Here is a 288358-nt window from a genome sequence, read left to right on the forward strand (position 1 = left end):
GAATTTTGTGTGTGTGTGTGTGGGGGGGGGGCCTGAAAAATAGCCGGAATCTGCAGCAGTGACTAGTTCATATAGAGCTAGAAAAAGCCTTGAATTTTGGGAGAACCTGAAACATAGCAGCAATACACAGCAATTACAAGTTGATATGGCTGGAAAAAGCCTTGAATTTTGGAGGGCCCTGAAACATAGCAGCAATGCACAGCAATTGCAAGTTCATATAGCTGGAAAAAGCCTTAAATTTTTTGGGGGCCTGAAAAATAGCATCAATCCACAGCAATTACAAATTTATTAATCTGGGAAAAGCCTTGAATATGGAGGGGAGGGGAGGCCTGAAACATAGCAGCAAACCACAGCAATTACAAGTTCATATAGCTGGAAAAAGCCTTAAATTTTGGGGGGCCCTGAAACATAGCAGAAATCCACAGCAATTACAGGTTCATATAGGTTGAAAAAGACTTGAATTTATTTTTTTTAATTTTTTGTTTTTTTGGGGGGGCTGAAACATAGCCAGAATCCACAGCAGTGACTACTTCATATAGAGCTTGAAAAAGCCTTGAATTTTGGGGGGCCTGAAACATATCCGCATTCCACAGCAATTACAAGTTCATATAGGTGGAAAAAGCCTTAAATTTTGGGGGGCCCTGAAACATAGCAGCAATCCACAGCAATTACAAGTTCGTATAGCTGGAAAAAGCCTTGAATTTTTTTTTTTTTTTTTGTTTGGGGGGGGGCCTGAAAAATAACATCAATCCACAGCATTTTCAAATTCGTATGGCTGGAAAGAGCCTTGAATTTTTTTTATGGAGGGGGGGGCATTAAAAATAGCCGGAATCCACAGCAGTGACTAGTTCATATAGAGCTGGAAAAAGCCTTGAACTTTGTGAGGGCCTGAAACAGCAGCAATCCACAGTAATTACAAGTTCATATAGCTGGAAAATGCCTTGAATTTTTTGGGGGGCCTGAAAAATAACCGGAATCCACAGCAGTGACTAGTTCATATAGAACTGGAAAAAGCCTAAAATTTTGGGGGGCTTAAAACATAGCTGCAATCCACAGCAATTACAAGTTCATATACAGGTAGTCCTCGACTTACGACGTTGATCCGTTCTTGCTCGGCGTCGTAAACCGAATTTCGACGTAAGTCGGAAACCTACCATACCGACGCCGCGTAGGAACGGATCAACGTGATTTAGTGTGCAGCGGCTCGGAACTACCCCCCCCCTTTAAAATAAAACCCTGAAACAGAATGTGAAACTTACCATACGGTGCAGGGTGGGCGGGCATTCAGGCCTCCTCTTCCTCCGATGTTCCGTCCTCCTCCTCCGGCGCTCGCAAACTGATAATGGCCTGGGCGCATGTGCAGTAGTCGTAATAGAAGCATTATGATACTGCGCATGCGCCCAGGCCATTATCAGTTCGCGAGCGCTGGAGGAAGTGGTCAGGACATCGGAGGAAGCGAAGGCCTGAATGCCCGCCCACCCACCCTGCACCGTTCGGTAAGTTTCACATTCTGTTTCAGGGTTTTATTTTACAAGCTCACTTGCAACAGCAAGCTGCCAGCTCCCTTCCGATGAGCAAGGACGAGCCTGCTGCAGAACCAGCATTGATTTGCCGCAGGCTAGTCCTTGCTAGCTGGGAGTGCTGGCAGTTTTCTGTTACAAGGGAGCTGTCGTAATGACGAAACGTCGTAACCCGAGACCGTCGGAACCCAAGGACTACCTGTAGCTGGAAAATGCCTTGAATTTTGGGAGGCCCTAAAAATTAGCCTGAATCCACAGCAGTGACTAGTTCATATAGAGCTAGAAAAAGCCTTGAATTTTGGGGGGGCCTGAAACATAGCAGCAATCCACAGCAATTACAAGTTCATATAGCTGGAAAAAGCCTTGAATTTTTGTGGGGGGCTGGGGCCTGAAATATAGCAGCAATCCACAGCAATTACAAGTTCATTTAGCTGGAAAAAGCCATGAATTTTTGGGGGGCCTGAAACATATAGCCGGAACCCACAACAGTGACTAGTTCATATAGAACTGGAAAAAGCCTTGAATTTTGGGAGGGCCTGAAATATAGCAGCAATCCACAGCAATTACAAGTTCATATAGCTAGAAAATACCTTGTATTTTTTTATTGGGGGGGGGGTCTGAAAAATAGCATCAATCCACAGCAATTACAAGTTCATATAGCTGGAAAATGCCTTGAATTTTTTTTTTTTTTTTTTTTTTTTGGGGGGGCCTGAAAAATAGACAGAACCCACAGCAGTGACTACTTCATATAGAGCTATAAAAAGACTTGACTTTTGGGGGGGCCTGAAACAGCAGCAATCCACAGCAATTATAATTTCATATAGCTGGAAAAAGCCATGAATTTATTTGGGGGGGCCTGAAAATAACAGCAATCCACAGCAATTACAAGTTCATATAGAGTTGGAAAAAGCATAGAATTTTAGGAGGGGCTGAAACATAGCAGCAATCCACACAAATTACAAGTTCATATTGCTTGAAAAAGCCTTGAATTTTTTTTTATTTTTTTTTTTTTGGGGGGGGGCTGAAAAATAGCCGGAGTCCACAGCATTGACTAGTTCATATAGAGCTAGAAAATGTCTTGAAATTTGTGAGGGCCTGAAACATATCAGCAATCCACAGCAATTGTGAGTTCATATAGCTGGAAAGAGCCTTAAATTTTGGGGGGCCTGAAAAATAGCAGCAATCCACAGCAATTACAAGTTCATATAGATTGAAAAAGCCTTGAATTTATTTACTTATTTATTTTTTAGTTTTTTTTTTGGGGGGGGGGCTGAAACATAGCCGGAATCCACAGCAGTGACTAGTTCATATAGAGCTTGAAAAAGCCTTAAATTTTGTGGGGGCTTAAAACATAGCAGCAATCCACAGCAATTACAAGTTCATATAGCGGGAAAATGCCTTGAATTTTGGGAGGCCCTGAAACATATCAGCAAACCACAGCAATTTCAAGTTCATATACCTGGAAAAAGCCTTGAATTATTTTTTTTTTTTTTTTTTTTTTGGGGGGGCCTGAAAAATAGCATCAATCCACGGCAATTTCAAGTTCGTATAGCTGGAAAGAGCCTTGAATTTTTTTATGGGGGGAGCATTATAAATAGCCGGAATCCACAGTAGTGGCTAGTTCATATAGAGCTGGAAAAAGCCTTGAACTTTGTGACGGCCTGAAACTTAGCAGCAATCCACAGCAATTACAAGTTCATATAGCTGATAAAAGCCTTGAATTTTTGTGGGGGGCTGGGACCTGAAATATAGCAGCAATCCACAGCAATTACAAGTTAATTTAGCTGGAAAAAGCCTTGAATTTTTTTGGGGCCTGAAACATAGCCGGAACACACAACAGTGGCTAGTTCATATAGAACTGGAAAAAGCCTTGAATTTTGGGAGGGCCTGAAACAGCAGCAATCCACAGCAATTACAAGTTCATATAGCTACAGGATATAAGAAAAAGCCTTGAACTTTGGTGGGGCCCTTAAAATTAGCCAGAATCCACAGCAGTGACTAGTTCATATAGAGCTGAAAAAAGCATTGAATTTTAGGAGGGGCTTAAACATAGAAGCAATCCACACAAATTACAAGTTCATATTGCTTGAAAAAGCCTTGAATTTTTTTTTTTTGGGGTGGGGTGGGCTGAAAAATAGCCAGAGTCCACAGCATTGACTAGTTCATATAGAGCTAGAAAATGTCTTGAAATTTGGGAGGGCCTGAAACATATTAGCAATCCACAGCAATTATAAGTTCATATAGCTGGAAAGAGCCTTAAATTTTGGGGGGCCTAAAAAATAGCAGCAATTCACAGCAATTACAAGTTCATATAGGTTAAAAAAGCCTTGAATTTTTTTTATTTTTTATTTTTTTTTTGGGAGGCCCTAAAAATTAGCCTGAATCCACAGCAGTGACTAGTTCATATAGAGCTAGAAAAAGCCTTGAATTTTGGGGGGGCCTGAAACATAGCAGCAATCCACAGCAATTACAAGTTCATATAGCTGGAAAAAGCCTTGAATTTTTGTGGGGGGCTGGGGCCTGAAATATAGCAGCAATCCACAGCAATTACAAGTTCATTTAGCTGGAAAAAGCCATGAATTTTTGGGGTGCCTGAAACATATAGCCGGAACCCACAACAGTGACTAGTTCATATAGAACTGGAAAAAGCCTTGAATTTTGGGAGGGCCTGAAATATAGCAGCAATCCACAGCAATTACAAGTTCATATAGCTAGAAAATACCTTGTATTTTTTTTATTGGAGGGGTCTGAAAAATAGCATCAATCCACAGCAATTACAAGTTCATATAGCTGGAAAATGCCTTGATTTTTTTTTTTTTTTTAGGGGGGCCTGAAAAATAGACAGAACCCACAGCAGTGACTACTTCATATAGAGCTATAAAAAGACTTGACTTTTGGGGGGGCCTGAAACAGCAGCAATCCACAGCAATTATAAGTTCATATAGCTGGAAAAAGCCATGAATTTATTTGGGGGGGTCTGAAAATAGCAGCAATCCACAGCAATTACAAGTTCATATAGAGCTGGAAAAAGCATAGAATTTTAGGAGGGGCTGAAACATAGCAGCAATCCACACAAATTACAAGTTCATATTGCTTGAAAAAGCCTTGAATTTTTTTTTTTTTTTTTGGGGGGGGGGGCTGAAAAATAGCCGGAGTCCACAGCAATTACAAGTTCATTTAGCTGGAAAAAGCCATGAATTTTTGGGGGGCCTGAAACATATAGCCGGAACCCACAACAGTGACTAGTTCATATAGAACTGGAAAAAGCCTTGAATTTTGGGAGGGCCTGAAATATAGCAGCAATCCACAGCAATTACAAGTTCATATAGCTAGAAAATACCTTGTATTTTTTTATTGGGGGGGGTCTGAAAAATAGCATCAATCCACAGCAATTACAAGTTCATATAGCTGGAAAATGCCTTGAATTTTTTTTTTTTTTTTTTTTTTGGGGGGGGCCTGAAAAATAGACAGAACCCACAGCAGTGACTACTTCATATAGAGCTATAAAAAGACTTGACTTTTGGGGGGGCCTGAAACAGCAGCAATCCACAGCAATTATAATTTCATATAGCTGGAAAAAGCCATGAATTTATTTGGGGGGGCCTGAAAATAACAGCAATCCACAGCAATTACAAGTTCATATAGAGTTGGAAAAAGCATAGAATTTTAGGAGGGGCTGAAACGTAGCAGCAATCCACACAAATTACAAGTTCATATTGCTTGAAAAAGCCTTGAATTTTTTTTTTTTTTTTTTTTTTTTGGGGGGGGGCTGAAAAATAGCCGGAGTCCACAGCATTGACTAGTTCATATAGAGCTAGAAAATGTCTTGAAATTTGTGAGGGCCTGAAACATATCAGCAATCCACAGCAATTGTGAGTTCATATAGCTGGAAAGAGCCTTAAATTTTGGGGGGCCTGAAAAATAGCAGCAATCCACAGCAATTACAAGTTCATATAGATTGAAAAAGCCTTGACTTTATTTACTTATTTATTTTTTAGTTTTTTTTGGGGGGGGGGCTGAAACATAGCCGGAATCCACAGCAGTGACTAGTTCATATAGAGCTTGAAAAAGCCTTAAATTTTGTGGGGGCTTAAAACATAGCAGCAATCCACAGCAATTACAAGTTCATATAGCGGGAAAATGCCTTGAATTTTGGGAGGCCCTGAAACATATCAGCAAACCACAGCAATTTCAAGTTCATATACCTGGAAAAAGCCTTGAATTATTTTTTATTTATTTTTTTTTTTTTGGGGGGGCCTGAAAAATAGCATCAATCCACGGCAATTTCAAGTTCGTATAGCTGGAAAGAGCCTTGAATTTTTTATGGGGGGAGCATTATAAATAGCCGGAATCCACAGTAGTGGCTAGTTCATATAGAGCTGGAAAAAGCCTTGAACTTTGTGACGGCCTGAAACTTAGCAGCAATCCACAGCAATTACAAGTTCATATAGCTGATAAAAGCCTTGAATTTTTGTGGGGGGCTGGGACCTGAAATATAGCAGCAATCCACAGCAATTACAAGTTAATTTAGCTGGAAAAAGCCTTGAATTTTTTTGGGGCCTGAAACATAGCCGGAACACACAACAGTGGCTAGTTCATATAGAACTGGAAAAAGCCTTGAATTTTGGGAGGGCCTGAAACAGCAGCAATCCACAGCAATTACAAGTTCATATAGCTACAGGATATAAGAAAAAGCCTTGAACTTTGGTGGGGCCCTTAAAATTAGCCAGAATCCACAGCAGTGACTAGTTCATATAGAGCTGAAAAAAGCATTGAATTTTAGGAGGGGCTTAAACATAGAAGCAATCCACACAAATTACAAGTTCATATTGCTTGAAAAAGCCTTGAATTTTTTTTTTTTGGGGTGGGGTGGGCTGAAAAATAGCCAGAGTCCACAGCATTGACTAGTTCATATAGAGCTAGAAAATGTCTTGAAATTTGGGAGGGCCTGAAACATATTAGCAATCCACAGCAATTATAAGTTCATATAGCTGGAAAGAGCCTTAAATTTTGGGGGGCCTAAAAAATAGCAGCAATTCACAGCAATTACAAGTTCATATAGGTTAAAAAAGCCTTGAATTTTTTTTATTTTTTATTTTTTTTTTGGGAGGCCCTAAAAATTAGCCTGAATCCACAGCAGTGACTAGTTCATATAGAGCTAGAAAAAGCCTTGAATTTTGGGGGGGCCTGAAACATAGCAGCAATCCACAGCAATTACAAGTTCATATAGCTGGAAAAAGCCTTGAATTTTTGTGGGGGGCTGGGGCCTGAAATATAGCAGCAATCCACAGCAATTACAAGTTCATTTAGCTGGAAAAAGCCATGAATTTTTGGGGTGCCTGAAACATATAGCCGGAACCCACAACAGTGACTAGTTCATATAGAACTGGAAAAAGCCTTGAATTTTGGGAGGGCCTGAAATATAGCAGCAATCCACAGCAATTACAAGTTCATATAGCTAGAAAATACCTTGTATTTTTTTTATTGGAGGGGTCTGAAAAATAGCATCAATCCACAGCAATTACAAGTTCATATAGCTGGAAAATGCCTTGAATTTTTTTTTTTTTTTTAGGGGGGCCTGAAAAATAGACAGAACCCACAGCAGTGACTACTTCATATAGAGCTATAAAAAGACTTGACTTTTGGGGGGGCCTGAAACAGCAGCAATCCACAGCAATTATAAGTTCATATAGCTGGAAAAAGCCATGAATTTATTTGGGGGGTCTGAAAATAGCAGCAATCCACAGCAATTACAAGTTCATATAGAGCTGGAAAAAGCATAGAATTTTAGGAGGGGCTGAAACATAGCAGCAATCCACACAAATTACAAGTTCATATTGCTTGAAAAAGCCTTGAATTTTTTTTTTTTTTGGGGGGGGGGGGCTGAAAAATAGCCGGAGTCCACAGCATTGACTAGTTCATATAGAGCTAGAAAATGTCTTGAAATTTGTGAGGGCCTGAAACATATCAGCAATCCACAGCAATTGTGAGTTCATATAGCTGGAAAGAGCCTTAAATTTTGGGGGGCCTGAAAAATAGCAGCAATCCAGAGCAATTACAAGTTCATATAGGTTGAAAAAGCCTTAAATTTATTTATTTATTTTTTTTTTTTTTGGGGGGGGGGCTGAAACATAGCCGGAATCCACAGCAGTGACTAGTTCATATAGAGGTTGAAAAAGCCTTAAATTTTGTGGGGGCTTAAAACATAGCAGCAATCCACAGCAATTACAAGTTCATATAGCGGGAAAATGCCTTGAATTTTGGGAGGCCCTGAAACATATCAGTAAACCACAGCAATTTCAAGTTCATATAGCTGGAAAAAGCCTTGAATTTTGTGGGGGGGGGGGGGCCTGAAAAATAGCCGGAATCTGCAGCAGTGACTAGTTCATATAGAGCTAGAAAAAGCCTTGAATTTTGGGAGAACCTGAAACATAGCAGCAATACACAGCAATTACAAGTTGATATAGCTGGAAAAAGCCTTGAATTTTGGAGGGCCCTGAAACATAGCAGCAATGCACAGCAATTGCAAGTTCATATAGCTGGAAAAAGCCTTAAATTTTTTTTGGGGCCTGAAAAATAGCATCAATCCACAGCAATTACAGATTTATTAATCTGGGAAAAGCCTTGAATATGGAGGGGAGGGGAGGCCTGAAACATAGCAGCAAACCACAGCAATTACAAGTTCATATAGCTGGAAAAAGCCTTAAATTTTTTGGGGCCCTGAAACATAGCAGAAATCCACAGCAATTACAGGTTCATATAGGTTGAAAAAGACTTGAATTTATTTATTTATTTATTTATTTTTTATTTTTTTTTTTTTTGGGGGGGGGGGGCTGAAACATAGCCAGAATCCACAGCAGTGACTACTTCATATAGAGCTTGAAAAAGCCTTGAATTTTGGGGGGCCTGAAACAGCCGCAATCCACAGCAATTACAAGTTCATATAGGTGGAAAAAGCCTTAAATTTTGGGGGGCCCTGAAACATAGCAGCAATCCACAGCAATTACAAGTTCATATAGCTGGAAAAAGCCTTGAATTTATTTATTTATTTATTTTTTTTGGGGGGGCCTGAAAAATAACATCAATCCACAGCATTTTCAAATTCGTATGGCTGGAAAGAGCCTTGAATTTTTTTTATGGGGGGGGGGCATTAAAAATAGCCGGAATCCACAGCAGTGACTAGTTCATATAGAGCTGGAAAAAGCCTTGAACTTTGTGAGGGCCTGAAACAGCAGCAATCCACAGTAATTACAAGTTCATATAGCTGGAAAATGCCTTGAATTTTTTGGGGGGCCTGAAAAATAACCGGAATCCACAGCAGTGACTAGTTCATATAGAACTGGAAAAAGCCTAAAATTTTGGGGGGCTTAAAACATAGCTGCAATCCACAGCAATTACAAGTTCATATACAGGTAGTCCTCGACTTACGATGTTGATCCGTTCTTGCTCGGCGTCGTAAACCGAATTTCGACGTAAGTCGGAAACCTACCATACCGACGCCGCGTAGGAACGGATCAACGTGATTTAGTGTGCAGCGGCTCGGAACTACCCCCCCCTTTAAAATAAAACCCTGAAACAGAATGTGAAACTTACCATACGGTGCAGGGTGGGCGGGCATTCAGGCCTCCTCTTCCTCCGATGTTCCGTCCTCCTCCTCTGGCGCTCGCAAACTGATAATGGCCTGGGCGCATGCGCAGTAGTCGTAATAGAAGCATTATGATACTGCGCATGCGCCCAGGCCATTATCAGTTCGCGAGCGCCGGAGGAAGTGGTCAGGACATCGGAGGAAGCGAAGGCCTGAATGCCTGCCCGCCCACCCTGCACCGTTCGGTAAGTTTCACATTCTGTTTCAGGGTTTTATTTTACAAGCTCACTTGTAACAGCAAGCTGCCAGCTCCCTTCCGATGAGCAAGGACGAGCCTGCTGCAGAACCAGCATTGATTTGCCGCAGGCTAGTCCTTGCTAGCTGGGAGTGCTGGCAGTTTTCTGATACAAGGGAGCTGTCGTAATGACGAAACGTCGTAACCCGAGACCGTCGGAACCCAAGGACTACCTGTAGCTGGAAAATGCCTTGAATTTTGGGAGGCCCTAAAAATTAGCCTGAATCCACAGCAGTGACTAGTTCATATAGAGCTAGAAAAAGCCTTGAATTTTGGGGGGGCCTGAAACATAGCAGCAATCCACAGCAATTACAAGTTCATATAGCTGGAAAAAGCCTTGAATTTTTGTGGGGGGCTGGGGCCTGAAATATAGCAGCAATCCACAGCAATTACAAGTTCATTTAGCTGGAAAAAGCCATGAATTTTTGGGGGGCCTGAAACATATAGCCGGAACCCACAACAGTGACTAGTTCATATAGAACTGGAAAAAGCCTTGAATTTTGGGAGGGCCTGAAATATAGTAGCAATCCACAGCAATTACAAGTTCATATAGCTAGAAAATACCTTGTATTTTTTTATTGGGGGGGTCTGAAAAATAGCATCAATCCACAGCAATTACAAGTTCATATAGCTGGAAAATGCCTTGAATTTTTGTGGGGGGCTGGGGCCTGAAATATAGCAGCAATCCACAGCAATTACAAGTTCATTTAGCTGGAAAAAGCCATGAATTTTTGGGGGGCCTGAAACATATAGCCGGATCCCACAACAGTGACTAGTTCATATAGAACTGGAAAAAGCCTTGAATTTTGGGAGGGCCTGAAATATAGTAGCAATCCACAGCAATTACAAGTTCATATAGCTAGAAAATACCTTGTATTTTTTTTATTGGGGGGGTCTGAAAAATAGCATCAATCCACAGCAATTACAAGTTCATATAGCTGGAAAATGCCTTGAATTTTTTTTTTTTTTTTTTAGGGGGGCCTGAAAAATAGACAGAACCCACAGCAGTGACTACTTCATATAGAGCTATAAAAAGACTTGACTTTTGGGGGGGCCTGAAACAGCAGCAATCCACAGCAATTATAAGTTCATATAGCTGGAAAAAGCCATGAATTTATTTGGGGGGGCCTGAAAATAGCAGCAATCCACAGCAATTACAAGTTCATATAGAGCTGGAAAAAGCATAGAATTTTAGGAGGGGCTGAAACATAGCAGCAATCCACACAAATTACAAGTTCATATTGCTTGAAAAAGCCTTGAATTTTTTTTTTTATTTTTTTTTTGGGGGGGGGCTGAAAAATAGCCGGAGTCCACAGCATTGACTAGTTCATATAGAGCTAGAAAATGTCTTGAAATTTGTGAGGGCCTGAAACATATCAGCAATCCACAGCAATTGTGAGTTCATATAGCTGGAAAGAGCCTTAAATTTTGGGGGGCCTGAAAAATAGCAGCAATCCACAGCAATTACAAGTTCATATAGGTTGAAAAAGCCTATTAATTAATGTTTTTTTTTTTTTTTTTTTTTTGGGGGGGGGGGGGCTGAAACATAGCCGGAATCCACAGCAGTGACTAGTTCATATAGAGCTTGAAAAAGCCTTACATTTTGTGGGGGCTTAAAACATAGCAGCAATCCACAGCAATTACAAGTTCATATAGCGGGAAAATGCCTTGAATTTTGGGAGGCCCTGAAACATATCAGCAAACCACAGCAATTTCAAGTTCATATAGCTGGAAAAAGCCTTGAATTTTTTTTTTTTTTTTTTTTTTTTTTGGGGGGGGGGCCTGAAAAATAGCATCAATCCACGGCAATTTCAAGTTCGTATAGCTGGAAAGAGCCTTGAATTTTTTTTATGGGGGGAGCATTATAAATAGCCGGAATCCACAGTAGTGGCTAGTTCATATAGAGCTGGAAAAAGCCTTTGAACTTTGTGACGGCCTGAAACTTAGCAGCAATCCACAGCAATTACAAGTTCATATAGCTGGAAAAAGCCTTGAATTTTTGTGGGGGGCTGGGACCTGAAATATAGCAGCAATCCACAGCAATTACAAGTTAATTTAGCTGGAAAAAGCCTTGAATTTTTTTGGGGCCTGAAACATAGCCGGAACACACAACAGTGGCTAGTTCATATAGAACTGGAAAAAGCCTTGAATTTTGGGAGGGCCTGAAACAGCAGCAATCCACAGCAATTACAAGTTCATATAGGTACAGGAAATAAGAAAAAGCCTTGAACTTTGGTGGGGCCCTTAAAATTAGCCAGAATCCACAGCAGTGACTAGTTCATATAGAGCTGAAAAAAGCATTGAATTTTAGGAGGGGCTGAAACATAGCAGCAATCCACACAAATTACAAGTTCATATTGCTTGAAAAAGCCTTGAATTTTTTTTTTTTGGGGTGGGGTGGGCTGAAAAATAGCCGGAGTCCACAGCATTGACTAGTTCATATAGAGCTAGAAAATGTCTTGAAATTTGGGAGGGCTTGAAACATATTAGCAATCCACAGCAATTATAAGTTCATATAGCTGGAAAGAGCCTTAAATTTTGGGGGGCCTAAAAAATAGCAGCAATTCACAGCAATTACAAGTTCATATAGGTTAAAAAAGCCTTGAATGTTTTTTTTTTTTTTTTGGGGGGGAGGGGGGGGGCTGATACATAGCCAGAATCCACAGCAGTGACTAGTTCATATAGAGCTTGAAAAAGCCTTAAATTTTGTGGGGGCTTAAAACATAGCAGCAATCCACAGCAATTACAAGTTCATATAGCTGGAAAATGCCTTGAATTTTGGGAGGTCCTGAAACATAGCAGCAATCCACAGCATTTACAAGTTCATATAGCTGGAAAAAGCCTTGAATTTTTTTTCATTTTTTGGGGGGGGTGGGGGGGGGGGCCTGAGAAATAGCATCAATCCACAGCAATTTTAAATTCATATAGCTGGAAAGAGCCTTGAATTTTTTGGGGGGGCTGGGGCCTGAAATATAGCAGCAATCCACGGCAATTACAAGTTTATATAGCTGGAAAGAGCCTTAAATTTTGGGGGGCCTAAAAAATAGCAGCAATTCACAGCAATTACAATTTCATATAGGTTAAAAAAGCCTTGAATTTATTTATTTATTTATTTATTTATTTTTTTTTTTTTGGGGGGGGGGGCTTAAACATAGCCGGAATCCACAGCAGTGACTAGTTCATGTAGAGCTGGAAAAAGCCTTAAATTTTGGGAGGGCCTGAAATATAGCAGCAATCCACAGCATTTACAAGTTCATATAGCTGGAAAATGCCTTGAATTTTTTTTATTGGGGGGGGGGGGTCTGAAAAATAGCATCAGTCCACAGCATTTACAAGTTCATATAGCTGGAAAATGCCTTGAATTTTTTTGGGGGCATGAAAAATAACCGGAATCCACAGCAGTGACTAGTTCATATAGAACTGGAAAAAGCCTTAAATTTGGGGGGTCTTAAAACATAGCAGCAATCCACAGCAATTATAAGTTCATATAGCTGGAAAGAGCCATGAATTTTTTTTTTAATTTTTTTTTTTGGGGGGGGCCTGAAAAATAGACAGAACCCTCAGCAGTGACTACTTCATATAGAGCTATAAAAAGACTTGACTTTTATGGGGGCCTGAAACAGCAGCAATCCACAGCAATTATAAGTTCATATAGCTGGAAAAAGCCATGAATTTATTTGGGGGGCCCTGAAAATAGCAGCAATCCACAGCAATTACAAGTTCATATAGAGCTGGAAAAAGCATTGAATTTTAGGAGGGGCTGAAACATAGCAGCAATCCACACAAATGACAAGTTCATATTGCTTGAAAAAGCCTTGAAATTTGTTTTTTGTTTGGGGTGGGGGGTGGGGGTGTGAGGCTGAAAAATAGCCGGAGTCCACAGCATTGACTAGTTCATATAGAGCTAGAAAATGTCTTGAAATTTGTGAGGGCCTGAAACATATCAGCAATCCACAGCAATTGTAAGTTCATATAGCTGGAAAGAGCCTTAAATTTTGGGGGGCCTGAAAAATAGCAGCAATCCACAGCAATTACAAGTTCATATAGGTTGAAAAAGCCTTGAATTTATTTATTTATTTATTTATTTTGGGGGGGGGGCTGAAACATAGCCGGAATCCACAGCAGTGACTAGTTCATATAGAGCTTGAAAAAGCCTTAAATTTTGTGGGGGCTTAAAACATAGCAGCAATCCACAGCAATTACAAGTTCATTTAGATGGAAAAAGCCTTGAATTTTTGGGGGGCCTGAAACATAGCCGGAACACACAACAGTGACTAGTTCATATAGAACTGGAAAAAGCCTTGAATTTTGGGAGGGCCTGAAACAGCAGCAATCCACAGCAATTACAAGTTCATATAGCTACAGGATATAAGAAAAAGCGTTGAACTTTAGTGGGGCCCTTAAAATTAGCCAGAATCCACAGCAGTGACTAGTTTATATAGAGCTGAAAAAAGCATTGAATTTTAGGAGGGGCTGAAACATAGCAGCAATCCACACAAATGACAAGTTCATATTGCTTGAAAAAGCCTTGAATTTTTTTTTTTTTTTGGGGTGGGGTGGGGCTGAAAAATAGCCGGAGTCCACAGCATTGACTAGTTCATATAGAGCTAGAAAATGTCTTGAAATTTGGGAGGGCCTTAAACATATCAGCAATCCACAGCAATTATAAGTTCATATAGCTGGAAAGAGCCTTACATTTTGGGGGGCCTAAAAAAATAGCAGCAATTCACAGCAATTACAAGTTCATATAGGTTAAAAAAGCCTTGAATTTTTTTTTTATTTTCTTTTTTTGGGGGGGGGGGGGGGGCTGAAACATAGCCGGAATCCACAGCAGTGACTAGTTCATATAGAGCTTGAAAAAGCCTTAAATTTTGTGGGGGCTTAAAACATAGCAGCAATCCACAGCAATTACAAGTTCATATAGCTGGAAAATGCCTTGAATTTTGGGAGGCCCTGAAACATAGCAGCAATCCACAGCATTTACAAGTTCATATAGCTGGAAAAAGCCTTGAATTTTTTTTTCATTTTTTGGGGGGGTGGGGGAAGGATCTGAAAAATAGCATTAATCCACAGCAATTTCAAATTCGTATAGCTGGAAAGAGCCTTGAATTTTTTTGGGGGGGCTGGGGCTTGAAATATAGCAGCAATCCACGGCAATTACAAGTTCATATAGCTGGAAAGAGCCTTAAATTTTAGGGGGCCTAATAAGTAGCAGCAATTCACAGCAATTACAAGTTCATATAGGTTAAAAAAGCCTTGAATGTTTTTATTTATTTATTTATTTATTTATTTTTTTTGGGGGGGGGTGGTTGAAACATAGCCGGAATCCACAGCAGTGACTAGTTCATGTAGAGCTGGAAAAAGTCTTAAATTTTGGGAGGACCTGAAACATTGCAGCAATCCACAGCAATTACAAGTTGATATAGCTGGAAAAAGCCTTGAATTTTGGAGGGCCCTAAAACATAGCAGCAATCCACAGCAATTGCAATTTCATATAGCTGGAAAAAGCCTTAAATTATTGGGGGGCCTGAAAAATAGCATCAATCCACAGCAATTACAATTTTATAAAGCTGGAATAAGCTTTGAATATGGAGGGGGGGAGGCCTGAAACATAGCAGCAAATCACAGCAATTACAAGTTCATATAGCTGGAAAAAGTCTTGAATTTTTGGGGGCCCTGGAACATAGCAGCAATCCAAAGCAATTACAAGTTCATGTACCTACAGGATATATGAAAAAGCCTTGAACTTTGGTGGGGCCTGAAAAATAGCCAGAATCCACAGCAGTGACTAGTTCATGTAGAGCTAGAAAAAGCCTTGAATTTTGGGAGGACCTGAAACATAGCAGCAATGCACTGCAATTGCAAGTTCATATAGCTGGAAAAAGCCTTAAATTTTTTTGGGGCCTGAAAAATAGCATCAATCCACAGCAATTACAAATTTATAAAGCTGGAAAAAGCCTTGAATATGGAGGGGGGGGGAGGCCTGAAACATAGCAGAAATCCACAGCAATTACAGGTTCATATAGGTTGAAAAAGACTTGATTTTTTTTTTTTTTTTTTTTTTTTTTTTTTTTTGGGGGGGCTGAAACATAGCCAGAATCCACAGCAGTGACTACTTCATATAGAGCTTGAAAAAGCCTTGAATTTTGGGGGGCCTGAAACATAGCAGCAATCCACAGCAATTACAAGTTCATATAGGTGGAAAAAGCCTTAAATTTTGGGGGGCCCTGAAACATAGCAGCAATCCACAGCAATTACAAGTTCATATAGCTGGAAAAAGCCTTGAATTTATTTATTTATTTATTTATTTGTTTTTTTGGGGGGGCTGAAAAATAACATCAATCCACAGCATTTTCAAATTCGCATGGCTGGAAAGAGCCTTGAATTTTTTTTTTTTTTTTTTTTTTTTTAAATGTAGATTGTGAGCCCCACATAGAGCTCACAATGCACATTTTTGTCCCTATCAGTATGTCTTTTTGGAATATGGGATGGAAATCCATGCAAACACAGGGAGAACATACAAACTCCTTGCAGATGGTTTTTTGCCCTTGGTGGGATTTGAACACCAGGACTCCAGAGCTGCAAGGCTGCAGTGCTAACTAGAGATGAGCGAACAGTGTTCTATCGAACTCATGTTCGATCGGATATTAGGCTGTTCGGCATGTTCGAATCGAATCGAACACCGCGTGGTAAAGTGCGCCATTACTCGATTCCCCTCCCACCTTCCCTGGCGCCTTTTTTGCTCCAATAACAGCGCAGGGTAGGTGGGACAGGAACTACGACACCGGTGACGTTGAAAAAAGTAGGCAAAACCCATTGGTTGCCGAAAACATGTGACCTCTAATTTAAAAGAACAGCGCCGCCCAGCTTCGCGTCATTCTGAGCTTGCAATTCACCGAGGACGGAGGTTTCCGTCCAGCTAGCTAGGGCTTAGATTCTGGGTAGGCAGGGACAGGCTAGGATAGGAAGGAGAAGACAACCAACAGCTCTTGTAAGAGCTAAATTCCAGGGAGAAGCTTGTCAGTGTAACGTGGCACTGACGGGCTCAATCGCCGCAACCCAGCTTTCCCAGGATCCTGAATGGAATACACTGTCAGTGTATTCCCGTATACCCGATATATACCCCGATACCCGTTCCAACGGTGTGCCCCCCCACCTTCACCCCAGAAATACCCTGCAAGTCCCCTAGCAATAGAATTGGGGCTATATACACCCACAATTTTTACTACTGGTATACAGTGCCATTGTCTGACTGGGAATTCAAAGAATATATTGGGAATACAAATACCCTCATTTCTTGCTACTGCCATATAGTGCCAGTTTCTGACTGGTAATTCAAAGAATATATTGGGGTTACGTGCACCCACAATTTTTACTACTGGTATACAGTGCCATTGTCTGACTGGGAATTCAAAGAGTATATTGGGAATACAAATACCCTCATTTCTTGCTACTGCCATATAGTGCCAGTTTCTGACTGGGAATTCAAAGAATATATTGGGGTTACGTGCACCCACAATTTTTACTACTGGTATACAGTGCCATTGTCTGACTGGGAATTCAAAGAATATATTGGGGTTATAAATACCCTCATTTCTTGCTACTGCCATATAGTGCCAGTTTCTGACTGGTAATTCAAAGAATATATTGGGGTTACGTGCACCCACAATTTTTACTACTGGTATACAGTGCCATTGTCTGACTGGGAATTCAAAGAATATATTGGGAATACAAATACCCTCATTTCTTGCTACTGCCATATAGTGCCAGTTTCTGACTGGGAATTCAAAGAATATATTGGGGTTACGTGCACCCACAATTTTTACTACTGGTATACAGTGCCATTGTCTGACTGGGAATTCAAAGAATATATTGGGGTTATAAATACCCTCATTTCTTGCTACTGCCATATAGTGCCAGTTTCTGACTGGTAATTCAAAGAATATATTGGGGTTACGTGCACCCACAATTTTTACTACTGGTATACAGTGCCATTGTCTGACTGGGAATTCAAAGAATATATTGGGAATACAAATACCCTCATTTCTTGCTACTGCCATATAGTGCCAGTTTCTGACTGGGAATTCAAAGAATATATTGGGGTTACGTGCACCCACAATTTTTACTACTGGTATACAGTGCCATTGTCTGACTGGGAATTCAAAGAATATATTGGGGTTATAAATACCCTCATTTCTTGCTACTGCCATATAGTGCCAGTTTCTGACTGGTAATTCAAAGAATATATTGGGGTTACGTGCACCCACAATTTTTACTACTGGTATACAGTGCCATTGTCTGACTGGGAATTCAAAGAGTATATTGGGAATACAAATACCCTCATTTCTTGCTACTGCCATATAGTGCCAGTTTCTGACTGGTAATTCAAAGAATATATTGGGGTTACGTGCACCCACAATTTTTACTACTGGTATACAGTGCCATTGTCTGACTGGGAATTCAAAGAATATATTGGGGTTATAAATACCCTCATTTCTTGCTACTGCCATATAGTGCCAGTTTCTGACTGGTAATTCAAAGAATATATTGGGGTTACGTGCACCCACAATTTTTACTACTGGTATACAGTGCCATTGTCTGACTGGGAATTCAAAGAGTATATTGGGAATACAAATACCCTCATTTCTTGCTACTGCCATATAGTGCCAGTGTCTGACTGGGAATTCAAAGAATATATTGGGGTTACGTGCACCCACAATTTTTACTACTGGTATACAGTGCCATTGTCTGACTGGGAATTCAAAGAATATATTGGGGTTATAAATACCCTCATTTCTTGCTACTGCCATATAGTGCCAGTTTCTGACTGGTAATTCAAAGAATGTATTGGGGTTACGTGCACCCACAATTTTTACTACTGGTATACAGTGCCATTGTCTGACTGGGAATTCAAAGAGTATATTGGGAATACAAATACCCTCATTTCTTGCTACTGCCATATAGTGCCAGTTTCTGACTGGGAATTCAAAGAATATATTGGGGTTACGTGCACCCACAATTTTTACTACTGGTATACAGTGCCATTGTCTGACTGGGAATTCAAAGAATATATTGGGGTTATAAATACCCTCATTTCTTGCTACTGCCATATAGTGCCAGTTTCTGACTGGTAATTCAAAGAATATATTGGGGTTACGTGCACCCACAATTTTTACTACTGGTATACAGTGCCATTGTCTGACTGGGAATTCAAAGAGTATATTGGGAATACAAATACCCTCATTTCTTGCTACTGCCATATAGTGCCAGTGTCTGACTGGGAATTCAAAGAATATATTGGGGTTACGTGCACCCACAATTTTTACTACTGGTATACAGTGCCATTGTCTGACTGGGAATTCAAAGAGTATATTGGGAATACAAATACCCTCATTTCTTGCTACTGCCATATAGTGCCAGTGTCTGACTGGGAATTCAAAGAATATATTGGGGTTACGTGCACCCACAATTTTTACTACTGGTATACAGTGCCAATTTCTAACTAGGAATTCAAAATGCGCAAGGCTCCCGGAAAGGGACGTGGACGAGGCCGTGGGCGAGGTCGGGGGAATGGTTCTGGGGAGCAAGGTAGCAGTGAAGCCACAGGGCGTCCCGTGCCTACTCCTGTGGGGCAGCAAGCATTGCGCCACTCCACAGTGCCAGGGTTGCTTGCCACATTAACTAAACTGCAGGGTACAAACCTTAGTAGGCCCGAGAACCAGGAACAGGTCTTGCAATGGCTGTCAGAGAACGCTTACAGCACATTGTCCAGCAGCCAGTCAGACTCTGCCTCCTCTCCTCCTATTACCCAACAGTCTTGTCTTCCTTCCTCCCAAAATTCCGAAGCTTTACAGAACAATAACCCAAACTGTCCCTGCTCCCCAGAGCTGTTCTCCGCTCCTTTCATTGTCCCTCAACCTGCCTCTCCACGTCACGATTCCACGAACCTAACAGAGGAGCATCTGTGTCCAGATGCTCAAACACTAGAGTCTCCTCCATCTCCGTTCGATTTGGTGGTGGATGACCAGCAACCCACCCTCATCGACGATGATGTGACGAAGTTGCCGTCAGGGCATCCAGTTGACTGGCGCATTGTGCGGGAGGAGGAGATGAGACAGGAGTTGGAAGAGGAAGTGGTGGATGATGAGGACACTGACCCGACCTGGACAGGGGGGATGTCAAGCGGGGAAAGTAGTGTGGATGTTGAGGCAGGTGCAGCACCAAAAAGGGTAGCTAGAGGCAGAGGCAGAGGTCAGCAGCTTAGGCGAAGCCAGGCCACACCCGGAATCTCCCAAGATGTTCCAGTTCGTACCCAGCCCCGAAAAACTCCCACCTCGAGGGCACGTTTCTCGAAGGTGTGGAGTTTTTTCAAGGAATGCGCCGAGGACAGATATAGTGTTGTCTGCACAATTTGCCTCTCGAAATTGATTAGGGGCTCTGAGAAGAGCAACCTGTCCACCACTTCAATGCGCCGTCATTTGGAATCCAAGCACTGGAATCAGTGGCAGGCAGCAACGGCAGGACAAAGGCCGCCTGCCGTTCACGCCACTGCCACTGCCTCTGCCTCTGCCTCTGCCACTGCCACTGCTGACTGTGCTGGCGATGCACTCCAGAGGACGAGCCAGGACACCACTTCATCTGCCTCCGCCACTTTGTTGACTTCTACCTCATCCTCCCCTGGTCCTGTCTTATCTCCTTCTCCTGCACCATCAAAGGCACCATCAGGCGTTTCTTTACAACAACCCACCATCTCTCAGACATTGGAGCGGCGGCAGAAATACACTGCTAACCACCCACACGCGCAAGCCTTGAACGCCAACATCGCTAAACTGCTGGCCCAGGAGATGTTGGCGTTCCGGCTTGTTGAAACTCCCGCCTTCCTGGACCTGATGGCAACTGCGGCACCTCGCTATGCCGTCCCTAGCCGTCACTACTTCTCCCGGTGTGCCGTCCCCGCCTTGCACCAGCACGTGTCACTCAACATCAGGCGGGCCCTTAGTTCCGCGCTTTGCACAAAGGTCCACTTGACCACCGACGCGTGGACAAGTGCATGCGGACAGGGACGCTACATTTCACTGACGGCACACTGGGTGAATGTAGTTGAGGCTGGGACTGCTTCCCAAACTGGCCCGGTGTACCTCGTCTCCCCGCCTAACATTCCTGGCAGGGACACGAGAAGAACACCCCCCTCCTCCTCCTCCTCTACCGCCTCCTCCTCCGCCACCGCCTCCTCCTCCGCCACCGCCTCCTCCTCCGCTGTTAGATTGACCCCAGCTACGAGTTGGAAACGTTGCAGCACTGGCGTTGGTAGACGTCAGCAGGCTGTGCTGAAGCTGATCAGCTTGGGGGACAGACAGCACACTGCCTCCGAGGTGAGGGATGCCCTCCTCGATGAGACGGCAATATGGTTTGAGCCGCTGCACCTGGGCCCAGGCATGGTCGTTTGTGATAACGGCCGGAACCTGGTAGCAGCTCTGGAGCTTGCCGGACTCCAACATGTTCCATGCCTGGCCCACGTCTTCAACCTAGTGGTGCAACGTTTCCTAAAGAGCTACCCCAATGTTCCAGAGCTACTGGTGAAAGTGCGGCGCATGTGCGCCCACTTTCGCAAGTCGACAGTAGCCGCTGCTAGCTTAAAATCTCTCCAGCAACGCCTGCATGTGCCACAACACCGGCTTTTGTGCGACGTCCCCACACGCTGGAACTCAACGTTTCAGATGTTGAATAGAGTGGTTGAGCAGCAGAGACCTTTGATGGAATACCAGCTACAAAACCCTAGGGTGCCACAAAGTCAGCTGCCTCAGTTTCACATCCATGAGTGGCCATGGATGAGAGACCTTTGTGACATCCTACGGGTCTTTGAGGAGTCCACAAGGAGGGTGAGCTCTGAGGATGCGATGGTGAGCCTTACAATCCCGCTCTTGTGTGTTCTGAGAGAATCCCTGATTGACATCAGGGATAACTCAGATCACACAGAGGAGTTAGGGATAGCATCCGATCCGTCACAGCTGGAGAGTAGGTCCACACATCTGTCCGCTTCACTGCGTTTAATGGAGGAGGAGGAGGAGGAAGAAGAGTTGTCCGATGATGTGATGGTGATACAGGAGGCTTCCGGGCAACTTCGAATCGTCCCATTGTTGCAGCGCGGATGGGTAGACATGGAGGATGAGGAGGAAATGGAGATTGAACTTTCCGGTGGGGCCAGAGGAGTCATGCCAACTAACACTGTGGCAGACATGGCTGAGTTCATGTTGGGGTGCTTTACAACCGACAAGCGTATTGTCAAAATCATGGAGGACAACCAGTACTGGATCTTTGCTATCCTTGACCCCCGGTATAAAAACAACATCTCGTCTTTTATTCCGGTAGAGGGGAGGGCCAATCGCATCAATGCTTGCCACAGGCAATTGGTGCAGAATATGATGGAGATGTTTCCAGCATGTGACAGTGGCGGCAGGGAGGGCAGTTCCTCCAGTAGGCAACCAAGTTCTCACCGGTCCACACAAACGAGGGGCACACTGTCTAAGGTCTGGGACACCTTGATGGCACCCCCTCGCCAAAGTGCCGCCACGGAGGGTCCTAGTGTCACCAGGCGTGAGAAGTATAGGCGCATGTTGCGGGAATACCTTTCCGACCACAGCCCTGTCCTCTCCGACCCCTCTGCGCCCTACACGTATTGGGTGTCGAAGTTGGACCTGTGGCTTGAACTTGCCCTATATGCCTTGGAGGTGCTGTCCTGTCCTGCCGCCAGCGTCCTATCTGAGAGGGTGTTCAGTGCAGCCGGTGGCATCATCACTGACAAGCGCACCCGTCTGTCAGCTGAGAGTGCCGACCGGCTCACTTTGATAAAAATGAACCACCACTGGATAGAGCCTTCATTTTTGTGCCCACCTGTGTAAAGCACCCCAACATGAAACTCCATGTCTGTACTCAACCTCTCCAATTCCTCCGCATCCTCATACTCATCCACCATAAGCGTTGCACAATTCTGCTAATACTAGGCTCCCTCCAACATGATTTCCCCCAACTCTGCTGGTTAGAGGCTCCCTCCACCCTGATTTCCACCAACTCTGCTGGTTAGAGGCTCCCTCCACCCTGCTTTCCCACAACTCTGCTGGTTAGAGGCTCCTTCCACCATGAATTTGCCCAAACTGGGCTGTTTAGAGGCTCCCTCCACCATGAATTGGTCCAAACTGGGCTGGTTAGAGGCTCCCTCCACCATTAATTGGTCCAAACTGGGCTGGTTAGAGGCTCCCTCCACCATGAATTTGCCCAAACTGGGCTGTTTAGAGGCTCCCTCCACCATGAATTTGCCCAAACTGGGCTGTTTAGAGGCTCCCTCCACCATGAATTGGTCCAAACTGGGTTTTTTAGAGGCTCCCTCCACCATGAATTGGTCCAAACTGGGGTGGTTAGAGGCTCCCTCCACCATTAATTGGTCCAAACTGGGCTGGTTAGAGGCTCCCTCCACCATGAATTGGTCCAAACTGGGCTGGTTAGAGGCTCCCTCCACCATGAATTGGTCCAAACTGGGGTGGTTAGAGGCTCCCTCCACCATTAATTGGTCCAAACTGGGCTGGTTAGAGGCTCCCTCCACCATTAATTGGTCCAAACTGGGCTGGTTAGAGGCTCCCTCCACCATGAATTTGCCCAAACTGGGCTGTTTAGAGGCTCCCTCCACCATTAATTGGTCCAAACTGGGCTGGTTAGAGGCTCCCTCCACAATTAATTGGTCCAAACTGGGCTAATTAGAGGCTCCCTCCACCATGAATTGGTCCAAACTGGGTTTTTTAGAGGCTCCCTCCACCATGAATTTGCCCAAACTGGGCTGTTTAGAGGCTCCCTCCACCATGAATTGGTCCAAACTGGGCTGGTTAGAGGCTCCCTCCACCATGAATTTCCCAAAACTTGGCTGTTTAGAGGCTCCCTCCACCATTAATTGGTCCAAACTGGGCTGGTTAGAGGCTCCCTCCACCATGAATTGGTCCAAACTGGGGTTTTTAGAGGCTCCCTCCACCATGAATTGGTCCAAACTTGGCTGTTTAGAGGCTCCCTCCACCATGAATTGGTCCAAACTGGGGTGGTTAGAGGCTCCCTCCACCATTAATTGGTCCAAACTGGGCTGGTTAGAGGCTCCCTCCACCATTAATTGGTCCAAACTGGGCTGGTTAGAGGCTCCCTCCACCATGAATTTGCCCAAACTGGGCTGTTTAGAGGCTCCCTCCACCATGAATTGGTCCAAACTGGGTTTTTTAGAGGCTCCCTCCACCATGAATTGGTCCAAACTGGGCTGGTTAGAGGCTCCCTCCACCATGAATTGGTCCAAACTGGGGTGGTTAGAGGCTCCCTCCACCATTAATTGGTCCAAACTGGGCTGGTTAGAGGCTCCCTCCACCATTAATTGGTCCAAACTGGGCTGGTTAGAGGCTCCCTCCACCATGAATTTGCCCAAACTGGGCTGTTTAGAGGCTCCCTCCACCATGAATTTGCCCAAACTGGGCTGGTTAGAGGCTCCCTCCACCATGAATTGGTCCAAACGGGTTTTTAGAGGCTCCCTTCACCATGAATTGGTCCAAACTTGGCTGTTTAGAGGCTCCCTCCACCATGAATTGGTCCAAACTGGGGTGGTTAGAGGCTCCCTCCACCATTAATTGGTCCAAACTGGGCTGGTTAGAGGCTCCCTCCACCATTAATTGGTCCAAACTGGGCTGGTTAGAGGCTCCCTCCACCATGAATTGGTCCAAACTGGGGTTTTTAGAGGCTCCCTCCACCATGAATTGGTCCAAACTTGGCTGTTTAGAGGCTCCCTCCACCATTAATTGGTCCAAACTGGGCTGGTTAGAGGCTCCCTCCACCATGAATTGGTCCAAACTGGGTTTTTTAGAGGCTCCCTCCACCATGAATTTGCCCAAACTGGGCTGTTTAGAGGCTCCCTCCACCATGAATTGGTCCAAACTGGGTTTTTTAGAGGCTCCCTCCACCATGAATTGGTCCAAACTGGGCTGGTTAGAGGCTCCCTCCACCATGAATTGGTCCAAACTGGGGTGGTTAGAGGCTCCCTCCACCATTAATTGGTCCAAACTGGGCTGGTTAGAGGCTCCCTCCACCATTAATTGGTCCAAACTGGGCTGGTTAGAGGCTCCCTCCACTATGAATTTGCCCAAACTGGGCTGTTTAGAGGCTCCCTCCACCATTAATTGGTCCAAACTGGGCTGGTTAGAGGCTCCCTTCACAATTAATTGGTCCAAACTGGGCTAATTAGAGGCTCCCTCCACCATGAATTGGTCCAAACTGGGTTTTTTAGAGGCTCCCTCCACCATGAATTTGCCCAAACTGGGCTGTTTAGAGGCTCCCTCCACCATGAATTGGTCCAAACTGGGCTGGTTAGAGGCTCCCTCCACCATGAATTTCCCAAAACTTGGCTGTTTAGAGGCTCCCTCCACCATTAATTGGTCCAAACTGGGCTGGTTAGAGGCTCCCTCCACCATGAATTGGTCCAAACTGGGCTGGTTAGAGGCTCCCTCCACCATTAATTGGTCCAAACTGGGCTGGTTAGAGGCTCCCTCCACCATGAATTTGCCCAAACTGGGCTGGTTAGAGGCTCCCTCCACCATGAATTGGTCCAAACTGGGTTTTTTAGAGGCTCCCTCCACCATGAATTTGCCCAAACTGGGCTGGTTAGAGGCTCCCTCCACCATGAATTGGTCCAAACTGGGCTGGTTAGAGGCTCCCTCCACCATGAATTTGCCCAAACTGGGCTGTTTAGAGGCTCCCTCCACCATTAATTGGTCCAAACTGGGCTGGTTAGAGGCTCCCTCCACCATGAATTTGCCCAAACTGGGCTGTTTAGAGGCTCCCTCCACCATGAATTGGTCCAAACTGGGTTTTTTAGAGGCTCCCTCCACCATGAATTGGTCCAAACTGGGCTGGTTAGAGGCTCCCTCCACCATGAATTTCCCAAAACTTGGCTGTTTAGAGGCTCCCTCCACCATGAATTGGTCCAAACTGGGCTGGTTAGAGGCTCCCTCCACCATGAATTTCCCAAAACTTGGCTGTTTAGAGGCTCCCTCCACCATGAATTGGTCCAAACTGGGCTGGTTAGAGGCTCCCTCCACCATTAATTGGTCCAAACTGGGCTGGTTAGAGGCTCCCTCCACCATGAATTGGTCCAAACTGGGTTTTTTAGAGGCTCCCTCCACCATGAATTTGCCCAAACTGGGCTGTTTAGAGGCTCCCTCCACCATGAATTGGTTCAAACTGGGCTGGTTAGAGGCTCCCTCCACCATTAATTGGTCCAAACTGGGCTGGTTAGAGGCTCCCTCCACCATTAATTGGTCCAAACTGGGCTGGTTAGAGGCTCCCTCCACCATTAATTGGTCCAAACTGGGCTGGTTAGAGGCTCCCTCCACCATTAATTGGTCCAAACTGGGCTGGTTAGAGGCTCCCTCCACCATGAATTTGCCCAAACTGGGCTGGTTAGAGGCTCCCTCCACCATGAATTGGTCCAAACTGGGTTTTTTAGAGGCTCCCTCCACCATGAATTTGCCCAAACTGGGCTGTTTAGAGGCTCCCTCCACCATTAATTGGTCCAAACTGGGCTGGTTAGAGGCTCCCTCCACCATGAATTTGCCCAAACTGGGCTGTTTAGAGGCTCCCTCCACCATGAATTGGTCCAAACTGGGTTTTTTAGAGGCTCCCTCCACCATGAATTGGTCCAAACTGGGCTGGTTAGAGGCTCCCTCCACCATGAATTTCCCAAAACTTGGCTGTTTAGAGGCTCCCTCCACCATGAATTGGTCCAAACTGGGCTGGTTAGAGGCTCCCTCCACCATGAATTTCCCAAAACTTGGCTGTTTAGAGGCTCCCTCCACCATGAATTGGTCCAAACTGGGCTGGTTAGAGGCTCCCTCCACCATTAATTGGTCCAAACTGGGCTGGTTAGAGGCTCCCTCCACCATGAATTGGTCCAAACTGGGTTTTTTAGAGGCTCCCTCCACCATGAATTTGCCCAAACTGGGCTGTTTAGAGGCTCCCTCCACCATGAATTGGTTCAAACTGGGCTGGTTAGAGGCTCCCTCCACCATTAATTGGTCCAAACTGGGCTGGTTAGAGGCTCCCTCCACCATTAATTGGTCCAAACTGGGCTGGTTAGAGGCTCCCTCCACCATGAATTTGCCCAAACTGGGCTGGTTAGAGGCTCCCTCCACCATGAATTGGTCCAAACTGGGTTTTTTAGAGGCTCCCTCCACCATGAATTTGCCCAAACTGGGCTGGTTAGAGGCTCCCTCCACCATGAATTGGTCCAAACTGGGGTTTTTAGAGGCTCCCTCCACCATGAATTTGCCCAAACTGGGGTGTTTAGAGGCTCCCTCCACCATGAATTTGCCCAAACTCTGCTGGTTAGAGGCTCAATCCACCCTGATTTTCAAAACAAATGTTGGTGCCAACCTCAACTTACTACAAGGGCCAAATTCACTGCTGGTGACAAGCTCTCCTCACTGCAAGTGCCAAATACACATGTTTCAAGGTGTTTTCCTACTGTCAGAGAGGTGGTATTGAGTGTGTAAAGTGTGTAGTTGTTAGGCTGTGATGTTGGGGTAATAGAGGGTCTTTGGTGTGTTAGATGCCCCCAGACATGCTTCCCCTGCTGTCCCAGTGTCATTCCAGAGGTGTTGGCATCATTTCCTGGGGTGTCATAGTGGACTTGGTGACCCTCCAGACACGGATTTGGGTTTCCCCCTTAACGAGTATCTGTTCCCCATAGACTATAATGGGGTTCGAAACCCGTTCGAACACACGAACATTGAGCGGCTGTTCGAATCGAATTTCGAACCTCGAACATTTTAGTGTTCGCTCATCTCTAGTGCTAACCACTGAGCCACCATGTGGCCCCTGAGCCTTGAATTTTTTTATGAGAGGGGGGGGGCATTAAAAATAGCCGGAATCCACAGCAGTGACTAGTTCATATAGAGCTGGAAAAAGCCTTGAACTTTGTGAGGGCCTGAAACAGCAGCAATCCACAGCAATTACAAGTTCATATAGCTGGAAAATGCCTTGAATATTTTGGGGGGCCTGAAAAATAACCGGAATCCACAGCAGTGACTAGTTCATATAGAACTGGAAAAAGCCTAAAATTTTTTTTTTTTGGGGGGGGCTTAAAGCATAGCAGCAATCCACAGCAATTACAAGTTCATATAGGTTGAAAAAGCCTTGAATTTTTTTTTTTTTTTTTGGGGGGGCTGAAACATAGCCAGAATCCACAGCAGTGACTACTTCATATAGAGCTTGAAAAAGCCTTGAATTTTGGGGGGCCTGAAACATAGCAGCAATCCACAGCAATTACAAGTTCATATAGGTGGAAAAAGCCTTAAATTTTGGGGGGCCCTGAAACATAGCAGCAATCCACAGCAATTACAAGTTCATATAGCTGGAAAAAGCCTTGAATTTATTTATTTATTTATTTATTTATTTTTGGGGGGGGGGCTGAAAAATAACATCAATCCACAGCATTTTCAAATTCGCATGGCTGGAAAGAGCCTTGAATTTTTTTTTTTTTTTTTTTTTTTTTAAATGTAGATTGTGAGCCCCACATAGAGCTCACAATGCACATTTTTGTCCCTATCAGTATGTCTTTTTGGAATATGGGATGGAAATCCATGCAAACACAGGGAGAACATACAAACTCCTTGCAGATGGTTTTTTGCCCTTGGTGGGATTTGAACACCAGGACTCCAGAGCTGCAAGGCTGCAGTGCTAACCACTGAGCCACCATGTGGCCCCTGAGTCTTGAATTTTTTTATGAGAGGGGGGGGGGCATTAAAAATAGCCGGAATCCACAGCAGTGACTAGTTCATATAGAGCTGGAAAAAGCCTTGAACTTTGTGAGGGCCTGAAACAGCAGCAATCCACAGCAATTACAAGTTCATATAGCTGGAAAATGCCTTGAATATTTTGGGGGGCCTGAAAAATAACCGGAATCCACAGCAGTGACTAGTTCATATAGAACTGGAAAAAGCCTAAAATTTTTTTTTTTGGGGGGGGGGCTTAAAGCATAGCAGCAATCCACAGCAATTACAAGTTCATATAGGTTGAAAAAGCCTTGAATTTATTTTATTTTTTTTTGGGGGGGGGGGGTCCTGAAACATAGCCGGAATCCACAGCAGTGACTAGTTCATATAGAGCTTGAAAAAGCCTTGAATTTTGGGGGGCCTGAAACATAGCAGCAATTCACAGCAATTACAAGTTCATATAGCTGAAAAAAAGCCTTAAATTTTGGGGGACCTGAAATAGCAGCAATCCACAGCAATTACAAGTTTATATAGATGGAAAAAGCCTTGAATTTTTTTTTTTTTTTGGGGGGGCTGAAAGTAGCATCAGTCCACAGCAATTTCAAATTCGTATAGCTGGAAAGAGCCTTGAATTTTTTTTTTTTTTTTTTTTTTTTGGGGGGGGCATTAAAAATAGCCGGAATCCACAGCATTGACTAGTTCATATAGAGCTGGAAAAAGCCTTGACTTTTGGGGGGGCCTGAAACATAGCAGCAATCCACAGAGATGATAAATTCATATAGCTGGAAAAAGCCTTGAATTTTTTTTTTTTGGGGGGGCTGAAACATAGCATCAATCCACAGCAATTACAAGTTCATAAAGCTGAAAAAAAGCCTTGAATTTTGGGGGGACCTGAAAAATAGCCAGAATCCACAGCAGAGACTAGTTCATATAGAGCTTTAAAAAGCCTTGGATTTTGGGGCGGCCTGAGACATAGCAGCAATGCACAGAGATTATAAATTCATATAGCTGGAAATAGCCTTGAATTATTATTTTTTTTTTTGGGGGGGGCTGAAACATAGCATCAATCTACAGCAATTACTAGTTCATAAAGCTGGAAAAAGCCTTGATTTTTGGGGGGGCCTGAAAAATAGCCGGAATCCACAGCAGTGACTAGTTCATATAGAGCTAGAAAAAGCCTTGAATTTTGGGGGGGCCTGAAAAGTTGCATCAATCCACAGCAATTACAAGATCACTGTAGGAGTAAATAATGCTAAAACATAACTTTTACTGATATTTGTTTAAAATTAGCCTAAATAAAATGATAACACATTTGCAGTATGACTTCGCTATTATCAGGCAACAATGAATATTTTTATTGCCTTCCCTATACAGTCATCTACAAAATATCTTTTTTCCCATATGTAGCTCTCGGATAGTTTGGTGAGAACCACACAGTTTACCCCTTGATATCTGGGTACAAATGCAGAGAAATGCAGAGAAAATCAAGGCTTTTTCCAGCTTTATGAACTAGTAATTGCTGTGGATTTATGCTATGTTTCAGCCCCCCCCCCCAAAAAAAAATAAAATCAAGGCTATTTCCAGCTATATGAATTTATAATCTCTGTGGATTGCTGCTATGTTTCAGGCCGCCCCAAAATCCAAGGCTTTTTAAAGCTCTATATGAACTAGTCACTGCTGTGGATTCCGGCTATTTTTCAGGCCGCCCCCCAAAAAAATTCAAGGCTTTTTCCAGCTTTATGAACAAATGCAGAGAACAGAGACCCAGTTGATCAGGTAGCAATCAACATCTCCCAACAGGTGAATGAACGAAAGATTGTGAATGACAATCTGTTTTCCCTTAGCCCAAACAGCAGCACAACTGGGGATAATCCTGCCCCTATGAGCTGTTAGGACAGGTGGAATATTTAATTACCTAACAGCAATCAACCCCTATAAGAGGTCAGAGGACCAACTCCCCTTTGTGTTAGTAGCAAGTAAAAGGTTTTAGACATCTATTTAACAGGAGTAATATGACATAGTACAAACAAATAGTACAAATACAGCATAGGGAGGGAGCCTTGTGCTGCTGTTTGGGCTAAGGGAAAACAGATTGTCATTCACAATCTTTCGTTCCCCCTACGCCCAACAGCAGCACAACTGGGGATTTAGCAAGTATCGCTTTACCCTAGGGCGGGTGATCCTGGCAAGCTGATGCCAATACTGAATGTCCAAATGCTGTGGACTCCCTTGTTCGCCACTCAAGTCTATAATGTTTGGCGAAAGTTAGCTGAGAACTCCAAGAAGCCGCTGCACATATCTGTTCCAAGGAAAGAAAACGTCTCTCGGCCCATGATGTCGCCACTGCTCGGGTGGCATGGGCACGGATAAGGTCTGGTACCGGGAGGTCCTGAGCACGTAGGGAGCAGATAATGGCTTCTCTAATCCATCTTGATAGAGTTGGTTTGGATGCTTTGGTCCCCTTGGTGTGGCCAAACACATTGATCAGCAAATTCTCCGACTTCCGAAAGGACGCAGTCCGCTCAAGATAGATCTGCAACGCTCTCACCAAGTCCAACTTGTGCATCCTTTCTTCCCACTCAGAGGTGGGAGAGGGGAAAAATGCTGGTAAGACGATTGCCTGGTTAATGTTCTGAGGTGTGGGTACCTTTGGCAAGAATCCTGGGACGAACCTTAGTTGCACTCTGTCTGGAAAGAAGGTTATAAATGGCTCAGAAGCCGCTAGGGCTTGTAGTTCACCGACCCTCTTGGCGGAGGTTATTGCCAACAGGAAAGTTATCTTGTATGCTAGGTACTTCAAATCCACTTCAGCTAGGGGCTCGAAGAGGGGCGCACAGAGCCCCTGCAGAACTGCGGCCAGGTCCCAGCTCGGGACCGGAGACTGCACCTGAGGACGAAGTCTACTAGCCCCTCTTAGAAATTGTTTAATCAGAGGATCTAGTGCTAGCCGGGTCTCCAGGAGAGCGGACAGAGCTGAGACTTGGACTTTCAAGGTAGCAGGTGCTAGCCCCTTCTCCAGGCCGTCTTGTAGGAACTCCAAGACTGCATTCCTATCAGGGTCGCGCTGGTTACTCGAACACCAGTTCTGAAAGATTCGGGCGACCCTCCGGTAGCTCTGGTTAGTTGACTCCGCTCTTGAGTGCGCCAAAGTTCTTAGCACTCCCTGGGATAATCCTCTTTTGCCAGCTAAAGGCTGGCTACCCTCCAGGCAGTGAGGTTGCATCTGTTCAGGCCTTGATAGGGCCGACTGTTCCGGATTACCAGAGTTTACACTGGTGGAAGCCTCCAGGTGTTCCTCCGTCTCATGAGAGTGAAGACGGTGAACCATGCCCTTTCTAACCAGAATGGCGAGCTCCTTGCCAAGCTCTGGTTCTGCCTGCGTTTTGTCAATACCTTCCGAATCCTCAGTTGATGAGGGTAGACGCACTTCCGTCTGAACCTCCCCGGTATTGACAGGGCATACAGCGCCGGAGGATTGTCTTCCCAAACTGGGGAGCAACGTTCCTCTATTGCGGCGCTGTTTGAGGTGGCCATCAGATCCACCTCGGGGAGACCTCATCCTTTGGTAGGAAAGTGGAGGGCACCCTGGTCGGGGGATGACCTGGCTAAGGTCATGCACATTCTGGTGAGTCAGTCCCGCAGACTGTAACCTGGAATCTGAACCGCTGGCCGCTGGGAGATTCATAGATCCGAATAGATGAGGATCCTGGCGTCTGGTAACGTACCAGGGTCTCCCCCAGATGAGCTCCCCTGGACAGGGAGGCATCTGTGGTCAACAGGGTCTAGGTAAACCTGACCGAGGACCTGCCATCGCGAAGATGGGTCTGCCGGGCCAATCATGGCCGGGCACTGATGGTTCACTGGATAGGCTTTTTTAGTCCCTAGGGACAGCGATTCCGGACTCGCAGCTTCTTGACATAGAGAAGGTGCCTCCAGGTAGGAGAGTCCCTGGTGAATCCCCGGAACTGGATTAGATTTGATGGAATCGTAAAAAATCCTAACGGGTCTTCCTTGATCCTGGCTTAGAGAAGCCCTCTGTCCCATTAAAGGGCTCCCCAGCCTTACTAGGGGGCTGGGGGAAGACCCGTGGATACTACTGTCGGGGGAATCATAATACCCCAGAGATATGCTGTCTGTAAAGGAAAATTAATTAACAGGCCAAGATTGGCTACAGCCGATCTTTGACCTGGAGAATCACGAAGACACATGGTGTTTGGTGTATCAAGGTGGATTCTAATTTAATGGTGCACAAAGGTGGTTTAAATACAATACAGACAAGAGCAGGTTGGACTATTCTAATAACATAACATGGTTGGCATAAAATGATTGGTTATAAGATAAACCTGGCACATGACTATTGGCTGAGGCCTTATGTATTTTGCATATCATTACAGCTTAATGGACTTTGTACTTTGTCCTTAAACAAAGAAAGTTTCAAAAACACTTATGTGTGAACTAACAGCTTACACTATGTCTATATGCATATATCATGGAAACAGAGATAAGATGTCATGTTGGTGCTAAATGAGTCTCAGTGACCTCCATATACCATGAAGATAAGATATACAAATAGCCAGCTGCGACTTACTTACACAGTTTATGTGTGAAAGGTTACAAGATGACTGACAAAATACAAAGATGGAGGATTTGACTCTAACATTCCCCCATTTTGAGATGGTTGAATACAGGAATTCATATTTAGGTACTTCAGTGACCTAATGTCTACTGCCGGACTTTACCAGATTCCCCTCATATGTTCCTGTATTCTAACCTAATCTCAATCATAGTTCTGGCCTTTTATATCTTGGTCTGCTCATCCTTTTGTATATGTTTTGTATTAAACAAACAAAATGAAGATAAGATTTTTACTACAACTTGCTGATATTTACTTGTTTATACTATGTATTGTTCCTAAAATATGAGGTGGTATCTTCTTAACTATATACCTCAAACATTTCCTGTTGCGTCAAAGAAACAGCTATATATGACATGACTTAGGCTAATATGGGGTTATGAGTACATATCCTACAATCTGACACATTCAGATCTTCGATCAAAATCATATGATGTTTAAGAAACTTATTGTCCCACTTCATTGTTAAATGTTCTATGCAGGCTTACCGTCAGGACCATCTGTAACAGCATTATCAGGAGAATCTTCATCGCTTTATGTTAGATACTTTCTTGCAATATGAAGCATGGATACAATTAGGCTCTCCTTCAAATTTCACAGAAGTACTGGTTATCAGCAGCATTTGGAATGGACCATCAAATCTTGGTTCCAAGGTTTTTCTCACGTGTCTCTTTATCACCATCAATCTCTTGGTTCAAATGAATAGGTCCCGCCCACTAACTTAAAATCTGAGAAGGAGAGAAAACTCAAAACTATACATTAGTCAAATGTTTTTGCCAATACATCACATAGTCAGTCAGTACACCATACCACATCTGTAGGAGTTGCCAAGAATACAACCCCCAAAGAAAGTTTGACATGGGCTAAAGCCAATTCTTCTCTTAGGAGGGTACCTTACAGAAAATACCAATACAAGTGACACACTACTTCTTCAGTAGCCGTCTATCTGCAGCCCCGTTTGTGATGGCTTTCTTCACCAGATATGCCCCAGGCCATCCTGAAGAGAAATAACTATACACACAAGCACGTACTTATACCGTCTCACCTTTAGTAACTGCATATAGTTAACCTGCAATCTCTGGAACGGGTACAAGGGCTCTGGGCCCGGCTCTGAGAAAATTTTCACTTTTTGGCCTACTTTGCATTTAACACATGCCATGCAGTGTCTGTAGTGATGTTAAATCCTGCAGCCGCCCATCCTCTGCTCACCAGGTCACACATGGCTACTTCTAAACACTGCTTTATGCCATCAGTGGGGACAATGCACTCAGTAAATATATTCTCTTACCACCGGAGATCAGGACTTGTACATCCTCTTTTACTGTAGTCCTGGACCATTTTTGGTGCCTCAGTGTTGTAAAACCTGAAAAGAGAGCTAAAAGGGGGGTTTGGGCCTAGTATAGTGACCAATTATCAGTAAGGCATATCCCCTAGGCCTCTGCAACTGGGCTAGTGGCAGTGTCTGCCCACAAGTTACCTCTACTTTCCTTCGTATCAGCCTTAGTGTGTGTCCTGACTTTTGACTATACCCACCTATGTGGGGGCAGCAGGGTCTATCACTACCTGAACAGCCTGGAAATCCTTTTAAGCTTAACATTAACCCTACAGAAAGCTCTCGCTCTCCAGATTGGACCATTGTCTCACTATATTAAACACCTACCCTCAGACATTGTACCCTGTCTCAGTGATGGCTTCTAGTTCAGCTTCATGAGCTGAGACCCATACAGTTCTATAATGGTTCTACTTGTGCTTGGTTTTACCCTTGGTTTACCTCACATTCAGTGACCATGACATATCTGGTGCAGAATCCACCATCATTCCCAAATCGAGAATCATCTAAAATAAAAGAACTCTCATCAGAGTTAACAATAGATTCATCATTTATTAACCAAATCAGCAAAAGTAAAATTAATTTTAAGTTATCTGACTCTCCTTACTCCTCCCCTGAAACTATTGTTAACAGGTTAGAAGGGACTTGTAGTGCAGCACAGAATGCAAAGCTTACATTAGAAGACATAGATAAGACACACTGCAGCCTGAGATATCCAGCCATTGTCATCTTTGTTTCCAATGCAAGATTTATCACCCCTTTGTCTTATCATGGAAGCAGCTGCACTGACTCTCCCCACACTTGTCATAGCTGTAGTACTACATATCCCAGCAGACTTATTTATACAATCCCAAGTAAATTCAGTTCTCTAAAACTTCTAAACACTCCAGAAATTCATTAAGGTAAGTAAATACTCAACATATATCAGCAGAGAAGGCGGAAGCCTTAAATTACAGAGCAGATATGTGAGTGACTTCTGATCTACTTAGACAGCTATCTAACACCTTGTCGCAAACAATGACCCAGAAACACCACTTTAACTTTGTAGAACTGCAATTTATCTTTACCTGCGTGTACATATTAGGGGCGTTCTGTGCCCCTTGTGGCAAGATAGTTCACATGTATTGCCTACCCCTATGGGGCCTAATCCCATATCAGAAAGAACATCTGAATAACTTTTTCACACAATAAATCCCGATTGTTAACATTCATGGATTTATAGTATAAACCCATAACAAATATTTATGTTACAAGTGTAAAGCCCATGTGATATATTTGATACACATACGCACCAATACACACTGAGTACATAATACATGTACATGGTATATCAAGTACATCTCATTTACACCAAAACACACATATATATTCAACAATGGAAAGAACTTTTATGCCTCCCTCTCATATCTACTTGTCACCACCCTCTGTGTTATCAGCAGTCAATATCTTTATCTGCTCGCTGTGGAGACTGAAAATGTAACAATACAGACATGAACAAACAGAACATGTACACATAGCAGACACATGTAACATGTACATATAACTGACACACATATGGGCCCATTCACTTTTCTGAACCTTCCATACAAACATGCAACGTCACACTGGAGCTCCAGACAGAACAAAACAAATGTCAATTAAATCAAAAAGAACTTGTCTGAACTAAAATAAAAATTTTCATATATTTTGTACCGTGATATCACTTATTCTCTTGGGACGGCCAAATCTTATTCCTACAAATAGGCACAGAGTTAGTTATAATTCCCGCACAGCTAAATATTGAGGAGAAAACAAACCAAAACATGTAAATAGTTGCCTTCATCTTCTTACCAATTTGCATATTACTATAAAATAAACATAATAATGTTGATCTCATATTTATGCCATTTATCCAATTTTAAAAACATTACCATGAGAGGAGCATTCTCAAAATGGGAAACCTTTCCTGAATAAAAGGACACTATAGACATTCTAGAAATAACTTAATGTCCACCCCCAAGCCTATATACACACATATGTGTATACACATACCTACACTTAACCTGCAGTATCCTCACCACAAAACATATCATGTTTCCACTTTCCACTAACCAACAAACTAACAACACAATGCTAAGTGCCAAGCACATTAACCCTTTAGCTGGACTGTCAATGGATGCTCACTATACATTTCCTTACACTCAAAGCCTTTGTCCTTCGCTTAGGACACCAGCAATCTCTAGCCAAGTGTCCCTGGTTTCCACAATTAAAACACTTCCTGGTTACCCTCTATCCCTGTATCTGTCCTGCCTATTCTCCATTGGTAACTCCTGCTCTTTTTTTTTTTTTTCTTGAGCGGCATCTTCTTCTCTCTCTCCCATTCCTATTAGTTCATATGGGGGTATACCCTACCTCAGAGGGTCCCTCCCCCATAATAGCTGATGGCCAGTCAGCCGTGAGCATCCCACTCCTCTAGGGCAATTAAGACAATAGAGGGTCACTTTTGACTCACCTAGTGGGACCTCCCAAACAGTCACTCTGTTTTCATTGAACTAATCTCTAATGTGCATGTTCTGGCTTAGTGTCCCCTTATCAAGACACCCCTGAACCTTTGCACTTCTACTTGCATGTTCTGGCGTAGTGCTCAGGGCAAAACCCTCATTTGGTTTCCACAGACTCCATTTTGTCTGTGTCCCTCTATCGAACACCCCTGAATCATTGCATGTACTTACTCAGATTCTACTCAGTCCTTAGTGTCCAAAACAAGGACTTTTCAATCACTCAGTACTTCCACTCTAGGGATTAAGGATGAAGAATAACTCTCTCTTCTGCACCGCTTTTTACACTCTATAACAGATGTAGCAACCAAATGACAACATGGACAGTAGACAAAGAATGAGGTATAACATTTCCCACCCCACTACAGACAACATACTATTCAGGTTCTTGCACACTATATAATATGGCATCGATTGTTATAACATATGCAGCACTAATCTTCACTCACCGACACACAGGATCCGGAACACGTAGGAACTCAGATTAGTTATTTGGCAAGAAAAGGACTTACCGTTACAGTGCCGTTTTATTCATCTGAGGTCCTCCGGGCCCGTCTCCAAATCGGTTGGCGAGTGGATCAGTACACTATCGGCTGCACATTAAACGGTTATCGATGCCCCACGATGGGCGCCAGGTTCTGTCGGGGGAATCATAATACCCCAGAGATATGCTGTCTGTAAAGGAAAATTAATTAACAGGCCAAGATTGGCTACAGCCGATCTTTGACCTGGAGAATCACGAAGACACATGGTGTTTGGTGTATCAAGGTGGATTCTAATTTAATGGTGCACAAAGGTGGTTTAAATACAATACAGACAAGAGCAGGTTGGACTATTCTAATAACATAACATGGTTGGCATAAAATGATTGGTTATAAGATAAACCTGGCACATGACTATTGGCTGAGGCCTTATGTATTTTGCATATCATTACAGCTTAATGGACTTTGTACTTTGTCCTTAAACAAAGAAAGTTTCAAAAACACTTATGTGTGAACTAACAGCTTACACTATGTCTATATGCATATATCATGGAAACAGAGATAAGATGTCATGTTGGTGCTAAATGAGTCTCAGTGACCTCCATATACCATGAAGATAAGATATACAAATAGCCAGCTGCGACTTACTTACACAGTTTGTGTGTGAAAGGTTACAAGATGACTGACAAAATACAAAGATGGAGGATTTGACTCTAACACTACTCCCCTGGAAATAGGGGGGGCTGAAGTTCTGTCGTCTGGGAGGGTGGAAATTTGAGGACAAGGTTTTCCATCTGGGTGTTCGTCCCTTTGATCTAAGGTCCTGGGCCGAGCTATGAGAGAACCTGCGAGTATACCTGGCCTGAAGGTCCCTTAAGGAAACCGCATCCCGTGGCGGGAGCGGTCTAGGTCGAAGATGAACCTGAGTCCTTCGCCCAGGATTCTGGAAACCAAGAAGTCTAGAGAGAGATCCTTCTGGACGGGTATTCAAAGATGAAGTTGTTTGGGGCCCTAAAAAGGGCAAGATGTTCTCTCGGCCGGTGGAGCCTTGATGTAGCAAATGTAGCAAATGACCCTGGGACCTTTGCGTCGGGGCCCTAGATGGACGGGCCCGATTTCTCCCAGGATGGCAGACCACTGATGGGTCAGGGATCCTTCTTACGATCGCGGAAAGTGCCGCGTCCTCTACCTTTGCCCTGGGGAGTGGAGCGTCCACGCCCCCTGAAGCCTCTGGTGGAGGATCCTCGGCCCCGAAAGGCAGTTCTTCTCCTTTCAGGCGGCTGCGGCAGATTTTTGGTTTTAGTGTCCGCCAGATCCTCCATGATTTTGTCCAGGGCTTTACCAAAAAGCCTACCTGGCTCAAAGGGCAGGGTACAAAGCCCTAGTCTGGAGGCGTTGTCCACCCTCCATGGTTTAACCCACAACGGTCGCCTGGCCACAGTGGTGAGGGCCATAGATTTGGAGGCGAGTTTTAGTTGCGACCTGGAGGACCCCCGTGTCTATGTCCCTAGCAAGGGAAGATAGTTCGGCCTGTAGGGCAGAGACCACCTCATTAGCCGATATGGCCACGGAGGCCTGTGACGAGGCGACAGAGTATGCCCGCCTCAGGGACCCCTCTACGCGGCGGTCCAACGGGTCCTGCAGCGGGATAGTTTGGCAACTGCCACGTCAACTTTAGGCGGTGGTCCCCAGACACCCTGCTAGGACTCTGACATAGGGAAGAGTGCCCTGAATCTAGCGGAAGGTGTAAATGCTTTCTCGGGTCGCTTCCACTCGCCCTCCATTACCTGGACCAGGTCAGTATTAGCCTTAAAGGACTTAGCCCTCCTGCTTGGCCCTTCCCCTGCCTCCCGATCACATGATCTGAGGACTCTGAAAAGTCTGCCCATCTTGTCGAGGGGAAACACCTCCTTCTCCACCTCCACAGGGTCCTCCTCAGAGGACTCAACCTCCCCGATGTGAAGCCTCTCAAGAGGCGGGAGGGAGGGCTCCGAAGCCTCCAGCCGGGGCCTCTTGGCGAGGTGGGAAATGGTCTTGTCCACCTTTCTCATGGACTGGGAAACGAAGTCCTTAACCCAGGAGACCATCTCTCTGATCGGGGTAGCCTCAGAGGGAGGCGCTCTGCATCCCTGGCAGTACCTGTATTCACAGGCATCAGGGAGGGGGATTTTACATTGGGCACAAGACAAATGTCTCCTCTTCGCCATGGTCTTCCTCCGAGGGAGGGTCGAGGATGATGAGGAGGACATACTAAAGGGAGGAAGGAAAGAGACAAGAACCCAAGGAGCACTATATAAAAAATCCGGACCACAGTTACAGCCCCAGCCCACTCTCCCCTCCACCAACCTTGATAGCACGAACTAGCAGTTCCAGCTCTTGAGCTTTGAATCCTGAGGCAGCAATGCTTCAGAAGTACCTGTAACCGGAGCGACAGGTACCATCTTGTGGTGGAGGGGGGTTTAAATAGGCCGGCTGGGGGAGGGACAGTGGGCGGAGCCACGCCCCCGCCACCTGGGTCCGAGCCACTTCCTCCTATTAGCCTTAAAGTTATTCACCAGCAGTGGCTTACCTGCTGATCTTCACTGTCATCCGACAGCCGCGGCATGTAACTCTGGCCGCACGGTCTGCGCATGCGTGGTTTCCCCGTAAACGGTCCCTGGCTCGGGCGGAACCTGGGAACCAAAAAACTAGTTCCCAGGCCCTGACGGCCGACGAAAGTTCCTACCTGCCGGCACCTGCAGTATCCGACGTCCGCGATGCCGCCGCACACGCTCCAGCGGGGACCCGGACCGGATCAGGGGGAGAGACTCATCCGGACCACGCAGCAAGGTAAAAAACTTAGGGGGGGAGAGGGGACCCCTGTAAGAGGCCAGAGCACCTCTCCCCCATCCACCTGTCCTGTCCCACAGGACAGAAAAAAACACAAAGGGGAGTTGGTCCTCTGACCTCTTATAGGGGTTGATTGCTGTTAGGTAATTAAATATTCCACCTGTCCTAACAGCTCATAGGGGCAGGATTATCCCCAGTTGTGCTGCTGTTGGGCGTAGGGGGAAAGCTCTGTGGTCTATTTACTACATATGCCTTGCATATGTAGTAAATAGACCACAGAGCTTTCATTCACCTGTTGGGAGATGTTGATTGCTACCTGATCAATTGGGTCTCTGTTCTCTGCATTTGTTAGTACCCAGATATCAAGGGGTAAACTGTGTGGTTCTCAACAAACTATCTGAGAGCTACTGTACATATGGGAAAAAAGATATTTTGTAGATGACTGTATAGGGAAGGCAATAAAAATATTCATTGTTGCCTGATAATAGCGAAGTCATACTGCAATTGTGTTATCATTTTATTTAGGCTAATTTTAAACAAATATCAGTAAAAGTTATGTTTTAGTATTATTTACTCCTACAGTGATCTAGTTAAATACCTTGAGTAAATCACCCGTCAGTGACTCTCCACAGCAATTACAAGTTCATATAGCTGGAAAAAGCTTTGAATTTTGATGGGCCTGAAACATAACAGCAATCCACAGCAATTACAAGTTCATATAGCTGGAAAAAGCTTTGAATTTTTTTTGGGGGGGCCTGAAACAGCATCAATCCACAACAATTACAAGTTAATATAGCTGGAAAAATCCTTGAATTGGGGTGGGGGGCATGAAAAAAAGCATAAATCCACAGTAATTTCAAGTTCATATAGCTGGAAAAAGCCTTGAATTTTGGGGGGTCTTGAAACAAAGCATCAATCCTCAGCAATTACAAGTTCATATAGCTGGAAAAAGCCTTGAATTTTGGGGAGGGGGGCCTGAAAAATAGCCGGAATCTACAGCAGTGACTAGTTCATGTAGAGCTGGAAAAAGCCTTGAATTTTGGGGGACCTGAAACAGCAGAAATCCACAGCGATTACAAGTTCATATAGCTGGAAAAAAAACTTGAATTTTTTTTTTTTTTGGGGGGGAGGCTGAAAAATAGCAGCAATCCACTGCAGTTACTTCTTGCTTTATATGTGCAAAGCAGCTTTTCAGGTTGTGTAACCCCAAAATAAGGATACAGAGCAATTAGGTCAGGCTATGTATGCTCAATCCAGATATCCCGGGTGTGTACCCCCAAAACCTAGGTGGGAGAGACAGAAATTCAGTCAGTCTATGTCCGCTCAATCCAGTTGTTCACAGTGTGTAACCCCAAAACCTAGATGGGAGACTCAGAAATTCAGTCACGCTATATCAGCTCAATCCAATTTTTAAGGGTCTACCCCTAAAGCTAAGCGTGATACACAGCAATTCAGTCATGCTATATCAGCTCAATCCAATTTTTTGTTCAATCCAGTATTGTTTGCTCTCCATGATGTGAACTATGCCTTTGTCTCTTGAAAAGCAACCCAACATGAAGTCAGTCATGTATGTGTGCCAGTGTGTTACTTGGCATGACTTTGCTTCCCCAACTGTAAGGGTCACTCTCCATTTCCTCCATTTTCCACTCCCCTTCACACCATCTGTGCTGAAGCAATGGGATGCACTGAAGTGCACCCTCAAGCCTCGTGTGGGACAGTGACATGAAATGCCACTTCATCCCCCTCATCTTCCTCCAGCAGCCAACGGTGCGTAGATGACAGGAGTGTGCTCTGAATGTTTTCTGCCTAGCAGAGACTACTTCTCACTTACGAAAATGGCCGCACTTTGACAAGTATATCAGGCACAATGGTGTAGGTTTCAAAGAACCTTTGCACCAACAAGTTAAAAACGTGGGCCATGTGTGGACTGTGTTTGAGTCTGGCAAGCTCCAGATCTGCTACCAGGTTCCAGCCATTATCACAGGCACAAAAATGCCAGGCCCCAGGTGTAGCAGAGAAAAAAACATTGCCATCTCAGCCAGGATGGCATCCCTGACCTCGGAGGCACTGTGCTGTCTGTCCCCCAAGCTGATGAGCTTCAGCACGTCCTGCTGACAACTCCCCACGCCAGTGTTACAGCATTTGCCGCTAGTAGCTGGGGTGGAGGTTGCAGTGTAATAGGGTTTCAGTCTACTCCTGCCATGAATTTTGGCCTGGAAGAGGAGATAGGCCACCCCAGTTTGCACCCGGGGACCAGACTCCACCACATTCACCCTGCCTGTCATTAAAGATAAGCAGCATCCCTGACCACAGGCGCTTGTCCATGTGTTGGTGGTCAAGTGGACCTTGCAGCAAAGCGCAGAGCTCTGGGCCCGACTGATGTTTTGGGACACATGCAGGTGCAAGGCAGGGACAGCACACCAAGAGAAGTAGTAACGGCTAGGCCCAGCATAGGGAGGTGCCCCAGCTGCCATCCGCTGACGGAAGGCCTGGGTATCCAGAAGCATAAACACCAACATCTCCAGGGCCAGCAGTCTATCGATGAGGCCATTAAAGGCTTGGGGGAATCAGATGTGTTTCTCAGAACGGAGACCACCTCTTCTGAGATCCCAAAGGAAGTTGGCAAGAAATGTGCAGTGCAGAAAAAAAGATGAGAAAATAAGTGTAGGCTGTAGAGCACAGAGGGATCGGAGAGGACAGAGCTGGTGTCGGCTAGGTATTCCCACGACATGCGCCTATACTTGTCCCTCCTGGTGACACTAGGCCCCTGAGTGGCAGTAATTTGTCCAGGGGGGCCATTAACGTGTTCCAGACCTAGGAATAAGTCTTCCAACAGGGTAGAGTTTTGCATGCCTTTGCTTCTACCCACTGTTTTTGCTGCTTAGCTTCCCTCAACATCTACACTGCTTTCGCCCCTAAACATCACACCAGTTTATGCCTCTGTTTCTACCCTGTTTTTTTTGTTGAATTAGCTTCCTTCCACATCTACACTGCTTTCGCCCCTAAACATCACCCCAGTTTATGCATCTGCTTCTACCCTGTTTTTTTGTTGAATTAGCTTCCCTCCACATCTACACTACTTTCGCCCCTAAACATCACCCCAGTTTATGCCTTTGCTTCTACCCAGGTTTTTTTGTTGATTTAGCTTCCCTCCACATCTACACTGCTTTAGCCACTAGACATCACCCCTGTCCATGTGGGGTCGGTGGCCTCGTCATCCACCAACTCCTCTTCCAATTGCGCACTGTCCCCTTACTGCAAACTGCACATGACCACAGCTTTCCCTGATGGCAACTGTGTCTCATCATCCTTACTGAGGTCCAGAAACGTCAGTGGCGGGTCCACAACCACAAAATTGGAAGGAAATGGCGGATGCTGCAGTATTTCTAACACCTGTTCCTGGTGCTCGGGCCTGGTCAGTGTTGTACCCTGCACCCTGCTGAATGCAGCTGCCATATCTGGAGTTGTGATGAGCGCATGCTAATGTTTTGTGTCCACTGCAATGGATGGGATAGGATTTCACATAAGTCTGCCACCCATGGCCACTCATGGTTGACAAACTGAGGGAACTGACTTTGACGAATCCTAGGGTTTTGCAGTTGGAACTCTATCAAAGGTCTGTGCTGCTCACACACTCTGCTCAAGAGATGATATGTTTAGTTCCAGCAGTGTGGAGACGTCGCACAACAGCCGTTGTTCGGGCAGATACCGGCGTTGTAGGAGTGCATAGAGCCTAGCGGCGGCAACTATAGTATTTCAAAACTATCTGCACAAGCGCCGCACTTTCACCAGTAGCTCAGGAACATTGGGGTACTTTTTTAAAAAGATTAGCAGCAATGAGTTAAAAACGTGGCCCAGGCATGGAACATGTTGCGGGCTGCCAAGCTAAAGAGCCGATCCCAGGTCACGGCCATTATCACACATGACAACATGCCTGGGCCCAGGTGCAGTGGCAAAAACCACATTGCCGTTTCATCAAGGATGGCATGACTCACTTTGTAGGCAGTGTGCTGTCTGTCCCCCAAGCTGATGAGCTTCAGCACGGCCTGCTGACATCTCCCCACACCAGTGTTGCAGCGTTTCCAGCTCGTAGCTGGGGTCCACTTAACGGCGGAGGAGGAGGAGGGTGGTGTTTCAGCCCTCCTCCCAGGAATGTTGTGTGGGGAGACAAGTCAGTCCACCATGGTAGTTTGCCCAGGGGGTGTCATTAACGTGTCCCATACCTAGGGAAAATTCTTGAAACAGGGGAGAATTTTGCATCTTTGCCCTTGCTGCCTCTGGACATCCCTTTGCCTCTAGCCACCTTTTTTCCCTGCTTAGCTTGCCTCCACATCCACACTGCTTTTGTCCCTAGATATCACCCCAGCCCATGCCTCAGCTTGTATCCCCAGTTTTTGCTGCTTAGCTTCCCTCCACATCCACACTGCTTTTGCCCCAAGACATCACCCCAGTCCATGCCTCTGCTTGTACCCCGTTTTTTCTGCTTAGCTTGCCTCCACATACACACTGCTTTTGCCCCTAGACATCACCCCTATCCATGCCTCTGCCTCTAGCCATAACTCTGCCACCCCTGGAAACTCATGGTGCAGAAACTTTGGGAGCTGACTTTGAGGAACCCTTGGGTTTTGTAGATGGAACTCCATCAAAGGTCTGTGCAGCTCACACACTCTGGTCAAGATATGGTATGTAGCGTTTCAGCATGTGTGGACATCAGGCAGATGTAGGCCTTGCTGGAGTGTTTTTAGACTAGCAGTGGCTCCTGTACACTTGCAAAAGTGGGCGCACAAGCGCCGCATTTTCACCAGTAGCTTTGGTACATTTGGGTATTTTTTTTAAAAAAACGTTGCACCACTAAGTTAGTGGGCCAAACATGGAACGTGTTGGAGGCTGGCAAGCTGGAGTCGCTACCAGGTTCCTGCCGTTATCACACATGACAAAAATGCCTGGCCCCAGGTGCAGCAGGGAAAAACACATTGCCATCTCAGCCAGGATGGCATCCCTGACCTCGGAGGCAGTGTGCTGTCTGTCCCCCAAGCTGATGAGCTTCAGCACGGCCTGCTGACATCTCCCCACGCCAGTGTTTTAGCTTTTGCCGCTAGTAGCTGGGGTGGAGGTAGGCGCAAATATGCCAGGCCCAAGGGGTAGCAGGGAAAAAAAAAAAAAGCCATCTCAGCCAGGATGGCATCCCTGACCTCGGAGGCACTGTGCTGTCTGTCCCCCAAGCTGATGAGCTTCAGCACGGCCTGCTGATGTCTCCCCACGCCAGTGTTTTAGCGTTTGCCGCTAGTAGCTGGGGTGGAGGTTGCAGCGTAGTAGGTTTTCAGTCTACTGCCATGAATTTTGGCCTGGGAGAGGAGATAGGGTACCCCGGGACCAGACTCCACCACATTCACCCTGCCTGTCCTTAAAGATAAGTAGCATCCCTGACCACAGGCGCTTGTCCATGTGTCGGTGGGCAAGTGGGCCTTGCAGCAAAGCGCAGAACTAAGGGCCCACCTGATGCTGAGTGACACATGCTGGTGCAAGGCGGGGACGCCACACCGGGAGAAGTTGTGACGGCTAGGGACGGCATAGCGAGGTGCCGCAGTTGCCATCAGGTCCAGGAAGGCCGGAGTTTCAACAAGCCGGAATGCCAACATCTCCTGGGCCAGCAGTTTAGCGATGTTGGCGTTCAAGGCTTGCGCGGGTGGGTGGTTAATGGTGTATTTCTGCCGGCGCTCCAATGTCTGAGAGATGGTGGTGGGTTATTGTAAAGAAGCGCCTGATGGTGCCTTTGATGGTGCAGGAGAAGGAGATAAGACAGGAACAGGTGAGGATGAGGGAGAAGTCAACAAAGTGGCGGAGGCAGATGAAGTGATGTCCTGGCTCGTCTTCTGGAGTGCATCGCCAGCACTGTGAGCAGAGGCAGTGGCATGAACGGCGGGCGACGTTTGTCCTGCCGTTGCTGCCTGCCACTGGTTCCAGTGCTTGGATTCCAAATGACGGTGCATTGAAGTGGTGGACAGGTTACTCTTCTCAGAGCCCCTACTCGATTTCGAGAGGCAAATTGTGCAGACAACACTATATCTGTCCTCGGCGCATTCCTTGAAAAAACACCACACCTTCGAGAAATGTGCCCTCGAGGCGGGAGTTTTTCGGGGCTGGGTACAAACTGGAACATCTTGGGAGATTCCGGGTGTGGCCTGGCTTCGCCTAAGCTGCTGACCTCTGCCTCTAGCTACCCTTTTTGGTGCTGCACCTGCTCAACATCCACACTACTTTCCCCGCTTGACATCCCCCCTGTCCAGGTCAGGTCAGTGTCCTCATCATCCACCACCTCCTCTTCCAACTCCTGTCTCACCTCCTCCTCCTGCACAACGCTCATGTCAACTGGCTGTCCTGACGGCAACTGGGTCTCATCGTCGTCGATGAGGGTGAGTTGCTGGTCATCTGCCACCAAATTGACCAGAGATGGAGGAGGCTCCAGTGTTTCAGCATCTGGACACAGATACTCGTCTGTTAGCTCCGTGGAATCGCGAAATGGAGGGGCAGGTTGAGAGACAGTGAAAGGAGCGGAGAACAGCTCCGGGGAGCTGGGAAAGTTGGGGTTATTGTTCTGGAAAGATTGGGAATTTTGGGAGGAAGGAGGACAAGACTGTTGGGTAGGAGGAGGAGAGGAGGTAGAGGCTGACTGGCTGGTGGACAATGTGCTGTAAGCGTTATCCGACAGCCATTGCAAGACCTGTTCCTGGTTCTCGGGCCTAGTAAGGTTTGTACCATGCAGCCTAGTTAATGTGGCAAGCAACCCTGGCACTGTGGAGCGGTGCAATGCTTGCTGCCCCACAGGAGTAGGCACGGGACGCCCTGTGGCTTCACCACTAACTTGCTCCCCAGAAGCATTCCCCCGACCTCGCCCACGGCCTCGTCCACATCCCTTTCCGGGAACCTTGCGCATTTTAATATGCTTTCCTTGCTTAAACACACTTAGAACCTGGGTGTATATGCCAATACCAATAAATTAAGGGTGTATGTAGGCCCCAATTTATTTGGTGGGATTAACACTCAGAACCTGGGTGTTTATGCGAATATCAACAAATTAAGGGGGGGATGCAGGCCCCAATGTATTTGGGGAATGAACACTCACAAAAATGGCACTATATGCCAATAGCAAGAATTGAGGGTGTATGTAACCCCAATATATTCTTTGAATTCCCAGTCAGACCCTGGCACTATATGCCAATAGCAAGAATTGAGGGTGTATGTAGCCCCAATATATTCTTTGAATTCCCATTCAGACCCTGGCACTATATGCCAATAGCAAGAATTGAGGGTGTATGTAGCCCCAATATATTCTTTGAATTCCCATTCAGACCCTGGCACTATATGCCAATAGCAAGAATTGAGGGTGGTATGAAAGCCCCAATATATGTTTTGAATTCCCAGTCAGACCCTGGCACTATATGCCAATAGCAAGAATTGAGGGTGTATGTAGCCTCAATATATTCTTTGAATTCCCAGTCAGACCCTGGCACTATATGCCAATAGCAAGAATTGAGGGTGTATGTAGCCCCAATATATTCTTTATGCCCTCGAGGTGGGAGTTTTTCGGGGCTGGGTACAAACTGGAACATCTTGGGAGATTCCGGGTGTGGCCTGGCTTCGCCTAAGCTGCTGACCTCTGCCTCTAGCTACCCTTTTTGGTGCTGCACCTGCCTCAACATCCACACTACTTTCCCCGCTTGACATCCGCCCTGTCCAGGTGGGGTCAGTGTCCTCGTCGTCCACCACCTCCTCTTCCAACTCCTGTCTCACCTCCTCCTCCTGCACAATGCGCATGTCAACTGGCTGCCCTGACAGCAACTGCGTCTCATCGTCGTCGATGAGGGTGGGTTGCTGGTCATCCGCCACCAAATCGACCGGAGATGGAGGAGACTCTAGTGTTTGAGCATCTGGACACAGATACTCGTCTGTTAGGTCCGTGGAATCGCGAAATGGAGGGGCAGGTTGCGGTACAGTCAAAGGAAGGGAGAGCAGCTCTGGGGAGCAGGGACAGTTGGGGTTATTGTTCTGGGAAGATTGGGAATTTTGGGTGGAAGGAGGACAAGGCTGTTGGGTAAGAGGAGGAGAGGAGGTAGAGGCTGACTGGCTGGTGGACAATGTGCTTTAAGCGTTATCCGACAGCCATTGCAAGACCTGTTCCTGGTTCTCGGGCCTACTAAGGTTTGTACCATTCAGCCTAGTTAATGTGGAACTTTTGTGCAAAGCGCAGAACATAGGGCCCGCCTGATGTTAAGGGACACACGCTGGTACAAGGCTCAACTCACCCTAAGGGCCAAAAACACTGCTGGTGCAAAGCTCTACTCATGCCAAGGGCCTCAATCTCTGCTGGTAGCTCAGCTTAAGGTCCTGTAACTTTGTTTGGAAGGGCTCATGTTAAGGGCTAGAAAAGTGAATTTTGGAAGGTCTTACCACATCACACACACACACACTCAAAATGACAGTTAAGGGTGAGGGCTTTTGGATTTCCCATTGTCTATTCCATCCGTGGTTGTCATGGGGAACGTGATTTAAAGGGGTGGTTGTTACTGTTTGTTGAGCTTAAATTGGGGTTTGTGTCCATCCATTTGGGGAGTAAAGAAGGTTTCCAGGTATTTTCCCACTTTAATAGAGGTTTTTTGGAATGTGTAAAGTGTGTAGTTGTAAGGGTGCATTCACACTGAGTAAACGCTAGCTTATTCTGTAGAGTAAAATTACACTTGTAAATTTTGCTATCCCATTGACTTCAATGACATTTTACAGGCGTATTTTTACAGGCGTATTTTTTACAGGCGTATTTTTTACAGGCGTATTTTTACACTTGTAAAAAAATATCATTGAAGTCAATGGGATAGCAAAATTTACAAGTGTAATTTTACTCTACAAAATAAGCTAGCGTTTACTCAGTGTGAATGCACCCTTAGGCTGTGATGTTGGGGTAATAGAGGGTCTTTGGAGTGTTAGATGCCCCCAGACATGCTTCCCCTGCTGTCCCAGTGTCATTCCAGAGGTGTTGGCATCATTTCCTGTGGTGTCATAGGGGACTTGGTGACCCTCCTGAGACGGATTTGGGTTTCCCCCTTAACGAGTATATGTTCCCCATAGACTATAATGGGGTTCGAAACCCGTTCGAACACTCGAACAGTGAGCGGCTGTTCGAATCGGATTTCGAACCTCGAACATTTTAGTGTTCGCTCATCTCTACATATTATCTGATCTGCTTGGCAGTTTGTCAATTTTAAACATGCATGGAAAAATAAAATCTAATTTGTCGCAAATAACGAGAGCTATGAAGGAGCCAGAAGTCACAGAGCTGCTCTCAAGCGGACTGAGGGGGATCATCGACGCCAACAAAACATGCATTATATGGCATTGAAGCGAACTTCTGAGATGCCGGAACATTTACAGGCACAGTGCGAAGAAAAACTTCAGTGCCAGGCCAACTTGAGAACTGCAGAAACACCAAAGCAGGTGGATCATCAACGCCAACAACACGATCATTATATGGTGTCCTAGCGAGCTGCTGAGATGCCGCAACAATCACGGGCAAAGCGCGAGGAACGAGTTCAACAGCAGGCCAACTTGAGAGTTACTGAATCGCTGGAGCATGCGGATTATCAACCCCAACAACACGTTCATTATATGGCGTCCCAGTGACTTGCTGAGATGCTGGAACAATCCCAAGCACAGCGCGAGGAATGCGTTCAGTGACAGGCCAGCTTGCCAGTTGTTGAAACGCCGGAAAATGCGGATCATCAATACCAACAACACGCTCATTATATCGCCTCCCAGCGAGCTGCTGAGATGCCGGAATAATCACAGGCACGGTGCAAGGAACAAGTTCAGCACCAGGACAGCTTGAGAGCTGCCGAAATGCCGGAGCAGGCAAACCATCAACGGCAGCAATTTGCTGAATATAGGCGGATAATCCACTTCAACAACCCACACATGAAGTCGTGGGCAGAGGCTAGTATAATATAATATAAAATATAATGTAAATTAGATCACTGTAAAATGGAACTATGCCTCGTTGATTACAAAGCTTGTGCAAAACCACGTTATCTAAATAATCCCACCCCTTCCTGGGTCAGGGACTCTGCCAAGAATTCTTTATTAGTTTTGCACCCTCCCGATCCTGGTGAGCTTCAAATCCCTACATAAGAGCATATGAACAGCCACAAAATCTGACATGTATTATGCAATAACATAAGAATTTGGGGTCTTTCAGTCCCCAATTATTATTATTATATAGCAGACCGACTTTCACAAACATTTCACCTTGATTGCCCTGGTTTCTCTACAGACTTCATTATGGTCTCCACAATCGATCACCATGTGACTACATTCTGCAGCTATGGCGGAGGATTCGTTTTCGCTTTGGGTTGCAAAGACCAATCTCACCACTACTTCCTCTACTATGGTGGAGACACGCTAGGTTCAAGCTTCTTAATGATTTTCTCTGCAATTGGTGGTTCTCCATCACTCATATCCATTTCCCACCTCTATCCGATGCCTTCTGAACTTGACATTTTTTGAGCCCACTCACTCCACATAATTTTTTATTTTTATTTTTAAATGTAGGTTGTGAGCCGCATATATGTATCACAATGTACTTCTTTTTTTTTTAAATTATGAATTTTTGTAGAATGGGAGGAAATTCACACAAACATGGGGAGAACATACAAACCCATTGCAGATGTTGTTCCTGGCAGGATTTGAACCTAGGACTCCAGCACTGCAAGGCTACAGTGCTAACCACTGAGCCACCGTGTTGCTCCAACTCCACATATTCCTATGATCACTACTACTAATTTTAAAAGAATGTGTCTTTCTGGGAGCCTGCACACAGAGTTACGCTCCGCTCATTCTGAACGTAAAACTCGTTCAGAATGAGCACGTAAAAACCAGATCCCATTGACTTCTATGGGTGCCGGCATACACACGCTACCCATTGAAATCAATGGGAGGCTGTTTTCCCTATTGCTTTCAATGTGATACACGCGTATCAAATTGAAAGCAATAGGGGGATTTCAATGGGTAGCGTGCATATGCCGGCACCCATAGAAATCAATGGGATCTGGTTTTTACGCGCTCATGCTGAACGAGTTTTACGTTCAGAATGAGCGAAGCGTAACTCCGTGTGCAGGCTCCCTCTCTTTCCTTTATATATAGTGAACTGAATGTTATACCTTCTGGACTTTATGACAGTGTAGTTCCCGTCCGAAAAGGGCAGACAAAAAAAAGGCTGCTTTTTTTTCCCCTTTTTTTTACATTTATTTAAAAAAAAAATTTAAAATAATTTTACTGTTCACTTAAGACAGCATAAAAACCATGTACCCCTCTGTGGGATTGATATTATGGAAAATTCCTTTGGTTAGGTGTGTGTGTGGTGAGACTAAGCTATATATGTTAACATGTGATAACTTTTGTTTCATAGATTTTGTTCTGCACATTGAACACACACAAAGTAGACATGCAGAAGCTTCTTGGTGGTCAGATTGGTTTGGAAGATTTTATCTTTGCACATGTTAGAGGGGAAACCAAAGAAGTAGAGATCACGAAAACAGAAGATGCCTTAGGCCTCACAATCACTGATAATGGGGCTGGATATGCATTCATAAAGGTATGCTTTTGGAGTTTTAATTTTTTTTTAAAAATAAAATGTGAGACTTAATTGTTAAAGTAGAGATGAGCGAACACCGTTCGATCGAATATCAGGTCGTTCGGGATATTCGATTACAATTGAATACAAGGCCTCAAACGCAGTAAAATTTCGTATCCACCCCCCCACCTTCCCTGGTGCATTTTTTGCACCAATAACTGCGCAGGGGAGGTGGGACAGGAACTACGACAACGGAGGCAGTGAAAAAAATCGGAAAAAGTAATTGGCGGTTGGAAGCAGATAACCTCCAATTTAGACGAATGGTGGATTTACCATTCGACTAATTTGGGACTGTGAACTATGTGACTGTGAGACAGGGACAGATCTACAGGCAGGGTTAGCTCGGGCTTACCTTTATTTAGGGGGGAATGTTACTCACACAGCTCTTTTGGGCTCCATCTCGTCGGGATCCCTGTCAGCTTGCGATATGCGCGAGCTGACTTTTTCCCATAGGAATGCATTGACCAACATTGATTGGCCGAATGCCATACAGAAGTACGGCATTCGGCTAATCAACGCTGGTCAATGCATTCCTATGCCGAGATGAAGCAGAGTTGAACCTGCTACACACTCAGCTCTACCGATGTAGCAATCCGATGCAGCAGCGCTGAGTGTGTAGCAGGTCCAGCTCTGCTACATTGGACACTGCTACATCGCCAGCACTTGGGGTTGAGCCGATCTTGACATTTCAGGATCGTTTTTAACATCCAATTTAAGATCATTCGGAGATTGGATTTTAAAAAAGATCTTATTCACTACACAGAATGTAGTCCAAAAATTGTTGGACCCCACGCTGTGCAGTGATTAAACCCCCACCCCCCACCATTGTCTACTTACCTACACAGCTGCAGCTCCCAGCTCTTATTGGTCCGGTTCTCTGTCCACATGTCTTCAGAGCGCCCTGCTCCCGCCTTCCGAGACTAGTATTATGGAGAAGGCGGGGCTTAGGAGAGTGTGGGTGGGTACTAGTAGGGGAGACATGAGTGATGCACTCACGTCTCCCCGTCTACACTCTCCAGCCGCACTAAGCCCTGCATACTCCCTGCATCTCTACAATACTAGTCTAGGGAGGCGGGGGTCCCTAGACTAGTATTGTAGAGATGCAGGGAGTAGGCGGGGCTTAGTGCGGCTGGAGAGTGTGGGTGGGGAGAAGTGAGTGCATCACTCATGTCTCCCCTCCCAGTACCCGCCCACACTCTCCTAAGCCCCACCTTCTCTATAATACTAGTCGGGGGAGAGGGGGGCAGGGCGCTCTGAAGACCGAACAGAGGACCGGACTGGACCAAGAAGAACAGGGAGCTGCAGGTAAGTGGACAACGGGGTTAATCCCTACACAGTGTGGGGTACATGCTGTGTAGTGAATAGGATCGTCATTAAAATCCCAGCTGTGCTTAATCTCCCACAGTAGTGTCCGATACTACACGCTCAGCTCAACTATTCTGGAGTAGTAAAGCTGAGCGCACGGCCCGATGTAGTTGAGCTGAGTGTGTAGGAGTTGTAGATGTAGGAGAGCTGGCAGATATGTAGCAGTCCGATGCAGCAGACTAACACACTCAGCTCTGCTAAAATCAGCCAGCTGTGCTACATCTCTTTTGTAGCAGCTCTGCACTACACCCAACCATCCCTCCATCTACTCCTCCTGTCACACACATCTTGTGTGTAGCAGAGCTCAGCACACACTCAGCTCTACTACATCTCTTCAACAGAGTGTAGAGATGTAGCAGACCTGAGTGTGTGCTGAGCTCTGTTACACCAGAGATGTGTGTGACAGGAGGAGTAGCTGGAGGGATGGTTGGCAGTAGTGCAGAGCTGTGTGTGTGACAGGAGGAGTAGTTGGGTGTAGCAGAGCTGAGCTCTGCTTTATCTCCAGTGTCCGGAGTAGTTGAGCTAACCGCATGGCTAGCTCTGCTTCAACTTGCCATAGGAATGCACTGACCAGCGTTGATTGGCCAAATGCTGTACACTGGTACAGCATTCGGCCAATCAACACTGCACCATGAGTGCCCATGGGTGGCAGACTTATGTGAAATCCTATCCCATCCTTTCCACTGAACACTTTACAAACTCACTAGAACCTCTATGAAAGTGGATAAATAATTGGAAACCTTCTTTCCTCTACATTAATATGGACAGAAACATAATTTTAAACCGAAAGAAACATTAGCATACGCTCATCACAATTCCTGATATGACAGCAGCGTTAAGCAGGGTGCAGGGTACAATGCAGAGCAGGCCCGAGCACCAGGAACAGGTGTTACAATGGCTAAAGGATAATGCTTCCAGCTGCTTTTCCACCAGTCAGTCAGCCACTACCTGCAGTCTTGTTCAGTGGCGTAACTAGGAATGGCGGGGCCCGTGGCGAACTTTTGACATGGCCCCCCCCACCTCGGCCGACCCCCTCCTACGCATTTCTGCGCGTTCTATTATCCCCCATAGTGGCCCCTGCACACAGTATTATGTCTCTTAGTGGCCCCTGCACACAGTATTATGTCTCTTAGTGGCCCTTACACACAGTATTTTCCCCATAGTGGCCCCTGCACACAGTATTATGTCCCCATACTGGCCCCAGTACACAGTATTATCTGCCCCTGTGGACACACACAAACAATTATTATACTCTGGGGTCTTTTCAGTCCCCAGAGTATAATAATCAGAAACCCAGGGGAGAAAAACATGAAAAAATGATTATTCACCTATCTCCCGGCTCCTACGCTGTTGGCCTACGAAGTAGTCGCTCTTCAATGACGTCAGACGTCACATGACCCGGGACGCAGGCCCAGCCCATGTGACGTCGGACGACTAGGCCGAAACTAAAAAACTACTGTTACTTACCTGTCCCCCGGCTCCTACGCGGTCTTCTCCGCTGCCTTCTGCGCTGCTGTCCTTGTTCAATGACGTCGGACGTCACATGACCCGGAACGCAGGCCGGGTTCATGTGACGTCAGAAAGGATGACTGGCAGGATCGTGGAGAGGTAAGTAACATGTTTTTTATGTTTCTTACCTCTCCCGGTCCGCCAATCATTATACTCGGGGGTCCGAAAAGACCCCTGAGTATAATGATAGCAGCGGTAGTGGCTGTCACCGGGCCCCTAATGTCCCGGGCCCTTGGGCAGCTGCCTCCGCTGCTATGGCGGTAGTTATGCCACTGGTCTTGTTCATACCCAAGAGTCTGCCCCTCCTTCCTCCCTACATGCCCAATCTTCCCAACAGAGTCATCCCACCCTTGCCCCCTCCCAGGATCTCTTTTCGGGTCCTTTTACTGTCTCTCCCTCTGTTGAACCACTTCCCGAATCGCAGGAGATACCAGAAGACTTTGTGTGTTCTGATGCCCAAATACTGGACCATCCGCCATTTCCTGCCAATTTTGTGATTGTGGACCCGCAACCGGCGTTTCTGGGCCTCAGTGATGATGACAAGACACAGTTGCCATCAGGGCAAGCTGTGGTTATGTGCGGTTTGCAGTAAGAGGAGAGTGAGCAATTGGAAGAGGAGTTGGTGGACGATGAGGCCACCGACCCGACATGGACAGGGGTGATATCTAACGGGGAAAGCAGTGTAAATGTGGAGGCAAACTAAGCAGGAAAAAAGGTGGCCAGAGGCATGCCCAGAGGCAGCAAGGACAAAGATTTTCCGTGTACTAGCCACTCGCGCAAAACTCACCCATGTTGGCAGACTTATGCGAGATCTTGCGTGTCTTTGAGGAGTCCACCAAGAGATAACGCATTGTATGCTGAGGAGTCGGGCATATGAGCAGAAACATTTTTGCTTACCTAAGCCAGTCCAGGACAAGACTTGGTTACTTTCTTCCATCTCCAGACGAAGGCAGGCGTACCGAAACGCACTCGTCGGGTGAGAGCCGGCGTGAACTCTTAGTGCCCTATAACTTATCCTCACATTGTTTACATGATGGGTAAGCTTTACTCTTCAATATGCATATGACGTGTAGTACATTTTGTGACCAAACCTTACTATTGTAGAGCAGGCTCCATGTATTTTTTTCCCTGCACTTTAATATTTAATAACTAATGTGTTTGGTCACTACTCCATCTTTATTATAGTGAGGCTTTTTGTATATTTGCAGACGACTGCATACATAATTTACCATATTACAACTCTACCTAATCCTGTTGGTATTAACTGTGTATTTGAGTCTCACTGGATAGCTAACCCATATGGTTTATGTGCCATATGTTTATAAATGTACAACTCTTTACTATCTGCACTTTGTTGTTATTTAGGGCACCACTGGACACTGTGCTCATTTTTGTATATTTACTGTTGCCATTTGCATCATATATTTTGTATAATTTTTTTAATGTGGTAATATTAAAGTTTGTATATTTTATCTATTATGAATCTTGGTCTTTTATGGCCTCAGTATTCTGAGTTTCTGATTACCTTTCTTTTTTGGTTTCTCTATATTTGTTTTTGGTATAGACACGTTATTTTTGATGTAGGACCTCTATTTGGGATCACACTGTGTATTAAAACCACGTTTTTTTCTTCCCTCTCATGTACAAAGTTTTTTGTTATATTGAGCGTACATAGCCTGACTGAATTTCTGTGTATCCCACTTAGCTTTTGGGGGTACACACCGTGAATATCTGGATTGAGCGTACATAGCCTGACTGAATTTCTGTGTATCCCACTTAGCTTTTGGGGGTACACAACGTGAATATCTGAATTGAGCATACATAGCCTGACTGAATTTCTGTGTATCCCACTTAGGTTTTGGGGATACCCACCGTGGATATCTGGATTGAGCGTACAATGCATGACTGAATTTCTCTGTATCCCAGAAGGGTTTTGGGGGTACACACCGTGGATATCTGGATTGAGCATACATAGCCTGACTGAATTTCTGTGTATCCCACTTAGGTTTTGGGGGCACACACCATGGATTGAGACACACAGAAGGATTGAGCGTAAATAGCCAGACCTAATTGCTCTGTATCCCTGTTAGATGTTTGGGGGGACACCCCTTGGAAAGCTGAGTTGAGCGTATATAGCCGGACTGAATTACTCTGTATCCCTGTTAGGTGTTTGGGGGGGACACCCCATGGAAAGGTGGGTTGAGCGTATATAGCCGGACCTAATTGCTCTGTATCCCTGCTAGATTTCGGGGGGACACCCCATGGAAAGCTCGACTCCTCTCCCTGCAGTATAGCTCTGAAAAGGTGGTGGAGCCTTGATTGCCTGAAGTAGGGTGTGCGCCACTGGGTGATGTTACTGTTATGGTCTGGCCACCATACTACTGCAGAGACCCGAGCTAATGCTCGCGGTCAGTACCCGCACTGCTTGGCTTTAAGGCCCCCGGCACCTCATCTCTTTTCCATTGCTATAACAGCTTGGAGTGTATTGAAAGATCCCAGTCTTGTCTGACATACTTTTGTTCTGCTTTATTCCACCTTTCAAACAAATGTCGATATTTTGCAATGCCTTAGCATCGTAATTAATTGAATTAGTGATCAGACCCTCTGTGGTTCAAGGCTCCTAGGGGGTCTAGTAAATGCAGTAAGAAAAAAAAAAAAACTAAAATAATTAAAAGTTCAAATCGCCCCAGAGATAACAAAATCACTGTGAAACACATACATGCACATTAGATATCAAAAGTGTTAAAGCGCCATTTATTTTTGCTGTTTCGCCTCATAAAAATTTGAATAAAAAGTGATCAAAGCAATAGACATTCCCCAAAAAGATATAAATAAAAAGAACTACCGTATTTTTCGGACTATAAGACGCACTTTTTTCCCCCCAAATTTGGGGGGAAAAGAAGGGTGCGTCTTATAGTGCAAATGTGGCCGGCATCCACTGTAATAGAGAGGCGGATGCCGGCGAGGGATAGACGCCGACACAGGTGCCGGGGCCTGAGACATCGCTTGTTTGTTCCTGCCCTGCATGAAGCCAGCAGCGGGAGGAGTGATGCTGCTATTCCCGGCGGGGGGACGGAGGAGCGGAATGTCAGCATCGTTCCTGCCGCTGCTGGCTTCATGCAGGGCAGGAACAAACAAGCGATGTCTCAGGCCCCAGCATCTATCCTTCGCCGGCATCCGCCTCTCTATTACAGCGGATGCCGGGTCTGTAATGGCAGCCCCTTCTCCCCCGGGGCCGGTCCCCACCGGCCCCGTACCTGTAAAGTTGCAGGCCGGCTCCTGTGTGGCGATATCGCAGGAGCCGACCTGTCCGGGTGACAGCCGGGAGCCTAATGAAGGCTCCCAGGCCTGTCACTGCTATATTACTATTACGGCTGTGTCTATGACCAGCCGTCATAGTAACATACAGAATGTCCCATAGACGGCAATATTGCTGTCTATGGGACTTGCAGTCAAATGACCGCAGGTTCAAGCCACCTGGGGGGGAAATAAAATAGTAAAAAAAAAAAAAAAGCTTTAAAAATATATAATAAAAAAATGAAATAAGTAAAAGTTCTAAATCACCTCCTTTCCCTAGAATATATATAAAAGTAGAAAATCATATGACAAACACATACACATTAGGTATCCCTGTGTCCAAAAATGCCCAGTCTACTAAATAAAAAACACTCTATGCGTCCCCGTACAGCTGCAGGGTCACCTGTCAATGTGGCCTTGCAGCTGTTGCAAAACTAAAGCTCCCATATATTAAATATTTTACCCTTTTTTTGCTTCAAAATTTTTTTCCCCTATTTTCCTCCTCTAAAACCTGCGTCTTATAGTCCGAAAAATACGGTAATATGTCACTTTGGCTGCAGAGTGAACACTAAAAAAATCGAAGACTATAAGAAAATCACACAAATGTACTTTTTCTCCAATTTCACGCCATTCTGATTTTTTTTTGTCCAGCTATCCAGTACATTGAAAAGAATAATAAATAGTAGCGTTATGAAGAACAATTTGTCCCACAAACATTAAGCTCTCAAATGGTTCTGTGAATGGAAAAATAAAAAAGTTATGGGCTTGGGATGGCTGGGAGTCAAAAATGAAAATCGGAAAATATCAAGGAATTAATGGTTGGGTTAAAAAATAAACATGTTTTCACTCTTTTCTGTTTTGTTCCAATTAGAGAATTAAAGAAGGCAGCATCACTGACCAACTGAAAAGTGTAAATGTGGGTGACAATATTGAAGCCATAAATGATCAGACAATTGTTGGTTGTCGGCACTATGAAGTTGCAAAGATGTTGAGAGAACTTCCAAAATCAGAGTCATTTACCCTACGCCTGGTTCAACCAAAACGAGCTTTTGGTAAGTTATGAACATCATAAATTTACAGTGATTGCAGTGGTTGCCAAACTTTGAAGACGTTCCCAATTAAATACTACATACAGGGTCCACAAAAATGCTGTAGGTCATGATGTTTTTTTTCATCTTACCTTAAGAGAGCATACATTTTTATTTTCTGCCCATGAAGCTGTGTGAGGGCATGATGTTCAGGCTTTTTTATTGAACCATTTTGGGGTACTGTACATTTAAAGAGCAGTGAGGAATGTCCCCCCGCCTCCTGACAGTACAGCACTATGGAATCTACTGTCAAGAGGGGCGTTCCTCACAGGCTGTCAGAAACACCCTTCTGACACTAAAGAGCTACGGTAACGCAGTGGCGGATCCAGGGTTTGCGGGGCCCTGGGCCCTTTGGCGGCGCCCTACTTACCGGGGGGGTCTCGCACTTCTAACCCGTACCTCCCAACTTTTGAAGACTAGAAAGAGGGAACAAAACGTGCGTCAATTAGGCCCTGCCCACTTTTATGTTGACTCCGTCCATTCTCATTCATTTTTCATGTGATTCCACACAGTATAATCCTGCTACAGTCACCCGTAAATTATATGTCCCCTATCCATCTCTCCCCCATTTTCATATACACCCTTCATCTACCCCTAGTTTCATGTCTCCCCCTCTATCTCTGTCCCCAGTTTCATGCCATTTTCCCCCTTCATCTGCTCACAGTTTCATGTCCCCCCGTCTCTGCCCCAGTTTCATGCCATTCTCCCCTTCATCTGCCCACAGTTTCATGTCCCCCGTCTTTGCCCCAGTGTCATGCTGTTCTCCCCCCTTCATCTGCCCCAGTCTCATGCCGCTCTCCCCCCTTCATCTGCCCCAGTGTCATGCTGTTCTCCCCCCCTCCATCTGCCCCAGTGTCATGCCATTCTCCCCTCCTTCATCTGCCCCAGTGTCATGCCGTTCTCCCTCCCCCCCTCCCTCATCTGCCCCCAGTTTCATGGGCCCCCTACATTATTTTCCACCTAAATGTTTAACATACACAAAAATAAAACACACTCACCTTCCCTCGCTCCCCCGCAGCTCTCTCACTCATACACAAATTGTAGGCGCGATGTGACGTCATCACATCGCGGCTACAAATGCTGGAGCTCAGCGTTAAAGCAGGAGCTGAGCTGTGACAGCTCCTGCTTTAAACGCCTATGTATTCAGCTCATCGGCGTCCGTAGGATGCCGATGAGTTGAAATCAGGACATGCCGACCGGGACCGTCTCGGCCGGTTGCCCGGCCCTGGATCTGCCCCTGCGGTAATGGCTCTTCAGTAGGGGACATAACAGGTAAGCCGATAGTGTGCTGAATTCAGCGCAATGTCTACTTTCTAGCGGTGTATTACACCGCATGTGCCTGAGGATGTGAAAGGTCCTCTTTAACATCCTTGAATTATTATTATAAATTTTTTTAAGTGTGTAAAACATAGCTATTTAGCAATTTTGGGGTTTTTCTTCTACAAAGTTTACCATGATGTAAAAATGGGATATTAACACAGCAAAAATAGAAATAATGGGACACTCACCCAAGGCATCATTAAAACTTTTCAGGCTTTATTTCAATTCATTAAAAGCAACAGCGGGAAAGAAGCATGCAAAAATATAAAAATTGACTATCGTTTCGCACCTCTCAGGTGTTTCTTTAAGCTTGAAGAAGCACCTGAGAGGTGAGAAACGATCGTCGCTGCTGTTTTTCATTTCTGAATGGCTCTCTCCCGCTGTTGCTTTTAATGAATTGGAATAAAGTCTGAAAAGTTTTAAAGGGATATTCCCATGAACATAATCATATCTCTATTTATAGATAATTAAAAGTTTAAACATTTTTGCAAATATAAGTGGTTAAAAATTCTGCAGATCTGATGGGTTACCACAAGCTGTGTTCGCAGCTGCAGAGTTTTAAAGATAGTGCTGTTGTCTTGATCCGTTGCCAATGGATACGACCACAAATGCAGAAACTTTATATGGTGTGGGACATGTCAAAAACTCAGGCATGTTTTTAATATTGTAGCTGGGTTATCAGGCAGGCATACTACATGAAGATATCCTGGCCATGATAAGGAAATCGTTGCTGATTTTCTGACCTTTGAAAGATCTTGCATTCATGGTCGTATCCACTGGCAACTGATCAGCCGCAGGCATCCGTGGCACAACACTCCCTCCCGACTAGACCCATTCCTTTGGGTTTAAACGGAGCAGAATGCTGCGACTATCGCAGCTAGCCGCGGGAGGAGTTTTTTGGACTGGATTCTGAGGCTCATTCACGCGTCAAAATACGATCCAAAAAACCCCCGTGTGAATTCAGCTTAACCCGGACCCCTTCACGCCCTTTTTAAACTGTATGAAATATTTTCATCCTATTTTTTTTTTTTTTTTGCAGCTGGTACCTCGTATTGTCAGATGCATCCTGTGATTTTGTTTCACCATGTTTTGACAGCTATAAAATTACTTTTTTTTTTTTTTTAATGATAGAGCTGTGTGAGGGCCTGTTCTTTCAGAATATGTTGACAAGTTCTTAGATGTTGCACTCCATTGACAGTGGCATCTAAGGGATTTTAATGCCCAGAATCAGAGTACTATTTAATCTTGCCTGCATCATAGAATAGGAAGGGGTTAATGCTAGAGATGAGCGAACGCCGTTCGATCAAATAGGTATTTGATCGAATATCATGGCGCTCGATGTATTTGTTCACAATCGAATACAAGGCCCGCATACATAGTAAAAATTTGTGTCCCCTCCCACCTTCCCTGGCGCGTTTTTTGCACCAATAACTGCGCAGGGCAGGTGGGACCGGAACTACAACAACGGAGGCAGTGAAAAAAATTGAAAAAACCCATTGGCTGCCGAAAACATGCGACCTCCCATTTATAAGAATAGTCTATCCCAATATTCATCATTTGAGAGATAGGGAGAGAAAGACATCTGCTGCGGGCTAGATAGCGATTAGCTTTAGAGGCAGGGAAGAACTGAAGAAGAAAACCAACAGCTCTTCTCAGAGCTATATACTGCAGGGACAGAAGTCCAGCTTTCCACGGACGGTGGAAAACAGGGATACAGAGCAGCTACAAGTTGATATATCAATACAGAGGAAAAAGAAGGGAAGAAAAGAAAAAATACTCAACCACTTCTAGGTGATCTTAAATATTCTGCAAGACTTCACCGTTGATGTGTACTCCTTGACTATGCACGGATATCCAGCTCCTTCGGTTCAGGGTGTTGATAACTGAATCTCTTTGAATAAAAACTAATTCAGCACGGCCAGCAGTGGAGATAAGATTCTCTTCTTTATTATAACACTAGCTGGTACCCGCGACTTCGTCTGCGGTGATTGTAGAAGTGTGTATATACAGGCGTGGGTAAGGTTTTCGTAGTGTGTCTAACGTATGGGATATGAAATGTAAGTTTATATCTTGTTTTTGCTGTAATTCAGAGAATACGTGAGACTTTTGTGTTGAAGTTAATTTGTATTTGAGCTGCTATATATACGGTGTTGTGAGAAACTTTACATAGTGACTTTGGGACAGAAGTATTTGAAGTTAACCCTTTCCCGCCGATGGCATTTTTTTATTTTCATTTCTGACTCCCCTCCTTCTAAACCCCATAACTTTTTTATTTCTCCGCTCCCAGAGCCATATGAGGTCTTAATTTTTGTGGGACAAATTTTTCTTCATGATGCCACCATTATTTATTCTATATAATGTACTGGGAAGCAGGGAAAAAATTCAGAATGGGTGGATTTGAAGAAAAAATGCATTTCTGCGACTTTCTTACGGGCTTTGGTTTTACGGCGTTCACTGTGCAACCAAAATGACCTGTCCCCTGTATTCTGTGTTTCGTTACGATTCCGGGGATACCAAATTTATATGGTTGTATTTACATTTTGACCCCTTAAAAAACATCCAAAACTGTGTTAAAATTTTTTTTTTTTTTGAAAAGTCGCCATATTCCGACAGCCGTAACTTTTTTATACGTGCGTGTACGGGGATGTATAGGGAGTATTTTTTTGCGGGACCGGGTGTACTTTGTAGTTCTACCATTTTCGGGAAATGTTATTGCTTTGATCCCTTTTTATTAAAATTTTTATCAGAATCAAAACAGTGAAAAAATGGCGGTTTGGCACTTTTGACCATTTTTCCCGCTACGGCGTTTACCGAACAGGAAAAATATTTGTATAGCTTTGTAGAGCGGGCGATTTCGAACGTGGGGGATACCTAACATGTATGTGTTTCACAGTTTTTAACTACTTTTATATGTGTTCTAGGGAAAGGGGGGTGATTTGAATTTTTAATCCTTTTTATTTTTTTTTTTATATTTTTTTTTAACTTTTTTTAACCTTTTTTTTTTGCATTTATTAGACCGCCTAGGGGTATTGACATGGGTGGGCGGTGTCGCGGATTGTCAGAGCGGTGGGGGTTGGCAAACATGGCTGCTCCGGAGCGTTAAACAGAACCTCCTGGAGTATTGTTAAGGTGAGGGGCAAAGTGGTAAAGTATATGTATATGTGATTGTGTGGGGTTAGGGGCGAGGCTGTAGAGGGCAATATGAATTTTGGGACTTGCTATGGTCCAAAGTGTGTGAGATTGCAGAGATGGTGGTGTGAGTATGGGGTTTGTGGAGGTCCTGGGAAAAACGTATGTGTGCTATTGTGACGAAAAGTAGCCTATTGTTTAATCGGGTGTATTAGCTATGTTTGTGGAAAATTTCAGCCAAATCGGTGGAGCGGTTTTTCCGTGATTGAGGAACAAACATCCGAACATGCAAACATCCAAACACACAAACACACAAACCCACAAACTCACAAACTTTCACATTTATAATATTAATAGGATTTTCTTTAAAAGCACTGAACACGAAACAAAATGTATCTTGAACGTCAGACTGACGCGTTTCGGACTATAAGTCCAAAGCCTGCACTCTAGTTACTCCACACTTCTCTTATAGTGAGTCCATACAACAATCCAATCTGTTTTTAATTGGCAACAGCCATTAGTGCCTAACACTTTCCATATGGTTGAACTCACCACAAGAGAAGCGAGAAAATGACACACATTTAAAACCACATAAAGTATATCATACATAAATACAAAAATATACACATTAAAAATAGAGATGAGCGAACAGTGTTCTATCGAACACATGTTCGATCGGATATCACGCTGTTCGCCATGATCGAATCGAACACCGCGTGGTAAAGTGCGCCATTACTCGATTGCCATTACTCGATTGGGAGAGGAACTACGACACCGGTGACGTTGAAAAAAATAGGAAAAACCCATTGGCTGCCGAAAACATGTGACCTCTGATTTAAAAGAACAGCGCCGCCCAGGTTTGCGTCATTCTGAGCTTGCAATTCACCGGGGATGGAGGTTTCCGTCCATTTAGCTAGGGATTAGATTCTGGTAGGCAGGGATAGAATAGGATAGGAAGGAGAAGACAACCAACAGCTCTTGTAAGAGCTAATTTCCAGGGAGAAGCTTGTCAGTGTAACGTGGCACTGACGGGCTCAATCGCCGCAACCCAGCTTTCCCAGGATCCTGAATGGAATACACTGACAGTGTATTCCCGTATACCCTATATATACCCCCAATCCGCGTTCCAACGGTGTGCCCCCCCCCCACTTTCACCCCAGAAACTAACTTCAATACACTGGAAGTCCCCTAGCAATAGAATTGGGGCTATATACACCCACAATTGTTGCTACTGGTATATAGTGCCATTTTCTGACTGGGAATTCAAAGACTATATTGGGGTTACATGCACCCACAATTGTTGCTACTGGTATATAGTGCCATTTTCTGACTGGGAATTCAAAGAATATATTGGGGTTACATGCACCCACAATTTTTGCTACTGGTATATAGTGCCATTTTCTGACTGGGAATTCAAAGACTATATTGGGGTTACATGCACCCACAATTGTTGCTACTGGTATATAGTGCCATTTTCTGACTGGGAATTCAAAGACTATATTGGGGTTACATGCACCCACAATTTTTGCTACTGGTATATAGTGCCATTGTCTGACTGGGATTTCAAAGACTATATTGGGGTTACATACACCCACAATTTTTGCTACTGGTATATAGTGCCATTTTCTGACTGGAAATTCAAAGACTATATTGGGGTTACATGCACCCACAATTGATGCTACTGGTATATAGTGCCATTTTCTGACTGGGAATTCAAAGAATATACTGGGGTTACATGCACCCACAATTTTTGCTACTGGTATATAGTGCCATTTTCTGACTGGGAATTCAAAGACTATATTGGGGTTACATGCACCCACAATTGTTGCTACTGGTATATAGTGCCATTTTCTGACTGGGAATTCAAAGACTATATTGGGGTTACATGCACCCACAATTTTTGCTACTGGTATATAGTGCCATTGTCTGACTGGGATTTCAAAGACTATATTGGGGTTACATACACCCACAATTTTTGCTACTGGTATATAGTGCCATTTTCTGACTGGAAATTCAAAGACTATATTGGGGTTACATGCACCCACAATTGATGCTACTGGTATATAGTGCCATTTTCTGACTGGGAATTCAAAGAATATACTGGGGTTACATGCACCCACAATTTTTGCTACTGGTATATAGTGCCATTTTCTGACTGGGAATTCAAAGAATATACTGGGGTTACATACACCCACAATTGTTGCTACTGGTATATAGTGCCATTTTCTGTCTGGGAATTCAAAGAATATATTGGGGTTACATATAACTTCAATTCCAGGGAGAAGCTTGTCAGTGTAACGTGGCACTGACGAGCTCAATTGCCGCAACCCAGCTTTCCCAGGATCCTGAATGGAATACACTGACAGTGTATTCCCGTATACCCTATATTACCCCTGATCCACGTTCCAACGGTGTGCCCCCCCCCCACTTTCACCCCAGAAACTAACTTCAATACACTGGAAGTCCCCTATCAATAGAATTGGGGCTATATACACCCACAATTGTTGCTACTGGTATATAGTGCCATTTTCTGACTGGGAATTCAAAGACTATATTGGGGTTACATGCACCCACAATTGTTGCTACTGGTATATAGTGCCATTTTCTGACTGGGAATTCAAAGACTATATTGGACTTACATGCACCCACAATTGTTGCTACTGGTATATAGTGCCATTTTCTGACTGGGAATTCAAAGACTACACTCACCGGCCACTTTATTAGGTACACCATGCTAGTAACGGGTTGGACCCCCTTTTGCCTTCAGAACTGCCTCAATTCTTCGTGGCATAGATTCAACAAGGTGCTGGAAGCATTCCTTAGAGATTTTGGTCCATATTGACATGATGGCATCACACAGTTGCCGCAGATTTGTCGGCTGCACATCCATGATGCGAATCTCCCGTTCCACCACATCCCAAAGATACTCTATTGGATTGAGATCTGGTGACTGTGGAGGCCATTGGAGTACAGTGAACTCATTGTCATGTTCAAGAAACCAGTCTGAGATGATTCCAGCTTTATGACATGGCGCATTATCCTGCTGAAAGTAGCCATCAGATGTTGGGTACATTGTGGTCATAAAGGGATGGACATGGTCAGCAACAATACTCAGGTATGCTTTGGCGTTGCAACGATGCTCAATTGGTACCAAGGGGCCCAAAGAGTGCCAAGAAAATATTCCCCACACCATGACACCACCACCACCAGCCTGAACCGTTGATACAAGGCAGGATGGATCCATGCTTTCATGTTGTTGACGCCAAATTCTGACCCTACCATCCAAATGTCGCAGCAGAAATCGAGACTCATCAGACCAGGCAACGTTTTTCCAATCTTCAATTGTCCAATTTCGATGAGCTTGTGCAAATTGTAGCCTCAGTTTCCTGTTCTTAGCTGAAAGGATTGGCACCCGGTGTGGTCTTCTGCTGCTGTAGCCCATCTGCCTCAAAGTTCGACGTACTGTGCATTCAGAGATGCTCTTCTGGCTACCTTGGTTGTAACGGGTGGCTATTTGAGTCACTGTTGCCTTTCTATCAGCTCGAACCAGTCTGGCCATTCTCCTCTGACCTCTGGCATCAACAACGCATTTCTGCCCACAGAACTGCCGCTCACTGGATGTTTTTTCTTTTTCGGACCATTCTCTGTAAACCCTAGAGATGGTTGTGCGTGAAAATCCCAGTAGATCAGCAGTTTCTGAAATACTCAGACCAGCCCTTCTGGCACCAACAACCATGCCACGTTCAAAGGCACTCAAATCACCTTTCTTCCCCATACTGATGCTCGGTTTGAACTGCAGGAGATTGTCTTGACCATGTCCACATGCCTAAATGCACTGAGTTGCCGCAATGTGATTGGCTGATTAGAAATTAAGTGTTAACGAGCAGTTGGACATGTGTACCTAATAAAGTGGCCGGTGAGTGTATATTGGGGTTACATGCACCCACAATTTTTGCTACTGGTATATAGTGCCATTTTCTGACTGGGAATTCAAAGAATATATTGGGGTTACATATAACTTCAATTCCAGGGAGAAGCTTGTCAGTGTAACGTGGCACTGACGAGCTCAATCGCCGCAACCCAGCTTTCCCAGGATCCTGAATGGAATACACTGACAGTGTATTCCCGTATACCCTATATATACCCCCGATCCACGTTCCAACGGTGTGCCCCCCCCCCACCTTCACCCCAGAAACTAACTTCAATACACTGGAAGTCCCTTAGCAATAGAATTGGGGTTATATACACCCACAATTGTTGCTACTGGTATATAGTGCCATTTTCTGACTGGGAATTCTAAGACTATATTGGGGTTACATGCACCCACAATTTTTGCTACTGGCATATAGTGCCATTTTCTGACTGGGAATTCAAAGACTATATTGGGGTTACATGCACCCACAATTTTTGCTACTGGCATATAGTGCCATTTTCTGACTGGGAATTCAAAGACTATATTGGGGTTACATGCACCCACAATTGTTGCTACTGGTATATAGTGCCATTTTCTGACTGGGAATTCAAAGAATATATTAGGGTTACATATAACTTCAATTCCAGGGAGAAGCTTGTCAGTGTAACGTGGCACTGATGGGCTCAATCGCCGCAACCCAGCTTTCCCAGGATCCTGAATGGAATACACTGACAGTGTATTCCCGTATACCCTATATATACCCCCGATCAGTGGCGTAACTAGGAATGGCGGGGCCCCGTGGCGAACGTTTGACATGGGGCCCCCCCGACACCGAAGATCTCGACCGAGTCCCTCCTACGCATTCCTGCGCACTCTATTATGTTCCATAGTGGCCCCTGCACACAGTATTATACCCAATAGTGGCCCCTGCACACAGTATTATACCCAATAGTGGCCCCTGCACACAGTATTATGTCCCATAGTGGCCCCTACAGGACTAAATACTGTCATGTCACCCGCTGACCGCTATACCAGGACAAATTGTGGATAAAAAATCTGGTCATGTGCATTACAATTTAGTAACTCCATGTGCCTCATATTAATAGCAGTTAACCCCATCATCTCCTTCACATTAACCCCTGTGTGCCTCACCATAAGAGTTACTGATATGTGAGAGACATGGAGGTAATAATAAAGTATCTTCATTATTATTTCCCCTATATGTCTCACATATCAGTAACTCTTATGGTGAAGCACACAGGGTTTATTGTGAGGGAGATGATGGGGTTAACTGCTATTAATATGAGGCACATGGAGTTACTAAAACACAAGTAATCACCCCATATGCCTGACATTAATAAGGGTTGTGACTAAATACTAGACGCCGTAAGGACCTGGTCCTTACGGCGTCTAGTATTTAGCCAGCTCAGTGTGAGTTGTCTATTTCCCATTACTGGTAAGGACCTTTTTGCCCCCTAGTGGTCAGGTCCTTAACTGATATAGTATTTAGCCAGCTCACAGTGAATTGGCTAAATACTGTACTCCAGAGGGACCTGGTCCTTACGGCGTCTAGTATTTAGCCAGCTCAGTGTGAGTTGTCTATTTCCCATTACTGGTAAGGACCTTTTTGCCCCCTAGTGGTCAGGTCCTTAACTGATATAGTATTTAGCCAGCTCACAGTGAATTGGCTAAATACTGTACTCCAGAGGGACCTGGTCCTTACGGGCGTCTAGTATTTAGCCAGCTCAGTGTGAGTTGTCTATTTCCCATTACTGGTAAGGACCTTTTTGCCCCCTAGTGGTCAGGTCCTTAACTGATATAGTATTTAGCCAGCTCACAGTGAATTGGCTAAATACTGTACTCCAGAGGGACCTGGTCCTTACGGCGTCTAGTATTTAGCCGGCTCAGTGTGAGTTGTCTATTTCCCATTACTGGTAAGGACTAGAGATGAGCGAACACTAAAATGTTCGAGGTTCGAAATTCGATTCGAACAGCCGCTCACTGTTCGTGTGTTCGAACGGGTTTCGAACCCCATTATAGTCTATGGGGAACATATACTCGTTAAGGGGGAAACCCAAATCCGTGTCTGGAGGGTCACCAAGTCCACTATGACACCCCAGGAAATGATACCAACACCCTGGAATGACACTGGGACAGCAAGGGAAGCATGTCTGGAGGCATAAAAGTCACTTTATTTCATGGAAATCCCTGTCAGCTTACGATTTTCGCAAGCTAACTTTTCCCCATAGAAATGCATTGGCCAGCGCTGATTGGCCAGAGTACGGAATTCGACCAATCAGCGCTGGCTCTGCTGGAGGAGGCGGAGTCTAAGATCGCTCCACACCAGTCTCCATTCAGGTCCGACCTTAGACTCCGCCTCCTCCGGCAGAGCCAGCGCTGATTGGCCGAAGGCTGGCCAATGCATTCCTATGCGAATGCAGATACTTAGCAGTGCTGAGCCAGTTCTGCTCAACTACACATCTGATGCACACTCGGCTCTGCTACATCTGATGCACACTCGGCTCTGCTGCTGCATCAGATGTAGCAGAGCCGAGTGTGCATCAGATGTAGCAGAGCCGAGTGTGCATCAGATGTAGCAGAGCCGAGTGTGCATCAGATGTAGCAATCTGATGTAGCAGAGCCGAGGGTGCACTAGAACCCCTGTGCAAACTCAGCTCACGCTAATAGAATGCATTGGCCAGCGCTGATTGGCCAATGCATTCTATTAGCCCGATGAAGTAGAGCTGAATGTGTGTGCTAAGCACACACATTCAGCTCTACTTCATCGGGCTAATAGAATGCATTGGCCAGCGCTGATTGGCCAGAGTACGGAATTCGACCAATCAGCACTGGCTCTGCTGGAGGAGGCGGAGTCTAAGATCGCTCCACACCAGTCTCCATTCAGGTCCGACCTTAGACTCCGCCTCCTCCGGCAGAGCCAGCGCTGATTGGCCGAAGGCTGGCCAATGCATTCCTATGTGAATGCAGAGACTTTGCAGTGCTGAGCCAGTTCTGCTCAACTACACATCTGATGCAAACTCGGCTCTGCTACATCAGATGTGTAGTTGAGCAGAACTGGCTCAGCACTGCTAAGTCTCTGCATTCGAATAGGAATGCATTGGCCAGCCTTTGGCCAATCAGCGCTGGCTCTGCCGGAGGAGGCGGAGTCTAAGGTCAGACCTGAATGGAGACTGGTGTGGAGCGATCTTAGACTCCGCCTCCTCCAGCAGAGCCAGTGCTGATTGGTCGAATTCCATACTCTGGCCAATCAGCGCTGGCCAATGCATTCTATTAGCCCGATGAAGTAGAGCTGAATGTGTGTGCTTAGCACACACATTCAGCTCTACTTCATCGGGCTAATAGAATGCATTGGCCAATCAGCGCTGGCCAATGTATTCTATTAACGTGAGCTGAGTTTGCACAGGGGTTCTAGTGCACCCTCGGCTCTGCTACATCAGATTGCTACATCTGATGCACACTCGGCTCTGCTACATCTGATGCAGCAGCAGAGCCGAGTGTGCATCAGATGTAGCAGAGCCGAGTTTGCATTAGATGTGTAGTTGAGCAGAACTGGCTCAGCACTGCTAAGTCTCTGCATTCGCATAGGAATGCATTGGCCAGCCTTCGGCCAATCAGCTCTGGCTCTGCCGGAGGAGGCGGAGTCTAAGGTCGGACCTGAATGGAGACTGGTGTGGAGTGATCTTAGACTCCGCCTCCTCCAGCAGAGCCAGCGCTGATTGGTCGAGTTCCGTACTCTGACCAATCAGCGCTGTCCAATGCATTCCTATTGGAAAAAGTTTATGTCACAAAAATCACAATTACACACCCGATAGAGCCCCAAAAAGTTATTTTTAATAACATTCCCTCCTAAATAAAGGTTATCCCTAGCTATCCCTGCCTGTACAGCTATCCCTGTCTCATAGTCACAAAGTTCACATTCTCATATGACCCGGATTTGAAATCCACTATTCGTCTAAAATGGAGGTCACCTGATTTCGGCAGCCAATGACTTTTTCCGATTTTTTTCGATGCCTCCGGTGTCGTAGTTCCTGTCCCACCTCCCCTGCGCTGTTATTGGTGCAAAAAAAGCGCCAGGGAAGGTGGGAGGGGAATCGAATTTTTTTGGAGTTTGCCACGTGATGTTCAATTCGAATCGAACACATCGAACAGCCTGATATCCGATCGAACATGTGTTCGATAGAACACTGTTTGCTCATCTCTAGTAAGGACCTTTTTGCCCTCTAGTGGTCGGGTCCTTAACTGAGATAGTATTTAGCCATCTCACACTGAACTGGCTATTTACTATACTCCGTAAGGACCTTTTCTATGTATCCTATACTTACAAGTTTTCATACTGGTGAGGACCTTTCCAGTGATAGTATTTAGCCGTCTCACACTGAACTGGCTATTTACTATACTCCGTAAGGACCTTTTCTATGTTTCATATACTTACAAGGTTTCATACCGGTGAGGTCCTTTCCAGTGATAGTATTTAGCCGTCTCACACTGAACTGGCTATTTACTATACTCCGTAAGGACCTTTTCTATGTTTCATATACTTACAAGGTTTCATACCGGTGAGGTCCTTTCCAGTGATAGTATTTAGCCGTCTCACACTGAACTGGCTATTTACTATACTCTGTAAGGACCTTTTCTATGTTTCATATACTTACAAGGTTTCATACCGGTGAGGTCCTTTCCAGTGATAGTATTTAGCCGTCTCACACTGAACTGGCTATTTACTATACTTGTAAGGACCTTTTCTTATGTCTCACACTGTATCCATGTATCATATACTGTACTTAGGAGGTGTCAGATGGTAAAGGTTAGTATATAGTCAGTGTATGAAGAGATCTGTGAGGAAAGAAAACATGTTATATTGTTTGACGGTCCGTGACCCGGATATGTGAATCCCCTCATTGAATGTAAGACTGCCATGTGATGACATGGCCATTATTCAGTGTGGTGTGAATGTAGGCTTATAATATGAGTACTGTATACTGCTTATATATAGTAGATAACTGCTGTATTACCCAGAAGCCGCACGGCTTGTAACATCGGCAGCAGTTTTGTGAGTGAAGCCGCTGTTTTCCGGTAATATTCAGTATTCACTATACAATTGTATAGTAAACTGTGCTGAATGTATGTTAGGGTGGGTTCACACCTGCGTCCGGTCTCCGCTTTGCAGGTTTCCGTCCTCTGCCTGAGAAACTGGACAGGAGACGAAAACTGGCAGTCTCTTTTCATTTGAATGGGTTTGCAAAGTGTCCGCCCGTGTGCGTCTTCTGGTCTGCGTGGTTAAACCGTTTTTTTTTTTTTTTAACTGTACACAAAGTCGGACATGCAGGACATTTTGTCTGGTTAAAAAATAAAAAACGTTTTCATCGTGGAAATCAGAAGATGCTCACCAGCGGGCACTGACTGCCAGGTTTCCAGGACACAAGACTGAAACTCACAAAGCAGAGACCGGGCGCAAGTGTGGAGCCGCCCTTAGATCAGTCCTATTTCGTGTGGCCTCAGCTTAGAGTTACATGAAGGTATTAATTAAAGGAATTATTGGGACTACGATATTGATTGCTGCGGTCTCTTCTTTACTTACCAAGCACAGCGCCATACACTGTATAGAGGCCGTGCTTCGTATTACAGCTCATCCCCATTCATTTCAATTAGAATGAACTACAGCATGGCCGTGTGACGTACAGATTCTACCTGAGTAGAAGTGGAGCTCTACAGCATATTCCTAGAATACGTCTTTAGGCTAAGGCCCCACGTTGCGGAAACGCAGCTTTATTTGCTGCAGTTTTTTGAGCCAAAGCCAGGAGTGGATTGTGCAAAAGGTAGAAGTATAACAACTTCCTATATATTTCCCATTCCTCTTGTAGCCATTCTTGGCTTTGGCTAAAAAAACTGCAACAAAAAAAAGCTGCGTTTCCACAACGTTGGGCCTCAGCCTTAAGGATCTCCATAGTGGAGTTACTTAATTACTGCCTCCAGGTACCTCACATATTAGTAACCCTTAGGGTGAGTTCACACGGAGTAAAGTGCCGCGTGATGTGGCACATATACGCCGCGTGAGCTTTTGCGGGCCGTATACGCTCCCCTTGATTTCAATGGGAGCCGGGATCGTATACACGGCGCTATTTTGTGGCTAATTGGCTACTAAGTTATGGCTTACTATTAAAGTTATGACACTCAGAAAACACTATTTACACTTATTTTGATAAAAATTTTATTTTGGGGGCAAAAAAATAAAAAAATACATAAAGTAAAAACAACAAAATAACAGCAAAACATGAACAAACTCAGAGGTCACTTTTTAAAGGGATCCTATCAAATGCATTTTTTTATGACTAACACGTCAAAATAGCCTTAAGAAAATCTATTCTTCTCCTACGTTTCCTTGTCTTCTCCGCGCCGCCGTTCACCTGAAATCCCGTTTTTTTGTCTGTATGCAAATTAGTTCTCTCGCAGCACTGGGGGCGTCCCCAATGCTGCGAGAGAGCTCTCTCCAGCGTTGCCTCCATCTTCGTCAGCAATGGCCTCTTCATCTTCTTCCGGTGCGCGGTGGGTCAAAATTCAACGCATGCGCAAGTCGGCTTTGCCAGCGGCTTTTTTTTGTGGCCGCTTATGCGAGCAGGCACAGTACACTCTTGTAGTTCTATGGAGCTCTTACTGTGCCTGCTCGTGTAAGCAGCCACAAAAAAAGGGCCACCCGCATGTGAAGTTGGCTCTGCCCAAGTCCCACTGGCAGAACAGACTTGCACACGCATTGAATTTTGACCCACCGCGCACCGAAAGAAGAAGATGAAGAGGCTGATGAAGATGGAGGCAGCACTGCAGAGAGTTCTCTCGCAGCATTAGGGCCGCCCCCAGTGCTGTCTGAACGCTGGGGCCCGCCCCCAGTACTGCAAGAGAACTCATTTGCATACCGACAAAAACCAGGATTTCAGGCAAACGGCAGAGTGGAGAAGACAACGAAACGTAGGAGACAAATAGCCTTTCTTAAAAGGATCCTATCATTTAAACACTTTTTTTTCTAGTTGACACGTCGGAATAGCTTTAAGAAAGGCTATTCATCTCCTACCTTAATCAGTCGTCTCCGGCCCGCAGTTCGGTAGAAATACCAGGTTTTTACTGGTATGCAAATGAGTTCTTTCGCAGCACTGGCGGCGTCCCCAATGTTGCCAGAGAACTCTCTCCAGCGACACCTCTATCTTCAACAGCAACAACCTCTTCTACGTCTTCTTCCGGCTGGGGTCACACTCCGGTGCCTGCACAGTCTGCTCTGCCATTGGGACGCAGGCAAGAGCCGAGCGCACAGGCTGGCCGACGGCCATTATTTTGGAGGCCACTACGCCCGCATGCACAGTACGCTCCTGTAGTTGTATGGAGAACAGGAGCCTACTGCGTATGCGTGTGTAGAGGCCTCCAAAAAAATAGCTGCCAGCCGGCCTGTGCACTCTACTCTTGCCTGCGTCCGAATGGCAGAACCGACTTCGCAGGCGCCGGAGTGTGACCCAAGAGAAGACGCAGAAGAGGCGGTTGCTGTTGAAGATGGAGGCGTCGCTGGAGAGCGTTCTCTGGCAGCATTGGGGACGCCCCCAGTGCTGTCTGAGCACTGCTGCGAAAGAACTCATTTGCATACCGGTAAAAAACTGTATTTCTACCGAATGGCGGGCCGGAGACGACGGATAAAGGTAGGAGACGAATAGCCTTTCTTAAGGCTATTCTGACGTGTCAGCTAGAAGTGTTTAAATGATAGGATCCCTTTAAGGCTATTCCGACGTGTTAGTCATAAAAAAATGCGTTTGAATGATAGGATCCCTTTAAATAATTGTACCCCTTCCCGACATCCATAATAGTACATACTGGACCTTTAAAGATGGCGGCCATCATAGCCACTGGGTCTTCACAGTATTGTATAATGGAGACCCGATACTAATGAGTGCAGCTATAACTACATCCAGGTATATCCCACTATCCCCCATGTCCCTCCAGTGTATCCCACATTACTAACAAGCACCGCATTATCCCCCATGCCCCTCCAGTGTACCTCACATTACTAACAAGCACCGCACTATCCCCCATGTCCCTCCAGTGTAACCCCACACTGTTACTATCCCCCATGAACCTTAAAGAGCAGCCATTCCATTAAAACTGGTGTGCAAAACACCCAAACTCTTATCAACCCTGTGCATGATGCCCACGGGCAGGGGTTATCTTGTGGTGACCAGATAGCTCCTATAAGCCTGCCCCCGCAATGCTAGCATTTCACCAATATCCATATATTTCCTGTGCACCCCCTCACAAGCATTCTACATCTCTCTAGTGCACCCCCATAGTGTTAAGCACTCCACAGCTCAGAGCCCCCCAAACAAGTTTCCCACAACTCCCCATGTGTCTTTTAAGGCTGAAGCCCAATGTGGCAGAAACACCACAGCAAAAACCGCAGCGTTTACAGTCCCTGCAAAGTGGATAGGAGTCTAGCAAATCCCGAATATCAGAAAAATACCTGGGGAGTTTATGGACGTTGCAGCACATGGAAACTATATCTATGGAAACGCTGGCAGACTCCCTATAAGTAAATCGAAAGTGGAAAGTCCGCAGAGGAAAACTGCATTTCATGTGAAAGGCGCTGTGGGAAGATCGCAATGTGTTTCCATGGAGGTTTTTCCTGCAGGGCTTTTGGCTGTGGCCCCTTATGTGGGGCTTTAACCTAAAGCACATTGTCAATCACCTCTGCACCGCCAATGGAGGAGTTTCTTTGTGCCTCTTATGCAAACCTTTAGGCTGGGTTCACATGGGGTATTTTGGACCGGAACCTGAGGCGGAGGCTGCCTCAGGTTTCGGTACAAAATACGGGTAGCCGCAACTGGATGTCGGTGCAGTGCACTCCGCTCCGTATTAGGTCCAAATGAATGGGCCTAGTCGGGAGGAGGGAGTGTTTTCAGGCGGATGTTGCGAGGTGACTCGGCCTGAAGAATGAGCATGTCCGTTCTTTTTTCCGGGAGCTGGAACAAACGGCTCTCAGAAAAAAGACCGGCTCCTATTCGTTTCAATGGTAGCTGTCTGTATGGTTAGGAGGTGGAGACGGCCTCAAAATCCTGACCAAAAAAACCCCTGTGAACTTAAACCTAAATCCACCAAGCATCAACCATAGCTTGTCATCCCCTAATGTAACACAGCTCTAAATCCCACCCCCCCAATTCACCATGCACCCCACATCTCTCCCCCACAGTCAATTGTGTACCCCACATCCACCCCCCACAGTACACCCTGCATCTCTCCTCCTACAGAACACCATGCATCCATCATCTCCCCCCCCAGTCCACCGTGCACCCCACATCTCTCCTCCAACACTACACTCTGCACCCAACATCTCTCCCCCACACTACACCCTTCACCCCACACCTCTCCCCCACACTACACCCTGCACCCCACATCTCTCCCCCACACTACACCCTTCACCCCACACCTCTCCCCCACACTACACCCTGCACCCCACATCTGTCCCCCCACACTACACCCTGCACCCCACATCTGTCCCCCCCACACTACACCCTGCACCCACATCTCTCCCCCCCACACTACACCCTGCATCTCTCCCCCACCCTACACCCCGCCATCTCTCCCCCACCCTGCACCCCGCCATCTCTCCCCCACCCTGCACCCTGCCATCTCTCCCCCACCCTGCCATCTCTCCCCCACCCTGCACCCCACCATCTCTCCCCACCCCACCATCTCTCCCCCACCCTGCACCCCGCCATCTCTCCCCTACCCTGCACCCCGCCATCTCTCCCCCACACTGCACCCCGCCATCTCTCCCCCACACTGCACACCATCTCTCCCCCACACTGCACCCTGCAATCTCTCCCCCACACTGCACCCTGCCCCCCGCCATCTCTCCCCCACACTGCACCCTGCCATCTCTCCCCCACACTGCACACTGCACCCCGCCATCTCTCCCCCACACTGCACCCCATCTCTCCCCCACACTGCACCCCGCCATCTCTCCCCCACACTGCACCCTGCCCCCCGCCATCTCTCCCCCACACTGCACCCTGCCATCTCTCCCCCACACTGCACCCTGCCATCTCTCCCCCACACTGCACCCCACCATCTCTCCCCAACACTGCACCCCGCCATCTCTCCCCCACACTGCACCCCGCCATCTCTCCCCCACACTGCACCCCGCCATCTCTCCCCCACACTGCACCCCGCCATCTCTCCCCCACCCTGCACCCCGCCATCTCTCCCCCACCCTGTACCCCATCTCTCCCCCACACTGCACCCCGCCATCTCTCCCCCACACTGCACCCCGCCATCTCTCCCCCACACTGCACCCCGCCATCTCTCCCCCACCCTGCACACCGCCATCTCTCCCCCACACTGCACCCCGCCATCTCTCCCCCACACTGCACCCCGCCATCTCTCCCCCACACTGCACCCCGCCATCTCTCCCCCACCCTGCACCCCGCCATCTCTCCCCCACCCTGCACCCCGCCATCTCTCCCCCACACTGCACCCCGCCATCTCTCCCCCACCCTGCACCCCGCCATCTCTCCCCCACACTACACCCTGCACCCACATCTTTCCCCCCACATTTCTCCCCCAAACCCCACATCATCTGCTGCCGCCTCTCTCGCTGACACATATGCGGCTGAAGTGAGGAGCTGACACAGGTCAGCTCCTCGCTTCGCCGCTGCCGCCTCTCTCGCTGACACATATGCGGCTGAGCCGGGTTCCGGCTCAGCCGCAGATGTGTCACCAAGAGAGGCGGCAGCGGCGAAGCGAGGAGCTGACCTGTGTCAGCTCCTCACTTCAGCCGCATATGTGTCAGCGAGAGAGGCGGCAGCAGCGAAGCGAGGAGCTGACCTGTGTCAGCTCCTCGCTTCAGCCGCGTATGTGCTCAACTCAGATCTGCGTCCTCTGGACGCAGATCTGAGTTGAAACAGGACATACAATGACTGCTGCCGGCGCCAGGGGGCCCGGGCCCCCCCCCCATTTTAAAATTTGGCCGGGCCCCTGACGCCAGTAGCAGTAGTACTGGCCTATCGGCGGCCCTGGATAGGAGATAGATAGACAGATAGATAGATAGATAGATAGATAGATAGATAGATAGATAGGAGATAGATAGATAGATAGATAGATAGATAGATAGATAGATAGATAGATAGATAGGACATAGATAGATAGACTATAGGAGAGAGATAGGAGATAGATAGATAGATAGATAGATAGATAGATAGATAGATAGATAGATGATAGATAGATAGATAGATAGATAGATAGATAGGAGATAGATAGATAGATAGATAGATAGATAGATAGATAGATAGACTACAGGAGATAGATAGGAGATAGATAGATAGATAGATAGATAGATAGATAGATAGATAGATAGGAGATAGATAGATAGATAGATAGATAGATAGATAGATAGATAGATAGGACATAGATAGATAGACTATAGGAGATAGCTAGATAGGAGATAGATAGATAGATAGATAGATAGATAGATAGATAGATAGATAGATAGGAGATAGATAGATAGATAGATAGATAGATAGATAGGAGATAGATAGATAGATAGATAGATAGATAGATAGATAGATAGATAAAAGAGGGGGTGGAGTTGCATTGTATGTTAAAAAAGAACACATCTCCACAGAAATTACAGTTTTACAGAATGATAATCTACTGGAAATTATTTGGGTAGTAATTCAAGGGAAAAACAATGATAAGGACATCATACTAGGCGTTTATTACAGACCACCAGGACAGACAGAAGACATGGATGAGATTTTTTCACAGCAAATGACCACGCTCTCAAAGAAACATGAAATAGTGATCATGGGAGACTTCAATTACCCTGACATTCATTGGGAAACCCACACAGCCAAGAGTAAAGGCTAAATCAAATTTTTATCCTCTCTAGCAGACAACTTCATTGCCCAGCTAGTAGAAGAAAACACGAGAGGAACATCCATTTTGGACCTAGTCCTAACCAACAAAGAGTACATGGTTGAGGGACTACTGGTAGCAGGGACACTGGGATTCAGCGATCATGCTATACTTGAGTTTGGGGTTGCAAGAAGAAGAAGACCTGAGAAGACACAGACTTCAAGGCCCGACTTTAGCAGGGCAGACTTCAAGAGCCTGAAGGCAAGGGTTAGCAGAATTCCATGGTGCAAAATTCTTAAGCACAAAAATGCACATGAAGGATGGGAAATCTTCCGTAGGGAAATCATTAAAGCACAGGAACTAACAATACCTAGAAGGAAATAAAATGGGAAGCACCTAAAAATATCAGGATGGATGACCAAAAAATTACATAACCTGCTAAAAAGGAAAAAGGAAACATACAAAAAGTGGAAGATGGGAACTATACCTAAGGAAGAGTACACAGCAGTCTGCAGACTCTGCAAGACAAGCATCAAAGGAGCTAAGGCTGAACACGAATTGAAGCTTGCAAAAGAGGCAAAGAGTAAGGTAAAAGGATTTTGGGGATATGTTAAAAGCAAAAGAAAAGTGAAGGAGACCATTGGAGTCCTGAAGAATGACAAAGGAGAAACAGTTAACATGGTGGAACAGCAGGTGGAGCTACTAAATTCATATTTTGTATCCGTCTTCTCCCAAGAAACTAATGGAAATATCGACATTAATGGTGATGGAGATGAGGGGAAGGAGGACTCCAAGCTGACTATAAGCGAAGGTCTGGTAAGAGAGCACTTAGCCAAGTTACAGGAAACCAAGTCCCCGGGACCAGATGATTTACACCCTAGAGTCCTGAAAGAGATAGCAGAGGAAATAACAGAACCCCTTGCTATAATCTTCGGTAAGTCATGGGAAACAGGAGTGGTCCCTTTAGATTGGAAAAGGGCAAATGTTGTCCCCATCTACAAAAAGGGGAAAAGGGACGATCCAGGAAATTACAGGCCGGTAAGTCTGACCTCGATAGCAGGAAAAATCTTTGAGCAAATTGTCAAGGAACATTTACTTCGGTACCTGGATGGGAAGGCATTAATTAACCAGAGCCAGCACGGCTTTATGACCAATAAATCTTGTCAGACTAACCTGATTTCCTTCTACAACAAAATCACTGAATGGTTGGACCAAGGGAATGCCGTGGACATAGTATATCTTGACTTCAGTAAGGCATTTGATAAAGTATCACATAACCTTCTTATTGAAAAAATGATTAAGTATGGCTTTGACAAAAAATCAGTTAGGTGGATTCACAACTGGCTTAATGATCGGGCACAACGAGTAATACTAAATGGCTACACATCGAACTGGAAGAAAGTCAAAAGCGGGGTGCCGCAGGGCTCTGTTCTGGGCCCAGTACTTTTTAATATCTTTATAAATGATCTGGACGATGGAATTATTGGGGAACTCATAAAATTTGCAGATGATACGAAGATAGGAGGAATAGCCAACACTAGAGAGGAGAGAGAGTGTATTCAAAAGGACTTAGACACACTGGAACAATGGGCTGAGGCCAACAAAATGGTATTTAACAGGGACAAATGCAAAGTTCTACATCTGGGTAACAGAAATGTAAAAAACATATATAGTATGGGAGGAATAGAACTAAGTGATAGCATAGGGGAAAAGGACTTGGGCATAATAGTAGATCACAACTTCAACATGAGCCAACAGTGCGGTGCTGCTGCAAAAAAGGCGAATAAAATTCTGGGATGTATTAAGACAAGCATTGAATCTAGATCAAGAGAGGTCATTATTCCGCTGTACTCTTCCCTGGTCAGACCACACCTGGAATACTGTGTACAGTTCTGGGCGCCTCAATTCAAGAAAGACATCGATATATTGGAGCAAGTCCAGAGAAGAGCAACCAAAATGGTGGAAGGTCTGCAAACCATGTCCTATGAGGAGTGGCTAAAAGAACTGGGATTGTTTAGTTTGCAGAAGAGAAGGCTGAGGGGAGATTTAATAGCAGTCTACAAATATCTGAAAGGTAGTCACAGTGCAGAGGGATCTACCCTATTCTCATTAGCACAAGGAAGTACAAGAAGCAATGGGATGAAACTAAAGGGAAAGAGATACAGATTAGACATTAGGAAAAACTTTCTGACAGTGAGGGTAGTGAGAGAGTGGAATAGGCTGCCATGGGAGGTGGTGGGCGCTCCATCAATGGAAATCTTCAAGCGGAATCTGGATAAACATATAGCTGGGATGATTTAGGAAAACCTGCACTCGCAGGGGGTTGGACCCGATGGCCCTTGAGGTCCCTTCCAACTCTACCAAAAAGAAAAAAGAAAAGAGATAGGTAGGTAGATAGATAGGAGATAGATAGATAGATAGATAGATAGATAGGAGATAGGTAGATAGATAGATAGGAGATAGATAGATAGATAGATAGATAGATAGATAGATAGATAGATAGATAGATAGGAGATAGGTAGGTAGATAGATAGACAGACAGACAGATAGATAGATAGATAGATAGATAGATAGATAGATAGGAGATAGATCGATAGATAGATAGATAGATAGATAGATAGATAGATAGATAGGACATAGATAGATAGACTTACACATATACCCATCTACTCACACACATACAGTCACATACAACATATACACACACCTATCTACACACATACACGACTCACACAGTCGTGTAAACACATATTTTACCCTAGAACATATACTTACCTTTGGCTGAATTGCTGTGCAGCTCTGCCCGGCTGTGACATCGCAATAGATTTCTCCCTTCACACTCAATGCTGAGGGGGAGGGGCGGCACAGCAAGCTGATGAGTGCAGGGAAACTTTTACAAATAGCGATGGGCAGATGAGGATGTTTGCCCCCGCCTCTCCTCCTAACGCTGACACTGGATACTTCCCATAATGCAACAGGACCTTTGATGACATCAAACTCATAATAAGAGGATTTATAGAAATGGATTTATAGAAATGGCAGAAAAGATATAGATTCATTAAGGCCTCCAGGTTTAATGGATTTAAAATGAAAAATCCATTGTGTCTCCTTTTTTAAAATCAAACCCTCCCAGTCACCACGTCTATTAGATCTGGGGACTCTTTCTACCCCCTGGAACTTTATAGAGAAGGGATCTCCTGAGTGGCAGGCCCAGATGTGATTCACCACTGGGGTATCTTGCTGATGTACAATATCCCCAATATGATCCAGTATACGCCGGCAGAATTCCCGCTTAGTTTTGCCAACATAGTTAATGTTACAAGAGCAAGTTGTCGCATATATAATGCCCTCGCTACGGCAATTGATAAACTGTCGGGTTTTAAACACTCTTCCTGTAGCATGTGCCATTACTTCCGTGCTCTTTTTGATATAGGCACAGGCCCTACAGGCCCCACATTTGTATGTACCTACAATTTGTGTCTTATTCAACCATGTTTCCTCTGTTGGAATTGGAAAGAGGTGGCTTCTTATTACTAGGTCTGCCACGTTGCGGCCCCTCCTATACGTGATGGATGGATGTGGTGTGATGATCTTTCTTATGTCCTCATCTTGTAAGAGAATTCCCCAGTAGGTGTTAAAAATATGATTTATTTCATAGGTGTATTTATTATACGTTCCTATCATACGTGTGACCCGCGCATCTTCCTCCCTGATTTTCGGCGTTGAGGGTTTCCCTAGGGGTGCATCTAGCTAATTCCCTAGACTCAATTAGGAGATTTTTTGGGTATCTTCTCGATATGAATCTCTGCATCAATAATTTGCTATGTTTCTCAAATTCACCCATTGAGGAACAGTTCCTTCGAACTCTAAGAAACTGTCACTTGGGTATACCCCATTTCAATGCTACGGGGTGATGACTATTCCAAGAGAGAAGCGAGTTGGTAGCTGTGTCCTTCCTGTAAAGGCTAGTTTCCAGAGTGCCATGATCCGTGATTGTAATAGTGATATCTAGGAATGATATTTGTTTATTACTTATCGCCGAGGTAAAGTGAAGGTGAAGATTGTTAACATTAAGGTGTTCAACAAACTGAAAGAATTGTTGGTCAGTTCCTGACCATATAATCATGACATTGTCAATGTAACGGAGCCAAAGAACGATGTACTCTGCCCATTGTTCACAGTTATCACTGAACACTACGGTCTCTTCCCAATAACCTAGATATAGATTCGCACAAGTTGGTGCGGCAGGGCACCCCATCGCGGTGCCCCGCCGCTGATGGTAAACTTTGCTGTTAAATAGAAAGATGTTATGGGATAGAATGAAACGCAGTAATTCCATTATAAAATTTCCATGTTCCCTAAAACGCAACCCCCGGGTCTCCAGGAAGCGCCCCACACCCCAGGTTATGGGGGATGGAGCTGTACAGTGCCTCCACATCAAGTGTTGCCAAGGCCGCCCCAGATGGTATCTGGGTGCCCTCCAGGTGGCGGAGGACATCCATCGTGTCCCGGACATAGGAGGGAAGCGCTAGAGCGAATGGACGTAAAACCTCGTCAACATATTCGCTCATGACTCGTGTTAAACCCCCTATGCCCGAGACAATGGGGCGGCCCTTCAATGGCAAATACTCTCTATGGATTTTGGGTAGAATGTAAAATGTGGGACCTGGGGGCATATACTGCCACTCACTATGAGTAATCAATCCATCAGTTTTGGCCCTGATTCAATTACAAGTTCATATCGCTGGAAAAAGCCTAGAATTTTGGAGGGGGCCTGAAACATAGCATCAATCCACAGCAGTGACTAGTTCATATAGAGCTGGAAAAAGCCTTGAATGTTGGGGGGCCTGAATCATAGCATCAATCCACAGCAATTACAAGTTCATATAGCTGGAAAAAGTCTAGAATTTTTTCTGGGGGGCCTGAAACATAGCATCAATCCACAGTAGTGACTAGTTCATATAGAGCTGGAAAAAGCTTTGATTTTTTGGGAGTGGCCTGAAACATAGTATCAATCCACAGCAGTGGCTAGTTAATATAGAGCTGGAAAAAGTCTTGAATGTTGGGGGGCCTGAAACATAGCATCAATCCACAGCTGTGACTATTTCATATAGAGCTGGAAAAAGCTTTGATTTTTTGGGGGGGCTTGAAACATAGTATCAATCCACAGCAATGACTAGTTAATATAGAGCTGGAAAAAGCCTTGAATGTTGGGGGGCCTGAATCATAGCATTAATCCACAGCAGTGACTAGTTCATATAGAGCTGGAAAAAGCCTTGAATGTTGGGGGGCCTCAAAACATAGCATCAATCCACAGCTGTGACTATTTCATATAGAGCTGGAAAAAGCCTTGAATGTCGTGGGCCCTGAAACATAGCATCAATCCACAGCAATGACTAGTTCATATAGAGCTGGAAAAAGCCTAGAATTTGGGGGGGCCTGAAACATAGCATCAAACCACAGCAATTACAAGTTCATATAGCTGGAAAAATCCTTGAATGTTGGGGGGCCTGAAACATAGCATCAATCCACAGCAGTGACTAGTTCATATAGAGCTGGAAAAAGCCTAGAATTTTGGGGGGCCTGAAACATAGTATCAAACCACAGCAATTACAAGTTCATATAGCTGGAAAAAGCCTTGAATTGGGGGGGGAGGGGGGCTGAAACATAGCATCAAACCACAGCAATTACAAGTTACTATAGAGCTGGAAAAAGCCTTGAATGTTGGGGGGACTGAAACATAGCATCAATCCACAGCAGTGACTAGTTAATATAGAGCTGGAAAAAGCCTTGACTGTTGGGGGGCCTGAAACATAGCATCAATCCACAGCAGTGACTAGTTAATATAGAGCTGGAAAAAGTCTTGAATTTTGGGGGTCTGAAACATAGCATCAATCCACAGCAGTGACTGGTTCATATAGAGCTGGAAAAAGCCTTGAATTTTTTAGGGGGGCCTGAAACATAGCATCAATCCACAGCAATTACAAGTTCATATAGCTGGAAAAAGCCTTGTGGATGGTAAGGAGTGGTTTTTGATCTTTGCATGCCATAGATTCTTTGCAGCTCCCTCATGACACTGCCCTGAAAGCAGGCCCCTTGATCAGAATGTATTCATTTGGGACAGCCATATACTTGGATGGAGTTTTCACTGATGGATTGCGCAGCTGATGCAGCCGTTTTATCATTTCACCAAGCGGGGTGATACGAGAAAGTCAGAGCCCTTGACTTGGTGAAATGATACGTCATCACAAGACAGTACTGGTAGCCCCAATGTGAATGTCCAATCTTCAGATAGTCAATCATAAGCACTTCCAATGGCTCCTTAGTAACAATGGTTTGCGTTGGCGCTCACAGGCACGGCACAACTTTGCAGGCTTTTTCTACTGTCCGGAGAAGTTGGGGACAGTATACTATCCTTTGCAGCTATTGGTATGTCTTATCCGGTCCAAAGTGGGCCCCCTTCTCATGAGCTTCTTGAGCCAGTGGTAATGCCATTTTCTGCGGTATCACCACCTGCCATCGCTCCTCTAGCTCAGCCGCTAAGTACACTTTGCGATACAGCAGCCCCTCTTGCATAGACAACTTCTCCCACTGGCTCAGAATCTGGAGAGTCTCGTGCGTTAATTCTTCCCGTACCTTTTTGCTTGGTTTCCTCTGTTGAGTCACCAATTCTCTTACCCTGATTAACTCTGGGTCGGAAGACTGCACTTTGATCCATTCTTCTCTGGATTGGCCTAGTCACCGTGAAGATGTTCCTGTTGTTATTTCCCAAATCCGAGCCTCTACAACCTTTGAGGTGAACTTGTGGAAATCTGGAATTTCATCTTCTTCTAATTGTTCATCTATTTCCCCCACAGGAACTTCTGAGGTGACTCGAGAGAGCGCGTCAGCATTTTGGTTCTCATGTTTTGAGCGGTACTGTACATGGTAGTCGTACTTGGATAAACGTGCTATCCACCTTTGCTCCATGGCTCCCAACTTGGCAGTGGCGATGTGTGCCAGGGGGTTGTTGTCCGTTTATACTTCAATCCGGGCTCCAGCGAGGTACTCGGCAAACCTTTCAGTGATTGCCCACACTAACGCCAGCAGTTCCCAACCAAAAAGAGCTGTAATTCGCAGGATTACGTTCTGTTTCTCGTAATGTACAGCTGCCGTAAGCAATTACACGTTCAACGCCCTCTTGTACTTGTGACAGTACTGCACCTAGTCCGTAAAGGCTTGCGTCAGTATATAACTGGAAGGGAAGATTGTAGTCTGCATATGCGAGGATAGGGGCGCTGGTCAAGGCTTCTTTTATTTTGTCCATAGCTTCCGCTTGTCGAGGTCCCCAGTTGATCCTTTGTGTTTTCGGCCCTCTCACAGTCCCTCAGAGTAATTCGTGCAAGGGTTCTGCCAACTTCGCAAAGTGCTTGATGAAGCGGCGGTAATGACCCGCTAGCCCAAGGAATGCACGAACTTCCGTCAATGTGGTCGGCGTGGGCCACTGTTGCACTGCTCTCAATTTCTCATCTGAAGGTTGTATTCCGGCTTCGGACACCTTGTGCCCCAGATATTCGATTTCTCTCTGAAATATTCTACACTTCTTAGGCTTAAGTTTAAGTCCATGTCCCCGCAGGCGTCGGAACACTTGGCCTAACTGGTCTAGATGTTGTGTAAAGTTTGCAGAGTACACCACGATATCATCCAGATATATCAATGTAGCTTCAAAGTTCATGTCTCCTAGACAGCTTTCCATGAGGCGCTGAAAGGTCCCCGGGGCACACACGGGTCCACACGGCATTTGGTTAAATTCAAAGAGTCCCATGGGCACAATGAATGCAGTCTTAACCTTGTATTTCTCTGCCACATGGACCTGCCAATACCCACTGGCCAAGTCCAGAGAGGAGACGTAACGGGCTTTTCCCAAGGCGGTCAGTGACTCCTCTATACGGGGCAGCGGGTAAGAATCTCGGATTGTACAACTGTTCAGTTTGCGGTAATCGACACAAAACCGAGTGGACCCATCCTTTTTCTTAACCAGCACAATCGGGGCAGCCCAAGGGCTCTGACTTTCTCATATCACCCCGCTCATCAGCATCTGCGCAAGCAATTCCTTTACTTCTTGATAGTACTTTGGGGGTATCTGTTGATATCTCTCTCTGCTGGGGGGAGCCTCCCCGGTGGGTATCTCGTGTTGAATTTTGTTGGTACAACCAAAGTCCTCCTCGTGTCGAGAGAATGTGGTCTGATTTTCCCAGATAAAATTTTCTATAGTTTTGGCCTCTACGGGAGTAAAGGGTGTGAGGTCTGCTCCCATCTGTTCTAGGATAATGCAGCTGTTCCACTGTTCAGTGGGATCCTCTCTTTCTTCAAGGGATACGGACAAGGACCAGGCTTCTCCCTCTATTGGTTTCAGCTCAATTGTTTCAGTACTTGCTACTTCTTGAGGCGCCAAATAAACATGCCCTAAGACGACACACGGTGTGAGCGTGAGGGGTTGATCACTTGTATTCACACACTGCAAGGGGACTCTTCCATCTCTCACTGTGGCTAAAGTTCATGCTACCAATGGATCAACTCTATCCTCTTCGAGGATTATGGGCTCCACCAAAACTTCTATATCATCTAGCTTCCGGTGCGCCCCAACAGGTAACGTGAGGACAGTCTCTCGATTTGGTGGTAAAGTTATTTTGGTCCGCCTTGGTACGTGGATCTTTCCTACTGGATATCGATTCCAGCCATTCCTCCTCAAACCGCTGGTGTGGATAAGGTACTGGAAAACTTTCTGCGTGGGTCTGTCGTTAGCGGTCTGCTTCCAGTAATCAGGTCCTTCTTTGTTGAAAAGCAGCTGATCCAGCTCCTTCAAAATATTCATGCCCATGATGGCTGGCACCACACTGTTGTTCTGTCCTTCCGTTAATATAATCCCCTTCTGGCCTAAGTCTTGACCACAAGCACGCAATGCCATCCACACAACTCCCACTACTGGAATAGGTAGATTGTTAGCAGCCATCAGCTTGATATGGGCTCTCTTGTCAATGGACATGGTCCGTCCAAAGTGTTGATAAAAGAATTTTTCTGGCATCGTGGTCACCTGAGACCCCGTATCTAACAGGCATCTCACTTTCTTCCCTTAAAATTCAGCCGTAATCGTTGGGGTGTTTGCAACTATATCTTCAGGGCATTTATCTCCCATACTGTCCGTTTGTCCTCCCGCCATACGCCCAACTATGGAGGGAGGTTCTAGTTTAACGTCGGAGTCCCCTGGAGTTCCCTCTTCTCAGGGCAGCGACTTGCCATGTGGCCCCACCTTCTACAGTCCCAACACTGATATTCTCTGGCGGGTCTCTGTCGCCTTCGATCAAACCAGTCTCTCTTTTCTTGCTCTGATGCTATGCAAGCGTTTGGCTGCTTGGCCGCTGGTCTTGTTGCTACCACTTCAGTCATTGGCGTTCTGGCTTGTAATTGCATAAGCTTCAGCTGCTCTTGAAGGGCTAATACGGTCTCTTGCAGAAGATCTACTTGTTTTTCCAGCTGACTTGGCTCTCTGGGCCTCTCACTCGGGACTACCCTATGCGTCCGGACCTCGCTCCATCTATTCGATGGGTCATGGTCTTCAGCTTGCGTGCGTGAGACTGCCTCTTCTAATATCTCTTGGAAAGTTAGTTTTTCTCTACTCTGATTCGTTCTCGGAAGGCGCTTTCAATCAGCGGATTGTATAGTCCTCTAAGAAATTGATCTTGCAGGGTGCGATCGGCATATCTGGGAGTTTGTGATAGCTCTGGCTCTGCGGCAAGAATTCGCCTCATAATTCTCTGTAGTGCATTGGCATACTGTGGCAACCCTTCTTCCTCACATTGTAATCTATGAAACAATTGTGCCTGCAAATCACCTGTTTCAGGTCTCCCACCATACACTCTCTCAAGAATCTTCACCACCTGCTCCAGTGTCCTCCTTTCACTCTCAGGACGCAGCAATACAGTATCTTGAGCATGCCCCTCTAGGGCCATCAGCAGTATTTCACCTTGATTTTCTGCAGTTACTCCTGCCACCTTTAACATGCCTTTCATACGCTGTGCCCAGTCATGCAGAGGTATATTATATCCTTTAAATTTTGGTATATGGGTCAACATTGCATCCAGGGATAAAGGTCTCACTGGTATTCCCCCATCTGGTTGCACTGGTGCATTCCCATCTGCAGCATTCCCCTGTCCTTCCATGCCTCAATACAGACTGCGTATCCTGCCGACTACGCCAGAAATGTAATGGGAAGCAGGTGATGATATACGCGGTAACTGCACAGAGCCACGGAACAACAATATAAAACAGTTTAATAAAGAAAGGAGGGGAAGGGAATGAGAACGGGAGAGAAGGTAAGAAATAAGTATACAGTAGCTAAGCAAAATGTATAACTTCAATAGGACAGTGCACACAACAGATTGTGGTAGTTACCCCTCTAGTGTCCTTAGTTAGAACCTGCATGCATTGACTAGGAGAGGCCTCTCTTAAAGTAAGTCAGTAACACGGCGCTCCGTATCAATCTTACAGTCAGGGGCCTGCTTTGGGGGGCCTGAAACATAGCATCAATCCACAGCAATTACAAGTTCATATAGCTGGAAAAAGCCTTGAATGTTGGGGGTCTGAAGCATAGAATCAATCCACAGCAGTGACTAGTTCATATAGCTGGAAAAAGCCTAGAATTTGGGGGGGGGGGGGGGCTGAAACATAGCATCGATCCACAGCAATTACAAGTTCATATAGCTGGAAAAAGCCTTGAATGTTGGGGGGCTGAAACATAGCATCAATCCACAGCAGTGACTAGTTCATATAGAGCTGGAAAAAGCCTTGAATGTTGGGGGGCCTGAAACATAGCATCAATCCACAGCAATTACAAGTTCATATAGCTGGAAAAAGCCTTGAATGTTTGGGGGTCTGAAGCATAGAATCAATCCACAGCAGTGACTAGTTCATATAGCTGGAAAAAGCCTAGAATTTTTTTTTGGGGGGGGGCCTGAAACATAGCATCGATCTACAGCAATTACAAGTTCATATAGCTGGAAAAAGCCTTGAATTTTTTGGGGGCCTGAAACATAGCATCAATCCACAGCAGTGACTAGTTCATATAGATCTGGAAAAAGCCTAGAATTTTTTTTTGGAGGGGCTGAAACATAGCATCAATCCACAGCAATTACAAGTTCATATAGCTGGAAAAAGTTCACACAACACCCCCATTTGCATACATCAGTTTGTGAACTCACTCATTCCTGTATACTGTTGTCCAGTATATACGGCAGTAGATAAGCTCAATATATCTACCCTATGTGTATATAACAAAAAATCCCATTTGTATACATCAGTTTGTGAACTCACTCATTCCTGTATACTGTCATCTGGTATATACGGCAGTAGATACGCTCAATATACAGTATCTAATATACAGAGGTGTATACAACAAAAAACCCTATTTGTATAAATCAGTTTGTGAACTCACTCATTCCTCTATACTGTTGTCCGGTATATACGGTGGTAGATATGATCAATATATCGACCCTCTGTGTATACAACAACAAAAACACCCATTTGTATACATCAGTTTTTGAAATCACTCATTCCTGTATACTGTCGTCCGGTATATACGACAGTAGATACGCTCAATATACCTTCCCCCTGTGTATACAACAATACACCCACATTTGTATACATCAGATTGTGAATACAGATGAGCGAACAGTAAAATATTCGATATTCGTTTCGAATAGCCACTCAATATTCGACTATTTGATCAAATATCGAACCTCATTATGTTCTATGGGGGAAAATGCTTCGTATCAGGGGATCCCACAATTTGACTCAGGAGAGTCACCAAGTCCACTATCACACCTCAGCAAATGATGCCAACACCTCTGCAATGCAACTGGGACAGCAGGGGGAGCGTGCCTGGGGGCATCTAACATGCCCAAGTCACAGTTTTACCCCACCATCACAGCCTATCAACTACACTCTTTTCACATTCCCAAAAACCTCTATCAAAGTGGGAAAATACCTGGAAACCTTCTTTCTTCACTTTTATGGCCCTGAATGTTGGGGGGTCTGAAACATAGCATCAATCCACAGCAGTGACTAGTTCATATAGAGCGGGAAAAAGCCTTGAATGTTGGGGGGTCTAAAACATAGCATCAATCCACAGCAGTGACTAGTTCATATAGAGCTGGAAAAAGCCTTGAATGTTGGGGGGCCTGAAACATAGCATCAATCCACAGCAGTGACTAGTTCACCAAATAATGGTGATTTAGATTTTACATCTGCATCAATCGCAGATGTTAGAGAAATCAACATCCACCAGTTCTGATGAGGAAAAAGAAGCAACCTCATTCTCAAGCTAGGTTTAGACCTGCACCTGATCTTTGCTGAAAATGCAGAGAGAAAAATGCTGTATTTTTCATGCGGAATCAGGAAGAAACCGTCTTTTTAAGCAGATTAGGTTTCGGTTCATAGGGTCCCTAAGCGGGCCCCATGAAAGGGGGGAAAAAAAAGTACATTGTGAGCTCTATGTGGGGCTCACAATCTACATAAAAAAAATAAATAAATAAGTAGAAAAGTTAAAAAAGTAAATAAAATAATGAAAAAAAATAAATAAAATAATACACCAATAAAATACCGTTATTAAAGGTTAAAGCACCACCCCCAACGATACCATACAAAATAAAAATTATCATAACGGAGAGGAAAAACTATTTTATAAAGTCTTTTAGTTGCACTTTGTGTTATCAAATAATAAAAAAGAAAACTTGAAAAACTTGTTTTCCCTCATCTTTTGCATATTTAAATGCTTACAAAAATAAATACATCAAAATAAAGCCCAATGTGTCCCTGAAAAAAAGACACAAAAATTAGTTCAATAATCCAAATGATAAAATTGTTACTGCCCTCAAAACCACACATACAAAAAATCCCTAAAATATGTCTGGTCTTGGACCACAAATTGGCTTGGTACTGAAGTGGTTAAGAGAAATGGGGCATTTCTTAGTTACACCCTTTTTGAAAGATTTGCCCTTCTTGGCTCCCTCAGTCTCCACCTACGAGAGAGACCCCAATGAATGCTTGCAACAAACCATCACAGTAGAAAAACCTTATTTAAATAGGCCCATTTTACATAGGGCTTCCCTGCCAGCATCTGTGAGTTCCGGCTCCCTGCTTCCTGGCTCCATGCCCAGATCAGTGGGTGCTGACTATCTCAGCTACTCAAACTGCCCTTGGGACATCTAAAGGTATGGAACCCCTCCTCTGGGCTCCCCAGTTGCTACCAAGGTACTAACCCTTCTCCAAGAACATGGGATTCCCTTTCGTTGGGGTTTCCTGTTTCTTTGGTTGGAAGTGGTTGAGGAAAAAGAAAGTTTGAATTCGCCAAAAGTTTGAATTCGCGTGTTTGCCCTGGAACCTTCCTCTGAGGACCAGGGGAGAACTTGCTTTATCCAAATAGGATGTTTGAGCAGATTGTATATAGGGGGAATGCCTTTTTGGCTAGAGCTGCAAATGATAGGGGCAACCGGTCGTCACGTAGACTGAACCGTGCCAGACAATAAACAACAATGGAGCGTATAGCTATACGCTCCATTGTTGTTTACTGTTTCTTTGGTTGTTCTCTAAGTACAGAAAAAAGACAGATTCTTTTCTCTTGCTACGCAAGATGACCTTCCAGATTTCCTTCGCTTCCTGAGTCTACCTCTGATCTGCCTCCCCACCTGGGACCTACTACTTGACAATACTGAGTGCTCTGGTGTCCTCTCACAATCAAGAGGTCCTGCGGGAGAAAGCGAACTGGACTTGCCGAGATTCCAGAGACCTCTCCGACGTCGAAGGCTGGGACCATACCATGAACATCTGACTTAACCACTTCAGTACCGGGCCAATTTGTGGTCCAGGACCAGACACATTTTAGGTTTATTATGTATGTGCGGTTTTGAGGTCTGTAAAATTTTTCTCGTATGTCTTAGTCAACTAATTTTTGCATCTTTTTTCGGGGACACATAGGGCTTTATTTTTATGTTATTTTTATTTTCAAATGTGTTTTAATTTTTTTTATATCCAGGAAAATATAAACAAAATAGGAGGGAAATTGTGTTTGGTTTTCAATTTCTAATTTATTTTTATTTAATAACACAAAGTGTCACTGAAAAACTTTATAATATAGTTTTTCCTCTCCGTTACGGTAATTTTTATTTTGTATGGTGTCATCGGGGGTGGGGCTATAACCTTTAATAACGGCGTTTTATTAGCGTATTATTTATTTATTTTTTATTACTATTTTATTTACATTTTTTTAAAACTTTTTTATTACATTTTTATTTTATTTTTTCCCAGATTGTGTCCCCATAATGTGATAAGAGACCTTTGGGGACATCTGATCACTTTTTTTTTGTACTTGAGGCTGATTTCTCTTATAACTGAGGCTGGTACATTTAACCTCAGTTACAGGAGAAATACAGACTCCTGCACACTGTATACACAGTATGCAGAGCTGATATGGGGTCCTGTAGGACCCAGCAGCTCTGGCAGGACACTGCTCCCGGCAGATCACGTGTCTGCCGGGTCAGAGGGCAGCTGATTTATGGCAGCGTCCATAGCCGTGTATACAGCTCTCATTGAGCGCTGTATACACAGCGATCGAGATAGCAGAGGAGGTAATAAATCTTCCCTGCTATCTCTCTGGGAGCTCTGGCTGAAGTTACAGCCGGTTCCTAGTGAAAGCAGCTACACGATCTCCGTGCAGTTGCTGTGTTCTGACTTGGACGTACAGGTACGTCCGGTCAGAACTAGGCAACCACTTCCCAGACGTATATAGTCTATGGGCGGTCCGGAAGTGGTTAATCACCCTTCAATAGAGAGAAAGACCAAAAGCAAATCTGGATCACTGAACCAATCACACGAATGGACAAGAAGATCTGGATTCAAGGCACAGTGCTGTCCATATAGTGGCCTAAAAACAATCCTTTATTGAACGATTAAAACGAAAACACACAACACCCAGAAAAGGGATTTTGGGATAACCCCCCCTTTTGCAAGTGTATACAATATGAAAAAAATAAATAAAATACAAACACAGTAAATACACAGTAAATACATTTAAAAACCCTATTTAAAAATAAGAAATTATTAAAAAATCAGCTACTGCATTAGTACTAACAATGTTGATATAGCAGCATAAGAAAACACATAAGAAAGATGCACAGGAGAAAATACTGATACTTCAAAGGAGTACTGCATAGTCTTTTGGACCCATTAATAGTTTGTACAGCTGAAATAAACTTATAATGTGCCATAAAAAGTATAACTCACCAAAATAGATGTACTGGAACAAGAACTGACTTTGAACAACTTTTGTGGGCTTTAGATACATGTGCAAACAAACAAAAAAAACTAATAAAGAAGGAACTAATAAAGAAAAAAAAAATAATAATAATAATGAAAATTTTCATACATAATTGGTATTTTCTCCCGTGCACCTTTCTTATGTGTTTGCTTAAGCTGCTATATCAACATTGTTAGTACTAATATAGTTGCTGATTTTATATATTTGATTATTTTTTTCATGTGTGACAATGGCCTGAACCTGGTAGTGGCTCTGGAGCTTGCCAGACTCCAACACAGTCCATGCCTGGCCCATGTTTTTAACTTATTGGTGCAACGGTCTTTAAAAACATACCCCTACTGGTAAAAGTGCCTTGCTTATGCGCCCACTTTGTCAAGTCTACAGTAGCTGCTGCTAGCCTCAATACACTCCAGCAATACCTAAATCTGCCTGAAGCACCGGCTTTGTGCGAGGTCACCACACGCTGAAACCCTAGAAACCCTAGATACCATATTATGAGCAGGGTGTGTGAGCAGCAGAGACCTTTGATGGAGTTCTATCTACAAAACCCAAGGGTTCATCAAAGTCATCTCCCTCAGTTTCTGCACCATGAGTGCCCATGGATGGCAGACTTATGTGAATCCTATCCCATCCTTTCCACTGGACACTTTACAAACTCACTAGAACCTCTATGAAAATGGATAATTTGAAACCTTATTTCGTCTACATTAATATGGACAGAAACATAACTTTATACCTAAAGAAACATTAGCATGCGCTCATCACAATTCCTGATTTCACAGCTGCGTTAAGCAGGGTGCAGGGTACAACGTAGACCAGGCCTGAGCACCAGGAACAGGTGTTACAATGGCTAGCAGATAATGCTTCCAGCTGCTTTTCCACCAGCCAGTCAGCCACTACCTGCAGTTGTGTTCATACCCAAGAGCCTGCCCCTCCTTCCTCCCAACATGCTCAATCTTCCCAACAGACTCATAGACTCATCCCACCCTTGCCCCCTCCGAGGATCTCTTTTCGGGTCCTTTTACTGTCTCTCCCTCTGTTGAACCACTTCCCGAATCGCAGGAGCTACCAGATGACTTTGTGTGTCTTGATGTCCAAATACTGGAGCATCCACCATTTCCTGCCAAATTTGTGGTTGTGGACCCGCAACCAGCGTTTCTGGGCCTCAGTGATGATGACGAGACACAGTTGCCATCAGGGCAAGCTGTGGTTATGTGTGGTTTGCAGTAAGAGGAGAGTGGAGCAATTGGAAGAAGATTTGGTGGAGGATAGGTGGAGATTTGGACGAGGCCACCAACCCGACATGGACAGGGGTGATGTCTAGCGGGGAAAGCAGTGTAGATGTGGAGGCAAGCTAAGCAGGAAAAAAGGTGGCTAGAGGCAGAGGCATGTCCAGAGGCACAGGACAGCTGCTTCACAGAAGCCAGGCCTGAGACAGCAAGGCCCAAGATGTTCCCTCTTCTAGCCACCTGAGAGAAACTCCCCCATCAAGCCCACGTTCCTCGATGGTGTGGAGATTTTTCAATGTATAAGCGGAGGACAAATTTAGTGCGGTTTGCACACTTTGCAAATCTAAACTAGGTAGGGGCTCTGAAAAGAGCAACCTCACCACATCTGGCATGCGCCGTCATTTGGAAGGCAAGCCCTGGGCTCAGTGGGAGAGAGCAAACACAGGACAATCGTCGGCCGGCGTTGCCAACACTGACTCTTCCACAGTTTCCAGTGCTGGAGATGCAGTCGAGACCACCAGCCTGGACACCTCAATATCTGCCTCTGACACTTTGTGGAGTTAACCCTCATCTGCCCCTTTTCCTGACTCTGCTCCTCTCGCCTGCACCCTCATGTGCGTCTTCCCAGCAACTTCCCATCTCCCAGGCATTTCATTGCAGGCAGGAGTACAGCGCAACCCCCCCACATGCCCAAGCCTTCAACGGCCTCATATCAAAACTGCTGGCCCTGGAGATGTTGGCGTTCGTGCTAGTGGAGAGTCATGCCTTCCATGACCTGATGGCAGCTGCGCACCTCGCTATGATGCCCCTAGCCATCACTACCTCTGTTGGTGTGCCATCCCCGCCTTGCGCTAGCACGTGCCCCCTAACATTAGTCAGGCCCTGAATTCTGCGCTTTGCTGTAAGGTCCACTTGACCACTGACGCATGGACAAGCGCCTGCTGTCAGGGACACTGCTTCTCTGTAATGACAGGCCGGATGAATGTAGTTGAGGATGGGCCCGGGGTACAAACTGGGGTGGCCTATCTCCTCTTCCAGCCCAAAATTCATAGCAGGGCCTCTCTGAAAGTCTACTCCTCCGCTGCAACATCGACCACACCTGCGACCTGTAAGTTCTTCAGCACTGGGGTGTGGAGACGTCGGCAGGTCGTGCAGAAGCTCATCAGCTTGGCCGACAGAAAACACACTTCCCCCGAGGTTAGGGATGCCATCCTCAATGCGACTGCAATGTGGTTTTCCCTGCTGCGTATGTCATAATGGCCGGAACCTGGTAGCAGATCTGGAGCTTGCCAGACTCAAACACGGTCCACGCATGACCCACATTTTCAACTTCTTGGTGCAAAGATTCTTTGAAACCTACACCATTGTGCCTGATATACTGGTCAAAGTGCGGCCATTTTCTTAAGTGAAAAGTAGCCTCTGCTAGGCTGCAAACCTTCAGAGCACACTCCTGTCATCTTCCCACCGTTGGCTGACAGAGGAAGACGAGGGGGATGAAGTGGCATTTCATATCACTGTCCCACATGTGGCTTGAGGGGAAGTTCAGTGCATCCCATTGCTTCAGCACGGATGGTGTGAAGGGGAGTGGAAAATGGAGGAAATGGAGAGTAACCCTTACAGTTGGGGGCAGCGAAGTAATGCCAAGTAACACTCTGGCACACATGGCTGACTTCATGTTGGGTTGCTTTTTAAGAGACAAAGGCATAGTTCACATCATATAGCAAAAAAGAAGGGGGAAGTCCACAGCCAACAGCAAATTGATAGTATATTGTAGGATTTCCTGGTGCGTGGATAGAGCCTCCCGGACGAGGACAAAGACATAATGCAAAAAGGTAAGTATATCCAGCAACCAAGGAAAGTCCAGTAGTCAAATAAAACTTAACTTTTATTAATGCATAGTACAGTCCATAAAAAACATTGAGATACTGTGTGTGGATAAAAAAAGGTATTGCCTACAAAAGCATACCCAGATGGAAAAACGAATTCACATACGCGTGGCTAACCGCTGACGCGTTTCGAGTACTTCAACTCCTAGTCATAGCGATGACACTGATAGTGAGTGCGCAGGATATATATACCCTGCCAGCCAAATGTGAAATTGAAATCAGGTGATTTGCACCCATGGGTTACATATACACACAGCTGATAAAAACAAAACACATGCGTATGTCAGTAATATCAAATCCATTATAATGATAGTGATACAAAAACTATCTGTTAAACATATATAAGAGTAATCACAAATCCATAGGGTAGATAACAATAAAAATCGCATAATCTGCATGATTCACATATAAACTATGATCAAGAGCTTACTGAGTGTGAAAGCATACCTTGGAGAAGATTTTTACACAATGAGACAAAGAAACTGATGATTAATACCATAGAAAAGTCCATTAAATGTTTCCACATGAAATCCATACAGCAAGAGGAATCAGGAACATTATCAGAGAAAGGAAATGACTACAAGAAACACGATCATGTGATAGTCACGTGACTTCAGGAAGTGAATGCAAATCAAGTACAGAAGCAACACATATTAAACTAAAAATCACAAACATATAAACCTGTTTTATCTTTGTACACTATGGCATAAATGACACAGTGACATGATGACATAATAAAGTATCATATAGCAAAAACAAAAAACGATTGACCATATAGCTAGCGTGTGTAATTCAAACACATGGTAAGTATCAATGGTAATATAATGATATAATAGCACTAGCAGTATACTCTGCGAATGGATAATCAAAAAAAGCCAAAAAATAAATAAAATAAATAAATAAATAAATAAAAAAAATAAAATAAAAAAAAATTAAAAAAAAAATATAAATATATATATATATATATATATATATATATATATAACAAAAATATAAAAAATAAATTTTTAAATAAAATAAAAAAAGGCAACAGAAAAGAAAAAAAAAATTGTATGTATATTTAATAAAAATAAGCCAAATCAGTCCTAAAATTAAGACCCTGAGGATAACGTGTAAGTAACTAAAAAATCCAGAAAGCTTCGCGTTTGAGAAGCTTCCTGCGCCAATCGCCACATCGCAAAGGTCTTGTTACCTGTTCAATTGCAAAATATTGGAAGGACGATACATCCCCCTGATGTTGAAGAATGAAATGTTTAGATGCTCCTGATACATTAGTAGTGATGGGTTTGTTACAATCTGTTAGATGTTCTGTAATACGTGTTTTTAGAGATCGTGTAGTGCAAGCAACGTAATAAAGATCACAGGTGGAGCACCAGACAATGCAAACAACATACTTAGATCTACAATCTAGCCTACTCTTTATGTGGTATATTTTGCGGTTGACGTTATTATGAAATGTAGATGTTCTTTTTGCAAATTTGCATGCTTTACATCTCAAGGCTCCGCATCGGAAAAAACCTTTGGAATCCAACCAAGTGCTGTTAGTGACTTTACAAGATTTGCATTCACTTCCTGAAGTCACGTGACTATCACATGATCGTGTTTCTTGTAGTCATTTCCTTTCTCTGATAATGTTCCTGATTCCTCTTGCTGTATGGATTTCACGTGGAAACATCTAATGGACTTTTCTATGGTATTAATCATCAGTTTCTTTGTCTCATTGTGTAGAAATCTTCTCCAAGGTATGCTTTCACACTCAGTAAGCTCTTGATCATAGTTTATATGTGAATCATGCAGATTATGCGATTTTTATTATCTACCCTATGGATTTGTGATTACTCTTATATATGTTTAACAGATAGTTTTTGTATCACTATCATTATAATGGATTTGATATTACTGACATACGCATGTGTTTTGTTTTTTTCAGCTGTGTGTATATGTAACCCATGGGTGCAAATCACCTGATTTCAATTTCACATTTGGCTGGCAGGGTATATATATCCTGCGCACTCACTATCAGTGTCATCGCTATGACTAAGAGTTGAAGTACTCGAAACGCGTCAGCGGTTAGCCATGCGTATGTGAATTCGTTTTTCCATCTGGGTATGTTTTTGTAGGCAATACCTTTTTTTATCCACACACAGTATCTCAATGTTTTTTATGGACTGTACTATGCATTAATAAAAGTTAAGTTTTATTTGACTACTGGACTTTCCTTAGTTGCTGGATATACAGTGGGGCAAAAAAGTATTTAATCAGTCACCAATAGTGCAAGTTCCACCACTTAAAAAGATGAGAGGCGTCTGTAATTTACATCATAGGTAGACCTCAACTATGAGAGACAAAATGAGAAAACAAATCCAGAAAATCACATTGTCTGATTTTGTAAGAATTTATTTGCAAATTATGGTGGAAAATAAGTATTTGGTCACCTACAAACAATCAAGATTTCTGGATCTCACAGACCTGTAACTTCTTCTTTAAGAGTCTCCTCTTTCCTCCACTCATTACCTGTAGTAATGGCTCCTGTTTAAACTTGTTATCAGTATAAAAAGACACCTGTGCACACCCTCAAACAGTCAGACTCCAAACTCCACTATGGTGAAGACCAAAGAGCTGTCAAAGGACACCAGAAACAAAATTGTAGCCCTGCACCAGGCTGGGAAGACTGAATCTGCAATAGGCAACCAGCTTGGATTGAAGAAATCAACTGTGGGAGCAATAATTAGAAAATGGAAGACATACAAGACCACTGATAATCTCCCTCGATTTGGGGCTCCACGCAAAATCTCACCCCGTGGGGTCAAAATGGTCACAAGAACGGTGAACAAAAATCCCAGAACCACGCGGGGGGACCTAGTGAATGAACTGCAGAGAGCTGGGACCAATGTAACAAAGCCTACCATCAGTAACACACTACGCCGCCAGGGACTCAGATCCTGCAGTGCCAGACGTGTCCCACTGCTTAAGCCAGTACATGTCCGGGCCCGTCTGAAGTTTGCTAGAGAGCATTTGGATGATCCAGAAGAGTATTGGGAGAATGTCCTACGGTCTGATGAAACCAAACTGGAACTGTTTGGTAGAAACACAACTTTTCGTGTTTGGAGGAAAAAGAATACTGAGTTGCATCCATCAAACACCATACCTACTGTAAAGCATGGGGGTGGAAACATCATGCTTTGGGGCTGTTTCTCTGCAAAGGGGCCAGGATGACTGATCCGGGTACATGAAAGAATGAATGGGGCCATGTATCGTGAGATTTTGAGTGCAAACCTCCTTCCATCAGCAAGGGCATTGAAGATGAAACGTGGCTGGGTCTTTCAACATGACAATGATCCAAAGCACACCGCCAGGGTAACGAAGGAGTGGCTTTGTAAGAAGCATTTCAAGGTCCTGGAGTGGCCTAGCCAGTCTCCAGATCTCAACCCTATAGAAAACCTTTGGAGGGAGTTGAAAGTCCGTGTTGCCAAGCGACAGCCCCAAAACATCACTGCTCTAGAGGAGATCTGCATGGAGGAATGGACCAACATACCAACAACAGTGTGTGCCAACCTTGTGAAGACTTACAGAAAACGTTTGACCTCTGTCATTGCCAACAAAGGATATATAACAAAGTATTGAGATGAAATTTTGTTACCGACCAAATACTTATTTTCCACCATAATTTGCAAATAAATTCTTACAAAATCATACAATGTGATTTTCTGGATTTGTTTTCTCATTTTGTCTCTCATAGTTGAGGTCTACCTATGATGTAAATTACAGACGCCTCTCATCTTTTTAAGTGGTGGAACTTGCACTATTGGTGACTGACTAAATACTTTTTTGCCCCACTGTACTTACCTTTTTGCATAGTTCACATCATGGAGAGCAAACACTACTGGATTTTTGCAATCCTCGACCCCCGTATAAGACAAAAATCTTGTCCTTCGTTTTAGTAGGGGAGAGGAAAAATCACGTAAATGATTGCCACAAGCAACTGGTGCAGAATATGATGGAAATTTTTCCGTAAACCCTCACTGGCGGCAGAGAGGAGATTTCCTCCAAGAGTTTAACAACTGCCATCCGGTCCACAACCACCAGGGGAACACTCTCCAAGGTCTGGGACACGTTAATGCGATCCATCTGCGCCTTACACGTATTGGGTGTAGAAGTTGGACCTGTGGCCCTTGGGGTGAGTGGAGGCTTCCCCCAGCTGAGGTTTGGGTGAGTTTGGGCAGGGGATGCAAGTACGCCCCGCAGTTAGCCTTTTTGTTTACATAGTTACATAGTAGATGAGGTTGGATAAAGACATTAGTCCATCAAGTCAAACCTACAGTGTTGGACAAAAGTATTGGCACCCCTGCAATTCTGTCAGATAATTCTCATTTTCTTCCAGAAAATGATTGCAATCACAAATTCTTTGGTATTATTATCTTCATTTAATTTGCCTTCAATGGAAAACCACAAAAAGAATTGTGAAAAAGCCAAATTGGATATAATTCCACAGCAAACATAGAAAAGGGGGTGGTCAAAAGTATTGGCACTGTTTGAAAAATCATGTGATGCTTCTCTAATTTGTGTAATTAACAGCACCTGTTACTTACCTGAGGCACCTAGCAGGTGGTGGCAATAACAATTCACACTTGCAGCCAGTTGAAATGGATTAAAGTTGACTCAACCTCTGTCCTATGTCCTTGTGTGTACCACATTGAGCATGGAGAAAAGAAAGAAGACCAAAGAACTGTCTGAGGACTTGAGAAGCAAAATTGTGAGGAAGCATGAGCAATCTCAAGGCTACAAGTCCATCTCCAAAGACCTGAATATTCCTGTGTCTACTGTGCGCAGTGTCATCAAGAAGTTTAAAGACCATGGCACTGTGGCTAACCTCCCTAGATGTGGACGGAAAAGAAAAATTGACGAGAGATTTCAACGCAAGGTTGTGCGGATGGTGGATAAAGAACCTCGACTAACATCCAAACAAGTTCAAGCTGCCCTGCAGTCTGAGGGTACAACATTGTCAACCCGCACTATCCGTCGGCGTTTAAATGAAAAGGGACTGTATGGTAGGATACCCAGGAAGACAGAGACATAAAAAAAGCCAGGCTGGAGTTTGCCAAAACTTACCTGAGAAAGCCAAAAACGTTTTGGAAGAATGTTCTCTGGTCAGAAGAGACAAGAGTAGAGCTTTTTTGGGGAAAAGGCATCAACATAGAGTTTACAGGAAAAAAAAAGAGGCCTTCAAAGAAAAGAACACGGTCCCTACAGTCAAACATGGTGGAGGTTCCCTGATGTTTTGGGGTTGCTTTGCTGCCTCTGGCACTGGACTGATTGACCGTGTGCATGGCATTATGAAGTCTGAAGACTACCAACAAATTTTGCAGCATAATGTAGGGCCCACTGTGAGAAAGCTGGGTCTCCCTCAGAGGTCATGGGTCTTCCAGCAGGACAATGACCCAAAACACACTTCAAAAAGCACTAGAAAATGGTTTGAGAGAGAGCACTGGAGACTTCTAAAGTGGCCAACAATGAGACCAGACCTGAATCACATAGAACACCTGTGGAGAGATCTCAAAATGGCAGTTTGGAGAAGGCACCCTTCAAATCTCAGGGACCTGGAGCAGTTTGCCAAAGAAGAATGGTCTAAAATTCCAGCAGAGCATTGTAAGAAACTCATTGATGGTAACCGGAAGCGGTTGTTCGCAGTTATTTTGTCTAAAGGTTGTGCTACCAAGTATTAGGCTGAGACTGCCAATACTTTTGTCCGGCCCATTTTTGGAGTTTTGTGTAAAATGATCAATGATTTGACTTTTTTTTCATTCTCTTTTGTGTTTTTTCATTGCAAAATAAATGAAGATATTAATACCAAAGAGTTTGTGACTGCAATCATTTTCTGGAAGAAAATGAGTATTATCTGACAGAATTGCAGGGGTGCCAATACGTTTGGCCAACACTGTATACTATACACAGATTTTCTGTATACCACTTAGGTTTTTGGGGGTACACACCTTTAAAAACTGGATTGAGCATATATAGCCTGACAATTGCTGTGTATCCCCCTTAGGTTTGGGGGGTACACCCCTTTAAAAACTGGATTGAGTGTATATAGCCTGACAATTGCTGTGTATCCCCCTTAGGTTTGGGGGGTACACACCTTTAAAAACTGTATTGAGCATATATAGCCTGACAATTGCTGTGTATCCCCCTTAGGTTTTGGGGGTACACACCTTTAAAAACTGGACTGAGCATATATAGCCTGACAATTGCTGTGTATCCCACTTAGGTTTGGGGGCTACACACCTTTAACAACTGGATTGAGCATATGTATAGCCTGACAATTTCTGTGTATCCCCCTTAGGTTTTGGGGGTACACACCTTTAAAAACTGGATTGAGCATATATAGCCTGACAATTACTATGTATCCCCCTTAGGTTTGGGGGGGTACACACCAATAAAAATTGGATTGAGCTTATGTATAGCCTGACAATTTCTGTGTATCCCCCTTAGGTTTGAGGGGGTACACCCCTTTAAAAACTGGATTGAGCCTATATAGCCTGACAATTGCTGTGTATCCCCCTTAGGTTTGGGGGGATACACCCCTTTAAAAACTGGATTGAGCATATATAGCCAGACAATTGCTGTGTGTCCCCCTTAGGTTTGGGGGGGTACACACCAATAAAAACTGGATTGAGCGTATGTATAGCCTGACAATTGCTGTGTATCCCCCTTAGGTTTGGGGAGTACACACCTTTAAAAACTGGATTGAGTATATGTATAGCCTGACAATTTCTGTGTATCCCCCTTAGGTTTGGGGGGTACACACCTTTAAAAACTGTATTGAGCATATATAGCCTGACAATTGCTGTGTATCCCCCTTAGGTTTGGGGGGGTACACCCCTTTAAAAACTGGATTGAGTGTATATAGCCTGACAATTGCTGTGTATCCCCCTTAGGTTTGGGGGGTACACACCTTTAAAAACTGTATTGAGCATATATAGCCTGACAATTGCTGTGTATCCCCATTAGGTTTTGGGGGTACACACCTTTAAAAACTGGACTGAGCATATATAGCCTGACAATTGCTGTGTATCCCCCTTAGGTTTGGGGGCTACACACCTTTAACAACTGGATTGAGCATATGTATAGCCTGACAATTTCTGTGTATCCCCCTTAGGTTTTGGGGGTACACACCTTTAAAAACTGGACTGAGCGTATATAGCCTGACAATTGCTGTTTATCCCACTTAGGTTTGGGGGGTACACACCTTTAAAAACTGGATTGAGCATATATAGCCTGACAATTACTATGTATCCCCCTTAGGTTTGGGGGGGTACACACCAATAAAAATTGGATTGAGCTTATGTATAGCCTGACAATTTCTGTGTATCCCCCTTAGGTTTGAGGGGGTACACCCCTTTAAAAACTGGATTGAGCCTATATAGCTTGACAATTGCTGTGTATCCCCCTTAGGTTTGGGGGGATACACCCCTTTAAAAACTGGATTGAGCATATATAGCCAGACAATTGCTGTGTGTCCCCCTTAGGTTTGGGGGGGTACACACCAATAAAAACTGGATTGAGCGTATGTATAGCCTGACAATTGCTGTGTATCCCCCTTAGGTTTGGGGAGTACATACCTTTAAAAACTGGATTGAGTATATGTATAGCCTGACAATTTCTGTGTATCCCCCTTAGGTTTGGGGGGTACACACCTTTAAAAACTGTATTGAGCATATATAGCCTGACAATTGCTGTGTATCCCACTTAGGTTTGGGGGGTACACACCTTTAACCCCTTCCCGACATGCGCCGTAATAGTACGGCGCATGTCGGGTCTGTAACTACGGCGACCGCTCGGGAGCCGGGCGGCCGCCATAGCCGCCGGGTGTCTACTGCTTTAAGCAGTAGACAACTGGCTCTAATGCCTCTGATCAGTCCCTGGACCGATCGGAGGCATTAACCCTCGGAGGCGCCATTTTCCCGGCGGCGCATGGGCGCCGCCATTTTGGCCGGGATCGCCGGCTCCTGGAGCATGCTCCAGGGCTGACGTCCTGTTGCCATGACAGCCGGGAGCCTTGTACAGGCTCCCAGGCTTGTCTGCAAAGCCTCTCTTTTGCAGGCTGGTCTATGCAGCATGCAAAAGAAAGGATGCTTTTTTGCAATGCATTGCAATGCATTAGCATTGTAATGCATTGCATTAGTGATCAGACCCCCTGGGGTTCAAAACCCCTAGGGGGTCTAATAAATGCAAAAAAAAAAAAAAAAAAGTTAAAAAAAATATAAAAAAATATAAAAAGAATTAAAAGTTCAAATCACCCCCCTTTCCCTAGAACACATATAAAAGTAGTTAAAAACTGTGAAACATATACATGTTAGGTATCCCCACGTCCGATATCGCCCGCTCTACAAATCTATAAAAATATTTTTCCTGTTCGGTAAACGCCGTAGCGGCAAAAATAGTTGAAAGTGCCAAACCGCCGTTTTTTCACTGTTTTGATTCTGATAAAAATTTTAATAAAAAGTGATCAAAGCAATAACATTTCCCGAAAATGGTAGAACTAAAAAGTACACCCGGCCCCGCAAAAAAAGACGCCCTATGCATCCCCATACACTTATGTATAAAAAAGTTACGGCCGTCGGAATATGGCGACTTTTAGAAAAAATTTTTTTTAGGAATTTTTTTTAGGGGTCAAAATGTAAATAAAACCATATAAATTTGGTATCCCTGGAACCGTACCGAAACACAGAATATAGGGGACATGTCATTTTGGCTGCACAGTGAACGCCGTAAAACCAAAGCCCGTAAGAAAGTCGCAGAAATGCATTTTTTCTTCAAATCCACCCCATTCTGAATTTTTTTCCTGCTTCCCAGTACATTATATAGAATAATTAATGGTGGCATCATGAAGAAAAAATTGTCCCTCAAAAATTAAGACCTCATATGGCTCTGGGAGCGGAGAAATAAAAAAGTTATGGGGTTTAGAAGGAGGGGAGTCAAAAACGAAAAACGAAAATCAAAAAATGCCATCGGCGGGAAGGGGTTAAAACTGGATTGAGCATATATAGCCTGACAATTGCTATGTATCCCCCTTAGGTTTGGGGGGGGGTACACACCAATAAAAATTGGATTGAGCATATGTATAGCCTGACAATTGCTGTGTATCCCCCTTAGGTTTGCGGGGTACACACATTTAAAAACTGGATTGAGCGTATGTATAGCCTGATAATTTCTGTGTATCCCCCTTAGGTTTGGGGGGTGCACACCGTGGAAAGCTGGGTTGAGCGTATATAGCCTGACAATTGCTGTGTATCCCACTTTGGCGTTTGGGGGTACACACCGTGGAAAGCTGGGTTGAGCGTATATAGCCTGACAATTGCTGTGTATCCCACTTTGGTGTTTGGGGGTACACACCATGGATATCTGGATTGAGCATATATCGAAATCTCTCCCTCCAGTATAGCTCTGAAAAGAGCTGTTGTTCTTCAGTTTTTTCCTGCCTAGCAGAAGCTAATCCCTCTCTAGCCCTCAGCAGCACGTCTTCCCTATCTCTCCAAGCTGCAAAATGAGGTGAAGATGGCGGCAACGGTTCTTATGGATCCGAGGTCATCTGATTTCGGCAGCCAATGGCTTTTTCCAATTTTTTTTCAATGCCTACGTTGTCGAAGTTCCTGTCCCACCTCTCCTGCACAGTTATTGGTGCAAAAAAAGGGCCAGGGAAGGTGGGAGGGGAAACAAATGCTTACTGCGTTTGCGATTGGAATCGAATACCTCGAACAGCCTGATATTTGATCGAATACCAATTCGATCAAACGCCCTTCTCTCATCTCTAGACACTGTACAAACGCACTAGAAACCCCGCCTACACCCAAAGTGCATGAGGAGGGCGACAGTTTTCCGTTACAGGTCCTAGCTGGAGAGGAGGATGATGCCTCTTCCCCAGTTCCTGAGCCTAACATACCTGAATTAGAAGTCTCACAGGATAATTTTGGTACTGCACATTTGAGAGATTCCACCCTTGCTAATGCTCGTGATAATTTGACAGCTGTTAACAATGTACCTCAGGATCCTGATGCTGACTACCATTTCCCACATTTTGCTATGAAGGCTTGTTGTACTTCACACATTGATCTGGCATGATGAAGGTCATTGGACCGAAACATCCCTGCTTAACATTGGATCAATTTTTCATGTATAACTAAATGCCGTTTTTTCCATGGCGTGTCAACCTATGTTATCTTCACAATAAATGTATTTGTTTATTCATCACTAAATCAAGAGTTTGCAGCAGAAAATTTCTTTTTTGGGGGACATCTAGGGGCGGAGAAAACACAGGAGAGGATTCTACAAAGATTTTATTGGCCAGGCGTGTACAAGGAACTGAAGGACTACTGTCCTATGTGTCAGGTACATGACCCAGCCCTCCATTTCCATAGTCCCTTGGTTCCCCTGCCCATCATTGAAGTGCCTTTTGAAAGGATTGGTATGCACTTGGTTGGTCCAATAGTCAAGTCAGCTAGAGGTCACCTCGCTATCCTGAGGCGGTTCCCTTTCGTAATATGACATCAAAGAGTATTGCCCGTGAGTTATTCTATATATTTTCAGGACAGGCATACCTAAAGAGATACTGACCGACCAAGGCACACCGTTCATGTCATAGGTGATGAAAGAGCTATGCAAGCTGTTTAAAATTACCCACATACAGACCTCTGTGTATCACCCCCAGACAGTTGGGTTAGTGGAGCGCTTTAATAAGACTCTCAACCATATGCTTAAAAAGGTGGTATAAAAAGATGGTTGTGACTGGGATTGCCTGTTGCCATACCTGATACCTATTAGAGGGGTTCCACAAGCGTCTACAGGGTTTTCCCCTTTTGAATTGGTCTATGGTAGACACCGCAGGGGCTTACTAGATATAGTCAAAGAAACTGAGCCTTCCACATACTGCAGTGTCATAGAGCATGTAGCTCAAATGCAGGATCACATTTCAACAGTCATGCCAATTGTAAAAGAACATCTGCAAAGAGCACAAGAGGCCCAAAGCAGAATTTACAATCGTTCTGCCAGAGTCCGAGAGTTTAACCCAGGGGACAGAGTCCTTATTTTGGTGCCTACTGTGGAGAGCAAGTTCTTAGTGAAATGGCAAGGCCCATATGAAATTGTGGAAAAAGTAGGGCCAGTCAACTATAAGGTTCACCAACCAGGAAAATGGAAGCCTTTTCAAATCTACCATGTGAACTTGATTAAGCCCTGGAACCAGAGGGAATCCTTGGTGGCCTCAAATACAGAGGTGGGTGATTCTTTGCCACTAGAGATGAGTGAATAAAAAAATATTCAATATTCATTATTCGTTTTGAATAGCCGCTCAATATTCGACTATTCGATCGAATATCGAACCCCATTATAGTCTATGGGGAAAAATGCTTTGTTTCAGGGGATCCCACCATTCGACTCAAGAGGGTCACCAAGTCCACTATGACACTTCAGCAAATGATGACAGCACCTCTGCAATGCAACTGGGACAGCTGGGGAAGCATGCCTGGGGGCATCTAACACGCCAAAGTCCCTGTATTACCCCACTATCACAGCCTAACAACTACACACTTTCCACACTCAAAATCAAAGTGGGAAAATACCTGGAAACCTTCTTTCTTCCCAAAATGGATGGACAGAAACCCAAATTTAAGCTAAAGAAACATTAACAAGCACCCCTTTAAATCACATTGCCCATGACAACCACAGTTGGAATAGGCAATGAGAAATCCAACAGTACCCACCCTGAACTGTCATTGTGGATGTGTGTGTGTGTGTGATGTGGTAAGACCTTCCTAAATTCACTTTTATGGCCCTTAACGTGAACCCTTCCAAATTAAGTTACAGGCCCTTAAGCTGAGCTACCAGCAGAGATTGAAGCCCTTTAACTTAGTTCAGCCTTGCACCAACAGAGTTTTTTGCCCTTTCGGTGAGTTGAGCCTTGAACCAGCAGAGTGTTAGCCCCTTTAAAATTCTTAGCCCTTAAAATGGTGGTTCCAGAACCATCACTCTCATTGTGTGGGATTGATGCAGTGAATTGGACTGAGTACCCAGACATTAATCTTGATTGTGATTGGGAAATTGATAACATTTTGGCATCAAGTCCTGGGGGTAACTTTTATTTAGAGCACCGCAAAGGTGGAGAATTGGCTGATACCACTACTATTGGTAATGGTCCTCTAATATGGGACTCTACATTACATCTACAGGGTTCTGATCAGGTGTTAATAGTCCAAACAACATGCTCCAGTACTTCAGATGTACAGTGCCTACAAGTAGTATTCAACCCCCTGCAGATTTAGCAGGTTTGATAAGACACAAATAAGTTAGAGCCTTCAAACTTCAAACAAGAGCAGGATTTATTAACAGATGCATAAATCTTACAAACCAAAAAGTTATGTTGCTCAGTTAAATTTTAATAAATATTAAACATAAAAGTGTGGGTCAATTATTATTCAACCCCTAGGTTTAATATTTTGTGGAATAACCCTTGTTTGCAATTACAGCTAATAATCGTCTTTTATAAGACCTGATCAGGCCGGCACAGGTCTCTGGAGTTATCTTGGCCCACTCCTCCATGCAGATCTTCTCCAAGTTATCTAGATTCTTTGGGTGTCATGTGGACTTTAATCTTGAGCTCCTTCCACAAGTTTTCAATTGGGTTAAGGTCAGGAGACTGACTAGGCCACTGCAACAGCTTGATTTTTTCCCTCTTGAACCAGGCCTTGGTTTTCTTGGCTGTGTGCTTTGGGTCGTTGTCTTGTTGGAAGATGAAATGACGACCCATCTTAAGATCCTTGATGGAGGAGCGGAGGTTCTTGGCCAAAATCTCCAGGTAGGCCGTGCTATCCATCTTCCCATGGATGCGGACCAGATGGCCAGGCCCCTTGGCTGAGAAGCAGCCCCACAGCATGATGCTGCCACCACCATGCTTGACTGTAGGGATGGTATTCTTAGGGTCGTATGCAGTGCCATCCAGTCTCCAAACGTCACGTGTGTGGTTGGCACCAAAGATCTCGATCTTGGTCTCATCAGACCAGAGAACCTTGAACCAGTCTGTCTCAGAGTCCTCCAAGTGATCATGAGCAAACTGTAGACGAGCCTTGACATGACGCTTTGAAAGTAAAGGTAACTTACGGGCTCGTCTGGAACGGAGACCATTGCGGTGAAGTACGTTACTTATGGTATTGACTGAAACCAATGTCCCCACTGCCATGAGATCTTCCCGGAGCTCCTTCCTTGTTGTCCTTGGGTTAGCCTTGACTCTTCGGACAAGTCTGGCCTCGGCACGGGAGGAAACTTTCAAAGGCTGTCCAGGCCGTGGAAGGCTAACAGTAGTTCCATAAGCCTTCCACTTCCGGATGATGCTCCCAACAGTGGAGACAGATAGGCCCAACTCCTTGGAAAGGGTTTTGTACCCCTTGCCAGCCTTGTGACCCTCCACGATCTTGTCTCTGATGGCCTTGGAATGCTCCTTTGTCTTTCCCATGTTGACCATGTATGAGTGCTGTTCACAAGTTTGGGGAGGGTCTTAAATAGTCAGAAAAGGCTGGAAAAAGAGATAATTAATCCAAACATGTGAAGCTCATTGTTCTTTGTGCCTGAACTACTTCTTAATACTTTAGGGGAACCAAAAAGAATTCTGGTGGTTTGAGGGGTTGAATAATAAATGACCCTCTGAATAAACTTTTCACAATTTAAAAAAAAATTAAACAAAGAAATAACATTATTTTTTGCTGCAGTGCATTTCACACTTCCAGGCTGATCTACAGTCCAAATGTCACAATGCCAAGTTAATTCCGAATGTGTAAACCTGCTAAATCTGCAGGGGGTTGAATACTACTTGTAGGCACTGTAGATCAGAAACCACTTTCCCTACCGACACCAGATTTAACCAAGCTTCATCATCATCCTGCTGAGATGGAGCCGCTAAAGGAAAACTTGCCTTCAAAGGCATGTTCTGGAGCTGCGACTGAGCCAAATCTAAACACAGACAAGGCAAGCCCTGGGCTCAGTGGGAGAGAGCAAATGCAGGACAATCGTTGCCCGGCATTGCCGACACTGACTCTTCCGCTGTTTCCAGTGCTGGCGCTGCAGTCCAGACCACCACCCAGGACACCTCCACATCTGCCTCTGACACTTTGGGGACATCACCCTCATCATCCCCTTTTCTGCCTCTGCTCCTTTTGCCTGCACCATTATGCGCCTCATCTCAGCAAATCTCCATCTCCCAGGTGTTTGATCGCAGGCAGAAGTACAGCGCAACCCACCCACATGCCCAAGCCTTAAAACGGCCACATCTCAAAACTGCTGGCCTTGGAGATGTTGCAAGTTTAGGCTTGTGGAGGCTCAGTGCTGCTATTTCTACAAGACTTCGGTTGTAAGTTGGTCTTGCAGAGGATAAATCAATAGTCATTAAGGTCTCTGAGAAGGGTGGATATGTTGTAGTATTGGATCATGATGGATTATGGTGAGAATAAATTTATGTTCTAGGCTAATTTCTCTTGGGGAAGCAGCCGAGCTCTCAATAGCTGATCAACCCTTGAGAAAGCATCAAGTAATGAGGAAAACCTTAAAGAAAGGCCGGACAAGCTGCGAAGAAGCTAAAAGGGAGGCCTGCATGACAGGGGATGACAGGAACAGGCGCAGCAGGGGTTAATGAATGTGACAGTTGGTAGGAATGACATAGGCAAGGGAGGGGTAGTGGGAGGAGGGAGGGGGGTTTAAAACCTGTAGGCGGGAAGTGTAGGTATCATTTGATACCTAGGACTTTCTCCAATTGGCGCCAGGCATTTGCCATACTGGCAAGTGTAATTGGGGAAAGAGCCCTGGAAAATTGTTCCGCACTTTTTTGTTACATGGACGCGATCTTATAGAGTTTATGGGGGGCAAGCATGGCTCCGATATGACAAACAATTTCGTCAGCGGAAGGCAGTGCGGTCCAGCATTTGCTGGGACCATAGATATTGGGCTATGGTTGCGAATAATGGCACAGGCTAAATCGGGGTCGTCCTTTCGGGAAGGGGGGGGGACCGGGGGCTCTGAGTCCTCGGGGCACTCGGTCACCTCCCAAAAAGGATTGTGTTTTCTTTTCAACGAAGGGAACTGCAGATTAGGCTCCAAATGTATGTTCAAACACGAGTGCACCTCGTGCGGGGGCTCACATGGAGCCAATAAATGTTTCAATATAAAGGAAAGAGATCTGAAGCGGCTGGAAAAGGGGGCAACTCCGGTACGTCTGGGAAGGATGGAACCATATCTAAGTAGATACTCGGATAAGGCTGCGGCGCAGTTGTTGTGCGAGGGTTTTAGTTTTGGGATTAAAATTCCTTTTGTTGATGTTCCTAGTGTAATGATTAAGAGGAATCTTAGGTCTGTTTTATAGCATCCTGGGGTGGTCAGCGAAAAGTTGGAAAAAGAAGTGGCGCTAGGGCGTATGGCTGGGCCTTTTGTGGAACCCCCCTTACCAGGGTTGCGGGTTTCCCCCTGGGGGTGGTTCCTAAAATTTAGGTTAATTCACCATCTGTCTTATCCGGAGCGATCGTCGGTGAATGACGGGATAGACCCCGAGTTATGTTTGGTGGTCTATACGTCATTTGACGCGCCAATTTGTTGGGTTCGTCGTCTCGGGCAAGGGGCTTTATTAGCAAAAACAGGTATAGAGGCTGTGTTCCGGCTACTGCCGGTTCACCTGGATAGCCTGCATTTATTGGGGTGTTTTTGGGAGGGATCTTATTTTGTGGACTGCTGTCTACCCATGGGGTGTTCGTTATCGTGTTCTTACTTTGAAAAGTTTAGTACGTTTCTGGAATGGGTGTTGCGGGATGTGTCGGGCTGTCAGTCTGTCATCCATTACCTGGATGACTTTTTTTGTATGGGGCCTAGGGATTCTTTGGTTTGTTCGATGTTACTGCATACGGTTGAGAGAGTGGCGGAGGATTTTGGGGTTTCATTGTCTCTGGGTAAGACTGAGGGCCCGACCACTGTTTTAAGTTTTTTAGGGATAGTTATAGATACGGTTAAGATGGAATGCAAGTTGCCCGAAGACAAGTTGGAAGAGTTGCGTTTGGAGGTTAGGAGGGCAGTGAGGTTACGGAAGTTGCGATTGCGGGAGTTACAATCTCTTTTGGGTAAATTAAATTTTGCTTGTCGCATTATGCCGATGGGCAAGGTGTTTGCGTGGCGCCTGGTGGCGGCTACAGCCGGGGTGTCGTGCCCATCTCATTTTATTTGGTTGGGGAGGGAACTGAGGGGGGATCTGGTAGTTTGGGACGGGTTTTTGGATAGGTATAATGGGAGGTCTTTGTGGATGGCAGAAACCGTTGATGCAGTGGATTGGGAGCTTTACACGGATGCGGCCAGGAGCGGGGGGTTTGTGGCGTTTTTTCAGGGGCATTGGTGTGTAGGTCAGTGGCCGGTTAGCTGGGTGGAAGAGAGGTTTACGAGGAATTTAGTGCTGTTAGAGATTTTTCCCATTTTAGTGGCCGTTAAGGTTTGGGGGTCAGTTATTAGGTTATCAGGTTTCACTTTGATAATATGGGGGTGGTTATTGCTATTAACAGTCTATCCACCTCTTCCCCCCTGTTCTTAATATTTTGCAGTAATTGCCTGGTGTGGGTGTTAGGACACTCGTTTGTGTTTTGGGGTGCCTTGCAGGTGTCGGTGTGACCAGACGGCTGCCAGCTGGGGTTCAACAGGAATGAAGTGGTTATTTGGTGGCTTGGGATAGGAGGTATGCTATGGGGCAAAGTTTTGCCCGAGTTTAATAGGTACGCTCACCTGGACAGACCCCCAGATGTATTAGTACTGCATGTGGGGGGTAATGATTTGGGGATTAGGCCATTTCGGGAGTTAGTGAAGGACATTAAGTTTGACCTTCTGCGCCTGTGGGCCATGTTTCCCCATATGATCACTGTATGGTCGGACATTGTTCCTCATAGGTCATGGCGGGAGGCTTGGTCCGTGGAGCGCATTAATAAGGATCAAGGTGAACAGGGCTATTGGTAAATTCATGGCTAGAAATGGTGCTGTGGCGGTCATGGATTTGGAGAATGGGGAAGGCACTTTCTGGAGAGTGGACGGAGTGCATTTAAATGCAGTTGGTATAGACATGTGGTGCTTGGGCCTGCAATCGGGCATTGAAACCGCAACAGGCAGGGCGTCGTGGCAGTTTGTGGTCCTCGAGATTGGTATATGGGAATGCTTTTGGTGGGGGAGGGCCCCATGGTAGGGGCTGGACTCCACAAGACCATTAGCAGGTTTTGGTGGTAACCTGCTTGGGGGACAGGTAATGGGATTAATGGTGATGGCCCGTTTTGGCCAGAGGTTTGGAACATAGCACCAAGGCGCTTTAAGTTGGTGCCCCTGAGCTGGTGCGGAACGGCTGGGGTTAACTTGCCAGTGCTAATCATTGGAATTTCGGCATATATTGGACTTTGGGGCCTCGAGGACCTCCCTCGTAGCTTAAGGGAAATGTTGGCTTTTTTGTGTGGTTTTTGTTATTTCAATTATTTGTTATTTTCAAATAAACGGCTGATGTGTCCAATTAATCCAAACACTTGTGGTCGAGTCTTTATTTCAGGTATTCAGTTTAAGAAGCATGAACTGAATTGGCAATACCTTTGTCATGTTTCTGAAATCTGCTTAACACTAGAAGTCCCAGAAATTTCAAGCTCCCCCTTGAAGTCCTGAAAGAGGGTCAAATGACCCTTAATCCAAACAGGCAACTCTGATGGCTCCAATTAGCTTCCTATCTTTTGCAAATGTGGCCATTGTCTGAGGAATCTGCAGGGGACAATGGTGTTGATCCACCTCAGGTCTTGTAAGACAGTGTAAACCAGGGCTAGGGAACCTTTGGCTCTCCAGCTGCTGTGAAACTACAACTCCCAGCATGCTCCATTCACTTCCATGGGAGTTCCCAGAACAGCAGAGCCAGTATGCATGCTGGGAGTTGTAGTTTTGCAACAACTGGAGAGCCATACGTTCCCTACCCCTGGTGTAAGGCCTCAAGCACACTAGCGATTTTCCAGCATTTTTTTTTTTTTGTGCAAATTTTTTTGTGCGAAAAAATCCCAGAGGAGTGATCTAAATGACCAATGGGACTGATTGCAAAAGTAGCGCAAGTAGCTGTGATTCTTTTTGCGATTTTTTTTTCTGCACCCATTGTCTCAAATCTAAATATACAAAAATGTAAATGTACAAAAGAACAACTGTTATTTGTTTCCATGCTTTTATTTTTGCTATGAAAATAATAAAAAAAAATACAAGGAATAAAACAATTCTACACATATTTACAATAGGCTGCTGTGGGGGGCTGCGTGTGTGTGTGTGAGTGGCATGTCTTTCTTGTGTGACTAGCATTTCAGCACTCACTCAGCAGTCTGTCTGCACTGTCTGAACATACCTGGCACTGCCTGGGTATGTCCCTGGTACATTTGCCACACGTTTATTTGTAGCAGTCAACACATCTCTCAGTTGCACAATTGTTCGTGCATCGATGGTTGACCTGACACTTCGCCCTTTTGCCAGGGCTGGGTGTGGAAGGTTGTTGCCGAAGGAGTTTCGCCCTCTGCCTTCTTTTCAGTCACATGAAAGCCACCTAACTCTTTTGCAAGCTCCCACAAGCTCCCCCACAGCACAAAAGGCTGCATGCAAATTTGCTAAGGTGTTGTCGTTTCACAGCAGCTGGAGAGCCAAAGGTTCCCTACCCCTGCCTTAGACAAATGTTTCTGGTCATTACTCACAGCTGTACCTTGCTCTAAAATTTCTGATTCTATTTAAAATATCTAAAAAATGATTCATTGTTTCAGTGCTTTTTTGCTCAAATAAAACTAAACTATACAATATGTATAGTCTTTATATTATCAAATACAATAAACTGAATAGAACTAACTAGAAACTAAATGGCTAAACTCAATGGAAAACAACCTCCTGTGGTGTGACAGTAATGGCCTTAATTACAGAACAATAGACTGTGATTATAGGTGTTTGCGTAAATAATTCATTTCATTTGACCCTTCTCTGCAAAGGTAGAAATGTTAAATGACCCCTCTCTGGGACTTCTAGTGTTAATGGCCGACCCAAAGTCCATAATGATTGAACCAAAATGGAAATGTCTGTACGAACATTGACTATTCTGGCCATCTCCCTCATTTTTTTTTGATCCTCTGAATCTTCTGCAGACTGTAGATGTGCCTTTACAGCTTTAGACCTGATTTCTTGATAAAATCCTGGATACGCTGTACTTCAGCTGTACAGAAACACAGATCCAAGCCTACAGCTTAATGAAAGGAACTGCTTGTGAACAAATAAAACAGTTTTTTGAATTTGTGTTTTTTTTTAAAATTCTAATTTAAACCACTAGCCCCTGGACATTGCAATGGGAAGTCCAGCAGTCCTCATATACGCCAACCTTAAAGGGGTTGTCCCATCACAAGGATCCTATCTATACTGCTTGTTAATGTGGATGTAAGACTTTTCCTAAATACACTGCTTCAGCAAAACTGCTTTGTTTGTCCACTATCTTAATTTATTCAATTCATTGTTGACAGTTCCCTTGACTTATCTGCTCAAAATTCAAGTGATGTATCTGCTGTTCTCAGGGGGGAGGGAGCCTGTGTATCTAGCTATTCCTGTGTCTACACCATGTGACCTAGATCCCTGCTCTCAGATAGGGGAGAGGAGCTGCTTTCATTTCTTCTGTTCTCTCAGTTATTAGGCTAGCTAATTCAATTGTGTTCATTATGGCAGAGACAGGCAGTCTCTGTATGTAACACAGAATAGAGTTGCTGCTGCCTGTACTTCATAGTCCAACATGGGTGGCGGAGTTACACGCTAATTTGGGGGTGGAGCTAAACAACAGGTTGCATGTGAAACCCCGCACACCAAATGATGTAAGAAACCAGGAAGAAAGAAGATTTTACAGCAGTGAAGACTGGTGAGTATGCAACGTGGGAATACCCCTTTAACTCTCTGATGTTCCCATGCCTTTGCATGTGATGCAAACCCTACGTACTAACATCTTGTGCCGAATAGAAGACACATGTCCTATTCTCTTTGCATTAGGCGACAAGCAGAGATTTTTGTTGTGTGCCCCTCTGAGCCAATTCAGCCCTACCACCCCCAGTAGGCATTCTTTATCCCCTTTTTTCCACTTGTGACTTGCCACAGCAGCGTTTAGTTTTTTTGGGGGTATACACCAAGGAAAGCTGGATGTCGCGGATATGGAATGACTGAATGAAGGACAGTCTTCCACTTATCATTGGGGGGTACAGCATGTGGAAAGCTGGATGTCGCGAGTGTGTATCCCACTCATCTTTGCGGGGTACAGCAATAAAAACAGGTTTGAGGCTATTTGGCCTGACTGAATGAACGGCTGTTTCCCACTTAGGTTTTGGGGGTACACACCCTGGATATCTGGATTGAGCGTACATAGCCGGACCTAATTGTTCTTTATCCTTGTTTTGGGGTTTCACACTGCCTGAAAAGCTGGTTTGCACGTATATAGCAAGAAGTAACTGCTGTGGATTCCTGCTATTTTTTGGGGGGACACCCCTAATAAAAGCTGTTTGTAACGTATATAGCAAGAAGTAACTGCTCTGTATTCCTGCCAATTTGTGTGTGTGTGTGGGGGGGAACCCCCCAAAAATTGTTTGTCACGTATATAGCAAGAAGTAACTGCTGTGGATTGCTGCTATTTTGTTGTGGCCCCCCAAAATAAAATCTGTTTGTCACGTATATAGCAAGAAGTAACTGCTGTGGATTGCTGCTATTTTGTTGTGCCCCCCCAAAATAAAAGCTGTTTGTCACGTATATAGCAAGAAGTAACTGCTCTGTATTCCTGCTAATTTTTTTTTTTTTGGGGGGGACTTCCCCAAAAAAATGTTTGTCATGTATATAGCAAGAAGTAATTGCTCTGTATTCCTGTTAATTTGGGGGGGACCCCAAAAAAACTGTCTGGTATAGCAAGAAGTAACTGCTGTGGATGCCTGCTTTTTTGTGTTCGGACACCCCTAATAAAAGCTGGTTGGAACGTATATAGCAAGAACTCTATACTCCTCTTCCTTTAGTATATAGCTCTGAAAAGAGTTGTTTTTCATTGTTTTTTCCCTGCCTACTACAAGCTAATGCCTATCTAGCCCTCAGCAGATGTCTTTCTCTCCCTATCTCTCACCGTGAAATGACATTAATATGCCGCTGGCCATTCTTATGAATGGGAGGTCACATGTTTTCGGCAGCCAATGGGTTTTTTTAAAATTTTTAATTGCCTCCGTTGTCGTAGTTCCTGTCCCACCTCCCCTGCATAGTTATTGGTGCAAAAAACGCACCCGGAAAAGGGGGAGGGCATACGAAATTTTACTGCGTTTAACTCCTGGTATTCGATCGGAATCGAATACCTCGAACGCCCTGATATTCGATCGAATATCTATTCGAACGAACGGTGTTCGCTCATCTCTAGTTGCCACCAATCCCTCCAGTCCATGTGAATGAGACCCTCTCAGTGCCCCAGCAACAGGAGGCAAAAGAGTTCCTGCAGAAAAATAGACATAAGTTCTCTGGCCTACCAGGGCATACCCACCTGATAGAGCACCATGTAGAGACAGAACCTGGGAGGAAAGTAAACCTCAAACCCTACAGAATACCAGAGGCACATAGGGAGGTAGTGTCAGCTGAGGTTAAACACATGCTGGAGTTGGGAGTGATTGAGGAGTCCAAAAATGAGTTGTCTAACACAATTGTATTGATACCAAAGCCTAATGGTACTTGGAGGTTTTGCAATGATTTTAGAAAATTTTATGAGATTTCAAAGTTTGCGCTTATCCCATGCCCAGGATTGATGAGCTGATTGAGAAGTTGGGTAATGCCAGGTACATAACCACACTGGATCTTACAAAAGGTTACTGGCAAATACCTTTGTCTAAGGAAGCCTAGGAGAAAACTGCCTTTGTTGTTCCAGAAGGGCTGTTCCAGTACAGGGTTATGCCATTTGGACTTCATGAAGCTCCTGCTACCTTTCAGAGGTTGATGGACCAGATCTTGCGGCCACATCGTGACCACACAGCGGCTTACCTGGACGATGTGGTCATTCATAGCCCAGACTGGGGAAGTCATCTTTGTAAGGTGCAGACAGTACTGGACTCCATAAGCAAGGCAGGCCTTACTATTAACCCTGAGAAATGTGATTTAGGGCTGGAGGAAGCCAAGTACCTGGGCTATGTCATTGGCAAAGGGGTAATAAAGCCCCAAATCAATAAGGTGGAGGCAATACAAAACTGGCCAAGACCACTGACCAAGAAGCAAGTCAGGGCATTTCTTGGCATTGCTGGCTACTGCCAGAGATTTGTGCCAAACTTTGCCTCTATTGCTCTATTTGCCTCCTCTCATTGACCTGCTGAAAGGTGGGAAGTCAGTGATGATCCACTGGACACCAGAGGCAGAGGAGGCGTTCCAGAGGTTAAAGTAAGCTCTATGCCAGCAGCCATTGCTGATAGCCCCTGAGTTTAGGAAGGAGTTCCTGGTGCAGACAGATGCCTCAAATGCAGGTCTAGGAGCAGTGCTGTCCCAGGTGGTAAATAGTGAGGAGCATCCAGTAATGTACCTGAACTATCCCCTGTAGAAAAAAATTACCCCATTGTGGAAGGGAATGCATGGCTATTAAGTATAATATACATAATATTCGACTATCCAGTTACATAGAAGGAGCGCTCTCTGGGGATGCAGTCGGAATGAGCGGTCAGACGCGTGCGCTCTGTGTCTTTTTAGGAGACGCCGATGTCTCCGACACGTGCGCTGTAGGGCGCAGGCGCCTCTCCAAAATAAGTGCGGGAAGCAACATCGCTATGCTTCACGCCTACCATTGGTATTTAAACCTTGCCTCCCGCAGGGTTAACAAGCTTCCTGGCCTGACGGTAAAGGTAAGACCATGTACTCTTTTAATACATATCATGGATGAAGTGATTTCTGCCTTATTGTAATTTTATACCTATACAGGGAACACTTGGAATTATTTATTAGCAGAATTCTGTGTATTGTAAACAGTTGGGCACTTTTTGAGACGGTCTGTAATAAGGGAAACACTGTTATATCCGGCCTCATTCTGTGTGTAATGCACAGGAGGGGCAGTAAGGCAATCATTTGGGTCATTGTTTCAGTCAATTGATCTGACAGTATAGTCCGTTTGTTCTTATAGCATGATTTGTGTATGATACACACAGGATGGACATTATGGTAATTGTTTTTATTATTTGAACCAGATAATTTACCATAAGTTTTTAGACTTTGTTTATTTCATTTTTTCTCTTCTGGATTTTTGGAATGAACTACAAATGTATTGCGATTAATCTTGTACAAAATTGGATGTTGGGTCAAAGTGTTTTATTTTTTTAAACTGTAAGCAACTGAGAGATACATATGAGTATGCTTTGTTTTGATTTTATTATTGTTTTAGAACGTTTACACCTGAAGAAGGGCGGAGTTACGCCCGAAACGCGTAGTGTGTTGTTCAATAAAAATCGTATATCTACTCATCCATTTGGCAAGCACGGGTCCTTTGTGTCCAGGTTTGCAATCACAAATCTGTTATCTGGTCCATCTTTGTACTATGGCTATTAATTGGGCACTGGATGCCCTGAGGTACTACCTCCTGGGCAGAAAATGTAAGTTAATAACTGACCATGCTCCTCTTACATGGATGAAAATGAATAAGGACAGAAATGCTAGGATTAGAGATGAGCGAACAGTGTTCTATCGAACATCACGAACACCGCGTGGTAAAGTGCGCGAAAACTCGATTCCCCTTCCACCTTCCCTGGTGCTTCTTTTGCTCCAATAACAGCGCAGAGGAGGTGGGACCGGAACTATGACAACGGAGGCAGTGAAAAAAATACTAAAAACCCATTGGCTGCCGAAAACATGTGACCTCTGATTTAGAAGAACAGTTTTGCGTCATTCTGAAATTACACTTGGTCACAGACGGACGTCACCCTCAGTTCTTGCTATTGGCATATAGTGCCAGGGTCTGACTGGGAATTCAAAGAATATATTGGGGCTACATACACCCTCAATTCTTGCTATTGGCATATAGTGCCAGGGTCTGACTGGGAATTCAAAACATATATTGGGGCTTTCATACCACCCTCAATTCTTGCTATTGGCATATAGTGCCAGGGTCTGACTGGGAATTCAAAGAATATATTGGGGCTACATACACCCTCAATTCTTGCTATTGGCATATAGTGCCAGGGTCTGAATGGGAATTCAAAGAATATATTGGGGCTACATACACCCTCAATTCTTGCTATTGGCATATAGTGCCAGGGTCTGACTGGGAATTCAAAGAATATATTGGGGCTACATACACCCTCAATTCTTGCTATTGGCATATAGTGCCATTTTTGTGAGTGTTAATTCCCCAAATACATTGGGGCCTGCATCCCCCCTTAATTTGTTGATATTCGCATAAACACCCAGGTTCTGAGTGTTAATCCCACCAAATAAATTGGGGCCTACATACACCCTTAATTTATTGGTATTGGCATATACACCCAGGTTCTGAGTGTGTTTAAGCAAGGAAAGCATATTAAAATGCGCAAGGCTCCCGGAAAGGGATGTGGACGAGGCCGTGGGCGAGGTCGGGGGAATGCTTCTGGGGAGCAAGTTAGTGGTGAAGCCACAGGGCGTCCCGTGCCTACTCCTGTGGGGCAGCAAGCATTGCACCGCTCCACAGTGCCAGGGTTGCTTGCCACATTAACTAGGCTGCATGGTACAAACCTTACTAGGCCCGAGAACCAGGAACAGGTCTTGCAATGGCTGTCGGATAACGCTTACAGCACATTGTCCACCAGCCAGTCAGCCTCTACCTCCTCTCCTCCTCCTACCCAACAGTCTTGTCCTCCTTCCTCCCAAAATTCCCAATCTTTCCAAAACAATAACCCCAACTTTCCCAGCTCCCCGGAGCTGTTCTCCGCTCCTTTCACTGTCCCTCAACCTGCCCCTCCATTTCGCGATTCCACGGAGCTAACAGACGAGTATCTGTGTCCAGATGCTGAAACACTGGAGCCTCCTCCATCTCTGGTCAATTTGGTGGCAGATGACCAGCAACTCACCCTCATCGACGACGATGAGACCCAGTTGCCGTCAGGGCAGCCAGTTGACATGAGCGTTGTGCAGGAGGAGGAGGTGAGACAGGAGTTGGAAGAGGAGGTGGTGGATGACGAGGACACTGACCCGACCTGGACAAGGGGGATGTCAAGCGGGGAAAGTAGTGTGGATGTTGAGGCAGGTGCAGCACCAAAAAGGGTAGCTAGAGGCAGAGGTCAGCAGCTTAGGCGAAGCCAGGCCACACCCGGAATCTCCCAAGATGTTCCAGTTTGTACCCAGCCCCAAAAAACTCCCACCTCGAGGGTATGTTTCTCGAAGGTGTGGAGTTTTTTCAAGGAATGCACCGAGGACAGATATAGTGTTGTCTGCACAATTTGCCTCTCGAAATTGAGTAGGAGCTCAGAGAAGAGCAACCTGTCCACCACTTCAATGCGCCGTCATTTGGAATCCAAGCACTGTAATCAGTGGCAGACTGCAATGGCAGGACAAACGTCGCCCGCCGTTCACGCCACTGCCTCTGCCTCTGCCACAGCTCACAGTGCTGGCGATGCAGTCCAGGCGACGAGCCAGGGTACCGCATCATCTGGCTCCGCCACTTTGTTGATTTCTCCCTCATCCACCCATGTTCCTGTCTTACCTCCTTCTCCTGCACCATCTCATGCACAATCAGGCGCTTCTTTCAAACAACCAACCATCTCTCAGACATTGGAGCGCAATCAGAAATATACCGCTAACCATCCATACGCGCAAGCCTTGAACGCCAACATCGCTAAACTGCTGGCCCAGGAGATGTTGGCGTTCCGGCTTGTTGAAACTCCGGCCTTCCTGGACCTGATGGCAACTGCGGCACCTCGCTATGCCGTCCCTAGCCGTCACTACTTCTCCTGGTGTGCAGTCCCCGCCTTGCACCAGCACGTGTCACTCAACATCAGGCGGGCCCTTAGTTCCGCGCTTTGCACAAAGGTCCACTTGACCACCGACGCGTGGACAGGGACGCTACATTTCACTGACGGCACACTGGGTGAATGTAGTTGAGGCTGGGACTGCTTCCCAAACTGGCCTGGTGTACCTCGTCTCCCCGCCTAACATTCCTGGCAGGGACACTGGAAGAACACCCTCCTCCTCCTCCATTTCCACTGCCTCCTCCTCTGCTGTTAGATTGACCCCAGCTACGAGTTGGAAACGTTGCAGCACTGGCATTGGTAGACGTCAGCAGGCGAAGCTGATCAGCTTCGGGGACAGACAGCACCCTGCCTCCGAGGTGAGTGGATGCCCTCCTCGATGAGACGGCAATATGGTTTGAGCCGCTGCACCTGGGCCCAGGCATGGTCGTTTGTGATAACGGCCGGAACCTGGTAGCAGCTCTGGAGCTTGCCGGACTCCAACATGTTCCATGCCTGGCCCACGTCTTCAACCTAGTGGTGCAACGTTTCCTAAAGAGCTACCCAAATGTTCGCAAGTCGACAGTAGCCACTGATAGCTTAAAATCACTCCCTCAATGCCTGCATGTGCCACAACACCGGCTTTTGTGCGACATCCCCACACGCTGGAACTCAACTTATCAGATGTTGAGTAGAGTGGTTGAGCAGCAGAGACCTTTGATGGAATACCAGCTACAAAACCCTAGGGTGCCACAAAGTCTGCTGCCTCAGTTTCTCAGCCATGAGTGGCCATGGATGAGAGACCTTTGTGACATCCTACGGGTGTTTGAGGCGTCCACAAGGAGGGTGAGCTCTGAAGATGCGATGGCGAGCCTTACAATCCCGCTCTTGTGTGTGCAGAGAGAATCCCTCATTGACATCAGGGTTAACTCAGATGACACAGAGGAGTCAGGGATAGCAGCAGATCCATCACAGCTGGAGAGTAGGTCCACACATCTGTCCGCTTCATCGCGTTTAATGGAGGAAGAGGAAGAGGAGGAGGAGGAAGACCTGTCCGATGATGTCATGGTGATACAGGAGGCTTCCGGGCAACTTCGAATCGTCCCATTGTTGCAGCGCGGATGGGTAGAAAGGGAGGATGAGAAGGAAATGGAGATTGAACTTTCCGGTGGGGCCAGAGGAGTCATGCCAACTAACACTGTGGCAGACATGGCTGAGTTCATGTTGGGGTGCTTTACAACTGACAAGCATATTGTCAAAATCATGGAGGACAACCAGTACTGGATCTTTGCTATCCTTGACCCCCGGTATAAAAACAACATCTCATCTTTTATTCCGGTAGAGGGGAGGGCCAATCGCATCAATGCTTGCCACAAGCAATTGGTGCAGAATATGATGGAGATGTTTCCAGCATGTGACGTTGGCGGCAGGGAGGGCAGTTCCTCCACTAGGCGACCAAGTGCTCACCGGTCCACACAAACAAGGGGCACACTGTCTAAGCTCTGGGACACCTTGATGGCACCCCCTCGCCAAAGTACCGCCACTGAGGGTCCTAGTGTCACCAGGCGTGAGAAGTATAGGCGCATGTTGCGGGACTACCTTTCCGACCACAGCCCTGTCCTCTCCAATCCCTCTGCGCCCTACACGTATTGGGTGTCGAAGTTGGACCTGTGGCTAGAACTTGCCCTATATGCTTTGGAGGTGCTGTCCTGTCGTGCCGCCAGCGTCCTATCTGAGAGGGTGTTCAGTGCAGCCAGTGGCATCATCACTGACAAGTGCACCCGCCTGTCAGCTGAGAGTGCCGACCGGCTCACTTTGATAAAGATGAACCACCAATGGATAGAGCCTTCATTTTTGTGCCCACCTGTGTAAAGCACCCCAACATGAAACTCCATGTCTGTGCTCAACCTCTCCAATTCCTCCTCCGCATCCTCATACACATCCACCATAAGCGTTGCACAATTCTGCTCCTACTAGGCTCCCTCCACCCTGATTTCCCACAACTCTGCTGGTTGGAGGCTCCCTCCACCCTGATTTCCCACAACTCTGCTGGTTAAAGGCTCCCTCCACCCTGATTTCCCTAAACTCTGCTGGTTAGAGTCTCCCTCCACCCTGATTTCCCTAAACTCTGCTGGTTAGAGGCTCCCTCCACCCTGATTTTCCTAAACTCTGCTGGTTAGAAGCTCCCTCCACCCTGATTTCCCTAAACTCTGCTGGTTAGAGGCTCCCTCCACCATGAATTTCCCCAAACTGGGCTGGTTAGAGGCTCCCTCCACCATGAATCTCCCCAAACTGGGCTGGTTAGAGGCTCCTTCCACCATGAATTTCCCCAAACTGGGCTGGTTAGAGGCTCCATCCACCATGAATTTCCCCAAACTGGGCTGGTTAGAGGCTCCTTCCACCATGACTTTCCGCAAACTGGGCTGGTTAGAGGCTCCTTCCACCATGAATTTCCCCAAACTGGGCTGGTTAGAGGCTCCTTCCACCATGAATTTCCCCAAACTGGGCTGGTTAGAGGCTCCTTCCACCATGAATTTCCCCAAACTGGGCTGGTTAGAGGCTCCTTCCACCATGAATTTCCCTAAACTGGGCTGGTTAGAGGCTCCTTCCACCATGAATTTCCCCAAACTGGGCTGGTTAGAGGCTCCTTCCACCATGAATTTCCCCAAACTGGGCTGGTTAGAGGCTCAATCCACCCTGATTTTCAAAAACAATGTTGGTCCCAACCTCAACTCACTACAAGGGCCAAATTCACTGCTGGTGACAGGCTCTCCTTACTCCAAGGGCCAAATACATATGTTTCAAGGTGTTTTTCCACTGTCTGAGAGGTGGTATTGAGTGTGTAAAAAGTGTAGTTGTTAGGCTGTGATAGTGGGGCAATAGAGGGACTTGGGTGTGTTAGATGCCCCCAGACATGCTTCCCCTGCTGTCCCAGTGTCATTCCAGAGGTGTTGGCATCATTTCCTGTGGTGTCATAGTGGACTTGGTGACCCTCCAGAGACGGATTTGGGTTTCCCCCTTAACGAGTATATGTTCCCCATAGACTATAATGGGGTTCGAAACCCGTTCGAACACTCGAACAGTGAGCAGCTGTTCGAATTGTATTTCGAACCTCGAACATTTTTGTGTTCGCTCATCTCTAGCTAGGATTACCAGATGGTTCCTATCCTTGCAAAATTTATCTTTCAGTGTGGAGAATAGACCCGGGAAATTATTGGGAAATGCTGATGCCCTGTCACGGGTCCATTGTATGATGACCACAAATGCCCAGCCCTCCAGTCTGGAGAAGGGGGGAAGGGGATATGTAAGCTGATGGCTGGTCAGGTAATGGAGGGGGTGTACATCTCACCCAGACTACTAAGGTGGGTGAGATGAGAAAACTCCAGAAGGAATGTTTGTTCTCAGCAGACAACTTTCGTCTGCTGAGCATTTTGGTAAATGCTCAGTATTGGGCTGGATTTTTGGGAATGGCAGATAGGTTGGTAGTGGGACCTGTCATTCCACCCCCCTCTAGTCCACACTTTGGGGATATGAAATATATAAGATAAAAAGGGACACCGAGCACCAATATAGTGTAGCAGATGGTGGATGTTTAGATAAATTAATGGCTGCCGATTAGCTTCTTACCTTCTGTGGTTGTGAATATGTCACAACACCACAGTAGCGTGTATATTAGTGATTCTCGGTATACGGCAGCAGCCTTTCCCCGTTCGCTATTGATAGCGTGGATAACCAAGTAGAGATTCCCTCAAGGCGAATCAAGCAGGAAAGGAGGGGTAGGGGGTGGGCGCGCACAAACAAATACTTCTGAAAAATTCCTTTAACAGTTTTATTCGCACTACGCGTTTCGGGCACTGCCCTTTCTTAAGTGCAATACAAACTAAAATGACAAGTAAAAAAAAGAGATGCATACATACAAAAAGATAATCAATTTTGACAGAATAATGCTAAGAAATCATATGGAGATTGAACTAGACTGCCAGTGCTCATAAGATCTTATTTATGTAACATCTCTGCCTGTTTGGGTCTCTGCGTCACCCTCTGCTCGCGTGCTGCGGCGCAGGAGGCGTGTGCAGTTTGGTTCTTGGCTTAAAGTTTTTGGTCACACTGTGTGAACACGGCTCTAGTTCTGTGATTGTATTTGCACCACACCCGTCTTCTGCCCATGTTTGCCTATGTTCTTGAAGTGTTAATTCGTGTAATTGACAGCCTGCCTTCCTGTCGACTCCAGGGGCGGGTTCTTCCTCCCTATTTAGTCTTGACTCTCATTCACACCAATGCTTGCTACTGCCTTGTGCATACTTGCTCCTTACTGTCAATATTTTTGCTTGCTTTCTAATCCTTGGCCTCTGGCTTTACCTACTGACTATTCTTTGGACTCCAATTTGGCACTGCATCGCTCGACTGTTTACTGACCCTTGGCTAGCTGACCTCCCTTTGTTGTTGTCCATCTTATCTGCGTTTTGTGTCTCACATATCCAGGAAGGGACTGCCTTTGTGGTTGCCGTCTATTACGTAGGATAGGGCCTGGCAATAGGAAGGGTCAGTTGGGGGCTTCAGCTTAGGGCTCACTGTCTCTTGCGTCCCATCCCAGGGTTCAACAACTACTGGGGAATTGCTGTCCTAGCAATTCCCTAAAATAATAGCAAGCCCAAAAAACCTACTGACAGTGCTTCCCTCCAGATAGCATGGATTCTATTCACGGCCTTGCAGCAAAGTTGGAGGGATTGGCAGGCCTGGTAGATGAGCTAGCTAGACAGGTTCAGACACTTACTGAGGCTGCTGCATCATCCCCAGCTGTTTCAGCATAAGGTCAAGATGCAACTCCCGGACCATTTCTCAGGGGACCATGAAAAATTTGAAACTTTCAGGGAGTCGTGTCGTCTATACTTCCGTGTTAATCCACATGCAGCAGGGAAAACGCTCTGCAGAGGAGTATTGCTCTGAGTTCCGTAAGTGCAGTGTAACTACAGGTTGGTGTGAGTCTGCTCTAAAGGCTCACTGTAAGCAAGGTTTGTGTGACCGTGCTAAGGAGCTCTGGGTTGGTCACCCAGATCCCCCTACTCTTGAGCAGGCTATGACTTTGGCGGTCCGTATTGACCGTAAGATCCGGGAAAATTTTAAAGAGAGAGTAGGACTTGTTTCTTCCAAATTTTCTGTCTCTTCCTCTCTCTCCTTTGAAAAACTCACCTTTCCTCCCATCACTTCTGGAGAGGAACCCATGCAACTGGGAGCTGTGGACGCCAAGACACAACGAGAGCATCATCTCAGGAATAACCTGTGCCTATACTGTGGTTCTCCAGATCATATCATCCAAGACTGCTCTATCAAACCCCTGACAACAGCAAAAAAACTTCAGTGCCTGAGTGGTAATCAGGAGAACCACTCAGACAACCAGGTATTTTGGGGGGAATAAGATGATGCTATCTGTGTCTCTGTCCTCTGGGGGCAGGTCTGTTTTTGGCCAGGCCCTAGTTGACTCTGCGTCTGCAGCTAACTTTATTAAATACTCGTTTGTTTCATCTTTGGGCATTGAGCTTTTGCCACTTGATACCCCTCTGTCTGTTACTGGAGCGAATTTTGCCCCACTGGCCAGGGGAAAGGTGTTAGGATTGTGCAGAGACTGCGGCCATGACATGGGCGTCGCTGTCTGTTCCTCTGCACAATCCAGGGTTGCAAGGGTTAACATGCCTTGCAACAGCCGGGTGTGGTCGACTGGTTGATTGACATAGGAGTCGACCAATAGACGCTCGGATTGGGCAGCTGGGCTATTTGCTGGTGACCGCCCCTTGCCTATATAAGGGGGCTGGTCTGGACGCCCGGCGCTCTATGATCAATTTCCAAACCTGATATGATGTGTGTGTATGTATGTTTGGGTTCCAGCCTGTAAACATTGCCCTAGTTAGTAAAAGACACCTGAGATAGCAATGCCACTGTTTGTCAGGCAGCATGCTGCCCTGTATGTGTGTGTTTGTGGTAAAAGTCTGTAGGGTCAGCTAGCAGTAATTCCCAGACAGGGTGACTGGGAGTGGGCTTGGCAATAGTTGCCTGGGTGGTTGGGTGGAACTACCACACACAGGGTTACTTGGTCTCTGGCTAGTCCTGGAGTTCAGGCTAGCCAGCTTATTTATTTGTGCGGCTGCTTTTACTGCACAAGAGCTCTGTGAATTGCAACAGAGCACACCTGGTCATTTAATTTAGCTGGCAGTGACAGGAACTGTTAGTCTGTATTCACACCAGGTTGGTTGCAGTAATGGCCCAGAGGGCTCCGTAGGGTTTTATTTGTTTATTTTTTTAATAACCCCTGCTGACCATAACAAAAGGTTCAATTTAAGACCCCCTTAATTCCATTGCAAGTGGGTTCTACACATTCAGAGGTCATAAGCCTTTTTGTTATGGAGCATCTGTCTGCTGATGTTATTTTGGGGTTCCCCTGGCTGAACCTCCATAACCCTATTTTTGATTGGAGTAAAAAGAAGTTGGTAAAGTGGGGAGATCAGTGCTCATTCCACTGTATTGCGTTGCATTCCTTAGGTTCCATTCACACGGAGTAACGTGCCGTATGATGTGGCACGTATACGGCATGTGAGACTTTGCGCGCCATATACTCTCCCATTGATTTCAATGGGAGCCTGGATCGTATACGCCACGTTATTTTGCGCCACAAAATCACGGCCGCAAAATAACGTGGCGTATACGATCCAGGCTCCCATTGAAATCTATACGGCGCGCAAAGTCTCGCACGCCGTATACGTGCCACATCATGCGGCACGTTACATTGTGTGAACTTACCCTTAGATTGTGTCAGTGAGGAAAAGGACTCAACTACTAAAAGTTGGGAACGCCCCTCTGGTATTAAAACCTGGTGGTATCAGAAACGCCAGGTGAATAAAAAATGTTTGCCTGGTCCTCAAGCATCTGTGGTTGAAGCAGAACTAAAATACAAGGCAGGGAAAATTCAGAATCCCTCTAGAACTGGTTTGTCCCTACTGACTATTCTTTGGACTCCGATTTGGCACTGCATCGCTTGACTGTTTACTGACCCTTGGCTAGCTTGTTGTTATTGTCTGTCTTGTCTGCGTCTTGTGTCTCACATATCCAGGAAGGGACTGTCTTCGTGGTTGCCAACTATTACGTAGGATAGGGCCTGGCTTCAGCTTAGGGCTCACTGTCTCTTGTGTCCCGTCCCAGGGTTCAACAGCTACTGGGGAATTGCTGTCCTAGCAATTCCCTAACAATTTAGCTATAGGCTATATGTAAAAGATCCATATCTCAGTGGTATATAACAGAAGATCCTATTTGAATAAACTGCTGATTGGTGTTAATCATAATATAGTGCATAAATTAGCTACAACATATACACCCCATGCAAAATCATCAGTAGATTAGCAGTTCCTCTTTTTACAATTGACACATTGTTGTTCATGTTGTTGTTGATGTTGTTCATAATTGTGAGGGGTTAATTCCAGTTCCTAAACTGTAACTTAGAAAAATAGAGAAAAATAAGCTAACCACTAACCCTGAGCGTATAGCCAGAAGTAACAGATAAGATGCTTCCCCAGTAATCCTGAGGCTTATATTTGGAATAAATGTGCTGATCTTTGTGTCTATGTGCGTATTAGAATATATCTAGTTAAAACCAGATTTTCGTTGCCCCTCCATACTACATACTGGCGGATGTAAGTTACCATATTTGTACATCGCAATATGTGATGGCCATAACAAGACGCATAAAGTTCACAAGATATGAAGTCAGTTCTAATCTCTTGTTTTGTCTGTCATCCATTTCATCAGACTGTGCTAACATAATTACACACTAAGGGAGCCTTCACACGGAGTAATGTGCAGCGTGATCTGGCACGTATACGGCATGTGAGAGTTTGTGTGCCGTAAAAGCTCCCATTGATATCAATAGAAGCTTTTACGGCGCGCAAACTCTCACATGCCGTATACGTGCCAGGTCACGCTGCACGTTACTCCGTGTGAAGGCTCCCTAAAATGGATGACACAGACAACCATGTGTTAACTCATGTATTGTTTATTTACGAATTCATAATTTGTAAATGCCCATTTTGTACTTTGACCAATGATAATTCATATTTCTATATGATGTAGTTTGTTATGCCTAAATTAGCATACAACGATTATTTCTCTATAAATGCTAAGTAATATGTAATAAACTTTGGAACATCCTGATCACGATACTTGTGTGTCTGACTGTGTGTTCTCCGAGCAAATGCTGTGACGTCACCAATATATTATATATATTATAATATATATATATATATATATATATATATATATATATATTTATATTTATTATATATTATAATATATAATATTGATTAATTAGGACTATGGCAACATATCCAGGGCTGATTGCCCCTAACATAATGCAGTGCACAAATTAACACATTTGTATAGTTAAACAAATGTTGCCATGATGAATAACACTGATACGCAATTTTTCAACTTTTTTCTGTTGTTTTCAAACGAATAGGTGTATCTGAATGGATTTTTTCCACAGATTCTGAAAATGATCTTCAAATTTCCGTATCACATCAGGTTTTTTAAAAAATGATGGAAATGTGAAAATTGAAAACAACGTAATTTTTTAATGACATTGCTATATGACAACGTTTGTAAAGTGTGAAAATGTTCTCCGGAGGGATGGAATGATTGTGTAAGGAATAGATAAACATAAATACATATTTAAAAGCAAACATACCAAACACACCTAACATACTGTCCGGTTGGTATGTCCCATCACTTATCTGACGGTATCACCGTCTGAATCGATGTCTGTTGAGGGCTTGACATTGGATGGGGATGGCACAGGGATATATTCGCTATGGGGCACTGGTCTTATGGCAGATGGGATAATGGGATACACAATGTTACACTTACTGGTTCTGGTATGGCCCACGATTTTCACTGTGCAGAAATAGCAGTCGTCACTGTGATTTTTTGGCTCACGCCACACCATGGGTACACCGAATGGCATTGATGCCCTTTTTCCACTTTTCCAGTTCCTCAACCCCTCCACACATGCACGGCACACTTTGTGAGGCCACCAAACTTTGTCCTGATCTGCTAGTTTAATCCCGAAGTATTGGAAATAAGCATTTTTCACGAAAGGCGTAATATTTTGCCTTCGTTTTTTTCCTGTCGTATAACAGCCACATATGTAGCAGAATACGTCTGGATGATTAACACAACCACGTGAAGCCATTGCACACACCACAAAGAAACAACCGAACGTGACCAATCCCTTCTTCGCACTGACTAGATCTCCCCAGAATGGCGCCACGTGACCAATAGAAAGAAGGGAGTGATGGCGTGAGGTATGAGTCATACTGCCGTGCCAAGATAACATTCTCTCATTCTCCGCTTTTGTTAGTGCAGCAAATAATGACGTCACACAGATAAATAAGTTGCATTTCCATTGTTGTATTTATTCAAACAAGTTTTGCGGAAACTTATACAATCAAAAGTTCACACAGTGCCGACAAAGCCTTGATCGACTCAAACAAGATATTAAGCACTATATACCAAAAAATAATAATATATAAAACTTAATGAAAGACAATTACACGTCATCTGACAGACCTTAATCAGAATATTTTACATTATTTTTTTTTTTTACATAAATTTTTTTTATTTACAATATTCTGAATAAAGTCTGTCAGATGACATGCAATTGTCTTTTATTAAGTTTTATATACACTATATACCAAAAATAATTTTTTGGTATATAGTGCTTAATATCTTGTTTGAGTATGTATTTATGTTTATCTATGCCGTACACAATCATTCCGTCCCTCCAGATAAGATTTTCACAAGATACAAATGTTGTCATATATCAATGTGATTAAAAAATTATGTTTTTTAAATTTTCACATTTCCATCATTTGTGAAAAAAGCTGACGTGATACGGAATTTTGAAGGTCATTTTTGGAATCTGGGCAAAAAAACCATTCCGATACACCTATTCACTTCAAAACAACAAAACCTTGCGTATCAGTGTAATCTGAAATTGTTCTTTAACTAATCTCTTTAATCAAATTTGGCCATCGGATTTCAGATTATTCATCATGGCAACATTTGTTTAACTATACAAATGTGTTAATTTGTGCACTGCATTATGAACAACATCAACAACAACATGAACAACAATGTGTCAACTGTATAAAGAGGAACTGCTAATCTGCTGATGATTTTGTATATGTTGTGGCTAATTTATGCACTATATTATGATTAACACCAATCAGCAGTATATTCAAATATGATCTTCTGTTATATACCACTGAGATATGGATCTTTTAGACATAGCCTATAGCTAAATAAGATCTTATGAGCACTGGCAGTGCCCGAAACGCGTAGTGAAAATAAAATTGTTAAAGGAATTTTTCAGAAATATTTGGTTGTGCACGCCCACCCCTACCCCTCCTTTCCTGCTTGGTTTGCCTTGAGGGAATCTCTACACTTTGGGGATGTTCCGACAGCGACGCTGCAGAGAGTCTGCTCATCAAGGGAGCTTAAGAACCCAGCTCCAGCAGCAGACTTTGGGGCAGAGCTTGGCTGAAGAGACAACAGAGAGGTCATATTTTTGGAGCTGTGTCCTGAATGATTCTATTGGCTTTTGATTTCTGTTATTCTAGGTGAGGTAACCTATTCTATGTTTAGTTAGAGCCTAGCCGGGAAGGTATTTATTTTTGTATTGTTTCCATTTGTTGCTGCACTACCTTTTTGAGTGAAAATAAACTCTACCTTGTATATAAGAAAAAAATAGAAAAAGATTGGGGTGGGCACTCACCATTCCATAGTCGGCAGATGATACTTGATATTTGACACTTCTCATATGTAAAATCAAAATCCTTTATTAAGAATACATAAAAATAATACAGGGAGGGAGACAAGGCATTATAGGCAAAAAAAGGCAACAGCCGTTTCGCGTCTAGTCTGACGCTTTTTCAAGCCAGAAATGCAATGCAAAACTCTACCTTGGTTTCGGACTAAAGAAAATTTTGTGTCTATGCCACCCCACCTAGCAACCCCAGACCTTGACAATCTCTCTATATTATAAAAATTAATTTTTGTCTGTCTGTCTGTCCGTCTGCCCGTCCGTCTGTCTGATCTCTAATGCAAACCAAACGACTGGACCGATCTTCACCAAATTTGGTAGACAGATACTTCAGGTATCCGGGAAGGTTTAAGACTAGACTCCAACTTGCTCAGACGTACCGTTGCTGAGATACAGCATTCCAAACACAATGCCCCCCCCCCCTTAGCCATTACAAACCTGCAAGTCTTTCACTCATATTCCAACTGTAATACACACAGTCACTCCACATGCACAATACAACACTGATATCAAAATTGAGATACACGCATCAGAGGATTAGATACACAGATCAGCACACAGTATCACGCGCCAGAGGATTAAATACGCACTTCTGCACACAGTTCCACACACTGAAGCATTAGATTCATGCATCTGCACACGGTTCCATATCCCGAAGGATTAGATACATGCGTCTGCACACAGTACCACACGCCGGGGGATTGGATGCATGCATCTGCACACAGTACCACATGCCGTAGGATTAGATATGCACATCTACACACAGTTCCACACTCCAGAGGATTAGATATGCACGCCTGCAGACAGTTGTATATGCCATAGGTTTAGATACACACGTCTGCACACAGTAGCACACGCTGTAGGATTAGATATGCGCTTCTTCACACAATCCCACACAGGGGAGGATTAGATACGTGTGTCTGCACACAGTACCACACTTTGGAGGATTAGATACATGCCTTTGAAAACAGTACCACAAGACAGAGAATTAGATACGCGTCTCAGCACACAGTACCACACGGGGGAGGATTAGATATGCATGTCTGCGCACAGTACCACACGCCAGAGGATTAGATACGCGCGCCTGCACACAGTACCACATCCCGTAGGATTAGATACGCGCATCTACACATAGTTCCACACGCTGTAGGATTAGATATGCACCTCTTCACACAATACCACACAGGGGAGGATTAGATACATGTGTCTGCACACAGTACCACACGACCGAGGGTTAGATATGCGCATCTGCACACAGTTCCATACGCTGAAGGATTATATACGTGTTTCTGCACAAAGTACCACACGGGGGAGGATTAGATACGCACATCTGCACACAGTTCAACACGCTGGAGGATTAGATACGCATGTCTTCACATAGTACCACTGCCAGAGGATTAGATACTGCACACAGATACTGCATCTGCACACAGTACCATGCGCCGGGGGATTAGATACTCGCATCTGCACACAGTACCACATGCCAGAGGATTGCATATGCACATCTGCACACAGTTTCCCACGCCGGAGGATTAGATACGCGCATCTGCACACAGTACCATACGCCGGGTGATTGGATACATGCGTCTGCACACAATACCACATGCCAGAGGATTGGATACACGCATCTGCATGCAGTTCTACACACTAGAGGATTAGATAAGCACTAGAGATGAGCGAGTAGTGTTCGATCGAGTAGGTGTTTGATCGAATACTACGGTATTCGAAATACTCGTACTTGATCAAACACTACTAGCTGTTCGAAGTTTAATGTTCGATGCAGAACCAGCGTTGATGGGCAGAATGCTATACATTCTGCCAATCAACGCTGGTTCTTCTCTTACCTTTCCGAAGTCTTCTCCGTGCTGCGTCCCCGCGTCTTCTTCCGGGTGGAATTCACTCTGCCTAGGCATCCAGCCTAGGCAGAGCCGACTGCGCATGCGTGGGCATGCACGCGCATACACGCGCATGCGCAGTTGGCTCTGCTCAGGCGTCGGATGCCTAGGAAGAGTGAATTCCACCTGGAAGAGGACGCAGGGACCCTGCGCCGGGAGGAGACTTCAAGCAGAATCCAGCCCGACCGTCACTCGTGGACTTGGTAAGTATGATTTTATCGAATGTTGCCTACCCCTGAAACGAGCATTTCCCCCCATAGACTATAATGGGGTTCGAAATCCGTTCGAACAGTCAAACAGTGTGCGGCTGTTCGAATCGGATTTCGAACCTCGGACACTTTAATGTTCGCTCATCTCTAATAAGCACGTCTACACACAGTACCACATGCCGTAGGATTAGATGCGCGTCTGCTTACAGTTGTACACCCCATTGTTAGGCAGTGTTAGGGAACCCTGGAACGGGGACACAAGAGACAGTGAGCCCTAAGCATATGCCCCCAACTGTCCCTTCCTATTGCCAGGCCCTATCCTACGTAATAGGCGGCAACCACGAAGACGTTCCCTCCCTGAATATGTGACACACAAAACGCAGACAAGACGAACAACAACAATGGGAAGTCAACTTAGCCAAGGGTCAGTAACAATCGAGCGATGCAGTACCAAATTGGAGTCCAAAAAGAAAAGTCAGTGAGGAAAGCCAATGGTCAAGAATATTAGAGAAATCAAAACAGAGACAGTAAAGAGCAAGTATGCGCACGGCAATAACAAGCACTGGTGTGACTGGGAGCCAAGGCTAAATAGGGAGGAAGAATCCGCCCATGGAGCAGGCCGTCAATCACAGGGCAAGGTCCGATTAACCATTAGATGACCAGTGCAAATAAGGAGCAAATGAAGGAGATGGGTGTGGTGGAAAATCAATTACCAAAGAAAAGGCATAGGGCAGTGTTCAGACAGTGCAAGGAGAAACCAACGGAATAAATTACAACCGAACAAATCTCCTGCGCCGCAGCGAGTGGCCGGATGATGACGCCAACGCCCGGATGGGAAAAGATGTTTCAGCCATAGGATTAGATACATGCGTCTGCACACAGTACCACATGCTGTAGGATTAGATACGCACGTCTACACACAGTTCCACACACCGTAGGATTAAATATGCACCTCTTCACACAATACCACACAGAGGAGAATTCGATACGTACCTCTTCACACAATACCACACAGGGGAGGATTAGATACGCACATCTGCACACAGTTCAACACGCCGGAGGATTAGATACGCATGTCTTCACATAGTACCACCGTCAGAGGATTAGAAACGCACGTCTGCACACAGTACCAAATGCCGTCGTATTAGATACGTGCGTCTGCACACAGTTTCACACACCGGAGGAAGAGATACGCGCATCTGCACACAGATGCGCGGGGGATTGGATACATGCGTATGAACACAATATCACATGCCAGAGGATTGGATACGCTCATCTGTTCGCAGTTCCACACACCGGAGGATTAGATAAGCACGTCTGCACACAGTACCACATGCCGTAGGATTAGATATGCGCGTCTGCACACAGTACCACATGCCGTAGGATTAGATATGCGCATCTGCTTACAGTTCCACAAACCAGAGGATTAGATACGCGCCTCTTCACAGTACCACACAGGGGAGGATTAGATACATGCGTCTGAACACAGTACCACACTAACAAGGATTAGATACATGCCTCTGCACACAGTACCACATGCCAGAGAAGCAGATACGCTTCTCAGCACATAGTACCACACAGGGAAGGATTAGATACGCGCATCTGCACACAGTTCTACACGCCAGAGGATTAGATACATATGTCTTCACACAATACCACACCGGAGGATTAGATACATGCCACTACACACAGTACCACACAGGGGAGGATTAGATAAGTGCGTCTGCACACATTATCACACGCCAGAGGATTAGATACACGTGTCTGCACACAGTACCCCATGCCAGAGTATTAGATACGTGCCTCTCCACACAATACCACATGCTGGAGGATTAGATACGCGCCACTGCACACAATACCACATAGGTGAGGATTAGATACCTGCGTCTGCACACAGTACCAAATGGGGCAGGATTAGATACATGCCTCTACACACAATACCACATGCCAGAGAATTGCATATGCATCTCAGCACACAGTACCACACGGGGGAGGATTAGATATGCACATCTGCACACAGTACCACAGGCTGTAGGATTAGATATGTGTATCTGCACAAAGTACCACACCAACAGGGATTAGATACTTGCGTCTAAGCACAGTACTACACGGGGAAGGATAAGGGTGCATTCACAATGAGTAAACGTGCGTGTATTTTTGCAAAATACACGTATAAAAATACACGTGTAAAAATAAGACTCCCATTGACTTCAATGACATTTTACAGGTGTATTTTTGGGATAGCAAAATTTACAAGTGTAATTTTACTCTACAAAATAAGCTAGCGTTTACTCAATGTGAACTTACCCTTAGGCTGCATTCACATGGAGTAACGTGCCGCGTGACCTGGCACGTATACGCCGTTTGAGATTTTGAGCGCCGTATACGCCTGGATCGTATATGCCATGTTATTTTGCGGCTGTGATTTTGCGGCCGCAAAATTACGCGGCATATACAAGACTAACTCCCATTGAAATCAATGGGAGCGTATACGGCGCTCAAAATCTCATACGGCGTATACGTGCCAGGTCACGCGGCACGTTACTCCGTGTGAATGCACCCTCAGATACAGCTTTACTCCAGGTATCCATAACAGCTGATCACAGGTTTTTCACTGATATCCAAAATGAGATACACATAATCACATGACGCTTATGGACATACACAAAAACTACATACAAAATACACCAGTGCAAAATTGGACAATACTTATGGGGCCACTACACAAACATAGAATGTAATATACCCGTGCTAGTTATATATTATATATATATATATATATATACTCACCGGCCACTTTATTAGGTACACCTGTCCAACTGCTCGTTAACACTTAATTTCTAATCAGCCAATCACATGGCGGCAACTCAGTGCATTTAGGCATGTAGACATGGTCAAGACAATCTCCTGCAGTTCAAACCGAGCATCAGTATGGGGAAGAAAGGTGATTTGAGTGCCTTTGAACGTGGCATGGTTGTTGGTGCCAGAAGGGCTGGTCTGAGTATTTCAGAAACTGCTGATCTATTGGGATTTTCACGCAAAACCATCTCTAGGGTTTACAGAGAATGGTCCAAAAAAGAAAAAACATCCAGTGAGCGGCAGTTCTGTGGGCGGAAATGCGTTGTTGATGCCAGAGGTCAGAGGAGAATGGCCAGACTGGTTCGAGCTGATAGAAAGGCAACAGTGACTCAAATAGCCACCCATTACAACCAAGGTAGCCAGAAGAGCATCTCTGAACGCACAGTACGTCGAACTTTGAGGCAGATGGGCTACAGCAGCAGAAGACCACACTGGGTGCCACTCCTTTCAGCTAAGAACAGGAAACTGAGGCTACAATTTGCACAAGCTCATCGAAATTGGACAATTGAAGATTGGAAAAACGTTGCCTGGTCTGATGAGTCTCGATTTCTGCTGCGACATTCGGATGGTAGGGTCAGAATTTGGCGTCAACAACATGAAAGCATGGATCCATCCTGCCTTGTATCAACGGTTCAGGCTGGTGGTGGTGGTGTCATGGTGTGGGGAATATTTTCTTGGCACTCTTTGGGCCCCTTGGTACCAATTGAGCATCGTTGCAACGCCAAAGCCTACCTGAGTATTGTTGCTGACCATGTCCATCCCTTTATGACCACAATGTACCCAACATCTGATGGCTACTTTCAGCAGGATAATGCGCCATGTCATAAAGCTGGATTCATCTCAGACTGGTTTCTTGAACATGACAATGAGTTCACTGTACTCCAATGGCCTCCGCAGTCACCAGATATCAATCCAATAGAGCAAAGGATGTGGTGGAACGGGAGATTCGCATCATGGATGTGCAGCCGACAAATCTGCGGCAACTGTGTGATGCCATCATGTCAATGGACCAAAATCTCTGAGGAATGCTTCCAGCACCTTGTTGAATCTATGCCACGAAGAATTGAGGCAGTTCTAAAGGCAAAAGGGGGTCTAACCCGTTACTAGCATGGTGTACCTAATAAAGTGGCCGGTGAGTGTATATATATATATATATATATATATATATTACTAGAGGGAAGACCCGGCTTCGCATGGGTATATTACATTTTATGTTTGTGTAGTGGCCCCATAAGAATTGTCCAGTTTTGCACTAGTGTATTTTGTATGTGGTTTGTGTGTATGTCCATAAGCGTCATGTGATTATGTGTATCTCATTTTGAATGTCAGTGAAAAACCTGTTATCAGTTGTTATGGATACCTGGAGTAAAGCTATATCTAATCCTTCCCCGTGTAGTACTGTGTTTAGACGCAAGTATCTATTCCTTGTTGGTGTGGTACTGTGTGCAGATACACATATCTAATCGTCCGGCATGTGGTACTGTGTGCAGATGCGTGTATCTAATCCTCCCCCGTGTGGTATTATGTGAAGAGGCGCGTATCTAATCCTCCGGTAAGTGAAACTGTGTGCAGACATGCATATCTAATCTTACGGCATGTGGTATTGTGTGCAGACGTGCGTATTTAATCCTCTGGCGTGTGGTACTGTGTGCAGACGCGTGTATCTAATCCCCTGGCATGCAGTACTGTGTGCAGATGCGCGTATCTAATCCTCCCCCCGGGTGGTACTGTGTGCTAAGACGCATATCTAATTCTCTGGCATGTGGTACTGTGTGCAGAGGCATGTATCTAATCCTCCAAAGTGTGGTACTGTGTTCAGATGCACGTATCTAATTCTCCCCTGTGTGGTATTGTGTGAAGAGGCGCGTATCTAATCCTCCGGCATGTAGAACTGTGTGTAGACGTGAGTATCTAATCCTACAGCATGTGGTAATGTATGTAGACGCGTGTATCTAATCCTATGGCGTGTACAACTGTGTGAAGATGCACGTATCTAATCCTCTGGTGTGTGGAACTGTAAGCAGATGCGCGTACCTAATCCTACGGCATGTGGTACTGTGTGCAGACGTGCTTATCTAATCCTCTGGTGTGTGGAAGTGTGTGCAGATGCGCGTATCCAATCCTCTGGCATGTGGTATTGTGTGCAGACGCATATATCCAATACCCCGGCGTATGGTACTGTGTGCAGACGCGCGTATCTAATCCTCCGGTGTGTGAAACTGTGTGCAGATGCACGTATCTAATACTACGGCATGTGCTACTGTATGCAGACGTGCGTTTCTAATCCTCTGGCATGTGGAACTGTGTGCAGATGTTCATATGCAATCCTCTGGCATGTGGTACTGTGTGCAGATGTGCGTATCTAATCCTCCCCCGTGTGGTACTGTGTGTAGATGCTCATATCTAATCCTAGTTGGTGTAGTACTTTGTGCAGATGCACATATCTAATCCTCTCCGTGTGGTATTGTGTGAAAAGGCGCGTATCTAATCCTCCAGTAAGTGAAACTGTGTGCAGACGCACGTATCTAATGACTCTGGCATGTAGTACTGTGTGCAGGTGCACGTATCTAATACTCTGGCGTGTGGTACTGTGTGCCGATGCGCGTATCTAATCCTCCCCCATGTGGAACTGTGTGCTGAGATGCATATCTAATTCTCTGGCATGTGGTACTGTGTGCAGAGGCTTGTATCTAATCCTCCAAAGTGTGGTACTGTGTTCAGATGCACATATCTAATCCTCCCTATTGTGTAAAGAAGCGCGTATCTAATCCTACGGCGTGTGGAACTGTGTGTAGACGTGCGTATCTAATCCTACAGCATGTGGTACTGTATTCAGACGTGTGTATCTAATCCTATGGCGTGTACAACTGTGTGAAGACACGTGTATTTATTCCTCTGGTGTGTGGATCTGTAAGCAGACGCACGTATCTAATCCTACGGCATATGGTACTTTGTGCAGACCTGCTTATCTAATCCTCTGGTGTGTGGAACTGTGTGCAGATGCACATATCCAATCCTCTGGCATGTGGTATTGTGTGCAGACGCATGTATCCAATCCCCCAGCGTATGGTACTGTGTGCAGACGCGCGTATCTAATCCTCCGGCGTGTGAAACTGTGTGCAGACGAACGTATCTAATACTATGGCATGTGGTACAGTGTGCAGACATGCATTTCTAATCCTCCGGCGTATGGAACTGTGTGCAGATGTGCATATCCAATCCTTTTGTGTGTGGTACTGTGTTCAGATGTGCATATCTAATCCTTCCCCGTGTGATACTATGTGTAGAAATGCGTATCTAATCCTCTGGCGGTGGTACTCTGTGAAGACATGCGTATCTAATCCTCCAGCGTGTTGATCTGTGTGCAGATGTGCGTATCTAGTCCTCCCCGTGTGGTACTTAGAGCAGACTCACGTATCTAATCCTTCAGCGTGTGTAACTGTGTGCAGACGTGCACATCTAACCCTCAGTCCTGTGGTACTGTGTGCAGAAGCACGTATCTAATCCTCCCCTGTGTGGTATTGTGTGAAGAGGCGCGTATCTAATCCTACGGCATGTGGAACTGTGTGTATACGTGGGTATCTAAACCTACGGCATGTGGTACTGTGTGCAGACGCGCGTATCTAATCCTATGGAATTTGGTACTGTGTGCAGACGTGCTTATCTAATCCTCTGGCGTGTGGTACTGTGTGCAGATGCGCATATTTAATCCTCCCCTGTGTGGTATTGTGTGAAGACGCGCGTATCTAATCCTACGGCGTGTGGAACTTTGTGTAGACACACGTATCTAATCCTACGGCATGTGGTACTGTGTGCAGACACGCGTATCTAATCCTACAGCATGTGGTACTGTGTGTAGACGCGTGTATCTAATCCTACGGCATGTACAACTGTGTGAATACACGTGTATCTAATCCTCCCCTGTGTGGTACTGTGTGAAGAGGCGCGTATCTAATCCTACGGCATGTGGAACTGTGTGTAGATGCACGTATCTAATCCTATGGCATGTGGTACTGTGTGTAGACGCGTGTATCTAATCCTATGGCATGTGGTACTGTGTGCAGATGCGTGTATCTAATCCTATGGCGTGTACAACTGTGTGAAGACACGTGTATCGAATCCTCCCCTGTGTGGTATTGTGTGCAGACACACGTATCTAATCCTCTGGAGTGTGGAACTGTGTGTAGATGCGTGTATCTAATCCTACGGCATGTGGTACTCTGTGTAGACGTGTGTATCTAATCCTATGGAGTGTACAAATGTGTGCAGATGCGCGTATCTAATCCTCTGGAGTGTGGAACTGTGTGTAGACGCGCGTATCTAATCATATGGCATGTGGTACTGTGTGCAGACACATGTATCTAATCCTACGGCATGTGGTACTGTGTGTAGACGCGCGTATCTAATCCTACAGCATGTGGTACTGTGTGCAGACGCGTGTATATAATCCTATGGCGTATACAACTGTGTGAAGACTCGTGTATCTAATCCTCCCCTGTGTGGTATTGTGTGAAGAGGCACGTATCTAATCCTACGGCGTGTGGAACTATGTGTAGACGCGCGTATGCAATCCTACTGCATGTGGTACTGTGTGCAGACGTATGTATCTAATCCTCTGGAGTGTGGAACTGTGTGTAGACGCGTGTATCTAATCCTACGGCATGTGGTACTCTGTGCAGACGCGTGTATCTAATCCTTCAGTGTGTGGAACTGTGTGCAGAAGTGCGTATTTAATCCTGGTTTGTGGGACTGTGTGCAGACCCGTGTATCTAATCCTCTGGCGTGTGATACTGTGTGCTGATCTGTGTATCTAATCCTCTGATGTGTGTATCTCAGTTTGGATATCAATGTTGTATTGTACATGTGGAGTGACCGTGTGTATTGCAGTTGGAATGAGTGAAAGTCTTGCAGGTTTGTATTGGCTAGGGGGGGGGCACTGTGTTTGGAATTTCTATAGCTCAGCAACGGTACGTCCGAGCGAATTGGAGTCTCGTCTTAAACCTTCCCTGATATCTGAAGTATCTCTGTACCAAATTTGATGAAGATCGGTCCAGTCGTTTGGTTCGCATTAGAGAACAGACAGACAGACAGATATATAAATATATATATATATCTCCCTATCTTATAAAAATGAATTCTTGTCTATCTGTATGTCTGTCCGTCTGTCTGTCTGTCTGTACTCTAATGCGAACCAAACGACTGGACCGATCTTCACCAAATTTGGTACAGAGATACTTCAGGTATCCGGGAAGGTTTAAGACGAGACTCCAACTCGCTCGGACGTACCGTTGCTGAGATACAGCATTCAAAATACAGTGCCCCCCCCCCCTTAGCCAATACAAACCTGCAAGTCTTTCACTCTTATTCCAACTGCAATACACACGGTCACTCCACATGCACAATACAACACTGATATCCAAACTGAGATACACGAATCAGAGGATTAGATACACAGATCAGCACACAATATCACATGCCAGAGGATTAGATACACGGGTCTGCACACAGTCCCACACACCAGAGGATTAAATACGCATTTCTGCACACAGTTCCACACACTGAAGGATTTGATACGTGCATTTGCACACGTTTTCACATGCCAAAGGATTAGATACAGGCATCTACACACAGTTCCACACTCCAGAGGATTAGATACGTACGTCTGCACACATTTGTACACGCCATAGGATTAGATACACGCGTCTGCACACAGTTCCACATTCCAGAGGATTAGATACGCGCGTCTGCACACAGTTGTACACGCCATAGGATTAGATACACGCGTCTGCAGACAGTACCATATGCAGTAGGATTAGATACGCGCGTCTACACATAGTTCCACACGCCAAAGGATTAGATACGCGCCTCTTCACACAATACCACACTTTGGAGGATTAGATACGTGTCTCTGCACACAGTACCACAAGCCAAAGAATTAGATACGCGTCTCAGCACACAGTATCACACAGGGGAGGATTAGATACGCGTGTTTACACACAGTACCACACGGGGGAGGATTAGATACGCACGTCTACACACAGCTCACATGCCATAGGATTAGATATGCACATCTGCACACAGTACCACATGCCGGGGGATTGGATACACGCCTCTACACACAGTTCCACACGCCGTAGGATTAGATACGCGCCTCTTCACACAATACCACACAGGGGAGGATTAGATACACGTGTCTTCACACAGTTGTACACGCCATAGGATTAGATACACGCGTCTGCACACAGTACCACCTGCCGTAGGATTAGATACGTGCGTCTACACACAGTACCACATGCCTTAGGATTAGATACACGCGTCTGCACACAGTACCACATGCCGTAGGATTAGATACACGCGTCAACACACAGTACCACATGCCGTAGGATTAGATACACGTGTCTACACACAGTTCCACACGCCGTAGGATTAGATACGCGCCTCTTCACACAATTCCACACGCCGTAGGATTTGATACACGCCTCTTCACACAGTACCACACGGGGGAGGATTAAATACGTGCGTCTGGACACAGTACCACACGCCAGAGGATAAGATAAGCGCGTCTGCACACAGTACCAAATTCCGTAGGATTAGATACGCACGTCTGCACGCAGTACCACATGCCATAGGATTAGATACCCACGTCTACACACAGTTCCACATGCTGTAGGATTAGATACGCGCCTTTTCACACAATACCACACAGGGGAGGATTAGATACGTGCATCTGCACACAGTACCACATGCCAGAGTATTAGATACGCGCATCTGCACATGGTACCGCACGCCAGAGTCATTAGATATGCGCGTCTGCACACAGTTTCACTTACTGGAGGATTAGATATTGAGTGAAGAAACCTGCAAGACTTTCACTCATATTCCAACTGCAATACACACGGTCACTCCACATGCACAATACAACACTTATATCCAAACTGAGATACACGCATCAGAGGATTAGATACACAGATCAGCACACAGTATCACACGCCAGAGGATTAGATACACGGGTCTGCACACAGTCCCACACACCAGAGAATTAAATACGCACTTCTGCACACAGTTCCACACACTGAAGGATTTGATACGTGCATCTGCACATGGTTCCACATGCCGAAGGATTAGATACATGCGTCTACACACAGTTCCACACTCCAGAGGATTAGATACGCGCATCTGCACACAGTTGTACACGCCATAGGATTAGATACACGTGTCTGCACACAGTACCACATGCAGCAGGATTAAATACGCGCGTCTACACATAGTTCCACACGCCGAAGGATTAGATACGCGCCTCTTCACACAATACCACACTGGGGAGGATTAGATACGTGTGTGTGCACACAGTACCACACTTTGGAGGATTAGATACATGCCTCTGCACACAGTACCACAAGCCAGAGGATTAGATATGCGCGTCTGCACACAGTACCACACGGGGGAGGATTAGATACGCGCGTCTACACACAGTTCCACACGCCGTAGGATTAGATCCGTGCCTCTTCACACAATACCACACGGGGAGGATTAGATACGCGTGTCTGCACACAGTACCACATGCCGTAGGATTAGATACGCACGTCTACACACAGTTCCACACTCCAGAGGATTAGGTATGCGCGTCTGCACACATTTGCACACGCCATAGGATTAGATACACACGTCTGCACAGAGTACCACATACCGTAGGATTAGATACACGTGTCTACACACAGTTCCACACTCCAGAGGATTAGATACGCGCGTCTGCACACAGTTGTACACGCCATAGGATTAGATACATGCGTCTGCACACAGTACCACATGCCGTAGGATTAGATACGCGCGTCTACACATAGTTCCACATGCCGAAGGATTAGATACGCGCCTCTTCACACAATACCACACTGGGGAGGATTAGATACGTGTGTGTGCACACAGTACCACACTTTGGAGGATTAGATACATGCCTCTACACACAGTACCACATGCCGGGGGATTGGATATGCGCGTCTACACACAGTTCCACACGCCGTAGGATTAGATCCGTGCCTCTTCACACAATACCACACGGGGAGGATTAGATACGCGTGTCTGCACACAGTACCACATGCCGTAGGATTAGATACGCACGTCTACACACAGTTCCACACTCCAGAGGATTAGGTATGCGCGTCTGCACACATTTGCACACGCCATAGGATTAGATACACACGTCTGCACAGAGTACCACATACCGTAGGATTAGATACACGTGTCTACACACAGTTCCACACTCCAGAGGATTAGATACGCGCGTCTGCACACAGTTGTACACGCCATAGGATTAGATACATGCGTCTGCACACAGTACCACATGCCGTAGGATTAGATACGCGCGTCTACACATAGTTCCACATGCCGAAGGATTAGATACGCGCCTCTTCACACAATACCACACAGGGGAGGATTAGATACGTGTGTGCACACAGTATCACACTTTGGAGGATTAGCTACATGCCTCTGCACACAGTACCACAAGCCAGAGAATTAGATACGCATCTCAGTACACAGTATCACACGGGGAAGGATTAGATACGTGCGTCTGCACACAGTTGTACACGCCATAGGATTAGATACATGCGTCTGCACACAGTACTACATGCATTAGGATTAGATACGCGCGTCTACACATAGTTCCACATGCCGAAGGATTAGATACGCGCCTCTTCACACAATACCACACAGGGGAGGATTAGATACGTGTGTGTGCACACAGAATCATACTTTGGAGGATTAGATACATGCCTCTGCACACAGTACCACAAGCCAGAGAATTAGATACGCATCTCAGTACACAGTATCACACGGGGGAGGATTAGATACACGCATCTGCACACAGAACCACACGGGGGAGGATTAGATACACGCGTCTACACACAGTACCATATGCCGTAGGATTAGATATGTGCGTCTGCACAGAGTACCACATGCCGGGGGTTGGATACGCGCGTCTACACACAGTTCCACACGCCGTAGGATTAGATACGCGCCTCTTTACACAATACCACACAGGGGAGGATTAGATACACGTGTGTTCACATAGTTGTACACACCATAGGATTAGATACACGCGTCTGCACACAGTACCACATGCCGTAGGATTAGATACGCGCGTCTACACACAGTACCACATGCCGTAGGATTAGATACACGCCTCTTCACACAATACCACACGGGAGGATTAAATACATGCGTCTGCACACAGTACCACATGCCAGAGGATTAGATAAGCGCGTCTTCACACAGTACCAAATTCCGTAGGATTAGATACGCGCGTCTGCACACTGTACCACATGCCGTAGGATTAGATACCGACGTCTACACACAGTTCCACATGCCATAGGATTAGATACGTGCCTCTTCACACAATACCACACAGGGGAGGATTAGATACGTGCATCTGCACACAGTACCACACGACCGAGGATTAGATATGCGCGTCTGCACACAGTTACACACGCTGAAGGATTAGATACGTGTGTCTGCTCTAAGTACCACACGGGGGAGGATTAGATACGCACATCTGCACACAGTTCAACACGCTGGAGAATTAGATACGCATATCTTCACATAGTACCACCGCCAGAGGATTAGATACGCGTTTCTACACACAGTATCACACGGGGAAGGATTAGATATGCGCATCTGCACACAGTACCACACACCAGAGGATTGGATATGCACATCTGCACACAGTTCAATACGCCGGAGGATTAGAAACGCGCGTCTGCACACTGTACCGCATGCCGTAGTATTAGATATGTGCGTCTGCACACAGTTTCACACGGCGGAGGTTTAGATACGTGCGTCTGCACACAGTACCATACACTGGGGGATTGGATACATGCGTCTGCACACAATACCACATGCCAGAGGATTGGATACGTGCATCTGCACACAGTTCCACACACCAGGGAATTAGATAAGCAGGTCTACACACAGTACCACATGCCGTAGGATTAGATACGTGCATCTGCTTACAGATCCACACACCAGAGGAATAAATACACGCATCTTCACACAGTTGTACACACCATAGGATTAGATACACACATCTGCATACAGTACCACATGCTGTCGGAATAGATACGCGCGTGTACACACAGTTCCACACGCCGTAGGATTAGATACGCGCCTCTTCACACAATACCACACAGGGGAGGATTAGATACGTGCATCTGAACACAGTACCACACTTTGGAAGATTAGATACAGGCCTCTGCACACGGTACCACATGCCAGAGAATTAGATACGCGTCTCAGCACACAGTTCCACATGGGGGATGATAAGATACACGCATCTGCACACAGTACCACACGCCAGAGTCATTAGATACGCGCGTCTGCACACAGTTTCACTTACTGGAGGATTAGATACGCGCCTCTTCACACAATACCACACGGGGAGGATTAGATATGTGTATCTGCACAAAGTACCACACCAACAAGGATTGGATACTTGTATCTAAACACAGTAGTACACGGGGAAAGATTAGATACAGCCTTACTCCAGGTATCCATAACAACTGATCACAGGTTTTTCACTGACATTCAAAATGAGATACACATAATCACATGACGATTATGGACATACACACAAACAACATACAACATACACCAGTGCAAAATTGCACAATTCTTATGGGGCCACTACACAAACATAAAATGTAATATCCTCCCTCTAGTATATATATATATATATATATATATATATATATATATATATATGTATATATATATATATATATATATATATATGTATATATGTATATATATATATATATATATATATATATATATATATTAAGATAATCCTTTAATAGTCCCATATTGGGGAAATTTCAGCATGTTACAGTAGCATAGTAATACAGATACAGGATAATACACAGTAATATAATACAGACGTAGGCACTAGAGATGAGCGAACAGTGTTCTATCGAACACATGTTCGATCGGATATCACGCTGTTCGCCATGTTCGAATCAAATCGAACACCACGTGGTAAACTGACTAAAAACTCAATTCCCCTCCCACCTTCCCTGGCGCCTTTTTTGCACCAATAACAGCGCAGGGGAGGTGGGACAGGAACTACGACAACAGAGACATTGAAAAAAATACTAAAAACCCATTGGCTGCCGAAAACATGTGACCTCTGATTCCTAAGAACAGGGGCGGCCATCTTCGAGTCAGTCAGAGCTTGTACTTCGTCAGGGACTGAGGTCTCCGTCAATTTAGATAGGGATTCGATTTTGCTAGGCAGGGATAGGATAGGATGGGAGAGGAGAAGAAAACCAACAGCTCTTTTAAGAGCTATATTGAAGGGGGAATCAAAAAAAGAATGTCACAGTGTCTACCCACTAACACTAACGTGGGATTCACAGGTTGCATCAGCGCTACACAGCTTTCCGCGGTGGGGATAATACTAAGTGGGATACACTGAAAGTGTATTCCCACATACCCTATATACCCTTAATCCACGTCCTAACAGTGTACCCCCCGGAACTACCTGGCATAAACTGAAATGCTCAGCCCATATACTCTCAATCCACGTTCTAACAGTGTGCCCCCCCCCCACCCCGTAGCTAACTGGTATACACTGAAATGCTCAGCCCATAGAATGTGGATTAAGGGTATATAGGGTATGACAGTGTGCCCCCCGCACCTAACTTGTATACACTGGAATATTCACCTAGGTTCTCAGTGTAAAATCCCCAAATTATTTGGGGAAACATAAATGGAAAATTTCTGGGTATTGGCACATTCACCTGGGTTGTCAGTGTTAAATCCCCATATTATTTGGGGAAACATAAATGGAAAATTTCTGGATATTGGCACATTCACCCAGGTTGTCAGTGTTAATTCCCCAAATATAATGGGGCCTTCATACCACCCTCAATTCTTGCAATTGGCATATAGTGCCAGTTTCTGAGTGTTAACTCCTAAAATATATTGTGGCCTTCATACCACCCTCAATTGTTGCTATTGGCATATAGTGCCAGGTGCTGACTGTTAAGTCCCCCAAATAATTATACATACACCCTACATCTCAGGCTCTTGCCATATTCACCCAGGTTGTCAGTGCTAATTCCCCAAATAATTTGGGGATACATACACCCTACATCTCAGGCTCCTGCCATATTCACCCAGGTTGACAGTGCTAATTCCCTAAATAATTTGGGGATACATACAACCTACATCTCAGGCTCTTGCCATATTCACCTAGGTTGTCAGTGCTAATTCCCCAAATAATTTGGGGATACATACACTCTACATTTCAGGCTCTTGCCATATTCACCCAGGTTGTCAGTGCTAATTCCCCAAATAATTTGGGGATACATACACCATAAATCTCAGGCTATTGCTATATTCAATCAGGTTGTCAGTGCTAATTCCCCAAATAATTTGGGGATACATGCACCATAAATCTCAGGCTCCTGCCATATTCACCCAGGTTGTCATTGTCAATTCCCTAAAGAAATTGGGGCCTTCATACCACCCTCATTTGTTGCTATTGGCATATAGTGCCAGGTTCTGAGTGTGAATTCCTAAAATATATTGGGGCCTTCATACCACCCTCAATTGTTGCTATTGGCATATAGTGCCAGGTTCTGAGTGTGAATTCCTAAAATATATTGGGGCCTTCATACCACCCTCAATTGTTGCTATTGGCATATAGTGCCAGGTGCTGACTGTTAATTCCCCAAATAATTTGGGGATACATACACCCTACATCTCAGGCTCTTGCCATATTCACCCAGGTTGTCAGTGCTAATTCCCTAAATAATTTGGGGATACATACACCCTACATCTCAGGTTCCTGCCATATTCACCCAGGTTGTCATTGTCAATTCCCTAAAGAAATTGGGGCCTTCATACCACCCTCATTTGTTGCTATTGGCATATAGTTCCAGGTTCTGAGTGTGAATTCCTAAAATATATTGGGGCCTTCATACCACCCTCAATTGTTGCTATTGGCATATAGTGCTGACTGTTAATTCTCGAAATAATTTGGGGATACATTCACCCTACATCTCAGGCTCTTGCCATATTCATCCAGGTTGTCAGTGCTGCACCAGCTCATTCCCGGACAGCTCGGGCAAAAAAAAACATTACCTATATACAGTGGGGCAAAAAAGTATTTAGTCAGTCACCAATAGTGCAAGTTCCACCACTTAAAAAGATGAGAGGCGTCTGTAATTTACATCATAGGTAGACTTCAACTATGAGAGACAAAATGAGAGAACAAATCCAGAAAATCACATTGTCTGATTTTGTAAGAATTTATTTGTAAAATAAGTGTGTGTGTGTGTGTGTGTGTGTGTGTGTGTTCCAGCCTGTAAAACTGAATTGACCCTAGCTAGTACATGACCCCTGAGATAGCACTGCCACTGTTAGTCAGGCAGCATGCTGCCTTGTATGTGTGTGGTGTAACTCAGTAGGGTCAGCTAGCATTCCTTCTCAGACAGAGTGACTGGGAGTGGGCTTGGCAGTTGTTGCCTGAGTGGTTGGGTGGAACTGCAAACAGGGTTTACTTGGTCTCTGGCTAATCCTGGAGTTCAGGCTAGCCAGTTTGTTTATTTGGGCGGCTGCTCTGACTGCACAGGGCTCTGTGAATTGCAACAGAGCACACCTGGTCATTTAATTTAGCTGCAGTGACAGGAACTGTTAGCCTTTGTTCACACCAGGTTGGTTAGTAGTCAGTGGCCCAGAGGCCTCCGTGGGGTTTTCATTTAAGTTTTTTTAATAAACCCTGCTGACCATAACAATGGAATCCCTGACCTCGGAGGCAGTGTGCTGTCTGTCCCCCAAGCTGATGAGCTTCAGCACGTCCTGCTGATATCTCCCCATGACAGTGTTACAGCGTTTGCCGCTAGTAGCTGGGGTGGAGGTTGCAGTGTAGTAGGCTTTCAGTTAACTCCTGTCATGAATTTTGGGCTGGGAGAGGAGATAGGCCACCCCAGTTTGCACCCCGGGCCCAGACTCCACTACATTCACCCTGCCTGTCATTAAAGATAAGCAGCATCCCTGACCACAGGCACTTGTCCATGTGTTGGTGGTCAAGTGGACCTTGCAGCAAAGCGCGGAGCTCTGGGCCCGACTGATGTTATGGGACACATGCAGGTGCAAGGCAAGGACAGCACACCAAGAGAAGTAGTAACGGCTAGGCTCAGCATAGGGAGGTGCCCCAGCTGCCATCTGGTGACGGAAGGCCTGGGTATCCTGAAGCATAAACACCAACATCTCCAGGACCAGCAGTTTTGAGATGAGGCCGTTAAAGGCTTGGGCATGTGGGTGGCTTGTGCTGTACTTCTGCCTGCAATGAAACGCCTGGGAGATGGGGAGTGGCTGGGAAGAGGTGCATGATGGTGCAGGCCATGCTGGATGCTATGGTAGCTGCCTAGAGTAGGTTGTTCCAGGGTTCTCTTACAGCAAATTGCCAAGGGAACTCAGATGAACAGCACTGAGGCCAACTCCTCTGAGATCCCAAGGGAACTTCACAGGACATGTGTATTTCAGAAAAACTTATGAGAAAATAAGTGTAGGGCACAGAGGGATTGGAGAGGACAGAGCTGGGTCGGCCAGGTACTCCCACAACATGCACCTATACTTGTCCCTCCTGGTGACACTAGGCCCCTGAGTGGCGGTAATTTGGCCAGGGGGGCCATTAATGTGTCCCTCGTGGTGACAGTAAGCCCCTGAGTGGCGGTAATTTGGCCAGGGGGGCCATTAACGTGTCCCAGACCTAAGAATAAGTCTTGCAACAGGGTAGAGTTTTGCATGCCTTTGCCTCTACCTACCGTTTTTGCTGCTTAGTTTCCCTCCACATCTACACTGCTTTTGCCCCTAGACATCACCCCAGTTAATGCCTCTGCTTCTACCCAGCTTTTTTGTTGATTTAGCATCCCTCCACATCTACACTGCTTTCGCCCCTAGACATCAACCCAGTTTATGCCTCTGCTTCTACTCAGCTTTTTTGTTGATTTAGCTTCCCTCCACATCTACACTGCTTTCGCCCCTGCCCCCTAGACATCACCCCTGTCCATGTGGGGTCGGTGGCCTCGTCGTCCACCAACTCCTCTTCCAATTGCGCACTGTCCCCTTACTGCAAACCGCACATAACCACAGCTTGCCCTGATGGCAACTGTGTTTCATCATCCCCACTGAGGTCCAGAAACGTCGGTGGCGGGTCCACAACCACAAAATTGGAAGGAAATGGCGGATGCTGCAGTATTTCTAACACCTGTTCCTGGTGCTCGGGCCTGGTCTGTGTTGTACCCTGCACCCTGCTTAACGCAGCTTCCATATCCGGAATTGTGATGAACGCATGCTAATGTTTCATGTCCAGTGGAAAGGATAGGAGCTGACTTTGATGAACCCTTGGGTTTTGGAGATGGAACTCCATCAAAGGTCTCTGCAGCTCACACACCCTGCTCAACATATGGTACCTAGGGTTTCAGAGGGTGGGGACGTCGCACAACAGCCAGTGTTCGGGCAGTAGGAAGCGTTGCTGGAGTGTTTTGAGGCTAGCAGCGGCTGCTGTACACTTGCGAAAGTGGGCACACAAGCGCCGCATTTTCACCAGTAGCTCGTGTACATTTGGGTATGTTTTCAAAAAACGTTGCACCACTAAGTTAGACGTGGGCCAAGCGTGGAACGTGTTGGAGGCTGGCAAACTCCAGAGCCACTACCAGGTTCCTGCCGTTATCACACATGACAAAAATGCCTGGCCCCAGGTGCAGCAGGGAAAAACAAATTGCCATCTCAGCCAGGATGGCATCCCTGACCTCGGAGGCAGTGTGCTGTCTGTCCCCCAAGCTGATGAGCTTCATCGCGGCCTGCTGACGTCTCCTCACGCCAGTAGCTGGGGTCGATTCAAGGGCGGAGGAGGAGGAGGAGGAGGGTGGTGTTTCAGCACTCCTGCCAGGAATATTGGGCGGGGAGACAAGGCAGGCCGCCACAGTTTGCGACCCGGTCCCAGCCTCAACTACATTCAGCCAGTGTGCCATGATTGAGATGTAGCGTCCCTGGCCGCATGCACATGTCCACGCGTCGGTGGTCAAGTGGAACTTTTGTGCAAAGCGCAGAACTTAGGGCCCGTCTGATGTTACGGGACACACGCTGGTGCAAGGCTCAACTCACCCTAAGGACCAAAAACACTGCTGGTGAATTTTGTTCAGTTCAAAAGGAGTCTGTGTTTACATTTGGCTCAGTCGCAGCTCCAGGACATGCCTTGGAAGGCAAGGTTTCCTTTAGTGGCTCCATCTCAGCAGGATGATGATGCTGAAGCTTGGTTAAATCTGGTGTCGAAAGGGAAAGTGGTTTCTGATCTACATGTAAAGTACTGGAGCATGTTGTTTGGACAATTAACACCTGATCAGAACCCTGTATAGGTAATGTAGAGTCCGATATTAGAGGACCATTACCGCTAGTAGTGGTTGCAGCCAATTCTCCCCCTTTGCGGTCCTCTAAATAAAAGTTACCCCCAGGACTTGATGCCAAAATGTTATCAATTTGACAGTGAAAATCAAGGTCAATGTCTGGGTCCTTAGTCCAATTCACTGAATCAATTCAACACAATGAGAGTGATGATTCTGGAACCACTGTTTTAGAGGCAAAGTGTTTTAAAGGGCTAACACTCTGCTGGTGCAAGGCTTTACTCACTCTAAGGGCCAAAAACACTGCTGGTGCAAGGCTCTACTCACTCCAAGGGCCAAAAGCACTGTATTTCAAAGGCTCTACTCACTCCACAGGCCAAAAACACTGTATTTTAAAGGCTGTACTCACCCCAAGAGCCAAAAACAATGCTGGTGCAAGTCTCTACTCACTCCAAGGGCCAAAAGCACTGTATTTTGAAGGATCTATTCACTCCAAGGGCCAAAAACACTGCTGGTGCAAGGCTCTACTCATGCCAAGGGCCTCAATCTCTGCTGGCAGCTCAGTTTAAGGTCCTGCAACTTTGTTTGGAAGGGCTCATGTTAAGGGCTAGAAAAGTGAATTTTGGAAGGTCTTACCGCATCGCATCACACACACACACACACACACACACACACACACACACACACACACACACACACACACACACACACACACAATGACAGTTGAGGGTGAGGGCTTTTGGATTTCCCATTGTCTATTCCATCTGTGGTTGTCATGGGGAACGTGATTTAAAGGGGAGGTTGTTACTGTTTGTTGAGCTTAAATTGGGGTTTGTGTCCATCCATTTGGGGAGTAAAGAAGGTTTCCAGGTATTTTCCCATTTTAATAGAGGTTTTTTTGAATGTGGAAAGTGTGTAGTTGTTAGGCTGTGATGTTGGGGTAATAGAGGGTCTTTGGTGTGTTAGATGCCCCCAGGCATGCTTCCCCTGCTGTCCCAGTTACACTCCAGAGGTGTTGGCATCATTTCCTGTGGTGTCATAGTGGACTTGGTGACCCTCAAGACACGGATTTGGGTTTCCCCCTTAACAAGTATATGTTCCCCATAGACTATAATGGGGTTCGAAACCCGTTTGAACAGTCGAACAGTGAGCGGCTGTTTGAGTCGGATTTCGAACCTTGAACATTTTAGTGTTCGCTCATCTCTAGTAGGCACGCATATGCTGAGAAGAGAAGATATACTAGGAGTCCATAGCAGCTAAGGAAAAATGGAAGAGAAAGAGGAAGACCTCATGGTCATCGTCATAATCATTAGTTCTCTGTGCGGAGTGATCTTCACTCGGTCTGATGTAGATTATACAGCCTGGTAGCGGTTGGAAGGAAGGACTTGTGATAGCGCTCCTTCTCACACTTGGGGTGAAAAGTAGACAGTCACTTACAGTGCTGCCAAGTCCCATCAGGGTCCCATACATGGGGTGGGATTTGTTCGCCCGCATGGAGGTCACCACAGACAGTATATCCTTCTGTCACCCACCACCTGTACTGGGTCCCAGGACAGAGCTGGCCCTCCTGATCAGCCTGTCAAGTCTATTTCTGTCCCTGGTTGATATACTGCTCCCCCAGCAGGCCACACCGAAAAAGATGGCTGAAGCAACCACAGAGTTGAAGAAGGCCCTAAGAACTGTCCCCTGGACTCCGACGGCCCTCAGCCTCCTGAGCAGGTAGTCTGCTGTGGCCCTTTCTGTGCAGCGCCTCCAGGTGATCAGCCCAGTCTAGTTTATTGTTGAGGATCACGCCCAGGTACTTATAGGTCCTGACTATCTCAATACATGTTCCTTGGATCTCCAGTGGGGTCGGAGCACCTCTCCATTTACTAAAGTCCACCACAATCTCCTTGGTCTTCCCAGCATTAATCCTGAGGTGGTTCTGCTGGCACCATTCAACAAAATCCCGGTTTAAGTCTCTGTATTCCCTATCGTCGCCATCAGTGATAAGGCCTACTATAGCAGAGTCATTGGAGTACTTCTGTAAGTAACAGCTGGATGAGTTGTGCCTAAAGTCAGCAGTGTACAGTGTGAAGAGAAATGGGGCAAGTACTGTACCTTGTGGTGCCCCCGTACTACAGATCACATTGTCAGACACACCGTCCTGGGCTCTCACATACTGAGGGCGGTTTGTCAGGTAGTCTAGGATCCAGTTGGACAGGTGATGGTCCAAACCACCAAGGTTCAGCTTCTCCCTCAGTAGCCCTGGCTGAATGGTGTTGATTGCACTAGAGAAATCAAAGAACATTATTCTCACAGTGTTCCCAGGTTTCCCATCGGGTTGGGTTTCTTTGGGACTGGTACCACGCAAGATGTTTTCCACAGTCGAGGTACCACTCCCAGCTTTAGACTCATATTGTACATGTGCGTAAGTTCTTATACTAATGTTCCTTATAGTAATAGAAAATATGTGAAGAAAAAAGGACAGGATAGAGAAAGATCAATTTAGTTTGTAGCAGCTGTAACACAGGCAGCCACAAAAGGCGGCACCAGGAAGTAGTGTATATATATATATATATATATATATATATATATATATACTAGAGGGAGGAACCGGCTTATTACATTTTATGTTTGTGTAGTGGCCCCATAAGAATTGTCCAGTTTTGCACTGGTGTATTTTGTATGTTGTTTGTGTGTATGTTCATAAGCGTCATGTGATTATGTGTATCTCATTTTGGATGTCAGTGAAAAACCTGTGATCAGTTGTTATGGATACCTGGAGTAAAGCTGTATCTAATCCTTCCCCGTGTAGTACTGTGTTTAGACGCAAGTATCTATTCCTTGTTGGTGTGGTACTGTGTGCAGATGCACATATCTAATCGTCCGGCATGTGGTACTGTGTGCAGATGCGTGTATCTAATCCTCCCCCGTGTGGTATTATGTGAAGAGGCGCGTATCTAATCCTCCGGTAAGTGAAACTGTGTGCAGACATGCATATCTAATCTTACGGCATGTGGTATTGTGTGCAGATGTGCGTATTTAATCCCCTGGCGTGTGGTACTGTGTGCAGACGCGTGTATCTAATCCCCTGGCATGCAGTACTGTGTGCAGATGCGCGTATCTAATCCTCCCCCCGGGTGGTACTGTGTGCTAAGACGCATATCTAATTCTCTGGCATGTGGTACTGTGTGCAGAGGCATGTATCTAATCCTCCAAAGTGTGGTACTGTGTTCAGACGCACGTATCTAATCCTCCCCTGTGTGGTATTGTGTGAAGAGGCGCGTATCTAATCCTCCGGCATGTAGAACTGTGTGTAGACGTGAGTATCTAATCCTACAGCATGTGGTACTGTATGCAGACGCGTGTATCTAATCCTATGGCGTGTACAACTGTGTGAAGATGCACGTATCTAATCCTCTGGTGTGTGGAACTGTAAGCAGATGCGCGTATCTAATCCTACGGCATGTGGTATTGTGTGCAGACGCATATATCCAATACCCCGGCGTATGGTACTGTGTGCAGACGCGCGTATCTAATCCTCCGGTGTGTGAAACTGTGTGCAGATGCACGTATCTAATACTACGGCATGTGCTACTGTATGCAGACGTGCGTTTCTAATCCTCTGGCGTGTGGAACTGTGTGCAGATGTTCATATGCAATCCTCTGGCATGTGGTACTGTGTGCAGATGTGCGTATCTAATCCTCCCCCGTGTGGTACTGTGTGTAGATGCTCATATTTAATCCTCTGGCGGTAGTACTATGTGAAGACATGCGTATCTAATCCTCCAGCGTGTTGAAATGTGTGCAGATGTGCGTATCTGATTCTCCCCTGTGTGGTATTGTGTGAAGAGGTGCGTATCTAATCCTCCCCTGTGTGGTACTTTGTGCAGACACACGTATCTAATCCTTTAGCGTGTGGAACTGTGTGCAGACGTGCATATCTAACCCTCTGTCGTGTGGTACTGTGTGCAGATGCACGTATCTAATCCTCCCCTGTGTGGTATTGTGTGAAGAGGCGCGTATCTAATCTTATGGCGTGTGGAATTGTGTGTAGACGCGCGTATTTAATCCTACGCCATGTGGTACTGTGTGCAGAGGCATGTATCTAATCCTCCAAAGTGTGGTAGTGTGTGCAGACACACATATCTAATCCTCCCCTGTGTGGTATTGTGTGAAGAGGCGCATATCTAATGCTACGGCGTGTTGAACTGTGTGTAGACGCGCGTATCTAATCCTACAACATGTGGTAATGTGTGCAGACGCGTGTACCTAATCCTCTGGCATATGGTACTGTGTGCAGACGCGTGTATCTAATCCTCCCCCGTGTGGTACTGTGTGCTGAGATGCATATCTAATTCTATGGCTTGTGGTACTGTGTGTAGACACATGTATCTAATCCTCCCCTGTGTGGTATTGTGTGAAGAGGCGCGTATATAATCCTACGGCGTGTGGAACCGTGTGTAGACGCGCGTATCTAATCCTACGGCATGTGGTACTGTGTGCAGACGAGCGTATCTAATCCTCTGGCATGTGATAATGTGTGCAGCGGTGCATATCTTATGCTCTGGTGTGTTGAACTGTATGCAGATGCGTGTATTCAATCCTTTGGCATGTGGTACTGTGTTCAGATGCATGTATCCAATCCCCTGGAGTGTGGTACTGTGTGCAGACACGTGTATCTAATACTTTGGCACGTGTAACCGTGTGCAGACGCGTCTGTCTAATCCTATGGCGTGTGATACTGTGTGCTGATCTGTGTATCTAATCCTCTGATGCGTGTATCTCAGTTTGGACATCAGTGTTGTATTGTGCATGTGGAGTGACCGTGTGTATTGCAGTTGGAATATGAGTGAGACTTGCAGGTTTGTATTGGCTATGGGGGGGGGGGTGTAGTGTTGTAGTGAGGATGCAGGTCTTCTGGAATAACTTCACTATGAGATGGTTACTTTTGTAGATCAGAACACTTTATTCCATGCTTCCATCATGGCTCCATGTCTAACAACTCCTCCCCCTAAGCTCAGCTCCTCCTCCATTACTACCTCACTGTTGCTAGGCAGACAAAGCAGAATAAGTAAGCAGAACAGAACATATAGAACTTACTTATAACAACATCACAGGGGGCATTGTGTTTGGAATGCTGTATCTCAGCAACGGTACGTCCGAGCGAGTTGGAGTCTCCTCTTAAACCTTCCTGGATACCTGAAGTATCTCTGTACCAAATTTGGTGAAGATTGGTCCAGTTGTTTGGTTTGCATTAGAGAACAGACAGACAGAGACAAGAATTCATTTTTATAATATATATATATTGTCACGGGATGGTTAGAGTCCGGCAATAGGCAATGTGTAATATATATTTCATGTGGAATGTATTCTCTAACCTGTTGTAAACATCAGTGTGTAGTTGGCTGATTCGGGTCTAGTGTGTTAGCACATTGTATGCAAATACATCTAACTAGTGAGGACGATGGGTGGAGATAATCTGATCAGTGTCTCCAAGAAGATGTTGGACTGTGCATTGTTCAAAAGAGACAGGGAGTCTGCTCTCCTTGGCATAGGTGAGGGGGGAAGGATCTGTGACTCAGCCCTTCCCACCCCCAGATATAGGAAGTAACAGTGTTAGTATATAGATGTAGCTAGCAGTTAGTATGAGTTAGCCGGCCTGTGCACAGCTCTGTAGAGAGCCAGGATTTAGTTACAGGACCAAGGAGCCAAAGCTATCATTGGATTGTGACTTCTGTGGACTTATTGTTGTTACGGTTGATGTGACTGCCACCGGCTACTAACTTTGTGGATTACAATAAATTGCTGTTGTCTCCCGACCTCTTGCGTCCGTGTTGATTCAAAAGACCATCCGGAGGAAGACGTATACCTTTGCTCCGTGACAACTGGTTGGCAGCGGTGGGATCAACAGCGGACAGCGAGATGGACCACAACAGCTCAGCGATTAATGGAACCACAACCTCAGAATACAGGAACTGGACTATGGCAAATCTAAAATTAAGGGCCAGGGAACTAAACCTGAGTTACCAGGGAAGAACGAAAGAGCAACTGATCGAGGCACTGGAGGAGATGACCCTGCAAAGCGACAATGAGGAGGACTGCCCCAGGAGACAGTAGAGATACGGGAGTGGCAGGTACAGACCCAAAAGAGCAGATGGGTTGTTTTGTATGAGGAGGAATTGGCAGTGCTGGGGCTAGGAGCAACTGCAGAGCAAAGGAGTAGAGCATTACAGAGGGCTCAGGAAACGGAGAAGGAGGAACAGAGAATGGCGCATGAAAAGGAAAGAATGGCGCATGAAATGCGAATGGCTGAGATAACTATGCGGAATTATAATCAAACGTCGACCCCCAGCCCAACAGTGAGAGAACCACAATATGTCTCCCATAAACACTTCAAGACCTTTGATGAAGCGGCTGGGGATGTTGATGGATATTTTCAGGACTTCGAACACCAGTGCCACCTGATGGAAGTCCCAGAGAAGGATTGGGTCCGGTATCTGGTGGGGCACCTACGAGATGGGGCTGCGGAAGCTCTCAGAGCCATGGACCCTAGTGATCAGCGGGACTATGAGGCCATTAAAAGAGCGGTGCAGAAGTATTATGCAGTCACTCCAGAGACCTACCGAGTTCAGTTCCGCTCTTTGTCTTACAATGGGGGAAGCTCCTTCCACATGTTCGCCCACAAGTTGAAGCAAGCATGCAAGCGCTGGCTAGAAGGAGAGGAGGCTGTCACAGTCGATAAGATCCTCCAAGTCATACTTAAGGAACAGTTCTTTTCCCAGTGCCCCGCTGAGATCCGTGAGTGGGTGCTGGAACGGAACCCAGCCACAGTTGAGCAAGCTGCTTCTCTTGCAGATGAGGGCCTGACCATCAAGCCGCAGTGGAAGAGGTTGTTTGCAGAGGAGCGGAAAACTACCACAGTCCGCCAGACACCCTTCAGCCAGCCACCCACCTTTCGTGTCCGGCCTCAGGATTACAATTCCCCCCCTACCCCTGCCCCAGCCCATCGGCCTCCAGCTATGAACAACCCTGTCCCTAGACAACGACCCACTGGAAGAATGCTAGAGCGCAGATGTTTTGGGTGCGGGCGGCCTGGACATTTGCAAGCTAGTTGCCCTGCTAACATGGGGGCACGGGCCACCGTGGCATCCCGGCCTATTCACTACCTGGGAACCACCCCTAGGACAGAAAGTTTGGCCCCATTTCCAGATGACTCCATGAATGACCCATCTGTTCCACCTCCAGGGGTCTATGGGATTCAGCCTTCCGCCACACATCCCGCAAACCTTCAGAGGAAGCACTTGCAGGAGGTCCTACTGGATGGCCGAACAGTTGTTGGATTCCGGGACTCGGGAGCTTTCCTAACGGTAGCGGACCCCCGAGTTGTGCGACCCGAGGCCCTAGAGGAGGGCCCTGGCATTTCTATCAAGTTGGCAGGGGGTACTCAAAGACGTATTCCTAAAGCTACCGTGGAACTCGACTATGGTTATGGACCAAAACGATGCACAATTGGTGTGATGAGCGGGCTGCCGGCCGATGTTCTGTTAGGCAACGATGTTGGAAATCTACAGTGCCACTTTGTGGGAGCAGTGACCCGAAGCCAAGCTCAGAGAGAAGCCAACATGGATCCACCGGATTTTCTGACAGATGCCAGCCCTTCAACCCTACAACTTTACCATTCAGTACCGCCGAGGGAACCAACACCAGAACACAGATGGGTTATCCCGGCAGGAGGAAATATGAGCTATAGAGACTGATGTGCATTCCCCAATTTACCTGTGTAGGCCAATTGTGTCATGCACATGTTTTGAGAGGGGGAGGGGTTGTCACGGGATGGTTAGAGTCCGGCAATAGGCAATGTGTAATATATATTTCATGTGGAATGTATTCTCTAACCTGTTGTAAACATCAGTGTGTAGTTGGCTGATTCGGGTCTAGTGTGTTAGCACATTGTATGCAAATACATCTAACTAGTGAGGACGATGGGTGGAGATAATCTGATCAGTGTCTCCAAGAAGATGTTGGACTGTGCATTGTTCAAAAGAGACAGGGAGTCTGCTCTCCTTGGCATAGGTGAGGGGGGAAGGATCTGTGACTCAGCCCTTCCCACCCCCAGATATAGGAAGTAACAGTGTTAGTATATAGATGTAGCTAGCAGTTAGTATGAGTTAGCCGGCCTGTGCACAGCTCTGTAGAGAGCCAGGATTTAGTTACAGGACCAAGGAGCCAAAGCTATCATTGGATTGTGACTTCTGTGGACTTATTGTTGTTACGGTTGATGTGACTGCCACCGGCTACTAACTTTGTGGATTACAATAAATTGCTGTTGTCTCCCGACCTCTTGCGTCCGTGTTGATTCAAAAGACCATCCGGAGGAAGACGTATACCTTTGCTCCGTGACATATATATATATATATATATATATATATATATATATATATATATACTAGAGGGAGGACCCGGCTTCGCACGGGTATATTACATTTTATGTTTGTGTAGTGGCCCCATAAGAATTGTCCAATTTTGCACTGATGTATTTTGTATGTGGTTTGTGTGTATGTCCATAAGCGTCATGTGATTATATGTATCTCATTTTGGATGTCAGTGAAAAACCTGTTATCAGTTGTTATGGATACCTGGAGTAAAGCTGTATCTAATCCTTCCCCGTGTAGTACTGTGTTTAGATGCAAGTATCCAATCCTTGTTGGTGTGGTACTTTGTGCAGATGCATATATCTAATACTCTCCGTGTGGTATTGTGTGAAGAGGAGCGTATCTAATCCTCCAGTAAGTGAAACTGTGTGCAGACGCGCATATCTAATGACTCTGGAGTGTGGTATTGTGTGCAGATGCGCATATCTAATACTCTGGCGTGTGGTACTGTGTGCAGATACGCGTATCTAATCCTCCCCCATGTGGAACTGTGTGCTGAGATGCGTATCTAATTCTCTGGCATGTGGTACTGTGTGCAGAGGCCTGTATCTAATCCTCCAAAGTGTGGTACTGTGTTCAGATGCACGTATCTAATCCTGTGTATTTAATCCACCCCTGTGTGGTATTGTGTGAAGAGGCACGTATCTATTCCTACGGCATGTAGAACTGTGTGTAGACGCACGTATCTAATCCTACGACATGTAGTACTGTGTGCAGACACACGTGTCTAATCCTACGGCATGTGGTACTGTGTGTAGACGCGTGTATCTAACCCTACGGCATGTGGTACTGTGTGCAGACGCATGTATCTAATCCTATGGCGTGTACAACTGTGTGAAGACATGTGTATCTAATCCTCCCCTGTGTGGTATTGTGTGAAGAGGCGCGTATCTAATCCTACGGCGTGTGGAACTGTGTGTAGACGCGCGTATCCAATCTTCTGGCATGTGGTACTGTGTGCAGACGCACCTATCTAATCCTATAGCATGTGGTACTGTGTGTAGATGCGTGTATCTAATCCTCCCCTGTGTGGTACTGTATGCAGATGCGCGTATCTAATCCTCCCCCGTGTGATACTGTGTGCTGAGACATGTATCTAATTCTCTGGCTTGTGGTACTGTGTGCAGAGGCATGTATCTAATCCTCCAAAGTGTGATACTGTGTGCACACACACGTATCTAATCCTCCCGTGTGGTATTGTGTGAAGAGGCGCGTAGCTAATCCTTCGGCGTGTGGAACTATGTGTAGACGTGCGTATCTAATCCTTCTGCATGTGGTACTGTGTGCAGATGCGTGTATCTAATCCTATGGCGTGTACAACTGTGTGAAGACGCGCGTATCTAATCCTCTGGAGTGTGGAACTGCGTGTAGACGCGTGTATCTAATCCAACGGTATGTGGTACTCTGTGCAGACGTGTGTATCTAATACTATGGCGTGTACAAATGTGTGCAGACGCGTGTATGTAATCCTCTGGAGTATGGAACTGTGTGTAGATGCGCGTATCTAATCCTACAGCATGTGGTACTGTGTGCAGACATGCATATCTAATCCTACGGCATGTGGTACTGTGTGTAGATGCGCGTATCTAATCCTACGGCATGTGGTACTGTGTGCAGAGGCGTGTATCTAATCCTATGGCGTGTACAACTGTGTGAAGACACATGTATCTAATCCTCCCCTGTGTGGTATTGTGTGAAGAGGCACGTATCTAATCCTACGGCGTGTGGAACTGTGTGTAGACGCGCGTATCTAATCCTCCCCCGTGTGGTACTGTGTGCAGAGGTGCATATCTAATCCTCCCCCGTGTGATACTGTGTGCTGAGACGCGTATCTAATTCTCTGGCTTGTGTTACTGTGTGCAGAGGCATGTATCTAATCCTCCAAAGTGTGGTACTGTGTGCACACACACGTATCTAATCCTCCCCTGTGTGGTATTGTGTGAAGAGGCGCTTATCTAATCCCTCGGCTTGTGGAACTATGTGTAGACGCGCATATCTAATCCTACTGCATGTGGTACTGTGTGCAGACGCGTGTATCTAATCCTATGGCGTGTACAAATGTGTGCAGACGCGCGTATCTAATCCTCTGGAGTGTGGAACTGTGTGTAGACGCCTGTACCTAATCCTTCAGCATGTGGAACCGTGTGCAGATGCACGTATCAAATCCTTCAGTGTGTGGAACTGTGTGCAGAAGTGCGTATTTAATCCTCTGGTGTGTGGGACTGTGTGCAGACCCGTGTATCTAATCCTCTGGCGTGTGATACTGTGTGCTGATCTGTGTATCTAATCCTCTGATGCATGTATCTCAGTTTGGATATCAGTGTTGTATTGTATATGTAGAGTGACCCTGTGTATTGCAGTTGGAATATGAGTGAAAGTCTTGCAGGTTTGTATTGGCTAAGGGGGGGGGGGGGGGGGCACTGTGTTTGGAATGCTGCGGTACGTCCGAGTGAGTTGGAGTCTCGTCTTAAACCTTCCCGGAGATACCTGAAGTATCTCTGTACCAAATTTGGTGAAGATCGGTCCAGTCGTTTGGTTCGCATTAGAGAACAGACAGACAGACAAGAATTCATTTTTATAATATAGAGAGATATACACATAAAAGGCTCATAAGAGACAGCCAAGTAACTTCAGCAACAGTCCACAAGAAAACGTCCTAGCTAGAAGTCCCGTCCCCCCCCCCCCCGTTAGAATCATCGGTGGTGTGGTTGCTCCTGATTCTGAAACCAATCCAGCTTGTGGGTTCCAACCTAAGAGGGATTTCACACGGAGTAATGTGCCGTGTGACCTGGCACGTATACGCCATGTGAGACTTTGTGGGCCGTATACGCTCCCATTGATTTCAATGGGAGCGTGGATCGTAAACACCGCATTATTTTGCAGCCGTGATTTTGCGGCGTATACGTTGCTCAAAATCTCACACGGCGTATACGTGCCAGGTCACGTGGCACATTACTCCGTGTGAATGCACCCTAAATTAGCCAGCAAACCATGATTTATCTAATGGATTTATCTAATGGATTGATTTCAAGTTGCTACACCATGAGTGTTGTTGATTGTTTTATTGCAGAGGCTAGGCTTTCTACCTTCTTTTTAAACTAGGGGCCTATATTAATATCTGGTACCACATTGGTTACTAATTGTGGTTTTAGTTTATTCACATGTGAACCTATTAGATATATCAGTAAAAGTTATATTTTATAGTGTACTGAAATCCCACAACTATTTTCTTTGTGTTACATTGAGTGTACACGTATCACATACTCTCACCGGCCACTTTATTAGGTACACCATGCTAGTAACGGGTTGGACCCCCTTTTGCCTTCAGAACTGCCTCAATTCTTCGTGGCATAGATTCAACAAGGTGCTGGAAGCATTCCTCAGAGATTTTGGTCCATATTGACATGATGGCATCACACAGTTGCCGCAGATTTGTCGGCTGCACATCCATGATGCGAATCTCCCGTTCCACCACATCCCAAAGATGCTCTATTGGATTGAGATCTGGTGACTGTGGAGGCCATTGGAGTACAGTGAACTCATTGTCATGTTCAAAAAACCAGTCTGAGATGATTCCAGCTTTATGACATGGCGCATTATCCTGCTGAAAGTAGCCATCAGATGTTGGGTACATTGTGGTCATAAAGGGATGGACATGGTCAGCAACAATACTCAGGTAGGCTTTGGCATTGCAACGATGCTCAATTGGTACCAAGGGGCCCAAAGAGTGCCAAGAAAATATTCCCCACACCATGACACCACCACCACCAGCCTGAACCGTTGATACAAGGCAGGATGGATCCATGCTTTCATGTTGTTGACGCCAAATTCTGACCCTACCATCCGAATGTCGCAGCAGAAATCGAGACTCATCAGACCAGGCAACGTTTTTCCAATCTTCAATTGTCCAATTTCGATGAGCTTGTGCAAATTGTAGCCTCAGTTTCCTGTTCTTAGCTGAAAGGAGTGGCACCCGATGTGGTCTTCTGCTGCTGTAGCCCATCTGCCTCAAAGTTCGACGTACTGTGCGTTCAGAGATGCTCTTCTGGCTACCTTGGTTGTAACGGGTGGCTATTTGAGTCACTGTTGCCTTTCTATCAGCTCGAACCAGTCTGGCCATTCTCCTCTGACCTCTGGCATCAACAACGCATTTCCGCCCACAGAACTGCCGCTCACTGGATGTTTTTTCTTTTTCGGACCATTCTCTGTAAACCCTAGAGATGGTTGTGCGTGAAAATCCCAGTAGATCAGCAGTTTCTGAAATACTCAGACCAGCCCTTCTGGCACCAACAACCATGCCACGTTCAAAGGCACTCAAATCACCTTTCTTCCCCATACTGATGCTCGGTTTGAACTGCAGGAGATTGTCTTGACCATGTCTACATGCCTAAATGCACTGAGTTGCCGCCATGTGATTGGCTGATTAGAAATTAAGTGTTAACGAGCAGTTGGACAGGTGTACCTAATAAAGTGGCCGGTGAGTGTATATCTATATATTTCTAAATTCAAATAAACCATATGAATGAACTGTTTATTGCATCATTAACCTCCAAGATCAAGCCTAAAAGTACCTAAATGACCAGGCCTCATTTTTCAAATCTGACGTGTCTCTTTATGTGGTAATAACTTTGAGATGCATTAACTTATCATGGTGATTCTGAGATTGTTTTGATGTACCACTGACATTGTACTTCGTGTCAGTGGTACATTTTGGTTGATATGTTTTGTCTTTTATTATGAAAAAATAAGAAATTTGGTGAAAATTTTGAAAAAAATGCAGTTTTCAAACTTTGAATTTGCATGCCTTTCATCTATAATGTCACACTACCCAAAAACAACTTCATAAATTTAATTTACCATATCTCTGCTTTATATTGGCATCAAACTTTAATTGCCCTTTCATTTTTTTCAGATGTTATAAGGCTTACAAGTCAAGCAGTAATTTTCCAAATTTTTAAGAATATTTCCAACACACATTTTTCAAGGGACCAGTTCAGTTCTGAAGGGGTCTTGAAAGGCCTTTCTAATAGAAACCCCCATAAACCACCCCATTCTAAAAACTTCACTCCTGGAAGAATTCATAACTGCATTTAGGAAGTTTCTTAACCCTTTCAGCATTTCACAGCAATTAAAACAAAATAGAGATCAAATTTGCAATTTTAATTTTTTTTCACCAATATATTAATTTAGCCCTAGAATTTACACATTAACAACAGGTTAAAGGAGAAAACACATTCTACATTCTATTAAGCAATTTCCCCCAAGCATGAAACTATCCCATGTGAGAATGTAAAGTGATGTATGGGCACACTGTAGGGTCCAGAAAAGAAAGAGCGCTATTGGGATTTTGGAGGGCAGATTTTGCTGGAATCTGTTTCAGGCACCATGTCACATTTGTGGAGCCCCTGAAGTGCCAGAACAGTGGAAACCCCCCAAAATGACACTATTTTGAAAACAAAACCCTTCAAGGAATGTATCCAGGGGTATAGTGAGCACTTTGACCCTACGGGTGTTTCACAGATTTATTTAACATTGAGACATGAAAATTTAAAATTATTTTTTTTTCTTATATAATGTCACTTTAGCCCCCAATTTTTCATATTCAAAAGGGGTTAAAGGAGAAACTGCAACCCACATATTACTATACAATTTCTACTGAACACAACAATACCCCATATGTTCTGGTATACTGATATATGGGCACATGGCAGTGCTCAGAACAGAGAGAGCGCTAATTGGGTTTTGGAGGCCAGATTTTGCTAGAATCATTATCAGGCACCATGTCCCATTTGCAGAGCCCTCAAGGTGCCCAAACAGTAGAAACCTCCAAATTGTGACCCCATTTTGGAAACTAGACCCCTCAAGGAATGTATCCAGGGGTATAGTGAGCACTTTGACCCTACGGGTGTTTCACAGATTTTTTTAACATTGAGACATGAAAATTTAAAATTATTTTTTTTCTTATATAATGTCACTTTAGCCCCCAATTTTTCATCTTCAAAAGGGGTTAAAGGAGAAATGTCAATCCACATATTACTACACAATTTCTACTGAACGTAACAATACCTCATATGTTCTGGTATACTGATATACGGACACATGGCAGCTCTCAGAACGGAAAGAGCGCTAATAAGGTTTTGGAGGCCAGATTTTGCTGGAATCATAATCAGGTACCATGTCCCATTTGCAGAGCCCTCGGTGCCAAAACAGTAGAAACCTCCAAAATGTGACCCCATTTTGGAAAATAGACCCCTCAAGGAATTTATCAAGGGGTATAGTCAGCACTTTTACCTTCCATGTGTTTCACAGAATTGGGCCTTTAAAATGAAAAGCAACATTTTATCACATACAATTTTGCTTTAATCCAAATTTTTACAGTTCCACAAGCGATTAAATGTGAAAATGCACCCTACAATTTGTTAAGCATTATCTACCAACTACAGAAATATCCCACATGTGGATGTAAAATGATGTATGGGCACACTCAGGGTCGGACTGGGGTGCCTAGGGCCCACCAGTGGGATTATTTCCAGGGGCCCACCCTACTGCCATATTAAATATCGCCCGTCCAGTTTTTGCCATTATGCACGTTTAAAGTGCATTTTCACACACAATACAGTGTGCAAAACAGAACTGTATTGTCATTTGTACTAAATTGATCACTTTTAGCTGCGCCTTGGTTTACTGTCTTTGAATAGAAAAAATTATTTTATTTTATATATGGGTATGCATGGTGAATATCTGAGATCTGTGTGATATGGATCTTCTTACTTCATAATTCGGAAACTACTCCCCATCTTTTTCTCTACGCATTTCACCCTTTTTTATTAGGAATTCTCAGGAGATTAATATAATAGTTTTACCAGAGACGGATTAGATGTCCTAAGACCCTACATATAGAGCACAGGAGGCCTAGAGGTACCGTCCATGGATTTAAATCTAGCTACCATTCACGGAGGTAGGCAGTCAAAACTGCTGTTCTCCACGCCGATAGTGGATGTTGATACTTTGTGATCTAGCCGTGGATATGGATCTTAAATACATTCAGGCATGAGACCTAGCACCCAAACTTTGTTATGTTCTACACACATACACAGAAAATCAAACCAAAATGATTTTATTGCACAACCAAAGGCAACCAAATAAATAGCATTTAAATAAGTAATATAAAATTAAACATTAACTTAAGCTCCATTACAGACATTAACTTATTCTCCATCACAGATAGAGTTCAACAAACCTTACAAACAAAATAGTGCAAATAGCTGGCCTCTTTTGCCAGGCAATGTGACAAACATCAAAGTAGAAAACAGATGGACCCCATAACAGACAAAGGGGTATGATAGACCATATCCCTGTCAGGATTTCCATCTTCTTTTACTATAAACCTTAGTTTTAATGTATCAGCTGCACAATACAAACAACTAACCTTAAATAGAACAGAATAAACATAATAACGCTGGGTTCACACTTGCGTTCATGTCTCCGTTCTATGAGCGGCGGTGAGCGTTTTAGGCTCTCTGCCGCGAAACCAGATTTTTTTATCCGGACACAGAGTAGTGCATGTCCGACTCTGTGTCCGGATTATAAAACCCGGTTTCGCGGCGGAGAGCGCAAAAGCTCTCTGCCGCTCACGGCCGGACAGCTTTCTCACCCATTCAAATGAATGGGTGAGAAAGTCTCCTGCAGGCTTCCGTCTCCTGCATCTGTTTTATGCAGGAAACGGAAACCTGCAATAAGGACAGATGAACGCAGATGTGAACGAGCAGTAAGACACAAAAAAAAACCATTTTACGCAACCAGTTTACAGCAGCAGTTTCTGAAGAACAGAAGATGAGTTTGCAAATCGATCAACAATGTCATCATAATCTAAAGACATTGAAATATCCCTCTCAATGTTCATTAAAATGAGGGATTCTAAAAGGTCCAATCGATGACCTCAACCGATTTTTTACAATTTTTAGTTTTGAAAACACTCTTTCACAGGAAACTTGGGTGCAGGCCAGAGTAAGGAGTGTCTTATAGACCACAAAAAGATTTGTATACGCAGCAGAATGCAAGTTGTGATCATATAAAAGTCTATAGCAGCAGGTCAGGCAGTTTTCACAAGCTACATGTGTTCCATCATTGATGTCATCCTCACCATCACTATCAACACCAGCTTCACGAACATCGATTGCAGAAGGGAACGGTTTTTTCAAAGTGGCATAGTTCTCTTGGAAACTAAGAAGCTCAAGTTTAAGTTGTACAATATCAACATTTGCCAACTGGGCCACTGTTTTCAAAGACTCAGATGTAATGTCTTTTTGTGTTAACTGGCCAAACCTTCTTGGGTCTAATTGTGATAGATCACGGATGAGGGTTTCATTTTTGGAAAATCTAACCTCAATGCTGGTTGTTGCCTGGTCTATAACCGAATTAAACACTTGACACTGGAAACCCTTAAGAGGGTCAGGGGGAGGCTCATCTTTAGCTAATTCACCAGGCATCATTTTTTTCTTTGCTGTCCTTTTTTGTGGTAAACTATGTTCAAGTACGGCCTTTACAGACTGCTCATCCAGAATGGTTTCAGTCATTTCAATGAACTGGTTAACTAATGTAGTCAGATCTGAAAATGAGTCTCTAAGACAACCAATCTGTCTTTTGGCATTCTCTATCATTCGCCAAGCCTGCAGAATGTCCAGTCCTCGGGTCTGTAGATAGTCAGAAACTGGACTTGCAATTTCAAATATCTGCATAAACAGAAATGCTATAAGCAAGGTTTCATACCTTGTCCATCCATGAAGCAAACTGTTTGCCTCGTTCACAGTTTTACTGTCAAATCGAGGAGAATCAGCGATGTGTTCCAAGCAGTACAATAGGGTAGTATACAGCTGTTTTGAAGAATCGTGAGATGAGCCAAAAATTGTACTCAGTGCCCTTGGCTTACTCCACCACCGAGTGTCTCCTATTTTTTTTAGCCTAGTAAATTTTGCAGAGCCCTGAGACTGAGACGATACCTGTTCTGTCCAAATAGATGATCTCTTATAGGATTCAGAGAAAAATACAGCTGTTTTTTCCAACATGCCAAAGAAAGATTTTACTGAAGTGACACACTGACTGACATCAACGATCACTAAATTCAGGATGTGAGCATAGCACCAAGTATATATGGAATTGTTTGCTACAGCTTTTATGCGAGCTTGGACTCCGTTGTAGCAGCCGCTCATATTTGCTGCACCATCAAATGAACAGCCAATGATATTAGTAACACTTAGAGAAAACTTTTCTAATTTGCCTTTCAGCTCTGTAAAAAGCTCTTCACCAGTTGTGCTACTGACATTGATTAAAGAAAAGAGTCGTTCATGGACATTCCTGTCCTTGACATATCGCACAATTATGCTGCATTGCTCCTTAACTGCAACATCCTGGGTGCTGTCCATTTCTACACTGAATTGTACAGCTTCTTGGACATCCTTGCTTATTTTCTGCTTCACCATATTACCCATTATTAGAATCAGCCGGTTTATAGAAGTTTTGCTTAGAAAAGTAACAAGATTACCTCTCCCTTTACTTTCTGGGTGTTTGGTTTTTCTTTTTTGACTCATGACTATTACTTCATCAACATGTTTTTTGAAGGTAGGATCACATTTGCTGCAAAGTATTGCCAACTCCAGAAAATTGCCATGGTTTAAGTTTGCATTTAGTAAAGCATGAGCAGCCTCGTCCTTCCCCCTATAGGCAAGAGCTAACTTTGCAATACAAAGAATGATGTCAATGATTCTCTTAACTACAGCTCGATTTTGCTGCACCTTTTCTTTTTTTTATTTGCTAGATTGACATTGATCAAAGTTTCAATGTCGGCATTTCTTTCTGCAGACAAATAAGCAGATACAGATGCCTGATGCAACTTTGACTCCTCATGTTCTTTAATGCGTGAATACACGTGTATTTTGTCAGCCTTCCACCCAGTAATAAACATGCTTCGCCTATTAGGGCCAAAAGCCATACAAGTTGAACAAAAAAGTTCTTGTGTTTCTACCCGATAGGACAGCCATTTTCTTTGAATTGCGCTGCCACCAGGCACAGAGCGTAGATACACTCTGTGTGCTTGAAAAGGCAGTATGTGACTAGCATCTGTCATTGGCTGGACTGGGTGCATTTTCATGAAATTTAATTTAGCAGTCAGGTTACACATGGGGTCTGGAGCCTCAAAAGCATTGCTTACAGATGATGTGGAAGGTATTTCGGACAAAACAATGTCTGAGCTTTCTGATTCTCTCTCTTCCTCAAATTCGCCTAAGCTGGAGATATCTTTCATTGCTTCAGATAAAGATGATTCATCTTCACTAACTACGGATGGCCCTACATCTGCCACTGCTTCAGGCTGCAGAGCAGCTTCAGAACCAGATGTTGGTTGCACAGAGCTTTGGCTTGTAGCACCTACTGAATGCCATAATTTCTGCTGCCCTGGACCTGATCCAGCTTTTTCCAGGTTTTTTCTGGTTGCTTCCTGTCTCTTTTGTGCACCGGTTTTATATTTTTTTTTTCTGGGGACTGCTTCTTCAGATTTACCCTCAGAAGCACAGGGCCGTTTAGAAGACATTGCCCTATAAGTAAGATAAAATGAAATTATATACTATGCTAAAAAATGTAACTGCTTATAGCTTTTTGACATGCTCCTATATAAAGTATGAGAACTTTAAAATATCACTGGTAAAATGTCTGTCAATCCCAACACAAGTTGCATCAACCAGTTACACTACTGGAAGTTCAGTAAATATGTCTGATTTAAACTCATATTTCTGAAGATTACTTTTTGATTTTCCATGCCACCATCTATATTTATAAAGATACTGCAGGTTTCATCCGGCCCACCATACTTAAAGTGGATTTCTGGCCTAAAAACATTGCTCACTTGTCCTAAGGATAGTTCATCAATATCAGATCTATGGTTCACATCTGCGCCTAGATTCCATTCGTGGGAATCCGTTCCCCATTCCACTTGTAAAATGAGGCGAGAAAATTATTACCAATTATACTCTATGGGGTTTTTGGGTAACCGCTTTATAAACGGATTGGGTTTCCATTTTTCAGGTCTTCAAGTGGTCCGGAAGAAAGGAAACTGGGCGCAGGTGTGAACCTAGCATCAGAAAGAATATGGGAAATAAAAGACGGTGGCTCCATACTTTGTATAGTGGGTGTGCTGGGATTCCTCAGCTCTGCTCCCATTCACTAGAATAGGAACTGAGCTGAAATACTCTGGCATGTTGTTACGGTTCTGTGTGTATATATAAAATAATAATTAACAGAACTGCTAACCTGCAGAAGACTGCAATGAGGTCCACAGGCCCCAGGGGAAGGGGCGGCCGTGTGCCTGAATAACGAACCACCAGTTAACTGCACTGGCAGTGATGTTGTGTGGCACCAATGTGAACAGGCTGCAATAGGTTTACACCAGTTGACTTCACTGGGTAACAGTATTGAGCAGCTCCTGTGTGAACAGGCTGCAATTTAGGTTGACTCCAGTTAATTTCACTGGGTAACAGTATTGTGCAGCTTCAGTGTGAGTGGCTGCGGCAAAGGCTGCCAGGGGTTAACCGCCACCCCTGTCAGCAACCCAAAAGAGCTCCACAACAGTTTAGGAGCTACAATACTACTGGACAGAGCCAATAGGCCATTCAGTTCCCTACCAGCAGTACCCAGGAATCCTACCTAGAATACATGAACTGGCAACCTAGTTTTAACGGGAACCTTTCCCTGACCTCTCTGTCTCAATATAATAGTCAACGTGTGAGCACCGGGCGGGTGTCGGCTCACACTATTTAAAGGCTAGTCTCCGCCCAACAGGGGCGGTGGCATGACGTCACCGATCATGCTCAGTATGGCAAAAATGGGACTTAGCCTCTGCGTAGGCCCAAATTGTCTGAGCATGCTCAGTAGGGAAAGAATGGCACTTAGCCTCCAAGCGGCTCAAAAATGTCTGAGCATGCTCAGTGGGCCGAAAGGTGGACTTAGACTACAGACACTTCCCTGCACAACGCCGAGGGTGAGGTTTGGATTGGCCCGCAGGTGGCGCTATGCGCTGGACGGGAGGCCTGCGGGACCTGATCCTAACACATGTCCACTATATAGTGGATGGAGACATCTGCTTTTGCTTCCATACCCAGTTTCTCTCTGAAACAGCTCATCATCCCCATCCCCAATCTGATACTGATGGCCTATCCTGTATGAACAATTTTACAATGTATTTACACACTATGCAGAACACAACACTACAACAAAAGCAGGGTAGAAAAGCCATTGCTATGCAACACAAGAAAAAACAACACAGAAGAGGAGTCAGCAAACCGAGGTCAAACCAGAGAGGCAAAACAGTAACAAATCACAATCCAAAAGACTAGTCAATAAGCCAAGAAGCAGAGGTCAGTAAATACAAAACAAGAGCAAGGACAAAGCAAGGTCAGAGACAATATCCAGCAAACATTTAAGGAAGCCCAGAACCCGTCCCAGGCTTGATTGGCAGATAAGCTTTCAAACACAATGCAAACACCCCTTAGTGTACATTCACACGGTGGAAAATGGCTGAATTTGGTGTGGAATCCGTGACAGATTCAGTGCTGAAAAAAAAGCCTTCCATTGACTTCAATGGGTTCCTTTTTCTGCAAAGCAACCCAATGAAGTCAATGGGAGGCTTCTTTAGCGCTGAATCTAATGCAGATTCCACACCAAATTCACCAGTATTTTCCTCTGTGTGAATGCACCCTAACAATAACAACACAATGACAAGAGACCGGGAACAGGTAATCATAAGCAGACCGGCCTCCTGCACTGTACAATGCGGCATGAGAATGGTGCAGGAGTCCGAATGGGTGAGGACGTAACATGAGTATAATTTTTCTTTATAAGGGGTCATTCACACGGAGTAACGCCTCGCGTGTATCAGAGGCGTACACGCCGGCGTTACGGCAGGGCATTCACTTCAATGGGAGCGCTCGTAGCACCGCCGTTACGGCGGCGTTATGAGTGCTCCCATTGAAGTGAATGGGAAGTGCTCAGCAGCCCTGCCGTAACGCCGGCGTGTACGCCTCTGATACGCGCGAGGCGTTACTCCGTGTGAATGGCCCCTTATGCTGTGTTTTTTTCTCTTTCAGGTTACGATAATCCATTGGATTATGTTGGATTCCATCGATGATCATCATTTTTGTTTTATTTTTTTTAAATTCTTTAATATAATGGTCAACGATTTGTCTATTTCAATAAAAACAAATTTTTTTCATGTCTCGAGTTTTTATAAATCCTTTCTTACCCCTTAGTAATGGCGACTGGTAGACAGCATCCATTACTAAGGTGTGGCTTAGCATTAGTGGTGAATATTCTAGCACTAACCCTCCAATTATTACCCCAATACCTAATGCTCAGGAGAATTGGTTATCATCCAATACCCGGCTGTTTAATAGAGACTGCTGAGGATTGGGGCAGTCACAGGCTGGAATTATTAGGGTCAGTGCACACTGAATTTGTTGGTGCTTATTTTGACGCTAAATCCGCCTCCAAAAAAAGCCTCCCAATGGAACTCAAAATAAGCACCAAAAAACTCAGTGTGCACTGACCTTTAGGCTGGAAAAGGCTGAAAACAACAGGCTGGTATTATGGCTGAGAAGGGCCAAAAACCATGCCCTTTCCACCCTTGTAATGTCAGGATACTGTTTGTTGTATCTGACTGGCTCAGAAATATTGGGGGGACCCTATGTTGCTTTATAATTAGAAAAAAAATGACATAGGGTCCCCCCAATTTTTAATAACCAGCCAGATATAACAAGCAGCAGCAGCCTGACATTACAAGGGTGGTAAGGACCATGGTTTTTGGCCCTTCCCATCCTTATAATACCAGCCTGCGACCACCCCAATCCCCAGCAGTCTCTTTAGACAGCTGGGTATTGGACGATACCCAGCTCTTCCCGGCACCCCTGATGGTGTTGGGTACCGGGGTAATAATTGGAGGGTTAGTGCTAGAATATTCACCAGCTAACACTAAGCCACACCTTAGTAATGGATGCCGTCTATCAGACAGTCGCCATTACTAAGGGGGTAAGAAAGTATTTAAAAAAAATAAATAAATCAAGAGACATGAGAGAATTTTTTTTTACTGAAATAAAAACTCCCTCAGACAACCCTCGTTGACCATTTTATTTAAAAAAAAAAAAAAAAAAAGATGATCATCGATGGAGTCCAACGAATCCGATGTAATCCAAGTGATCCATCATAACCTGAAAGATAAAAAAAAACCTGTATGACGGAGAGATTGCCGCTGTTGTGAACATGGCATAAGGCTATGGCTACACTACTACTTCCGTCATGCAACCAGTGTCGCTTTGGGACTCTTTCACATTAGTGAATAGAGTCGCATTGGGTCCCTCAGGTTGCAATGTGACTCCATTCACTAACATGAGTGAAAGAATCACAGGGCGACACATCTTTGGTTGCATGACGGAAGTTATAGTGTAGCCATAGCCTAATGCTAGGTTCACAACAGCGGCAAGCTCTCCGTCATACAGGTCCGCCATGGGACCAGAATGACGTAGAGGTGGGCTGCCAAAATGGCGGTTACACCCAGACAGTGGCAGACCTCATTAACATAATGAGGTCTGCCAGGTGTCAGCCATTTTCAAAGTGAAAGGCAGATACCCAAGTCCTCAGTGATTTCTGAAACTTGGGTATTGTTATGCTGGAGCTCTAGAAAAGGGCACCAGCATAACAATAGAGTGGGACATTATCTATAGGGTGGGTGGACTACAACTCTCAGCAGCTCCAGGGCATCTGGAGCTGCTGGGAGTTGTAGTGCACCCACCCCATAGGTAATGTCTCACTGTATTGTTATGCTGAAGCCCTAGAAAAGGGCACCTAGTTGTAGTAATTGAAAGATTGGGGGGGCAAAATAGGGGACAATAAAAGCAGGGAATTTGTAAAATTCCCACTTACCTTGTCTGCAGGTCTGGCCTCCGCTTCTTCAATCCAGCCAATTTGTTTCCAGGATACATGGGGGCGGGCCCAACTACGGACGGTCTCCCGCCCGCCACTGCGCTACCCCGGCAGCTGTAAACTCTGCTTTAGGTAGGCGACACGGCTAAACCTCCTCTTGGGCAGCAGGGCAGGGGCCCGATTTGCAATGTCAGGGCCCCGATCGGTCCCCTAACCATCCCGATCGGCCCTTGATCATGCAGATCGGGCCCCTGCCTATACTTTTTCTTAAATAAAATGATCAAAAATATAGTCGGGGCCTGGGGCCCACCGGGGATCCCCCGGTGCTCCGGCAGGCCAGTCCGACCCTGGGCACACTGTAGGGTCCAGAACAGAAAGAGCACTATTGGGATTTTGGAGGGCAGATTTTGCTGGAATCTGTTTCAGGCACCATGTCACATTTGCGGAGCCCCTGAAGTGCCAGAACAGTGGAACCCCCCCCCCCCAAAATGACCCCCTTTTGAAAACTAGACCCCTCAAGGAATGTATCCAGGGGTATAGTGAGCACTTTGACCCTACGGGTGTTTCACAGATTTTTTTAACATTGAGACATGCAAATTTAAAATTATTTTTTTTCTTATATAATGTCACTTTAGCCCCCAATTTTTCATCTTCAAAAGGGGATAAAGGAGAAATTTCAACCCACATATTACTACACAATTTCTACTAAACGCAACAATACCCCATATGTTCTAGTATACTGATATACGGGCACATGACAGCACTCAGAACAGAGAGAGCGCTAATTGGGTTTTGGAGGCCAGATATCGCTGGAATCAGGCACCATGTCCCATTTGCAGAGCCCTCAAGGTGCCCAAACAGTAGAAACCTCCAAATTGAGACCCCATTTTGGAAACTAGACCCCTCAAGGAATTTATCAAGGGGTATAATTAGTATTTTGAGCTCAAAAGTGCTTCCCAAAAATGAATATGCAAAGTAAAAAAACTTGCCATTTTAGTGCCCATCGAGACATGCACGTCTAAGTGGGTTATGCCGGGTAAAAAAAAGTTGTATATGTGGGTGTAAACTTCTGTTTGAGTGCACAGCAGGGCTTAGAAAAGAAGGGGTGCTACATTTTTTAGCTTTTGGAGTGTAGATTTAAAGAGACTAGTTTTTGGACGCCAAAAGGCTCTTTTGCAGAGTTCTGTGCTGCCAGTAAAGTGGAATTCCCCATGTAGTAACCCCATTTTATAAACTATACCTATCAAGAATTATATGTAGCGTGCATTTTTATACGAGCAATTTATAAGTGTGGCTCCGTGTGGAAAATTTTAAAGCAGTCATTGATACACAAGCCTGGGTGCGACGGGCAATCTGGACAATAGTAGCGGGTATCACGCCTCATTCCTCTTTTGCCACATACACGGCATCTTTTCTGAGGATTCCTTCTTGATTCTGTTGGGGGAATTAGAGCAATAAAATGTCCTTCTGTCAGTCTTTTGACATCTTCAGATTGAAGTGGATGGGGGGGCAAGTACTTGTAAAAATAAGACTTTCAATTATCTTTTCTTGATAATCGAGGAAAGTGTCTGAATGTCCTGCCTTTTTATATAAAACAAATGAATTATATGTGGCCAGATATATACTTTTCTTGATACCTGGTACGGCTGTAGCACCTGATCCGCAAGGTCCACACCCCCCATGTATTGGGAGGCGTATAAATTTGTTTGGGCAACAATGTACTCTAGAAATTGATCTGTAATAAATAAACTAAAAAAATTAAATGGTGTAAAACCTTCCACATCCACATTTATACCCGGGGTGGCCTTAAAATCAGGAATAAATGGAGTGGCAGAATCGGAAGCTGCCCAGCTGGGAAATGCTACTTCCAGCAGCAAACTTCTTTGTAAGTATGCCCTGCTGGTAGGTGTACTACTGGTACTGGGCATCACGGCTTGATTTGGAGACATTTCTCTAGTAGCCATCTCTGCCTCTCCGGTCCTGGTCATTGTAGTGGATGGACCAGAGTGACCGCTAATGTCTGAACTGTCACTATCTGAAAACCCCTCAAAATTAGCATCACTGTCTGACACACTTTCTTCAGTGTCAGAACATAAAAGGGCATAAGCTTCTTCTGCCGTGTACAATTTCTGCGCCATTTCTGTAACTAATTATCTACACTAATAAATTACTATACTAATTAACAACTACACTAATAAATGCTAACTATACTAATAACTAGGCTAATAAATACACTAATAAATTATGAATTAACTTTACAAATTAATACCTACACTAATAAATCCTAACTATACTAACTAATAACTAGACTAATAAATTATGAATTAACTATACTAATTAATACCTACACTAATAAATCCTAACTATACTAACTACGCTAATAACTACACTAATATAGTATGAATTAACTATACTATATTAATACCTACACTAATAAATCCTAACTATACTAACTAATAACTACGCTAATAACTACACTAATATATTATGAATTAACTATACTAATTAATTAATACCTACACTAATAAATACTAACTTTACTAACTAATAGCTACGCTAATAACTACACAAATAATGAATTAACTATACTAATTACTACACTAATAAATAATTGCTAACTATACTAATAATTAATTACTACACTAACCCTATTATAATCCTAATCGCCCTAATATATACCTAACCCTAAATTCCTAAATCCTACCTAAACACTAAATGAATGAAAAAAAGATAAAATGTTATTATTAATTTAATTAATGAAATTAATTAATGAAATTGATTGAAAGGGGGATGTGTGTGTGTGAACCTTCTCTAAACCTGATTGGTTCTCCCGGGTTCTCAGATGCCCGGGACCTGAACCAATCAGGTGTAGATGAAGTCTCCGTGAACAGCAGCTGCAGCTTGCGCTGTGTTCACGAAGCTGAAGACCCTTGGGGAGACACGATCCCCGTCTTAGAAGGGTCAATTTTTAAATGTCGGCGCGGCACAAAGCCCAAGCCGCGCCAACGTTTATATACAGTCAGCCGTCACGAACCGGTTAAAGAAAACAAATATCATAAGAATCATATACACAAAAAATATTATTAAAAATCTTTGCCACAACTGTAAATCAGTGATGTAATGTGAATAAAGCAGAGAAAAAAACATGCTAGTTTTGGTTGCCGATTGAAATTTTCTGTTGTATTTTTCTAGATATGATTGGGCAAAGAGGCAAAGCCAATAAATGTGCCAGTGAAGGGGAAATGTTCAGTGGGAAAGACACTCTCCGTCTCAGAAATAAGGGCACAGCTACTTTGGAAAAACTGGTAAGACATTCACACAAATATTCCTTTTTTTCAATCTTTATAATTTTTTTTAGGTAAAAAAATATGCAAATCTATCCTCCAGGATGTAATTAGAAGAACAGTGCCTCTGTATGCTTCCCTCTAGGGGCAGCTCTCTTAACATCATACATGACTCAGTTAATAAGCCTACTGATATGATGTGGGATTTATTGCCAAACCAAAATTTCTATTCCAAAAGGAACAGATTCCCAGCTATGGACAGTGCTGTTTCGGCCTATTGGGCTCCGTATGCCTATGTAGGCACACACTCTCCCTAATGTGTATGATTATCCCTTGACCCTAATTTTTTTTAGTAAAAGAACATACAGAAGTGCCAAAATGGTGTGGCAGAGAAACTAATGCTGGCACTGCAGTGAAATCAATTACTAAAAGAAGTTGTTTGCTGACAAGACCGACAGACAACAGAACTTCCCAGTCAGCGGCAGTCAAACTTAAATAGGCTCCAGCTCGCCAACTGACCCCCCTGACCCCAGAAGTCCACATTCCGGTCTCAGGAGGAGACTGAGCAACCCTCACAGCAAAGGTTCCGGTCCTCCCCTGAAGGACTCGGAAGCGCCAGGCCAGATACAGACAGAGGAGCGGGCTGGCAACCCTGTGCAATGTCGAGGGACCACAGGCCACATTGTATGAGGGGCCACCGAGCCACTAAAAACAGAACCAGGTTTACAAAGAAATCTTCAATTAGAATTCCTAACCAGAGTAGCATGGACTGAGCTGGCTGATTCCCAAGAATGCTCTTCAGAAACGTATCCTTTCCAGTGAACCAGATACTGCAGGGCCACTCTCAACCTTCTTGAATCCAGGATATTAGCAACCTCAAACTCTTGCACCCCCTCAAATAATAGGAGGGTTATCAGAAGGTAGGACAGACAGACAATATTTCTTTAGAAGGCAGGAAATTGCCTGCTAACAAACTAGCAGGCTGTACGCTCTGTTCACTTCCTGGTTTTCTCGGTAAATTGGTGGGTGGGGTTTCACTTGCTCTGGTAAATTGGTGGGTGGGGGTTTCACTTGCTCTGGTAAATTGGTGGGCGGGGTTTCACTTGCTCTGCTAGCTCTCTTCATAGCAGTACATATTTGCAGTCAGTAATGAGGGATGGTTGTAAATAAAGTAGCACAGTATCCCTGGAAGATGCACAATATGAAGCTGATGTAGCAGAGCTGAATTTGATACGTGATGAGAATCCCAAATTTACATGTGACAGGACCAAGAGTCAGCTTCCAATAAACTCCATTTTAGGTCTGTGTTTACATACAGAGGTAACAGACTCCCTGTCTCAGCCCTTATCAGCAAAATTCAATTATCTGACCCGAAAACTGGAAGAGCGAGATAAACAGCTCAGAAATACAAGCTTCTCCGAGCACTTAGATCCCCCTCCCCTCCTGAGAGCAGGGAGCTACATCACTTGTCCTTGGTAGAGAGATAAGATCATCCCCGTGGTTATGGAAATGCAGTGTAAACAATGAAGTGAATAATTTTGATTTGATTTTGATAAAGCAATGTATTTAGGAAAAGTCTTAAATCCACTTAAGCTAACAGTATAGATAGGATCCTTGAGATGGGACAACCCCTTTAAACCAAAAGGCATTACCAGATAGTCATAATGACCTTCTGGCATGTTAAAGGCTATCTTCCACTCATCCCCTTCTTGGATACAAATCAAATTATGAGCCCCACGTGAATCCAATTTGGAAAATAATTCATCTCCAGAGCCCTGGGTAAGCAAATCAGGGATAAGTGGAAGAGGATACTGGTTTTTAACAGTAATCTTATTGACAGCTCTATAACCGATACACGGCCTTAAACCCCCTTTTTAACAAAAAAGAATCCTGCCCCAGCAGGAGAAGTGGAGAGATGAAATGTCCTTTTTTGCAGAGACTCCTTAGCATAGTCTATCATAGTTTGTCTCTCAGGCTCGGATAAGTTGATCAGGGGATCCCACCTTTCGACTCAGGAGAGTCACCAAGTCCACTATCACACCTCAGCAAATGATGCCAACACCTCTAAAATCCAATTGGGACAGCAGGGGAAGCATGCCTGGGGGCATCTAACACACCAAAGTCCCTCTATTACCCCACTATCACAGCCTAACAGCTACACAATTTCCACATTCAAAACAACCTCTATCAAAGTGGGAAAATACCTGGAAACCTTCTTTACTCCCCAAATGGAGGACACAAACCCCAATTTAAGCTCAACAAACGTTAACAAGCACCCCTTTAAATCACGTTGCCCATGACAACCACAGATGGAATAGGCAATGGGAAATCCTTCAGTCCCCACCCTGAACTGTCATTGTGGATGTGTGTGTGTGTGATATGGTAAGACCTTCCAAAATTCACTTTTAAGGCCCTTAACATGAGCCCTTCCAAATTAAGTTACAGGCCCTTAAGCTGAGCTACCAGCAGAAATTGAGACCCTTCAGGTGACTTCAGCCTTCTACCTGCAGAGTTTTAGGCTTTTTAACTTTGTTCAGCCTCGCACCAGCAGAGATTTGTTGGCCCTTGGCATGAGTAGAGCCTTTAAAAAGAAGTGTTTTTGGCCCTTGGAGTGAGTAGAGCCTTTAAAATACAGTGTTTTTGGCCCTTGGAGTGAGTGGAGCCTTGCACAAGCAGTGTTTTTGGCCCTTGGAGTGAGTGGAGCCTTTAAAATACAGTGCTTTCGGCCCTTGGCATGAGTAGAGCCTCGCACCAGCAGTGTTTTTGGCCCTTGGAGTGAGTAGAGCCTTTAAAATACAGTGTTTTTGGCCCTTGGAGTGAGTGGAGCCTTGCACAAGCAGTGTTTTTGGCTCTTGGAGTGAGTGGAGCCTTTAAACTACAGTGTTTTTGGCCCTTGGCATGAGTAGAGCCTTTAAAAAGCAGAGTTTTTGGCCCTTGAAGTGAGTGGAGCCTTTAAAATACAGTGCTTTCGGCCCTTGGCATGAGTAGAGCCTCGCACCAGCAGTGTTTTTGGCCCTTGGAGTGAGTAGAGCCTTTAAAATACAGTGTATTTGGCCCTTGGAGTGAGTGGAGCCTTGCACAAGCAGTGTTTTTGGCCCTTGGAGTGAGTGGAGCCTTTAAAATACAGTGTTTTCGGCCCTTGGCATGAGTAGAGCCTCGCACCAGCAGTGTTTTTGGCCCTTGGAGTGAGTAGAGCCTTTAAGATTCAGTGTTTTTGGCCCTTTGAGTGAGTGGAGCCTTTAAACTACAGTGCTTTTGGCCCTTGGCATGAGTAGAGCATTTAAAAAGCAGTGTTTTTGGCCCTTGGAGTGAGTAGAGCCTTTAAAAAGTGTTTTATGCCCTTTTGGTGACTAGAGCCATGCAGCAGCAGTGTTTCATTTTTTGGCCCTTGGGGTGACTAGAGCCATGCAGCAGCAGTGTTTCATTTTTTGGCCCTTGGGGTGACTAGAGCCATGCAGCAGCAGTGTTTCATTTTCAGGCCCTGGCGGTGACCCCTAAAAAATTAGATTTCAGGCCCTTGGGGGTGAGCCCTAAAACCTTAATTTTCATGCCCTTGGGGTGAGCTCTAAAACATTATTTTTCAGGCCCTTGGGGTGAGCCCTAAAACATTAATTTTCAGGCCCTTGGGGGGAGCCCTAAAAAATTATTTTGCAGGCCCTTGGGCTGTAGCCCTAAAAAGTTGAGTTGCAACCCCCTGGGGGTGAGGGGAGATAATGGAAATATATATATATATATATATATATATATATATATATATATATTTAAAAAAAATAAAAAAATAAATAAAAAAAATTCACATGCAGAATTAGGGGCTGGGGTTGTAGGAGGAGGAGGATGAGGAGTATGAAGAGAGAGTAAATTGTTTGCTGACTGAATCTCTCCAGTACCTGGGCTCTGGAGTGGATACCCAGCTGGTTATCCACGTCCTCACCCATGTCCCCTGCTGCTGCTGGCAGCCCCTCTCCAGTACCTGGACTGTGGAGTGGATATACAGCTGGGTATCCACATCCTAGCCCATGTCTCCTGCTCATAATGACGAAGGACACATTGGTGGCATCCCCTCTACAGTACCTGGACTGTGGACTAGACACCCAGCTGGGTATGCACGTCCATGTCCTCTGCTGCTACTGACGAGAGGCAATGCTGGCAGCCCCTCTCCAGTACCTGGACTGTGGACTACACACCCAGCTGGGTATGCACGTCCACGTCATCGCCCCCTGCTGCTACTGACGAGGGACACTGCTGGCAGCCCCTCTCCAGTAGCTGGACTGTGGAGTGGATATACAGCTGGGTATGCACGTCCACATCCTCGCGCACGTACCCTGCTGCTACTGACGAGAGGCAATGCTGGCAGCCCTCTCCAGTACCTGGACTGTGGACTACACACCCAGCTGGGTATGCACGTCCACGTCCACGTCCTCGCCCATGTCCCCTGCTGCTACGCTGCATGATTTGCTAGCTAGCTAGCTATTATTGAGCTCTGAAAAGAGCTGCCATTATTGACAATTCCTGCCTAACCAAAGCACTGTATTGCACTAGCAGTCTGACACCACACTCTCCCTATCACTCCAAAACTGAAATGACACGAATAGAGCGGTGGCTGTTCTTATGAATGAATCAATTTTTTTCACTGCCTCCGTTGTCGTAGTTCCCGTTCCTCCTGCCCTGCACAGTTATTGGTGCAAAAAACGCACCAGGGAAGGTGGGAGGGGACACATATTTTTACTGTGTATGTGGCCTTGTATTCGATTGTATTCGATGATATTAGATCGAATACCTATTCGATCGAACGGCATTCGCTCATCTCTAGTTATAAGACCATCTCCAAGCAGCTTGATGTTCCTGTGACTACAATTGCATATATTATTCAGAAATGTAAGATCCATGGAACTAAAGCTAACTTCCCTGGACGTGGCTGCAGGAGGAAATTTTGATGACGTCATATCTCAGGTCCTTCAATCTACTAGGATAGATACGAGAAAAATGCAAAAATAGTTCGGCTCACCATATAAAAGTTCATTCCCCTCAGATATAGTCCTGGAAGCACGGCACACGGGAGGACCCAACCCGTTTGGATACAAGTACGAGAACAATAAAATGTAGCCAGCTGATCCAGATGTATGAAAAGTCCGCGATAAATAAAATATAACTTTTATTTTAAATAAAATAAAACAAGTACTTGTTTTATTTTATTTAAAATAAAAGTTATATTTTATTTATCGCGGACTTTTCATACATCTGGATCAGCTGGCTACATTTTATTGTTCTCGTACTAGGATAGATGCTGGCACAGGGCTTGGGGACTGCAGGCTGGATATAGAAGTTTCTTCTTCCCGCTGTCACTATGCAAGTGTCGGGAGGCAGGGGCCTGGACAGCAGGCGGCCTCTGCTTGGGTACAAATAGTAAAACCAGCAATTGCTGGCTTTACTACTGTTAAAAGATGGACTGTTCGAGGAGGCAGCTCCTCTCCATCTCCAGGCAGGCATCTTTCTGTCCAAAGACATTTTATGAACTTTATTTTTAAGAAAATTCTGTTGAAGCATGGTTGAAAAGCAATGACTGACTTTCATTTGTTCATTTTCGTAGAATTTTTATTAATTACTTTTTTCAGATTCAAGTTATTTATGTGACCATTGTGGGTTTTTCTTGTTGGGGTACCAACAATTTTGTCCACGTGTGTATAACAGACTTAAGGTAGCAAAGAAGTTAGCCACAGAAGACATTTCGTGACCTGAGTGAGAATGCCCATGACTGTTGATACCCTTGTAATAAGGAAATGATGATAGAAATTTGTTGATGTGGAATACCTGAAGAATGTGGTCTGAGATGGAAATAAAGCTTGCAAGCTTCATGGAAATTAATGAAGGAAGCTCGGTCCCAAGAAAATCTATCCAGTAGATTGACCTCGGTCTCAACAGGAAGTGTGGCTTGAGAACAGGCTTGTTCCTGATTTTGCACTCTCTTAGCTTTCTCTTGGACCAGTTGAGCAAGTGTCAGGATCCAGGTGTATTGCTTTGCCCATTTTGTTGTTATCTGCCCTGTTCCAAGATAGAGAAGACTGCTTCTTTCGGCACACCCAGTTCCTGCTTGGACTTTGCTTAAAAAGCCTCACCTGCTGCTGCTTAGTGCCTCAGTATCAGCACTGGTTTCTGGACTTTGGCTGCTGAACCTATCTCTTCTGGCTTTGGGACCTTGACTGCAGAACCCCTCTCCCTCCTGGCTCCTGGACTCTGGCAGTGGAACTCTCTCTCCTGGCTTTTGGACTCTGGCAGTTGAACTCTCCCTCTCTTGGCCCCTGGAATCCATGACATTGCTACAAGACCTGCATGGACTTGGATAAGTTGTCTGCACTCTGTTCCTACATACCATTTGAGCATTGTCTGAACTCTGTTCTTGCATATCGTGTGAGCCTGTGTCTAAACTCTGTACCTGCACAAGATAAAGAACATTATTGACTGTATATTGTTGTGCTAGTCTGCTTGCGGGCCGGTGGCTCAAGGTATCCCTAGATTAAGGAGTATCATTACAAGATACTGAGGCCATTATGGATACCGCTGCCGTGCAGGCGTTTTACATCCGCATTAAAAAGCTCAATGGACAGGTGCAGACAACCAGCGATAGTGTGCACGCACTGGGATTAAAGATTGAATCAGTGGATAATCGGTCCACTAGTGATCTGCAAGCAGTCAGATGCTGCAGGAGGTGAGCACATCCCAGCAAGGACTACAAGCAGCTCTGCAAATCTCCCAGCAGGAATTGCACACCTTTCGGCTTGAGATAAATGAGGCTGTGCTTGCTTTGGCAGAACGCTGCACCCAACTCGAGACTGCAGGATCGACTCCGCTCTCCCAGAGTACACCAAGGCTGCCGCCTTTTCGTTTTGGAGGTGAACGGGATAAGTTCCGGGGATTCGTCAATCAGTGTCGTCTGTTTTTTCGGGCCCACGCCGCCCATTACTGCACGGATACAACTAAAATAAATTGTGTGCTTATGCTCCTTACCCATAAGGCACTGGCCTGGGCAAATCCTTTAATAGAGACTGATGATCCCTGCTTACATAACTTTGACAGTTTCATCGCAGCTATGGCCCAACTGTTCGATGACCCAAACCGGTCCTTTACCGCAGAAAACGCCCTGTTGGCACTACGACAGGGTAAACGCTCAGTCGCAGAGTATGTTACGGAGTTCCGGCGATGGGTGGTTGATACTGCCTGGTCTGAAGAGGGTCTGCTCCCCTTGTTTCGCCGAGGTTTGTCCAGCCCTATTAAAGATGAACTGGCCCGAATTGAACCTCCTACGGATCTCTCCGATTTCATTAACCTCTGCATTCGTATGGATGTCCGTCTCTCGGAACGCAAGCTAGAGAGATGGACTTCATTAAACCGAGGTAATAACCCCTTACCTTTTTCTTCCAGCCGGGGGTCCCAAAATCAGGCGATGCAGGAACCGATAGCAGAACCCATGCAAGTGGATTCGCTCCGCAAGAGAGAAAATGCAGAACGACGCGAGCAGAGACTTCGGGAAGGAACTTGCCTGTACTGTGGAGCTAAAAACCATTTTTTGATCGGCTTCGGCTCGCCGATTGACCCCTTGACCCCGGAAGTCCACATTCCATTATCAGGAGGAGACCGACAACCCCCACAGGCTACTAAGGAGGTTCCAGTCCTCCCCCCTGAAAGACCTTGAAGTGCTGGACCAGACATAGACAGAGGAGTGGGCCGGAATCCTTTGTGCACTGTTGCAGAGGCTCCAGCCTGTTTTCTAACAGTTTGTATAGCAAGTCGCACATTTTACTGCATTACAGAAGGTATGCTATGTGTATGTTTATTACATTATTGTCATTTGATATACACTTATACATAGAATAATTTGTAGACATGAAATTATGAAATAATATAATAATGAAATAATAAATAGATATTCTTGATAGATAAATGTATGAGACAGATAGGAGAATATATAGACTGATAGATAGACACTAGTAAATATTCAGTAGGTGATACCTTTTTTAATGGCTAACTCATAATGATGACAGATGATGACATAATGATGACGTTTCGAAGCTTCCTGGCTTCTTCAGATATATCTAAAAACACTTTCTGCAGGCTGCATATTTATCTATGACTGGATACAGGGATAGGATTTCAGGAGGGAGGGGAGAAGAGGCTTATTACTATATACATATAAAAACAAATAATCAATCCCCAGTTCCCAGATTCTTTATCTTTATGGCTGTCTTAGTTCAGTGATTTGTATAAAAAGACATAAACCCACGTGATGTATTCAATCCACTATCCAGAGTCTTGAATAGGGTCATGCACTTGTATTCATAAATCAGTCGCTGTTTTCTTGATTTAAAATTCCCTCTTAAAATCAAAATTTTCATGTCATTGGTGAAATTATGATCTTCCTGGCAGAAATGTTTTGGCACGGGAAGGTCTATTCTCTGTTGTTTAATTGTATGGCAATGTGAATTGATTATCATTCTGAGTTTCTGGCCGGTCTCTCCAACATACAGATTTTCAGTGGAACATTTGGTGGACCACTCACACGCGGATTTGGAAACACCGAACTGTGTTATCAATCTCTCTACTTATGAACCCACCAAAACAGAATTTGGGGTACTCTCCAGGGGACTTTCATTTTGTTCTTCTAAAACCATGGATAAAATTGAACTGTGCAGTGACATGGAGGATTTTTTCAGGAGACTGCGCCAAAGGGAATATTTTCATGACACAGATGATGCAGAGGAGACCCAACCTACCCCTTCAGAGATTCAAATATTAACAAAAAAGGAGACATCTAATTGGACACCTCCTACTGGGCGAAATTTTGATCTAATTACATAGACTGTTTCAGACACATGGTCAAATCAACCATACTGGATACAAACAAAGGGCTGCCATAAAACATCAGTGTCCAGGAAAGAAGGGCCATACAATCCCTGAGAAATAACAAAGACATCATCATTAAGCCAGTGGACAAAGGTGGTGCCATAGTCATGATGAACACATCAGACTACATACAGGAAGCACACAGACAACTGACTGACACACACTATTACTCCAAATTGGATACAGACCCCACAGAGGAGTATTCCAAAAAACTGAAAAAGGTTATCTAATGGAGCAGCAAGCCTAAGCGACCTCATACCAGCAAGTCCAAGGACGGGGACCTTTTATATGCTTCCAAAACTGCACAAACCTGGGAACCCAGGGAGACCTATCATTTCATGTGTGGGCACCCTCACTGAACAGATTTCTGGATGGGTGGAGGGTACTCTTAAACCCTTAGTTAAGGATACAGCCAGCCACCTTTAGGACACCACAGACCTATTAAATAAACTATCCTCTATAGGTCCCCTCCCAGATGGAACCATCCTGGCCACCGTAGATGTAGAATCATTGTACTCTTAAAAGCACCAGGATGGTGTAAATGCCTGCCAGTTTTTCATGGAAAAGCGAGGTATGAACGCTGAATCGGTGGTGAAACTGGCAAAATTCATCCTCACCCACAATTACTTTTCTTTTGTTGACTGTATCTATCTACAGCAAACCGGCACCACAATGGGGAGCAAAATGGCGCCACAGTATGCTAATTTCTTCATGGCCAAGCTTGAGAGTGACTTCTTATCCACCTGCACCATCAGGCCTCTGGCCTACTACCGTTTCATTGATATCCTAATCATTTGGACTGGGTCAGAACAACAGCTGAAAATGTTCCATGAACAATTCAAACAGTTCCATCCCACCATCAACCTGACGCTCAATCACTCCTTCTCTGAAATTAACTTCCTGGACGCAGTCATCAAGATACAGGACAACAAAATTGAGACATCACTGTATCGGAAACCAATTGACCGCCCTACCTACCTAAGATGGGATAGCTTTCATCCGAAACACATAAAGAACTCCATGGTATACAGCCAGGCCATCAGATACCATCGCATATTTTCAAACCCTGCGGATGGAGACGAACACCTTGGAGGCCTCAAAAACACATTCTTGAGGCAGGGTTACCATCCAAGAAAAATTGATAACCAAATCACTAGGGCCACTAGGTTACCAAGATCGGTTTTATTAAAATACAATACCAAACAGGAAAACAATCGAGTGCCCCTGGTTGTCACATATAACCCACACCTGGAGACGCTGAGAGGAATCACACGCAAATTACATCCACTACTGCAAAAAGACCACCGTCTAAAATCCATATTTCCAGACCCCCCTCTCCTGTGCTATAGACAGCCACCAAACCTCAAGAATATGGTTGTTAGCAGCTCACTGTTACCTCCAACCAATACAGGAAAATTCCCATGCGGACAGAAAAGGTGCAAAACCTGCCCTCACATACTGACCATTGAAAGGATAGAGATATCAAACTCTAACAGGGAATATAAAATCCCAGGTACGTTCACCTGTAACACACCTAATGTAGTGTATTTAATCATGTGCACCAAATGTTCCACTGAAAATCTGTATGTTGGAGAGACCGGCCAGAAACTCAGAATGAGAATCAATTCACATCGCCATACAATTAAACAACAGAGAATAGACCTTCCCGTGCCAAAACATTTCTGCCAGGAAGATCATAATATCACCAATGACATCAAAATTTAGATTTTAAATCAAGAAAACAGCGACTGATTTATGAGTACAAGTGTTATGTCAGTCCAGGTAGCTGCAACGGGGCTAAGGAATAGCAGTAGGAAATCTCGCCCTGCACTACTCCCACTAGCTATCCCGATCCCATCCTCACGGGTGTGGGTCGGCTGTTCTCAGGCTAAGCCTGACCCCGACGGCTCCTCTCTCACTGATACCGTAGGCCTAGAGGGAAGCGGGAGAAGGAATGCCCTATAAGATCTCTAGGGACTGGAGACTAAAAGGGGGTCACCCCTAACGAACAAGTGAAGCTGCTACTGACAGGGACTGACAAGGGTGTGCGCTGACTAACAACACAAGCAGCACACAGGAAAAATGTGGGAAAGGATTCCCTCAAACCAATATGGGAAGGTACCTTACACTAGGAAACAAACACAGGGAAACTGAGTAGAAATCAAAGGATAAGGCAATTCACTCACACAGTCAATAACACACAGAGGTAGGATTGGTGAACACAGAAGGGAAAACTCACAAACCAACTAGTTCACCCAAACCTCCCAAAAACCAACCACGGAACTTCCTCTATCCCAGATCACCACCTACTCCTCCTGCTAAGGCCTAGCACTGTAAAAGAGACACTCAGCACAGAACCATGGGAGGCATGGGTTTAAATACAGAGTAGAGACCACTCCTCCCAGGTGCAAATGAGGAGGACAGACTAATCAAACAGGAAATAAAGCTGCCTACCAACAGTGCACGCGTGCAAGTCAGAAGGTGTGCACCAATACCCACGACAGGACAACCTCGCAGCGCCAGGATGCCACCCCAGACACTGCGCAGCCAAAAACTCCCCAGGTAAGAAAAATAGAAAGCAATGAACCTAAATACTCCTAACAGGATCCTCCCCTCAAGGAGAAGACTCCGGATTCTCTAGGAGCATCCTTCTTCGGGAACTCCTTGTGGAATTTCTACACGAGTCTGGGGGCTGACATATCCGACTCCAGAACCCAAGAATTATCCTCAGGACCGTATCCCTTTCATGCCACCAGATACCGTAGCTTCCCCCGAACATATTTGCTATCCAGAACTCGGGATATCTCATACTCCCCGGACTCAGAAACTGGTGGAACCTTAACTGGAGACGTTCCCTTCTTGGCCTTCTTTAACAAGGAGACATGGAACACCCGGTTTATCTTCCACCTTTTAGGTAGTTGCAGCTGCGCCGCCACTTCATTTACCATATTGATGATCTTAAAAGGACCCACAAACCTGGGACCCAGCTTCTTGCTAGGAACCTTCAACCTGATATTCTTGGTGGACAACCAAACCATCTCACCAGGGAAGAACTGCAACTCTCCTCTCTTCCTATCCGCCTGGACCTTAGCCTGGTGCGACGTCCGCACCAGATTCTCTCGGATACGGGACCATACCCCTTGCAGCTTTTTAGAAAATAGCTCCTCTTCCGGAACTGGGGAAGAAATGGAAGAAAATCCTCCGAAAACAGGATGTCTACCACCGGAGCAAAAAAAAGGTGTGGTACCTGTGGCGTTGGAATCATGGTTGTTTAGGGAAAATTCTGCCAGGGGGAGAAAGTCAGCCCAATTATTCTGGTTCTCTCGAACAAAACACCTCAAAAACTGTTCCACATCCTGATTCTTCCTCTCTGTTTGTCCGTTAGACTCCAGGTGAAACCCGGAGGAAAACGACAGTGTAACTCCCAACCTTCTGCAAAAAGCCTGCCAGAATTTAGCCACAAATTGCGGACCCCTGTCCGAAACGATCTCCTCAGGAAGACCATGCAACCTTACAATTTCTTTAATAAACGCCTCTGATAGTGTCTTGGCACATGGCAGCCTGGAAAACGGGATCAAATGGCACATTTTCGTGAAGTGTTCAATGACTACCCAAATGACCGTGAAACCCTTAGACACCGGAAGGCCCGTGATGAAATCCATAGACAGATGAGTCCAAGGTGCCTTAGGAGGTTCCAATGGATGTAGAAGACCGTGGGGACGGGTATGCGACGCCTTGGCTCTTGCACAGACCGAACAATTTTGAACAAACTGCAAGACATCCTTACTCCACCCTGGCCACCAAAAATTCCTAGACACCAATCTCATGGTCTCTGAAACCCCCGGGTGACCAGCAAGAACCGACTCGTGACACTCCCTCAGGAGACTTTGTCGGAGAGTAGTTGGGATAAACAGCTTGTTTCTAGGTATCTTGGAAGGTGCAGCGTGTTGCGCTTCGATCAAGGCCTTCTCCAATTTCGTGCCCAATACTTCTACCACCACTCCATACCCAAGTATAGTGGCAGGCGCCTCTCGTTCCTCCTCGGTCGACATATACCGGGATAAAGCATCAGCCTTAACATTCTTCGAACCCGGCACATAAGTCACGGTAAAGTGGAACCGCGCAAAAAATAGAGCCCATCTGGCCTGCCGTGCATTTAATCTCTTCGCCGACCCAAGATAAACCAAATTCTTGTGATCAGTAAATACCTGGACTGGCCTTCTGGCCCCCTCCAGGAAATGACACCAATGTTCGAACGCTAGCTTTATTGCCAGTAGTTCTCTATCTCCGATGTCATAATTCCGTTCAGAGGCAGAGAATTTCTTAGAAAAGAAGGCACAGGGATGCGTACCCTCCTCGAACTCCTGAGAAAGTACTGCTCCCACCCCCACCGAGGAGGCATCCACCTCCACTCGGAAGGCCAACCTCTCATCCGGCTGTCTCAAAATGGGAGCGGATGAGAATCGCTTCTTCAATTCTTCAAACATGGCTAGCGCCTCTGCCGACCACTTAGCACAGTCAGCCCCCTTCTTAGTCAAGTCCGAGATAGGTTTCACAACCTCAGAAAATCCCTTAATAAACTGGCGATAATAGTTGGAGAATCCCAAGAACCGTTGGACCGCCTTTAGGTTCTCGGGTCGCGGCCACTCCAAGACTGCCCTGACCTTCTCAGGGTCCATCTCGAATCCCTTTTCCGATAGGATATAGCGAAGGAAACATAATTTATTGACCGCGAACACACATTTCTCCAGCTTAGCACTTAATTGGTTAACCCTCAGGAGATCTAAAACCTCTCTCACTCTCTCCCAATGAGTCTCCAAATCCGGGGTGTAAATGAGTATATCGTCCAGATAGACCACAACCCCCCTCCCTATGACGGCACTTAGTACATCATTAATAAAATTCTGAAAAAACGCGGGCGCATTGGTTAGACCGAAAGGCATCACAAGACTCTCAAAGTGTCCTAGGGGTGTGTTAAACGCTGTTTTCCACTCATCTCCCTTCTTGATTCTCAGCAAGTTATACGCCCCACGTAAATCTATTTTACTAAACCAGCGAGCTCCCGTAATCTGGCTGAATAGATCCGAGATCAACGGGATGGGATAGGGATTCCGCACCGTGATTTTGTTAATCTCCCTAAAATCCAAACAAGGGCGCAACCCTCCATCTTTCTTCTTTACAAAGAAAAACCCCACTGCTACTGGGGACTTAGATGGGCGAATATGCCCCACCTCTAGACTCCCCTCAATATACTCCTTGAGTGACTCCCTCTCCGGAATAGTGAGATTGTACAACCGTGTCTTGGGTAGCACTGCATTTGGTATAAATTTAATCGAGCAATCATAGGTGCGATGTGGTGGTAATGTCTTGGCTGCCCTTTCCTCAAAGACCTCCCTGAACTCACATATTTCTTGAGGCAAATTGTCTATAGACAAAGACATAACGGATATGGGCAGACATCGACCATTACACCCCTGCCCCCAAGAAACTACTGACTCGGTCTCCCAGTTGATAATAGGGTTATGCTGCTTCAGCCAGGGCCACCCCAACACTACTTGTGCTGGTAACTTAGACAACAAGAACAAGTTAATCTCTTCCCTGTGGCCACCCACAATAAACTCCAGACCCTCCACCTGTTTGGAGATGACAGCTTGCTGTAGAGGGGTCTTATCAATAGCCCACACCGGTATCTGAGACTTCAAGACCAAAGGACTCACCCTTAATTGCTCGCAAAACTCTGAGTCAATAAGGTTGACTGCCGAACCACAATCAACCAAAATCCGGCACTTCTGCCCATTTACCCATCCATCAAGGGTCAACCCGGCAGTCTGAGTACAGGAAACATACACACCTCCCTCCTTAGTAGGTTTTCTCCCTTTACCCTCAAAAGACCTGGGGTTATTACCCTCCTTGGCGAACCATTCTCTGGAGGGGCATACCCTTGCTACATGTCCCATCCCTCCACACACAAAACAGCGTACTGTGCGGGACCCTTCACTCTTGGGTCTAGCACTTCGCACAGTGGCCCCAATCTGCATGGGTTGGACCCCCGGGTCCTCTCTAAAAACAGAGAATTGAGGAGGGCTAACCCCCCCAGGACTCTTGTCTCCACACTCCCGGAGGCACTGTCCAACTCTAATTGCCAGCTGCATGGCCTCCTCTAGATCTCCCGGAACAGGGTGAGAAACTAGATGGTCTTTAACCTGGTTCGAGAGTCCTGTCTCAAACTGACTAAGTAGAGCACGGTCATTCCAGTGTACTTCTGCTGCCCACCTACGAAACTCTGTGCAATATTTCTCTATAGCGTGATCCCCTTGCACCAAACGTCGTAGGTTATACTCAGCCGTGCGTACCCTGTCTGGGTCATCATACAGTAACCCCATTGTGGAGAAAAACGCCTCTACAGTTAGTAAGCAAGCTGAGTCAGCTGGTAACGAATGTGCCCAAATGAGGGGATCATCTCTCAATAAAGTAATAATAATCCCAACTCTCTGTACCTCAGAACCGGAGGAAAACGGCCGTAGCCGGAAATACAAGACAGTCCTTTTGAAATCGGAAAAAATCTGACCTCTTACCTCGGAAGGGTTCAGGTAAGCTGACTTTTGGCTCCAGAGGCTGACCCACAGGGGCGCTACTTACCTGCCTCTGTATGCCCTCCACCTGAGAGGCTGTGTGTTGAGCCAACTGCTGTAACTGAGATACTTCAGAAGCTTGGATGGCATCCACTCGTAGCTTGATCACCTCCATCTCAGTGGAAATCTGCTGCACCTCCAGGTACAACTGTTTCAGGTCCGTCATAATGCATTTTTAACGGCTGAGTGTACTGTTATGTCAGTCCAGGTAGCTGCAACGGGGCTAAGGAATAGCAGTAGGAAATCTCGCCCTGCACTACTCCCACTAGCTATCCCGGTCCCTGCCTCACGGGTGTGGGTCGGCTGTTCTCAGGCTAAGCCTGACCCCGACGGCTCCTCTCTCACTGATACCGTAGGCCTAGAGGGAAGTGGGAGAAGGAATGCCCTATAAGATCTCTAGGGACTGGAGACTAAAAGGGGGTCACCCCTAACGAACAAGTGAAGCTGCTACTGACAGGGACTGACAAGGGTGTGCGCTGACTAACAACACAAGCAGCACACAGGAAAAATGTGGGAAAGGATTCCCTCAAACCAATATGGGAAGGTATCTTACACTAGGAAACAAACACAGGGAAACTGAGTAGAAATCAAAGAATAAGGCAATTCACTCACACAGTCAATAACACACAGAGGTAGGGTTGGTGAACACAGAAGGGAAAACTCACAAACCAACTAGTTCACCCAAACCTCCCAAAAACCAACCACGGAACTTCCTCTATCCCAGATCACCACCTACTCCTCCTGCTAAGGCCTAGCACTGTAAAAGAGACACTCAGCACAAAACCATGGGAGGCATGGGTTTAAATACAGAGTAGAGACCACTCCTCCCAGGTGCAAATGGGAGGACAGACTAATCAACCAGGAAATAAAGCTGCTTACCAACAGTGCGCGCGTGCAAGTCAGAAGGTGTGCACCAATACCCACGACAGGAAAACCCCGCAGCGCCAGGATGCCACCCCAGACACCGCGCAGCCAAAAACTCCCCAGGTAAGAAAAATAGAAAGCAATGAACCTAAATACTCCTAACAACAAGTGCATGACCCCATTCAAGACTCTGGATAGTGAATTGAATACATCACGTGGGTTTATGTCTTTTTATACATATCACTGAACTAAGACAGCCATAAAGATAAAGACTCTGGGAACTGGGGGTTGATTATTTGTTTTTATATGTATATAGTAATAAGCCTCTTCCCCCCTCCCTCCTGAAATCCTATCCCTGTATCCAGTTATAGATAAATATGCAGCCTGCAGAAAGTGTTTTTAGATATATCTAAAGAAGAAGCCAGGAAGCTTCGAAACGTTATATTCTGTCATCATTATGAGTTAACCATTAAAAAAGTTATCATAAACTTGCAAGTTTTTTGTTTTTTATATTTCATAACCACTGGCTAACACGGTACAAAAACAAACATTTTCCTTATACTAGTAAATATTAAAATAGAGACAGAAATAGAGATAGATCGATCGATCGATAGATAAATAGACAGAGCATATCTAAATCAGACAGACAGATAATATATATTTATTTATGTGATAGATAGATAGATAGATAGATAGATAGATAGATAGATAGATAGATAGATAGATATGATGGATACGTAGATACGAAATATATATAGACAGATATCAGATAAATATTAGATGTATAGATAGACAGATAATAGATACTTAGAAAAATAAATTGATAAAGATATTTCTGACGGCTTCCCTCAACCACACCTTGGATGCATTCCAAGCTGTATGGTCATCCTGGGACGCTTATTGTGCTTTGAATAGCCTCTGATTCCCTCCCCTCCCTTCCCCTCTATTTTTTCCTTTTGTGGTGTTTGTTCTCCCCGGTGTTCTTGATCATCCTACGATTTGTTATGGTGCTATGTTTATCGCTGACATATGTATGCCCTATTTCTTGGCTTTTGTACTGGTTTTTTTTATGTTAAAAATCCGTTCAATAAAAATTACAGTTGAAATTTTTTTTTTGACAAAGATGTCAGATAGATACATAAGCTATAGATAGATATAAGATAGATAAATTGATGAAAAACAAATAAGAAAAAGGCACATATGAAAGAACGAGGCAGAGATAAAACAGGGGAAAAGACTTAAAAGAATTACCTGACTTCATGTTGTTCAACAATCTTAGGGCGGGTTCACACTTGCTTCTGTGTCTGCTTTAGGCAATCCTGCTTGCTTTTTGTCTTCTGCCCCAACAAACTGGACAGGGGATGGAAACTCGGCAGTCAGTTTTCAAACCCATTCACTTGAATGGGTTTGCAAAGTGAACGCCCTTGATTGCCCGGCGTCTTCCTGCTCTTCATTCACTCTGCCAGGCATCGGGCCTGGCCAGAGCCAACTGCGCATGCCCGCACTACAAGCGGACATGCGCAGTCGGCTCTGCCCAGGCCCGATGCCTGGCAGAGTGAATGAAGAGCCGGAAGACGCAGCGGGGAAGCTGCACGGAGAAGACTTCTAAAGGTAGGAGAAGAACCAGTATTGATTGGCCGACTGTATAGCATTCAGCCAATCAATGCTGGTTCTGCATCGAACTTTTACATTCGAACAGCGAGTGGTACTCGATCGAGTACGAGTATTTTGAATACCATAGTATTCGATCGAATACCTACTCGATCGAGTACTACTCGCTCATCTATATGACTAATGACTCATAAAAAAAATGCGACATGTTATTTTGGCTAGATAGTACAGGCTGTAAAAGTAAAGTCCATAAAGGTTATGAAAATGTAGTTTTTCTCTAATTGCACCCCATTCAGAATTGTTTCCAGCTTCTCAGTACATTGTATGGAATATTAAGTGGTACCACTAATAAGTGCGATTGGTCCTACAAAAATCAAGCCCTTAAATGGCTTAGAAATGATTAGAAAAATAAACATTTTAAGGCTTTTGGAATGCTGAGAGTCAAAAATGACATACCTGCAGTTAAACACTAATCGACTGATGGAGATGGCACACTCCTCCTGCATCAAATCAAATCAAACAGGCTTTATTGGCACGTCCCAATAGATATTTAGCATAGCCAAAGCTAGTAAAGTGTGTGGGGGGAAGTTGGAGTCGGGGGGGGGTGGGGGGAGAGGAGAGTGGTGGGTATGGTGGGGGTTTGATTTGGGGTATAACAGTCCGTGGAGTCTCGTCTTCCTTTTAGTTGGTGGCTGCTATATGGGGAGTTGGGGTGGGTGTTTTGCCAACTATTTTAGGGGGTCGGGTACAGCTTTAAAGAAGGCAACTCTGAATGCTTTACTAATTTTATTATATGAAGAATCAGTGAATACATAAAATAACAGAAGATAGTGTGATAGTGTACACTTTTGTATAATACAAGTTACAAAGATTAATATACAAAGATTAAGATACAGAATCAACACCAAGAGCTTACATCATCATCTGCCTGGAAAAGAAAATCATCAACCGTGGAGGTGACCGGCGAAGGCAGAGAATTATCTCCATAGCTTACATTACACATCTATATACAGGTTAAAGCTTCACCAGGAATTATAAGCATCATCTATCCGGCATCAGCTGGGAGAAGTGGGCCAGCGAAGATAGAGAGTTCCTGGGATCCACACTGCGCCATGGGCGTCCCCTTAGCACGCAGGTCCAGACACTTCTAACTTCACAGCAAACTTTCTCAGCTTATATCTTCTTGAAAATAAATGTCTGCGTAGTCCCATGCTATGCAAACTAACAGATCAGTATTTTTCCAGTATAAGGCCTCCCCCCTCCGAATGGCCAGTTCTTCAGAGGTTAACCTGACACTGGGAAAATCCTTCATCGGATGTTGAATGCTCCTGGTGCTAAGCAAACCTGCATTCCCATCAACCAGTGTTATATGGTACAGCATTCTCATAACACTATTTTGTGAGAAGCATTGATAAGAGAACTATGCGTAAATTATGCAGTGTCTCTCACTAAACATTATCAAGTCTACAGAACTTACAGGCTATCTGTTACCATCTAATATTCTTAAAGGGATACTGTCAATATGGATTCCGGATGGTCAATTAATACCTTAGCACTACAGGTAAGGGGGGTGGTGGTTTGGGGTATAACAGTCCGTGGGGTCTCATCTTCCTCTTGTTTGGTGACAGCTGGACATGTATTGGGCAGCAATCTCCACAGTGGTCTCTTCTTCTCCCAGTAGGATGTAGAGTTTTCTCTTCTCGTCTGCAGATATGAAGTCTGGGATGTGAGCTGAGAGTCTTTGGAAGTAGATGGCCCTCATAGCTGACTATTTGGTGCAGTGTAGCAGGAAGTGGGCCTCGTCTTCTAGGGCCCCCTGGTCACAGTGCTGGCACAGTCTGTTCTCCCGTGGCTTGTACGTCTGCCTGTGTCACACCGTCTCCATCTCCAGGTTGTGGGCGCTCAGTCTATACCGGCTCAGGGTCTGTCTGTGTTCTGTTCTGCATTCAATGTAAAGTGTTTTGTTTTTAGCATGGTAAATGCAAATGGAGGGTTCTCATTCTATTGGCATTTAAGTGCATTGCTATGATCCTATGGCGCTTAGATTAGCGCAATGGCTTCCGATGTTGGCAATGTAAAAGTAGACTAATTTTCATGAGTTTGATAAGTAATCTCTTATTATGAAGCATATGTTTCATCAGTTATCACAACAGATGGTCCTTCCCCTCCTTGGGGATGACCGTGATGTGAGCCTGCAAGCATGACAGTGGGGAGTTGAAGGACCTCAGCAAAAGAGGACCTAATTCAGACTTCAAGACCTTATAGAAGCGTGCTGTGAAGCCATCCAGTCCAGGGCTTTTGCCCCCTGGTAAGGAGGAGAAACCTGTCTCCAAGTTCTGGGCAGAGTATGGCACCTCAAGGAGAGCGGCGTCCTGAGGCCCAAGGGAGGGGAGAGCTGTACTGGCAATATACTGGGTCAACAAGAGCGTAGGGTTAGGAGCTGGGTTGACAGAGCTTGGTGGGGAAAGATTATAGAGGGAGCTATAATAATCTTGAAATGCTGCAGCAATATCATCAGTACCACTGTACTGGGAAGTAATACCCGAGGGTCCCTTGATGGCCATTACATGAGAGGCAGCTTCCTGCCCCCTCACCACTCACGCTAAGAGGTGACCCACCTTGTAACCCCATTCATGAAATGAGTGCTGCCCTAGTTGCCGAAGTCGCTGTTGCTTGTGCTCAAGTAAAGATTTTATCTCTTGACGCGTTCCCGTCAGAGAGGCCAGAATGGACTGCTGGAGAGTCTGCTTATGCTGAGCCTCCAGAGCTGCAAGATCCCGGAGGAGGTTCAGTGCATCATAGGAAACCTGAGATGTAACCACCCATCAATCAACGGATTCATGGGGAGGTTGAAGTCACCTGAGGTGTCCCTTGGCAAAAGACTGGACAGAGGACAGAGCAGAGGGGAGAAAAGGGACTTGGTCAACATTGGTGGCATAAAGATTAGCTATAGTATATACTGTTCCGAAAATCTCACAGATAAGGAACAGGTACCTAGCATCTCTATCCATCAGGGAATCTTAACCGGGAGATTCTTGTGGAAGAAAATGGCTACCCCTTTACACACGGAGTAACGTGCCGCGTAATCTGGCACGTATACGGCGTGTGAGACTTTGAGCGCTGTATACGCTCCCATTGATTTCAATGGGAGCCTGGATCTTATACGCCACGTTATTTTGCGGCCGTGATTTTGCTGCCCTGCACTGAGCAACCTTTCCCTGGGTAATACTACTGTAAAAACAAAGGGGGAAGTAACAACTGTTAATCGTAAGCAAATGATCAGCTAGAAAGTATGTCTCTTGTAAACATAGTATCTTTATCATACAGGATCTGACACTGCTTCTCAGGGACCTTCAATCCTTTCACATTAAAGAAAGAAATAGATATATCTGCCATAAGAAGGGGAAGGGAGGTAGGGAAGGGAGGTCACAAAACACTAAGGGAAAGCAAAGAGGATAAAAAGGTACAAACAGACACAAGAATGAACACAGGGAGAATACCCTTAGGGGGTCTAGAAGATAGGAGCACAAGTCTCCAAACGGCCCCACACTGCAGGACCCCAGCTATGTGGTCACGGGGAGGGCAGAGTCCAAGTATGCGAGAAAGAAGAACAGACCCAAATATCAGGGGAAAAGAAGATAGAAGAGAAGAAACATACAGAGCTGTTCCAGCTCCAGCAGGAAAGAAAAACAACAAATAAGAAAAACATATGTCAGAGTATAAGACAACAGAAGAAATCTTTGCAATCATGGGTAAAAATGAACGTGATAAGCAAGTATCAGTGTTAAGCAAAACCACAGAAGTCCAACAGGACCAAGTCACTTGGTAGGAGACAAGAGGTCTGGAGCCAGCATTCGTCTGCGCCTCAGGTTCTGAGAACGTGGAGGACTGGTGTCATGGGGTCCCACAGAGTCCACTGGCGGACAAGGTGGCCTGGGATGGTCAGGATAGGTGAGCAGAGAGTCCCAGTCAGGAAGCTGGATTGGTGGCAAGCCAAGGGCATGAAGAAAAGATGGCAGGTCCTCCGGATGAGCCAAGGAAAGCACACAAGATCTCTTGTACGAACTTGAAGCGAAAAAGGAAATCCTCAGTGATAAGGAATTCTACGGTCTTGGAGAAGGGATAGCAACGGCTTCAGAGGGTATGCCTGGATAAATCTGGAAAGATGGATAACGGAGAACCCTCAAAGTCCACTGTTTTACTATCTCTGACCTTGAGCATGATCTCCTCCTTGACAGCATAAAAGTGAATATGACATATGACATCACAAGGTTTAGCAGGATCAGCATTGCGGGGCCTGAGAGCACGGTGACCATGGTCCATTTCTATATGAGAATCAGCGGGACAGCCCAGAAGGGAATTGAAATTGCCAGTGAGGGTAGATACCAAGTCAACCGTTTGGACGGTTTCTGGGAGACCACAAATTTGTATATTATTTCAGCGGTTATGATTTTCAATATCGTCCATGTGAGAGGTGAGGTTGTATAATAAGGAGGCATGGGTTGCAGACATCTGATGCAGGATGTGAAGAGGTCGCTGATGCTTGGAATCTCTCAAAGGAGGACTCCAGTGGTTGCAAGTCAGAGATGTCAGATTTAACCACTTTTAAGTCATGGTGCCATGTACATTTCAGATCAATAGCAAGACTGTCCATGTCCCTTCTACTCGGGCAAGTAAGGTTTGTAGTTCCAGATACTTCTGTAAAGTAAGTGCAGCCTCCTCTGGTGGCGGGAGGCAAGATAGAAAAGGAGGTGCCTCAGCACGAAAAGCTGTAGGGGCAGCTCTGGTCTTTTTCTTGCAGGTGACAGGAGGGGCCAGGTCCTCATCCGAAGGAAAGTCAGATTCAGATGGGGGAAGGTGCAGTGTGGGTCTAGGGGAGCGAAACAGGGACTTCTTTGAAGGCGGGCTTGTGCCCCATTCTGGACCCGTGCTGCGAGCGGGTGACTGTCAACAACCTTGCTTAAGTGACAGCAGGGTCCCGGCCTGTGTTGAGGTGGTGGAGAGCAGCGACTCCGCTGATCGCTGTTGGGAGGCAACTAGGATCTGGGCAGGAGCCAGGGTCAGTCCTGGGGGAAGGGCTGATGGTGCTGCTGGTAAGAGAGCCTTTTGGGCCTGAGTTGGAGCTTCCGGAGGGGTCCCTAGGGAGGAAGATCCTGTATGCCGGAGATCTGGCAGAGAGGCTGACGTTCTGCAGCGCTTGCTTTCAGAGCGCACGTGGGAGGGGGATGTGCAGGCTCCCTTATTCCACTGCAGGCCTCCTCTGTGATGGACCTACACTGCTCTCACAGTAGGATGAAGAAGGCAGATATTGATACCTCCGCTGGCAGGGAGGCAGAAGGGTCCCCAAGCTGTCGACTCGCCCTGGTTTTGTCCATGTTGCGCTGCTAAATCCCTGGTGAGTACGGAGCGCAGAGCGGAGCTCTTAGAAATGTCGACCACTCGCGCTCATACCTAGCCACGCCACCCGAAGCATATGTTTTAAATCAGTGCATTGTATATATTTAATCCAAGTATGTTATATATAAGTTATAGTAATGATTGATATATAATTGATTTTACAGTCAATCTACGAGGAAGAAGTGACACTTAATGTGGATGACTTGCTGGAAAGTTACATGGGAATCCGTGATATGGAGCTTGGTAAGTGCTTTAAAAAACACAGCACAGCTACTGAAGGTGGCCCCATTGTTTAACAACTGTTGCTGTTAAAAACTGTTGCTTTTCAATGTTAAAGTCCTAGGTTCAAATCCAACCATGGGAACCATGGGTTTTCTCCAACATGCCAAAAAATTATGTCTCTATATTATAAAAATGAATTCTTGTCTGTCTGTCTGTCTATTCTCTAATGCAAACCAAACGACTGGACCGATCTTCACCAAATTTGGTACAGAGATACTTCAGGTATCCGGGAAGGTTTAAGATGAGACTCCAACTCGCTCGGACGTACTGTTGCTGAGATACAGCATTCCAAACACAATGCCCCCCCCCCCTTAGCCAATACAAACCTGCAAGTCTTTCACTCATATTCCAACTGCAATACACATGGTCACTCCTCATGCACAATACAACACTGATATCCAAACTGAGATACACGCATCAGAGGATTAGATACACAGATCAGCACACAATATCACATGCCAGAGGATTAGATACATGCGTCTGCACACAGTCCCACACGCCAGAGGATTAAATACGCGCTACTGCACACAGTTCCACACACTGAAGGATTAGATACGTGCGTCTGCACACGGTTCCACATGCTGAAGGATTAGATACACGCTTCTGCACACAGTACCACACGCCGGGGGATTGGATACATGCGTCTGCACACAGTACCACATGCCAAAGGATTGGATACACGCATCTGCACACAGTTCCACACACCAGAGCATAAGATATGCACGTCTGCACACAGTACCACATGCCGAAGGATTAGATACGCGCGTCTACACACAGTTCCAGACTCCAGAGGATTAGATACGCGCGTCTGCAGACAGTTGTACACGCCATAGGATTAGATACACGTGTCTGCACACAGTACCACATGCAGTAGGATTAGATACGCGCATCTACACACAGTACCACACGGGGAGGATTAGATACGCACATCTGCAGACTGTTCCAGACTCCAGAGGATTAGATACTCGCGTCTACACACAGTTCCACACACTGTAGGATTAGATACGCACCTCTTCACACAATACCACACGGGAGAATTAGATGTGTGTGTCTGCACACAGTATCACACTTTGGAGGATTAGATACATGCCTCTGCACACAGTACCACAAGCCAGAGAATTAGATACGCGTCTCAGCATACAGTACCACACGAGGGAGGATTAGATATGCACCTCTTCACACAACACCACACAGGGGAGGATTAGAAACATACATCTGCACACAGTTCAACACGCCGGAGGATTAGATACATATGTCTTCACATAGTACCACCGTCAGAGGAATAGATACGCGCATCTACACACAGTACCACACGGGGAGGATTAGATACGCGCATCTGCACACAGTTCCATACGCCAGAGGATTAGAAACGCACGTCTGCACACAGTACCACATGCCGTAGTATTAGATATGTGTGTCTGCACACAGTCTCACACGCCGGAGGATTAGATACGCGCATCTGCACACAGTACCATACGCCGGGGGATTGGATACATGCGTCTGCACACAATACCACATGCCAGAGGATTGGATACACACATCTGTATGCAGTTCCACACACCATAGGATTAGATAAGCACGTCTGCACATAGTATCACATGCCGTAGGATTAGATATGCGCGTCTGCTTACAGTTCCACATGCCAGAGGATTAGATACGCACATCTTCACACAGTTGTACACGCCAGAGGATTAGATACACGCTTCTGCACACAGTACCACATGCTGTAGGATTAGATACGTGCCTCTTCACACAATACCACACAGGGGAGGATTGAATACGTGCGTCTGAACACAGTACCACACTTTGGAGGATTAGATACATGCCTCTGCACACAGTACTACATGCCAGAGAATTAGATACGCATCTCAGCACACAGTAGCACACGGGGAGGATTAGATATGCACATCTGCACACAGTACCACACGCCAGAGGATTAGATACGTGCATCTGCACACAGTTCTACATGCCAGAGGATTAGATACATGAGTCTTCACACAATACCACACACCAGAGGATTAGATACACGCCACTGCACACAATACCACACAGGGGAGGATTAGATATGTGCCTCTGCACACAGTACGACATGCCAGAGTATTAGATACACACCTCTCCACACAATACCACATGCCGGAGGATTAGATACGCGCCACTGCACACAATACCACATAGGTGAAGATTAGGTACATGACTCTACACACAATACCACACGCCAGTGAATTGCATACGCATCTCAGCACACAGTACCACACGGGGAAGGAATAGATACGCACGTCTGCACACAGTACTACACGCCAGAGGATTAGATACACACGTCTGCACACAGTACCACACACCAGAGGATTAGATACGCGTGTCTGCACACAGTACCACATGTCGTAAGATTAGATACGCACGTCTGCACACAGTTTCACTTGCCAGAGGATTAGAGATGCACCTCTTCACACAATATCACACGGGGGAGGTTTAGATACACGCATCTGCACACAGTACCACACGCCGGAGGATTAGATATGTGCATCTGCGCATATGTGCATGTGTGCATATCTGTGCATATGTGCATCTACCAACAAGGATTAGATACTTGCGTCTAAACACAATACTACACAGGGAAGGATTAGATACAGCTTTACTCCAGGTATCCATAACAACTGATCACAGGTTTTTCACTGCTATCCAAAATGAGATACACATAATCACATGACGCTTATGGACATACACACAAACCACATACACAATACACCAGTGCAAAATTGGACAATTCTTATGTGGCCACTACACAAGCATAAAATGTAATATACCTGTGTGAAGCCGGGTCCTCCTGCTAGTTGATAGATACAATTGACTGCCCATAAACTATTGGGCCTTGTGGGTGTTTGCAGATGAAAGCCTGTACAGCAGTCAATAAATTGCCTACTCTACAACACTCCCTGTGCTTTTTATCCCTTGTGTGAGAAAAGCTCTTCCAAATGCTTAATGCGCAAAACATTAATTTTGGAGTTGTAATTCAACAGTATTGCGATCGAGGGAGAGCTTTGAACTCCATTTCTGATCCACTCACCTATTCCCACAAGCTTTCCATAGAGATCAACTTTTGGGTATATTTACCTTTTCTGTTTTGTTAAAGAAGACCTTTCACCACCCCTACGAGCTCTAGATCTTAGGACCTCCATTGTTTCTAGCACAGATGGAATTTTTTTTCCAGTCCCCAATGTTCAAAAGCTGTCAAAGCTTTTACCTTTGGTGTCTAATATTTTAATAATTTTAATGTTTAAACTCTGTAGGGTCCTGGCAGTAGCGGTGTCAGGGAAGGGGTGTGATTCTAAGCTCTGACAATGGCTGCCTCTGAATATTTTAGAATAAAACAAGTAACTTTTTCTCCCTCTCTACAGTCTAACTTTTCTAACTTTTTAAAGTTTTATTTCAATGTTGGTTTACGAGACCTTATATTTTGTTGGAATATATAACCTTTTGATCAGTTTTAATTACATTTTGTTTTTGAGAGGCGAGATGATCAGAACACATGACTACTGGCATCTGAATTTTAAAGTTTAATAACTTTAAAGATTCTTAGACATCAATCTCCACAGTTAACTGTTGTATTTTGTTGCATATTTTAAAGGTGTTTATTAACCCCTTCCCGCCGATGGCACTTTTTGACTTCCTGACCAAGCTCGATTTTTCAAAACTGACGTTTCACTTTATGTGGCAATAACTTTGGAACGCTTTAACTTACCAAAGTGATTTTAAGATTGTTTTTTCGTAACACATTGTACTTCATGTTAGTGGTAAATGTTGGTTGATATGTTTTGTGTTTAATTATGAAAAAATTGGAAATTTGGTGGAAATTTTGAAAAATATGCATTTTATAAAGTTTGAAATGATGTGCATTGCATACAGATAGTCAGACCGCCAAAATTATATCATAAATCTCATGTCCCATTCCTCTGATCCTTCTTCCCTGTTCCAACTTAATTATATCCCGCTTTTGGATACCATTGCTACTGATCTACGTTCTTATGGCGCCCGTCTTCCCTCCTGGTTTAGCCGAATTCATGCCCTTAAGATGGATGTCCTCCCTCGGTTCCTGTATTTATTCCAGGCCCTTCCCATCCCTCTCCCACGCGCTTTTTTAGCTCGGGTACAATCTCTGTTTGGGAAGTTTGTGTGGGGCTCCTCTCGGAGCAGACTTGGGTTTAGCACTCTTGTCCGGCATAAGTGCAGGGGAGGCGTTGGCCTCCCGGATGTGCGCCTTTACTATCGCGCCTCGGTCTTGCTTCGTCTGTTTGATTTGTAGTTCCGTCGCCATGATAAGCAGTGGGTTTCCATCGAATTCGATCTGATATCGTCCTCGCTGTCCTCTTGGCCATGGATTCCACCGCACTTTCATCCCAAATCTCCTGGCCTTTGCATTCTCCCTTCGCATTTCCTGAAAGTGTGGGATCTGGTTTGTTCTTCTGGCCGCTTGGCCCGTGTCCCGGGCCCGTTGACTCCCCTCTTTGACAACCCTATGTTCCCCCCTGGCTGTTCGGTTGATCGGTTCCTTTGTTGGGACAGATTGGATTGTACCTGTCTTCAGGAGGTGGCGGGTGATTCCCCGCTCCTTCCTTTTGCCCAGCTATGCAGTTCTCACCCTGATTTGCGCCTCTCATGGTTGGAATATGCCCAACTTCAATCTTTTCTGAAGCGGTTCTCGCTCACCTCTCGCCTCTCTTCTCCAGCCTTAGCTTTAGAATCCTATGTCGGGCGACGGACCCCCCCTCCTCGTGCCCTTTCGCTATTGTATGATGTTCTCCTCTCGGATGTTACTGCGGAACTCCCCTTATACGTCGCCGCCTGGAATGCCGACCTTCCTGTGAGTCTGTCATCTGCGGATTGGGACAGGTCCTTCCTGCTCTCTCACAAGATGGCCCTCCCGTGTAGCGCTCAGTAGAGAAGCTATAAGATTCTGTCCCGGTGGTATAGGTGTCCAGTGCTTCTTCATAGGATCTTTCCTGTTGTTTCGGATTTATGTTGGCGCTGTGGTTCCGCTAGGGGTACTATGCTACACATTTGGTGGGATTGTGACGTTCTGCGCCCCTTCTGGGATGCGGTGTTTTCTTTGTATTCCAGGGTCAGTGGGCGCTCGGTGGCTGTCTCTCCTCAGCTGGCACTTTTGTCGGTCATCCCTGGCCGTCTGTCGGAGATTAAGAAGGACCTTCTGGGGCACTTTCTCACGGCCGCCAGGGCTGTTATTCCAAGACGCTGGCGCAGCCCTACCCCTCCCTCCATGCTTGACTTCCTCCAGGAGTTCCTTCTTATTCAGCGGATGGAGACTTTGGTGGCGGAAGACTCTCCCGCTTATTCCAAGTTTGAACTTCGATGGCGTCCCTGGGTTATGTTCCAGGAATCATCTGCCTTCTCTACTGCCTTCGCATGAGTGTAGCATGGCCGTCTGTTTTCTTTTTCCTTTTTTCCTTGCTTTTCTCGTCTTATTTGTGGTTTCTCCGTCTATGTCTTGTGTTTGTTTGATTGTTCCGTGTCCCTTTCTTATTCCCCTTTTCTTTTTCTTGTTGGGCTGTATTTGGTTTGTGCGGAGGGGGGTCTTTTTGGCTTCCCTGCCCGCTGACTTGTATGCTCCTGCATTTTTGCTCGACTTCATTTCTTTTGCTCGTTCTGTATTTTATTGAAAAATCTTTAATAAAACCCGTTTAAGCATAAATCTCATGTCCCAGATCTCTGCTTTATGTCGGCATCAAACTTTAGGCGCCCTTTTATTTTTTACGGACATTATAAGATTTACAAGTGAAACAACAATATTAAAAATTTTCAAAGAAATTTCCAAAACCCATTTTTTAAGGGACTAATCCAGTTATGAAGGCGTTTTGAAAGACCCTTGTATTAAAGCCCCCCATAAATCACTCCATTTTCAAAACTACACCCCTTAAATAAGCCAAAACAACATATACCTAGTAGTTTAACCCTATAAGTGCTTAACAGGAATTAATACAAAATGGAGGTGAAATTTTCAAATTTGAATTTATTTTACTAATATTTTTGAATTTGCACATTCACAAGGGGTTAAAGGAGAAAACGCATCCCACAATTTGTTAGGCAAGTTCTCCCGACTACCACAGTACCCCAATTGTGGGTGTAAACTAATATATAGACGCACAGCGAGATGCAGAAGGGAAGGCGCGCCAAGGAGCTTTTAGGGTGCATGCACACTACGTAACGCCGGGCGTGTATGAGAGCCGTACACGCCAGCGTTACAGCAGGGCTGCCGAGCACTTCCCATTCACTTCAATGGGAGCGCTCGTAAACGCCGCTGTTACGAGCGCTCCCATTGAAGTGAATGGGAAGTGTTCGGCAGCCCTGCTGTAACGCCGGCGTGTACGGCTCTCATACACGCCCGGCGTTACGTAGTGTGCATGCACCCTTAGAGGGCAGATCTGGCTGTGATCAGTTTCAGGAACCATGTCACATTTACAAAGCCCTTGAGGAGTCAAAACAGTGGAAACCTCTAGAAAGTGACCCCATTTTGAAAACCACACCCCTCAAAGAATTTATCAAGTGATGTAGTGAGCATTAGTAATCCCGAAGTGAATGTGTAAGCTGTGCGGAGTAAATTGGGTACACCAAATCCCATTCTATTTTCCCACCAACTCCTATGACACGGACGGGGAAGAGGGGCATTCTGGGGGATCAGCGCTGCTGTATTATCTCTCATAATCTCTAAATATGGGGTGTCCCCTGAAACCGCTCGCACAGCTTATACACTTCCTTCTAGTCGCAGCCACTTATGTCCTAATGATTTGGCGACATTTAGGGTTTTTGTCTTCACATTGTACAAGCTAGATTTTTATTTTTATTTTCTGGCAATGTGGCCATATGAGGGCTTGTTGTTTGCGGTATTAGATGTACTTTTCAATGCCACCATTTTGGGCCCTGTAACTTATTGACTACATTTTATTAACTCTTTCTGGGTGGGATGTAAAAGGAAACATCAATTCTGGCATTGCTTTTTAGCATTTATTTTTTTTCCCGTGCAGCGTACAGCATTAGTAACATGTTACCTTTATTTTTCGGGTCGCTATGGTTACGGCGTTACCTCACTTATATTATTTTTTTAATGCTTTGCTATTTGTGCAGAATAAAATTCAATTTAGGGAAAAAAATCAATTATTTTTGCATCGCCATCTTCTGAAAGGCATAACATTTTTATTTTTCGCTAGACAGAGCTGGTTGAGGGCTTATTTTTTGCGGGAACACCTCTTCTTTTTATTGGTACCATTTTGGTTTTCATCTGACCATTTGATTACTTTTTATTGGACATTTTGTAAGGGAAAGATGGTGAATAATCATTATTTTGTGCAGTTTTCTACGTTTTTTTTTTTTTTTTACGCCGTTCGCCGTCCGGGTTAAATAATGTTTTAATTTTATTGTTCAGGTTATTATGGACGCGGCGATACCAAATATGTAATGTTTTTTTCTATTTTTCTTTATTTTACATAATAAAACATTTTATATGGGGAAAATGGGATTTTTGGGGCTTTATTTATTTCTATTTTATTTTAAACTTATTTAAACTTTTTTATTTTTTACTTTTTTCCAACTTTTTTTTCCTGTCCCCATGGGGGATTGAAGCAGTGATCGGCTGATCACCGCTTCACTACATATACACTGCAATACACGTGTTACACGTGTATTGCATTCTATAGGAAGCTGTCAGCCTGACAGCTTCCTTTTTAGGCAGGATCAACCAGGTACGTGAAGGGGGTAAGTGATGGGGCAGACCCGGGGTCACTGATCAGACCCCAGGCTGCCCCCTAGGAACACCGGCACCCCCCGAAACCGGCGCGGGGGGTGCCGATCGGCACCATGTTAAAGCGAAACCCCGGAGATGCCGGTGGTCATGTTGACCGCCGGCATATCAGGGATAACACCCGCGATCGGACCCGGTTCCGACCGCGGGTGTTACGGAGCATTGTCAGCCGTGTATTACGGCTGACACCCGCAGCGCATAGTGCGCACACAGTTTCTGTGTGCGCACCATGCATCCGCAGTAATGGTACGGCGGTTTGCGGGAAGCCCTTCCCGGCAGCGCCGTACTATTACGGCGAATGTCGAGAAGGGGTTAATGGAGAAACAAATAAGGTTATTAGTAGAGATGAGCGAACAGTAAAATATTCGATATTCGTTTCGAATAGCCGCTCAATATTCGACTATTCGAACGAATAGTTGAAAATGGGAGAAAATGCTTCGTTTCAGGGGATCCCACCATTCGCCTTAGGAGGGTCACCAAAACCACTATCACACCTCAGCAAATGATGCCAACACCTCTGCAATGTAATTGGGACAGCAGGGGAAGCATGCCTAGGGGCATCTAACAAGCCCAAGTCACTGTTTTATCCCAACATCATAGCCTATCAACTACGTACTTTCCACACTCAAAAAACCTGTATCAAAGTAGGAAAACACCTAGAAACCTTCTTTCTTCCCCAAATGGATGGACATAAACCCAAATTTAAGCTCAACAAACATTAACAAGCACCCCTTTAAATCACGTTGCCCATGACAACCACAGATGGAATAGGCAATGGGAAATACATCAGTACCCACCGTGAACTGTCATTGTGGATGTGTGTGTGTGTGTGTGTGTGTGTGTGATGTGGTAAGACCTTCATAAATTCACTTTTATGGCCCTTAACACTTACGTTACAGGCCCTTAAGCTGAGCTACCAGAAGAGATTGGGGCCCTTGAGGTGACTTCATCCTTTAACCTGCAGCGTTTTAGGCCCCTTAACTTAGTTCAGCCTTGCACCCGCAGAGATTTGTTGGTCCTTTGGGTGAGTTGAGCCTTTAAACAGTAGAGATTTAATTTTTGGCCCTTGGAGTGAGTAGAACCATTTAAAATACTGTGCTTTTAGCCCTTAGAGTGAGTAGAGCCTTTAAAATATGGTGCTTTTGGCCCTTGGAGTGAGTGGAGCCTTGCACCAGCAGTGTTTTTGGCCCTTGGCATGAGTAGAGCCTTTAAAAAGCAGTGTTTTTGGCCCTTAGACTGAGTAAAGTCTTGCACCAGCCGTGTTTTTGGCCCTTAGCGTGAGTTGAGCCTTTAAAAAGCAGTGTTTTTGGCTGTTGGCATGAGTAGGGCCTTTAAAAAGCAGTGTATTTGTCCCTTGGCATGAGTAGAGACTTCATAAGGGTCCACTTACACGGAGTAACGTGCAGCGTGATGTGGCACGTATACGGCTTGTGAGACTTTGCGCGCCGTAAATGCTCCCATTGATTTCAATGGGAGCCTGGATTGTATACAACGCGTTATTTTGCAGCCATGATTTTGCAGCGTATACGATCCTGGCTCCCATTGAAATCAATGGGAGCTTTTACAGCGTGCAAAGTCTCACACGCCGTACATGTGCCACATCACATACTCCATGTGAACTCCCCCTAATACAGTGCCTTTAAAATGCAGTGTTTTTGTGTCTTGGCGTGAGTAGAGCCTTAAAAAGCAGTGTTTTTGTCACTTGGCGTGAGTAGAGCCTTTAAAATACAGTGTTTTTGGCCTGTGGAGTGAGTAGAGCCTTTAAAATACAGTGCTTTTGGCCCTTGGAGTGAGTAGAGCCTTTAAAATACAGTGCTTTTGGCCCTTGGAGTGAGTTGAGCCTTTAAAAAGCAGTGTTTTTGGCCCTTAGACTGAGTAAAGTCTTGCACCTGCAGTGTTTTTGGCCCTTGGCATGAGTAGAGCCTTTAAAATACAGTGTTTTTGGCCCGTGGAGTGAGTAGAGCCTTTAAAATACAGTGCTTTTGGCCCTTGGAGTGAGTAGAGCCTTTAAAAAGTAGTATTTTTGGCCTTTGGAATGAGTAGAGACTTGCACCAGCAGTGTTTTTGGCTCTTGACGTGAGTACCGCCTTTAAAATACACTGTGTTTGGCCCTTGGAATGAGTAGAGCCTTTAAAATACAGTGCTTGTGGCCCTTGGAGTGAGCAGAGCATTTAAAATAAAGTGCTTTTGGCCTTTGGAGTGAGTAGATCCTTTAAAATACAGTGCTTTTGGCCCTTGGAGTGAGTAGAGCCATATAAAATACAGTGCTTTGGCCCTTGGAGTGAGTAGAGCCTTTAAAAAGCAGTATTTTTGGCCATTGGAGTGAGTATATCCTTTAAAATACAGTGCTTTTGGCCCTTGGAGTGAGTAGAGCCATTTAAAATACAGTACTTTTGGCCCTTGGAGTAAGTAGAGCCTTTAAAATACAGTGCTTGTGGCCCTTAGAGTGAGTAGAGCCTTTAAAATACAGTGCTTTTGGCCCTTGGAGTGAGCAGAGCATTTAAAATACAGTGTTTTTGGCCCTTGGCATGAGTAGAGCCTTTAAAAAAGCAGTGCTTTTGGCCATTGGAGTGAGTAAAGCCATTTAAAATTCAGTGTTTTTGGCCCTTGGAGTGAGTAGAGCCTTGCACCAACAGGGTTTTTGGCCCTTGGCCTGAGTAGAGCCTTTAAAATACAGTACTTTTGGCCCTTGGAGTGAGTAGAGCCTTTTAAAAGCAGTGTTTTTGGCCCTTAGACTGAGTAAAGTCTTGCACCAGCAGTGTTTTTGGCCCTTGGCATGAGTAGAGCCTTTAAAAAGTAGTGTATTTGTCCCTTGGCGTGAGTAGAGCCTTTATAAGGGTCCATTCACACGGAGTAACGTGCAGCGTGATGTAGCACATATACGGCTTGTGAGACTTTGCGCGCCGTAAATGCTCCCATTGATTTCAGTGGGAGCCTGGATCGTATATGACGCGTTATTTTGCGGCCGTGATTTTGCGGCGTATACGATCCTGGCTCCCATTGAAATCAATGAGAGCTTTTACAGCGTGCAAAGTCTCACACGCCGTATATGTGCCACATCACGCGGCATGTTACCACGTGTGAACTCCCCCTAATACAGTGTTTTTGGCCCTTAGCATGAGTAGAGCTTTAAAACACAGTGCTTTTGGCCCTTGGTGTGAGTAGAGCCTTTAAAATGCAGTGTTTTTGTCCCTTGGCGTGAGTAGAGCCTTAAGATTCAGTGCTTTTGACCCTTGGTGTGAGTAGAGCCTTTTAAATACAGTGCTTTTGGCCCTTGGAGTGAGTAGAGCCTTTAAAATACAGTGCTTTGGCCCTTGGAGTGAGTAGAGCCTTTAAAAAGCAGTGTTTTTTGGCCCTTGGAGTGAGTAGAGCCTTTAAAATACAGTGCTTTGGCCCTTGGAGTGAGTAGAGCCTTTATAAAGCAGTGTTTTTGACCCTTGGCATGAGTAGAGCCTTTAAAAAGCAGTGTTTTTGGACCTTAGAGTGAGTAGAGCCGTTAAAATATAGTGCTTTTGGCCCTTGGAGTGAGTAGAGCCATTTAAAATACAGTGCTTTTTGGCCTTGGAGTAAGTAGAGCCTTTGAAATACAGTGTTTTTGGCCCGTGGAGTGAGTAGAGCCTTTAAAATACAGTGCTTTTGGCCCTTGGAGTGAGTAGAGCCTTGCACCAGCAGTGTTTTTGGCCCTTGGCATAAGTAGAGCCTTTAAAAATAGTGTTTTTGGCCCTTGGAGTGAGTAGAGCCTTTAAAATGCAGTGCTTTTGGCCCTTGGAGTGAGTAGAGCCTTGCACCAGCAGTGTTTTCGGCCATTGGCATAAGTAGAGCCTTTAATAAGTAGTGTTTTTGGCCCTTGGAGTGAGTAGAGCCTTTAAAATACAGTTCTTTTGGCCCTTGGAGTGAGTAGAGACTTGCACCAGCATTGCTTTTGGCTCTTGGGGTGAGTACAGCCTTTAAAATACAGTGTTTTTGGCCATTGGCATAAGTAGAGCCTTTAATAAGTAGTGTTTTTGGCCCTTGGAGTGAGTAGAGCCTTTAAAATACAGTGCTTTTGGCCCTTGGAGTGAATAGAGCCTTGCAACAGCAGTGTTTTTGGCCCTTGGCATAAGTAGAGCCTTTAAAAAGTAATGTTTTTGCCCCTTGGAGTGAGTAGAGCCTTTAAAATACACTGTTTTTGGCCCGTGGAGTGAATAGAGCCTTTAAAATACAGTGCTTTTGGCCCTTGGAGTGAGTAGAGCCTTTAAAAAGTAGTGTTTTTGGCCCTTGGAGTGAGTAGAAGTAGTAAGGAATAAATTTGTTGCACACACTATTTCGATTCGTGAAAAGAATAGTGTTTTATTTATACAAAAATTGTTAACGCCATTGACACATTGCAAAAGAATGCTGATAATGAACTAGATCCGTAATCTTATTTGACGTTTCGGTCCTTAGACCTTCCTCAGAAATGATCTATATAGTGTAGAGGTACAATTTCAGGTAAAAGCACGAGGTGGGTGCGATCTAGTATGATGGAGCTAGCATAGCAGGAGGACAGGAGTAATGTCAAGGCGTCACTTGAAATGAGTAGAGACTTGCACCAGCAGTGTTTTTGGCTCTTCACGTGAGTACAGCCTTTAAATGCACTGTTTTTGGCCCTTGGAGTGAGTAGAGCCTTTAAAATACAGTGTTTTTGGCCCTTGGAGTGAGTAGAGCCTTTAAAAAGCAGTGTTTTTGGCCCTTGGAGTGAGTAGAGCCTTGCACCAGCAGTGTTTTTGGCCCCTGGCATGAGTAGAGCCTTTAAAATACAGTGCTTTTGGCCCTTGGAGTGAGTAGAGCCTTTAAAATACAGTGCTTTTGGCCCTTGGAGTGAGTAGAGCCTTTTAAAAGCAGTGTTTTTGTCCCTTGTTGTGAGCAGAGCCTTTAAAATACAGTGCTTTTGGCCCTTGGAGTGAATAGAGCCTTGCACCAGCAGTGTTTTTGGTCCTTGGCATAAGTAGAGCCTTTAAAAAGTAGTGTTTTTGGCCCTTGGAGTGAGTAGAGCCTTGCACCAGCAGTGTTTTTTGGCTGTTGGCATAAGTAGAGCCTTTAAAAAGTAGTGTTTTTGGCCCTTGGAGTGAGTAGAGTCTTTAAAATACAGTGCTTTGGCCCTTGGAGTGAGTAGAGCCTTTAAAAAGCAGTGTTTTTGGCCCTTGGCATAAGTAGAGCCATTTAAAAAAGACTGTGCTTTTGGCCCTTTAAGTGAGTAGAGCCTTTAAAAAGTAGTGTTTTTGACCCTTGGCATGAGTAGAGCCTTTAAAAAGCAGTGTTTTTGGACCTTAGAGTGAGTAGAGCCGTTAAAATATAGTGCTTTTGGCCCTTGGAGTGAGTAGAGCCATTTAAAATACAGTGCTTTTGGCCTTGGAGTGAGTAGAGCCTTTGAAATACAGTGTTTTTGGCCCGTGGAGTGAGTAGAGCCTTTAAAATACAGTGCTTTTTGCCCTTGGAATGAGTAGAGCCTTGCACCAGCAGTGTTTTCGGCCCTTGGCATAAGTAGAGCCTTTAATAAGTAGTGTTTTTGGCCCTTGGAGTGAGTAGAGCCTTTAAAATACAGCGCTTTTTGGCCCTTGGAGTAGTAGAGACTTGCACCAGCATTGATTTTGGCTCTTGGCGTGAATACAGCCTTTAAAATACACTGTTTTTGGCCTTTGGAGTGAGTAGAGCCTTTAAAATACAGTGCTTTTGGCCCTTGGAGTGAGTAGAGAATTTAAAAAGCAATGTTCTTGGCCCTTAGAGTGAGTAGAGCCTTGCACAAACGGTGTTTTTGGCCCTTGGTGTGAGTAGAGCCTTTAAAAAGTAGTGTTTTTGGCCCTTGGAGTGAGTAGAGACTTGCACCAGCATTGTTTTTGGCTCTTGGGGTGAGTACAGCCTTTAAAATACACTGTTTTTGGCCTTTGGAGTGAGTAAAGCCTTGAAATACAGTGCTTTTAGCCCTTGGAGTGAATAGAGCCTTGCAACAGCAGTGTTTTTGGCCCTTGGCATAAGTAGAGCCTTTAAAAAGTAATGTTTTTGCCCCTTGGAGTGAGTAGAGACTTTATAATACAGTGTTTTTTGCCCTTGTAGTGAATAGAGCCATGCATTATAAGTGTTTTTGGCCCTTGGCAGTGAGTAGTGCCTTTAAAATACAGTGTTTTTTGGCCCTTGGAGTGAGTAAAGTCTTGCAGCAGCAGCGTTTTTTGGCTCTTGGCGTGAGTTGAGCCTTTGAAAAGCAGTGTTTTTGGCCCTTGCCATGAGTAGAGCCTTTAAAAGCAGTGTTTTTGTCCCTTGGCGTGAGTAGAGCCTTTAAATGGGTCCATTCACAAGGTGTAAAGTGCAGGGTGATGTGGCATGTATACCGCGTGTGAGACTTTGCGCGCCGTAAACGCTTCCATTGATTTCAATGGGAGCCTGGATCGTAAACGCTGCGTTATATTACGGCCGTGATTTTGCGTCGTATACGATCCTGGCTCCCATTGAAATCAATGGGAGCTTTTACGGCGCGCAAAGTCTCACACGCCGTATACGTGCCACATCACTCAGCACGTTACTCCCCCTAATACAGTGTTTTGGCCCTTGGCATGATTAGAACCTTTAATATACAGTGTTTTTGGCCCTTGGCATGAGTAGAGCCTTTAAAAAGCAGTGCTTTTGGCCATTGGAGTGAGTAGAGCCATTTAAAATTCAGTGCTTTTGGCCCATGGAGTGAGTAGAGCCATTAAAATTCAGTGCTTTTGGCCCATGGAGTGAGTAGAGCCATTTAAAATTCAGTGCTTTTGGCCCATGGAGTGAGTAGAGCCATTTAATATACAGTGCTTTTGGCCCTTGGCATTAGTAGAGCCTTAAAAAGCAGTGTTTTTGTCCCTTGGCGTGAGGAGAGCCTTTAAAATACAGTGTTTATGGCCCTTGGAGTGAGTAGAGCCTTGCACCAGCAGTGATTTTGGCCCTTGGCATAAGAAGAGCCTTTAAAAAGTAGTGTTTTTGGCCCTTAGAGTGAGTAGAGCCTTTAAAATACAGTGTTTTTGGCCCGTGGAGTGAATAGAGCCTTTAAAATACAGTGCTTTTGGCCCTTGAGTGAGTAGAGCCTTTAAAAAGTAGTGTTTTTGGCCCTTGGAGTGAGTAGAAGTAGTAAGGAATAAATTTGTTGCACACACTATTTGGATTCGGGAAAAGAATAGTTTTTTATTTATACAAAAATTGTTAACACCATTGACACATTGCAAAAGAATGCTGATAATGAACTAGATCCGCAATCTTATTTGACGTTTCGGTCCTTAGACCTTCCTCAGAAATGATCTATAGTGTAGAGGTAGAATTCCAGGTAAAAGCACGGGGTGGGTGCGATCTAGTATGATGGAGCTAGCATAACAGGAGGACAAGAGTAATGTCAAGGCGTCACTTGAAATGAGTAGAGACTTGCACCAGCAGTGTTTTTGGCTCTTTGCGTGAGTACAGCCTTTAAATGCACTGTTTTTAGCCCTTGGAGTGAGTAGAGCCTTTAAAAATCAGTGTTTTTGTCCCTTGGAGCGAGTAGAGCCTTGCACCAGCAGTGTTTTTGGCCCCTGGCATGAGTAGAGCCTTTAAAATACAGTGCTTTTGGCCCTTGGAGTGAGTAGAGCCTTTAAAATACAGTGCTTTTGGCCCTTAGAGTGAGTAGAGCCTTTAAAAAGTAGTGTTTTTGTCCCTTGTTGTGAGCAGAGCATTTAAAATACAGTGCTTTTGGCCCTTGGAGTGAATAGAGCCTTTAAAAAGCAGTATTTTTTGGCCATTGGAGTGAGTATATCCTTTAAAATACAGTGCTTTTGGCCCTTGGAGTGAGTAGAAGCCATTTAAAATACAATACTTTTGGCCCTTGGAGTAAGTAGAGCCATTTAAAATACAGTGCTTGTGGCCCTTAGAGTGAGTAGAGCCTTTAAAATACAGTGCTTTTGGCCCTTGGAGTAAGTAGAGCCTTTAAAATACAGTGCTTTTGGCCCTTAGAGTGAGTAGAGCCTTTAAAAAGTAGTGTTTTTGGCCCTTGGCATGAGTAGAGCCTTTAAAAAGCAGTGCTTTTGGCCATTGGAGTGAGTAAAGCCATTTAAAATTCAGTGCTTTTGTCCCATGGAGCGAGTAGAGCCATTTAAAATTCAGTGCTTTTGGCCCATGGAGTGAGTAGAGCCATTTAAAATACAGTGCTTTTGGCCCTTTGATTGAGTAAAGCCTTTAAAAATCAGTGTTTTTAGCCCTTGGAGTGAGTAGAGCCTTGCACCAGCAGTGTTTTTGGCCCTTGGCATGAGTAGAGCCTTTAAAATACAGTGCTTTTGTCCCTTGGAGTGAGTAGAGCCTTTAAAAAGTAGTGTTTATGGCCCTTGGCATAAGTAGAGCCTTTCAAAAGTAGTGTTTTGGGCCCTTAGAGTGAGTAGAGCCTTTAAAATATAGTGCTTTTGGCCCTTGGAGTGAGTAGAGCCTTGCACCAGCAGGGTTTTTGGCCCTTGGCCTGAGTAGAGCCTTTAAAATACTGTACTTTTGGCCCTTGGAGTGAGTAGAGACTTTATAATACAGTGTTTTTTTGCCCTTGTGGTGAATAGAGCCATGCATTATAAGTGTTTTTGGCCCTTGGCGTGAGTAGTGCCTTTAAAATACAGTGTTTTTTGGCCCTTGGAGTGAGTAAAGTCCTGCAGCAGCAGTGTTTTTGGCTCTTGGCGTGAGTTGAGCCTTTGAAAAGCAGTGTTTTTGGCCCTTGGCATGAGTAGAGCCTTTAAAAAGCAGTGTTTTTGTCCCTTGGCGTGAGTAGAGCCTTTAAATGGGTCCATTCACAAGGTGTAAAGTGCAGGGTGATGTGGCATGTATACCGCGTGTGAGACTTTGCGCGCCGTAAACGCTTCCATTGATTTCAATGGGAGCCTGGATCGTAAACGCTGCGTTATTTTACGGCCGTGATTTTGCGTCGTATACGATCCTGGCTCCCATTGAAATCAATGGGAGCTTTTACGGCGCGCAAAGTCTCACACGCCGTATACGTGCCACATCACTCGGCACGTTACTCGCCCTAATACAGTGTTTTGGCCCTTGGCATTAGTAGAGCCTTAAAAAGCAGTGTTTTTGTCCCTTGGCGTGAGGAGAGCCTTTAAAATACAGTGTTTATGGCCCTTGGAGTGAGTAGAGCCTTGCACCAGCAGTGATTTTGGCCCTTGGCATAAGAAGAGCCTTTAGAAAGCAGTGTTTTTGGCCCTTGGAGTGAGTAGAGCCTTTAAAAAGCAGTGCTTTTGGCCCTCGGAGTGAGTAGAGCCATTTAATTATAGTGCTTTTGGCCCTTGTAGTGAATAGAGGCTTGCCCCAGCAGTGTTTTTGGCCTTTGGCCTGAGTAGAGCCTTTAAAATACAATGTTTTTGGCCCATGGAGTGAGTAGAGCCTTTAAGATACAGTGCTTTTGGCCCTTGGTGTAAGCAGAGCCTTTAAAAAGCAGTGTTTTTGGCCCTTGTAGTGGATAGAGCCATACATTAGAAGTGTTTTTGGCCCTTGGCGTGAGTAGTGCCTTTAAAATACAGTGTTTTTGGCCCGTGGAGTGAGTAGAGCCTTTAAAATACAGTGCTTTTGGCCCTTGGAGTGAGTAGAGCCTTTAAAATGCATTGTTTTTGGCCCTTAGAGTAAGTAGAGCCTTGCACCAACAGTGTTTTTGGCCCTTGGCGTGAGTAGAGACTTTAAAATACAGTGCTTTTGGCCCTTGAAGTGAGTAGAGCCTTTAAAAAGTAGTGTTTTTGGCCCTTGCCATGAGTAGAGCATTTATAAGGGTCCATTCACACGGAGTAACGTGCAGCGTGATGTGGCACGTATACGGCTTGTGAGACTTTGCGCGCCGTAAATGCTCCCATTGATTTCAATGGGAGCCTGAATCGTATACGCCGCGTTATTTTGCAGCCATGATTTTGCGGCGTATACGATCCTGGATCCCATTGAAATCAATGGGAGCTTTTACAGCGTGCAAAGTCTCACACGCCGTATATGTGCCACATCACGCGGCACGTTACTCCATCTGAACTCCCCCTAATACAGTGTTTTTGGCCCTTGGCATGAGTAGAGCCTTTAAAACACAGTGCTTTTGGCCCTTGGTGTGAGTAGAGCCTTTAAAATGCAGTGTTTTTGTCCCTTTGCGTGAGTAGAGCCTTAAGATTCAGTGTTTTTGTCCCTTGGCATAAGTAGAGCCTTTAAAAAGTAGTGTTTTTGGCCCTTGGATTGAGTAGAGCCTTTAAAAAGCAGTGTATTTGGCCCTTGGAGTGAGTAGAGCCTTGCACCAGCGGTGTTTTTGGCCCTTGGCATAAGTAGAGCCATTTAAAAAAGACAGTGCTTTTGTCCCTTTAAGTCAGTAGAGCCTTTAAAAAGTAGTGTTTTTGACCCTTGGCATGAGTAGAGCCTTTAAAAAGCAGTGTTTTTGGACCTTAGAGTGAGTAGAGCCGTTAAAATATAGTGCTTTTGGCCCTTGGAGTGAGTAGAGCCTTTAAAAAGCAGTATTTTTGTCCCTTGGCGTGAGTAGAGCCTTTAAAATACAGTGCTTTTGGCCCTTGGAGTGAGTAGAGCAATTTAAAATACAGTGCTTTTGGCCCTTGGCGTGAGTCTAGCCTTTAAAATACAGTGCTTTTGGCCCTTAAAGTGAATAGAGCCTTTAAAAAGTAGTGTTTTTGGCCCTTGGAGTGAGTAGAGCCTTGCACCAGCAGTGTTTTTGGCCCTTGGCATGAGTAGAGCCTTTAAAAAGCAGTGTTCTTGGCCCTTGGAGTGAGTAAAGCCTTTAAAATTCAGTGCTTTTGGCCCTTGGAGTTAGTAGAGCCATTGAAAATACAGTGATTTTGGCCCTTGGAGTGAGTAGAGCCTTGCACCAGCAGTGCTTTTGGCTCTTGGCGTGAGTTGAGCCTTTAAAATACAGTGCTTTTGGCCCTTGAAGTGAGTAGAGCCTTTAAAAAGCAGTGTTTTTGTCCCTTGGCGTGAGTAGAGCCTTTAAAATACAGTGCTTTTGGCCCTGGAAGTGAATAGAGGCTTTAAATAGTAGTGTTTTTGGCCCATGGAGTGAGTAGAGCCTTGCACCAGCAGTGTTTTTAGCCCTTGGCATGAGTAGAGCCATTTAAAATACAATGCTTTTGGCCCTTGAAGTGAGTAGAGCCTTTAAAAAGCAGTGTTTTTGTCACATGGTGTGAGTAGAGCCTTTAAAATACAGTGCTTTTGGCCCTTGGAGTGAGTAGAGCCTTTAAAAAGCAGGGTTTTTGGCCCTTGGAGTGAGTAAAGTCTTGCACCAGCAGTGTTTTTGGCCCTTGGCGTGAGTTGAGCCTTTAAAAAGCAGTGTTTTTGTCCCTTGGCATAAGTAAAGCCTTTAAAATACAGTGTTTTTGGCCCTTGGAGTGAGTAGAGTCTTTAAAATATAGTGCTTTCGCCCTTGGAGTGAGTACAGCCTTTCAAAAGCAGTGTTTTTGGCCCTTGGAGTGAGTAGAGCCTTTAAAATATAGTGCTTTGGCCCTTGGAGTTAGTAGAGCCATTGAAAATACAGTGATTTTGGCCCTTGGAGTGAGTAGAGCCTTGCACCAGCAGTGCTTTTGGCTCTTGGCATGAGTTGAGCCTTTAACATACAGTGCTTTTGGCCCTTGGAGTGAGTAGAGCCTTTAAAAAGCAGTGTTTTTGGCCCTTGGAGTGAGTAAAGTCTTGCACCAGCAGTGTTTTTGGCCCTTGGGGTGAGTTGAGCCTTTAAAAAGCAGTGTTTTTGGCCGTTGGCATGAGTAGAGCCTTTAACATACAGTGCTTTTGGCCCTTGGTATGAGTAGAGCCTTTAAAAAGCAGTGTTTTTGTCCCCTGGTGTGAGCACTGAATTTTAAGGGCACTACTCACTCCAAAGGCCAAAAGCACTGTATTTTAAAGGCTCTACTCACGCCAAGGATCAAAAACACTGCTGGTGCAAGGTTCTACTCACTCCAATGGCCAAAAACACTGTATTTTAAATGGCTCTACTCACTCCAAGGGCCAAAAGCACTGAATTTTAAAGGTCCATTTTTACGGAGTAACGTTCAGCGTGATGTTGCACGTATACGGCTTGTGAGACTTTGCACGCCGTAAATGCTCCCATTGATTTCAATGGGAGCCTGGATAGTATACGCCGCGTTATTTTGCGGCTGTGATTTTGCGGCGTATACGATCCTAGCTCCCATTGAAATCAATGGGAGCTTTTACGGCGTGCAAAGTGTCACACGCCGTATAGGAGCCACATCACTCCAAGAGCCAAAAACACTGCTTTTTAAAGGCTCCACTCACTCCAAGGGCCAAAAGCACTGAATTTTAAATGGCTCCACTCACTCCAAGGGCCAAAAACACTGCTTTTTAAGGGCTCTTCTCATGCCAAGTGCCAAAAACACTGCTGGTGCAAGGCTCTACTCACTCCAATGGCCAAAAACACTACTTTTTAAAGGCTATACTCACTTGAAGGGCAAAAAGCACTGTATTTTAAAGGCTCCACTCACGCCAAGGGCCAAAAACACTGCTGGTGAGAGGCTCTACTCTCTCCAAGGGCCAAAAATACTGCTTTTTAAAGGCTCTACTCATTCCAAGGGCTAAAAACAGTGTATTTTAAAGGCTCTACTCACGCCAAGAGCCAAAAAACTGCTGGTGCAAGTGTTTACTCACTCCAAGGGCCAAAAACACTACTTTTTAAAGGCTCTACTCATCTAAGGGCCAAAAGCACTGTATTTTAAAGGCTCTTCTCACGCCAAGGGCCAAAAACACTGCTGGTGCAAGGCTCTCCTCACTCCAAGGGCCCAAAACACTGTATTTTAAATGGCTCTACTCACTCCAAGGGCCAAAAGCACTGTATTTTAAAGGCTCTACTCACTCCATGGGCCAAAAACTGTGTATTTTAAAGGCTCTACTCATGCCAAGAGCCAAAAATACTGCTGGTGCAAGTCTCTACTCACTCCAAGGGCCAAAAACACTGCTTTTTAAAGGCTCCAGTGGCGTAACTACCACCATAGCAGCAGAGGCAACTGCCACAGGGTCCGGAACATTAGGGGCCCGGCGACAGCTACCTCTGCTACCCACGCTCTTATCACAGACAAACTGTTGTAACTGTGATAAGAGCGGGGAAAGATTGTAGGACCTTGTGTGACATCAGCTGTCACATGACTAGGTGGGCGTGTCTATAGCCCGTGCAGTCCTGGAAGAGAAGGAGAGATCTGCTGCTAGGTACTGAAGGGGAGGGGGGAGGGAGATGCAGGATGGAGAGTGTCTGTCTGTGTGTAAGTGTGTGTGAGTGTGTATGTGTGTGTGTGAGTGATATCTGTGAATTAGGAGGAGAGGTCTGTGTGCTGATATCTGTGTATTAGGAGGAGAGGACAGTGTACTGAGATCTGTGTATTAGGAGGAGAGGACAGTGTAATGAGATCTGTGTATAAGGAGGAGAGGTCTGTGTGCTGATATCTGTGTATTAGGAGGAGAGGACAGTGTAATGAGATCTGTGTATTAGGAGGAGAGGTCTGTGTGCTGATATCTGTGTATTAGGAGGAGAGGACAGTGTAATGAGATCTGTGTATTAGGAGGAGAGGACAGTGTAATGAGATCTGTGTATTAGGAGGAGAGGACAGTGTACTGATATCTGTGTATTAGGAGGAGGGGAGAGGTCAGTGTCCTGATATCTGTGTATTAGGAGGAGGGGAGTGGTCAGTGTCCTGATATCTGTGTATTAGGAGGAGGGGAGAGGTCAGTGTCCTGATATCTGTGTATTAGGAGGAGAGGACAGTATCCTGATATCTGTGTATTTGGAGGAGGGGGAGGTCAGTGTCAGTAGATGGATCAGTACTCTACACATTGTTTGTATTCAGACTTGCCTGCAATTGCTGTTACTAATGACTGTCTAATAGTAGTCAGGGGGCGCTCTGTGTATTGTATTGTATTGTATTGAACTGATGGGGGGATGTGAGATGCAGGATGGAGAGTGTGCGTCTGTGTGTGAGTGTGTATGTATGTGTGGTGAGGAGCAACAGTAACCTAGGGGCAGAGATGGAGGGGAGGACATGAAAATGGGGGTAGAGATGAGGGGTGCATGAAACTGGGAGCAGATGGAGGGAGGGCATGAAATGTCATGTGACGTCCGTGCGTTATTAAAGATGGCCAACACCACCAAAGACTGCAGCGGAGCCGGAGACAGGTAAGTAACTTTTTTTTTTATGTCTGTATCTTCCTCAGTCTCCGATTATTATACTCTGGGGTCTGAAAATACCCCAGAGTATAATAATTGTTCATGGGTGTTCATTATGGGGCATAATCCCGTGTGCAGGGGCCACAATGGGGTATAATACTGTGTGCAGGGGCCACTATGGGACATAATAGAACGTGCAGGAATGCAGCGTGGGGGGGAGGGTAGTCAGTCGGTCAAGGTCTTCAGTGTCGGTCAGGAGGGGGGAGGGGGACCCATGTCAAAAGTTCGCCACGGGGCCCCGCCATTCCTAGTTACACCACTGAAAGGCTCTACTCATTCCAAGGGCCAAAAGCACTGTATTATAAAGGCTCTACTCACGCCAAGGGCCAAGTGGAGTAGTAGAGCCTTGCACCAGCAGTGCTTTTGGCCCTTGGCCTAAGTAGAGCCTTTAAAAAGCAGTGTTTTTGTTCGTTGGCATGAGTAGAGCCTTTAAAATCCAGTGCTTTTGGCCCTTGATGTAAGTAGAGCCTTTAAAAAGCAGTGTTTTTGGCCCTTGGAGTGAGTAGAGCCTTTAAAAAGCAATGTTTTTGGCATTTGGAGTCAGTAGAGCCTTGCACCAGCAGTGTTTTTGGCCCTTGGCGTGAGTAGAGCCTTTAAAATACAGTGCTTTTGACCCTTGGAGTGAGTAGAGCCTTTAAAAAGCTGTGTTTTTGGCCCTTGGAGTGAGAACAGCTTTGCACCAGCAGTGTTTTTAGCCCTTGGAGTGAGTAGAGCCTTTAAAATGCAGTGTTTTTGGCCCTTGGCGTGAGTAGAGCCTTTAAAATACAGTGCTTTTGACCCTTGGAGTGAGTAGAGCCTTTAAAAAGCTGTGTTTTTGGCCCTTGGAGTGAGAACAGCTTTGCACCAGCAGTGTTTTTAGCCCTTGGAGTGAGTAGAGCCTTTAAAATGCAGTGTTTTTGGCTCTTGGTGTGAGTAGAGCCTTTAAAATGCAGTGTTTTTGTCCCTTGGCGTGAGTAGAGCCATAAAACACAGTGCTTTTGTCCCTTGGCGTGACTAGAGCCTTTAAAATACATAGAGCCTTGCACCAGCAGTGTTTTTGGCCCTTGGCATAAGTAGAGCCTTTAAAAAGCAGTGCTTTTGGCTCTTGGAGTGAGTAGAGCCTTTAAAAAGCAGTGTTTTTGACCCTTGGAGTGAGTAGAGCCTTGCACCAGCAGTGTTTTGGCCCTTGGCATGAGTAGAGCCTTTAAAATACAGTGCTTTTGGACCTTGGAGTGAGTAGAGCCTTTAAAAAGCAGTGTTTTTGGCCCATGGAGTGAGTAGAGCCTTGCACCAGCAGTGTTTTTGGCCCTTGGCATAAGTAGAGCCTTTAAAAATAGTGTTTTTGGCCCTTGGTGTGAGTAGAGACTTGCACCAGCAGTCTTTTTGGCTCTTGGCGTGAGTAGAGCCTTTAAAATACACTGTATTTGGCCCTTGGAGTGAGTAGAGCCTTTAAAATACAGTGCTTTTGGCCCTTGGAGTGAGTAGAGCCATTTAAAATACAGTGCTTTTGGCCCTTGGAGTGAGGAGAGCCTTTAAAAAGCAGTGTTTTTGTCCCTTGGCGTGAGTAGAGCCTTTAAAATACCAGCACCAGGAACAGGTGTTATAATGGCTAAAGGATAATGCTTCCAGCTGCTTTTCCACCAGTCAGTCAGCCACTACCTGCAGTCTTGTTCAGTGGCGTAACTAGGAATGGCGGGGCCCGTGGCAAACTTTTGACATGGCCCCCTCCCCCGACCGAGGCCAAAGACCTCGACCAACCCCTCCTATGCATTTCTGTGCGTTCTATTATCCCCCATAGTGGCCCCTGAACACAGTATTATGTCCCTTAGTGGCCCCTGCACACAGTATTATACCCCATAGTGGCCCCTGCACACAGTATTATGTCCCTTAGTGGCCCCTGCACACAGTATTATCCCCCATAGTGGCCCTTACACACAGTATTTTCCCCCATAGTGGCCCCTGCACACAGTATTATGTCCCCATACTGACCCCAGTACACAGTATTATCCCCCATAGTGGCCCGTGCACACAGTATTATGTGCCCCTGTGGACACAAATAAACAATTATTATACTCTGGGGTCTTTTCAGACCCCAGAGTATAATAATCAGAGACCCGGGGGAATAAAAACATGAAACTACTGTTACTTACCTGTCCCCCGGCTCCTACGCGGTCTTCTCCGCTGCCTTCTGCGCTGCTGTCCTTGTTCAATGACGTCGGACGTCACATGACCCGGGACGCAGGTCGTGGCAGGATCGTGGAGAGGTAAGTAACATGTTTTTTATGTTTCTTACCTCTCCCGGTCCGCCAATCATTATACTCGAGGGTCCGAAAAGACCCCTGAGTATAATGATAGCAGCGGTAGCGGCTGTCACCGGGCCCCTAATGTCCCGGGCCCAATGACAGCTGCCTCCGCTGCTATGGCGGTAGTTATGCCACTGGTCTTGTTCATACCCAAGAGTCTGCCCCTCCTTCCTCCCTACATGCCTAATCTTCCCAACAGAATCATCCCACCCTTGCCCCCTCCCAGGATCTCTTTTCGGGTCCTTTTACTGTCTTTCCCTCTGTTGAACCACTTCACGACTTTGTGTGTCCTGATGCCCAAATACTGGACAATCCACCATTTCCTGCCAATTTTGTGATTGTGGACCCGCAACCGGCATTTCTGGGCCTCAGTGATGATGACAAGACACAGTTGCCATCAGGGCAAGCTGTGGTTATGTGTGGTTTGCAGTAAGAGGAGAGTGAGCAATTGGAAGAGGAGTTGGTGGACAATGAAGCCACCGACCCGACATGGACAGGGGTGATATCTAACGGGGAAAGCAGTGTAAATGTGGAGGCAAGCTAAGCAGGAAAAAAGGTGGCCAGAGGCATGTCCAGAGGCAGCAAGGCCAAAGATTTTCCATGTACTAGCCACTCGCGCAAAACTCACCCATGTTGGCAGACTTATGCGAGATCTTGCGTGTCTTTGAGGAGTCCACTAGAGATGAACGAACACTAAAATGTTCGAGGTTCGAAATTCAATTTGAACAGCCGCTCACTGTTCGAGTGTTCGAACGGGTTTCGAACCCCATTGTAGTCTATGGGGAACATATACTCGTTAAGGGGAAACCCAAATCCGTCTCTGGAGGGTCACCAAGTCCACTATGACACCACAGGAAATAATGCCAACACCTCGGGAATACAACTGGGACAGCAGGGGAAGCATGCCTGGGGGCATCTAACACACCAAAGACCCTCTATTACCCCAACATCACAGCCTAACAACTACACATTTTACACACTCAATACCACCTCTCAGACAGTGGAAAAACATCTTGAAACATGTGTATTTGGCTCTTGGAGTGAGGAGAGCTTGTCACCAGCAGTAAATTTGGCCCTTGCAGTGAGTTTAGGTTGGCATCAACATTGTTTTTGAAAATCAGGGTGGACTGAGACTCTAACCAGCCCAGTTTGGGGAAATTCATGGTGGAAGGAGCCTCTAACCAGCAGAGTTGTGGGAAATTCATGGTGGAGGGAGCCTCTAACCAGCAGAGTTGTGGGAAATTCATGGTGGAGGGAGCCTCTAACCAGCAGAGTTGTGGGAAATTCATGGTGGAGGGAGCCTCTAACCAGCAGAGTTGTGGGAAATTCATGGTGGAGGGAGCCATTAACCAGCAGAGTTGTAGGAAATTCATGGTGGAGGGAGCTTCTAACCAGCAGAGTTTTGGGAAATTAATGGTGGAGGGAGCCTCTAACCAGCAGAGTTGTGGGAAATTCATGGTGGAGGGAGCCTCTAACCAGCAGAGTTTTGGGAAATTAATGGTGGAGGGAGCCTCTAACCAGCAGAGTTGTGGGAAATTCATGGAGGGAGCCTCTAACCAGCAGAGTTTTGGGAAATTCATGGTGGAGGGAGCCTCTAACCAGCAGAGTTTTGGGAAATCAGGGTGGAGGGAGCTTCTAACCAGCAGAGTTTTGGGAAATTCATGGTGGAGGTAATCTCTAACCAGCAGAGTTTTGGGAAACTCATGGTGGAGGGAGCCTCTAACCAGCAGAGTTTTAGGAAATTAATGGTGGAGGGAGACTCTAACCAGCAGAGTTGTGGGAAATATATGGTGGAGGGAGCCTCTAACCAGCAGAGTTGTGGGATATTCATTGTGGAGGAAGCCAGTAACCAGCAGAGTTGTGGGAAATTCATGGTAGAGGGAGCCTCTAACCAGCAGAGATTTAGGAAATTCATGGTGGAAGGAGCCTCTAACCAGCAGAGTTTTGGGAAATTCATTGTGGAGGGAGCCTCTAACGAGCAGAGTTGTGGGAAATTCATGGTGGAGGTAATCTCTAACCAGCAGAGTTTTGGGAAACTCATGGTGGAGGGAGCTTCTAACCAGCAAAATTTTAGGAAATTCATGGTGGAGGGAGCCTCTAACCAGCAGAGTTTTGGGAAATTCATGGTGGAGGGAGCCTTTAACCAGCAGAGTTTCGGGAAATTCATGGTGGAGGGAGCTTCTAACCAGCAGAGTTGTGGGAAATTCATGGTGGAGGGAGCCTCTAACCAGCAGAGGTTTGGGAAATTCATGGTGGAGGGAGCCTCTAACCAGCAGAGTTGTGGGAAATTTATGGTGAAGGGAGCCTCTAACCAGCAGAGTTTTTGGGAAATTCATGGTGGAGGGAGCTTCTAACCAGCAGAGTTGTGGGAAATTCATGGTGGAGGGAGCCTATAAAAAGCAGAGTTGTGGGAAATTCATGGTGGAGGGAGCCTCTAACCAGCAGAGTTGTGGGAAATTTATGGTGAAGGGAGCCTCTAACCAGCAGAGTTTTGGGAAATTCATGGTGGAGGGAGCTTCTAACCAGCAGAGTTGTGGGAAATTCATGGTGGAGGGAGACTCTAAAAAGCAGAGTTTTAGGAAATTCATGGTGGAGGTAGCCGCTAACGAGCAGAGTTTTAGAAAACTCATGATGGAGGGAGCATCTAACCAGCAGAGTTTTAGGAAATTCATGGTGGAGGGAGCCTCTAACCAGCAGAGTTGTGGGAAATTCATGGTGGAGGGAGGCTCTAACCAGCAGAGTTTTGGGAAAATCATGGTGGAGGGAACCTTTAACCAGCAGAGTTTCGTGAAATTCATGGTGGAGGGAGCTTCTAACCAGCAGAGTTGTGGGAAATTCATGGTGGAGGGAGCCTCTAACCAGCAGAGGTTTGGGAAATTCATGGTGGAGGGAGCCTCTAACCAGCAGAGTTGTGGGAAATTTATGGTGAAGGGAGCCTCTAACCAGCAGAGTTTTGGGAAATTCATGGTGAAGGAAGCTTCTAACCAGCAGAGTTGTGGGAAATTCATGGTGGAGGGAGCTTCTAACCAGCAGAGTTGTGGGAATTCATGGAGGAGGGAGGCTCTAACCAGCAGAGTTTCGGGAAATTCATGGTGGAGGGAGCTTCTAACCAGCAGAGTTGTGGGAAATTCATGGTGGAGGGAGCCTCTAAAAAGCAGAGTTGTGGGAAATTCATGGTGGAGGGAGCCTCTAACCAGCAGAGTTGTGGGAAATTTATGGTGAAGGGAGCCTCTAACCAGCAGAGTTTTGGGAAATTCATGGTGGAGGGAGCTTCTAACCAGCAGAGTTGTGGGAAATTCATGGTGGAGGGAGCCTCTAAAAAGCAGAGTTGTGGGAAATTCATGGTGGAGGGAGAATCTAACCAGCAGAGCTTTAGGAAGTTCATGGTGGAGGGAGCCTCTAACCAGCAGAGTTGTGGGAATTCATGGAGGAGGGAGCCTCTAACCAGCAGAGTTTTGGGAAATTCATGGTGGAGGGTGCCTCTAACCAGCAGAGTTTTAGGAAATTCATGGTGGAGGTAGCCGCTAACGAGCAGAGTTGTGGGAAACTCATGATGGAGGGAGCATCTAACCAGCAGAGTTTTAGGAAATTCATGGTGGAGGGAGCCTCTAACCAGCAAAGTTGTGGGAAATTCATGGTGGAGGGAGCCATAAACCAGCAGAGTTTTGGGAAATTCATGGTGGAGGGAGCCTCTAACCAGCAGAGTTTTGGGAAACTAATGGTGGAGGGAGACTCTAACCAGCAGAGTTGTGGGAAATTCATGGCTGAGGGAGCCTCTAACCAGCAGAGTTTTAGGAAATTCATGGTGGAGGGAGCCTCTAACCAGCAAAGTTTTGGGAAATTCGTGGTGAAGGGAGCCTCTAACCAGCAGAGTTTTAGGAAATTCATGGTGGAGGGTGCCTCTAAAAAGCAGAGTTGTGGGAAATTCATGGTGGAGGGACCCTCTAACCAGCAAAGGTTTGGGAAATTCATGGTGGAGGGAGCTTCTAACCAGCAGAGTTGTGGGAAATTCATGGTGGAGGGAGCCTCTAACCAGCAGAGTTGTGGGAAATTTATGGTGAAGGGAGCCTCTAACCAGCAGAGTTTTGGGAAATTCATGGAGGAGGGAGCTTCTAACCAGCAGAGTTGTGGGAAATTCATGGTGGAGGGAGCCTCTAAAAAGCAGAGTTGTGGAAAATTCATGGTGGAGGGAGAATCTAACCAGGAGAGCTTTAGGAAGTTCATGGTGGAGGGAGCCTCTAACCAGCAGAGTTGTGGGAATTCATGGAGGAGGGAGCCTCTAACCAGCAGAGTTTTGGGAAATTCATGGTGGAAAGTGCCTCTAACCAGCAGAGTTTTAGGAAATTCATGGTGGAGGTAGCCGCTAACGAGCAGAGTTTTTGGAAACTCATGATGGAGGGAGCATCTAACCAGCAGAGTTTTAGGAAATTCATGGTGGAGGGAGCCTCTAACCAGCAAAGTTGTGGGAAATTCATGGTGGAGGGAGCCATTAACCAGCAGAGTTGTGGGAAATTCATGGTGGAGGGAGCCTCTAACCAGCAGAGTTTTGGGAAATTAATGGTGGAGGGAGACTCTAACCAGCAGAGTTGTGGGAAATTCATGGCTGAGGGAGCCTCTAACCAGCAAAGTTTTAGGAAATTCATGGTGGAGGGAGCCTCTAACCAGCAAAGTTTTGGGAAATTCGTGGTGAAGGGAGCCTCTAACCAGCAGAGTTTTAGGAAATTCATGGTGGAGGGAGCCTCTAAAAAGCAGAGTTGTGGGAAATTCATGGTGGAGGGAGAATCAAACCAGCAGAGTTTTAGGAAGTTCATGGTGGAGGGAGCCTCTAACCAGCAGAGTAATGGGAATTCATGGAGTAGGGAGGCTCTAACCAGCAGAGTTTTGGGAAATTCAAGGTGGAGGGTGCCTCTAACCAGCAGAGTTTTAGGAAATTCATGGTGAAGGGAGCCTCTAACCAGCAGAGTTTTGGGAAATTCATGGTGTAGGTAATCTCTAACAAGCAGAGTTGTGGGAAACTCTAGATGGAGGGAGCCTCTAACCAGCAGAGTTTTAGGAAATTAATGGTGGAGGGAGCCTCTAACCAGCAGAGTTGTGGGAAATTCATGGTGGAGGGATCCGCTAACCAGCAGAATTGTGGGATATTCATTGTGGAGGGAGCCATTAACCAGCAGAGTTGTGGGAAATTCATGGTGGAAGGAAACTCTAACCAGCAGAGTTTTAGGAAATTCATGGTGGAGGGAGCCTCTAACCAGCAGAGTTTTGGGAAATTCATGGTGGAGGGAGACTCTAACCAGCAGAGTTGTGGGAAATCCATGGTGGAAGAAGCCTCTAACCAGCAGAGTTTCGGAAAATTCATGGTGGAGGGAGGCTCTAACCAGCAGAGTTTTGGGAAATTCATGGTGGAGGGATCCTCTAACCAGCAGAGTTTTGGGAAATTCATGGTGGAGGTACTCTCTAACCAGCAGAGTTTTGGGAAACTCAAGGTGGAGGGAGCCTCTAACCAGCAGAGTTTTAGGAAATTTATGGTGGAGGGAGCCTCTAACCAGCAGAGTTGTGGGAAATTCATGGTGGAGGGATCCGCTAACCAGCAGAGTTGTGGGATATTCATGGTGGAGGGAGCCTCTAACCAGCAGAGTTGTGGGAAATTTATGGTGGAGGGAGCCTCTAACCAGCAGAGTTTTAGAAAATTCATGGTGGAGGGAGCCTCTAACCAGCAGAGTTGTGGGAAATTCATGGCTGAGGGAGCCTCTAACCAGCAAAGTTTTAGGAAATTCATGGTGGAGGGAGCCTCTAACCAGCAAAGTTTTGGGAAATTCGTGGTGAAGGGAGCCTCTAACCAGCAGAGTTTTAGGAAATTCATGGTGGAGGGAGCCTCTAAAAAGCAGAGTTGTGGGAAATTCATGGTGGAGGGAGAATCAAACCAGCAGAGTTTTAGGAAGTTCATGGTGGAGGGAGCCTCTAACCAGCAGAGTAGTGGGAATTCATGGAGTAGGGAGGCTCTAACCAGCAGAGTTTTGGGAAATTCAAGGTGGAGGGTGCCTCTAACCAGCAGAGTTTTAGGAAATTCATGGTGAAGGGAGCCTCTAACCAGCAGAGTTTTGGGAAATTCATGGTGTAGGTAATCTCTAACAAGCAGAGTTGTGGGAAACTCTAGATGGAGGGAGCCTCTAACCAGCAGAGTTTTAGGAAATTAATGGTGGAGGGAGCCTCTAACCAGCAGAGTTGTGGGAAATTCATGGTGGAGGGATCCGCTAACCAGCAGAATTGTGGGATATTCATTGTGGAGGGAGCCATTAACCAGCAGAGTTGTGGGAAATTCATGGTGGAAGGAAACTCTAACCAGCAGAGTTTTAGGAAATTCATGGTGGAGGGAGCCTCTAACCAGCAGAGTTTTGGGAAATTCATGGTGGAGGGAGACTCTAACCAGCAGAGTTGTGGGAAATCCATGGTGGAAGAAGCCTCTAACCAGCAGAGTTTCGGAAAATTCATGGTGGAGGGAGGCTCTAACCAGCAGAGTTTTGGGAAATTCATGGTGGAGGGATCCTCTAACCAGCAGAGTTTTGGGAAATTCATGGTGGAGGTACTCTCTAACCAGCAGAGTTTTGGGAAACTCAAGGTGGAGGGAGCCTCTAACCAGCAGAGTTTTAGGAAATTTATGGTGGAGGGAGCCTCTAACCAGCAGAGTTGTGGGAAATTCATGGTGGAGGGATCCGCTAACCAGCAGAGTTGTGGGATATTCATGGTGGAGGGAGCCTCTAACCAGCAGAGTTGTGGGAAATTTATGGTGGAGGGAGCCTCTAACCAGCAGAGTTTTAGAAAATTCATGGTGGAGGGAGCCTCTAACCAGCAGAGTTTTGGGAAATTAATGGTGGAGGGAGACTCTAACCAGCAGAGTTGTGGGAAATTCATGGCTGAGGGAGCCTCTAACCAGCAAAGTTTTAGGAAATTCATGGTGGAGGGAGCCTCTAACCAGCAAAGTTTTGGGAAATTCGTGGTGAAGGGAGCCTCTAACCAGCAGAGTTTTAGGAAATTCATGGTGGAGGGAGCCTCTAAAAAGCAGAGTTGTGGGAAATTCATGGTGGAGGGAGAATCAAACCAGCAGAGTTTTAGGAAGTTCATGGTGGAGGGAGCCTCTAACCAGCAGAGTAGTGGGAATTCATGGAGTAGGGAGGCTCTAACCAGCAGAGTTTTGGGAAATTCAAGGTGGAGGGTGCCTCTAACCAGCAGAGTTTTAGGAAATTCATGGTGAAGGGAGCCTCTAACCAGCAGAGTTTTGGGAAATTCATGGTGTAGGTAATCTCTAACAAGCAGAGTTGTGGGAAACTCTAGATGGAGGGAGCCTCTAACCAGCAGAGTTTTAGGAAATTAATGGTGGAGGGAGCCTCTAACCAGCAGAGTTGTGGGAAATTCATGGTGGAGGGATCCGCTAACCAGCAGAATTGTGGGATATTCATTGTGGAGGGAGCCATTAACCAGCAGAGTTGTGGGAAATTCATGGTGGAAGGAAACTCTAACCAGCAGAGTTTTAGGAAATTCATGGTGGAGGGAGCCTCTAACCAGCAGAGTTTTGGGAAATTCATGGTGGAGGGAGACTCTAACCAGCAGAGTTGTGGGAAATCCATGGTGGAAGAAGCCTCTAACCAGCAGAGTTTCGGAAAATTCATGGTGGAGGGAGGCTCTAACCAGCAGAGTTTTGGGAAATTCATGGTGGAGGGATCCTCTAACCAGCAGAGTTTTGGGAAATTCATGGTGGAGGTACTCTCTAACCAGCAGAGTTTTGGGAAACTCAAGGTGGAGGGAGCCTCTAACCAGCAGAGTTTTAGGAAATTTATGGTGGAGGGAGCCTCTAACCAGCAGAGTTGTGGGAAATTCATGGTGGAGGGATCCGCTAACCAGCAGAGTTGTGGGATATTCATGGTGGAGGGAGCCTCTAACCAGCAGAGTTGTGGGAAATTTATGGTGGAGGGAGCCTCTAACCAGCAGAGTTTTAGAAAATTCATGGTGGAGGGAGCCTCTAACCAGCAGAGTTTTGGGAAATTCATAATGGAGGTAATCTCTAACCAGCAGAGTTGTGGGAAATCCATGGTGGAAGAAGACTCTAACCAGCAGAGTTTTGGGAAATTCATGGTGGAGGGAGGCTCTAACCAGCAGAGTTTTGGGAAATTCATGGTGGAGGGAGCCTCTATCCAGCAGAGTTTTGGGAAGTTCAATGTGGAGGGAGCCTCTGACCAGCAGAGTTTCGGGAAATTCATGGTGGAGGGGGCTTCTAACCAGAAGAGTTGTGAGAAATTCATGGTGGAGGGAGACTCTAACCAGCAGAGTTTTGGGAAATTCATGGTGGAGGGAGCCTCTAACCAGTAGAGTTTTGGGCAATTCATGTTGAAGGTAGCCTCTAACCAGCAGAGTTTTAGGAAATTCATGGTGGAGGGAGCCTCTAACCAGCAGAGTTTTGGGAAATCCATGGTGGAAGGAGGCTCTAACCAGCAGAGTAGTGGGATATTTATGGTGGAGGAAGCCTCTAACCAGCGGAGTTTTGGGAAATTCATTGTGGATGGAGCCATTAACCAGCAGAGTTGTGGGAAATTCATGGTGGAGGAAGCCTCTAACCAGCAGAGTTGTGGGAATTTTATGGAGGAAGGAGCCTCTAACCAGCAGAGTTGTGGGAAAATCATGGTGGAGGGATGCTCTAACCAGCAGAGTTTTAGGAAATTCATGGTGGAGGCATCCTCTAACCAGCAGAGTTGTGGGAAATTCATTGTGGAGGGAGCCATTAACCAGCAGAGCTGTGGTAAATTCATGGTGGAGCGAGCCTCTAACCAGCAGAGTTGTGGGAAATCCCTGGTGGAAGAAGCCTCTAACCAGCAGAGTTTTGGGAAATTCATGGTGGTGGGAGGCTATGACCAGCAGAGTTTTGCGAAAACTCATGGTGGAGGGAGACTCTATCCAGCAGAGTTGTGGGAAATTCATGGTGGAGGGAGCCTCTAACCAGCAGAGTTTTAGGAAATTCATGGTGGAGGGAGCCTTTAACCAGCAGAGTTTTCTGAAATCTGGGTGTAGCAAGCCTCTAACCAGCAGAGTTTTGGGAAATTCATGGTGGAGGGAACCCCTAACCAGCAGAGTTTTGGGAAATTCATGGCGGAGGGAATCTCTAACCAGCATATTTGTGGGAAACTCATGGTGGAGGGAGCCTCTAACCAGCAGAGTTTCGGGAAATTCATGGTGGAGGGAGCTTCTAAATAGCAGAGTTGTGGGAAAGTCATGGTGGAGGGAGAATCAAACCAGCAGAGTTTTAGGAAGTTCATGGTGGAGGGAGCCTCTAAAAAGCAGAGTTGTGGGAAATTCATGGTGGAGGGAGCCTCTAACCAGCAGAGTTGTGGGAAATTCATGGTGGAGGGATCTGCTAACCAGTAGAGTTGTGGGATATTCATTGTGGAGGGAGCCATTAACCAGCAGATTTGTGGGAAATTCATGGTGGAGGGAGCCTCTACTCAGCAGAGTTTTAGGAAATTCATGGTGGAGGGAACCTCTAACTAGAAGAGTTTTGGGAAATTCATGGTGGAGGTAGATTCTAACCAGCAGAGTTTTAGGAAATTCATGGTGGAGGGAGCCTCTAACCAGCAAAGTTGTGGGAAATTCATGGTGGAGGTAATCTCTAACCAGCAGAGTTTTGGGAAACTCAAGGTGGAGGGAGCCTCTAACCAGCAGAGTTTTAGGAAATTAATGGTGGAGGGAGCCTCTAACCAGCAGAGTTGTGGGAAATTCATGGTGGAGGGATCTCCTAACCAGCAGAGTTGTGGGATATTCATTGTGGAGGGAGCCTCTAACCAGCAGAGTTGTGGGAAATTCATGGTGGAGGGAGCCTCTAAAAAGTAGAGTTGTGGAAAATTCATGGTGGAGGGAGAATCTAACCAGCAGAGCTTTAGGAAGTTCATGGTGGAGGGAGCCTCTAACCAGCAGAATTTTGGGAAATTCATGGTGGAAAGTGCCTCTAACCAGCAGAGTTTTAGGAAATTCATGGTGGAGGTAGCCGCTAACGAGCAGAGTTTTTGGAAACTCATGATGGAGGGAGCATCTAAACAGCAGAGTTTTAGGAAATTCATGGTGGAGGGAGCCTCTAACCAGCAAAGTTGTGGGAAATTCATGGTGGAGGGAGCCATTAACCAGCAGAGTTGTGGGAAATTCATGGTGGAGGGAGCCACTAACCAGCAGAGTTTTGGGAAATTAATGGTGGAGGGAGACTCTAACCAGCATAGTTGTGGGAAATTCATGGCTGAGGGAGCCTCTAACCAGCAAAGTTTTAGGAAATTCATGGTGGAGGGAGCCTCTAACCAGCAGAGTTTTAGGAAATTCATGGTGGAGGGAGCCTCTAAAAAGCAGAGTTGTGGGAAATTCATGGTGGAGGGAGAATCAAACCAGCAGAGTTTTAGGAAATTCATGGTGGATGTAATCTCTAACCAGCAGAGTTTTGGGAATTTCAAGGTGGATGGAGCCTTTTACCATCAGAGTTTTAGGAAATTAATGGTGGAGGGAGCCTCTAACCAGCAGAGTTGTGGGAAATTCATGGTGGAGGGATCTCCTAACCAGCAGAGTTGTGGGATATTCATTGTGGAGGGAGCCTCTAACCAGCAGAGTTGTGGAAAATTCATGGTGGAGGGAGAATCTAACCAGCAGAGCTTTAGGAAGTTCATGGTGGAGGGAGACTCTAACCAGCAGAGTTGTGGGAATTCATGGAGGAGGGAGCCTCTAACCAGCAGAATATTGGGAAATTCATGGTGGAAAGTGCCTCTAACCAGCAGAGTTTTAGGAAATTCATGGTGGAGGTAGCCGCTAACGAGCAAAGTTTTTGGAAACTCATGATGGAGGGAGCATCTAAACAGCAGAGTTGTGGGAAATTCATGGTGGAGGGAGCCTCTAACCAGCAAAGTTGTGGGAAATTCATGGTGGAGGGAGCCATTAACCAGCAGAGTTGTGGGAAATTCATGGTGGAGGGAGCCTCTAACCAGCAGAGTTTTGGGAAATTAATGGTGGAGGGAGACTCTAACCAGCATAGTTGTGGGAAATTCATGGCTGAGGGAGCCTCTAACCAGCAAAGTTTTAGGAAATTCATGGTGGAGGGAGCCTCTAACCAGCAGAGTTTTAGGAAATTCATGGTGGAGGGAGCCTCTAAAAAGCAGAGTTGTGGGAAATTCATGGTGGAGGGAGAATCAAACCAGCAGAGTTTCAGGAAGTTCATGGTGGAGGGAGCCTCTAACCAGCAGAGTTGTGGGAATTCATGGAGGAGGGAGGCTCTAACCAGCAGAGTTTTGGGAAATTCATGGTGGAAAGTGCCTCTAACCAGCAGAGTTTTAGGAAATTCATGGTGGGGGGAGCCTCTAACCAGCAAAGTTGTGGGAAATTCATGGTGGAGGGAGCCATTAACCAGCAGAGTTGTGGGAAATTCATGGTGGAGGGAGCCTCTAACCAGCAGAGTTTTGGGAAATTAATGGTGGAGGGAGACTCTAACCAGCAGAGTTGTGGGAAATTCATGGCTGAGGGAGCCTCTAACCAGCAGAGTTTTAGGAAATTCATGGTGGAGGGAGCCTCTAACCAGCAAAGTTTTGGGAAATTCGTGGTGAAGGGAGCCTCTAACCAGCAGAGTTTTAGGAAATTCATGGTGGAGGGAGCCTCTAAAAAGCAGAGTTGTGGGAAATTCATGGTGTAGGGAGAATCAAACCAGCAGAGTTTTAGGAAGTTCATGGTGGAGGGAGCCTCTAACCAGCAGAGTTGTGGGAATTCATGGAGGAGGGAGGCTCTAACCAGCAGAGTTTTGGGAAATTCAAGGTGGAGGGTGCCTCTAACCAGCAGAGTTTTAGGAAATTCATGGTGAAGGGAGACTCTAACCAGCAGAGTTTTGGGAAATTCATGGTGGAGGTAATCTCTAACCAGCAGAGTTGTGGGAAACTCTAGGTGGAGGGAGCCTCTAACCAGCAGAGTTTTAGGAAATTAATGGTGGAGGGAGCCTCTAACCAGCAGAGTTGTGGGAAATTCATGGTGGAGGGATCCGCTAACCAGCAGAATTGTGGGATATTCATTGTGGAGGGAGCCATTAACCAGCAAAGTTGTGGGAAATTCATGGTGGAAGGAGACTCTAACCAGCAGAGTTTTAGGAAATTCATGGTGGAGGGAGCCTCTAACCAGCAGAGTTTTGGGAAATTCATGGTGGAGGGAGACTCTAACCAGCAGAGTTGTGGGAAATTCATGGTGGAGGGAGCCTCTAACCAGCAGAGTTTTGGGAAATTCATGGTGGAGGTAATCTCTAACCAGCAGAGTTTTGGGAAACTCAAGGTGGAGGGAGCCTCTAACCAGCAGAGTTTTAGGAAATTAATGGTGGAGGGAGCCTCTAACCAGCAGAGTTGTGGGAAATTCATGGTGGAGGGATATTCTAACCAGCAGAGTTGTGGGATATTCATTGTGGAGGGAGCCATTAACCAGCAGAGTTGTGGGAAATTCATGGTGGAGGGAGCCTCTAACCAGCAGAGTTTTGGGAAATTCATGGTGGAGGGAGCCTCTAACCAGCAGAGTTTTGGGAAATTCATGGTGGATGTAATCTCTAACCAGCAGAGTTTTGGGAATTTCAAGGTGGAGGGAGCCTTTTACCATCAGAGTTTTAGGAAATTAATGGTGGAGGGAGCCTCTAACCAGCAGAGTTGTAGGAAATTCATGGTGGAGGGATCTCCTAACCAGCAGAGTTGTGGGATATTCATTGTGGAGGGAGCCTCTAACCAGCAGAGTTGTGGGAAATTCATGGTGGAGGGAGCCTCTAAAAAGCAGAGTTGTGGAAAATTCATGGTGGAGGGAGAATCTAACCAGCAGAGCTTTAGGAAGTTCATGGTGGAGGGAGACTCTAACCAGCAGAGTTGTGGGAATTCATGGAGGAGGGAGCCTCTAACCAGCAGAGTTTTGGGAAATTCATGGTGGAAAGTGCCTCTAACCAGCAGAGTTTTAGGAAATTCATGGTGGAGGTAGCCGCTAACGAGCAGAGTTTTTGGAAACTCATGATGGAGGGAGCATCTAAACAGCAGAGTTTTAGGAAATTCATGGTGGAGGGAGCCTCTAACCAGCAAAGTTGTGGGAAATTCATGGTGGAGGGAGCCATTAACCAGCAGAGTTGTGGGAAATTCATGGTGGAGGGAGCCTCTAACCAGCAGAGTTTTGGGAAATTTATGGTGGAGGGAGACTCTAACCAGCATAGTTGTGGGAAATTCATGGCTGAGGGAGCCTCTAACCAGCAAAGTTTTAGGAAATTCATGGTGGAGGGAGCCTCTAACCAGCAGAGTTTTAGGAAATTCATGGTGGAGGGAGCCTCTAAAAAGCAGAGTTGTGGGAAATTCATGGTGGAGGGAGAATCAAACCAGCAGAGTTTTAGGAAGTTCATGGTGGAGGGAGCCTCTAACCAGCAGAGTTGTGGGAATTCATGGAGGAGGGAGGCTCTAACCAGCAGAGTTTTGGGAAATTCATGGTGGAAAGTGCCTCTAACCAGCAGAGTTTTAGGAATTTCATGGTGGAGGGAGCCTCTAACCAGCAAAGTTGTGGGAAATTCATGGTGGAGGGAGCCATTAACCAGCAGAGTTGTGGGAAATTCATGGTGGAGGGAGCCTCTAACCAGCAGAGTTTTGGGAAATTAATGGTGGAGGGAGACTCTAACCAGCAGAGTTGTGGGAAATTCATGGCTGAGGGAGCCTCTAACCAGCAGAGTTTTAGGAAATTCATGGTGGAGGGAGCCTCTAAAAAGCAGAGTTGTGGGAAATTCATGGTGGAGGGAGAATCAAACCAGCAGAGTTTTAGGAAATTCATGGTGGATGTAATCTCTAACCAGCAGAGTTTTGGGAATTTCAAGGTGGATGGAGCCTTTTACCATCAGAGTTTTAGGAAATTAATGGTGGAGGGAGCCTCTAACCAGCAGAGTTGTGGGAAATTCATGGTGGATGTAATCTCTAACCAGCAGAGTTTTGGGAATTTCAAGGTGGAGGGAGCCTTTTACCATCAGAGTTTTAGGAAATTAATGGTGGAGGGAGGCTCTAACCAGCAGAGTTGTGGGAAATTCATGGTGGAGGGATCTCCTAACCAGCAGAGTTGTGGGATATTCATTGTGGAGGGAGCCTCTAACCAGCAGAGTTGTGGGAAATTCATGGTGGAGGGAGCCTCTAAAAAGCAGAGTTGTGGAAAATTCATGGTGGAGGGAGAATCTAACCAGCAGAGCTTTAGGAAGTTCATGGTGGAGGGAGACTCTAACTAGCAGAGTTGTGGGAATTCATGGAGGAGGGAGCCTCTAACCAGCAGAATATTGGGAAATTCATGGTGGAAAGTGCCTCTAACCAGTAGAGTTTTAGGAAATTCATGGTGGAGGTAGCCGCTAACGAGCAGAGTTTTTGGAAACTCATGATGGAGGGAGCATCTAAACAGCAGAGTTTTAGGAAATTCATGGTGGAGGGAGCCTCTAACCAGCAAAGTTGTGGGAAATTCATGGTGGAGGGAGCCATTAACCAGCAGAGTTGTAGGAAATTCATGGTGGAGGGAGCCTCTAACCAGCAGAGTTTTGGGAAATTAATGGTGGAGGGAGACTCTAACCAGCATAGTTGTGGGAAATTCATGGTGGAGGGAGCCTCTAACCAGCAAAGTTTTAGGAAATTCATGGTGGAGGGAGCCTCTAACCAGCAGAGTTTTAGGAAATTCATGGTGGAGGGAGCCTCTAAAAAGCAGAGTTGTGGGAAATTCATGGTGGAGGGAGAATCAAACCAGCAGAGTTTCAGGAAGTTCATGGTGGAGGGAGCCTCTAACCAGCAGAGTTGTGGGAATTCATGGAGGAGGGAGGCTCTAACCAGCAGAGTTTTGGGAATTTCATGGTGGAAAGTGCCTCTAACCAGCAGAGTTTTAGGAAATTCATGGTGGAGGGAGCCTCTAACCAGCAAAGTTGTGGGAAATTCATGGTGGAGGGAGCCATTAACCAGCAGAGTTGTGGGAAATTCATGGTGGAGGGAGCCTCTAACCAGCAGAGTTTTGGGAAATTAATGGTGGAGGGAGACTCTAACCAGCAGAGCTGTGGGAAATTCATGGCTGAGGGAGCCTCTAACCAGCAGAGTTTTAGGAAATTCATGGTGGAGGGAGCCTCTAACCAGCAAAGTTTTGGGAAATTCGTGGTGAAGGGAGCCTCTAACCAGCAGAGTTTTAGGAAATTCATGGTGGAGGGAGCCTCTAAAAAGCAGAGTTGTGGGAAATTCATGGTGGAGGGAGAATCAAACCAGCAGAGTTTTAGGAAGTTCATGGTGGAGGGAGCCTCTAACCAGCAGAGTTGTGGGAATTCATGGAGGAGGGAGGCTCTAACCAGCAGAGTTTTGGGAAATTCAAGGTGGAGGGTGCCTCTAACCAGCAGAGTTTTAGGAAATTCATGGTGAAGGGAGACTCTAACCAGCAGAGTTTTGGGAAATTCATGGTGGAGGTAATCTCTAACCAGCAGAGTTGTGGGAAACTCTAGGTGGAGGGAGCCTCTAACCAGCAGAGTTTTAGGAAATTAATGGTGGAGGGAGCCTCTAACCAGCAGAGTTGTGGGAAATTCATGGTGGAGGGATCCGCTAACCAGCAGAATTGTGGGATATTCATTGTGGAGGGAGCCATTAACCAGCAAAGTTGTGGGAAATTCATGGTGGAAGGAGACTCTAACCAGCAGAGTTTTAGGAAATTCATGGTGGAGGGAGCCTCTAACCAGCAGAGTTTTGGGAAATTCATGGTGGAGGGAGACTCTAACCAGCAGAGTTGTGGGAAATTCATGGTGGAGGGAGCCTCTAACCAGCAGAGTTTTGGGAAATTCATGGTGGAGGTAATCTCTAACCAGCAGAGTTTTGGGAAACTCAAGGTGGAGGGAGCCTCTAACCAGCAGAGTTTTAGGAAATTAATGGTGGAGGGAGCCTCTAACCAGCAGAGTTGTGGGAAATTCATGGTGGAGGGATATTCTAACCAGCAGAGTTGTGGGATATTCATTGTAGAGGGAGCCATTAACCAGCAGAGTTGTGGGAAATTCATGGTGGAGGGAGCCTCTAACCAGCAGAGTTTTGGGAAATTCATGGTGGAGGGTGCCTCTAACCAGCAGAGTTTTGGGAAATTCATGGTGGATGTAATCTCTAACCAGCAGAGTTTTGGGAATTTTAAGGTGGAGGGAGCCTTTTACCATCAGAGTTTTAGGAAATTAATGGTGGAGGGAGCCTCTAACCAGCAGAGTTGTGGGAAATTCATGGTGGAGGGATCTCCTAACCAGCAGAGTTGTGGTATATTTATTGTGGAGGGAGCCTCTAACCAGCAGAGTTGTGGGAAATTCATGGTGGAGGGAGCCTCTAAAAAGCAGAGTTGTGGAAAATTCATGGTGGAGGGAGAATCTAACCAGCAGAGCTTTAGGAAGTTCATGGTGGAGGGAGACTCTAACCAGCAGAGTTGTGGGAATTCATGGAGGAGGGAGCCTCTAACCAGCAGAGTTTTGGGAAATTCATGGTGGAAAGTGCCTCTAACCAGCAGAGTTTTAGGAAATTCATGGTGGAGGTAGCCGCTAACGAGCAGAGTTTTTGGAAACTCATGATGGAGGGAGCATCTAAACAGCAGAGTTTTAGGAAATTCATGGTGGAGGGAGCCTCTAACCAGCAAAGTTGTGGGAAATTCATGGTGGAGGGAGCCTCTAACCAGCAGAGTTTTGGGAAATTTATGGTGGAGGGAGACTCTAACCAGCATAGTTGTGGGAAATTCATGGCTGAGGGAGCCTCTAACCAGCAAAGTTTTAGGAAATTCATGGTGGAGGGAGCCTCTAACCAGCAGAGTTTTAGGAAATTCATGGTGGAGGGAGCCTCTAAAAAGCAGAGTTGTGGGAAATTCATGGTGGAGGGAGAATCAAACCAGCAGAGTTTTAGGAAGTTCATGGTGGAGGGAGCCTCTAACCAGCAGAGTTGTGGGAATTCATGGAGGAGGGAGGCTCTAACCAGCAGACTTTTGGGAAATTCATGGTGGAAAGTGCCTCTAACCAGCAGAGTTTTAGGAATTTCATGGTGGAGGGAGCCTCTAACCAGCAAAGTTGTGGGAAATTCATGGTGGAGGGAGCCATTAACCAGCAGAGTTGTGGGAAATTCATGGTGGAGGGAGCCTCTAACCAGCAGAGTTTTGGGAAATTAATGGTGGAGGGAGACTCTAACCAGCAGAGTTGTGGGAAATTCATGGCTGAGGGAGCCTCTAACCAGCAGAGTTTTAGGAAATTCATGGTGGAGGGAGCCTCTAACCAGCAAAGTTTTAGGAAATTCATGGTGGAGGGAGCCTCTAAAAAGCAGAGTTGTGGGAAATTCATGGTGGAGGGAGAATCACACCAGCAGAGTTTTAGGAAGTTCATGGTGGAGGGAGCCTCTAACCAGCAGAGTTTTAGGAAATTCATGGTGGATGTAATCTCTAACCAGCAGAGTTTTGGGAATTTCAAGGTGGATGGAGCCTTTTACCATCAGAGTTTTAGGAAATTAATGGTGGAGGGAGCCTCTAACCAGCAGAGTTGTGGGAAATTCATGGTGGATGTAATCTCTAACCAGCAGAGTTTTGGGAATTTCAAGGTGGAGGGAGCCTTTTACCATCAGAGTTTTAGGAAATTAATGGTGGAGGGAGCCTCTAACCAGCAGAGTTGTGGGAAATTCATGGTGGAGGGATCTCCTAACCAGCAGAGTTGTGGGATATTCATTGTGGAGGGAGCCTCTAACCAGCAGAGTTGTGGGAAATTCATGGTGGAGGGAGCCTCTAAAAAGCAGAGTTGTGGAAAATTCATGGTGGAGGGAGAATCTAACCAGCAGAGCTTTAGGAAGTTCATGGTGGAGGGAGACTCTAACCAGCAGAGTTGTGGGAATTCATGGAGGAGGGAGCCTCTAACCTGCAGAATATTGGGAAATTCATGGTGGAAAGTGCCTCTAACCAGCAGAGTTTTAGGAAATTCATGGTGGAGGTAGCCGCTAACGAGCAGAGTTTTTGGAAACTCATGATGGAGGGAGCATCTAAACAGCAGAGTTTTAGGAAATTCATGGTGGAGGGAGCCTCTAACCAGCAAAGTTGTGGGAAATTCATGGTGGAGGGAGCCATTAACCAGCAGAGTTGTGGGAAATTCATGGTGGAGGGAGCCTCTAACCAGCAGAGTTTTGGGAAATTAATGGTGGAGGGAGACTCTAACCAGCATAGTTGTGGGAAATTCATGGCTGAGGGAGCCTCTAACCAGCAAAGTTTTAGGAAATTCATGGTGGAGGGAGCCTCTAACCAGCAGAGTTTTAGGAAATTCATGGTGGAGGGAGCCTCTAAAAAGCAGAGTTTTGGGAAATTCATGGTGGAGGGAGAATCAAACCAGCAGAGTTTCAGGAAGTTCATGGTGGAGGGAGCCTCTAACCAGCAGAGTTGTGGGAATTCATGGAGGAGGGAGGCTCTAACCAGCAGAGTTTTGGGAAATTCATGGTGGAAAGTGCCTCTAACCAGCAGAGTTTTAGGAAATTCATGGTGGAGGGAGCCTCTAACCAGCAAAGTTGTGGGAAATTCATGGCGGAGGGAGCCATTAACCAGCAGAGTTGTGGGAAATTCATGGTGGAGGGAGCCTCTAACCAGCAGAGTTTTGGGAAATTAATGGTGGAGGGAGACTCTAACCAGCAGAGCTGTGGGAAATTCATGGCTGAGGGAGCCTCTAACCAGCAGAGTTTTAGGAAATTCATGGTGGAGGGAGCCTCTAACCAGCAAAGTTTTGGGAAATTCGTGGTGAAGGGAGCCTCTAACCAGCAGAGTTTTAGGAAATTCATGGTGGAGGGAGCCTCTAAAAAGCAGAGTTGTGGGAAATTCATGGTGGAGGGAGAATCTAACCAGCAGAGTTTTAGGAAATTCATGGTGGAGGGAGCCTCTAACCAGCAGAGTTTTGGGAAATTCATGGTGGAGGGAGACTCTAACCAGCAGAGTTGTGGGAAATTCATGGTGGAGGGTGCCTCTAACCAGCAGAGTTTTGGGAAATTCATGGTGGAGGTAATCTCTAACCAGCAGAGTTTTGGGAAACTCAAGGTGGAGGGAGCCTCTAACCAGCAGAGTTTTAGGAAATTAATGGTGGAGGGAGCCTCTAACCAGCAGAGTTGTGGGAAATTCATGGTGGAGGGATATTCTAACCAGCAGAGTTGTGGGATATTCATGGTGGAGGGAGCCATTAACCAGCAGAGTTGTGGGAAATTCATGGTGGAAGGAGCCTCTAACCAGCAGAGTTTTGGGAAATTTATGGTGGAGGGAGCCTCTAACCAGCAGAGTTTTGGGAAATTCATGGTGGATGTAATCTCTAACCAGCAGAGTTTTGGGAATTTCAAGGTGGAGGGAGCCTTTTACCATCAGAGTTTTAGGAAATTAATGGTGGAGGGAGCCTCTAACCAGCAGAGTTGTGGGAAATTCATGGTGGAGGGATCTCCTAACCAGCAGAGTTGTGGGATATTCATTGTGGAGGGAGCCTCTAACCAGCAGAGTTGTGGGAAATTCATGGTGGAGGGAGCCTCTAAAAAGCAGAGTTGTGGAAAATTCATGGTGGAGGGAGAATCTAACCAGCAGAGCTTTAGGAAGTTCATTGTGGAGGGAGCCTCTAACCAGCAGAGTTGTGGGAAATTCATGGTGGAGGGAGCCTCTAAAAAGCAGAGTTGTGGAAAATTCATGGTGGAGGGAGAATCTAACCAGCAGAGCTTTAGGAAATTCATGGTGGAGGTAGCCGCTAACGAGCAGAGTTTTTGGAAACTCATGATGGAGGGAGCATCTAAACAGCAGAGTTTTAGGAAATTCCTGGTGGAGGGAGCCTCTAACCAGCAAAGTTGTGGGAAATTCATGGTGGAGGGAGCCATTAACCAGCAGAGTTGTGGGAAATTCATGGTGGAGGGAGCCTCTAACCAGCAGAGTTTTGGGAAATTTATGGTGGAGGGAGACTCTAACCAGCATAGTTGTGGGAAATTCATGGCTGAGGGAGCCTCTAACCAGCAAAGTTTTAGGAAATTCATGGTGGAGGGAGCCTCTAACCAGCAGAGTTTTAGGAAATTCATGGTGGAGGGAGCCTCTAAAAGGCAGAGTTGTGGGAAATTCATGGTGGAGGGAGAATCAAACCAGCAGAGTTTTAGGAAGTTCATGGTGGAGGGAGCCTCTAACCAGCAGAGTTGTGGGAATTCATGGAGGAGGGAGGCTCTAACCAGCAGAGTTTTGGGAAATTCATGGTGGAAAGTGCCTCTAACCAGCAGAGTTTTAGGAATTTCATGGTGGAGGGAGCCTCTAACCAGCAAAGTTGTGGGAAATTCATGGTGGAGGGAGCCATTAACCAGCAGAGTTGTGGGAAATTCATGGTGGAGGGAGCCTCTAACCAGCAGAGTTTTGGGAAATTAATGGTGGAGGGAGACTCTAACCAGCAGAGTTGTGGGAAATTCATGGCTGAGGGAGCCTCTAACCAGCAGAGTTTTAGGAAATTCATGGTGGAGGGAGCCTCTAACCAGCAAAGTTTTAGGAAATTCATGGTGGAGGGAGCCTCTAAAAAGCAGAGTTGTGGGAAATTCATGGTGGAGGGAGAATCAAACCAGCAGAGTTTTAGGAAGTTCATGGTGGAGGGAGCCTCTAACCAGCAGAGTTGTGGGAATTCATGGAGGAGGGAGGCTCTAACCAGCAGAGTTTTGGGAAATTCAAGGTGGAGGGTGCCTCTAACCAGCAGAGTTTTAGGAAATTCATGGTGAAGGGAGCCTCTAACCAGCAGAGTTTTGGGAAATTCATGGTGGAGGTAATCTCTAACCAGCAGAGTTGTGGGAAACTCTAGGTGGAGGGAGCCTCTAACCAGCAGAGTTTTAGGAAATTAATGGTGGAGGGAGCCTCTAACCAGCAGAGTTGTGGGAAATTCATGGTGGAGGGATCCGCTAACCAGCAGAATTGTGGGATATTCATTGTGGAGGGAGCCATTAACCAGCAAAGTTGTGGGAAATTCTTGGTGGAAGGAGACTCTAACCAGCAGAGTTTTAGGAAATTCATGGTGGAGGGAGCCTCTAACCAGCAGAGTTTTGGGAAATTCATGGTGGAGGGAGACTCTAACCAGCAGAGTTTTGGGAAATTCATGGTGGAGGGAGCCTCTAACCAGCAGAGTTTTGGGAAATTCATGGTGGAGGTAATCTCTAACCAGCAGAGTTTTGGGAAACTCAAGGTGGAGGGAGCCTCTAACCAGCAGAGTTTTAGGAAATTAATGGTGGAGGGAGCCTCTAACCAGGAGAGTTGTCGGAAATTCACGGTGGAGGGATCCGCTAACCAGCAGAGTTGTGGGATATTCATTGTGGAGGGAGCCTCTAACCAGCAGAGTTGTGGGAAATTTATGGTGGAGGGAGCCTCTAACCAGCAGAGTTTTAGGAAATTCATGGTGGAGGGAGCCTCTAACCAGCAGAGTTTTGGTAAATTCATAATGGAGGTAATCTCTAACCAGCAGAGTTGTGGGAAATCCATGGTGGAAGAAGACTCTAACCAGCACAGTTTTGGGAAATTCATGGTGGAGAGAGGCTCTAACCAGCAGAGTTTTGGGAAATTCATGGTGGAGGGAGCCTCTATCCAGCAGAGTTTTGGGAAGTTCAATGTGGAGGGAGCCTCTAACCAGCAGATTTTCGGGAAATTCATGGTGGAGGGGGCTTCTAACCAGAAGAGTTGTGAGAAATTCATGGTGGAGGGAGCCTCTAAAAAGCAGAGTTTTGGGAAATTCATGGTGGAGGGAGCCTCTAACCAGCAGAGTTGTGGGAAATTCATGGTGGAGGGAGCCATTAACCAGCAGAGTTGTGGGAAATTCATGCAGGAGGGAGTTTCTAACCAGAAGAGTTGTGAGAAAATCATGGTGGAGGGAGCCCCTAACCAGCAGAATTTTGGGAAATTCATGGTGGAGGGAGCCTCTAACCAGCAGAGTTGTGGGAAATTCATGGTGGAGGGAGCCTCTAACCAGCAGAGGTTTGGGAAATTCATGGTGGAGGGAGACTCTAACCAGCAGAGTTGTGGGAAATTTATGGTGAAGGGAGCCTCCAACCAGCAGAGTTTTGGGAAATTCATGGTGGAGGGAGCTTCTAACCAGCAGAGTTTTAGGATATTCATGGTGGAGGGAGCCTCTAACCAGCAAAGTTGTGGGAAATTCATGGTGGAGGGAGCCATTAACCAGCAGAGTTGTGGGAAATTCATGGTGGAGGGAGCCTCTAACCAGCTGAGGTTTGGGAAATTCATGGTGGAGGGAGCCTCTAACCAGCAGAGTTGTGGGAATTCATGGAGGAGGGAGCCTCTAACCAGTAGAGTTTTGGGAAATTCATGGTGGATGGTGCCTCTAACCAGCAGAGTTTTAGGAAATTCATGGTGGAGGGAGCCTCTAACCAGCAAAGTTGTGGGAAATTCATGGTGGAGGGAGCCATTAACCAGCAGAGTTGTGGGAAATTCATAGTGGAGGGAGCCTCTAACCAGCAGAGTTTTGGGAAATTAATGGTGGAGGGAGAATCTAACCAGCAGAGCTTTAGGAAGTTCATGGTGGAGGGAGCCTCTAACCAGCAGAGTTGTGGGAATTCATGGAGGAGGGAGCCTCTAACCAGCAGAGTTTTGGGAAATTCATGGTGGAGGGTGCCTCTAACCAGCAGAGTTTTAGGAAATTCATGGTGGAGGGAGCCATTAACCAGCAGAGTTGTGGGAAATTCATGGTGGAGGGAGCCTCTAACCAGCAGAGTTTTGGGAAATTAATAATGGAGGGAGCCTCTAACCAGCAGAGTTGTGGGAAATTCATGGCTGAGGGAGCTTCTAACCAGCAGAGTTTTAGGAAATTCATGGTGGAGGGAGCCTCTAACCAGCAAAGTTTTGGGAAATTCGTGGTGAAGGGAGCCTCTAACCAGCAGAGTTTTAGGAAATTCATGGTGGAGGGAGCCTCTAAAAAGCAGAGTTGTGGGAAATTCATGGTGGAGGGAGAATCAAACCAGCAGAGTTTTAGGAAGTTCATGGTGGAGGGAGCCTCTAACCAGCAGAGTTGTGGGAATTCATGGAGGAGGGAGCCTCTAACCAGCAGAGTTTTGGGAAATTCAAGGTGGAGGGTGCCTCTAACCAGCAGAGTTTTAGGAAATTCATGGTGAAGGGAGCCTCTAACCAGCAGAGTTTTAGGAAATTCATGGTGGAGGGAGCCTCTAACCAGCAGAGTTTTGGGAAATTCATGGTGAAGGGAGCCTCTAACCAGCAGAGTTTTAGGAAATTCATGGTGGAGGGAGCCTCTAACCAGCAGAGTTGTGGGAAATACATGGTGGAAGAAGCCTCTAACCAGCAGAGTTTCGGGAAATTCATGGTGGAGCGATCTTCTAACCAGCAGAGTTGTGGGAAATCCCTGGTGGATGAAGCCTCTAACCAGCAGAGTTTTGGGAAATTCATGGTGGTGGGAGGCTATGACCAGCAGAGTTTTGCGAAAACTCATGGTGGAGGGAGACTCTATCCAGCAGAGTTGTGGAAAATTCATGGTGGAGGGAGCCTCTAACCAGCAGAGTTTTGGGAAATTCATGGTGGAGGAAGCCTCTAACCAGCAGAGTTTTGGGAAATTCATGGTGGAGGGAGCCCCTAACCAGCAGAGTTTTGGGAAATTCATGGTGGAGGGAATCTCTAACCAGCATATTTGTGGGAAACTCATGGTGGAGTGAGCCTCTAACCAGCAGAGTTTCGGGAAATTCATGGTGGAGGGAGCTTCTAAATAGCAGAGTTGTGGGAAAGTCATGGTTGAGGGAGAATCAAACCAGCAGAGTTTTAGGAAGTTCATGGTGGAGGGAGCCTCTAAAAAACAGAGTTGTGGGAAATTCATGGTGGAGGGAGAATCAAACCAGCAGAGTTTTAGGAAGTTCATGGTGGAGGGAGCCTCTAACCAGCAGAGTTGTGGGAATTCATGGAGGAAGGAGCCTCTAACCAGCAGAGTTTTGGGAAATTCAAGGTGGAGGGTGCCTCTAACCAGCAGAGTTTTAGGAAATTCATGGTGAAGGGAGCCTCTAACCAGCAGAGTTTTAGGAAATTCATGGTGGAGGGAGCCTCTAACCAGCAGAGTTTTGGGAAATTCATGGTGAAGGGAGCCTCTAACCAGCAGAGTTTTAGGAAATTCATGGTGGAGGGAGCCTCTAACCAGCAGAGTTGTGGGAAATACATGGTGGAAGAAGCCTCTAACCAGCAGAGTTTCGGGAAATTCATGGTGGAGCGATCTTCTAACCAGCAGAGTTGTGGGAAATCCCTGGTGGATGAAGCCTCTAACCAGCAGAGTTTTGGGAAATTCATGGTGGTGGGAGGCTATGACCAGCAGAGTTTTGGGAAATTCATGGTGGAGGGAATCTCTAACCAGCATATTTGTGGGAAACTCATGGTGGAGTGAGCCTCTAACCAGCAGAGTTTCGGGAAATTCATGGTGGAGGGAGCTTCTAAATAGCAGAGTTGTGGGAAAGTCATGGTTGAGGGAGAATCAAACCAGCAGAGTTTTAGGAAGTTCATGGTGGAGGGAGCCTCTAAAAAGCAGAGTTGTGGGAAATTCATGGTGGAGGGAGAATCAAACCAGCAGAGTTTTAGGAAGTTCATGGTAGAGCCTCTAACCAGCAGAGGGAGCCTCTAACCAGCAGAGTTGTGGGAATTCATGGAGGAGGGAGGCTCTTACCAGCAGAGTTTTGGGAAATTCAAGGTGGAGGGTGCCTCTAACCAGCAGAGTTTTAGGAAATTCATGGTGAAGGGAGCCTCTAACCAGCAGAGTTTTGGGAATTTCATGGTGGAGGTAACCTCTAACCAGCAGAATTTTGGGAAACTCATGATGGAAGGAGCATCTAACCAGCAGAGTTTCAGGAAATTCATGGTGGAGGGAGCCTCTAACCAGCAACGTTTTGGGAAATTCATGGTGGAGGGAGCCTCTAACCAGCAGAGTTTTGGGAAATTCGTGGTGGAGGTAATCTCTAACCAGCAGAGTTTTGGGAAACTCAAGGTGGAGGGAGCCTCTAACCAGCAGAGTTTTAGGAAATTAATGGTGGAGGGAGCCTCTAACCAGCAGAGTTGTGGGAAATTCATGGTGGAGGGATCCGCTAACCAGCAGAGTTGTGGGATATTCATTGTGGAGGTAGCCATTAACCAGCAGAGTTTTGGGAAATTCATGGTGGAGGGAACCTCTAACCAGCAGAGTTTTAGGAAATTAATGATGGAGGGAGCCTCTAACCAGCAGAGTTTTGGGAAATTCATGGTGGAGGGAGCCTCTAAAAAGCAGAGTTGTGGAAAATTCATGGTGGAGGGAGAATCTAACCAGCAGAGCTTTAGGAAGTTCATTGTGGAGGGAGCCTCTAACCAGCAGAGTTGTGGGAAATTCATGGTGGAGGGAGCCTCTAAAAAGCAGAGTTGTGGAAAATTCATGGTGGAGGGAGAATCTAACCAGCAGAGCTTTAGGAAATTCATGGTGGAGGTAGCCGCTAACGAGCAGAGTTTTTGGAAACTCATGATGGAGGGAGCATCTAAACAGCAGAGTTTTAGGAAATTCCTGGTGGAGGGAGCCTCTAACCAGCAAAGTTGTGGGAAATTCATGGTGGAGGGAGCCATTAACCAGCAGAGTTGTGGGAAATTCATGGTGGAGGGAGCCTCTAACCAGCAGAGTTTTGGGAAATTTATGGTGGAGGGAGACTCTAACCAGCATAGTTGTGGGAAATTCATGGCTGAGGGAGCCTCTAACCAGCAAAGTTTTAGGAAATTCATGGTGGAGGGAGCCTCTAACCAGCAGAGTTTTAGGAAATTCTTGGTGGAGGGAGCCTCTAAAAGGCAGAGTTGTGGGAAATTCATGGTGGAGGGAGAATCAAACCAGCAGAGTTTTAGGAAGTTCATGGTGGAGGGAGCCTCTAACCAGCAGAGTTGTGGGAATTCATGGAGGAGGGAGGCTCTAACCAGCAGAGTTTTGGGAAATTCATGGTGGAAAGTGCCTCTAACCAGCAGAGTTTTAGGAATTTCATGGTGGAGGGAGCCTCTAACCAGCAAAGTTGTGGGAAATTCATGGTGGAGGGAGCCATTAACCAGCAGAGTTGTGGGAAATTCATGGTGGAGGGAGCCTCTAACCAGCAGAGTTTTGGGAAATTAATGGTGGAGGGAGACTCTAACCAGCAGAGTTGTGGGAAATTCATGGCTGAGGGAGCCTCTAACCAGCAGAGTTTTAGGAAATTTATGGTGGAGGGAGCCTCTAACCAGCAAAGTTTTAGGAAATTCATGGTGGAGGGAGCCTCTAAAAAGCAGAGTTGTGGGAAATTCATGGTGGAGGGAGAATCAAACCAGCAGAGTTTTAGGAAGTTCATGGTGGAGGGAGCCTCTAACCAGCAGAGTTGTGGGAATTCATGGAGAAGGGAGGCTCTAACCAGCAGAGTTTTGGGAAATTCAAGGTGGAGGGTGCCTCTAACCAGCAGAGTTTTAGGAAATTCATGGTGAAGGGAGCCTCTAACCAGCAGAGTTTTGGGAAATTCATGGTGGAGGTAATCTCTAACCAGCAGAGTTGTGGGAAACTCTAGGTGGAGGGAGCCTCTAACCAGCAGAGTTTTAGGAAATTAATGGTGGAGGGAGCCTCTAACCAGCAGAGTTGTGGGAAATTCATGGTGGAGGGATCCGCTAACCAGCAGAATTGTGGGATATTCATTGTGGAGGGAGCCATTAACCAGCAAAGTTGTGGGAAATTCATGGTGGAAGGAGACTCTAACCAGCAGAGTTTTAGGAAATTCATGGTGGAGGGAGCCTCTAACCAGCAGAGTTTTGGGAAATTCATGGTGGAGGGAGACTCTAACCAGCAGAGTTTTGGGAAATTCATGGTGGAGGGAGCCTCTAACCAGCAGAGTTTTGGGAAATTCATGGTGGAGGTAATCTCTAACCAGCAGAGTTTTGGGAAACTCAAGGTGGAGGGAGCCTCTAACCAGCAGAGTTTTAGGAAATTAATGGTGGAGGGAGCCTCTAACCAGGAGAGTTGTCGGAAATTCATGGTGGAGGGATCCGCTAACCAGCAGAGTTGTGGGATATTCATTGTGGAGGGAGCCTCTAACCAGCAGAGTTGTGGGAAATTTATGGTGGAGGGAGCCTCTAACCAGCAGAGTTTTAGGAAATTCATGGTGGAGGGAGCCTCTAACCAGCAGAGTTTTGGTAAATTCATAATGGAGGTAATCTCTAACCAGCAGAGTTGTGGGAAATCCATGGTGGAAGAAGACTCTAACCAGCACAGTTTTGGGAAATTCATGGTGGAGAGAGGCTCTAACCAGCAGAGTTTTGGGAAATTCATGGTGGAGGGAGCCTCTATCCAGCAGAGTTTTGGGAAGTTCAATGTGGAGGGAGCCTCTAACCAGCAGATTTTCGGGAAATTCATGGTGGAGGGGGCTTCTAACCAGAAGAGTTGTGAGAAATTCATGGTGGAGGGAGCCTCTAAAAAGCAGAGTTTTGGGAAATTCATGGTGGAGGGAGCCTCTAACCAGCAGAGTTGTGGGAAATTCATGGTGGAGGGAGCCATTAACCAGCAGAGTTGTGGGAAATTCATGCAGGAGGGAGTTTCTAACCAGAAGAGTTGTGAGAAAATCATGGTGGAGGGAGCCCCTAACCAGCAGAATTTTGGGAAATTCATGGTGGAGGGAGCCTCTAACCAGCAGAGTTGTGGGAAATTCATGGTGGAGGGAGCCTCTAACCAGCAGAGGTTTGGGAAATTCATGGTGGAGGGAGACTCTAACCAGCAGAGTTGTGGGAAATTTATGGTGAAGGGAGCCTCCAACCAGCAGAATTTTGGGAAATTCATGGTGGAGGGAGCTTCTAACCAGCAGAGTTTTAGGATATTCATGGTGGAGGGAGCCTCTAACCAGCAAAGTTGTGGGAAATTCATGGTGGAGGGAGCCATTAACCAGCAGAGTTGTGGGAAATTCATGGTGGAGGGAGCCTCTAACCAGCTGAGGTTTGGGAAATTCATGGTGGAGGGAGCCTCTAACCAGCAGAGTTGTGGGAATTCATGGAGGAGGGAGCCTCTAACCAGTAGAGTTTTGGGAAATTCATGGTGGATAGTGCCTCTAACCAGCAGAGTTTTAGGAAATTCATGGTGGAGGGAGCCTCTAACCAGCAAAGTTGTGGGAAATTCATGGTGGAGGGAGCCATTAACCAGCAGAGTTGTGGGAAATTCATAGTGGAGGGAGCCTCTAACCAGCAGAGTTTTGGGAAATTAATGGTGGAGGGAGAATCTAACCAGCAGAGCTTTAGGAAGTTCATGGTGGAGGGAGCCTCTAACCAGCAGAGTTGTGGGAATTCATGGAGGAGGGAGCCTCTAACCAGCAGAGTTTTGGGAAATTCATGGTGGAGGGTGCCTCTAACCAGCAGAGTTTTAGGAAATTCATGGTGGAGGGAGCCTCTAACCAGCAAAGTTGTGGGAAATTCATGGTGGAGGGAGCCATTAACCAGCAGAGTTGTGGGAAATTCATGGTGGAGGGAGCCTCTAACCAGCAGAGTTTTGGGAAATTAATAATGGAGGGAGCCTCTAACCAGCAGAGTTGTGGGAAATTCATGGCTGAGGGAGCTTCTAACCAGCAGAGTTTTAGGAAATTCATGGTGGAGGGAGCCTCTAACCAGCAAAGTTTTGGGAAATTCGTGGTGAAGGGAGCCTCTAACCAGCAGAGTTTTAGGAAATTCATGGTGGAGGGAGCCTCTAAAAAGCAGAGTTGTGGGAAATTCATGGTGGAGGGAGAATCAAACCAGCAGAGTTTTAGGAAGTTCATGGTGGAGGGAGCCTCTAACCAGCAGAGTTGTGGGAATTCATGGAGGAGGGAGCCTCTAACCAGCAGAGTTTTGGGAAATTCAAGGTGGAGGGTGCCTCTAACCAGCAGAGTTTTAGGAAATTCATGGTGAAGGGAGCCTCTAACCAGCAGAGTTTTAGGAAATTCATGGTGGAGGGAGCCTCTAACCAGCAGAGTTTTGGGAAATTCATGGTGAAGGGAGCCTCTAACCAGCAGAGTTTTAGGAAATTCATGGTGGAGGGAGCCTCTAACCAGCAGAGTTGTGGGAAATACATGGTGGAAGAAGCCTCTAACCAGCAGAGTTTCGGGAAATTCATGGTGGAGCGATCTTCTAACCAGCAGAGTTGTGGGAAATCCCTGGTGGATGAAGCCTCTAACCAGCAGAGTTTTGGGAAATTCATGGTGGTGGGAGGCTATGACCAGCAGAGTTTTGCGAAAACTCATGGTGGAGGGAGACTCTATCCAGCAGAGTTGTGGAAAATTCATGGTGGAGGGAGCCTCTAACCAGCAGAGTTTTGGGAAATTCATGGTGGAGGAAGCCTCTAACCAGCAGAGTTTTGGGAAATTCATGGTGGAGGGAGCCCCTAACCAGCAGAGTTTTGGGAAATTCATGGTGGAGGGAATCTCTAACCAGCATATTTGTGGGAAACTCATGGTGGAGTGAGCCTCTAACCAGCAGAGTTTCGGGAAATTCATGGTGGAGGGAGCTTCTAAATAGCAGAGTTGTGGGAAAGTCATGGTTGAGGGAGAATCAAACCAGCAGAGTTTTAGGAAGTTCATGGTGGAGGGAGCCTCTAAAAAGCAGAGTTGTGGGAAATTCATGGTGGAGGGAGAATCAAACCAGCAGAGTTTTAGGAAGTTCATGGTGGAGGGAGCCTCTAACCAGCAGAGTTGTGGGAATTCATGGAGGAAGGAGCCTCTAACCAGCAGAGTTTTGGGAAATTCAAGGTGGAGGGTGCCTCTAACCAGCAGAGTTTTAGGAAATTCATGGTGAAGGGAGCCTCTAACCAGCAGAGTTTTAGGAAATTCATGGTGGAGGGAGCCTCTAACCAGCAGAGTTTTGGGAAATTCATGGTGAAGGGAGCCTCTAACCAGCAGAGTTTTAGGAAATTCATGGTGGAGGGAGCCTCTAACCAGCAGAGTTGTGGGAAATACATGGTGGAAGAAGCCTCTAACCAGCAGAGTTTCGGGAAATTCATGGTGGAGCGATCTTCTAACCAGCAGAGTTGTGGGAAATCCCTGGTGGATGAAGCCTCTAACCAGCAGAGTTTTGGGAAATTCATGGTGGTGGGAGGCTATGACCAGCAGAGTTTTGGGAAATTCATGGTGGAGGGAATCTCTAACCAGCATATTTGTGGGAAACTCATGGTGGAGTGAGCCTCTAACCAGCAGAGTTTCGGGAAATTCATGGTGGAGGGAGCTTCTAAATAGCAGAGTTGTGGGAAAGTCATGGTTGAGGGAGAATCAAACCAGCAGAGTTTTAGGAAGTTCATGGTGGAGGGAGCCTCTAAAAAGCAGAGTTGTGGGAAATTCATGGTGGAGGGAGAATCAAACCAGCAGAGTTTTAGGAAGTTCATGGTAGAGCCTCTAACCAGCAGAGGGAGCCTCTAACCAGCAGAGTTGTGGGAATTCATGGAGGAGGGAGGCTCTTACCAGCAGAGTTTTGGGAAATTCAAGGTGGAGGGTGCCTCTAACCAGCAGAGTTTTAGGAAATTCATGGTGAAGGGAGCCTCTAACCAGCAGAGTTTTGGGAATTTCATGGTGGAGGTAACCTCTAACCAGCAGAATTTTGGGAAACTCATGATGGAAGGAGCATCTAACCAGCAGAGTTTCAGGAAATTCATGGTGGAGGGAGCCTCTAACCAGCAACGTTTTGGGAAATTCATGGTGGAGGGAGCCTCTAACCAGCAGAGTTTTGGGAAATTCGTGGTGGAGGTAATCTCTAACCAGCAGAGTTTTGGGAAACTCAAGGTGGAGGGAGCCTCTAACCAGCAGAGTTTTAGGAAATTAATGGTGGAGGGAGCCTCTAACCAGCAGAGTTGTGGGAAATTCATGGTGGAGGGATCCGCTAACCAGCAGAGTTGTGGGATATTCATTGTGGAGGTAGCCATTAACCAGCAGAGTTTTGGGAAATTCATGGTGGAGGGAACCTCTAACCAGCAGAGTTTTAGGAAATTAATGATGGAGGGAGCCTCTAACCAGCAGAGTTTTGGGAAATTCATGGTGGAGGGAGCCTCTAAAAAGCAGAGTTGTGGAAAATTCATGGTGGAGGGAGAATCTAACCAGCAGAGCTTTAGGAAGTTCATTGTGGAGGGAGCCTCTAACCAGCAGAGTTTTGGGAAATTCATGGTGGAGGGAGCCTCTAAAAAGCAGAGTTGTGGAAAATTCATGGTGGAGGGAGAATCTAACCAGCAGAGCTTTAGGAAATTCATGGTGGAGGTAGCCGCTAACGAGCAGAGTTTTTGGAAACTCATGATGGAGGGAGCATCTAAACAGCAGAGTTTTAGGAAATTCCTGGTGGAGGGAGCCTCTAACCAGCAAAGTTGTGGGAAATTCATGGTGGAGGGAGCCATTAACCAGCAGAGTTGTGGGAAATTCATGGTGGAGGGAGCCTCTAACCAGCAGAGTTTTGGGAAATTTATGGTGGAGGGAGACTCTAACCAGCATAGTTGTGGGAAATTCATGGCTGAGGGAGCCTCTAACCAGCAAAGTTTTAGGAAATTCATGGTGGAGGGAGCCTCTAACCAGCAGAGTTTTAGGAAATTCTTGGTGGAGGGAGCCTCTAAAAGGCAGAGTTGTGGGAAATTCATGGTGGAGGGAGAATCAAACCAGCAGAGTTTTAGGAAGTTCATGGTGGAGGGAGCCTCTAACCAGCAGAGTTGTGGGAATTCATGGAGGAGGGAGGCTCTAACCAGCAGAGTTTTGGGAAATTCATGGTGGAAAGTGCCTCTAACCAGCAGAGTTTTAGGAATTTCATGGTGGAGGGAGCCTCTAACCAGCAAAGTTGTGGGAAATTCATGGTGGAGGGAGCCATTAACCAGCAGAGTTGTGGGAAATTCATGGTGGAGGGAGCCTCTAACCAGCAGAGTTTTGGGAAATTAATGGTGGAGGGAGACTCTAACCAGCAGAGTTGTGGGAAATTCATGGCTGAGGGAGCCTCTAACCAGCAGAGTTTTAGGAAATTTATGGTGGAGGGAGCCTCTAACCAGCAAAGTTTTAGGAAATTCATGGTGGAGGGAGCCTCTAAAAAGCAGAGTTGTGGGAAATTCATGGTGGAGGGAGAATCAAACCAGCAGAGTTTTAGGAAGTTCATGGTGGAGGGAGCCTCTAACCAGCAGAGCTGTGGGAATTCATGGAGAAGGGAGGCTCTAACCAGCAGAGTTTTGGGAAATTCAAGGTGGAGGGTGCCTCTAACCAGCAGAGTTTTAGGAAATTCATGGTGAAGGGAGCCTCTAACCAGCAGAGTTTTGGGAAATTCATGGTGGAGGTAATCTCTAACCAGCAGAGTTGTGGGAAACTCTAGGTGGAGGGAGCCTCTAACCAGCAGAGTTTTAGGAAATTAATGGTGGAGGGAGCCTCTAACCAGCAGAGTTGTGGGAAATTCATGGTGGAGGGATCCGCTAACCAGCAGAATTGTGGGATATTCATTGTGGAGGGAGCCATTAACCAGCAAAGTTGTGGGAAATTCATGGTGGAAGGAGACTCTAACCAGCAGAGTTTTAGGAAATTCATGGTGGAGGGAGCCTCTAACCAGCAGAGTTTTGGGAAATTCATGGTGGAGGGAGACTCTAACCAGCAGAGTTTTGGGAAATTCATGGTGGAGGGAGCCTCTAACCAGCAGAGTTTTGGGAAATTCATGGTGGAGGTAATCTCTAACCAGCAGAGTTTTGGGAAACTCAAGGTGGAGGGAGCCTCTAACCAGCAGAGTTTTAGGAAATTAATGGTGGAGGGAGCCTCTAACCAGGAGAGTTGTCGGAAATTCATGGTGGAGGGATCCGCTAACCAGCAGAGTTGTGGGATATTCATTGTGGAGGGAGCCTCTAACCAGCAGAGTTGTGGGAAATTTATGGTGGAGGGAGCCTCTAACCAGCAGAGTTTTAGGAAATTCATGGTGGAGGGAGCCTCTAACCAGCAGAGTTTTGGTAAATTCATAATGGAGGTAATCTCTAACCAGCAGAGTTGTGGGAAATCCATGGTGGAAGAAGACTCTAACCAGCACAGTTTTGGGAAATTCATGGTGGAGAGAGGCTCTAACCAGCAGAGTTTTGGGAAATTCATGGTGGAGGGAGCCTCTATCCAGCAGAGTTTTGGGAAGTTCAATGTGGAGGGAGCCTCTAACCAGCAGATTTTCGGGAAATTCATGGTGGAGGGGGCTTCTAACCAGAAGAGTTGTGAGAAATTCATGGTGGAGGGAGCCTCTAAAAAGCAGAGTTTTGGGAAATTCATGGTGGAGGGAGCCTCTAACCAGCAGAGTTGTGGGAAATTCATGGTGGAGGGAGCCATTAACCAGCAGAGTTGTGGGAAATTCATGCAGGAGGGAGTTTCTAACCAGAAGAGTTGTGAGAAAATCATGGTGGAGGGAGCCCCTAACCAGCAGAATTTTGGGAAATTCATGGTGGAGGGAGCCTCTAACCAGCAGAGTTGTGGGAAATTCATGGTGGAGGGAGCCTCTAACCAGCAGAGGTTTGGGAAATTCATGGTGGAGGGAGACTCTAACCAGCAGAGTTGTGGGAAATTTATGGTGAAGGGAGCCTCCAACCAGCAGAGTTTTGGGAAATTCATGGTGGAGGGAGCTTCTAACCAGCAGAGTTTTAGGATATTCATGGTGGAGGGAGCCTCTAACCAGCAAAGTTGTGGGAAATTCATGGTGGAGGGAGCCATTAACCAGCAGAGTTGTGGGAAATTCATGGTGGAGGGAGCCTCTAACCAGCTGAGGTTTGGGAAATTCATGGTGGAGGGAGCCTCTAACCAGCAGAGTTGTGGGAATTCATGGAGGAGGGAGCCTCTAACCAGTAGAGTTTTGGGAAATTCATGGTGGATAGTGCCTCTAACCAGCAGAGTTTTAGGAAATTCATGGTGGAGGGAGCCTCTAACCAGCAAAGTTGTGGGAAATTCATGGTGGAGGGAGCCATTAACCAGCAGAGTTGTGGGAAATTCATAGTGGAGGGAGCCTCTAACCAGCAGAGTTTTGGGAAATTAATGGTGGAGGGAGAATCTAACCAGCAGAGCTTTAGGAAGTTCATGGTGGAGGGAGCCTCTAACCAGCAGAGTTGTGGGAATTCATGGAGGAGGGAGCCTCTAACCAGCAGAGTTTTGGGAAATTCATGGTGGAGGGTGCCTCTAACCAGCAGAGTTTTAGGAAATTCATGGTGGAGGGAGCCTCTAACCAGCAAAGTTGTGGGAAATTCATGGTGGAGGGAGCCATTAACCAGCAGAGTTGTGGGAAATTCATGGTGGAGGGAGCCTCTAACCAGCAGAGTTTTGGGAAATTAATAATGGAGGGAGCCTCTAACCAGCAGAGTTGTGGGAAATTCATGGCTGAGGGAGCTTCTAACCAGCAGAGTTTTAGGAAATTCATGGTGGAGGGAGCCTCTAACCAGCAAAGTTTTGGGAAATTCGTGGTGAAGGGAGCCTCTAACCAGCAGAGTTTTAGGAAATTCATGGTGGAGGGAGCCTCTAAAAAGCAGAGTTGTGGGAAATTCATGGTGGAGGGAGAATCAAACCAGCAGAGTTTTAGGAAGTTCATGGTGGAGGGAGCCTCTAACCAGCAGAGTTGTGGGAATTCATGGAGGAGGGAGCCTCTAACCAGCAGAGTTTTGGGAAATTCAAGGTGGAGGGTGCCTCTAACCAGCAGAGTTTTAGGAAATTCATGGTGAAGGGAGCCTCTAACCAGCAGAGTTTTAGGAAATTCATGGTGGAGGGAGCCTCTAACCAGCAGAGTTTTGGGAAATTCATGGTGAAGGGAGCCTCTAACCAGCAGAGTTTTAGGAAATTCATGGTGGAGGGAGCCTCTAACCAGCAGAGTTGTGGGAAATACATGGTGGAAGAAGCCTCTAACCAGCAGAGTTTCGGGAAATTCATGGTGGAGCGATCTTCTAACCAGCAGAGTTGTGGGAAATCCCTGGTGGATGAAGCCTCTAACCAGCAGAGTTTTGGGAAATTCATGGTGGTGGGAGGCTATGACCAGCAGAGTTTTGCGAAAACTCATGGTGGAGGGAGACTCTATCCAGCAGAGTTGTGGAAAATTCATGGTGGAGGGAGCCTCTAACCAGCAGAGTTTTGGGAAATTCATGGTGGAGGAAGCCTCTAACCAGCAGAGTTTTGGGAAATTCATGGTGGAGGGAGCCCCTAACCAGCAGAGTTTTGGGAAATTCATGGTGGAGGGAATCTCTAACCAGCATATTTGTGGGAAACTCATGGTGGAGTGAGCCTCTAACCAGCAGAGTTTCGGGAAATTCATGGTGGAGGGAGCTTCTAAATAGCAGAGTTGTGGGAAAGTCATGGTTGAGGGAGAATCAAACCAGCAGAGTTTTAGGAAGTTCATGGTGGAGGGAGCCTCTAAAAAGCAGAGTTGTGGGAAATTCATGGTGGAGGGAGAATCAAACCAGCAGAGTTTTAGGAAGTTCATGGTGGAGGGAGCCTCTAACCAGCAGAGTTGTGGGAATTCATGGAGGAAGGAGCCTCTAACCAGCAGAGTTTTGGGAAATTCAAGGTGGAGGGTGCCTCTAACCAGCAGAGTTTTAGGAAATTCATGGTGAAGGGAGCCTCTAACCAGCAGAGTTTTAGGAAATTCATGGTGGAGGGAGCCTCTAACCAGCAGAGTTTTGGGAAATTCATGGTGAAGGGAGCCTCTAACCAGCAGAGTTTTAGGAAATTCATGGTGGAGGGAGCCTCTAACCAGCAGAGTTGTGGGAAATACATGGTGGAAGAAGCCTCTAACCAGCAGAGTTTCGGGAAATTCATGGTGGAGCGATCTTCTAACCAGCAGAGTTGTGGGAAATCCCTGGTGGATGAAGCCTCTAACCAGCAGAGTTTTGGGAAATTCATGGTGGTGGGAGGCTATGACCAGCAGAGTTTTGGGAAATTCATGGTGGAGGGAATCTCTAACCAGCATATTTGTGGGAAACTCATGGTGGAGTGAGCCTCTAACCAGCAGAGTTTCGGGAAATTCATGGTGGAGGGAGCTTCTAAATAGCAGAGTTGTGGGAAAGTCATGGTTGAGGGAGAATCAAACCAGCAGAGTTTTAGGAAGTTCATGGTGGAGGGAGCCTCTAAAAAGCAGAGTTGTGGGAAATTCATGGTGGAGGGAGAATCAAACCAGCAGAGTTTTAGGAAGTTCATGGTAGAGGGATCCTCTAACCAGCAGAGTTGTGGGAATTCATGGAGGAGGGAGGCTCTTACCAGCAGAGTTTTGGGAAATTCAAGGTGGAGGGTGGCTCTAACCAGCAGAGTTTTAGGAAATTCATGGTGAAGGGAGCCTCTAACCAGCAGAGTTTTGGGAATTTCATGGTGGAGGTAACCTCTAACCAGCAGAATTTTGGGAAACTCATGATGGAAGGAGCATCTAACCAGCAGAGTTTCAGGAAATTCATGGTGGAGGGAGCCTCTAACCAGCAACGTTTTGGGAAATTCATGGTGGAGGGAGCCTCTAACCAGCAGAGTTTTGGGAAATTCGTGGTGGAGGTAATCTCTAACCAGCAGAGTTTTGGGAAACTCAAGGTGGAGGGAGCCTCTAACCAGCAGAGTTTTAGGAAATTAATGGTGGAGGGAGCCTCTAACCAGCAGAGTTGTGGGAAATTCATGGTGGAGGGATCCGCTAACCAGCAGAGTTGTGGGATATTCATTGTGGAGGTAGCCATTAACCAGAAGAGTTTTGGGAAATTCATGGTGGAGGGAACCTCTAACCAGCAGAGTTTTAGGAAATTAATGATGGAGGGAGCCTCTAACCAGCAGAGTTTTGGGAAATTCATGGTGGAGGGAGCCTCTAACCAGCAGAGTTTTGGGAAATTCATGGTGGAGGGAGATTCTAACCAGAAGAGTTGTGTGAAATCCATGGTGGAAGAATACTCTAACCAGCAGAGTTTTGGGAAATTCATGGTGGAGGGAGGCTCTAACTAGCAGAGTTTTGGGAAATTCATGGTGGAGGGAGCTTCTAACCAGCAGAGTTGTGGGAAATTCATGGTGGAGGGAGCCTCTAATCAGCAGAGTTGTGGGAAATCCATGGTGGAGGGAGCCTCTAACCAGCAGCGTTTTTTGAAATTCATCGTGGAGGGAGCCTCTAACCAGCAGAGTTTTGGGAAATTCTTGGTGGAGGGAGCCCCTAACCAGCAGAGTTGTGGAAAAACCATGGTGGAAGGAGCCTCTAACCAGCAGAGTTTTTGGAAATTCATGGTGGACGGAACCTCTAACCAGCAGAGTTTTGGGAAATTCATGGTGGAGGGAATCTCTAACCAGCAAAGATTTAGGAAATTCATAGTGGAGGGAGCCTCTAACCAGTAGAGTTTTGGGAAATTCATAGTAAAGGGAGCCTCTAACCAGCAGAGTTGTGGGAAATTCATTGTGGAGGGTGCCATTAACCAGCAGAGTTGTGGGAAATTCATTGTGGAGGGAGCCTCTAACCAGCAGAGTTTTGGGAAATTCATAGTAAAGGGAGCCTCTAACAAGCAGAGTTGTGGGAAATTCATGGTGGAGGGAGCCTCTAACCAGCAGAGTTTTGGGAAATTCATGGTGGAGGGAGCCTCTAACCAGCAGAGTTTTAGGAAATTTATGGTGGAGGAAGCCTCTAACCAGCAGAGTTTTGGGAAATTCATGGTGGAGGGAGACTAACCAGCAGAGTTGTGGGAAATCCATGGTGGAAGAAGCCTCTAACCAGCAGAGTTTCGGGAAATTCATGGTGGAGGGAGCCTCTAACCAGCAAAGTTTTGGGAAATTCATGGTGGAGGGAGCCTCTAACCAGCAGAGTTGTGGGAATTCCATGGCGGAAGGAGCCTCTAACCAGCAGAGTTTTGTGAAATTCATGGTGGAGGGAGGCTCTAACCAGCAGAGTTGTGGGAATTTTATGGAGGAAGGAGCCTCTAACCAGCAGAGTTGTGGGAAAATCATAGTGGAGGGATGCTCTAACCAGCAGAGTTTTAGGAAATTCCTGGTGGAGGCATCCTCTAACCAGCAGAGTTGTGGGAAATTCATTGTGGAGGGAGCCATTAACCAGCAGAGCTGTGGGAAATTCATGGTGGAGCGAGCCTCTAACCAGCAGAGTTGTGGGAAATCCCTGGTGGAAGAAGCCTCTAACCAGCAGAGTTTTGGGAAACTCATGGTGGTGGGAGGCTATGACCAGCAGAGTTTTGCGAAAACTCATGGTGGAGGGAGACTCTATCCAGCAGAGTTGTGGGAAATTCATGGTGGAGGGAGCCTCTAACCAGCAAAGTTTTGGGAAAATCATGGTGGAGGGAGCCTTTAACCAGCAGAGTTTTCTGAAATCTGGGTGTAGCAAGCCTCTAACCAGCAGAGTTTTGGGAAATTCATGGTGGAGGGAATCTCTAACCAGCATATTTGTGGGAAACTCATGGTGGAGGGAGCCTCTAACCAGCAGAGTTTCGGGAAATTCATGGTGGAGGGAGCTTCTAAATAGCAGAGTTGTGGGAAAGTCATGGTGGAGGGAGAATCAAACCAGCAGAGTTTTAGGAAGTTCATGGTGGAGGGAGCCTCTAAAAAGCAGAGTTGTGGGAAATTCATGGTGGAGGGAACCTCTAACTAGCAGAGTTTTGGGAAATTCATGGTGGAGGTAGATTCTTACCAGCAGAGTTTTGGGAAATTCATGGTGGAGGGAGCCTCTAACCAGCAAAGTTGTGGGAAATTCATGGTGGAGGTAATCTCTAACCAGCAGAGTTTTGGGAAACTCAAGGTGGAGGGAGCCTCTAACTAGCAGAGTTTTAGGAAATTAATGGTGGAGGGAGCCTCTAACCAGCAGAGTTGTGGGAAATTCATGGTGGAGGGATATTCTAACCAGCAGAGTTGTGGGATATTCATTGTGGAGGGAGCCATTAACCAGCAGAGTTGTGGGAAATTCATGGTGGAGGGAGCCTCTAACCAGCAGAGTTTTGGGAAATTCATGGTGGAGGGAGCCTCTAACCAGCAGAGTTTTGGGAAATTCATGGTGGATGTAATCTCTAACCAGCAGAGTTTTGGGAATTTCAAGGTGGAGGGAGCCTTTTACCATCAGAGTTTTAGGAAATTAATGGTGGAGGGAGCCTCTAACCAGCAGAGTTGTGGGAAATTCATGGTGGAGGGATCTCCGAACCAGCAGAGTTGTGGGATATTCATTGTGGAGGGAGCCTCTAACCAGCAGAGTTTTGTGAAATTCATGGTGGAGGGAGGCTCTAACCAGCAGAGTTGTGGGAATTTTATGGAGGAAGGAGCCTCTAACCAGCAGAGTTGTGGGAAAATCATAGTGGAGGGATGCTCTAACCAGCAGAGTTTTAGGAAATTCCTGGTGGAGGCATCCTCTAACCAGCAGAGTTGTGGGAAATTCATTGTGGAGGGAGCCATTAACCAGCAGAGCTGTGGGAAATTCATGGTGGAGCGAGCCTCTAACCAGCAGAGTTGTGGGAAATCCCTGGTGGAAGAAGCCTCTAACCAGCAGAGTTTTGGGAAACTCATGGTGGTGGGAGGCTATGACCAGCAGAGTTTTGCGAAAACTCATGGTGGAGGGAGACTCTATCCAGCAGAGTTGTGGGAAATTCATGGTGGAGGGAGCCTCTAACCAGCAAAGTTTTGGGAAAATCATGGTGGAGGGAGCCTTTAACCAGCAGAGTTTTCTGAAATCTGGGTGTAGCAAGCCTCTAACCAGCAGAGTTTTGGGAAATTCATGGTGGAGGGAATCTCTAACCAGCATATTTGTGGGAAACTCATGGTGGAGGGAGCCTCTAACCAGCAGAGTTTCGAGAAATTCATGGTGGAGGGAGCTTCTAAATAGCAGAGTTGTGGGAAAGTCATGGTGGAGGGAGAATCAAACCAGCAGAGTTTTAGGAAGTTCATGGTGGAGGGAGCCTCTAAAAAGCAGAGTTGTGGGAAATTCATGGTGGAGGGAACCTCTAACTAGCAGAGTTTTGGGAAATTCATGGTGGAGGTAGATTCTAACCAGCAGAGTTTTGGGAAATTCATGGTGGAGGGAGCCTCTAACCAGCAAAGTTGTGGGAAATTCATGGTGGAGGTAATCTCTAACCAGCAGAGTTTTGGGAAACTCAAGGTGGAGGGAGCCTCTAACTAGCAGAGTTTTAGGAAATTAATGGTGGAGGGAGCCTCTAACCAGCAGAGTTGTGGGAAATTCATGGTGGAGGGATATTCTAACCAGCAGAGTTGTGGGATATTCATTGTGGAGGGAGCCATTAACCAGCAGAGTTGTGGGAAATTCATGGTGGAGGGAGCCTCTAACCAGCAGAGTTTTGGGAAATTCATGGTGGAGGGAGCCTCTAACCAGCAGAGTTTTGGGAAATTCATGGTGGATGTAATCTCTAACCAGCAGAGTTTTGGGAATTTCAAGGTGGAGGGAGCCTTTTACCATCAGAGTTTTAGGAAATTAATGGTGGAGGGAGCCTCTAACCAGCAGAGTTGTGGGAAATTCATGGTGGAGGGATCTCCGAACCAGCAGAGTTGTGGGATATTCATTGTGGAGGGAGCCTCTAACCAGCAGAGTTGTGGGAAATTCATGGTGGAGGGAGCCTCTAAAAAGCAGAGTTGTGGAAATTTCATGGTGGAGGGAGAATCTAACCAGCAGAGCTTTAGGAAGTTCATGGTGGAGGGAGACTCTAACCAGCAGAGTTGTGGGAATTCATGGAGGAGGGAGCCTCTAACCAGCAGAGTTTTGGGAAATTCATGGTGGAAAGTGCCTCTAACCAGCAGAGTTTTAGGAAATTCATGGTGGAGGTAGCCGCTAACGAGCAGAGTTTTTGGAAACTCATGATGGAGGGAGCATCTAAACAGCAGAGTTTTAGGAAATTCATGGTGGAGGGAGCCTCTAACCAGCAAAGTTGTGGGAAATTCATGGTGGAGGGAGCCATTAACCAGCAGAGTTGTGGGAAATTCATGGTGGAGGGAGCCTCTAACCAGCAAAGTTTTAGGAAATTCATGGTGGAGGGAGCCTCTAACCAGCAGAGTTTTAGGAAATTCATGGTGGAGGGAGCCTCTAAAAAGCAGAGTTGTGGAAAATTCATGGTGGAGGGAGAATCTAACCAGCAGAGCTTTAGGAAGTTCATGGTGGAGGGAGACTCTAACCAGCAGAGTTGTGGGAATTCATGGAGGAGGGAGCCTCTAACCAGCAGAGTTTTGGGAAATTCATGGTGGAAAGTGCCTCTAACCAGCAGAGTTTTAGGAAATTCATGGTGGAGGTAGCCGCTAACGAGCAGAGTTTTTGGAAACTCATGATGGAGGGAGCATCTAAACAGCAGAGTTTTAGGAAATTCATGGTGGAGGGAGCCTCTAACCAGCAAAGTTGTGGGAAATTCATGGTGGAGGGAGCCATTAACCAGCAGAGTTGTGAGAAATTCATGGTGGAGGGAGAATCAAACCAGCAGAGTTTTAGGAAGTTCATGGTGGAGGGAGCCTCTAACCAGCAGAGTTGTGGAAATTCATGGAGGAGGGAGGCTCTAACCAGCAGAGTTTTGGGAAATTCATGGTGGAGGGAGCCTCTAAAAAGCAGAGTTGTGGAAAATTCATGGTGGAGGGAGAATCTAACCAGCAGAGCTTTAGGAAGTTCATGGTGGAGGGAGACTCTAACCAGCAGAGTTGTGGGAATTCATGGAGGAGGGAGCCTCTAACCAGCAGAGTTTTGGGAAATTCATGGTGGAAAGTGCCTCTAACCAGCAGAGTTTTAGGAAATTCATGGTGGAGGTAGCCGCTAACGAGCAGAGTTTTTGGAAACTCATGATGGAGGGAGCATCTAAACAGCAGAGTTTTAGGAAATTCATGGTGGAGGGAGCCTCTAACCAGCAAAGTTGTGGGAAATTCATGGTGGAGGGAGCCATTAACCAGCAGAGTTGTGGGAAATTCATGGTGGAGGGAGTCTCTAAAAAGCAGAGTTGTGGGAAATTCATGGTGGAGGGAGCCTCTAAAAAGCAGAGTTGTGGAAAATTCATGGTGGAGGGAGAATCTAACCAGCAGAGCTTTAGGAAGTTCATGGTGGAGGGAGACTCTAACCAGCAGAGTTGTGGGAATTCATGGAGGAGGGAGCCTCTAACCAGCAGAGTTTTGGGAAATTCATGGTGGAAAGTGCCTCTAACCAGCAGAGTTTTAGGAAATTCATGGTGGAGGTAGCCGCTAACGAGCAGAGTTTTTGGAAACTCATGATGGAGGGAGCATCTAAACAGCAGAGTCTTAGGAAATTCATGGTGGAGGGAGCCTCTAACCAGCAAAGTTGTGGGAAATTCATGGTGGAGGGAGCCATTAACCAGCAGAGTTGTGGGAAATTCATGGTGGAGGGAGAATCAAACCAGCAGAGTTTTAGGAAGTTCATGGTGGAGGGAGCCTCTAACCAGCAGAGTTGTGGGAATTCATGGAGGAGGGAGGCTCTAACCAGCAGAGTTTTGGGAAATTCATGGTGGAAGGTGCCTCTAACCAGCAGAGTTTTAGGAAATTCATGGTGGAGGGAGCCTCTAACCAGCAAAGTTGTGGGAAATTCATGGTGGAGGGAGCCATTAGCCAGCAGAGTTGTGGGAAATTCATGGTGGAGGGAGCCTCTAACCAGCAGAGTTTTGGGAAATTAATGGTGGAGGGAGACTCTAACCAGCAGAGTTGTGGGAAATTCATGGCTGAGGGAGCCTCTAACCAGCAGAGTTTTAGGAAATTCATGGTGGAGGGAGCCTCTAACCAGCAAAGTTTTGGGAAATTCGTGGTGAAGGGAGCCTCTAACCAGCAGAGTTTTAGGAAATTCATGGTGGAGGGAGCCTCTAAAAAGCAGAGTTGTGGGAAATTCATGGTGGAGGGAGAATCAAACCAGCAGAGTTTTAGGAAGTTCATGGTGGAGGGAGCCTCTAACCAGCAGAGTTGTGGGGAATTCATGGAGGAGGGAGGCTCTAACCAGCAGAGTTTTGGGAAATTCAAGGTGGAGGGTGCCTCTAACCAGCAGAGTTTTAGGAAATTCATGGTGAAGGGAGCCTCTAACCAGCAGAGTTTTGGGAAATTCATGGTGGAAATAATCTCTAACCAGCAGAGTTGTGGGAAACTCTAGGTGGAGGGAGCCTCTAACCAGCAGAGTTTTAGGAAATTAATGGTGGAGGGAGCCTCTAACCAGCAGAGTTGTGGGAAATTCATGGTGGAGGGATCCGCTAACCAGCAGAATTGTGGGATATTCATTGTGGAGGGAGCCATTAACCAGCAAAGTTGTGGGAAATTCATGGTGGAAGGAGACTCTAACCAGCAGAGTTTTAGGAAATTCATGGTGGAGGGAGCCTCTAACCAGCAGAGTTTTGGGAAATTCATGGTGGAGGGAGACTCTAACCAGCAGAGTTGTGGGAAATTCATGGTGGAGGGAGCCTCTAACCAGCAGAGTTTTGGGAAATTCATGGTGGAGGTAATCTCTAACCAGCAGAGTTTTGGGAAACTCAAGGTGGAGGGAGACTCTAACCAGCAGAGTTTTAGGAAATTAATGGTGGAGGGAGCCTCTAACCAGCAGAGTTGTCGGAAATTCATGGTGGAGGGATCCGCTAACCAGCAGAGTTGTGGGATATTCATTGTGGAGGGAGCCTCTAACCAGCAGAGTTGTGGGAAATTTATGGTGGAGGGAGCCTCTAACCAGCAGAGTTTTAGGAAATTCATGGTGGAGGGAGCCTCTAACCAGCAGAGTTTTGGGAAATTCATAATGGAGGTAATCTCTAACCAGCAGAGTTGTGGGAAATCCATGGTGGAAGAAGACTCTAACCAGCACAGCTTTGGGAAATTCATGGTGGAGAGAGGCTCTAACCAGCAGAGTTTTGGGAAATTCATGGTGGAGGGAGCCTCTATCCAGCAGAGTTTTGGGAAGTTCAATGTGGAGGGAGCCTCTAACCAGCAGAGTTTCGGGAAATTCATGGTGGAGGGGGCTTCTAACCAGAAGAGTTGTGAGAAATTCATGGTGGAGGGAGCCTCTAACCAGCAGAGTTTTGGGTAATTCATGGTGGAGGGAGCCTCTAACCAGCAGAGTTGTGGGAAATTCATGGTGGAGGGAGCCTCTAACCAGCAGAGTTTTAGGAAATTCATGGTGGAGGGAGCCTCTAAAAAGTAGAGTTGTGGAAAATTCATGGTGGAGGGAGAATCTAACCAGCAGAGCTTTAGGAAGTTCATGGTGGAGGGAGACTCTAACCAGCAGAGTTGTGGGAATTCATGGAGGAGGGAGCCTCTAACCAGCAGAGTTTTGGGAAATTCATGGTGGAAAGTGCCTCTAACCAGCAGAGTTTTAGGAAATTCATGGTGGAGGTAGCCGCTAACGAGCAGAGTTTTTGGAAACTCATGATGGAGGGAGCATCTAAACAGCAGAGTTTTAGGAAATTCATGGTGGAGGGAGCCTCTAACCAGCAAAGTTGTGGGAAATTCATGGTGGAGGGAGCCATTAACCAGCAGAGTTGTGAGAAATTCATGGTGGAGGGAGAATCAAACCAGCAGAGTTTTAGGAAGTTCATGGTGGAGGGAGCCTCTAACCAGCAGAGTTGTGGAAATTCATGGAGGAGGGAGGCTCTAACCAGCAGAGTTTTGGGAAATTCATGGTGGAGGGAGCCTCTAAAAAGCAGAGTTGTGGAAAATTCATGGTGGAGGGAGAATCTAACCAGCAGAGCTTTAGGAAGTTCATGGTGGAGGGAGACTCTAACCAGCAGAGTTGTGGGAATTCATGGAGGAGGGAGCCTCTAACCAGCAGAGTTTTGGGAAATTCATGGTGGAAAGTGCCTCTAACCAGCAGAGTTTTAGGAAATTCATGGTGGAGGTAGCCGCTAACGAGCAGAGTTTTTGGAAACTCATGATGGAGGGAGCATCTAAACAGCAGAGTTTTAGGAAATTCATGGTGGAGGGAGCCTCTAACCAGCAAAGTTGTGGGAAATTCATGGTGGAGGGAGCCATTAACCAGCAGAGTTGTGGGAAATTCATGGTGGAGGGAGTCTCTAAAAAGCAGAGTTGTGGGAAATTCATGGTGGAGGGAGCCTCTAAAAAGCAGAGTTGTGGAAAATTCATGGTGGAGGGAGAATCTAACCAGCAGAGCTTTAGGAAGTTCATGGTGGAGGGAGACTCTAACCAGCAGAGTTGTGGGAATTCATGGAGGAGGGAGCCTCTAACCAGCAGAGTTTTGGGAAATTCATGGTGGAAAGTGCCTCTAACCAGCAGAGTTTTAGGAAATTCATGGTGGAGGTAGCCGCTAACGAGCAGAGTTTTTGGAAACTCATGATGGAGGGAGCATCTAAACAGCAGAGTCTTAGGAAATTCATGGTGGAGGGAGCCTCTAACCAGCAAAGTTGTGGGAAATTCATGGTGGAGGGAGCCATTAACCAGCAGAGTTGTGGGAAATTCATGGTGGAGGGAGAATCAAACCAGCAGAGTTTTAGGAAGTTCATGGTGGAGGGAGCCTCTAACCAGCAGAGTTGTGGGAATTCATGGAGGAGGGAGGCTCTAACCAGCAGAGTTTTGGGAAATTCATGGTGGAAGGTGCCTCTAACCAGCAGAGTTTTAGGAAATTCATGGTGGAGGGAGCCTCTAACCAGCAAAGTTGTGGGAAATTCATGGTGGAGGGAGCCATTAGCCAGCAGAGTTGTGGGAAATTCATGGTGGAGGGAGCCTCTAACCAGCAGAGTTTTGGGAAATTAATGGTGGAGGGAGACTCTAACCAGCAGAGTTGTGGGAAATTCATGGCTGAGGGAGCCTCTAACCAGCAGAGTTTTAGGAAATTCATGGTGGAGGGAGCCTCTAACCAGCAAAGTTTTGGGAAATTCGTGGTGAAGGGAGCCTCTAACCAGCAGAGTTTTAGGAAATTCATGGTGGAGGGAGCCTCTAAAAAGCAGAGTTGTGGGAAATTCATGGTGGAGGGAGAATCAAACCAGCAGAGTTTTAGGAAGTTCATGGTGGAGGGAGCCTCTAACCAGCAGAGTTGTGGGGAATTCATGGAGGAGGGAGGCTCTAACCAGCAGAGTTTTGGGAAATTCAAGGTGGAGGGTGCCTCTAACCAGCAGAGTTTTAGGAAATTCATGGTGAAGGGAGCCTCTAACCAGCAGAGTTTTGGGAAATTCATGGTGGAAATAATCTCTAACCAGCAGAGTTGTGGGAAACTCTAGGTGGAGGGAGCCTCTAACCAGCAGAGTTTTAGGAAATTAATGGTGGAGGGAGCCTCTAACCAGCAGAGTTGTGGGAAATTCATGGTGGAGGGATCCGCTAACCAGCAGAATTGTGGGATATTCATTGTGGAGGGAGCCATTAACCAGCAAAGTTGTGGGAAATTCATGGTGGAAGGAGACTCTAACCAGCAGAGTTTTAGGAAATTCATGGTGGAGGGAGCCTCTAACCAGCAGAGTTTTGGGAAATTCATGGTGGAGGGAGACTCTAACCAGCAGAGTTGTGGGAAATTCATGGTGGAGGGAGCCTCTAACCAGCAGAGTTTTGGGAAATTCATGGTGGAGGTAATCTCTAACCAGCAGAGTTTTGGGAAACTCAAGGTGGAGGGAGACTCTAACCAGCAGAGTTTTAGGAAATTAATGGTGGAGGGAGCCTCTAACCAGCAGAGTTGTCGGAAATTCATGGTGGAGGGATCCGCTAACCAGCAGAGTTGTGGGATATTCATTGTGGAGGGAGCCTCTAACCAGCAGAGTTGTGGGAAATTTATGGTGGAGGGAGCCTCTAACCAGCAGAGTTTTAGGAAATTCATGGTGGAGGGAGCCTCTAACCAGCAGAGTTTTGGGAAATTCATAATGGAGGTAATCTCTAACCAGCAGAGTTGTGGGAAATCCATGGTGGAAGAAGACTCTAACCAGCACAGCTTTGGGAAATTCATGGTGGAGAGAGGCTCTAACCAGCAGAGTTTTGGGAAATTCATGGTGGAGGGAGCCTCTATCCAGCAGAGTTTTGGGAAGTTCAATGTGGAGGGAGCCTCTAACCAGCAGAGTTTCGGGAAATTCATGGTGGAGGGGGCTTCTAACCAGAAGAGTTGTGAGAAATTCATGGTGGAGGGAGCCTCTAACCAGCAGAGTTTTGGGTAATTCATGGTGGAGGGAGCCTCTAACCAGCAGAGTTGTGGGAAATTCATGCAGGAGGGAGTTTCTAACCAGAAGAGTTGTGAGAATATCATGGTGGAGGGAGCCCCTAACCAGCAGAGTTTTGGGAAATTCATGGTGAAGGGAGCCTCTAACCAGCAGAGTTGTGGGAAATTCATGGTGGAGGGAGCCTCTAACCAGCAGAGGTTTGGGAAATTCATGGTGGAGGGAGCCATTAACCAGCAGAGTTGTGGGAAATTCATGGTGGAGGGAGCCTCTAACCAGCAGAGTTTTGGGAAATTAATAATGGAGGGAGACTCTAACCAGCAGAGTTGTGGGAAATTCATGGCTGAGGGAGCCTCTAACCAGCAGAGTTTTAGGAAATTAATGGTGGAGGGAGCCTCTAACCAGCAGAGTTGTGGGAAATTCATGGTGGAGGGATATTCTAACCAGCAGAGTTGTGGGATATTCATTGTGGAGGGAGCCATTAACCAGCAGAGTTGTGGGATATTCATTGTGGAGGGAGCCTCTAACCAGCAGAGTTGTGGGAAATTCATGGTGGAGGGAGCCTCTAAAAATCAGAGTTGTGGAAAATTCATGGTGGAGGGAGAATCTAACCAGCAGAGCTTTAGGAAGTTCATGGTGGAGGGAGACTCTAACCAGCAGAGTTGTGGGAATTCATGGAGGAGGGAGCCTCTAACCAGCAGAGTTTTGGGAAATTCATGGTGGAAAGTGCCTCTAACCAGCAGAGTTTTAGGAAATTCATGGTGGAGGTAGCCGCTAACGAGCAGAGTTTTTGGAAACTCATGATGGAGAGAGCATCTAAACAGCAGAGTTTTAGGAAATTCATGGTGGAGGGTGCCTCTAACCAGCAAAGTTGTGGGAAATTCATGGTGGAGGGAGCCATTAACCTGCAGAGTTGTGGGAAATTCATGGTGGAGGGAGCCTCTAACCAGCAGAGTTTTGGGAAATTAATGGTGGAGGGAGACTCTAACCAGCATAGTTGTGGGAAATTCATGGCTGAGGGAGCCTCTAACCAGCAAAGTTTTAGGAAATTCATGGTGGAGGGAGCCTCTAACCAGCATAGTTTTAGGAAATTCATGGTGGATGGAGCCTCTAACCAGCAGAGTTGTGGGAAATTCATGGTGGAGGGAGCCATTAACCAGCAGAGTTGTGGGAAATTCATGCAGGAGGGAGTTTCTAACCAGAAGAGTTGTGAGAAAATCATGGTGGAGGGAGCCCCTAACCAGCAGAGTTTTGGGAAATTCATGGTGGAGGGAGCCTCTAACCAGCAGAGTTGTGGGAAATTCATGGTGGAGGGAGCCTCTAACCAGCAGAGGTTTGGGAAATTCATGGTGGAGGGAGCCTCTAACCAGCAGAGTTGTGGGAAATTTATGGTGAAGGGAGCCTCCAACCAGCAGAGTTTTGGGAAATTCATGGTGGAGGGAGCTTCTAACCAGCAGAGTTTTAGGATATTCATGGTGGAGGGAGCCTCTAACCAGCAGAGTTGTGGGAAATTCATGGTGGAGGGAGCCTCTAACCAGCAGAGGTTTGGGAAATTCATGGTGGAGGGAGCCATTAACCAGCAGAGTTGTGGGAAAGTCATGGTTGAGGGAGAATCAAACCAGCAGAGTTTTAGGAAGTTCATGGTGGAGGGAGCCTCTAAAAAGCAGAGTTGTGGGAAATTCATGGTGGAGGGAGAATCAAACCAGCAGAGTTTTAGGAAGTTCATGGTAGAGGGAGCCTCTAACCAGCAGAGTTGTGGGAATTCATGGTGGAGGGAGGCTCTTACCAGCAGAGTTTTGGGAAATTCAAGGTGGAGGGTGCCTCTAACCAGCAGAGTTTTAGGAAATTCATGGTGAAGGGAGCCTCTAACCAGCAGAGTTTTGGGAATTTCATGGTGGAGGTAACCTCTAACCAGCAGAATTTTGGGAAACTCATGATGGAAGGAGCATCTAACCAGCAGAGTTTCAGGAAATTCATGGTGGAGGGAGCCTCTAACCAGCAACGTTTTGGGAAATTCATGGTGGAGGGAGCCTCTAACCAGCAGAGTTTTGGGAAATTCGTGGTGGAGGTAATCTCTAACCAGCAGAGTTTTGGGAAACTCAAGGTGGAGGGAGCCTCTAACCAGCAGAGTTTTAGGAAATTAATGGTGGAGGGAGCCTCTAACCAGCAGAGTTGTGGGAAATTCATGGTGGAGGGTGCCTCTAACCAGCAGAGTTTTAGGAAATTCATGGTGGAGGGAGCCTCTAACCAGCAAAGTTGTGGGAAATTTATGGTGGAGGGAGCCATTAACCAGCAGAGTTGTGGGAAATTCATAGTGGAGGGAGCCTCTAACCAGCAGAGTTGTGGGAAATTCATGGTGGAGGGAGAATCTAACCAGCAGAGTTTTAGGAAGTTCATGGTGGAGGGAGCCTCTAACCAGCAGAGTTGTGGGAATTCATGGAGGAGGGAGCCTCTAACCAGCAGAGTTTTAGGAAATTCATGGTGGAGGGAGCCTCTAACCAGCAAAGTTGTGGGAAATTCATGGTGGAGGGAGCCATTAACCAGCAGAGTTGTGGGAAATTCATGGTGGAGGGAGCCTCTAACCAGCAGAGTTTTGGGAAATTCATGGCTGAGGGAGCCTCTAACCAGCAGAGTTTTAGGAAATTCATGGTGGAGGGAGCCTCTAACCAGCAACGTTTTGGGAAATTCGTGGTGAAGGGAGCCTCTAACCAGCAGAGTTTTAGGAAATTCATGGTGGAGGGAGCCTCTAAAAAGCAGAGTTGTGGGAATTTCATGGTGGAGGGAGAATCAAACCAGCAGAGTTTTAGGAAGTTCATGGTGGAGGGAGCTTCTAACCAGCAGAGTTGTGGGAATTCATGTAGGAGGGAGGCTCTAACCAGCAGAGTTTTGGGAAATTCAAGGTGGAGGGTGCCTCTAACCAGCAGAGTTTTAGGAAATTCATGGTGAAGGGAGCCTCTAACCAGCAGAGTTTTAGGAAATTCATGGTGGAGGGAGCCTCTAACCAGCAGAGTTTTGGGAAATTCATGGTGAAGGGAGCCTCTAACCAGCAGAGTTTTAGGAAATTCATGGTGGAGGGAGCCTCTAACCAGCAGAGTTGTGGGAAATACATGGTGGAAGAAGCCTCTAACCAGCAGAGTTTCGGGAAATTCATGGTGGAGCGATCTTCTAACCAGCAGAGTTGTGGGAAATCCCTGGTGTATGAAGCCTTTAACCAGCAGAGTTTTGGGAAATTCATGGTGGTGGGAGGCTATGACCAGCAGAGTTTTGCGAAATCTCATGGTGGAGGGAGACTCTATCCAGCAGAGTTGTGGAAAATTCATGGTGGAGGGAGCCTCTAACCAGCAGAGTTTTGGGAAATTCATGGTGGAGGAAGCCTCTAACCAGCAGAGTTTTGGGAAATTCATGGTGGAGGGAGCCCCTAACCAGCAGAGTTTTGGGAAATTCATGGTGGAGGGAGCCTCTAACCAGCAGAGTTTTGGGAAATTCGTGGTGGAGGTAATCTCTAACCAGCAGAGTTGTGGGAAATTCATGGTGAAGGGATCCACTAACCAGCAGAGTTGTGGGATATTCATTGTGGAGGGAGCCATTAACCAGCAGAGTTTTGGGAAATTCATGGTGGAGGGAACCTCTAACCAGCAGAGTTTTAGGATATTAATGGTGGAGGGAGCCTCTAACCAGCAGAGTTTTAGGAAATTAATGGTGGAGGGAGCCTCTAACCAGCAGAGTTTTGGGAAATTCATGGTGGAGGGATCTCCTAACCAGCAGAGTTGTAGGATATTCATTGTGGAGGGAGCCTCTAACCAGCAGAGTTGTGGGAAATCCATGGTGGAAGAATACTCTAACCAGCAGAGTTTTGGGAAATTCATGGTGGAGGGAGGCTCTAACCAGCAGAGTTTTGGGAAATTCATGGTGGAGGGAGCCTCTAACAAGCAGAGTTGTGGGAAATTCATGGTGGAGGGAACCTCTAACCAGCAGAGTTGTGGGAATTCCATGGCGGAAGGAGCCTCTAACCAGCAGAGTTTTGTGAAATTCATGGTGGAGGGAGGCTCTAACCAGCAGAGTTGTGGGAAATTCATGGTGGAGGGAGCCTCTGACCAGCAGAGTTTTGGGAAATTCATGGTGGAGGGAGCCTCTAACCAGCAGAGTTTTGGGAAATTCATGGTGGAGGTAATCTCTAACCAGCAGAGTTTTGGGAATTTCAAGGTGGAGGGAGCCTTTTACCATCAGAGTTTTAGGAAATTAATGCTGGAGGGAGCCTCTAACCAGCAGAGTTGTGGGAAATTCATGGTGGAGGGATCTCCTAACCAGCAGAGTTGTAGGATATTCATTGTGGAGGGAGCCTCTAACCAGAAGAGTTTTGGGAAAATCATGGTGGAGGGAATCTCTAACCAGCATATTTGTGGGAAACTCATGGTGGAGTGAGCCTCTAACCAGCAGAGTTTCGGGAAATTCATGGTGGAGGGAGCTTCTAAATAGCAGAGTTGTGGGAAAGTCATGGTGGAGGGAGAATCAAACCAGCAGAGTTTTAGGAAGTTCATGGTGGAGGGAGCCTCTAAAAAGCAGAGTTGTGGGAAATTCATGGTGGAGGGAGAATCAAACCAGCAGAGTTTTAGGAAGTTCATGGTGGAGGGAGCCTCTAACCAGCAGAGTTGTGGGAATTCATGGAGGAGGGAGGCTCTTACCAGCAGAGTTTTGGGAAATTCAAGGTGGAGGGTGCCTCTAACCAGCAGAGTTTTAGGAAATTCATGGTGAAGGGAGCCTCTAACCAGCAGAGTTTTGGGAATTTCATGGTGGAGGTAATCTCTAACCAGCAGAATTTTGGGAAACTCATGATGGAAGGAGCATCTAACCAGCAGAGTTTCAGGAAATTCATGGTGGAGGGAGCCTCTAACCAGCAAAGTTTTGGGAAATTCATGGTGGAGGGAGCCTCTAACCAGCAGAGTTTTGGGAAATTCGTGGTGGAGGTAATCTCTAACCAGCAGAGTTGTGGGAAATTCATGGTGAAGGGATCCGCTAACCAGCAGAGTTGTGGGATATTCATTGTGGAGGGAGCCATTAAACAGCAGAGTTTTGGGAAATTCATGGTGGAGGGAGACTCTAACCAGAAGAGTTGTGTGAAATCCATGGTGGAAGAATACTCTAACCAGCAGAGTTTTGGGAAATTCATGGTGGAGGGAGGCTCTAACCAGCAGAGTTTTGGGAAATTCATGGTGGAGGGAGCCTCTAATCAGCAGAGTTGTGGGAAATCCATGGTGGAAGAAGCCTCTAACCAGCAGCGTTTTTTGAAATTCATCGTGGAGGGAGCCTCTAACCAGCAGAGTTTTGGGAAATTCTTGGTGGAGGGAGCCCCTAACCAATAGAGTTGTGGGAAATCCATGGTGGAAGAAGCCTCTAACCAGCAGCGTTTTTTTGAAATTCATGGTGGAGGGAGCCTCTAACCAGCAGCGTTTTTTGAAATTCATGGTGGAGGGAGCCTCTAACCAGCAGAGTTTTGGGAAATTCTTGGTGGAGGGAGCCCCTAACCAGCAGAGTTGTGGGAAATCCATGGTGGAAGGAGCCTCTAACCAGCAGAGTTTTTGGAAATTCATGGTGGACAGAACCTCTAACCAGCAGAGTTTTGGGAAATTCATGGTGGAGGAAGCCTCTAATCAGCAGAGTTTTGGGAAATTCATGGTGGAGGAAGCCTCTAATCAGCAGAGTTGTGGGAAATTCATGGGGGAAAGAGCGCCTCTAACAAGCAGAGTTTAGGGAAATTTATAGTAGAAGGAGACTCTAACCAGCAGAGTTGTGGGAAATTCATGGTGGAGGGAGCCTCTAATCAGCAGAGTTGTGGGAAATTCATGGGGGAAGGAGCACCTCTAATCAGCAGAGTTTAGGGAAATTTATAGTAGAAGGAGACTCTAACCAGCAGAGTTGTGGGAAATCCATGGTGGAAGAAGCCTCTAACCAGCAGAGTTTTGGGAAATTCATGGTGGAGAGAGCTTCTAACCAGCAGAGTTGTGGGAAATTCATGGTGGAGGGAGCCTCTAATCAGCAGATTTGTGGGAAATCCATGGTGGAAGAATCCTCTAACCAGCAGCGTTTTTTGAAATTCATGGTGGAGGGAGCCTCTAACCAGCAGAGTTTTGGGAAATTCTTGGTGGAGGGTGCCCCTAACCATCAGAGTTGTGGGAAATCCATGGTGGAAGGAGATTCTAACCAGCAGAGTTTTTGGAAATTCATGGTGGACGGAACCTCTAACCAGCAGAGTTTTGGGAAATTCATGGTGGAGGAAGCCTCTAATCAGCAGAGTTTTGGGAAATTCATGGTGGAGGGAATCTCTAACCAGCAGAGTTTTAGGAAATTCATAGTGGAGGGAGGCTCTAACCAGTAGAGTTTTGGGAAATTCATAGTAAAGGGAGCCTCTAACCAGCAGAGTTGTGGGAAATTCATTGTGGAGGGTGCCATTAACCAGCAGAGTTGTGGGAAATTCATTGTGGAGGGAGCCTCTAACCATCAGAGTTTTGGGAAATTAATAGTAAAGGGAGCCTCTAACAAGCAGAGTTGTGGGAAATTCATGGTGGAGGGAGAATCAAACCAGCAGAGTTTTAAGAAGTTCATGGTGGAGGGAGCCTCTAACCAGCAGAGTTGTGGGAATTCATGGAGGAGGGAGGCTCTTACCAGCAGAGTTTTGGGAAATTCAAGGTGGAGGGTGCCTCTAACCAGCAGAGTTTTAGGAAATTCATGGTGAAGGGAGCCTCTAACCAGCAGAGTTTTGGGAATTTCATGGTGGAGGTAATCTCTAACCAGCAGAATTTTGGGAAACTCATGATGGAAGGAGCATCTAACCAGCAGAGTTTCAGGAAATTCATGGTGGAGGGAGCCTCTAACCAGCAAAGTTTTGGGAAATTCATGGTGGAGGTAATCTCTAACCAGCAGAGTTGTGGGAAATTCATGGTGAAGGGATCCGCTAACCAGCAGAGTTGTGGGATATTCATTGTGGAGGGAGCCATTAACCAGCAGAGTTTTGGGAAATTCATGGTGGAGGGAACCTCTAACCAGCAGAGTTTTAGGATATTAATGGTGGAGGGAGCCTCTAACCAGCAGAGTTTTAGGAAATTAATGGTGGAGGGAGCCTCTAACCAGCAGAGTTTTGGGAAATTCATGGTGGAGGGAGCCTCTAACCAGCAGAGTTTTAGGAAATTCATGGTGGAGGGAGACTCTAACCAGAAGAGTTGTGTGAAATCCATGGTGGAAGAATACTCTAACCAGCAGAGTTTTGGGAAATTCATGGTGGAGGGAGGCTCTAACCAGCAGAGTTTTGGGAAATTCATGGTGGAGGGAGCCTCTAATCAGCAGAGTTGTGGGAAATCCATGGTGGAAGAAGCCTCTAACCAGCAGCGTTTTTTGAAATTCATCGTGGAGGGAGCCTCTAACCAGCAGAGTTTTGGGAAATTCTTGGTGGAGGGAGCCCCTAACCAGTAGAGTTGTGGGAAATCCATGGTGGAAGAAGCCTCTAACCAGCAGCGTTTTTTGAAATTCATGGTGGAGGGAGCCTCTATCCAGCAGAGTTTTGGGAAATTCTTGGTGGAGGGAGCCCCTAACCAGCAGAGTTGTGGGAAATCCATGGTGGAAGGAGCCTCTAACCAGCAGAGTTTTGGAAATTCATGGTGGACAGAACCTCTAACCAGCAGAGTTTTGGGAAATTCATGGTGGAGGAAGCCTCTAATCAGCAGAGTTTTGGGAAATTCATGGTGGAGGGAATCTCTAACCAGCAGAGTTTTAGGAAATTCATAGTGGAGGGAGGCTCTAACCAGTAGAGTTTTGGGAAATTCATAGTAAAGGGAGCCTCTAACCAGCAGAGTTGTGGGAAATTCATTGTGGAGGGTGCCATTAACCAGCAGAGTTGTGGGAAATTCATTGTGGAGGGAGCCTCTAACCAGCAGAGTATTGGGAAATTCATAGTAAAGGGAGCCTCTAACAAGCAGAGTTGTGGGAAATTCATTGTGGAGGGAGCCATTAACCAGCAGAGTTGTGGGAAATTCATGGTGGAGGGACCCTCTAACCAGCAGAGTTTAGGGAAATTCATAGTAAAGGGAGCCTCTAACCAGCCGAGTTTGGGGAAATTCATGGTGGAGGGAGCCTCTAACCAGCAGAGTTTTAGGAATTTCATGGTGGAGGGAGTCTCTAACCAGCAGAGTTGTGGGAAATTCATGGGGGAAAGAGCGCCTCTAACCAGCAGAGTTTAGGGAAATTTATAGTAGAAGGAGACTCTAACCAGCAGAGTTGTGGGAAATCCATGGTGGAAGAAGCCTCTAACCAGCAGAGTTTTGGGAAATTCATGGTGGAGGGAGCTTCTAACCAGCAGAGTTGCGGGAAATTCATGGTGGAGGGAGCCTCTAATCAGCAGAGTTGTGGGAAATTCATGGGGGAAGGAGCGCCTCTAACCAGCAGAGTTTAGGGAAATTTATAGTAGAAGGAGACTCTAACCAGCAGAGTTGTGGGAAATCCATGGTGGAAGAAGCCTCTAACCAGCAGAGTTTTGCTAAATTCATGGTGGAGGGAGCTTCTAACCAGCAGAGTTGTGGGAAATTCATGGTGGAGGGAGCCTCTAATCAGCAGATTTGTGGGAAATCCATGGTGGAAGAAGCCTCTAACCAGCAGCGTTTTTTGAAATTCATGGTGGAGGGAGCCTCTAACCAGCAGAGTTTTGGGAAATTCTTGGTGGAGGGAGCCCCTAACCATCAGAGTTGTGGGAAATCCATGGTGGAAGAAGAATCTAACCAGCAGAGTTTTTGGAAATTCATGGTGGACGGAACCTCTAACCAGCAGAGTTTTGGGAAATTCATGGTGGAGGAAGCCTCTAATCAGCAGAGTTTTGGGAAATTCATGGTGGAGGGAATCTCTAACCAGCCGAGTTTTAGGAAATTCATTGTGGAGGGAGGCTCTAACCAGTAGAGTTTTGGGAAATTCATAGTAAAGTGAGCCTCTAACCAGCAGAGTTGTGGGAAATTCATTGTGGAGGGTGCCATTAACCAGCAGAGTTGTGGGAAATTCATTGTGGAGGGAGCCTCTAACCAGCAGAGTTTTGGGAAATTCATAGTAAAGGGAGCCTCTAACAAGCAGAGTTGTGGGAAATTCATGGTGGAGGGAGCCTCTAACCAGCAGAGTTGTGGGAATTCCATGGCGGAAGGAGCCTCTAACCAGCAGAGTTTTGTGAAATTCATGGTGGAGGGAGGCTCTAACCAGCAGAGTTGTGGGAAATTCATGGTGATGGGAGCCTCTAACCAGCTGAGTTGTGGGAAATTCATGGTGGAGGGAGCCTCTAACCAGAAGAGTTGTGGGAAATTCATGGTGGAGGGAGCCTCTAACCAGCAGAGTTGTTGGAAATCCATGGTGGAGGGAGCCTCTAACCAGCAGAGTTTTGCGAAATTCATTGTGGAGGGAGCCTCTAACCAGCAGAGTTTTGCGAAATTCATGGTGGAGGGAGCCTCTAACCAGCAGAGTTTTGGGAAATTCATGGTGGAGGGAGCCTCTAACCAGCAGAGTTTTAGGAAATTCAAGGTGGAGGGAGACTCTAACCAGCAGAGTTGTGGGAAATTCATGGGGGAAGGAGCGCCTCTAACCAGCAGAGTTTTGGGAAATTCATAGTGGAGGGAGACTCTAACCAGCAGAGTTGTGGGAAATTCATAGAGGAGGGAGCCTCTAATCAGCAGAGTTGTGGGAAATCCATGGTGGAAGAAGCCTCTAACCAGCAGAGTTTTGGGAAATTCATGGTGGAGGGAGCCTCTAACCAGCAGAGTTTTGGGAAATTCATGGTGGAGGGAGCTTCTAACCAGCAGAGTTGTGGGAAATTCATCATTGAGGGATCCTCTAACCAGCAGTGTTTTTTGAAATTCATGTTGGAGGGAGCCTTTAACCAGCAAAGTTTTGGGATATTCATGGTCGAGGGGGCCTCTAACCAGCAGAGTTGTGGGAAATTCATTGTGGAGGGAGCCTCTAACCAGCAGAGTTTTGGGAAATTCATAGTAAAGGGAGCCTCTAACAAGCAGAGTTGTGGGAAATTCATGGTGGAGGGAGCTTCTAACCAGCAGAGTTGTGGGAAATTCATCATTGAGGGATCCTCTAACCAGCAGTGTTTTTTGAAATTCATGTTGGAGGGAGCCTTTAACCAGCAAAGTTTTGGGATATTCATGGTCGAGGGAGCCTCTAACCAGCAGAGTTGTGGGAAATTCATTGTGGAGGGAGCCTCTAACCAGCAGAGTTTTGGGAAATTCATAGTAAAGGGAGCCTCTAACAAGCAGAGTTGTGGGAAATTCATGGTGGAGGGAGCCTCTAACCAGCAGAGTTTTGTGAAATTCATGGTGGAGGGAGGCTCTAACCAGCAGAGTTGTGGGAAATTCATGGTGAAGGGAGCCTCTAACCAGCTGAGTTGTGGGAAATTCATGGTGGAGGGAGCCTCTAACCAGCAGAGTTGTGGGAAATTCATGGTGGAGGGAGCCTCTAACCAGCAGAGTTGTTGGAAATCCATGGTGGAGGGAGCCTCTAACCAGCAGAGTTGTGGGAAATTCATGGGGGAAGGAGCCTCTAACCAGCAGAGTTTTAGGAAATTCAAGGTGGAGGGAGACTCTAACCAGCAGAGTTGTGGGAAATTCATGGGGGAAGGAGCGCCTCTAACCAGCAGAGTTTTGGGAACTTCATAGTGGAGGGAGACTCTAACCAGCAGAGTTGTGGGAAATTCATGGTGGAGGGAGCCTCTAACCAGCAGAGTTTTGCGAAATTCATGGTGGAGGGAGCCTCTAACCAGCAGAGTTTTGGGAAATTCATGGTGGAGGGAGCCTCTAACCAGCAGAGTTTTAGGAAATTCAAGGTGG

The 288358-nt window shown here is 45.7% G+C and overlaps 1 protein-coding gene across 1 annotated transcript; it reads left to right on the plus strand.

Moving 5' to 3' along the window:
- The first annotated feature begins 46406 nt into the window (after nucleotides 1-46406).
- Nucleotides 46407-209527, plus strand: GIPC3 (GIPC PDZ domain containing family member 3). The gene is made up of 7 exons (XM_075281425.1): nucleotides 46407-46412; nucleotides 51452-51637; nucleotides 58719-58899; nucleotides 182454-182566; nucleotides 188956-188958; nucleotides 206109-206187; nucleotides 209514-209527. The coding sequence occupies exons 1-7, from the start codon at nucleotides 46407-46409 to the stop codon at nucleotides 209525-209527; spliced, it is 582 nt and encodes a 193-aa protein (XP_075137526.1).
- Nucleotides 209528-288358: the final 78831 nt, after the last annotated feature.

The sequence above is a fragment of the Leptodactylus fuscus genome, chromosome 1, assembly GCF_031893055.1.
Source record: "Leptodactylus fuscus isolate aLepFus1 chromosome 1, aLepFus1.hap2, whole genome shotgun sequence".
In the NCBI taxonomy this organism is placed as follows: Eukaryota; Metazoa; Chordata; class Amphibia; order Anura; family Leptodactylidae; genus Leptodactylus; species Leptodactylus fuscus.

What these genes read in the sequence shown, in the direction of transcription:
- GIPC3 (XM_075281425.1), top strand. An exon ending in CTGGATATGCATTCATAAAG is followed by an intron (nt 51,638 to 58,718) that starts GTATGCTTTTGG and finishes TGTTCCAATTAG; the next exon opens with AGAATTAAAGAAGGCAGCAT. An exon ending in TCAACCAAAACGAGCTTTTG is followed by an intron (nt 58,900 to 182,453) that starts GTAAGTTATGAA and finishes GTATTTTTCTAG; the next exon opens with ATATGATTGGGCAAAGAGGC.